Raw genomic sequence first — 288,358 nt, forward strand, 5'->3', positions numbered from 1 at the left:
CCCTTTGAAGGTTATTTTGAAAAGCAAACTCTCTTTCATCAAATTGCATAAGCATGTAGTGAAACAATGTAAGAGTTTTTTTCTCCATCCACCAAGTAGTCAATCAATCAACCAGTCATTTTATTGTCGTCTCAGACCAGTACAAGAAATGGGTCCTTAAATGATCTGTAAGCACCTATAGAACGGTCTAGCATAAGAAACCAGTAAATAAAAAATTAAAATACAGCTATAAAACAGCCTGACTGGGACCCATGAATGAAATCCAAAAGAAGCAATCTATGTCTAAGCTATTTATGTATTTACTTATTTATATGTCACATTTATATAGCCTATAAATATAAATCTGATATTATCTAAAATTACACAAAATGTGATATCTAAAATTACACAAAATGTGATAATATCTAAAATTACATAAAATGTGATAAGATGTAAAATTATGTAGCAGGAACTTGAGCTGTCAAAGTCTGGCAGATCTTACATGCTGCTATGCAAAACCTAGCCACGTGTTCTGTAATAAACAGCATTTCACCTTTAAGTGGCATTTGGGCTTAGGCCGAATCCAATTGATCAGGATATCTGCTGATCAGACAGAGGGTAAGTCTGTTTCAAATGTCTCTGTAAAAGGAGCAATGAGATGTACGTGTTCCATGGTTTCCACCTGTCCAGAATCTCAGAGGCAGAGCCTTTCAGCCAAGGCTAGGTTTTTATATTTACCATCCAAAACTGCATCAGGCAAAGGAGAAAGCTTTCCTATGGCTGGGTGGTGCTAAGTAAGATATATTCCAGAATGTAAAATATTTATTGAATATCTAAAAATGTATAATATTTCTTGGATATTAAAATGTATGGTCCACCATAGTCACACAGACATCAGCAATGAATGGAGTGCACCAGTCTTTGCAGACATTTGTTAAAACAGCATTAAGCTTGTTAAGTTACATGTATATTTGCATATTGGCAAGAAAGTTATATTGAGAAAGCCTGCTAAGGCTTTGTCGTGGTTAATGAAGTTTATATTAGGGAAGGTTGTGTAGAAAATCCATTCATCCATGCATTAATATTCACATATACTCCTACACTATGGAAAAACAGATCCAAAATTTTAAAAACCAAATGTTTCCAATTTTTTTGGAATATTGTTTTTAAAAACATGTTTGAAATGTAAGGAAAAGAATGATATTTAAAAACATGTGGCACTCACTGGTACTTGTTTCAAATTCACTGGATCCCTAATTATATACTTCTCTTTGTGGGTAGTTCTACAGCTCTAGAAAAAAATACTATTCTTTGTGATACTGAAATTGGAGCCCTGGTGGGCAGTCATTGTGAGTAGATTCATCTGTGCTTAAAACACTGTACTTTTTAGCCACAGCAAGAAGAAATATTTTTCAGCTAGTATGATTTCTGCCATTTACTGATATTGAAGATGTTGCAAAATGTCATTTCTTTTCTCCCTTACTTTTGCTGTTCTAGAAGTTAAGAGCATTTCCACTCATAATGCGTGTGTCAGCACAGCAAATGCACTGCATATGTTTCATGTATTTATTATAGTACTTCTACTACGTTGATACCAACTGTGGAAAAATTATTATGCATTCTGCCTACATGAAGTCACTACGTTGGTTAATGGCAGATGAGGAAAAGTATAAATTGTGAAAATGTCTCACAAGGAATTGCTAGCCAGCACAAAATAACCTTACCTGCAGTTTAATGTAAATTGATAAAAACATGATGGATGGTTGTTTTAAAAGGTTCAGATAAGAAATCGAATTTATAGTTATCTTAGAAATCTGTGCTTCTGCCTCCATGGGTTCATTTGCATTTTTACTTGATGGTAATTTCAGCAACGGGGCTCTGCTAAGTTTTATTTCATTGTGCCTTTGAGTCAGTGTTGACTCCTGGCAAATGCCTCGACTAGTTTCTGCAGTTTTCTTGGCAAGGTTTTTTGGAAGTGATTTGCCATTGCCTGCTTCCTAGGGCTGAGAGAGTGACCGGCTGGCTTTGTACCTAAAGCGGGACTAGAACTCAGAGTCTCCCGGTTTCTAGCCTAATGCCTTAACCACTACAGCAGACTGGTTTTCTCTGCAGATCTTTTAATATAGAGACTGGCAAAGAATTGCCAAGTGCTTTCGTGAAGGGGGTAGGGTGGGTCTGTTGTGCAAGAATTTTCACAGGGGGAAGAAAGACACCACTGTCAGCATAGTGCCATATGCCAATTGGGCAAAGGGATCTCCTTCACTGTGTGCTGCTGGTTCCACATGTAACAAAAGCAGAGTAACCTGGAGCAGCAAGAGCTACATCGAGAGATGCTTCTAATTCCTCTAAGCAGAATCCCAGTGCTTTGTGAATGCTCTCTCTCCACGGCATATGATCCTTTAACTCTCTTCTGGCCACTGTTTTGTTTTCTCTGTTATCAGCCAGGAAAATGATCTCTACCTTGGCAATGGGGTAAACGCACCATGGCATCTTGTTTTCTCCTCTGGATAGAACCGAGCACGTAAAACGGTTTCGCTAGGAGAGAGGGCACGGTGCCTTTGTAGGAAAAGAGCTGGGGAAAGGAATTTTTGCAAAAGAGAGCTTTGCTGCTTAGAAGCCTAAGGCATCTCTTCTGTTTTATATTCTTCCATTTTTAAGGCTTTGTTTTTGGTTTTAAAGGAAGTTGCTCCAGCGCGGGAGCGAGCGCGCGCGCGCTTGCGGGCTACCCCGTCTTCTCTGCTTTATTCTGCAAGGCTGTTGGGAGTTTTTAAGCTGTGTGAGAATCCTGGGAGTTGGTGATGTCAGACGGGTTGGGTCATTTGAAGGTTAGCAGCTTGGGAAGGGTTCATAGAAAGTTCACTCGCATATATTAAGCAATTCAATCTTTCATTCTGTGTGACACAAGTAGTAGGAAGTGAGCCGTTCGAAGGCAGAAGGATCTATTCCGCAGCAAAGGGGGATCTCGAACGGCTATCGAAGCCTGTTTCGTCGGCAAAACTTCAAGGCTGCACGGGGAACAAAAAAATACCATCACTTCACGACAAGACAAAGTGGCTCGAAGGCTTCTCAAAGATTTGGGGGCACAAATTAATGGAAGTGGAACTTGGAAGGCTGCATGTCCCCCCCCCTTTATTCGGCTGGATTGGCTGAACAGCCTGGAAAATGGTAAATGATCATTTGGATCAATTACAGGCTTTTAGCTGTGTTGTCTGTCATAATTCATGATTCTGGTCTGGGAAAAAGACCAACAGCTTACGTGCCAAAAAAGGGGCAGAGTTTGATGGAGTTGGATGTACTTTTATATGTCATTTTTCCCCACACCTAGAGGAAGGCACTTTTGCAGACGTACTGGAGAGGGGATCATGTTTGACTGCATGGATGTCCTAGCAGTCAGCCCCGGTCAAATGCTGGATTTCTACACAGCAAGTCCATCTTCCTGCATGCTCCAGGAGAAGGCTCTGAAAGCCTGCTTCACTGGATTGGCACAAACAGAGTGGCAGCACCGGCACAGTGCTCAATGTAGGTCCCGCTATTGTTTTTTTCCCTTATTTGCTCTCATTTTTTAAAAAATATTTGCATGCCATAAACAGGAGGAAAATGCTACCCGAAGGAGAACAGGAAAGATTAAAACAAGGTGTATTTCCCAAAATAGATTTTCATACAGGTGTATGTGCATGCATGCACCCAAGAGCTTTGCACTTTTAAAAAAGACCCAATTTTAAGCATGTTGCACCTTCCAACCTTCTTTATTGTTCCTCTAGTATATTTAAACAGTCTGGTCATTGGATGAAAGTGCAATCATGCTTTTGATTAAATAAAATACCAGTATACATGAAATGGTATTTCCCTATCTGTATGTTTACTTGTTTTTCTTATGCTTTTTTTTTTTTTTTTAACAAAAAATCAATTTTATATTATATCCAGGTGCATTTTAGCATCTAAAATGATGGGGTGTTTTGCAAAGTGGCTTCCTCAGTTAGGGCAGGCAAAATGCAAAGTTAAGGGCTTCAGTAAATGTTTCTCTTTCTCTGACCAAGAAAAAAGAAAAAGAAAGAAACAGCAGTATTTCTTTGCACTGACCCTGCTGCCACCTTTTTTTCTCTTTTTTTTTTTTTACTTTGTTGCTCTAAGAAGTCCCTGTTTTTGCTAGAAAACTAACTGTGAACACCCCTTGTGTTTTGCCATCAATTATCTCAGCACTTTCTGGGTCTGTGAAAAGCTCAGTCCGTACATGAAAGGCAACAGTTTTGCTCCTGCAAAATTCTTTTAAAATGCCTATTATATTATCAGGTCTTCACCTAGTGGTAGAGGACATGGGTGTCAAAACATGGCATGCTTTTGCAGTCTTTAAAGTTTGAGAAAGAAGGAGCAATGCCAAAGTTCCAGCACTAGGCTGTCTGCATGGGGGGTGGGGATCCTCGAAGGATGCTTCATTGCTTTGACGCTGATTTGGATAAATGATGACTATCTATCAAATTGTTTTAACATGGTCTTTGACACTTCAGTGGAGCATTAACTAGAGAGTATAGTTGATATTGATGTGGTTCATAGGCTTCTCGGTTGCTTCAAAATACACGAGTTTCTTTAAAATCTGCAATCTGCAAAGAAAGAAAAGTAAATGTGACCTTTTTTTTCATACGTGTAATGTGAGCTTTATGGTAACAAACGCCACAATCAAAAGTATTTTCATTGCGATTAAGTCATCATTAGTAACCACAAAAGCAAACAGAACTTGGAAAATGAGTCTCTGGGATCAAATTTTGAGAATGTTTCAGGAACAAAGTTAAAAACAAGTATAAAATCAACAGGCAATTATAATAGTGCAGGTATTTTTCAACTTTTTCCATACTAGGGAGGGAAGGTATATAGGCTGTATTAATTCAGTATTGCTGACTAAGAAAATTTTTTGTTGAAGCCTGTCAGCATACCTTTGGTACTTGTGTTCTTTTTTTAGCAAGAATTTTATAAAGTATAGTTTAGTTATAATCAACGTATAAAAGTTTAAATCTTAAGAGTTGCCTAGGAGAACAAGATCTTTTCCAGTGTCAATCTCCTAGAAAAAAACATTACAAGACTTATACAGTAGATTGCTATGAAATGGAACCATGTTTTTTTTTTAAATGTCATATACCGGTGAGTTGCAAGTGCTAAATATGCCATTTGATCAAGGCTGGTAGTACTAAGAAATGCAGGTCGGTTATAGTAGGATGGAAACTAATCAAGGATATGTTAACCAGCATACACCAAGGTACAACAAAATGGTTTCAGAATATACTTTCACAATTTTGTAACAGCTACAGATAAACATAAAGCTAGTGAGCTTTAAAATCAGATTGAAATAATTTTTCAGTACGCAAATTGTGATTTTTAATTAGTGGTATTATGGTAATTGTAGTATCCTGCAATGTGTTTAATTTTATTCTGATACTTAACCTGCTATTTATAATTATAAAAATATGCTTTCTATAGTACTGAGTAACTCCAGTTGTAAATATTTGTCACTTCTGTTCTGACAAACTCTGCAGTTTTGAGTAAACTGTTGAGATAAGAACCATTTTGTAAGACGTGAAAAAAGGGACAGTCAAACCTATTTTGGTTTGGCTGTAAACATTATGTTGTTGCAATAGTTGATTTATTCCACAATTGTAATGCACCGATACTAGAAGTTTAACATAAGTAGATGATAACAGCAATTATGTTGGTTCAATAATTAGTGCAGAAACACCCAGGAAAGTATTCACAGTTCTCTGAGATGCAAACATCCAAATCATTGAAATGTTGCACCTAGAGTAATACAGTACATATTTTATATCCCCTAAAATCATATGTGTTTAAGGTTTGGGTTACCAATGTTAAAATCCTGTTTGTTTTATGTGTGTGTGTATTTATATGTGTGTGTGCATACGCACATGTACTTTTTGTGTATTGTTCTCAAATGTGCTAAAGTGTGACTCTTGTCTGGAAGAAAACAAAACTCTGATTGACTAGAGTTTAAAATATTATCAGTAAGTTCTTCTCATCTTAAAATGTTAGAGTCAATATGCCAAAGTGAAATGAACAATCTTTGAGTCAAGAATTCACAAATAACCTACTTTATTTTTCCTATAGCAAAATGCATAAAACAGTTATGTGAAAGTGTAAAGGGCTTAAGTAGAACTTTTGTGTATGTTTCAGCTCATTATTGAAGTAGAAACAGATTCACTGCCATCTGATTTTAAAAATGAGGCAAAATATAAGTGTCTGAGAACAGAATTATTTCGGACTTTTTATGATTCTTTATAAGGAAGGCGGTGATAAACCAGATTTTCAATAGATAGTACCTGTTTTTAGAATGCCCCTTATGTATTTTGTCATTGTTTTGAGAGAAAATAGTGTAATAGTATCAGTGTTAGTTTTTCCTTAAATAAGATAATGAAGCACATGTGTAATAACAAAGTCCTGTGCATCTCTACTCAGAAGTAAGCCCAGTAAGATTAAATGGGACTTACTTTTAGGAAACTGCAGAGGATTGCAGAGTAACAACATAATCTTGTTTATTCAGAAGTAAGCCTCACTTTGTTCAGTGAGATTTAATCCTTATGTGTGTTTAGGATTACAACTTTGATCTTTTTCCCAGTAGAATGTATGGGACTTAAAAATGTCAGTTTACACAAATTAAGTTTACAGGATAATAGCTTACAGGTCTGCATAAAATCTCTGAAGAAAATCTGCAATTATGCATGACATTGCTAAAATATTGACTGTTAATAATATTTAGGACCAACTGAATTCTTGCAGTATTCAGCTTTATAAAGTTCACAAATAGCTGTCCTAAGAGAAAATTCAGTGTTTGATTATTTTTCATATCTCTAGTCAGAATATAAAAACAAACATATTTAAGTATATGATACGACATCTACATTCCTACGTATTGAATTGCAGCAGGTGCTGTTGGTGGTTCTGCATTTCAGCCAAAGACAAGGTTCATTGTTATGTAGGTTTACTTAAAGTTTCTAACAAATTCCTTCTATGATTACTAAGAAGCTTTTATTTGCTGCAAATTGGTGTAAAAGACACTTGCTCATTTATTATTTATTATAATCCAAACTAATTTAAGACACTTTGAAAAACAGTGAAATCTGACTTTCTTGAGTTTCCCTGTGACATGTTTGCTTTCCTTTGAAGGATCCAACTTCTGTTTAAAACTAAAAAAATCAAGAGCTAAAGTTAATATACCTGAATTCCAGGAGGTATGATAGGCTCGGTTTATTGTTTATTCATAAACAGGAGTTCAGTTACATTCCGCCTACAGTCACTTGTATAGTGAGATGGTCTGTGTATTAATTTGATAAATAAATAAATAAATAAATTCTTATTGGACATAGATTACTTCCACATTTTAGCCCAGTATTATGAGGTAGATCATTATAGTCCAGCTAGTAAGACGAGCGAAAGTCCATCTCAGATTGTGATAATAATTTTTATATCATCCTTCATACATTGATTGTCTTCATACATTGTTTCCAACCATCTCTACTGAAGGCTGTTTGCTTACTCTAGTGATGAACTGTACCTGATTTAAAAGTGCAACTTCTGCCTCACTTATGTGTCCTGTGTCACTGTTTTACACAGTTGGCAAGTTTAATTCATACTTACGGCAACATGCTGATCCCAAAGTAAGATGTATGATGCTTAGCATCATTTTAACTTACTGTTTTGTTACCACAGTTAACAGAAAATAGAAACTGGTGCCAAGGAGATTTTGGACCAAGGAGTCAGCATTGGTTTGAGTATAATCCTCCTGTGACCTTGCATAATACATTTGAATGCCAGAAGTCCTGAAAATATACATGTGTGTGTGTGTGTGTGTGTGTGTATAATTTCCTTCCTTTGTGATCGATCTTATTGGAAAGGAAGTCTTGAAGTAAGAAGAAAAGAAAAGGAAAAAAAGTTGAAAATGTTGCATGGGTCACTCTTCAAAGTTCAAAAGGAAGAGAATAATGTGAGCTGGAAATGATTATGAAACTTAATAATCATTCTCAAAGACTGTGATTATGTATCACACTACATGTATTAATCAGCTCACCAATGAAAGAATGTCTAGGTTGTACCATAACAGCAGTTTTGTGAATGGCCACAATATATAGGTAATTATCCCCCACGTTTCACTTTTGCCTCTGAGCTCTCCTTACAGTTTACTGTTGTTTCCCTACCCACAGATGTAGATGTTCTCTCTACTTAACATTCCATGTATTTGAGAAATGGACTGCAGTACTTAATAAATGTGTAGTTTTTAAATGTACCACAAGTTATTTGGTTATTATTGCTAAAGCTTCCCCATTGGTTGTGCATATATTTATGGAGCCCAATTTAGCACTCCTAAAGAGCTCTTCTAAGGATCTGGTAGTTAAGTAGATACACTCTCCTATATAGTAGTAAAGAATGCAGTCTTATAGTCTTGGCACTGCATTTTATCTTTTCTGTTCTAGTTCCCTGCCATCACAGGCCAAAACTTAATGAAATAAAAACCAGTTTCCTGTGTTCATCAGTGCATGCCAGCACTGCAACACGCATGATATGTGTTGTTTCTGCGATTTCCATAATGGCACTTTTGTGGCTTCTACAATCTGTAAAAATAGAATATTTGGTACTAGGCGGTGCATTCACTTAGTTACTGTAGTACGGTTTTGGGTGCATTCCTCTAACAGTCAAGAGCACTATTTTTGTGCCCTCGAAACTATTGAAACTACTTAGGTCCTCTGTGCATTTGTCTGTCCAACATAGAACCTGTTCTGTGTCAGCATTTTTCATGCAAACAGGAAAAACACCAGCAGGGCCAGAGCAGGATATATTAATGCATGAGGAAAAGGAAATGGGGTCCTGTACCACCACACAAACATCATCAACTGGGTTAGCAATTGAAACTTATTTTAATACTGGCAATAGAATAGGGTTCTTCAACTCACTTGAGGTCACAGAGTACTTTAAGAGGAGTGCACTGTGGCACACGTAACTCTTCTCAAAGAGCAAGATAGGGGCTTGGGAGTAATGGTGGGAGGATGCCACTGCAAAGCCCCAACATTTGTCTTTGGAAAGCAGTTTTGTTCAGCTTACCAGTAAGACCAAGCCTGTCAACAGTCAACTAAACATACTGCTGACAGATCAGACCAATACACTTCATCTACCGCAGGCCTGGATGTAGTCATTTGTTCTGTGAGGGGGTGATGCCCCAGATTCAACCCTTTTAAGAAGTAACATGCTCTTCAAATTCACATTCAAGCTTCTGCACTTCACTGCAGCATGTTGGACTGTAGAACTGAAGGCAGAATAGGAGGCGCAGCGACATATTCACAACAGGGACACAGATTCATGAATGATATGATGCAAATGTTCAGCAAAGAGTAACTAGCCTGTGTCTGTGGATAGGATGTTTTCCCAGTGGGTGTGTCCATGATAAACTTGCACTGCTGTCCAACACAAACGTTACAGCTATGAAATATTTCCAGGAGGAGTCTATTTGACTATTATGCTGTCAAATTTCCTACAGGAAATATGGCTACGCTACACTTAAATCTATTTAATTAAAATAAAGTTAGAAATTTAATACAATCCTTCCCTGCAAGTTAGTATGCTTTTACATTCATCTTTTCCTAATTGTTTTTAAAAGCCATCTTACCGCATGGACAATGTATTCAGCCTTGTTTTTAAAGCAGGTGCAAAAAGAAAAGATCAATGGTTATTCTTTGTATTTACCTGAGCGTCCCTTTCCTTTATTTCATTATTATGGTTTGAGTTTTAAAGCTCTTAAAAAGATTTTCCTTTGGACAAATGATTGTTCTTTCTTCCTACCTATTGTTGGCTGGTAAAAACTGTACAGTTAAGTCAGACATCTCAAATATTGTTCCAGTTTCATATATCCAGTTGCAATGGAAGAGTAACTATTCTAACTATATTTATAGCACAGTTTATATTTATTAACATTGACATTATTTTTAGAGAATATTTTTTTCAATCTTTAAATGCATTCCTCACAGAATAATTGCTTTCAGAAGTACAGTGACCTCTGAAGGGAAAGATCTAAAGCCTAGTCCTTATGCTCTTAGAATAAAGTCTCCATGAGCTTGTTCTCACACAGATGTATACAGTTCAAGACTCACATCTTTCCTGCTGATTTTGAACAGAATACTCTCAATGATAGTTTTTCTTAAGTTGTGTTATGTTGACCGTTTTCTGTAACAGAAATAATGTTTCACGGATGATTCCATTACATCCATGATTTCTGAGATACTTGGCTTTGTATGCGTGCAAGACTGTAGTCTTAATTTCTTTTCCCCCCAAACATTAATTGAATAGGAATTTAGACAAAGATTTTAAGAACAATTGCTGGTAGGTAAAAGGGATAGGAATAGTCATGTTAATACAAAATTACCTCAGTGTATACTTCCTGAACCAAAACACAAACCAAAAATCACTCAGATACCAATGTTTGCATTTTCCCCAATTTTATTGAGCAGTTCTCAAACAGAAAAATGTTTAATTTCTGTATTTTAGGGGAGAGTACACACAGAAACATATATTTGTAGGGCAGCCTTCCCCAACTTTTGTTCCTTCCTGGTTTTTTTCCAGCAAAATGCTAAAGAAACCAGATGAGAGGAGCTTAAATAATAGAAATAGGATAGATTTATCCTTTCCTTATAGTAGGTAGCAAATAACAGCTAGTCAAAAGGGTTTCAAACAAAGGTTTCTTCATCATTGGGTAGGGTACCCATACATTGCTTCAACACAGGAAAAAGAATATTTCTGGAGGCAGTTAACAACATGTTTCAGTTTGTACATAGGTAACCATTTATAGCTGTAGTTGTAGGAAAAGGAAGGAAGGCACTTAATATTCTGAAGTATATGTAAGATCCAACATAGTCTCCTATTTCAGAATCAGCCTCTATTTTTTCCAGAGAGGACTGTCATTGTCCTCACCTGCTCTGATTTCTGCTTTGTACAAACAACCATTGGTTTGGTTTTAAATCTTTTACTCAGCCCATCTCAAAAATCATGTTGATGCTGTTTATAGTGGTTTTTTTATTCTCATCGAACTTCTGTAAGGTGAGGTTGGAAGCACTTTGTTTTATTTAACAGTGGTGTACTGTGCTTCTTGAGCATTCATAATAATTCTCCATTTACAATAGTACTTGAGAATTCCATTTATAATTGAAGGCATGTGGCATATTTATACTAGAGACACATGGATTTTCTACTCGTTTATCACTTGTAGAATATATTCATGGATATATAAGCTTTTGGTATTATGGAGGTATAAGCTGTTTGTCCATCTTGGCCAGGTGGTTCTAAATCTGATTGATAGCAATTTTTCAGGTCCTTATTGATTTTCCTGACACCTGTTTGCTGAATGGAGATACTGCTGATTGGATTTAGGATCCCTACGTTTGTACTGTATTGTGGATTTACGTGCAGTGACCCAACATTCCTCATATAATCTGGTATTCCTCAATCCTATGTCTTCCAAGCTCTCAAGCCCTGCAATCTGTCACTCAAGTGTTTTGGCCAATGAAAATTCTAGGAATTATGTCTTGGAAGATAATTTTGGAAGAACACCTGATTGCAGAACTGATGTGGCAGTTAAACTCTCCTAGTACTGGTAAACAGGCATTCATATCTGGTTTTGATTGATTTTCAAATGGATCTTTGATTTATGTGAAGAAAACCTCAATCCATTTGCATGGTGTTTGGGTTGACAATGTAACCTCATAAAATAATAATCCTTAGTGCTTGACTGTGATTTTTGAATTTGTTATGCCTACTCAGTATTCCATTTGTTCTGTGCATACATCCATTCAGGCCACTGAGTAGGCAAGCCTTTCTCATTTTTGCAATGTCTACTTGTGAATGATGTGATCTGTAACTTGCAACTGAGTTTCATTATAAAAAGCAGTTGTTTTCTTGGTGCAATTAATCCTGAATGCAGGGGATTGTATTCTGATAGTCCTTAGCTTTTATAAAGTACTCAAGCCATGTTGTTCCTCTGTGAACATTTTCTATAAGTTTCTGTTAACTCCTTCCATAAAGAATTATTTTTTTAAAAAAACTATGAGATAAACATATAGAAGGAACTTTTTAATTGCATGTGTGTATATATGAGTGTATGACTGGGATCACTACACGTTTAATATGCTTACTGAATTAACCTATTTTCTAGGATCATGAAATATATTGAAACATAAATTTACTCAAATCTCTCTAACTAAATTTGGCAGTCATTACGTATTTAACTGCCCAGGCTAAGTATGTTCCATTAACTCAACCTAAGTGCCAATTTATTTTTTGTCATGAGAGAATATGATGTAGAAAGTTGTAGGATAAATGGGTTACACATTTTGTGAGTACTTTCACAAGTACAAACTTTCTCTCAGATGAGGACAAACTAAAAGTGAAGACAGAGATGTGCGGCATTTCACCATTTCCCAGCCACATCAACAGAGGCCAGGGGTTGAAGCTCTGTCCTGAGATACACTTCCTTTCAAATGCTCTGACATTAATCCAATATCATGCAATTTCTATCCTACTATAAGCCATCAGTAACTCGGTAAGCTTCTAGGTGTGCTGCCTGTCTGGACTGCAAAAAGGATAAGGCATTTCAAGGACCTGTCAGGCTATACAGTAATACATTTCCTGGTCGCCTGCCATCGACTTAGGAGAGTTTTAATAAGTTGTGCAGGTCTATCTTAATCTATATTAAATGCATCTGAATTGCTTCAGAGTTGGTTCATAGTGGCTGAACCAATTGCCAGACTTCAAATTACAAGTCTGAGTTACCGCCAAATACAGATGGGGTGATTTATGTAAGTGCTTGAGAAATTAAGCTTGAATATATCCTAAATTTGAGCCAACTTTCTTCCAAACTGTAGATTGTATTTCCTTGAAATATTAAAGAGTTTTGGGACTGAATTACCTTTGTTTCTTCATTAAAGTCATAACTGTTAAAGAATGTTTTTCTTTGAGCCATTTCAGCTTCAGAAGATTTTTGAGGCTTGGTCTGTTGGAAAGCTTGAGGATATAATTAGCTGAAATGGAGATAAAGTAAAATTTAGCTCCTGGTGTTCAATTCAGTGCTGTGTTGCTATATGTTATTGAAGAGGAGAATTCTTGAAAGCAAACATAATTATTCCATGATGATCCTCAAAATGTCTTTATTGGCCTTAATGAGAAGCTATTGCATATGGAATTATACATTTTAATCAGTTTTTCCTTTCATTGCATCAGAAAAATAACAAATAATAGATGAAAAAGAAGACCCGATGAGTGATTGGCTTCACAGATAGTTTTGATTATGCAAACCTTGTCACAATACTTTGCATTTTAATTAGCTAGGATTATTATTGTAGCAAATCTACTGTAATACTAGAGTTTTCATGCATTATCTTAAATTCAAAGTGATATAAGCCTAAGCCATAGAAGCCTAAAAATTCCATCTTCCTCCTTTCTAATTTCTTTCAGTATGTGTATGTGTATGACATCAGACAAGTTTGCTAATCAGTATAAATATGCTTGTCTGAGGAAGCTCCCCCTCACCATCACACTTTTAGAATATCATTTGCTTTGAAAAGAGAAAAAAATCAGACATCCCTTACAGTGAATTTCTTGTTATTTCTGTCCTAGAAGAAATTGTCCGTATCTGTGTGTGTGTGTGTGTGTGTAGTGGAAGGGTGATTTTTACTTGCTGGAAGTACTGAAGGAGGTAAAGACTCTGTAACTATAGATACCAGTACTAGCTGTTAGAACATGGGGCCAGCACAAGAGCAAAAGACTGGTTATAAAAGCAAACTAGCCTATGAGCAAAGCTGTTCCTGTTTGCACCAGTACAGGAGTCAAAACCTAGATTTTTATTATTTAATTAACATAGTTGAGGTTAATTAAACTTAAAAAGCATTTAACTTCAGTATGGAATTATAACTATCTGAGAATAAATGCAGAGAAGAGCAGAGGATGAGTTTGCATGGGTGAAAGTTGACTTCTGAAATTTCTTTTAAGAGTCTTCTTCATTATTTTGCAATCTGGGGATGTCTTTCTCAAAACTCTGAGGCCACATGCCTTTTATTCATAGCCTCTGGGAATTCTGGAAGTTGTAATTTTTCTGATTCTGCTGGTGTTAATTATTGTTTTTTTAATTACTATGTGGTTCAGAAAAACAGTTGCATCTTAGAATATCTATTTCCTTCCTAATCTATATGTTACTTTTAACAAATACTTTCTCTTTATTATAAATCAGTATTTTTACAGAAACCGATTTGTCCAGAAACGTGGAAGTTAACCAGCACAATTATGTTCATATCCTCAGTTCTAATTCTTTGTTGTATTTCTGCCAAAACAAAAACCAAACCCAAAACATAACTTTCATTCTTCATTTTTTTAAATGTGCTCAACACTAATGATTATTGATTTTCAATCTCGCTACAATTACAAGTAAGTGTGATGAGTGGCAGATAAAAAGTAATAATCCATGGAATTCTGTTTCATGTTTGTCTGTAGTTCTTTGCATGATCAATATTAACTGCCCCATTGAAACTAACTGCAGTATCAAATAACAGTAAATCAAAAGAATGTGCTTACAGATTATTTATTGAAAGGTTTAATTGTTCACTGGGGTCCAGCTTATCTGAGGAAACAATAGAATGTAGTTGTTCGACAAACCAATTTGTAAATACTGAACTGTCATGCATGCCTCCAGCTAACATATTTTATATGCAGAGGATCACAGGTAAATACCTCAACATTAAAAATAAATTAATAAATAAATAAAACTAGTCTGGTGTCCTTGGAGCCCTGCAGCCGCCGCCTATCAGTATGCACAATATTAAACTAAATGGTCTTTCTTGTAATAAGATAATTTTATATGACACAACTGTTTAATACAGCAGCAAGCAACCATTCTGCAGAGGAAAGGGGTTGGTCAGCATCATGAACAAAGATAGGTTGGAATTTTTTCTGTTTGGGGGAGGGTTGCTTTGTTTTTTTTTAATAACATTAAGCATATTCTAGTATTTAGGCCACAGTTATCATATTTCTTAAGAGAAGAAAGAGTGTTGCTGAGTTTTAGTCAGAGGAACTTTGAGGACTACAGAGAATGAGAATTAGGCTCTAAGTTCTTCACCTCTGGTTCACTGGGATTGAGTGTTGCACCACATAATTACAATATTGTATAGAACTATTATGCATCAAAGGAAGACAGCACTATTCTAGTCCATTTTTTGGTGTACACTTGGTTTCTTAACGGGTTATTGAGGACTTTTAATACAGCTTTAGTAGAAAGTTCTCAAGCTATGTGTATTGTAAATGAAAGTGCTTTATACTAGCACAGACATTGTTCCATACAGTCCAACACTGTATATCTTAGATTTCCCCAATATGGCACCCTCAGAATGGGTTGGGAGTACAGACCCCAAAATGCTAAACATTCCTAGGGTTGAATGGACAACTTGAGACCCACAGCCATATATGCCCTTGGAAGGGACCCTCAGAGACTTCCAAAAGTTATTTTAATTTGTAATGTGACAGTAGGGGAAAGTATTAAATACTTAACTAGAGACTAAGCAGATTAACAGTATTTAATTGTAATTATACATAACAATAAGTAAAATGAAATCAAACTTAGTTTTTGCCTTAGCACAATTGATAAATAATTGTAGTGTTAGCACATAACGGAAAGCCAAGAGTAGCTGCATCCTGGAAGGAGTTGTACACAACCGACATAAATGTTGCTGTATTATGCTATTTTATTATTTTCATTAGAGCTATCATAGATTTGAATGTGGGGCTTTCTGCAAGCAAAATAAGTGTTCTAATACTAAGTTACATATGAAAGTGTTCAAATAAGAGGAACTCGGTGAAGATCATGGGAACTCATAATTCAGAAAATCATGTCATTGAACCTCAGAACTAATTCAGTCTTATAGGGAAATACTGAAAATAACTTGAAAATACTGAAAATACATATAAAGGAAACATAACTCCTGAAAAAAATAGCTAAGCAAGGTTTTTCTGAGCAATATATACTAAGTTGTAAGGTATTTTACTTTGTAACTAAAAACTATTAGCCAGAGAACAATAGCTGCAGGGTTGAAGCTTCCATAAAGCAGAACCTAAGAGATGATGGTGACAGTAGTAGTAGTAGTAGTAGTAGTAGTAGTAATAATAATAATAATAATAATAATAATAATAGCAGCAGTAGTTTAAGCAACTATAGGGAAAAGAGTATAATTAAAAACCATACTAACTCTAATTGCTAAATGTAGCATATCATTCAGCATAATGAGTACACTCAGTTACTTGTTTTAATCTAAAGAGAAAGATACAAGCTGCATCTCTTTTAGAATAATTCAGGCATAACTCACTTAAATAACTCTGCTGGATTTCCTAATGACCCTTTCCAACAGATACGCAAAGGAAGGTATATAAATCAATTAACAACACACATCAGTACATCTGGGATCCCAATTAATTGGGACAATCTGCAATTTTCAGAGAATATGATTCTAACTTGGAAATATTTCTAGTCATTAAGTCAATGCATTAATTTCAGGATTTAACTGTGCTGTGGAGTTTTAAGTTTCTTTAATTACGGTGTCATGAGATTGAGAAATAAAATGCCACATGAAATATCACTTAACGGGTCAGTTTTATTACATGTGATTAAAACACTGGTGTTTTAGTCTGTCCACATGCTATTGGACAACTCTGTAATAAATTAAAGGTATTAAACCTCCCATATTTTCTCTGGCTATCAGCCAGGATGCAAAATGGGATAAATAATCTTATGGAAAGGGCTACTGAAGAATTTAAAACACACTACTGTGATGCGATAGGAACAAAGCCTAATTAAAAATTATGTACAATAGTTGTTTGAAAGTGAATATCATCTCTATATTCATTATATTGCTCTGTGGAGCAACATACCAAAAGTAGAGAAAGGGAATCTATGAATCCTATAATGGAAAAGTCACTTTAGGCTGGTATAAATGTGTAATCAGTCGTTGAGGGTTCATTTCTGAAGGAATTTGGGGATTATCTTTGGTAGCTTCCCATCAATATAGATGGGAATACCTGAGACCTCAATACCTGAGGCTTGGCAGTATGAGGTCTCATATTGTCCCTTGCCCTTTAAGTCAAAATGGGTTCCTGAAAGACAGTGCTTAGGGCGCATGTCTTTCAAAAAAAGGGAAGAGACAAAATAACCATCACTTGGGAATCAGTGGGAATAGAACCTTGGAAGTCACTCCCTTCCCAGAGTTTGCATATTTTATTTTCAGACCTAGAACTCAATTGATCAAAATACATTAACTGAGACACTAGCAACAGTGATGACACCAGAAATCATTAAAAGCTACTGGACAAGTTTGTAGTAAGATGTCATTGTAATAGCTTTTATTCTGGAAAGTTACTTCCCTGTGTACCTTGTGGTGTTTTCTTCCCAGTGAGTTGTTCTATTAATACATGCCCTATAGTCATTCTGCTTGAATTAGCAATGGCCCAGAGCATGGTGCTGCTTGAGAGCTAACCTAAGGGAGAGAGGACAGGTACTCATTCATTCAAGATGCTGATTTCTCTATAGTACATGGAGTCTGGGACACCAGTACATTCTATCTCATCTATAATAAGATGCCAGCCGTCTCCTTGGAATAAGTAGGCTACTATAAACCTGCTCCAGTTTTCAATCCTATGGGATAGATTTCTAGTCCAGCTGAATCTTTTTTCTGGTATTTAATTAAAAATATGGATATATTATGGAGAAGGGAGAATTGAAATTACTTCTTTTTTAATATAGAGAAAGTGACAGTGGATTTTCTACTGTCAAAATGCCTCATTTGCTCAGTGTCCTGCAGACTGTTTGCCCAGAAACCTTTTCTCATGCAAGGCTGCCTAGAATGATCGTGTCACAACCATTACCACCCTTCTTTCATGTTTCTCTTCTGCAACAACTACCTGTGAGGTAGGTTGAGCTGAGAGAGAATGACTCAGTGACCTAGAAAGTTTCCAAAGCTGAGGGTGGATTTGTACCTAGCTCTAGTCCAGCATCTTAACTACTATCCTTCACTGGCTCCCAAAGTCTATTTTTTCATAGTTTGTGTTGAACCTATTCCTTTTCATAGGTGTCTGTTGTTATGACACAAGGCTGGCAGGACAAGTGAGGTTATGTAGCATAACTGGAGAAGGAGTAAGAGTTACAGAGCAGAAGATAACCTGACCCTAAGTGAGAAGGTGTGTGATAGCTGCCGTGCTACCCACCAGATGCCATTCTTGACATTATCGAATATTTGACTCTGGTTAAGTTGCCTGGTGTCTTTATCCAGCAAAGTCTGTGATAAATTTAGGCACATCTGTGGAACAGTCACTGATTATTGTTGTTCAGTCATTAAGTCATGTCCGACTCTTCGTGACCCCATGAATCATATCACGCCAGGCCTTCCTGTCCTTCACTGCCTCCCTGGGTTTGCTCAGTTTCATGCTCATTGCTTCAGTGATAATATCTAACCATCTCATCCTCTGCTGTCTTCTTCTCCTTTTGCCTTCAATCTTTCCCAGCATCAGGGTCTTTTCCAAAGAGTCCTCTCTTCACATTAGGTGACCAAAGTATCTGAGCTTGAGCTTCATTATCAATCCTTCCAATGAGCAATCAGGGTTGATTTCCTTTAAGATTGACTGGTTTGACCTCCTAGCAGTCCAGGGGACTCTCAAGAGTCTTCTTCAGCACCACAGTTCAAAGGCATCAATTCTTCGGCGCTCAGCCTTCTTTATGGTCCAGCTCTCACAGCCTTACATTACTACTGGACAAAACAATAGCTTTGACTATGCGGATCTTTGTCAGGAAGGTGACGTCTCTGCTTTTTAATATGCTATCTAGGTTTGCCATAGCTTTCCTCCCAAGGAGCAAGCGTCTTTTAATTTCATGGCTGCAGTCTCCGTCTGCGGTGATCTTGGAGCCCAAATAAATGAAGTCTGTTACTGCTTCCATTTCTACCCCTTCTACTGCTTCCATTTCTACCCCAGTCACTGATTATTTATTTATTTTTACCCAACAACAAACAACTCGATTAAAAGAGAGCAGTGGCCACCTGAAACTCAAAACCTGAGTTGAGCTGAAAATTTCTTCTGCATTTTTATTTCCATTCTTTTTCAGTTTGATGAAAAGGAAATTACTTTCTGGTGTTTTCCCCCAAAAGAGAGAGAGAAATAAAATCCATATGGGTAGGGTGTGAAACTAATCACAAGGTGGCCAAAGGAGTGCGTCCGGGTATCTTTTATTATATAATCATAAATCTGGTGGTCTGCATCCTCCCTTGCTTTTCATACCTTGGTTAAATCTCAAGAGAAAGATCAGGTGGGAATGCTTCTCATGGGACTTTTTTAGATCAGGAAGGCTTCAGAGTGATGGAAGTGTATCAAAAGCAGCAGCTCTCTAAGCTTCCTCACAATGATCAGGTAAGCTCAAAAACATAACCATAATGCATTTGAAAGAACCACACTCTGAAACTGAGGTAGAAAAACAGAAGTTGCTTCTATGAAGGCATAAGTTAAGGAGGGCCATGTAAAGGCAGAGTGTTAGGGAAGACAGAAAAGGGAAGAAGGTGATTCTGTGAAGGAAGACCAAGGGAATTGAAAGGGTTCCAAACTGTACTAACATTTTAGGAAAGTTAATTGGTAAAAGGTGTTTGTTCTCTCTGCCTTCTTCTAAGTCCACAACTATACTACTTTCAAAACAAATGTCAGATTTGAAGAATATTTAGTACAATTTTACTTACAAGATTCCTTCAGTCTTTTTGCAAAAAACAAAACACCATATTTGTAGCCATCCAATCAATGGAAATGCATTTCTTTAAAATGCATAAACCTTTGAACTTGAAAGTTTAAATAAATGGCAGGGTTTCAATGACTTTGCATGCACGTTTATTACATGAAGCTCTCAATGTCAGCATGTCAGCAGGATGATAAGGCACTCTTACTTTATCTTCTGACTACAAAACGATGATATAGGCCAGAATTACCAAAAGATATACTCCAATCACAAGGTCAGGGTCAATATTCACATTAACTGTAGGGGCTGCGATACATGATCCTAATAGTTAATGGTTCAGTATCACAATTGGAACAGCCATTTCTAGATGAAAAGCATTAGGACAGAGAATATTATTCAAACTTGCAGAGCTTTCTAAATAGGGAATGGAGAGCACAGTATTGTTACATTTTTTTAAGTATAGGATGGTGTTTGGAATGCACCCCGAAACACATTTCAAACAAGGATATGCCGTTTAAAAGTGTCATATATTACAATCACAAAAGCTGAACTGCAGTTAAGTATGGACCCTTGTGGATGCAGCTATACAATCTAGTACTTAGGGCCCTTACTTCCATTTTGGGGAAAAGGAGCATCGCTCATTATTAAAGCAGTTGTTTTTGATATAGCTGATACACATTTGGGACCATAACGTTCAGAATTCCTAGCCAGCCTGATCAATCATCATACTGGCTGAGGATTCTAATAGTAGTGGAAGTATGCAGAGTCTCAAATATCTGGAGTGCATTAAGTTGGGAAGGAATGAGGTAATAGAAATATTTTCAGAACCAGCCCTTTTTTCCTAAAGGCCTCAAATATTTGAGTGTTTTTTTAATCACATATGAAAAGTAAAATGTGGTCAATGTTATCCTGAGAATAGCCCGGTCACTGCTGTCCATTGTTAAATATTTAACAATGTGTTCATATAAAAGTAATTCTGACAAGTGCCACATTTGGAACCCTGCTGTAGGAGTTCAGTGGGCTGTTACTATGGACCCCAGAGGGATATCTTGCAATAAAGCCAACAGAGATTGTGTGGCAACAGTAGCCTTTGCATGTCTCTTTGGCTATCAGTCCCCTTGAGTTCAATAAATTCATGCAGGAATCTAACCCTCTTGTGGTATAAACTTTTACAGGCTGGAGGCTATATTGCTAGATGTATGGAAAGTGGACTATAGCCTGCAGACTTTTAGCAATAAATAGAATAATCCTTAAGATGATTTGTCTCTATGCTGTATTGCAGTGATTTTGAAGATTAGATTATGTTTTCTCTCCCATAAAATGAAGAAAAAGATGGGATGAACCTAACGAAAGAAAAACCAATGTAGGTATTTAATTTTCTAGAGCTGCTGCTCTAAGTTGAAGTCAGACTAAAGAAGGATTTTTTTTTCTTTTGTCCCATCAAATAACCAGAGTAGAGAACAGTTAACTGTTTTAAAGAGCTGTACTCCTGCAAAATAAAATCAATATCAGAAAAATATGGGCACAAATTAAAATGATATATTTCATAAAATAGTAGTTTTAAAGACAAACCTGAGTTTAATAGCGATAAACTTACTACTACAGAGATATGTGAGATAATAAAAAGGCCTATCTGGGCAATTATTTCCTAATTGAAACTCTGTTACTGGTGCAAATATTTTCTTATTTAGCTCTCGGAAATTTAAATTGAGATGGGATACAAATGAGTGAATTAAAAATAATGAAGATGTTATCACTGATAATTCACTCGGATGCAACAGTTGTTTTGCATGGATCTTCAAAACATTACAAAAGCTTTTCTATGGTTCATTTCATAGCAGTGGCCATGTTGGATAAGAATAATAGTGGTTCCTGTTCAGCATATCTGGAGGACACCAAACTGAAGAATTCACAGTAGGGCATACAGAATATATTTGATCAGCCTATATGTTTCTAAGTGTTTGCCTGTGTTGAACCCTTTTGCTGTCTTCCCTGACCTAATGTTTTCCAGATGTGTCAGGCTGAGTATGAGTTATAGTTCCTGCAGACCTAGAAGACCACCAGCTTGGGAAATAGAGCTGTAAAAAGTTGCTGAAATAGAAGTACAAATCTTGAAGGTTCTTTCGTATGCTATTGTGTCTGGAAAAGGAAAAAAAAACCTTAAAGATAGAAAAAAAGTAGTCTTTATCATGCCTGTTTGTTTTATTCGCTGTTCTCGGTGAACTGCACCTGTTCTGAATGTGTGGCAAGAATAGCAGGTAGCCACCATAAGCCAGTCATCCAGAGCCTTCTGTGACCTGGTCACATACAGTATGCTCTGAGGACAGGGTCACGGCCAGGTTACCAGGTCCAGTCTGGCAATCCTCTGTGATCATATTTATTTCTCTTCTGCTCTTGCCAGTTCTTCCTTTATCTTCCCACTGTCACATTTTGCTCTAGAATATAAATTAAAATAATGCCTTTTTAAACTGTATAATGAGAAAAGCACATATTATTTTGAATCTAAGAGGCATAGAATATCTTTGAGCAGTGCATGAAAAAAGGAATCAGGCAACAAAATAAGCCAAAGTCTCTTTTCCAGAATAGGAATGTTTCGTCTTCTCTTTCACTGGAAGATAATTAAAAGCATATTTTTTGTCCCAGACTAGACATGAAAATTAAATGATACCTTTAAAAAAAAGAGTTTGGAGGCTTATAAATAACTTCTACAATGAAGTACACATATAAGCAGTAAAGAATCTGGTTCTAATTACTTGTACTCTGGTTGAACTTTGGCGTTTCCTTTGACTTTCTTTCTAAAGTATGTGAGATGTGCACTTTGCACTTTTGCAATGCATTCACGCATGTACGCGCATGCGTGTGCGCACATATCCCGACTGTCTCTCTCTGGTGCCAAGAGAAATTAGGGTTAACAGAATGTTTTGACCAAATGCAACACTTTGCCATTCACCCTAATTAACTCAAATTGCTCCTTCCCTGGAAGGACTCAGAACTTAGTGTTCTCACTTCCCTTGGGGCTCTCCAGGAAATGCCATTTGCTTTACAACTGCTGATTCTTTGAAAGCTCAGCTTTCTGAAAGGAGTGCATTAAATTTCTGCATTTAATAATCTACATTTGTAGTAAAAATGAAAGAGATTTCATAAATGTGTGCCCTGTTTTTAATCAGCCACAACATTAAAATCCTTAAATCTGCCAGTGTGTTTGCTACCATGAAATTATCTCCTGTAAAACACAGTTCACTTATCAAAAGTGAAAAATTGTGATATAAACTATTGTCCAAATATAACTAAATAGCTGTTAGAATTCAGCACTCTTAGTGAGCCAAGATTTTAAAGTAATCACTGCAATGTGAATGTTGTTTACAGTATCAGTATAAGGGAATTCTACAATTTATTTAGTACCATCTTGTTTCCAACCTTTCTTTTTCTATTTCTGTCACATGTATACTCACACATATATAAAATAAGAGGCTGCTCACATATTTGCAAAGTGTGAGTTTTTTTCCTTCTGCTTTGTTCAGAGAATAGAAACTATTTTATTTCTATACAAAAGCACCTTTTTTCTTTGATAAACTTACCTGTCACCAGGATCTTCTTTTATAATGTTATAATAATTGAATTCATTATAATTAGCACAAATTCTAATGATTTCAGATACTTATCAGACGTTTTAACAGTGCAACATGCTTGACTGTTCTTACTTTTTTCCCTTCACAATAAATAAGTAGGTCATTAGTTCTATTTTAGAGATAGAGAACTAGAATTGAGAAGGTAACCTTTTAAAGATACCTAATCAATTCATTAGTTAGGCTGGAAAGTTGAAGAAGACTATGTCCTCAATATTACACAGTATTCTAGCATTGTGAATCCAATATTCTAGATACATTTAAACAAATTATGCAGTAATTTGCTGGCAGACTACGAATTTTGAAAATAGTTGAATAGGGAATAATGATTCAGTAACTTTATTGGATAAACATTAATTCATTTTGAATACAAATGTAGTTAATTTCACAATCTCAATCCAGTCTTCCCAAATTACCCTTCTAAATTCCTACATTTCAATATTTTGTAATACTGTTCTCCAAAGAGAAATAGAATGTAAGAATGCCTTACAGTCAGGGGAATTGTTTGAGCAAATCATAAGCAACATTGAATGCCGAAATACATACATTAGAAGGATGTTGTGTCTCAACTGATATAGGAAACAGTGAACCAAACTGGAAATTGGGAAAAAAAACAAACCCAAAATTAACAGATTAAAAAGCATTGCTTGATAGTAGCATAGCACTAGAATTACTAGAGTAAAGAAGCCCTCATATTAGGATCCATGTTACATTTAATACATAGCTGACCTTGAGGATTTTATATAATGTAGAAAGAACTATATTGGATCTCAATACAGATTGAAGGCTTAACTCCATGGCCTGAAAGGGCAAATGAGATAATGCGCATCATTATGTCATTGTAAAATGATGCAAAGTATGTAATTTGAAATCACATAATTAATGTTATTTGCAGGATATGTCATGATACACATGAGATCACCAAAGCTGGTAGAGGCCCCTATTTCAGCTGCCCCAATCCATATTTCCCTGACCTTACAGAAGTGAAAAAAGAAACAAGAACCTCCAGTAATATTTTTAAAACTCCTATATACAGCGTAGGGGGTGAGGGTGAAGGAAAGTATATAAAAATGAAACAGCTAAGAAGGAAAAACATTTAACCTGCCCAAACTATGTACAATAGTGGTCATATTGCTAAATTCTAAAGGTCAGATTCATATTATATCTTAAACGTAATATGTAAGGGACCCTGACTTCACTGACTGCATGAGCTGGACAGTGAACAGCCCCACTGTCTTTCCCATCTCCTTGTGATGCTCAAGAGCAGAAGATCACCATCAGCAAACCATGACTCACTTTTGTTGTATAAGCAAAGCCAAAGAGATATAAAAAATTCAAGCATGGCACTTCCTGTTTACTCATATGTATCTGTAGCAGACAGTCCAAAGCATCTACAAATCTGTAGACAGGCTGTAATCTCCATTCAGTGTCCCAATACTCTGTGTCAATAAAGATTGGCAGGAATGAGTTCACCCACATGGAATCCATGGGAAGAGCTAGTTGATTTTATAGGGAGAGCTAGATTGCAGTGATTTATGTATCACATAGTCACTGCAGTCTATTAAGTAATGACAGTCTGCAAAACAGTATTTGGACACTTTGCTTCAGAAATGGAGTTAGATATATTTGAAACCCGTCTGGTTCAATAATTCTTCAAGCAAGTGCTATGGGTTCCTATTTTCCTGTAGCAAGTAGAATTAAATAGCAGCTTATTCTACCATCAGTATGTGGATCACATAGATTTCTTAGGTAGACATTTCTTTGAACCTATCAATTTGAAGGTTGTATTTCCAGTTACAACTAGTTCTGTGTAGTTTTTTCCAGCAGCTTGTTGCCTCTGAATTGTGGAGCTGCGAATGTACCCTAGCTGGGTATCTTAAAGAACCCATATTCATTTTAATCTATTAACATTCATCTGAATTCTGTTTAATAAAGTCAGCACTTTGAGCATTCCAATTGGAGGGCATTGGAATGTTATTTGGGAGAGCAAATGTAGATATTTATTTATAGTGATCCCGTGCCCCTAAATGCTATCACAAAAACAGCTTTTGAGACTGATACAGAAACTGAATAGCTTACATTTCAGAGCTAAACATTTTATCCTCTTTTAGACTGATTTGGGAATAACATGCGTGAATGAAATAAGGAGAGCAGAATGCTTTGAGGCTTCTCAAGGGCATTTGATGAATCTAATTTTAATTTAAAAGGACTAATAGATTATTGATCTAAGCAGGAACACTCTGCTGCAATCGATTCCCAGAGCACTTTGTGCCTATCTTAAATAGCAACAAAAATTACTATGGAGAATATTGTACTCCTGCCTTTCTTTCATAAGGAAGTGTAATTGCAAAGCCTGGACTTGGACATTTACATTTGAATTGGTTGGTTAATAAATAGCATCTTTTTGGTAAAGAATGTGCCCCATAACTTTCCTGTTGTCCCACCAATAAATATTATTCACTAAAAGACAAAATATTTTGCATCTCCACTGAAAATAATAAGAAAAAAATGGATGGTAACTACTCTTACAGGCACAGTATTCAATTTCATATTGTGTTCTCCTTATTCGCCACAAACTGAGCTGTCTAAATTTAACTGGTTTATTTAAGAATTTCTATACTGCCCAGAATAAATGTTAGGAGTTTTAGAATTCATCTCTACAGACAAAGATCCAAAAATTACCTTAAGCATCTCAAATTTCCAAATTTTCTATGAAATTGGAAACAAGCTAAGGTGGTTCAAAGGATTGTGTTAATAGTCCAGTTGCCTATATAGAAGATCTCCTGATTTTAGCTATGCCTGCATAGCGAATTAAAGGTAATTTAAATGGCCACGCCGCCACTTCTGTTTTGTTACCCATCAGATGCTTGTGGTAATTTGAGCACAACTTGGACACAACTACTGCTATTTCACATACCACACTAAACCCTTGGACTGTGGATTCAAAAGCTGGATTGTTTGTAGCCCATTTGCTGTAGTTATGGTATCATACAGGATGAAGAAGTAAGAGGTAACTATCGGCTAAAACAGTATGGAAAACTTACAGATAGGGAAACTTCTTTTGTATGGGGCAAATTCCCAAGCTTGATCTCCTAAGGTCCATATACCAGCAGTAAGTGAAATAGAAGGGTTGAGTCACCCCTTTCTATTACTCTCTTTCTTATTTTGACACTATCGCCTTTCTCACCTCTGTCCCACTCAGCAAGCTGTTGGAGACAGAACACAGTGGCTTGAGAACTAAAAATGAAGTAAGTTTATGTGATACAGTGATAATAGATTACCCTTTGTTATTTCAATACCAAACTTTGTTTTGTGCTCCTTATTTTTAATAAATATATATCTTCTGAAACTGTTCATAAAAGCAGCAAATCAAGGACCCTACCCATTCAGATCCTCATATTATTAAATTTGCACATATTGTTACCACAACAGTACCTATCTTTACTGTAAGGAACAAAAAAACACTGATACCTTTTGGGAGTTTATTTCTGAAGAATAAGAAACATGAGGCCAATTTTACAGAGAGTAGTTAAGAAACATGGAAATATTCCATAGAGTGTATCTGAATCAGTGGTTTTTTTTTTCCTCTAGAAGACTATTCTGAGCTTTTGTGATCATTTTCCCCCTCCTTTTGTTCCCCACTAATTCAAAGGCTTTCTCATTTCCCATAGTGCCAGACAGAACTAGGAACCTTTGCCTAAGGATGCTTTATTTCATGCTTGAGTTTTACATCAATTTGTGATTATATCATTGTATAATGCAAAGGTAAAACATGCTAGAAGGTATACTCTAGTTCTCTTTCATATTTACATGATTCCTATTTGACAAAATAACTCCAGAGAGGTTCAAATATTGCTTTTACTATGAAGTAGGAATACAAAATAGCAAAATAAAAATAGATTCTGCATATCTATAATATGTGAAAAGAGCTGGGGCTTTAAAGTCTACTAGAATATAGATTGTGAAATATAATATTCTTTTCCCCATGACATAGGATGTGAGATGTTGCAATATATGAACAACATGATGTTCTGATTAATGTATTTGTATTCTGCACCTTACAACTTGTGCTGTTTTGCAGCATTATCCTTGGATTAATGAATCTGTTCTAGGGAGGATAGAATAAATAACGAGAATTTTTTTTTCCCTATGTCTTTTTACAGGTTTAGAAAACTGGTCTATTTACAGGTTTTTCCTTTAAAATGCAGGAAAGCAGTCCCAAGCAGGGAGATCTGTAGGGGAAAACAGCTAAACTTCCATGGTTGACTTAATCCTTTATGATTATTAGAGGCACTCTGTTGTGGTGTTTCTATTCCTCCCTGTACTGGGGTTGGTGAAAGAAGTCTCAATGAATATACCAGTGTATGCTGCCCCAGGATTCAGGCTTCTCTCCTAAGCCTGAATCCTCTTCTTAAGAGAGATCATTAATTGCTATGGGATCAGTATGCAGATGATACCAAGCTTTACATCCACATACTGGGTCTTATAGCAGATGCTGTAGAAGTCTTGATCTAGTGGCTGAAATTGTGAGGGACTGGATAGGATAGAACAGGTTTTGGATGAATCCCAACAAGGCAAAGTTGGTGTTCATGGAAAAGCCTTCCAGTTCCAGGATGGCTTCATCTTTAACTCTTGCTGGGATGCCACAACCCCTGAAGGACCTGTGGATCCTCTTGGACTTGCAGCTCCTGTTGGATCACTAGGTGGAAGCTGTAGCCAGGAAATCCTTTGCCCAGCTTCAGATGGCGCATGAGTTGCAGTTTCTCCTATCTTATAATTCATGTCCTCATCTATTATTTGGATTACCGCAATTCATTCTAGATGGTGCTGCCCTGAAGGCTATTTGGAAGTTGCAGCTAACCCAACATGCCTCCATGAAGAATCTGTATTCTAGAGTAACACCAATTTTGCTGCACAGTTGCCAGTTGGTTTTTGTTTCCAATTCAAAGTGTTGGTTGTTACTCAAAAAGCCTATTAGGGCTTGGGTCCTTATCAGCTTCAAGCCATCTGCTCTAGGTAATATCTATCCATCCAGTATGTTCTGGCTGGGAAGGTATGCTGTGGATCCCCCCCACCTTTGCCCCCCCACGAGAGCCTGTCACAGACTATTTTCTCTGGAGTAGCCTGCCCCCAAGGTCAGGTTGGCCCCTTCCTATGACTGTTTCCCAAAATGTGTTAAACAGTGCTCTTCCAAAGCACTGCAGGGGATGTCACTTGACTGGAAGCAGCTGCTATGTGGGGATTGGTTGTTTAGGGTTAAGATATTTTAGGTCACTGTGGCTGCTTTTAATTTTTATTTTATTGTGCCCGTGAGAGACGTAGAATCTATAATGAATTGGGCAGGATTCATGGAAGAAGGTAGGCTCCCTTGAGTTAAGCTCAGCTTGTGGTGCTTATATGTCCATGTTCTTGGAAGCAATTTTATTCCAGGTTGTTATTTTTGGTTCCCAGTCTAGACTACAACCTGGAATTTCCTGGTGCATTCCAAGTGTCAAGTCCAACTCTGCATATATTTTTTCAAGATCACTATGGTGAGATTGGTGCTTCTGCTTGCTGAAGGCTGTATCTTTATTAGGGCCAATCAATTACACAAAATAATGTGCAACTGTGAAGTTCTGCTTGTCTTGCTTTTCCTCTAGAAGCTCAATGTGGTGGCTGTCAAGTGGTAATTCTCCTAGGAGGAAAAAATGTTATGATGTACTGGGAACTCTGTTATGTGGCTCAGCTGCTGGCCCTAACAAGGCAATCCAAACATCTTTTTTTATTCCACCAACAGAATGCCTCACCTGCTGGCAGTTACATACCTATTGTAATACTATATATATAATCCAACATATCTTTTTTCCTCTCTTGGGATATTTTCCTTGAAATGTGCAATGTTAACCAGCATTTTTTGTTACATTAAAAGTATTTTTCATAGTTCTGCATCTCACAGGGAGAGTTTGTTCTCTATGGGAGAGATTTTTCTCTTTCTTCTCTATGATGGACTTGGGAAGCCTGGGAAAGAGGATGGCAGATTTGCAAAATATTACACTTTCTAAACATCTGCACATTTCTCCTTTATCCAGAAACTGGGGAACTACCTCCCCACTGCATGAACAGGTGGTTAGCCAAAGGATCAAGGAAATCTCCACCCTAAGATAAATGGGGTGTTAAAGTAAACATATCAGATTGCCAAATTCTGTAATCTAAACCCTTTTTTCCCCTAGTTAATAAGGCAGTGAGAATCTAGCTTTTTTGGTGGTAAGCAGCTGCTTGGAGTTGACACCATCTTATAGTTTCTGCATTCAGCTTCAGCCTTTTATCTCCATTTCAAACAAGAACAGCATCTTGCCTTCCTCACACCCCATAGACGCTGAAGGTCATTCATTCAAACGCAACAAGAAAGGCAGAGAGGACAAGGGGACAGAGAGGACAGAGGGAACCATCAAGTTTGCAGCCCCTCAGGAGAGTCTCTCAGTTCAAGTTTGTTGCTGTGCCACTGCATCACCATAACAGCAGCCACTCAGAGTGGCTTCTGTATGCAGATATACTGTTATATCATTCTATCCACTCCTCATAGTATTGTTTTTCAATAGTTTTGTATTCCTTTTTTGTTTTTGCAGAGAAAGGTTGACAAATTTAAGGAGGATGAGGGGGAGATGCAAGCAAATTATTATATTTCACTTTTGTATAGGAAGGAATTTTTGTTCATTCAGACTCTTCGCAGGAGTGGGTGCAGGGTATCCTCAGGATGTGGTAAAAATAAAGTCAAGATGGCAGTCATGATGGTGTGATGCACATTAAAAAGGAAGGAGCTTTGGTGCACCATCAGAGGCATCATTTTGACTATTTTTTACTATACTGTGGACACCCGAGTGCGTGTGATCATTGTGGATACAATCAAAGGAGACTCAGCTCTTGGCTAGCTGAGGCAGCCTGGGATAATATTGATTGAATGACATTCTGTACAAACTTTGGATTTACCAAAATATATACACATCTGTGATTATAGCGCTATAAATGTCAGCATATATCCAAAAAAGATTAAAGTAAAAACCTCAGGTGTATTCTGAATTTATTTATAATGTGTACTTTGAAGACTTGGGAAAAGGATGGACAGCTAATCCAGAAAATCTGAACTTGTCTCTGCTATTAGCACTGGACTATAGCAATGTTAATAGCTAAATGCACTAAAATTATCTTTCTCTCTTTCTCTCTCTCTCTCTCTCTCTTTCTCTCTCTTTTTAGCAATTGAAACTCAGAGCACCAGTTCTGAGGAGCTTGTTCCCAGCCCGCCTTCCCCGCTTCCTCCCCCTCGTGTTTACAAGCCCTGTTTTGTTTGTCAGGACAAATCTTCTGGATATCACTATGGTGTCAGTGCTTGTGAGGGGTGTAAGGTGAGTGTCCAAACATCTCAGTTAAATGTTGCTGTTTGCATTCCTTTCACTGCACAAAAGCCTAATAACAGGATTACACTCAAAATACACATTCATACTGAGACAATGGCAGGGATTGGAGACAGGGAAAACGTCCAGTCTACAATAGTGAATTATATTGACAAAAGGGTGGGAACTCTAGCCTAGTTGAGTAAATTATATACATTGGGCATTTTGAAATAGCCTGGGAGGAGGGAGTGTGGTGTTATGGGACTCTATATTTATACCATGCATGACAACAAACAAAACTAACCACAGAGAAGGCTGTTTCTTGTTCTGAATGTGTGCTGGGCAGTTGAAAAAGACACTTGGAGCAGATGGGCTTTGTGTGTAGATAGACTCCTTTAGAATATATTGACAGTTACATCTTTGCCTTTTATCCTTTACATTATGTAGTTAACAACACTACTTGAAGGAGTATATTCTTCATAGCTGAATACTTACTAGTTCTTGCTAGTCATCAAATTTTATATTGCTTTTCCTTAAGGACCTATACTTCCATCCTGCTTATATAGTGAATCACTTCACTGGAATAATTAGTTAAGTTGTTGCAGACCCAGTGTTGTTGAAATTATGCAGACCCAGAGGCTCCATTAGGTTTTAATTTGTGCTTTACACAGAATTTGGCAGGGCACATGAATAAATCCACAACTCGAAGTATTGTAGCAGCTGAAAAAGAAACATTGAACATACCATAATGCAACCATAGTGGCTTAAAGTTGCTCAAAAAATATTTTGAAAGTTACACATGAAGGAAACTGATACCAAAGAATTTTGCTTTTATTTTTTCAAATGTGTTGCTTTTATAATATTGCTTTTTCACTTTATTAATAGTTATTTTGATATTAAATTGTATCTGTGTGCAGGCATATCTGCTTGTGTGTATGCTGATCAACAGTTGTTTTTCACAGTTGATCTTAGCACCCACATGGACTGAATGATTACATTTATTGACTAAAAAAGTATAGTCCTGATATGGATTTTACAATATACAATTATTTTAGTGAACAGAAAGCTATAATCTTACTGAGCATTTCCTTGAGTAATTGATTATTTCAATATTTTTCAAACTATTGGAGGTGTGCATTGGAGTTGGTTGGTGACTCACTGGATCTCAGGATGGACCTGAGTATTGTGTAATATATTTTCACTGATCCCGAGTAAAGGAGGCAGGTCTGAATTAGCTCTGTTCTGACTCTACAATATTCCATTCCCAGTCTGTTTTTCCAGACCTCCATTATGCTGTGAAGGTTAGTGTCAATGTAGCATCACTAGAACATCACTTATAAAAAATAAAGTGAAGAAGGTGGCAGGGCTATTGAATTTAGTGATCAGCAGATCTGCCTTCAAATTAAAGTAACCCTTGCCTTGAAGTCAAGCCATCCTCGGTCATCACAACCAGTGTATTGTGGAGTGAATTGATTTGAAGAGTGTGAATGATCCTTACTATTCATTCTGTTTTGTTGCCTCATTTGCTCAATGGATTGAGACAATATTTTGTGCTGTTTTACCTCCATAAAGTGATCTAGAGACCCGATTAATTTTATAGAAGAAAAACCCAGTGAGTTAATCCTTTATCATTCTTTCCAATAACTTAATCAGCTGTGTAATATTAAGAAGGGGACAGCGTATTTCCTTTTTCATTCAATATTCTTGAGATATCTGGCAGCATTTTGGCAAGGGTTTTCCCCAGTGCAGGGGTTACTGCTGCTACAAACTTAATCACATTTGTCCTGAAACAGTGAAGTTATAGGTACTTTTTTTTTTTAAATCATATTTAAAGGAGCAGAGCTTGAAACCTCCTGTACTTGTTACTATGAAACCAAACATGGTTTATTCCCATATAATGTCTATAACTTTCATCCCATTCCACTGAAAAACAGAAAAGCTAAATAACAGGAGAATGGAGGTCTAGATTTGCAAATTTAATTCTGGATCTGGGCATTGTCAGACAGACCTCCGAAACAAATCCATATTGGCTTGGGCCATCTTCAGGGCTTCATATTTAGTAGTTTTTGTACAGCTCAAGAGCTTTTGTTGCTTAAGATGAAAGACAAATTATTTTATTTTTTTAATTTTTATTATTAAATTTGTATGCCATCCATCTCCCCCCAACGGGTGACTCTTATTACCCCCTTCATATTCTTTTTATAGAAAGCAATAGGATTTGCACTAGAATTCCTGAATAGGTCTGGAGGTAACATTGTCTCCTACCACTTCTGACGTCAACAAAGAAACTTTCATGTTTCCATCACTTAGATTCCACAAACTCTCCCACAGCAATTATTTTACCCCAACTAATTCTACAGTAGGTCTGGTATTGATGAGTGATCTATTTTCTTGGTTTATATATCTTTAGATGCTTAATAGTTGAATTCTGAATGTACCTGCTCTAAATATCCAGTAGAACATACTCATATAACAAACATTCTAATCTCAGGCATAAGCATGTTATTTCTATCATTTATTTATTTGGATTCATCTTGAGTTCCTGTCTATCCTTTTCCATTGCTTAGTCTGAGGATGATGAATCTTCATCTGGCAAACCAAATTCAACCTAATAGGCCTCCCTATCCAGCTTGCAGAGTCGCTGAGAGTCGGACAGCCTCCAAGTTTAATAAATTATTATGGTTGGTCACACAGGCAGCCAAATGTTTAGACTGATTTGGCATTTTTATCCACCTGTCAAGTCCTTCCCAAGGACCTGGGATAGGCTGATGTTGTTTGATGGTTTGATGGTATTAAAGGTATCATTGCAGGATATAAGCTGTTCCAAGTAAAGCTGCCTTTTGCAATTGACTGGTGGTGATTTTGTCAATGCCAATGGTCTTCAGGTGGTGCTCCAGATGTTTTGGGAATTTACCTAAAGTGCCTATAACTATTGGTGCTATCTTTGCTTTCTTTTGCCATAGTCGTTCTACTTCTATTTGCTGGTCTTTATATGTTGTAATTTTCTCCAGTTCTTTCTCTTCTATTCTGCTGTCTCCAGGTATTGCAGTGTCCAGTATCCAAACTTTTTTGACTTTCTTATCAACAGTTGTTAAGTCTGGGGTGTTATGTGGCAGGTGCTTCTCTGTTAGAATTCTCAAGTCCCAGAGCATTTTAGCTTCTTCGTTTTCTATTACTTTGTCTGTTTTGTGGTCCCACCAGTTCTTGCTTGCAGGCAAGTGGTAGTTCTTGCAGATATTCCAATGCACCATTGTTGCTACTTTGTCATGCCGTTGTTTGTAGTCAATCTGTGCAATCTTACAGCAGCTAACTAAATGGTCCACTGTTTCTTCAGCTTCTTTGCAGAGGCGGCATTTACTGTCTGTTGCTGTCTTCTCAATTCTGGCTTTATATGCATTTGTTGTTAAGGCTTGGTCATGTGCGGCCAGAATTAGCCCCTCTGCCTCTTTCTTCAACTTTCCTGCTCTTAGCCATTGCCAGGTATTGTTGTTATCTGCTTTGCCTGCTAGTTTTTTTGTGTACTGGCCATGTAATACGATGATGATGATGATGATGATGATGATGATCCTCCCTAAAGCCACCATCCTCCTTCAAACATTCATCAGTGAGTCAAAATCTCTGGGCACTCAGTGTCTTAAGGCAGCATTTTCCAGAAGCTTTGTTTGCCCCCGCTTTTTCTTCCACAAAGAGCACTGACAGGAAGTCAGCCAACGGATGATGGTTTAGCTTGTCTTTGAGGAGCAGAGACAGCACCACAGCAGAGATAGGCACCCAGAAGCCAGTGCTGGATGCCGAACTTCCTCCAGATAAAGGAGTAAGTATGAAATCAGCCCATCTGATCTCTGGTCGGTTGTTCCCCACTAGTGACCTGCAAAAACAGAAGCTTTTGCAGTTTGCTTGTGAGTTGAGCAGCTGGGAGACACATGATTCTATCTACCTTCACGGCTGTGGTGCAGCCTGCATGGACACAAGAACTGACTAATCCTCATTTCTTAACCACATTTGGGTATAGGTATTCTTTAGCCTGAGAGACATTTTCTTTTACAATAGGTAAGTACTTCTCTTGGTGATTTTTTCATTTTTTGGGTGGGATTATAAATTTATAAGAAGAATTAAAGACTTAAAGAATATTGGGCAGAAAGGTTAATAAAGAATGATATAAGAAAGAAAGTTAAAAATAGATGAAGGGGAAGGTTATTTTTGTAAAAAAGGTTAATTTTTCTATGAAACTACATTGTAAAAATCCTAGCTGAACTAAAACAATTGACTCAGATCTTCTGTGGGAATGCTGTTTGCTTTGCATTAAAGACTGACAATAATTGGCTGGATTTACAAAACAAGAGATTAAGGTAATTTGAGATGGAGTACTTGGTTGTAATCATGGAAACAATGATCTGATGTGTACCTGTAATTACAGCTATAAAGACGCTAGAGGGAGTGAAGTTTGTGTTTACCTTCTCTGCTGCTTAACACTTTCATTTAGGCAGCAAGACTGAAGGCTAGAAGAGGTTCCTCAGAACAGAGAAAGAAGAAAAAGAAGATAAAACAATTCCTTTAAGCTTACTTTAGTCAATGTTTGATGAATTGGGAACTAAACTGGCACAGTCATTTGAATCTAAATTTACAGTCTTTGAAAAAAAGATAGATGAAAGGCTTGATAAGATGGAAGGTTCTGTAAAACAAATGTCTGAAGTTTTAAAACAAGTCAATGATAAGTTGGAAATTTTAGAGAGTAAATCAGAAGTTAGGGATAGAGAAATGGAAAGAAAGATGGTGGCTTTCCTGGAACTCAAAGAGAAGGAAATCTTTTTTTGATTTAGAGCTATTCCAGAGAGTTCTAATGAAGATATTAGAAGAAAAATTATACAAGCATTGACAAGTTTCTTAAAGTGGGAAGAGGAGGATACCGAGCTAGAGATTGATAAGGTGTATTGAATACATTCACTTTTTGCAAGAATAAGGAATGTTCCAAGAGATGTTTTGGTGCGTTTTGTGAGGAAAAAAACAGGGATCACATTTTGCAACATTACTTCAATATAAGATTAAACACTGATAATGCAGGTATAATTATTCTAAAAGAAATTCCTATTAGAATTTTATGTAAGAGAAAAGAATATTCCTTTTTGACTGAGATATTCAAGCAAAAAAAGATTTCATTTTACTGGGACAATTTAGAAGGTGTGATTTTTACTTTTAAACAGCAAAGATTTCAACTGAACTCTGTTCAAAAGGCTGGAGAATTTTTGAAAATATTTAAAGGAGAATTGAAAGAGACTGAAATGGAGGCTGTAGTGGAGACTGCTCCAAAATTACAACAGATGCAAAAGGATTCTGAAAAATATGATTCTGAATTAGGTGCTACAGGCATTGACTTTTCTAAATTATTGGCCTAAATATGGATTATAAATGTGGAATGTGGAATATAAATGGAGCAAATGCTTCTCAAAAAAGAAAAAAATGCTCCTCTTTCACTTCTTAAAAAAATCAAAACAAGTTATAATTTGCCTACAAGAGACTTATATTGGGGAAAAGGACATAAAGTATCTGATTTGCTAAAATTTGGGTGAAGAATTTATATCAGCTGGACCTAAAATATAAATGAAGTTGTTTTATACATTAACCCCCAACTAAAACCAGTACTTGTATTGACTGACAAACGTGGCAGATTTGTTAGAGTGGAAGTTGAATTACAAGGGGAATTTATGCCCCAAATGAGGATAAAGGAATTTTTTATAAATGACTTATGGAGTGATTGACAAGCTTTTTTAATGAAAATTGGTGTTTGGGGGGAGATTGGAATGGAGTGATTTCACCACAATTAGATAGAAAGTTAGAGAAGAATATTAAAATTACTTAAGGTAAATTACCTAAAGCTTTTTTTAATTTGATGGATAACTTAGCCCTAATGGATATATGGAGAAAGAAAACAACTCTAGAGGATATACTTATTTTTCAGAAAGACATAGATCTTTTTCAAGGATAAATATGATTTGGATTTCACAAAATTTGGCTACTAAGAGCTCTAAAGTTAAGATTCTACCAAAGACTTTCTCTGATCATAATCCTGTGAGTTTGATTTTTAAAAGGAAACCTACCTCCTTTATATGGAGATTAAATGAAACGTTATTACAAAAAGAGTTGATAGTGGAGGATTACAAAAATAAATTAATAGAATTTGTTGAAAATAACTTAAAAGAACTGACTTAAAAATGGTTTGGGATACAAGTAGAGCTTTCATTAGAGGTTATTTCATACAACATAATACTGAACTTAAAAAGAAGACTCAAGAGAAAATACAGGCTATACTCTGAGATAAAAAGAAAAGAGGAAGAATTGAAGAAATCAGCAGGAAAAATAAGCATTTCACATCACATGAAACTTTTACAGCAACAGTTATCTTTGTTAACATAAGAGAAATGGAAATAAAGATGAACTCTGCAAAGGAAAAGAATTTTGAATTTGCAGACAAACCAGGGAAATGGTTAGTGTATAAATTAAGAAAAGAGAAAGAAAAGAAATTGATTTTGAAACTTCAAGTGGGAATACTGTATTAATGGACAAGGTGGCTATACAAAAATTTTTTTATCAGTATTCTAAAAGGGCATGATATTTCTTTTGGAAAAATAGATGAATACTGAAAAAAAAAATTACCAAGACTTACAGAAAACCAAAGACAGGTTATGAATGGACCTATAATAGTAAGGGAAGTTTCTGAAACTATAAAAAAGATAAAACCAGGAAAAGTGGCAGGACCAGATGGATTACCAGGTTCTTAGTATAAATGTTTTGAAAACATTCTACAACCCCTCCAAAATATGATGAATTCTATACTACAGAGAGGAAAGATGCCAGAGACTTGGAAAGAGGCTAATATAGCATTAATACCTAAAGAGGGGCAAAATCTAACTTTAACAAGTAATTATAGACCAGTATCATTATTGAATAATGATCATAAGTTGTTTATAACGATTTTAGTAGAAAGATTGAAAGTAATTCTGCAAGAAATTATTCATGAAGACCAATGTGGATTTTTACCTAAAAGACAGGACAGTGTTGGATGTTATAGAATACTTGAACAGCATAATGAAAAACAAGCTGCGCTAATTTTCTTAGATGCAGAGAAAGTTTTGACAACTTAAATTAGCCTTTTTTATTTAAAGTTTTGGAAGATAGGAACTTTGGGGAGAACTTTATAAAATCTGTAAAATCGATTCATACCTCACAGACAGCGCAAATTATTGTTAATGGAGATGTAACAAAACCTTGTGAGATACAAAAAAGACCAAGGCAAGCTTGTCCATTATCCCCTCTTCTGTTTATTTTGGTTCTTGAAGTTTTGAATAGAGATATAAAAGCAAGATGAGAGGATAACAGGTGTAAAAATTAAAAAAGAGACTTACAGGTTGAGAGCTTTTGCAGATGATCTGGTGCTGGTTTTGGAAGATCCTTTAAATAGGATTGAATTACTAATGAGAACATTAAAAGAATTTGGTGCATTAGCTGGTTTTAAGATTAATAAATAGAAGACAAAGATGCTAAAAAAAATATGAAGATACAACATCAAACAGAACTGATGAACAAAATGGGTTTCAAGATTGAGAAAAAGGTAAAATATTTAGGTGCTATTTTGATGAATATGAACTGCATGTTATTTCAGAATAATTATGTTAATACATGGAATGAAGTTTAAAAAGATACGTTAATATGGGATAAATTACAATTGTCATTGTTGGAGAGAATTGCTCTGATTAAGATGAATGTTTTGCCTAGAATGTTATTTTTGTTTCAGACATTACCTGTTTTGACAACTTATGTACCAATTAAACAGTGGCAGAAAGATATATCTAAATTTGTGTGGCAGGGAAAAAAAAACCACAAGTCAAATACAAGGTGTTACATGATATTAAAAAAGAGGAGGTGTGGGTTTACCTGATAAAACAATACTTTGCAGCTTGCTATTTAGTTTGAATGGAAGAGTGGGTGATGCTTAGAAATACCAGATTATTGGAGCTAGAAGGACATGATTTGAGGTTTGGGTAGCATGGTTTTTTATGGTATGATAATGTTGTCTTTAAAAATCATTTTGTTAGATGGGCCATATTGAGAACATGGAATAGATATAAATCCAGATTGTGTCCGAAAATACCTTTGTGGCTCTCACCACAAGAAGCATATTATAGAAGAGTAATGATAACTAAACATAAATGGTTAACTTATGGTGATTTATTAGAATTTTCCCAGGGAGAATTCAAAGTTAAATCAAGAGATGATCTGACATTAGAAGGACGGTTGTGTCAATGGTTTTCCTATGTAGAATTATTAGAAAGATTTAAAGTAGATAAAAGGACTTTTGGTTTTGAATATTGTAGGATTGAATTTGAGACAGAATTATATACAAATGATGAACATGTTATTGCTAAAATGTATAAACTTTCATTGAAATTTGATGATAAGAGTTTGCTGAGATGGCTAAATTGACAGCTCTGATTCGAGAAACGATACTGATTAAGTTCAATGCTGATTGGAAACCTTTTTTCGAGTTTTTGTGTGATACAGGAAAAAATGAAATTATTATATATGGGTTTGATGATTAGAAAAATATTAATTGATAGAACAAATGAAAGTTATGTTGTAACCCTAGAGTAAGATTTAAATTTATACCTATAACTGTTGTTAAAAAAAAAATCAGAAGTCATTTCTTCATGCTTCTTTTTTCTTTCTACATTTTTGGCTTTGTTCTCTCTCTCTCTCTCTCTCTCTCTCTCTCTCTCTCTCTCTCTTTTCTTTCTTTTATCTTAAATATTCTTGTTAGTTTTTATCTTTCTTGTTTAAAAAATTAATAAAGTTATTCCAAAAAAAAAAGAGAGAGAGAAAGACAAAGAGTAGTGAAGCTGTCTCATTGATGAGCTGCCCTTTCAAGGTATTCCTGGTATCCTCTCTCACTTGTGGCCTTTCCAATCTTTAAATGTAATTGGCAAACAACTTTAGTTTTCCCTTTGATCTGCTGCACCAGGGAGCATATCTGAATGAAGAGGATGTATGAGAATGTGATAAGTTTGACATTAAGGTGATGAATACCAGCAGTGGAATAGATCTGTGCCCTTTGGACTTCAGTCACTGGTCTAGTGGTTAAGGCAGTGGTCTAGAAAGCAGGAAACTCTGAGTTCTAGCCCCGCCTGAGGCATGAAAGCCTGCTGGGTGACTTTGGGCCAGTCACTCTTCTCAGCCCAACTCACCTCAGAGGGTAGTTGTTGTGGGGAAAATAGGAGGAAGAAGGAGCATTAAGTACGTTCGCCACCTTGAGTTATTTATTAAAAAAAATAATAAAGGCGGGACAAAAAGAAATCTTTTAAAAAAAAAAAAAAGACCCCCAACTGGCTTGCCCAGAGCAGGTTCTTGAGACAAAAAAAAAAAAAAAAATAGGAGCCTCTGGTTCTGGTGTGATGAAACTTGCACAGAGGAAAGTTCTCAGAAATCTTATTTTGTTTGTTTACCTCTGCACATTTTATACCATGGAGCCAGCCTTCTGTGTATGATTTGCACTCCTTCCACTTGCACTTGTTTTGCTTTTTCATCTGTATCTTTGTGTATAGATAATACACTAACCTCTCGAAAAAAAATTGAGGCTTGGTTTTGAATTTTTCAGAGAATTCTATAATATTTTCTCCTTGGCAACCTTGTTGTTTCATTGACATTCACCTGTAATTATTCTCCACGCCTAGTCCAATCCTTAGGAAGTCAGTTGAAACAGTGTTTGACTTCATATAAGGACACGAACACGCTCTTCACCAAATCCTTCTTAGCTGAACCTCTTGACTAAAGCCCTTGCCAGCAAATTGGTCATCTGTCATCATGATTAACTTAACCTTTAAGTATTTGTTTTCTTTCCTATATATTTTGCTAAGAGTCTTTATCTTGCAGTCTTCCCTGGCAGAAATTTTCCTTCTTTTCCTCCAGCCTTTCTTAAGCCCATATTTGCCAACAACCATTCCTCTTCCTCAGATGTTCCCTACTGTTCTTTGCATTCTGATTCTGTGCACCTCAAGTCTTCTCGTGTGAAATAATTTTAAAGTTTCTATAACACATCATATGGTATTAATAAAGGGGAGCGGATAACAGATTTTTCAATTCCTTGTGGAAGATAAGATAAAGTCCAGCAAAAGCTATCTTTGAGTTAGGACTCCCATCAGTACAGGAGACTTGGGCTGGAGGAGTTTTATGTGAGTTGCTATGTACATGATATAGTTGTCCTCTTGTGCAGTTTATTAAAAATGTGAAAGTATGCCCAACTGAGCAACCTGTCGTAATACTGATCTTGTGCACTGTCACAATGTTGCATGTTAACAGGTAGAGCCTTATAATTATTACTTGGCAGATAGGATGTTGATGCTGACACTGATTCAAAACCGTTCAGACTAACTTCATAGGATATAAGCAGTCTGGTACTTTAGTATGTTGATTTCACATTGGTTCTGGTATTTTATCATGCTATGGATAAGCAAGCTGAACTGCAGTTTTGACTGATGACTCAGTTGAAAAACCAGTGGTCTCGACTGACTAGGAACCATGGCTTGAACTGAACTTAAAACCCATAGATTTTGTTAACAATGGTCAGGTGCAGTGTTACAATGACAAATTATTATGGCCACCATATAGTGTCTAGGGATGAGAGTGGATTTCCCAAATCTATGAAGAAAACTTACGAAGGACCAGTTAACCAAAATAGAAAATAACTCTAAACTCTAGTTAATATAACAGTATTCTACTCTTAATATTTACAAGCATAATTTCTTTGCAATAAAAACAGCATGTTTCTGAGGCTATTTTCTTCTGATCTGTTTCTTGACCTTCAGCTGGTAGTATTTAAAAATGCTAGACTCAGCAATTGTACTGTTCTTACTAAAAGCTCTGGTCTTTACTACTAACTTTGTCTTCTTTGTAACACAGCCTGCAAAAGATTTATGGGGGAGGAATGAGCATAGCAAGCTTGTCCCCCAAATAATGCCAGTATTGTGCTGGTAAATAGGAAAAACCAATGCTTTGGCAGATACAGCCATCTGTTAGAGACTTGTCTCTTGTTCTAAACATTTAGAAGGCAACATTCTTTTGGTAGTGATACATGACGCACATTTCTGGCATAAGCTAAATATGTAGCAAACTTGGTTAGAACAAATTAAGACCCAAAAAAGGAGGGAGGGACTGCAAAATGCACAAAGAATATTCACATTTTTATAGCTGGAACCAATGCACTTGTTTGTATAGTAGGGATGCTCTCTGCTTCTGTCCAGAAATCAATTAACCTGTGGTTACTGCGTCAGTATCCATGTTTGTTTATTTGGCCTCTTTCATGGTACATCAGGTGTACAAAAGAGAGTGTAATCCTCCTGTTGTCAAGATTTCATCTTTCCTTTTTACCATTAATTGTAGTTGTAGTTGTCCCTCTTGTCAAAGGCTCACATGGGTTGAGTAAGGCTAAGTTAATTGGACTTCATCCCTTCATCTCTTCAGACTTTTGAAATCTTGTCCCATTGATTTCAGTGAGTCTACAATCTACTATTTTTCATGGCAAAAAATGAAGTCCATTCATATTCTTCCTTTAAAAACCCACATTTCACACAGGGGTGGAGAGGTGGGTTGGTTTGTTTTTTCATTACAGTTTGCAGTTCCTTGAAGGTAATATGGTAGAAATGCTCCTGGGAGCTGTTGGTGCTTGATTCAGAACTGTCCCTAATCCCTTGTTTTTCTTTGTGTGCCATCTCCTCTGTCCATCTTCGTTATACTGATTGTGAGATGTTCTCCAAATTTTCTGACAGGAATATATTTAATTGTTTCCTGGGGATGCTGGGAAGTGAGCCTGCTGCTTTTTATATAAAAGGCATCCCTAAAGTTTGGAGCTCAACCAAGAAACCAAGACCTTATATTTTTGCTATGCTCTTTGTTCCCCAGAGTGTGATACATTGTCTGGATCTACAATGTCTCCAGTATCTTTAATGCTTTCCTTTCTCACCATTACATTGAAAGCTTCATTTTTCCTTGTTATTTTGAACAGGTGAGCTAATATTACCATCTTTCCTACACACTTTTTAACAGGTTATCAGACTTTCAAATCAAAACTCTGTTTGATTTTGCAAAGATGGACTAAACTTACCTTAGTTTTTACTCCTGCCTTGACTATATTACTCAGTTCAGTCAGCCATTTGATTTCAAACTCTAGAAATTACCACTTTTGGAATTGATTACATCTTTTCCTCCCTGATTCGTTTTCCATTTCCTTAACAAGATGAGTTTCATAGGATCCAGAAATGAGCAGTGTGTTGTATATTCTTTTCTTATGCAGCCCTTGAAGCTGAAGCTATCCAGTTTAAATTACTTTTCCCATAATTAAATACCAGTTCAGCTTGGATACCTTTAAGCCAAAATTAAACAATAGTTTCCAGGTTCTGATGTAATAGAGCATGTAAACGATCTGAAGCTGGGCAAATGTAAGGAGGAAGAAGGGATGAGATTGTTACACCTGAGCCATTATTTTTTAGTTTTTTTTTTTTCTGTTTTCAGAAATTCATAATGTTCCACCTGTATTACACATCATTGTGGACCAAGAGTTGAAGACTGGCAAAGCAATATTATTTCACGGTGCATGTTCTTTTTCTTCTGTTCTGTAAAAAGGAGTGTTTGAGTCATAATAATATTGGGATAGATGTACTTGCAGGTTACTTTCTCCAGCCATGAAAAGGACTCTTAAAGTAGGAGTGGGTGCCATTTGCTGTCATTTCCCACTGCCAGATCAGTTTAGAAAAAGCCATAAGCTGCAATTCACAAGTTACTGCGATCATGCAGGCCCCATTAGTTTTAATGGGGCTTACGGCAGAGCAGCACTTTGAGGAGTGAGGCTGTTAACATAAATAGCTTTTCTCATGACCAGACATGGCAAATTTGTTTGTGTTTGAAATCCATCTTAAATAGCAACAAATCTAAAGTGTGTTTAGTGTATTTGGTGGCTTTCTTGTAAATCAACAAGGCTAAATTATTTTACAAGTGGCCATAATTACATGTTTCAGCTTGCTAAAAGTTTTGCCTTAAAAAGTAAAAAAAAAAAAAAAAAGAGGGATAAAATAAGAGATAAATGTAGCTGAATGTGGTTGCGCTTTTTGCACTGTCTATCTGTCTATCACATTTGGATTATATTTCTATCCCACTCTTCCTACAGAGAATTCAAACACATGAATTCCCATTTTGGGACTGGCAAGAGCATGGCCTGAGGCAGAGCAACAAATGATACCCCTCCTTTCCAGGTGTGTAGCAGCTTTCCCATCCTGGCACTCTCCAAATATGTTGTAACCCAACTCTTAGAATTCTCAGCCAGCATTACATACTAAGAATTCTGGAAGTCACTGTTCCAATACATCTGAAGGGCTCCAGGTTAACAAAAGATAGTATATAGTATCAAATGCTAGCTAAATAAATGTGGCACCTTGGGCAGAAAGTACCTTTTGCACACTGGTAGTAAGAATACAATAATAATAAATGAAATAGCTAATAATTTACAGCTCTTTTAGGGCACTCCAGATCAACTATCAGAGGTAATATGTTCACTCTGCCTGACTCAAATCACGAGTTCAATATTGGAACCACATGTCAAGACTTCCCAACTTCTTTATCATTTTATTTGTTATATTTATTTCATGACTTTTATGCTCCTCTTTACATGTTTTAAGTCCTGCCGTTCTTCCCATAGATGATACAGACAGCAAGGATTTCATAATAATGTTTTCCAAATAATGTATTGCCAAGCTCCTTCTTTCATGCCTTGTGCTATAGAGCCATGTCTGCCCCTGCATTTGTTACCCTGTGTGTTTACTACTGTGCACAAAAAAACTAAGCAGCTCAGTTCTGTACATATTAGTTGAAAGTGAATCCAATTAAGTTCAAGGAGGCTTACTCCTACATCGAGTTGAAGTACATCAGTAAGAACTTCAACTCACAGAAAAGTCTGTATTCAGGCTGAAAAGGCTTTTCCACAAGCTGTTTAGGGAGAAGAAAGACTTTTTAACTTCTAAATAAGGAAGTATCTGTGGATTAAATGTTTCATTGGTTCACTGAGTATGTATGTGGGAGTAAGCCGCCTCTGCTCAGTGGGGCTTCCAGTATTCTTTTAATATGTATACCTTGAACAGAAGATTAGCACTTCAGTGAATACATGGAACTTAGTCATTGTACCATTTGATTGTATTTTGCATCATTCAACCAGTCCACTTCAGCCATCCCTCCTTTGTATTACCTGTATATGGTAGGAGGGAGAGTATGGCTGAGCACCACCTATTCTTTCCTTGCCATTCTTGTAAACCTCTTTTTATGGAGGTAGATGAGTTAATGTCTATTATCAGGATAGATTTTAGAATGATCCACACCAGTGATGTGCCTCATTTGTGCCTTGGCTTTTGAATGGCATGCTAGACACAGAACTCCAAACAGTTCTGAAAAACCTGAGTTTGATTTAACTGTAATGGATTTCGTATTAGGTGTAATAAATAAATATAATAAATACAAATACTCCCTTATATCTAGTAATTTTTTTTTCATTTTTGTTCCATTAAACAGTTGAGCGTCTTTTGAAGAAGCTCTTTAGAGCCAGGCTCAAGGTTTTGGGGGATCCTCCCTTATCCCTACTAACATCCTCTGTCCACATGCAGATGATAGAAAGAAGGAATAGGTAGAGCTAGAACAAGAAAATAATGTTACAGTATTATCACAGGTTAAGGAACGGCAGTAAAAATGGTATGTAATTTGTTGCTTCAGATGTAGCTGGGTTGCAACTGTCATCAGTCTTAACCAGTATGGCTAATGGTAAGAGATTCTGGAGGGTTTAGCTCGGCCATATATCAGTGGACCAACTTCTCATTTTTTTTAATCTTGAATCACCGTACCAAATTCAGAACTGTCTGACACAGTCAAGTATATCAGCATGGAACAAATGTTCAGATAACTGCTGCACCATGTGCACAGTCAACGAAACCAAAGAGAACATGTAAATAGTTGTAAGGATAATGCTTAATGAGACTTTTACCCCAAGGAGACTGCTTATATAGAGGCAGCCTTTAATTAATGGGTGACATCCTTTTAACGGAACCCCCCCCCCACCATGCTTATTTGCTTCTGGATTTTGTATAGGTAGCATTAGTTCCTTCGAAGTCAGTGAGCACTGCAGGTTGCATAGCATGAATTGCTAAGAACATGACTATATTTGTCTGGTAATGTCAGTGGAAATATTGGCTAGTAAAAAGGCAAATGTTATAGACCAAATGTAATGGGTCTTTGATGATCAAAGTAGCATCTTAGGGAGCAGAAGCTTAATGAAACCTCTTGAGGATAAAAAAGTCATCTTAGGTAGCAGAAGCATTTTCTTATTTACATGCTGCTACAGTTGATCCAGGTTACTCACTGATTTCATATCTTGTAAGTTTTCATCCTAGTTGTGTACAATTTATTGACTCTTAATCAGACATACCCCATCGTCTACCCCAGTGTTTTTCAAACTTGGACTTCAACTCCCAGACTTCCTCAACCAGCATTGGCCTACACCATAGACATACTGAAGGCAAAGTGTATTTTCTTCTCACTTATTGCATTGATGGGCTATCATCCAACAGCCTAATTTAGGATAACTGATTCCCTTTGAGGGAAAAGTGAACAAGATCTCCTGCTGGCCACTGTGACCAATTTATACAACATTTTGCCAATATTGTTATTCGCGTTTGCCAGAATCTTGACTCCTCTTGGGCAGAGTCTTTGGTGATGACTAGAGCATTTTGGCCTGGGAACTCTGAGAAAGTGGGTAGGGTGTTCTCTAGGTTATCCGCTGCCACTTGCAGGCTTGACCCTTGCCCATCTTGGTTTCTTCATGGGACCAGGGGTTTTGTAACCATTTGGATCTGGGAGATTGGCAGTAACTCACTGTGGGGGTGGATTTTGCCATCATATTTTAAAGTCTATTTAATAGTGTACCCCCTCCTGAAGAGAGCCTTCCTAGATCTGGGGATCTTAGATAACACCCGATTTCCAGCCTTCCAGTTTGGGGAGAGGTTGTTCACATGGTGGTGATGGATCATCTATGGTGGACCCTAAATGAAGCAGATTATCTGGATCTTTCTTAGTCAGGTTTAGTCTATGAGACCAAGACAGCATTGGTCAGTCTCCTTTTTGATGTCTGTCAGGATGTGGAGGAGGGGAGCGCAGTTCTGCTCCTCTTAGATCTCTTAGCAGCCTTTGAAACCACCGACCATGGTATCTTACTGGACTGCTTTAATAGGTTTGGGGTTGGAAGCACTGTTTTGCAATGGATCTGCTCCTTCCTCAGTGAGCAGCTACAGCACAGTGACCTCTGCTTTGTAGAGTTTCATAGGGTCAGTCCTCTTTCCCCTGCTGTTTAGTATCTATATAGTATCTAACCTTAGCATATAACAGTTAGATGTTAATTTAAAAATTGAGAAGATGCAGTTAGTTTAAACCAGTGTTTTTCAAACTTGGCAACTTTAAAATGTGTGGACTTCAACTCCCAGAATTCCCTAGCCAGCATCACATTTCTATAAATGGATTATGAGTGGAAGATCACAGATAAGGAAAACTTTTAAAGTAACTCAGTGAATGCTTGAAGACTTGAGTGCATAGTTTTGTTTAAACGTGTCACAATAAGAAGATATCTTTGTTTCACTTCTGTTATTTCATCTGCAATTCAGTGGACTATGCGTACAAATTTTACAGTACAGTTCTTCTGTAACTTTTTCAGAAAACAAAATTCAGTCTATTTTGAGCATGTGCATTTTAAATAATTTAGAATGGGCAACTGCACCCAAAATATTTGAAACTTTTTTTTCATACATTTGGAAAATGTGAACTTGATGCACAGGGAAGGAGTCTTGCAGTGGGTTGGGGTTAATAAGTTGGGAGTATGGAATGGAAATAAAATAATAACCAGAAAAAAGAGCAGCTACATTAATGGTTTAGGAAAGTGTCATTGTCTAGTAAGAAATATTGGGCGTAATTAATTCTTGCTCCTGGGAGGTCAGCTTAGGGCACTCATTATTGCCTTAATTGGTGGTATAAATCCTGAGGCTGTGGAGGAGGAACAACTGAAGTTAGTTTAACAGTGGATGCCCTTTTGGATAACTCTGAGTTTGTTGAAGTGCAGTCAGAGATTGTGACAGTTCATGAGTTCAGTGGGTTAGAGGTCCAGCCCTACCTAATTTAGGATAGAGTGCCCTGAATATATATTTTTAAAATGGCAATAATTCATCCTGTATTTGGCATTCAGTAATGTAAAAAAACTCAGTTCTTCTCTGGGCAGTAGAACTTTTCTCCTGTTACTCATACTAAATTATTTCAGCAAAATTTCTGCCTGGAATTTCCAAGAGGCTAACTTATTTTATAGGTAATATAAAAAGACAGATGAGTGAATATTGGCAGTTTTTAACCTTATTTCCTCTTCAGTTTTATGAACTTAAGATGAAATGTTGTATACAAAGATCCCTCATTTCTGACTGTCTAATTGTAGTACATATATATCAGAATATCCCAGTTTCTGTTTCTATTTTCTTCCTGAAACCCTAATTTAACTTAAAAGAATTCAAACTTCTGACTTGGGAATTGTACTCAGGTATATACGGGGAATACCAAAATGGAGAAAGCTATACTAATATGAAAGGACCCTAGATAGAGCTTTTGGCTCAAGAAATCACCCTTGATTTCTCCTTCTCTGCCATTTGGATGTTGCCTATTGCAAATGTAATACTAAAGTAGAATTTTATCAATATCTATAATACAACTAATTTTTTTCCTCTTGCTGGTTAGAGAGGAAAAAAACAGGAGTTTTTCTTGTAGGATTGTTTCTTTAAACGTCATAGTTGCAACATGGCTACTGCAGAAATTGTAACTGATAAAAGAAATTGTGCTTTCTCTACAACTCTTAAAGGTAAGGAAACATTCTGGGGTGTGTAATTGACAATTCTAATCTAACAAAGAGACAGATAAAAAAATTTCTTCAGCAAATATTTTAAAAAAGAAAAATGCTCTCTCAAGTTGAGCTTGATTCCCGGGATCTATGTGGACATGTTCATGCTGTTTTCTTAATACCACAGAACACCAGAAAAGTTATTTGCAACTTCCAGTTGAGAGCCATGGTGAGCTAAATGTCAGTTTGTAGAGGGACAGTGATACGACAGAGATTGGCATGGGATGCAGGTTCCTGGCCACTGAAATGGTCTCCGGATTACGAAGAACTTTGAGATAGCCCACATGACTCCACAACCTCAGGAATCATCATTTCGCGGTTTGCCTATGGGTCAAGTGGCTAGGAGTCGAGGGAGGAACCATCTTTGTTCACCGTCATTATTGCAGCCTTTTAAAGGACAATAAGCTTTACCAAGCTTCGCTTCTTAATCACTTTGGATTTTTTTTTTTCTGTTGCCTTAAAAGGATTAAGACCCTTTGGAAGGGCAAAGTATATTGTATTTGCTAGGTGAGTCGCTTTCTCCTTAGGGAAAGAACTATTAAATGCGCTTTTTAAAAGCTTTTGAAAAATATTACTTTTTGGATTAAACAGCAAAAGGGTCCAGATATGGACTTTAGAAAGTTTAACAACAGATTAAGGGCTCAGATGGATTTGGAATTATAATTTTAAATGCCCACAAAGAGCTTTGAATTAACTAAAAGAAATTTTTCCTTGGGAAAATGGCGAGTGTTTTGAGTTCTTTTATGATCAGGGGATTTTGACGGTTGGACACTAGAGGGAGCTAGAGGATAAAGAAAATGGAGCAGAAATCTGTTATATAAACTTGGGAATATCTGTCACATTTTTTGACAGAATCGATAAACTTTTTGAAAAAAATTGACAGAACATGTAATGAAATTATAGAACAAGAACAAGTTGCAGCGGATGATTTTGAAATTATTTTGAAGGGGGATTTAAATGTAACAAGTAAGGGGAAAGATATGAAAAAAGATACGGGCACATGAATGGAACTATGCACGACTTACTCCCAAAAGGAGATGTACAAATATCGAACCAAGAAACTGACTTGGATAATTTTTTTTAATTGGATATACAAAACAGCTTTGTTAAAGTTTTGAAGGACTTTATTAGAAGTGACAAAAGGACAAACTTTACTTATTGGGTAGACAAAAGAAATCTGTTAAAGTTCTGAAAGATTTTTGGCTTGAAACACAGATGAACAGAAAACTGGCTCTGGGACTCTTTTTGAAGATATTTTTAAAAATTCAGGGAAGGAATACAAGGTTGGCTTATTCAAAATAGTTGCATCTGGTTGCACTTACTGGGCTTTTGCCAACAAAGAACAACTGATGAAGCATTTGACTTTGGATTTTTTTATTCAATAGATGAGATATGGGGTGATTAGATTATGAGATTATATTGTATTTAGAGATAGTGATAAGCTATTAAGATTGTCTTTACTTGCTGGGATGAAGGGGGAAGTTACTTCTTTTCTTTTCTTTTCTCTTTTCTCTCTTTTTTTTTTCTTCATGTTTTTCTGTTTGTATTTTTTGTAGCCTGTATTGGCTTTTATTCTTTTCATTTATTATTCTGAATAAAATTATTTGGGGGGGGGGAAAAGAAAAGCCATTGTTTTTTGTTAGGATGTTCTTTCACATTCCCCATCTGGTCTGCAGCCCCAAAATATCCTACAGGTCTTCTACTAAATAGCAGCCAGCAATGACCCTGCTTACCTTTTTCAAGATTAGCTTCCCAAGTATTACATGGTGTGATTTAGCAAGTATTAACCCGGCTGAATTTAGACAGAGCTTCATCTTCTTTGGCCTTTGTGTTGACTGTTTTATCAGGTTGATCTAAATGGGCCTTACCTAAGCACAGTGCTTTGAAAAAGGATGCCTGGAGTATGTGTGTGTCCTTTGTACTAATATCTTAAAAGGGCATATTATATGACATTTGAATCAGCTTTCTTTTTTGGGTAAATGCAGAGAAGTCGATTTGGAAGCTCTTTTACATGCAAAAGCTGATACTTACAGTTAATGAGAGCTGGTTGAATGAGTTGCTCCCATAAAAGTTCTGAGCTGGCACTGGACCATTTTTTGTTTCCAGTGCTTAATGTGTAATGAGTCTGGAAGCTTAGTTTTCTCCTTATAATTTGTTTGCCTTTGTCAATAGGTATGCCGTGTAACTAGACAATACCACACATTCTGATGATTAAAAAAAAACAAACATACTATGCCAAGCCAGGACCTTTTCCTTTTGAGAAAGCAATGGTTTGTAGGAGTCAATTTGTCCACAGTTGTCAGCAATATGATGTGCTGGTATAGATGCCTCTCTTTTCATCACATTAGATAACAAGGCAACACATTCCAAAGGATTTATGTTGGTTTAAATGCCTTTGAATTTTGAGCAAAGAAACATTTGGTTTATTATCATAGAGGATGTGATACAATGACTGCCTTTGTATCCAGATGGCTTTCGAAAGTCCTTTGTGATGCTGGTTATTAAATCTGTTCAGATCTTCTTGAAGCAACCTATCGCTGAACTAAAGTCGTTCATGTTTGACGTAGTAATAGACAAGCATTACAAAAATAAATAGCAAGAAGTTTGGCCTTTTTTTCTTCCCTTTTGTTTGTTTCTTTTTCTTTCTTTTTTTTCTTTCTTTCTTTCTTTTTTTTGGCTTTATGTTAAAGTAATATTGTCTAGATGGGATACTCCGGCTTTAAATAATGGACCTAGTAACTGGCTTTATTTGTTCCTGGGTACATGTGGTTTCACATACCGTTCTCCACTTTCGATGGGGTGGATAAGGTATCAACACAATTAAATGTGAAAAATAATCTGTCTGCTTTGCCAACCGCGAATGCTCAGAGAACACACGTTGATACAGTAGATTCTGAATTATTTACACTAGGTGTTTTTCCTCCCATTGCAATCTGTAAATGAGGACATCTAATGCAACATGGCTAAGATGATACTCTACCCAACTACCTTTAAGAGAGGTTATTGAGGAAGTAGTGGAATGGAGAGAGGGGAGCATGTATTTTGTTCTGGAGAATTTTGAATTGTAGAGATTGGGAGGGGAAGGAGGAAAAGGAAAAGTAACATGTACATGAGAATATGTATTTTATGAAAGTGGTTCCCCCCGGCAAGAAGTGGGCTGCTCTATCATTCTTTGTCTATTCACTAAATTAAAATGAAAGTATCCAAATTCCTTCTATAAATTATTAATGCACGTGGCATGCTCAGACAAAGCATTCCCACTGTTCATTCCTCTTCTCCAAGCCTGCTTCAAATGGCAAGTGAAGCACATGCAGTTTGGAACATGCTGCTATGATATTTTGTCTGGTAAGGGTAATATCTTTCCTGCTTATTTTTGTCACTGACACTCTCATGCTCCTATCACAGAAGATTTATGTGGGTGCTGAAACGCCTATTAACACTAATGAGAATTGTTCATGTAAATTCCTTATGCCTCACAGGCATAATACGTTCCCTGTAAGAATACTCAATGCTAATAAATAGAGTGAAATGTGGGCAAATGAATTCTTGAAAAAAATAACTTAGATGACTCATACCCTGCTGGCTATTAATTTGAAGTCACTACATTATTGTTATTACTGTTATTGCAGATAATAAATTACGTATCCTGTCTTAGGACATGTATAGTTTTCTCAGAGGAAAATGCTAAATATATAAGACAAGTTTAAAGCCTGTGCTATTAAAAAAGTACTTTTCAAGAAAGATGGGCCTGATTTTGACCTATATTCTGTTGGTATGTGGAGGGTGGAAGTGTCTTTTCCCTTCTATGTTTTGCACTGGAGGATTATGTATCCTTTATATCAGGGATTAGGGACTCTTCGGTCTGAATTACAGTTCCTAACAGTCCCAGTCAGTATGGCCAATGGTGAGGGATTCTACAAAGTGTAGCTAGCGACATTTGAATCCATAAGTTCCAAATTCCTGGTGTACTCACTTAAGGAATCTCTAAATACTGGAGAGGAGTCTTCTGGGAAATGCAAGGTTTCCAACTCCATGTTTGCTTTGTAATATTAGTATAGAAGTGGGGGCACATTTCCAGAAAAAGCAGATTCATAAGCTATATGGGTTATCTCCTACTAGCTAATTCTCTTGCATGCCCTTTCTCCACAGCTTCCCCATTTCTTCTAGTCTACTCTCTCCTAGTAGCCTCTAAGACCTGCAAAATGCCTGTATTATGGTGGACAACCTTTGTGGGTTGTGAGAAGTACTTAATTTTGGGGAAGATGCCAAGACGGGGGTGGGGGATAAGGTATCTCTGTTCTTTACTCATGTGTAAGCATGTACTGGTGCATTCCTGTTCTCTTCCTGTAAATGAGAGGGGCCTTCTCATGTTCTTTCTTCAACAGTTGTAATAGGACCCTTGGGTTAAAAGGATTGCCTAGGTCTGGTAGCATAACAGGACAACTGTCAAACAGGTGACCTATAAATGCAAGTCAAATGGGTAGTGTGTCCCTCCTCGTATTGCAGGTTTTGTTTCTTTCATTTTGTAGATTGGGTGGCTCATTTTTTAAAAAATGCATTATTCTTTCATTATCCTATCATGCCAGTATCAACGTTAACTTGGATCCAGAGAGCTCTTTGCACAGCATGAGGTTCTTCTGTCCATGCAATATGCTGTCTCTAATTTCTGCTAATTATCTGTCTCCCTTTCTTCCAGCTGCAGCCCCCATAGTCATGGTATGTCTGTTTCCAGAGGAACTTCCAACTTTCAGGAGCTTTCTGGAAAGCCCAATTCCAGAAGCTGAAATTTGTCTGGTATTTTGCATTCAGATAGTGGTAGTTATTCAGGACTAAATTAAAGGGGCTATTTATAATGTTTGCACATCTTTTCCATACATAAAAACTGATTAATTTATAACTGACACCAGGATAATCTCCTTTACCACACCTGGAAGAAACAGGCTCACTTAAGGGTTGCATTATACAGTATATATAGATATGTTTCCTACACTGTGCTACAGTAACAAGACTATTTGCCAATAATTTTCCAAGTCAAGAAAAATCTGAGAATCCATGTATACTTCATTATGTTTTATATACTGGTTGACATCTGAGTGATGTGTTCTGATTGATCCATTTTCTAATGCGATCAAGTATTTTTTTCTAATTTCACCAATGCATAGTTCCAGGTTAATGGTATAAGTCCCAGAATCTAATCCGTTATATTACATCATAGTTTCAGTGTAGCTGCATGTTAAGTCCTATGAAGACAGAGTGAAGGGTTGGGTCTATTTAGTCTTCAGAAAAGATGATTATGGAGGATATGGTAAAAACTTCAAATAACTGCAGGAGCATGACTTATGAGTAGCAGTGACAGATTCTGCTTAATATTAAGATAAGAACAGTTTGATGTTTGAACTGATAAGTAGGTAAGGGCTAGACTTCCTTGAATATGTTAAAAAAAACAATTTATTGTTTTTAATTTGAATCCCTCTAATGAGCAGGGGAATGACCAGTCCCAACTCTCTGATTTTATGTATGTATGCATTTGGTTTTTTAAAATTAATTAATTAATTAATTAATTCATTCATTCATTCTATTGATGCCCACTGTGTTAAGAATACTCTTAGTGGTTTCCATGATGAAAATATTTACTGGATACAATGTCTGTTTTTTTTTTAAGCCAATCAAGGAAATCCATTTTTTAAATTTACTTGTCAGATTTATTCCATCTTTCGTTCAGGTGCTCAAGTGGTGTACCTAGTATTCCCTCCACCCATTTTCCCCACAACAGCACTATGAGATACACTGGGCTGAAAGAGAATGTCTGGCACAAACTCACCTGATAGGCTTCCATGCTTTTAGGTGGACTTTTACCTGAGTTTTTCCAGTGCCAGTCCAACAGCTTAACTACTACTCAAATTTATTACTGAATCCTAACCATCATAGGGTTACCCACCTATCATGTCATTCCTTTTTGGAGTGAGCAACACTATACAATGCAGAAAAGGATTGAGAAGTAATGAATGCAAGAAGGAAGTTGAACCAAATCTACTGTACATCAACACAGTGTGTATATTAACTGTACCTCTCCATATCTTCCTACCTTTGCTTCTGCTGCGGCCATACATAGCTTCATACGTGGTCTTCTGTACTCGAAGTTTCTCACCTCTTTCTCTTTGAGGATCTTACCAACTCCCTTAGATACACCTTCCCCTTCCTCTTGACCCGTTCATTTGTCCTCCACTTATTGTTTTATGACTTGATAGCAAAACTATTCCAGAAGACTTTGTTTTGCTTCATGTCATTCAGTTAAATGGTCTTCTCTACCATGTTTCCTAGGCCATTGTCCTTTGTTTGCTGGCTGCCTGTTTTGGGTATTAGATGCTCTTGCTTATTTTAACCAAACAGTATTTCCTGTGGTTGAATGTTGAATATTTTTAAAAGCTTAAAGGTTATCAAATTGCATCATGATGTTGTGACTCTTTCTGTCATTTCACAGAACAATTTGCAGGATAATAATTTTCACTTCACTCATTTTTCTTTTCTGCTTGATTGCAGGGTTTTTTCCGCAGAAGCATTCAGAAGAACATGGTTTATACATGTCATCGAGATAAGAACTGTGTTATTAATAAAGTCACTAGGAATCGCTGCCAGTACTGCAGGCTACAGAAGTGCTTTGAAGTGGGAATGTCCAAAGAATGTAAGTTAATTGTAGAAATGGTATCATTTGCTTTATCTTTCTGTCTGTTCAGATCATAGTGACAGTCTTGGGAATCTAGCTATTTAATTGTACTAGTTGAGATCAGATGTTGGAGTGGAAACACCAAATGCCTCTTTTATCACAAGATTATTGCATATGTTTTGTTGGAAGTTTCTACACAGGATTTGAGTAGCTCGAATTCCTGCAGTTGCTAGTCACCACCTTGTTACTAGGACCTTTATAGTGTTAGCATACAGTTTTTATGAAAGAATTATGTTCAAGTATTTAAATATCCTCAAAAAGAAAGAGGTGAGAAGTTTAAAGAACAAAATACTAAGTATGAAGCAGTGAATAGATGGAGTAGAAGCACATACAGATGAAAAAAATTCAAAAGCTAGTTTCATTTGTGAAAGAAGAATATACTGGTAATAAACAAAAAATGGAAAAGAAGCTTTAAAAGGCATCTCTTAGGTAATAATAGAATATGTGCAAAATGAGGATAGATAATGTTAAAAAAGGGTGGTGGTTAGCAAAAGATTAGTGAGGAGAAAGGGATGAGTACAAACCCTACAGGTTTAAAAATAAATACAGGAGAAATGGCCAAACAAGAGCTTGCGGGAGGTGAGTCTTCACATAGTTACCTAAATGGTCTTTGATGTTGCTGCAGGATAAAAAATGTATCCACTATATTTTTTCTCCTTGAATTAGAGTTACTTGATAGTTGCAGCAGTGCAGAAAAACACAGACATTGGTAATTGGATCTTTCTTATAGCAAATGCAACATTCCCATGTCAACACAGTGGAATCAGAAAACAACTATAAAACAAGAGGGAGGTGTCAATATGTCTGAGTAAATCCTAAGGTATGTTGAAATAGGGGGAAAAAAAACTTTGTAACATTCAACACACTAAAACAAAAGAAAAACTGCCTTGTGAGGACCGAGCATATTCAGTGGTCTCCAGGAATCCTGGAGCTGAGTGGATGGTAGAAAAGAATCATGGAACATCAAGGAGACAATGAGGAGAGAGAATTGATTTGTTTTAGTAGTGTAGTAATACCGAGAAATATATGGCTGGCTAGAAAATGATGGCATAGCAAGAAGTTGTTAGCAAGAGGTGAGAAGTTTAAAGAACATTTTGCTTTTGAGTCTTTTGTTTTTCGTATTTATCAAATAAATAATACTTGCACAATTTACTGATAGCCTTCCTAAGCTTGACTTTCTCTACTTACAGTGGGTCAGATAGTGAGCATTAAATAATTAATTGCATTTTAATTTATCTTTTGACTGCCTACTTCTAGGCCTATATTTTTCTACACTGACAATAAGAAATAAGATTTCTAGCCAAACTGTGATTTATACCAGAAGACTCATTTGGGCATCTGTCTTTCTTCAATTACAGTGGAACTTGTCAGTTAAAATTCAGTGCTTAGATGTGAAAGCAAAACATAACAAGCTCTATTTTGTGTTTACGAGCATTGGCCACAAAGGGAATCTGAAAAGCAAGATGCCCTGAGTGAAATAAGATATTTCTTGCACCTGCCATAATGTTTATTAGAGCAGGAATATAGCCATTCCCCATATAAGCTGGTTGTTCAGTTCTTAAGAATCTCACAACAGAATTTTGGGTTGTGAATGTCAATTTTATTGACAACTTTTTGATGTCAAGAATTGACAAGAAACTGAATAATAATATTATAGTTAACATAGTCTGTGTAAGAAATAAGAGTAACGTAATATTTGGCTATGATAAGAAATATGACACAAGGCTATAAATGTTACTACTGTAATACTATGTGTGCTTACCATGGAAGAAACTTAACTGAACACAAGAGAACTTACGGTCAAGTGAAAATATGTAAAATTGTATTATTAGTTCTCTTGGCCATGGGAACCCAGGCTTTTTGAGTTTCAGCCCCAAATCCCAAGCCATGTAGTATTATATTCTACCTATAATAGCAAATTATCCATTTCACAGGGGAAAACTGAGAAGACAAATCTATGAGACTCAGAAAGGAATCACAGAAGAAACAGAACAGAAGACAGAGATAGGACTGCAATTGTCCAGTCACATACTTGCTCTGATGAAAATACTCTTTTTCACAGAAGTAAAACTAGAGATGTCTACCGAATTTTCTCTTGAAAAATATATTAAATATATATTTTTACTATATTTAATATATTTTTCAAGAGAAAATAAATATAAAACTGGCAGGCCAAACAGTCTACATCGCTAATAAGCAACCATACTTGCTAAAAACATGGCAAAATGTAGACTTATCACTAAGGCCCCTAAATGGGTTCCAGGCCAGATGGGGCTTTTCTGCAGGCCAGATTAGGGCTCCACACTGAAAACTCAAATGCCTGTTTAAAGTGGGGGTAAACTTTGGTAACTCTAGATAAAGCAAGATTAAGGACATAGGCAAATTAGGTTTCTGTCCTTTGTTGGGTTACTAACCACTGTTTATTGTCCTGTGAAGATGAAATGGAATAGTCTAGGGAGCAAAACCGGAAGTGATGTTCCTAATATCTTTGTATCCTCATAAATTTATTAAAGGGAATGAAGAGCTGTGTGAACCCAAGGCTTGCTGCAGCTCATGCATGTAATGCTAAATATATAGGTAGTCCTCGTTTAGCAATCACAATTAGGACTGGCAATTTGGTTGTTAAGCAAAGCAGTCACTAAGTGAAACATCATGATTTTACAATTTTACTTCAGCTTTCCTTTGCTTTACAGACCTGCAAAGGTTGTAAATGTGAGGACTGGTGGCAAAGTTACTTTTTCATCACTGTCATACCTATGAACAGTCACTAAATGAGGCAGTTGCTAAATGAGGATTACCCGTAGTATTATGCCTGCATTGGCTGATGCTTCCTCTTTAGAAGCAGCTTTATTCCTGATTGAAAAGCTTTGACATCTAATCTGTTGTTTTTTTTTAATCTATATGTTTCTTAGGCTAAGTGCATTTATTGGAGACTTATGTGCATATGTGGGTCTGTGTGTGCATTCTGCTCCTGGAGTGCCTGATTTGTTATGAGCGCAAATGTCATTCACTGCACAAATGCTACCGACATGGAGAAAAAAGGTACTCAGAAGGCCATATAGGAAAACAAGCCAACCCAGCTTAGCCAGAACCCAGTGGAAAAATTAATCATAGTGGACAACTAAAATAGCAACCCAAATGCCTGCTCAGAGGGCACAGGAAGAATAAGTACCCAACTTGAGTGGTGTGAAATTCTCTGTGTATCTATTACTGCTGGGTCTGTGGATGTCTTAGAAAAAAGCAAAGCGATCATATCCCTGCAGCTAAATGCTGCTTTCCTAGGAAGTTCTAGCAGAAAGCAGCTTTGTGTGCAAATCCAAGACTCGGTCCCTGCCACTTGTATGATTTTAAAGGTAGTAGCAAATGCATATTATGGCTGCAAAGAACCAGAGCGCTATTTATTTTACTATCTAATGTTTTATTTTCAAGTTGTGGAATAGTGAAATGCAATTAATTCTGAGATTTGTAGAGAATAGTTACATTCTTTGAACTTATCCCAGAAGCCTTTTTTGTTCTGCTTTTTTTCCCCCCTTTCTCTGCACAGATTTTTTTAAAACCTTTGATTAGTATCTACCAGACTGAACTTAAATAGGGACTATATATATGGGGAGGAAAAAACCCCAAACCAACCAAGCAGCCCTCAGTCCACAAGCACCTTCGCATGTAAGCACAAGAAGCTTGCTTGCATGTTGTTATTCCCCCCCTCTCCACAGACACACTTTTGGCAAAGCATATTCCTCTTCATAGTTGCTTACAAGAGCCAAAAAGTCAAAGGTTGCGCTTTCCTTGGTGTAGAGTTCTAGGGCAAAGAAGGTATAATAATAATCCTCGTTTAGGGCTTCAGTACATTGAAAATCAACAATGCCAGTCCTGCTTCTGACATCACTGTCTGGCAAAATTCAGTGCTTCCTCAAATGCCTGCTCATTGATACCAGTGTTTGCAGAGGAGGATCCTTTTCCTGTGCTGTACATACAAAGACTCCACATGCTGACTTGTTGAATGGTGATGTAGAAGTTCATCCCTAAAAAGGGCTAAAGGAGAAATGCAATTTCTTCTCTCGTTTGTCCCATACGATCCAATTAACTTCCAGCACAAGAGCGCTTAGTTATATGACAAGGACAAGCATGCCCTACATCAGCCTTTCTCCACATTTGAATGGCATTCATTACATTTGGAAGGTGCCTACGCCAGGACATGGCTTGGAGATTCTTTAAATAGCATGATGTAGATCAGTTTGAATTTGGATTCCTTATTGACTTTCCTGAGATTAAACACCGCTACACTATATGTAGTGCTGTTTATGATCTTCCTCCTTTGATCCCTTTTCTCAGTTTTGCTCTGCCTTTCTACTTAAAGTATTTAAAACTTTAGAGCAGTGATTTAGAGTGCATTACTAATAACAGGATTAAATCCATGCTTCATAATGATGATTGTCTGACAGCATCAATAATTCTAAACTCATCTAATGAGCTTCCTAATGCTATGTATAGCACTTGTATAGCCAATGGAATCATCTGTAAGCCATTTTATTTTAGAAAATCGAATCAAGTAAGGAAGAAAAGACTATGAGTGTTGTTCCTCATATACAAACTGCTGCATCCACTAGAAATTAACTAGGGTTGGGCAATATGATTCCTTTTAGATATTTTGGATAAACTCTCATCAGTGTCAATCCCTGGCCAGTGGTCAGGGATTATGAAAGCTGTAGTCTGGTATATCTAGGGGGCAGTAGATTGCTCCCTTCTGTAATAAACAGGATGCTACCAGGTCATACCTGCATGGGGGCATCTTTGCAGATGTCTGCCAGTCAATTTGCAGAGTGGTATCTGAGAGAGCCTTGCTCCCCTGTGGATGGCAAAAAGGGTTCCATACTTTTCCAGGTGGCATTTGACTGCTGGATAGCTGTCAGTGAAGGAAACATGGGAAAACAGATGAGCCTTTCAGTAGAATCAAGAAGAGGACTATTCTGAATTTTGAATGACTACTGTATAGAACATTTTTTCTATACAGAAAGTGCTGAAGTTCCTGAAAAGGGCAGGAATAGTTCCTGTTTAGGTGTGGAATAATAATAATAAACAGTTCCTGTTTAGGTGTGGAATAGCCGTGTTATCAATTTTCACAGCAAACACAGTATGAAATTCATTGTAGCAAAAATACTAACATTGCATAAGAAGTTTTTAGCAGAAACTGGACTATCTCTGATGCCTCCTAGTATAGATATGTGTGCGTGTTTCCTTGTGTGACAGAGCAGCATAAGGGAGTTGCAAGTAGTAAGCTTACATGTAGATTGATTCCCTGTCTTCAGATGGAATATATTTATTCTCTCATTTATAAGTATGGTGCAGAGCTTTCCACTATACTGTATACCATACACTATACTGGTGACAAATCTTTCACTGCTACTTTGCTACAGTCTCCATTTTGCCAGGTTTTCTGCCAACTTGTATGCTGCTTGCCCAAGTTTGTTTTGGATAGATCAACCTTTCATTCCTTTCTTTACAGTGATATGTATCTTACATCTGCTGATGTTATCCTTTTCTGATGATTATCAGTAAAAACGTCTTCCCTGGAGTTGAGCTCAACTTCACAGAGACATCAGTGTAGCTTTCTTGCCAACAATATGGAAATGGTTTACCATAGATTAGTTTAGCTTAGTTCCTTGAGATCAGCCAAGGTTGAGCAGATGCTGACACTTATCCAAGTGATAATTATCAGGATCACGTCAAATGGATCAATGCTCTGCTAACAAAAATTCTTTCTCTAAAGCTGTTGTTGAATCAGGAATAACCAAGTAATTTGATATAAAATGTTCACATCATTGTATGCAGATAAAATCAGAAATTAACCAAAACAAGTGAAAGCTAGTAGATATACAGAAAAGAGGTAGGCAGTCTGAAGTCCAATTTGATATCTTAGTTTATGGCACTGACCTCATTTTGTTCTTTGGTTCTATACAGCCATTTTAATTGTAATATATGTCCCTCAAATACCTAGAATCCATATTATGCTCACCAGGTTCCTGAAGAAGTCCTCACTGAATTCCTTTTTGGATTCAGCAAATGACAGAACCAGAATGCTAGAAAAAGGCAATCAGGCCATCAGGTCCAACCCCTATTCAGTGTTGAAATCCAAATGAGATCATTTCTGATATCATGAGAGCGCTCCTTCTGTTGGCTATTTCATTTTGGTCAGCTAAGTGACTTCAGAACAATGGAAAGGTGTGTTATGGAAAACAACAATAGCAGAAACATATTCAGAAATAAAGCTCAATTTAGATAAATCTCTTAGCTAATCTAAAATTTGATTTTAGATTATATATTAAATATAACAGTTTTGAAAGTGCTGAAGTGTTCAATTGTGGTGAACCTGTCTATATATAAGGATAAAAGAGAGATGTTTCTTCCAATGGATCCACTTATTTTTAATTTTATCTTACATTATCCTGCAAACTTTTACATGTAATATCCATATTCTGTCATTTTTATGTTTCTTTTTTTCCTCTCCCTCTCTTCTTTTCCTTTTAAAATAAATATTATTTTAAAACAAAGTACATTCAAAAACATCAAGAGAAATTTGAAATAAATTCTCAAGCACTTCAAGAAAGGATAGAAAAACAAGCTTTTTTTACAGCGGGAAAAAACATTTGAGACATCGCAAGGCTGATGCTGGGATAGCATTAATGTAGAATATTATTGAGCTGAACTACATTGTGACTCAGTGTAAGGCAGCTTCTTATTCAAATAATGGTTGCTGTAGTCTACAGTTCTGGAGAACTCAGTAAAAATATCCTTACAAATACATTTCTGCAGAAAACTCCTCCTGCATTTGGAAATCTATGATACATGAAAGACTTCCAAAACTGCTGGAGTAATCAGATAAATGAAACCAAAATCTATGATGGTTCTCATGAGATTTGGATAAACCAGGGATTTATAGGGCATTAGAACTCAGAATTAATACGTGGCTGAAAAATAGGAGGAAACACTTAGATATTCTTGCCCATCAGAATCTCATACGGATGTCACACATCTTTACCAAAAAAAAAAAAAATACTGAAAGCTATGATTTTGGTGAACCAGCTCACAATGAGGCTTTGTAACACGTTATTGCTCTTCTTGGCCATATGACAGAATGTTCACTTTATGGCTCAGGGCTAAAAATAACATCTGACTGGAGTGTCTTCACTCTCTTTGAACTGTTTTATTTTACATCTCATTTGAACAAGTTTCCTTTCAAGTGCTCCATTTTTTAAAATAGAAATGGATATGTAGTTCTTAGTTTTACAAGCAACTATATGTAATAAATGAATTAAATAACCGGAAGTGAAGCAGTGGAAATGCTTTAGTTAAGATACTCATTTAATTAACTTTTAAAGCCTTAAAGTCTTAATTAAAACACAGTCAGTGCAATTTGGGCTTGATTCAGTCCATCACTGTGTAATGTCCAAGCAAAGAAGACCTAAGGCACATTTGATATTTGCTCTAATCAGAGAAACAGTTGAGTATAGCAAGTATGTGGAGCGATACAGCTCCACATATTGGTTTGTCTTGCACATGTATTCCTTTGTATGTATGTTTACATTTATATATTTTTGCATATTTCAAATACTCAGGGGTATCTGGGCAGTTTGTAATAAAAATGTGAACCCCATAAAAGTGCAAAATACAAAGTCAAAATAAGTCAACAGCAGTAGAAAACCAACACTGCAGATATAGTATTTCTGCAAATAACATAAGAAGAACCAAAACGTTTAACACTGACCAATTTACAACTAGGTACTTTCACTGAAAAATTCCCTCTCAAACGAAAAGTTGAACAATTGTTCTTTTCTTGTAAATATGTGACATTGCATATGCATTTTTATCTGTCACACCATTTGAAAAGTGTAAATATCATAAGATAATTATGTGTACCTTGTGTATTGTTTTGGAAAGTACAAATCAAGTGAGATTGCATTAGCTGTAAGCAAAGGGACAAAAGTTAAAATACTTTTATGTACATCTTATGTCTTTAAATCCTTTTTTGTCTCTTGCCTGTAGAATAATTTTTAAATGTATCTTACTTTTCTCCACCACCAAAATATATATATATATATATATATATATTTGTTTGTTCCTTAAACCTTGTTCTAGTGACAAAATATGAGATTGTAATCTTGGCACATTTACTTGGGCATATATTCCATAAAGCTTTGTTTGACTTACTTTTAAGTAAGCATACATATGATTGTATCACTATGAAACATAAAGCAAAATCTGGATCATTTTTAAGAGTTGAACAATACCTGAGGCACATTTTATATACACATTTTATGTATGTTTTCTATAAATATATCTTTTTATATGCATCTTTGCTTTGTAGCTTTTGGAGAACCAGAAAATAATTATGTCCCAATCTTCACGTTAATTTGGGGTGTAAAAATCATGTTAGTTTGCTTCCTGATATGGATAGAATAACATTTTCAAGCACATAATGTTATGATTACAAAACATTTGTCCACTTCATAAAAATCTTATAGTATGTCTAAATAGCATCTAATATCAAGATTTTAAAGAACTCAATAAATTGATTAAAATGTTTGGTTCTTCACTGCCCATTTTTCTTAGAATCATTTCTTGATTCAGTCCTAGTATAGTCCTTTTTCTGCTACTTGTCAAAATTGCAATTTGGGTGGACATTTTACAAAGAGGGCATAGATTTTGCATAGATTTTCGATCTGGTATTGTATACATGTAGTTGCAGATTTAGAAACAATTAGCATAATTTACATTAAAATGCAATGTCTCCCCTTAGAGAAAACTCTGATTAGGTGGTGCAAAAGCCCTCTAGGTGATGTGTGAGCATTTTGTTAGGTTCAGGAAGATATATCAAAAATTACAGGTTTCTTTGTAAACTGGGCAGAAAGAATTTGACGCTTACTTAAACCTTTCAAATGTGGAAGAAAGCAATAATCCATGCAGAACTCTAAAAGGTGCGTTTTTATCCCTGTATATTCAACCAGATTTTTGGTGCTGAATTAGTGTTGCCAACTATTTTTCCTACCAAACTTCTCATCATAACATGTCTGTTGGAGCTTTTGAATTTGGCATATGGGAATGGGTAAGAATATTTGTTTTACTTTTCATAAAACTTCATAAAAATGCACTAAATTCTTCATAAACATAATGCAAAGAATTTGAAATAATTTTAAAAAAGAATGTGAGTAAAATAATTCTGATAAGTTAAACTATGGCATAACACTGTTATTTCTATATATATTGAATAACTAAAAAAAAAACTATTACATTTCAAAATGATAGTGCAGAACCCTTCAGATGTTGCTGAACTACAGTTCCCAGTACCTCTTACTACTGACCATGTTGATTGGGTCTGCTGGGAGTTGTGTCTCATCAGCATCTGAAGAGTTTCCTCACTGCAGACATAAGTCTTTTGATTTTTTTTTTTTTTATGTGAAGTAAAAATTGCTAGGGTGAAGGTCCTTCCAGGAATTGAAAGAAATCCATAGTCTAATTCCAGTCTCTTAGCTGTAATTTAAAGAACTGCCATCTTGTGTACCCAAGCTATTTTTGGAGGGCTGGACTTCCCTGATGAAAAATGTGGTACTATCCAGTTCTGAGTGGCAGGAAAGCACAACTATTTTGTCCTGAAACTGCAAGACCAGCCATAGGTTCTTTTTCTGTGGGAGTATGAAATCCCAGCTACGTCAGTTTATACAAACTGTGCACAATCATTTGTAATGCAAATTTTAGCAAGCTTGGGCCTTCTCAAGGGCCACCGCACTAGTCTAATGAGAGGCCATTTGTTGAAACCAGACAGAGGGACAGAGGCCTGTCTTCAGTGAGCTGGAACACCCAGGCCTTTCCTTTCAGATCCATATAATATACAAGTTTCATCTTTTGTTTCCCATTCAAGAGTCTGGAAAAACTGGGTCAGTTAATCCAAGTAGAAAACATTTTATTGAGTTTACTCTGTGATGAACTGCTTACTGAAAAAGCTCCCTAATGTACTGTAATTCTTGCCATAGAAGTTATACAGCATCTCTAGCAATTACTTTGATTTGAAAGCATCAAGCCATACTTTGTTCTTTGGAGAGAACAGTATTTTTGAGAAACAAATGTTCTCTGTTTCCCTATCTTTTGCTACTTGTTTGGTCATTAAATTAGACGGACCTGCATGGTGCAAAATAATTCACTAAAAATGTTTAGGTGTTGTACAAGGTATCTGCAGGGGGAGTAAAAAAAAAAAAAATCAAGATGATGGCTCTGGCTGTGTGATCAAAGTCCCAACCCTTTTTTTGCACACATTGTGTGTGTGTGGTACATGTGAAAATGAGTGGAACTTCATTGGCATAGCCATGGATGCCATCTTGATTTTCTTGACCTCCCTGTGCTGTATTATGTTGTAAATGATGAATGGTGTGAAATTACAGTTTGGTTTTTCTGTACGTGTTTTGCTTATATGGGAAAATACTGTACCGTCTTTTAAAATGATATGATAATTATTGGTTTGAGTTATTCTTTAAGAATCAGAGTTCAATCATGGAAATATGACAACATAAAACAGCTGACATAATAAATAGAATAGATCAGTTTTGATACCTGTTAATAACATTTTCACCTGAAATCCATCTTTTCTAAACATTTATATGCATTAAGAGTTTCCAGTGTTCAGATATAGATGAATTCAAAAAGAATGTATAACAGTACAACAGATTTCATTTATCAAATTATATGGGAGGGCCTAAAAAAGAAGTTTTCTGTTCCTTTAAATAGGTGTACTAGTCAGGCTACTGAGTTTTACAAAATAACTTGTTTACAGAAGTTCATAAGGAAAAGAACCTGGGTTACAACACCAGGCTATTGATAAAGCTTGAGAAATATTTCTTGACAATAAACTATGGACAAAGTTGAGTTCAAACATTTGAAAAATCTTTAGATTGCTGATAATGGAACTGTGCAAAGCATTGTGCATTTTCAAAAAGGTTAATGCCAGTTAGTTTGGCGATTAAAATCTATCTGCTTGATGTTAACTATTTTTTTCATTATGTTTTATCATTTTTCAAGCATGACTTTTGGAAGGACTGGGTAGATTTTCTCTGAAACTTAAAACAGAGAAAGTTAAAAGAGAGAGAAAGGCTCACTGGGAAAAGTGTTCACTGTTGGGCTTAAAGCAATAATTATTCTGTGCCCTTGTGATATTTTAAAATGCATGTCTGTGTGTGTGTGTAGTATAATAACTAAATAATTGCACATTATAAACAGAAAACAGAATGGCTATTTCAAGGCCACTTAAGATAAGATTGGACATGAAGCAAGGGCTTCCTTTCTTAAGTATGCTGATTTGGATTTTTGAATCAAGGGTTTTCCTTTTTACTCATGTGCTTATTTGAATTTTTAATTTTTTTTAATGGTAAAATATAACAACTACAACATCAATAAAGTACCTCAATGATTATACAATAAAAAAACCTACTTCATTATAGTGATTGAAATAAATCAGACATACAGGAAGAAAAAGAAACTTAATACTAAAAAAAATTAAGATCCTGTATTATCAATATAAAATTAATTTTATTTGGAAATTAATACTAATTATTCCCCTACAATTTTGTGGCTCTTGGTGACTTACAAACAAATAATTAAAAGGCAGCAATATGAAAAACTAAAAGGCCTGGGTAAAAAAAAAATGTTTAAAGCTTTTCTTAAATTATAACAACTGAAACACACCATAGAACTTCCTTCCAAGATCCATAGTTTACTCCTTCCTAATAGGCTAGAGTGAGAAACCATAGTTTGTTCTTGGCATTTTGAGAAATTCTGCCTCACTGTGACATAAAAATCCTCCCATTAACTGTAGTTGGTCTATAATGAATTTCAAAATGGCAAGATCAAGTTGATTAGTTTTAATACAAGTGTAGATGTTACCATAGTCCAGTGTTTCTCAACCTTGGCAATTTTAAGATATATGGACTTCAACTCCCAGAATTTCCCAGCCAGCCATGTTGCTAAGGTTGGGAAACACTGCCATAGCCTATCAATCCAAAATGTAACAAACCATAATTATTTTTTTAAAAATGACAGTAGTATGCAAATAATATATCTGACCTTCACAGAAGTAGCTGTTTTGGAAATTTAAAGGATATTACTTGCCTCACATTCTGTTATTTGACTGTTTGCATTAGATTACTTACGATATCGATGATATGTTCTACTTTGACAGTTGTCATTTAGTAGTTTTATTTTTGATTATGTGCCATCAAGTCATTTTCAACTCCTAGTGACCACACAGATAGATTTTCTCCATGATGATCTATCCCTAACCTGATCACTCAGATCTTCCAATAGTGCACTCATCACCACTGTAACTGAGTCCATCCACTTTGCTGCTGGTGATCCATTTGTTTTCTGTCCTTCTACTTCTACCAGCATTAGAACCTTTTCCAGAGAGCTAGTCTTCACATAATGTCCAAAATAGGGTAATTTGACCACTCTGGGTAAGCACTCCGGGTTGATTTGTTTGATGATCCATTTATTTTATTTTTAATTTCTTTTATAAATGGTGGTGTCTTTGGTTTCTTTTGAAAATTATTGAAGTATTATAAACAATTCTACCCACAAACTGTTGAACAGGTAGGATTAAGTTAAATGCTACTAACTGATGGTGATTTTAATGATCTTGGGAGCAGTGTACTTGACACCATCAATATTTTTCTTTTAAAAAAAATCGAAGAGATCTGCTGACCTCTGAAGACTTCCATTTCTCTACATTATGGGTCACTTTCCTGACATACATGGAACATTAATGCAATATTTATATATTCTTAGATGATTAACCTTTTAGGGTTATATGACAGGTCAGATTTAGGCTATTTATTTCTATAATCAGCTGTCTAAAGGAATTACTATTACAAATTCCACGGCTGTAGCCCTAAAGGTCACTTGCTTCAAGAAGTTAGCTCTAAAGGACACTTGTACATTTGGAATGAGATGACACAACTTAAAGATCATCTTTTAGTGACCTCTGACTAAAGGTTTAAAACTGATACTCAGATTTTTCAAAATTTACACTTGAAGCCTTTCTTTTTCCATTATGTTGATAATGCACTTAGGAGAAAAAGAATGTTTTGTCTAGGGCAGGAATGACTATCCTGTTACACATTGTAATATGTGTTGACATTGCAGTTAAAAATTATTCCACAATAAAGAATTGTACCTCAATTTAGTAGCTACAAAAATCTGTGTAGATTTCTAGACCAGGCAAACTTATGGGCACATAGCAGGAACTTTCTGTTTTAATTCTAAATCATGCTGCTTTTACCAGTAATAGCACAACAGTATTAAACAGCATTAGCAAAATTAACAATCCAAATGCTAATTTTAATGAAACTTTTTTTCCCGTTATGTTTGCCCCATCATTTGCCTTATAAGATTTGATAAAGAACAATTAACTGTTTCTTCTAAGCTTCTAGTGATTGTAAACCAAAATGATTGATGGCAGAAAGAGAACAGGAAGAGGCCCCATATGGCTGTAAATGTGAATTTCTGCAAAAATTCTGAACTAGCATTCTGAATAGTCAGGTAACTGAGTTTGAGACACTATTTAAATTTCTCATTGTGTAGTGACCTTTCAAGGTACTATGAGAAATTAAAATAGTGGCTACCCAGGGCTGGACAATGTTGCCTACCAAGATCCAGCGATAGAGGCGGAGGCTGATTAAAAATGTTCTTAGAAGCTGGCTTGAAGTAGATTTTTCTTAATTCTGTGCAATGATGTCTGAAAGCAGATTCAAAACAATATACTTTATTCATTTTAATGGCCACTGAGGGACAATCCAGACAATATGTAGAGTGAACACTCTATTGTCTTATTTCATATTTTTATTTACTTTTTTAATTTTAGAAAAACATGTCCAGATCTTGATCAGAAGTAAGAGTATCTAATCCCTTAGTCTGTTAGAAACAAAAACACTCTCCCTTGCACTCACATAGACTTTAAAGATGAATGATAGAAGATTAGGAAAAAAAGATTAGGGTTCCCTTATCCCATACACTGTGGACAGGGATTCCTACCATGGCAAGTTTTTTTACAATTAAGATAAAAACCCCAGAAATAGAGCAAGATGATACTCATTTCATATATCACATTTGCTGCAGACATAAAGCCCCTATCTCTAACCCTATGAACAGGGTTATCATCATACTTTAGAAATCCACATTTTATTTTAAATAACTGGGTTCTTCTCTTAAGGAAAAATCATTACAATAAACAAGATCTGCCTAAGTTGAAAACATTCATAGAATGCTGCAAAAATATCTAGGATGCAATTTAGCTACCTAAATTCTGTGTCTCAAAATTAATATGAAAATCTAACAAGTTACTAAAATTGTTTATACTTGTGATGAAGGGGGAAGTCATTTCTTTGTATATTTCTTTTCTTTTTCTTTACTATATTCTTATTTTTTCTTTCTTTTCTATTTTTCTTTCTATTTTTTCTTTTCTGCACTTTCTATTTTTTTTACTCTTATTTTTTTAGTTTGTATTAATTTTTATCTGTAATGTTTAATAAAATTATTATTAAAATTAATGCAAAAATCCTTTCTTTAAGAATGGAAAAATACATCATTCATTGTTATTTCTGTATTTAGGGTTTTTAAAAAATCTATGGTCTGTGGAGAAGATGAAACTGCTTATGTTCATGGACTCTCCCTGAGGATGGAATCAATCACTGTAGTAGAAAAGGCTGACATTTAGAGAAGGAAACTCCGAGGAAAATGTCATGCTTAAAAAACTAGATTTAAATGCACTGGCTCCTGATTGATTTTTATTGCCCTCAGATGCATACAGTAATTGATTATGAGGCCTACAGATGTTTAGTACCTTTTTTGTTTCTCTGATAATAAGAATAATCTAATTTTCAATGTCATTTAATGTACAGTACCGAAGGTTACAATAGATCATGTTTATAGTGATATGCAACAATTATGTAATGTATAAGTACATTAAAGCCAGGCAGAGTTCAGACTCACAATATTGTTGGAATAGTCTAGAAATGATCGTGTACAAATGTTATATGATGGATAGATGAATCTGCTGAAAATACTGTGAAGTTTTTGAGGTTCCTTCTAAACCAAATAGCATATTCCCAGAGGGTGTTTGAGATCCTAAAGGGAAATAATTGATCAGTTTATCAGTATTTTGCTACTAAATCTTAATTTTGATTTTTTTTACTTTTGATTTTTTAGAACAATCTTGTGACTTAATTTCAGGTGTCAGCATCACTGAAATAGATACTTTGGTATAGTTGACTTCTCGGGGAATAAATTTTATATATAGCACTTTTCTTTCAGTAGCCATAAAGTGAACAGTGATATAATAATCTGACATTTTATTTTCTATTGATTGAAACTATAATATATCAATTTTATATAAATTCCAAAGTTATCCATTATAAACTTAATTTAAGATTGCTGGACATATAAGAATTACTTTTGAAAGCCTAATTATTTATATGAAATAAAAAATGGTTAGGGGCCATTTAGTTTTCTAAAATATTATACAGCCTTTTTTATTTTCCCAGTAACTGAGAAAGTTTCTTACACACTTCATAATAGCTATGGTATTTATTACATGTTATTTTAAAGAATATATATTTACCATATGCCCTCACTTCAACTTTTAAAGCAAGAAGTGATTCCGTACTCATTTCAGTCTAATATATACCCTCTTTTACATAAATATTATTTCATGAAATTCTGAAATTGCCCAGAACCCTTTTCTCTACCTTTAAAGAGAACATTTCTATGGCCTTTTTCATTTGTTCTAAAGGATGGGGCTTTAAAAAAAACTGTGTCTCTGTGTGAGGCTTTTATTTTTTTCAGAATAGAATTTCAGTCCTCTCTCCTCTGAGAAATGTCTTAAAAGTGGCCATTTTAGAAATTAGCAATAAGGAGAAACAGAGAAAAGCAGGAAACAATTGCTAAAGAAGTTATTTAATGAAGAATGTACACTCTACTATACAAAACATTTTCCCATGGAAGTGTAAAGTTACTATCATAAGAACATGTTAATCTCATTGTCTAAACAAATGAAACTAAAGTCAGCTGCATAAAATAAACCTAAAACTGCTGAAAGTCCATATAGATATAGTAATCAGTAGTTAGCTACTACATAGCAGAAAATAAACAGCGGTAAGAGTAACTGAAGACCTACTAAAATGTGCCCATGCTGCCAGATCACCTGTTTAAACCCCAAGATTTGTGCCCACCCGATCCCAATAAAAATAAATAAAAGCATCACTGAAATCACAAGAGCAATGAACAAAATAATATTTTATGTATCATTGACAAAATTAATGAAATCTCATCAACATTTTATGAAAGTTTTGTAGTCTTCAATGAAATCTTGCAAAATTTTAGCATATATTTATTTGCCTCTTGCTAATCATTGTTTGAGATGCAAGAAAAATTTATATCTGTGAGCTTGTGGCCTAGGCTGTCAAATTTCCTGCACTGGAGGTTTGATTGGTCCGTCTCTTTCAATTTTATGGTACTGGTATTTCTGTTCTGGGAGACATTTGATTTGCTAAGATGAGGATTTTATCTTTGCGTAAAGATGTCATGTCCTTAAACTTGCCACTAATGTTCATTTTTTAAACAATATCCTGTTAGTTTCCATTTTGAAATCTTTAGGTGGGGCTGAACACTCCAATAAAAAGGTCAGATACTCTACTGAGGAAAATTAAGTTATTTTAATAAACTGCAGATAGTTAGGGATCCTGATCACTGGTAAGTAAGTATGATGTCACTATGTTAGCCATTTTGTTAAGGGACAGGCTTCCTCAGCAGCCACAGTGCCAAAGCACCAAAAAATTTCCTGAAGAGTCTAAATGTGCCAAAAGATCAGTGATCCCTGTAATAATACAGTGACCTTGCAGTTCAGAACATGAAACATAAGATACAACAGTATATGTATGATGCACATGTTTGTATATTTTTGTGTAATATTTAAATCAAAATATTTTATGAATATGTGCCAGAGTTCTTTAATACATACTTTAATAGTATATATTAGTGTTACAGTTGATAATTAACAAGCATACATAAAATGATGGCATACCGCAGCATCTGAGTCTAGGTGTTTAAATGGCTGTAAAAGCAACAGTTTTTTATCAACATTCCTCCAGGCATGCTACCTACAATAGGTAACAATATGTACAAATCATAGTTATTATGACTTCATTTAGAGTCTGTGATCTTACATTTGTGCAGAGATAAAAATTTGAGAAGATACACATCCTCTGTATTTCCACAGAGTTAGAATCACTTTGGAAACCCTAGTAAAAATCAGTAAAAAAAAATTACTTAAAAAAAACCCTACTTTTTTACTTAAAAAAAAAAGCCTAGTAAAAATCAGTAAAAAAAAAATGACTCATTTTTGCTTGTTTACTTAATTGTCTGGTCTGTAAGACTGTGCAACTAATTAATGATATTCCTAAATATGTGCAATGCTTGTATAATCTAAAAGTTTTTTGCCCTGTAGAAAATGACATTGCCTCGTTTCCATCTGTGCAGCGTATTAAACAGTGCGGTCCTCTGCTTCTCTGCTCAGAAGGAAGCACCACTTCTCATTAAGTAGGATTGCAGCCTTAAGCTTGATTGATATTAAAAAGGTAAATTTTTTTCAGGAGAATGGCATCTGATAATTTAGTTGTATTTAAAAGATAAATATATGAGGTGCTAGAATAATACTTATCCTTCCTTAATTTATGCTCCTTATAATATTCTTCCTCAGGAGGCTATAAATTATATGGCAAAGTAAAGTCACAGACTCTGAGTAGCAGAAAAGGAACAAAAGGAAGGAAAAGCCCTTGACATGTGAGTCATCTTATAGCTTTAGCATTTGGCAGCCTTTCCTAATATTTTCCAAAATAAGGAATTCATGTTCTGCAAACTGTTCAAAGTTGTTGAGCTAAGTGGCTGGTGAGACCTTATGCTGAGCAAGTATTTCAGTCAGCACATTTAGGCAAATGGAGCTTCCTTGCAAAAAGTTTGAGTTCCATGCAGTGGAAGATAAGTTTGCATAACAAGTGGTCCTTAGCTTCTGTGCATGGAAGGATACCCATGGAAGTTAGTCTAATGTTATGCGCAGCCATTGGGAGCATCAACAGTTGTTATCTGCTGCACATCCAGGAAGGATGCAGAAGTTCCCACAAGAGAGTGGGAATCTCTCAATTACTTGTCTAATGTGTGGGAAATACTCTTTCCTCTGTGACAATGGAGTGGCTGGCAGTAAACATGGAAAAGAAAAAGAAACAAAATAGTGGATCAAACCGTGGTAGATGCATGTGATGATTACAAATGAAAATGAAAAGAGTACTGTTAACTAAGAGCACTTCCGCAGGCCCATTGGCAGTTTCTTTGGGTATTTGTGTTTGGAGGTTCCATTCTTGGGTAATGTACTGTGATCCTAGCAACAGTGTCCATTTGTCAAGTAGAGGGGAGCTACCATGGAGCCCTGTTTACAGTTTCTGCTTAATTCTGCTTACAAAAAGAACATTATCATAAGCATTCAGCCAGCAGGGTCTACTGATGTCTTCCTGTAATATTGGTGAACCCAACAAGCTTTTGAGTTTGTAACAGCAGCTGTAGGAGCATTAGTGCAGTGTTCTGGGTGGTGAGTTGTAGCTCCTTCTCATTTTAATTATGCATAAAGAAGGGAGCGTGCCATTAAATTTTTCCTCAATATCCCCCCAAAATGCTAGGATGGCATCAGTGTGCATAATTAAAACAGTAAATGCCTGTTTCAAGACAACCACAGTCTCTAGCCCAGGTCAAGCTTGTCTTGTCAGCGTCTGCCTAAGGATGCCAAGTGATAGCATTCACCTGACAGTGGGTGGAGAGAAAGAAAATATGTCAAGGTTATGCACATCCCAGGTCTTACTGAACAAAGCCTGAACATAATAATGTGCCTTAAATAATTGTGATTTGATTTGAAGCAGACCACTGACACTCCTCAATGTACCACATTGACTCCTGGCTGTAGGCTGCTGTTCTCCACCTGTTTCTGTTCTTCTACTATTTCCCATCATACCAAATGTTAGGTTGCAAGTTCTTCAGGGCAGATTTGTCTTTTTGTATATTATTTGTTTATAAGTAATTTCTCTGGAATACATCATGCTGATTGATGGCACTATATAAACTGATGAATACAGTATACTTGTTGACATCAGTTTTCCTAAAGTGCTGGTCATATAGTATCTACTCTATTGCAAGCCAGCGGTCGACTGACCCAGTGTTATTTCAGTAACATTATGTTTGGGGTTTGTTATGGATTATGGGTAGCTGTCACTGTCCAAGAAATATCTGATCCCCATTGGGTCATGGATTACATTAATAGCTGATTTAGTGCTCCATCAGTCAAGGTGAGTTTTATGTTGCTATACCCTTTAGTTCTCACCTGGTTAATTTAGTTTTATCTCCTGGGGTGCCTCAGCCCATGCATGTAATATCCTTACCACATTTCCAGTCCACTTCAGGCACAGAATGTTTTCTACAAAAGCTCTTAGCTCAATCGACCTTTGTCTCAGAGGTACCACAAATGTTGACATCCTGCTGTTAATATGTTCATAATTGGTCTCCAAGGGATATAATCTGATATAGAAATGGAAATGGAAGTAATGTAAGTATACATACTGAAATGTGATTTGAAGGTAGCTACCTGTAGTACAGTATCATAGTTTATAGTAGCTTTTTCTCAGTCTGATGGCCAGTGCTCATGCTGACTGGGAATTTTGGGAGTTGTCACCCAGCATGTCTGAAAGACTCCAGGATGGAGTGGTTTCTGTCATTTATTGAAAATTTATTCAAGTGTATTAACCAGGTAGCCTACTCTCTGGTTATCTGCTTGTATTCCATAATCTCATGGATTGTCTGTCATCTTAAAATCATGCCCCCCCCCGCCCCTGTCTTCTGAAATTCCAGTGCTTCAAAGCACTGGTTAATATATGCAAGCGTGTATGTTTAAATTGAGGCTTTATGAATTTGGGCTTTTATTGAAGGTAGGCTAAGCTGTTTTTGTGGAACAATGGCTATAGGAAGCTGCAGGAAGCACCAGTATACATCTAAAAAGCTGGATTTATATAAATTCTAGAGTCTGGCTAAAATAATTTGCTGTAGCTCCTGATTTTAGCTACACATAGCATTTGATTTAAAATTTTGCACTAGCTGATTTTTAAAAATTATTTATTTTTTATTGCTTTTAAAATAATAACAGAAGAAAAGAAGCAAAACACAAAGATAATTATAATACAAATGCATACATTCTCAAAGAAAAGAACACATTAAAAAGTGATTTTAAAAAGTGAAAAAAATGTAACAGAAAAAAGAGGAAAAAAGAAACAAAGTATAATATATTGTTATGATAGTTAACAGTTACAATTCTATATATACTTATCTAAGTAAATATTATTCAAGTGCGTAATACATTGATTTCTAATACACTTATATAACTATCATTCTTTTTAATCTACTGTATTTTGTATAAATGAGTTCCATATTTTATTATACTTGTCCATACAAAGTCTACATCTACAGGCAATTCACTCATAGGTACAAGTGTAATCAGGTCTTCAATCCATTGAGTAAATGGGGCCATACATTTATCTTCCCATAATCTTTTGGCCATAGTTAGGGCATGAAGAATCCATTTACGCTGTCCAGTTGTCAAATTCCATGTACTAGGTATGTAATTCAAGAGAATATTATCCTCTGAAAATTTTAGCTTTTGTCGCACAGTCATATTTATATAGTCCACTACTTTCTCCCAAAACTAAGTAAGTATAGGATGTTTTGCACAAGTTTCCTCCTTTGCTGATTGTTATAATAATATTTTAACATAAACCTCATGGTTTTGCTGCTACTGCATAATCTACATGTACACTAAACACTGTCTTGCTTAAAAAAATGCCCAAGTATTTAAATTGTTTACACTGGACAGACCACTCTGACTTTTTTGACCATTTTCCAAAAATATAAACTTTCAGTTCAATACATGTAAAGTTGATTCTGAGGTTTTCTTTCCAGTACTGGCGAAACATGGCTAACCTTTTTTTCAATTTAAAGCTGGTAACTCAGAGAAGGTTCGTGTTATCTCTATAGAATAAAATGAAGTTTTTGAGAGTGAATAGAAGAAGGAAAATACTATGAAAAGAACTAACAGGAAACTTCCATTTAAATATGCTAATGTTATGTTGAATTATATCCCAAAATTCTTCACAGGATTAATACCAACTATTCACCATTGCCATGGCTTTCAAGTAGTTGACCCTAGGGTCAAGTCCACCATTATGTTTATATATGTAAACAGTTTAACAAGAAGCGATGTCCCTCACATTACAGAATGATGGAATACCTTGCTAGGCAGTAAATCCAAGCTATGTTTATTTAAAGGAAGAGAAGATGGTATTTTCAATACTTGTTCTTGTAACATGGGTTTTTGCAGCAACACCTTCCAATTATCTGTTAATGGATTTCCTGGGAGCTGAGAATCTTCCAGATCCAGATCAGTTCTAAAACTTTTCTTAAAGTTTATTGTCCAATTATTGAAGGAAAACTGGCTTCAGCAAGAATTTGAATTTGCTTAATTCCTGTGGAAGTTCCCTTTTTTTAAAAACAGCCAAGGGTTTTGTTTTGTTTTGTTTATAATTAAAGCTTGGCAAATTCCCTTTTCTTTCTCCCTAAAAGGGATTTATATACCGATCTGTTTACAATTATGACTAACAGAGGCTTTTGAGACTTCTGTTTTTGTTGAAGATGAGCTTTTATTAACCAAATCTTTTCTTGTCCACTTGTGTTCCCAATCAAACTATGTATTATTTCAGGATTTTTATAAATTTAGCAGAGTTCAAATACATTAAGACTTTATTGGAGCAAAGTCATCACATAAAAGCCTATGGTGTTTGAGTCAGAGTACTGCAGGCCCTGTAATATTGGGCTGTCTAACTCAATGCCCATGGAATGGTCCATATTCCATGATCACTTATTTCTCCTAGACAATAGCATTCCATTAGGAATAAAAAGTGATGGAGGAGTCCAAATACATTGCCTGAAAGTTAAAGGGAGGAAAAGAAATATAACTTTCACATTAATCCTAAAAGCAGGGAAGGGCCAGATGTGGATTTCTTGTGCTTCCAGGGGAGATATGGTGAACTGAAGATGGCTCTGTGAAAGTGGAGCTGATGACTGTGGCAAAGACCAAGGAACCAATGAATAGACCGGTTCCTTGAAACCTCTCTGGATAAGGAGAGTATGGGAGATGTGCTCTGGGCAGCGGCTTCCTGCAAGGAGACTGCACAACAGTGGGTTTGAATGCCGGGAAATGATGGGATTAGCCATCTTGCTCACAACCACAGCAGAGACTTTTAAAGGACGCTAAGTTCACAAACCTCACTTGCTAATCACTTTTGGGAATTGCTGATTAACAACTACTAAGCTATTAGAGACCTTTGGAATGACATGTTTGAAAATACTGGGTGAGTCTGCTTTTAATCCTGAACAAAAGAAAACTTTGGATCTTCTTTTGGTTTTTACAAGACATAACAGATAAAGAATTTCATGATTTCAAAAACTGGATACTAGAGGGGTCTAAAGATTTTAGGTAGAGGAAAGATATATAGACCTGTAAGATGGTTATGACAATAAAAATACCGAAGGAGACTTTGAATCAGAAAATAGTAGCCATGATAACAATGTCAGTAATGATGTCTGCTTCTATGGATAGACTATGTCCAAAAGATGTTATTGAAGAAATGTCAGATGTAGAACAAATTTTATCTGAAAAGATAGAGATGGTATCAAAGGTGGATTTACAACTGGCAGGCCAAGAGTATGGTTTAGAAAAGGATGCTGAGGCTTTAAAATTTAAACAGGAAATACAAATGACAAACCAAGAGAATGACCTGGATAATTTTTTCCTACTGGATTTACAAAAGAGGCTTGTTAAAGCCTTGAAGAATTCTGTGTGATGGAATAAAGAAGTGAAGAGAAATCAAACCCTATGACAATATTTGAATGAACTGAAGATTAGGACTGTTAGAAGTAAAAGAAAGGAATATAAAATTGGTTTTTATTTGATCAAGATTAAAATAAGATACGTTGTTACTTCTGTCTACCCTTTTTGGACTTTCTGCTGACACCAGGACTGAAAAGATGATGTTTTATGGATTTGTTTATAGATAAGAGATGGGATATGGGATGAAGAGATAATTGTTGGTAACTTTAGAGAGGGTCAAGAGTTACTAAATTTGTTTATACTTGTTGTGATGAAGGTCGGAAATCACTTCTTTATATATATTTTTTCTTTATTATATTCTTACTTCTTTTTTCCTTTCTTTTTCCTTGCGCTTTTTATTCCTATTTTATTTAAGTTTAGGTTGCATTAGATTTTACTATTATTATCAAAATTATTGATAGAAAAATTATATCATTGAATTACTTGTTATAAAGTTGAATATCCATGCCGTTTGGCTTGTTTTTATACCATCAGTATCAATAAGGTGGAAGGAGATAAGAAGTTCCATCAGAAATGTTCCTCCATTATTCCTTTTATTCCTTTATAAAATGATGATGATGATGATGATGATGATGATGATGATGATGAAGAAGAAGAAGAAGAAGAAGAAGAAGAAGAAGAAGAAGAAGAAGAAGAAGAAGAAGAAGAAGAAGAAGAAGAAGAAGAAGAAGAAGAAGAAGAAGAAGAAGAAGAAGAAGATCTTAAAGTCCAAACTAAGTGGAGGAAATAGCATCAAGGCAATTAACACCTGGGCAATTCCAGTCATTAGTTACACAGCTGGAATAATAGATTGGACTTAAGCAGAACTAGAAGCCCTGGATAGGAAGACCAGGAAAATAATGACAATGAATCATGCTCTTCATCCACACAGTGACGTTGACAGACTCTACTTACCAAGGAGCATCGGGCATGGAATGTTACAAATACACCAGACAGTTGAAGAAGAAAAAAGGGCATTGGAAGAATACCTGGACAGTGAAGAAGATGCACTGAAGCTAGTACACCATGAAGGCTTACTGAATACCAACAAGACCAAACTGGCCTACAAAAAAGACAGAATGAAGAATAGAAGAGAGACATGGCAAGGCAAAGTATTACATGGCCAGTACACAAAAAAACTACACAGGCAAAGCAGATAACAACAAGACCTGGCAATGGCTAAGAGCAGGAAAGTTGAAGAAAGAGGCAGAGGGGCTAATTCTGGCTACACAAGACCAAGCCTTAAGAACAGATTCATACAAAGCCAGAATTGAGAAGACAGCAACAGACAGCCAATGCCGCCTCTGCAAAGAAGCTAAAGAAACAGACTGACTACAAACAACGGCATGACAAAGTAGCAACAATGGTGCATTGGAATATCTGCAAGAAATACCATTTGCCTGCAAGCAAGAACTGGTGGGACCACAAAACAGACGGAGTAATAGAAAATGAAGAAGCTAAAGTGCTCTGGGACTTTAGAATTCAAACAGACAAGCACCTGCCACACAACACCCCAGACTTAACAACTGTTGATAAGAAAGACAAAAAAGTCTAGATAGTGAACATTGCAATACCTGGAGACAGCAGAAGAGAAGAGAAAGAACTGGAGAAAATCACAAGATACAAAGATATGCAAATAGAAATAGAACAACTGTGGCAAAAGAAAGCAAAAATAGTACCAATGTAATAGGTGTCTTGGGTGCAATCTCAAAACATCTGGAGCACCACTTGAAGACCATCGGCATTGACAAAATCACCATTAGTCAATTGCAAAAGGCAGCTTTACTTAGAACAGCTTACATCCTGCGACAGTAATTTTAACACCATCAAACAACAACATCAGCCTATCCCAGGTCCTTGGGAAGGGCTTGATAGGTGGATAGAAATGCTAAATCCAGTCTAAACAACTGGCTGTGCGACCAACAATAATAATAAAAGATTAATAAGGAGTAACATGTTTAGGGAATATGATGGGTTGTGAAGTTTAACCCAGTTTTTACAGCTGGGCTCTATAAAATTATTATATTTGACTGGTAAGGGCACAGGATTTATTTCAACTCTTGTTAGTATCTCAGTCTTTGCTAAGCTAATTTATTTAAAATGTTTTTTTTTACCAGTTTGAGGGATGGGGGCATTGTTACCATATCATCTGCTGGGCTGACAAACAGGTTGTTGGTTGTTGTTTTTTTGCATGCCTCCAACCTGGGAATAATTATTTTTTGTTCATCATCAGGCAGAGCTTAAGTTTATATTTCAGCAAGAGAGACTTCACAACAAATAAGGTCATGGTCTGGGTTAGCTTCCTTAATGACCTTTCTTCCCTTGACTGAAGACTGCAGTCTCCCATGCTGATCTGGCAGTAAAAGTCAGACAAACAGATGTTTGAAAAACTGAATAAAGCAAATTCTTGTGGAAACAAACTCTTGATATCAGTGATTGAATCAGGAGGGCTCAGGAGCCATAGCAAATGAAAAGCAACTGGACTCATATGAAAAAGATGACTCAGATCTCTTTTATGTTTTGATCTCCAGTTAGGGTTAGTAGTGGTGGTGGTAGGAGTCAGAGAAACCTGTTCTAGCTTACGTTGGATTAAATTTAACTGATTAAATATACAGTATACTCCACAGTTTTGTCCACCAACTGGTGGCAGTTATTTGTATCTCTTAACCTAGACGTTCTGGCAGTTTGTAGGACTGATTCCTCTTGGTTCCTTTCCTCATAATCAGTGGCAATGTGCATGAATCCAGAGGCTTAACGTCTGCTGCATTTTTAATATGAGGTTCCAAGGTAGCAGCCCTGTGAAAAGAAGATGGAATTGCAAATTATGCATCAGACATCAGTAACTTCCAAAGTGGTAAAAAATTCCTGCTTGGAAACTGGAGGAGAAGAGTGATCTGAGTCATATCTAAATTATTTATCTGGCCATTGATACCCAGATCAAGTATTCCAAGATAAAATCCACATTAATACAAAAAATAAGTAAAAACCCACAGTAAAACTAGAAGGGTATATAAAAAGAATAAAAGGCAGAGTTTCAGAGCACTAATTGAAAAATAATAATAAAAACTGATAAAATACTCAGTTTTTAAACACTCCAATTGTTAAAATGTACACCTACAGTGGTACCTCAAGTCACGAACTTAATTCGTTCCGTGACTCTGGTCGCGTCCCGAATCAAATTTTCCCATAAGGTTCAATGTAATTATGGTTAATCCGTTCTGAACCATATGTATTTTTTTTAAAAAACCACAAAAATATGAAACAAAATGCAGTACAGTGCAGTATGAAGAGAGAGAACGCTAACCTTGCTCGAGGTGACTTCTGGCGTGGAGGACAGGAAGGCGGGTGGGGAGGCGGTTATTGCTTGGAGGGAGAGTTTCCCTCCATACAGGAAGCCACGACCTGTTCGCAGACGGAAGCAAAATTTTGCAAACGGTGCTGTTTGTGACCCGAATTGGTCGTGAACAGAAGCGTTCGTGACCTGAGGTACCACTGTAGGTTAAAAGTTCTCCAATCTTTAAAAAAAAAAAAAATTCTCCTTTGAATATTGTCTTCTTGAGCTGTCTGTTGGCAGCTGTTGAACTCCTTTTTAGAGCAACATCTCAGTTCTTCTCTGTAGGTATGCACAGAGACACAGCTTTGGGCAAACCTGCCATGTTACAAGAAGGTGGCTGTGGTGCTGAAATCAAAACTCCACCTGTTTTTTATGTGCGATGCCCATAAAACACTGGCGGAACTTCAGTCACACTGTCAAGGCCACCATCTGGACATTTTTGACCACACCCTGCAGAACCCCCAGCAGGAGGGGAAAGGCGGGGGACTAAATTTGAGTGGCAGGGGAAGCAGCAAGCAAGGCCACAGAAATCTCTTCAACCAGGTAAACCATTCCTGTCTAAAAGTACCAATCAATCTAAACGTACATTTTTAATGCCAGTGGACATATCATCTGGAGATCAGATTCTAGAAACAGAAATGATGCTAAAGGCTGGCATGTGGCTTTGCAGAATGTCAGCTTCCCATTATTACAGTCAAAGAATATAAAGAGAAAATTAAAAATCAAAAATGTGTTGGAGCCCACGGGCTCCCAACCTGCAATGGGCCAGATGGGGCAGAGCTAGAGCTGAATTGTTAAGAAGGCCCTTGTGTTCCTGTTTTGTTTTGCATTATGGTTCATTGGTGATTCTTTTGCATACCAACAGCGCTTACTGAAACTGGGAGGGATTTTTCTGTCAAATAAGAATAAGTCATTCTAATGTCAAAAATAACACTTTACTTTTTAACTTTGCCTTAAGGAAATCTCAGATCTTTTAGAGAAAAGGAAAGATTCCTAATAGATTAATATTATGGGCACAATTTTTTAAAAGCTATTAAATAAAATTACTGATTTCCTCTCTGTGTTCTCTGTATGTTTGGCCTGTTTAATGTTTATTGCTGTAATCAGAATCTATTGAATTTAGTGTAGGTTAATCTAAATAATCACATTTGAATTGCCTTTTTTCTTGCCTCTAGCTGTCAGAAATGACAGGAACAAAAAGAAAAAGGAGCCTTTAAAGCAAGAGTTCTTGGAGAATTATGAAATGACAGCAGAGTTGGATGATCTCACAGAGAAAATCAGAAAATCTCACCAGGAAACGTTCCCTTCACTCTGCCAGTTGGGCAAATACACAACGGTAAGAGCTGTTACGAAAATGCCTTTGAAAATGTTTAATGAGGACTGGAAGCTTGGATGGAATCTCAGAATTAGATAAATTAATTGCTCTAGAAGGACCCTGCAAGTTTTTAGTACAATCTCATGCACTAAAGCAGAATCCTTTTATAGTACAGTGATCTAGTTTGGATAGTCCTATAAATGACTGAACAATATACTTAGTTGATGGACCAAAAATAAATGTAACAGGACATATTCTTGCAAACAAATTCTTGGAACGGAAAATAACAGTACGTCAATTAAACAGAAGTGTCTTGTAGGTACAACATATTGTAATGGAATGGAAATAGGAAATTATGATGGTTTTATTTTATCTTACTGGGAAATGGTAAAAGAGAGAAGGAAAAGAAAAATTAACCAGGGTGAGTTGTGCACCCTGTCTATAAAAGAAGGTGCCCTTTTTAAGTGGAAGTACAAGGAAGAAAAGCAAAAATTGGGGGTGTTGAGCTGCAAAGTATAATGTATTATTCAGTGTTTAGTGGATAAATAATTGGGCAGCCAACTTCTCAATAAGAATAGTTTTATATCACAGGATATGTACCCATAATTGAAATTAATAATACAGTTGCATATTGTAGGTATATTGCCACATTACCAAGAGTTTAGTAGCAGAATAAGATATGGTCAAGTCAGTTCGAGAGAGTAGAACTGAAATAAATCCCAAGAGTCAAACAAGGTAGGGATTGAAGACCAAAATCTTGAGCAAGGCAAAGAGCTAGGAAAGTGGTAACTATCAGTTCTAGAAGGATTGAAACACTTTATGTATATGTGTATATACTCCCAGGAAATCTGGCTCTGTAAGTGAACATTGTTTCACCAGATCTGTACATATGCACATCAGTGCTTTGTGAATTCTACTGAGGTTTTGTTCTCTCTGTCTGACTCACTGTGGGAGCCACAATCTCATAGGGAACCAGATCTTTTCCAGCATCTTGGAGCCTCAGTTGTGAGTTTCTACCTCCTCTTTCTCTAGTAAGGAGTGATGTATGGGGTTGATAAAACCATTAAGAAGTCCACTTATTTCTCAGTTGTATTGTGGCCTGTGATTAGATATCACAAAAATGTTGTATTTCATAAAGTCCAGTTTGAGTGTAAAAACTCCAGGCTGAATATTTGGGTCATTGTAAAATTAAAAAGTTGGCAATTTGCCTAAGAGTCACCATTGCCCTTAAAGCAGGTCTGCATAGTTTGGGACCTGCAAGTTAAGCTAGCTTATGTGGCACCTGACAACTCTTCTTGTACAATCCTAGGTAGGCAAGACAATAAAAGAGGCGTTGAGCCCCTACAAACAACACCATAAGTGACAGGAGTCTTGCATATACCATAGCATGGGGGGCCGATGGCCTGATTCCAAAGGAAATGAGAAAAAGTATCAGAGAGAGAATGGGTGTGCCCTCTTTTGGCTCTGAGCCCACCCATGTCTTGCTTCAGCCCTGCCCACCATGCTGTTCCCAGCAAATCACCTCTCAGTTTAAAAAAGGCTGCCCAGCCTTGACTTTATAGATTCACAAATTTGTAGCCCCACCTAACTAAACTTCAACATATTTAATTGGTCAAGTAGAATTCAGTAAAGGAAAGATCTTCCTTCGTTGTGCATTGTGTTGTTTTCTTTTTTTGCAGATGTTCCTGATCTCTGTGTCTTTCTCTTCTTAGTAAGGGGTGCAACAGATAACGACAAAGAACCAGGGACTCCACTTAAATTAAAAATTAAAATAAATAAAAAATCAAAATGTCTGAGTAATTTGATTGTATAGCAGGGTTGTGCTTTTCTGCTGATAAAAATATCACTAGAGTGTTTTATAGTATTATCCTACCCTATGTACACCATTGCAGTATTATGGGAAACAGAGTCCTTAAGTTATGTTCATGAATGCTTTCAGAAAAGGCACTTGGAAAGTACTCTGTATACAACACTATGCTAAACCCTCCAGCTTGATAGTTCTCAATAACCTTAGAGAGGGAACCTTCTTTTTAATATTAAGTTGTTGCATCATCACTTGGCTGGTATGTCGTTGCTGACTTGATTTTATCATTCAGTATGGAGAGAAATGGCTAAAAATGGACTTGTTTCTAGGGATGCTTTTAAGTGCCCATTACCAGACGAAAGCTACAAATGCTTTCTGGATGCCCCTCTCATAGTTACGAGGCATCGAGCTGTTTTCAGTTAGTCTCTCTTGATGTAGCAGGCCAGCAAAGCAGCAGGCTAACTCTCTGCTTTATTCACTGCCTCTTCTCTTCAGTTTCATAATAATCAAATTAGATTTACACTTTGTTAGGGCTGTTAGGCACTGGCTCAGACACAGATGCGTTCACTTCCTTGCGTGGGTGGCAGGAAGCATGATAAAGAGAGCTGGTAAGATCCCACTGAAGATTTTGTTCACACTTGTTGGTTTCATGCAACATCTTTCCAAATGGATACCCTATTGTGAAATGATTTCAAGCCCTAGGCTCTGCTTTGTTCAAGCCTTTTATATTGCCATTTTTCTAGGAAACTGGATATAAACTGCCTATTATATTTAACTACAGCCCAAATGACTACACATCTTGGTCTTATTCCCCACCTGCATATGTACAGCATTTCACCAAGGTCCTTGAGGGGGATATAAAATAAATCTTAAGGATGCAGAGTTCCTGAAAAAGGAAAATTGCAGTCAACAAAACAAAACCTGTTAACCCCTTGTATGGCATGTTGCACCTATAGAATACAATCCACTGGAAAAGATCCAACATTAGAATTCAACTCCCTGCACAATATATGTAGGAAACTATACAAGTGAAATGTGGAAGTGTTTAGTACCATTTTATTTTACCTTCTGAGTAGGTGTCACATATCCTTCCTCCATATCACAAATTGTTCTGGTTTTGTTTGAAAAAGAACAAAAGCAGATCTAATGAGAAAGTTTATACATGGACTCTCTCTCAACTTACTTTAGTGTAGTGCAAGGCAGCGTAGTTTATTATTACAGTCAAAAGACAAACATAAGGAATATAGAAAAAACACAGAGAGAGAAAAAAGAAGTTTATATATAACTAGGCCCTAAAACAAAAGTTAAAAAGGGATATAGACACTTCCTGTTTTAAAATATTTCTTGCATCCCAAACTGTGGTTCATCATCAGTTGTATTTGTGTCTTTTCCAGTTCTCTCAAACATCAGGCTGATGACTATTTATATTCTTCAGATTTTTGTAATTGGTGCACTCCTGTGCCAGTCCTGGCCTGATAATATTCACATTAGCTTTCCTACTTTAGGAGTACTGCGCTATCAAGCAGGTGTGGGAACAACAATTTCAGCATCCCTCACTGCTGACCGTGCTGTCTTGGACCACTGAGGGTATAGTTCAGTGATACTTCTTCTCCCTGTTCTAACAGTTTGGTTGTATCAGTCCTCCCCACTCCTCTTTAGGTTCATTTCCATAATAATTCATTTTCCAAAACAATATATTTCAGTTTTAACTGACTTTGGTCAGATTTAGGAGCTATTCTGTTTTGTATTTTGCAGGTGCAGATAGCCTCTAGATAGGTCACAAAACTGTCATGTTCCTTACTAGATGCTGGTTGTGCATATTACCATATTTTTCAACATTTGTATTACAGACTGAGCCCCAAGGCAATATAAGCTATGGATGTGGCTCCCAGAGCCCCCTCAGAACTTGCTGTCAATTTGTATACTTTAATCAAATGGGAAAGTTATTGAATACTTGGAGAATAATTGTAGTAACTGTGATTACTTGGTTTAATTTTCATTATAATTACATTTTAATATATATAAATCAGATTTAGCTTTTTTTCTAGCCTTATCCACTTGGAGGGATGTGGCCCCCACTATGCCATTGTGCGTCCCTGATTTAAACTAAACTGGATGCAACTTGCACCAATGTGTAGCATAGTACTAAGTACTATATTTTCTCTGTGGGCAAATGTTTGCAGATGAATATACCCAGAGATGAAGAGACCATCATCAAATACCATCTTTGGCAAGGAGGGAAGAAAAGGAATTCCTTATTGTTTTTTCCTGCCTAACAGATGGTTCTTCTCTTGTTCATAATAAACTGTTTTTTTTCACAGTTATAAAACCTTTGTTGAGCCATAGGAAAGAAAGGCTAACATGAACTAATTTGCTGAACCTATAAACATGTGGAAAGGGGTCACATTGCATGCAAACTATACTCTGCAGGATGAAGCTACTTTTCTCACACATGAAAACCAATCTTCCAGTTACACATATTTTAATTCCTGGGTTCTGACGGTAAAGGGTGGGTTTTCAGTGTAGACATTGTATACCTAACAGGAAAAGAAGATCAGTAGCCTTTGGAAATGCTGTCATTTATTTTACCCTCTGGACAGATGGCGCCTTTAATCATAAGCAAAAGAAAAAGCATATAAGGAAAGACTGGACAAAGTTAAGAACAGAGGGGTTCCAACAGCAAACCTCACTGAGCCTGAAATGGTTAATAAAGTTTTTTTTAGAGGGTCTTTGTTTCCGCTACATTCTGTCATAGCAACTGATTCCTTTTGTTCTTTCTAGAACTCTAGTGCAGACCATAGAGTTCGTCTGGACCTTGGGCTTTGGGACAAATTCAGTGAACTTGCAACAAAGTGCATTATTAAAATAGTGGAATTTGCAAAACGGTTGCCTGGTTTCACAAGTTTGACAATTGCAGACCAGATCACGCTACTTAAAGCTGCCTGCTTGGACATTTTGGTATGTAACTTGTCTCTTCAAAGTATTCTGTTGTCTTTTGCTTCCAAGAACCAGTGTATTTTGGGGGGGTCTTCCTGATTAATACTGGTAATAGATAATGGGCACACCAACCTTCGGGAGGTGGTGGGCATGTGCCATGGGAAAGTCTACCCATTGCTGCCAGAAAGCAAACTGGCAAGTATATCCCTACTGTTTTCTCTAGCCTCTTCATATCCATCCCTGTACACTCCAGCTTATGTTTCCTAGACAGGCAAGCACACTCTTAAACGAAGCACATGTACACAGAGGAATTTGTAGGGATAAAGGAGGCTATCACTTTGCTTTGCAGCATTCCAGCTTCCTAGACATGCTGGCTGGGGAATTCTGGGAGTTGAAGTCCACTCATCTTAAAGTGGCCAAGTTTGGACAACACTGCAGTGTTTTAATTAATATATATATAAAAAATAAAACCTCAGCAACAGTCAATCAGCTCACTGTATTGCTCATATTTTGTTCTAGCAAACAAAAGCAGCTCAGGAAGGGCTGTGACTAACCATTCCCCAACTCCCCTATATCTGCCCAATGAACTTCCAGGGAGAGGCTCTATCAATTTTAAATAATTGGGAATGGAAGGAGAGTGCCTTTCCTTTCCTTTGGTTAGCACAGGCAAACTAAAGGATCCGAAAGGGCAAATACACATAGAAGTTGAAGAATGCAGTTTTTCTGTTCAGAATTTGCAGTGCTAAGTTCCAAAATGTTGACTTTTTATTAAGTGCAAGGACACTCTCCCCAGGCTATCTTATAAATGGAATGTTGTTGTCCCTAGTAAATGTTGTGAGGAATAATTCATGTGAAAAGTGATTTGTATGTGATTAATCACTTCTTTAGGGCAGAATGGGGAGTCTGTGGTCCTGCAGATTTTCCTGAACTACAATTTCCAGTACCATTGGCTCTAGCCAGTATAGCCAGTGGTGAACAATGCTGGGAGGCTCCAGCAACAACTGGAGGACCATACTTTCCCTATCTTTGCTTTAGGGTAAAGTAAGTAATACAAAATTAATTTCCCCAACACCTGGCTTTTCTGAACAGAAATAGACATATATAGTATCTTCCAAACAAATCACTGTTTTCTGCTTGCCTCTTACTGTCCCCTTGTTTGGTAGATCTGGAGTTTGGTTTGTATAGGAACATTTCCCACTAAAATAATTAACCATAGATTGCCAGAAACCTGTAAAGTTTGTTTGAAAACGTCAAACAAAATCCTAGGGAGGAGAATATGGTAGGTAGTATAGCTTCTTTTCCTTTTCTTGCAAGCTGTTACTTCTGTATGATGGGAAGAGAAGAGGCCAAGAGGAGGCTAGTGTGCATCTCAAAGATTCGCCTAGCAGAGTCCTTTTTCATACAGGCTTTTGCACTAGCTAGCCTTCTTTTTATTGTGGGTGGTCTTGCTTCAAGACAGAGCCATTTATTGTCAATTGCATGCCTGCCATGGTTAGTGCTGCTATGATACAACATAGTGAAGTCATGCCATGATTTATAAAATTTGGCATAGCTCCAAGCATGTTTGACCAAGAGTTCTGAGAAGGAAGTTGAACTGCAGTTGAGAGGCAGGGCAGCTTAATAAATGGTTAATATATTGCTGCTGGTATGGCTCTTTTAAATAAAGGTTAAGAGAGAGTTTGCATAGCTTAACTTCTCTCCAACTCTTCACTCTTAAGAGGCCTGCTTGCTATTTTCAGCCTGTCATTTCCCTGGAATGTTTATCAGCAGCCAGACATGATCATCTATAATCTCCCCTTGCTTCAAGCACCATCCTCCTGGGTCCCGGAAAGTATTGGACCAAGCTTTTGTTTTTATCAGATGGCAGGGATGATAATACATCTTGTGTGGGATATGTACCATGTTTGGCATTCTGGGCAACTTTTCCTCTGTGGATGGAAGCATTCTCTTGTGGATGTCTGAACATCATGGGACATTTTATGTTCTCAATGTTCTGGTGGGGCCAAAAGTAGAAGTGGTTAGTTAGGCTTTGCATTCTCTTTCTTTTGACTATCCCTTTATGCTCTTCTGATCACTCCCTTTTTATTTGTTTCTCTTTCTCTTTCTCTTTATTTGTTTTCTCTTTCCCTGCCCCATCTCTTCCCTACCTGCTGAGAAATGGACAGACCATTCTTGCCAGAAGTCTGAATTGATTGCTTTTAGGCCAAGAACCACATGAAATTAAACTATGGTCCTCATTCAGCCTAAGGATTCAAATTGTCCACTTCTGCATTATGGGATTAATTTGTGGTAGAGTACTATGTTGGAGGGCTCTCTCTGAAGGTAAAGGGCTAGTTTAGATTACAAAGCTGTCCTCCAACATTGGCTCTATGGCATCCCCACACACTTTCTTCTAATTATCCCTGTGTGAGTCAAGAAATAAGGCAATTATAATGAAAGGCACAGTGATACAAAGGGAAGGACGTCATGAAGAATATTTGAAGGAGACTTTTTACTCCCAGATGACTATTTCAGAGGTGTTAACTCTCATTCTGCTTGAATTGGTCCTGAGCTTTTCTCAGACCTTTCAAAGTGATGGTTATTGAGAGATGGACATTTAAAGAGTTGCCTTCTTTCTAACCTGTGATATTTTCTAAGGGTCAAATTTCATCCTCTTCTTTTTCTTTTCAAAAGTAATTTCCTTTCAAAAGTAATTATGCAGACCTTAAATCTGGACCATCAGAGATATATGAGAGGTATACAACTACCTCTCCCATTTCATTGTCAAATAATTAATACCATAAGGAGGTGTTTGCTAATATATGGTCCTCATCATATTCCGTACATTTTTGACCCATTGGTTCCAATTTTGCCCTTTGGATCAACAGAGAACAAGTTTGTTCCATCTTCCGCATAACAGCCTTTCAGATATTTCAAGATCACCTTTATATCTCCTTTTATCTTCTCTCCATAAACATAAACAGAATAAGTATAACCAGCTCTTTCAATAATTCATCACAGAACCTGAATTTTGAATTTTGACACTAGATAGGTACGTATTAGAAATTCAGGACTATCTTCTAAAATGAACTATTGTTTCTGCTATTATTGCTCCTTTACATTTGTGTTTCATATTTCTATTTAAACCCTTAAAGCATGTCAGTGTTAATAAAATAAAGCCAGTATATTAAAACCTTGCCCTTATAAGAAAATGTCACTTTTCCTGACCTGTCATAGAATTAATAAACTTCTTTAATCTTGCATCATTGGTCATGTAGCTTTGGATCATTTTCTTCAATAAATAAATGAACAAGTATAATGTTTTGACTCATTTATTTAATTGGGTTCTCTATCTAGTTTTAGGACTTGTGTGAAAAACAGGTCATATTTTAAGTCATATTTATGCAGAAATATTGAAAATTCAAAAGGATTCACAAGCTTTTAAGCACCACTGTATTATGTGTCTATCTGTCAGGCCTAACCCAAGGAACTCCAACAGACCATGTAAATTCAGTCCAGCTATGTTTATTAGCGACAACCTCTAGCAAGACTGAAACCCCAGCACCCAAGTAATGCCAGCCACAACACTGTGAATTCCTCAGGGAGGTGCCAGTCTCATCCTCTTGTATTTCCTACGCTCTTCAGGAGATGAAAGAAAATGTTTTTCTCCCTGAGCCTGGCCTATCCATTCCATCACACTATCACAGTCATGTGTTTTGTCCATAATTCTGTTTTCTTCTGTTATTTTTTAAAATTTTGGATGAGATAAGTATCAAGGGCTAATGCACATTGTCATCTTTCTTCCATCCTCTCAACAGCTCCCAGAGCAACCTGCCCAACACCCCCAACTTCCTAGGGATGCCCCTCTCCCAACTGCTACTACCACTATCATAATATGATATAACCCATAGGTCCACTCACCCTGAATCTTCCCAGTACCTTCCCATCACCTGTAATGAAGGCAACCAAACCTCAAAACTCAGAGTTAATTAAATCAGGACTTAGTGATGTGGGAACTCCCAGAAAGATCACCTTTGTTTAGTTCTGTTCAACCTTGGGCTTTCTGTACTACCTATCAAAGCAGCAAAATCAGAGCTATGGTGGGGAAAGTCCTCTGGATCCCTCACTTGTAGGCCAGTGAGCGTAGCGGCAGCAGCGGCGGCAACCTTTGGACCCCATCCCCAGAGGAGGGAGAGGCAGCCCCCTCCTCCCTTTTCCTGCCTGCTTCCTCAGCTGCTTTCTCAGGCTGATTTGGCCTCTCCTCCCTCCAGGCCCCCTTCATGACACCTGCAGGGCTGGTCCCAGGCTACTGGAAGGAGATGAGACCCTCAGAGTGCGCCAGAGGTGGTGCAGGGCAGTTCGGCTACAGAGCCTGTGTGGACTTGCATAGATGGCAACTGCAGTCTCCAGAGGGAAAAGGGTCCCTCACCAGAAGGCTCTTGCCAGCCCAGGAAAAGGACTGAGCAGCCTCCATACCCCAGAGACCCCAACTATTTCCAGGTCTGCAGTAAAGTGGAGCCTGGTGCTTTCTAAAAGTGATGTCTGCTTTGCTGGCAAGAGGAAGAGATGCAACTTAGGACTGTTGTTTTTCCAACCCTCGTGCGCACGCTCTCCCTCCCGCCCTCCCTGCTTTCTAGCCTCTGAATGGAAAAAAAGCAAGCACCAGAGGTTGCCTGAGAGAAGACACTTTGGGTTGCAACTGGGAATCATTGCAGCAAGGAACTGGCACCCAGCATGGCAAATCCACCTCCCCCTGTTCTTCCCTCCCAAACTCTGCTCAGCTACTAGTGTCCTTGGCTTTTTTCCTGCTTCTTTTCTTAGAACAGAACCATTCATTTTGGCCCATACGTAGACCAAAATACCTGAATCATGCATGGTTCAAATCTAACAGACCACCCATAAACAGACCCCCCCCAAACCCCCCAAAACCCATGCTGTTTGGGCACCAATTGCTTTGAATATCCCTACATTAGAAATTTTGCCTAGCCACTGCCTAATAACCATTTACAGCTTTTGTGTGTCCATGTGTGTGTGTGCACCTTCAAATCAGTCCTGACTCCTTGTAACTGGCAAGTCCATGAAATTTTCTTGGCAGCATTTTCGGAATTGGTTTGCCCTTGCCTTCTTCCTAGGGCTGAGAGAAAATGACTGCTCAAAGTCACCTAGGAGGTTTTTTGGCTACAGTGGGAATAGAACTCAGGGTCTCCCAGCTTCTAGCCCAGTGCCTTTAACCACCGCACCAATCTGGCTCTCATTATAGCCTTATCATCTTTTAAAATGACCATTCAACGTGGTGGTCAACATCTTTTCTTTTTTGTGTGTGTGTGTGTGTGTCTTCAAATCAGTGTTGACTTCTGGTGATTGCCTGGACAAGTCCCTGCAGTTTTCTTGGCAAGATTTCATAAGTGGTTTGCCATTGCCTGCTTCCTAGGCCTGAGACAGAGTGACTGGATCAGGTTCACCAGCTGGCTTTGTGCCTAAGGCGGGACTAGAACTCACGGTCTCCCAGTTTCTAGCCTGGTGCCTTAATCACTACATCAAACTGGCTCTGGTCATCATCATGCCTAGTGATAATTTTTCATAATTTGCTGAATGAAGTATTTCCTTTTAACTACAGGTAGTCCTCGACTTACAACTGTTTGTTTAGCAACTGTTCAAACTTACAATTGCACTGAAAAAAGTTAACTTACGACTGGTCCTCACCCTTACGACCAACATGCGTCCCCGCGGTCACATGATCAAAACTGGGCCCTTGTCAATCGGCGTGTATTTACAATGGTTGCAGCGTCCTAGGGTCACATGATCACCATTTGTGACTTTCCCAGCTGGCTTCCGACAATCAAAATCAATGGGGAACCATGGTGATTCGCTTAATGACCACAGTGATTCAGTTAATGTCTGCAACAAAAAATGTCATGAAATCGGGTGTGGTCATGTGATACTTCACTTAATGACCACACCGCTTAACAGCAAGTTTTCTGGTTTCTATTATCATAAGTCAAGGACTACCTGTACATCTTCTACCATTCAGCTTCTGTGGATGATGCTAGGCAGTAGCAATGGGACTGGCAGTCTTTCTGACCTCAGACTGTTTGGTTGCCAGGTTCGTACTTTGTTTTAGGGTTGTGGAAGTCCCTAAAATATACATTTAAAGCTGATATTGCTATATGTTTAAACTACCAAGGACTGCATTGCACTGTTCAGAGATCAAAGTGATCCTCTCTTTAGGTGCAGATCAAGACCTTAAGAACAGTCAAATTTCGCAAACCTTGCCAGGTTTGTCTCTTTTTTAAGTTCTGGGTTGTAAACAATGATCTTTATCAAGAGATAGGTGTCCATTTGGATTCCATATGTTTGGGGCGGTCCTGAGAGTTATCCAGAGTTAGTGCTAGTCATTTTCCCAAATCATCTTACAGAGAGGGGTTGGTTTTATTTGCTGTCAAAACCTAGCCTGACTGTAGGTAGGAATGTCTTACTGTTACCAGCTCTGAACTAAGAATGGGGAATGACTCATATCTATTCCTTAGATAGCCTCAAGTAGAAATCCTTCTGCTTTCTGAGCCAGTCTACTACCAACTCTCTAGTTCAATAAACTGGACCTCAGGGCACATTACATGTATAGTGTGATGGGCAGTAAAATGTCATCCTTTCATATTGGGCACTTATTTTGGAGTGTCAAAATGGTGGGCATGACTGCTAAATTATTTCCACACTCACCAACTTTATAGAAAGAGGAATGGCAGTTATTTGGTTAATTTAGGAAAGTCTCAACAGATAAATTATCTGCTGACAATCCTGAAAAGGTGCTAATGATGGGTCTTTGTCATAATCAGTCGGGCAGTGCCATATATAGCTGTTCAGAAGTAAGCTACATATGGATATAGAAGCTATAATGTGTTAAATTAAAAATAGTTTAAATAGAGCAATATTACTGTGGGGAAGGGAAGCTCCAATAGGCTTGTGCTGGTTAGAATATAAGGTGGATGTTTGAGTAAGTGTACAGACACACCTTCCAAAATAAGTGCAGAATATGAAAGAAGAAAGTTCTACTGCACATCACTCTGTGTGTGTGTGTGTGTGTGTGTGTGTGTGTGTGTATCTTTTTTGCCATAGCTTTATTTTTTATTCCCCCTTTTTATTGCTTCCAGTGGGAGAAAAAAAGCTAGCATACTGTTTCCCCTATTTCATGAACCTGTTCAGGGAATGAAAAAGCCTGGTATCTAGCACATGTTTAATAAAAATTGAGTTGACTTGGTAACATGAAGATGTTCTTTTTTAGATTTGTAGAAAAATTTGTAGCCCTTTTAATATTAATCGTGTGGTATTTTCCCCCAGGATAAGTTCTTTTTTAAACTGAAATACTTGCTCTTTGTCTGCAACTTTGTAAAGCATGACTCTTCAGTGAGCTTAGAAATAATTTCATTTTTCTGCCTGATATATGGCATTTGTATAATTTTTATACCTGTAGTAAAGCTGAGCAGGTATTTGCTCTGAAAAAATGCTCAAGGACGAGTTCTGAAGTAGATGAATTCCTGGAAGAAAGAATTTTAAGGTAAACTACACAACCCGTGACCCATTTGGTCATTGTTTCAGAGATATTTCCTTACCTAAACAGAGAAACAGAATGACCACGGGCAAAAAAGCAGTGGGAGTGTGAGCGACTTGCAACTTGCTGCAAGCTCCCCATTGATTTTGCTTGTGGGAAGCTGGCAGGAGCACCAGAAATCTCCCTCCCTCCCTCCCTCCTTTCCACATATAATATAGACTTGTGCCATTTGCCCTCCTCTCACAACCCTCAGGAGAGCCCCAGTGAAGTCTCCTCCTTCTCCTTAGCTGACCAGTGGAACTTTCTGCCACTTTACTGGGGGGAAATGGAACAAGGGAAACATGGACCATGAGGAACACTGCAGCCCTGCTCCCCATTCTGGCAGGGAGAGGGCTCACCCGTCAACCACCAGGTGACCAGTCCTATCTCGCTAGCAGGCATCCAAGTTGCTCCCTCATCCTTCCCTCAACGTCCACCAGCATTAAAAGATTTCAAATTTCTGCCTTGTTTCCAAAGCAGCCGATCACCACTCGCCTGTCTGGCCTTGCCACCAGCTGATTGGGCACAGGGGACCGAAAAATGCAGGAAAGAGGTCAGGGATATGCCCATGACCTGGGCTGACCACGGTGGCATAGCAGCACAGCAGTCATGAAGCAGCCACAAATTTCCCAAATTTCAATCCCTCGCAAGTCATGACTTCCAGATTTTTCTGGTTTTTTGGAAGTGGTTGGCCACTGCCGCCTTCTTCCTAGGGCTGAGAGAGAGTGACTGGCCCAAGGTCACCCAGTTAACTTTGTGCCTAAGGCAGGACTAGAACTCTCAATCTCCTGTTCTCTAGGTTGGTGCCTTAACCACTACACCACCTTGGCTTTCAGCTAGTCCATTAGCACGTTCATAATAGTAATGTATTCTTTGTAATGGAAATAGAAGGCTTAAAGTTTGAAACTGCATCTTTGCCCGCATCTTTTATGAATGAATATGATAGGCTGGGTTTTTTGCTTCATCTGTTCATAAATAAGTCAGCACAAAAGCATTCTGTTTGTCTTTGCTTGATAAAACCAGCTTTACAGTCAGTGATTCTAGCAAGGGTGTAAAAAAAATAGAAAGGATCTTGCACAGAAATATGCCATATGTATTTGTTGTCACAGGGATATGATGTGTAACTCAATGAGACCACATTCTTCCCAAGTAGCAACAAGAGGCAGCTTATATTACCCATATGCAGTTCATTCTTGGGACTGAGGCCAAGGGTCCCTGTCACTTTAGCTCACACTGTTTTTCTCTTCACTCAAGTCTGTAAAGTTTGTACAGATTTACCCATTTCTTTCTCTCATGATAAGATATCAGTAACACAGCATTCCAGTTCTTTCATTTTGTCAGCAGATGTAAGTCAGGAAGCAGCCATAACATAACCCCATCAAAATGGCCATAGTCTACAGATTTGTCTCACTGTGGGGGGGGGGGGGGAGAATCATTTATGGATATGAACCACCCCAAAAAGGCAGCATATTCATTTAGAAATAAAAATCAAAGCAATCAATATTTAGACTTTAGAGTTGCCCTTTTCTTACCATTCTTTGAAATTGAATGTTCAGTTTAGCCATGAAAGCCTATGTGGTTCTCTGGGATACACCATTTTATCTGAAACCAATTAATAACTATTGATAATACATAATAAACTGCTGTCCCAGTTTTTTGGGGGATGCAGGGATGAAGAGAACGGATCAGTACAGGTGGACTCTTTGTATATTCTTAAGAGCCTGAGTGCTGCTGAAGTAAGGAAATCAGATAATTTGAGGAAAAGAGTCTGTGTGTGTTAGATGAGGACACTTATAAAAACAGACAGACTTGTTTCATTCTCACTCAGGCCATAAGGCTTTCCCTTCCCAAAGATGGTCCTTTCCATATTCAGGGTCTGCTTTAGCAACAAACCTTTCTCTCTCGCGCACACACCCCACAGTACCATGAGACTTCCACTGGACTATCTGGAAGTGCTCAAAATAGTTTACAATATGCAGAATGAGAAGGTGTCAGCAGGGGAGAGTCACCTGGGCCTTCAACTCCAATTCCTGTTCTAATACTAAAGCCTCCAGAACAGAATGGCTGTCATTGAACAAAGGGGAGTACACTACTTCTTTGGTGATTGGTTTCACTGTTGGACTGCTCTTACTGTTGGAAAAAAATTTCTAACACTCAATCAGAATGTGCCTTGCTATAAAATAAATTTATTGCAGTATTTTGTGTTCTGTATTCTGGAATAATAGAGGACAAAACGTGATCAATTCCAGCCCAATCCTGAATGGGAAAAGACATTCCACTGTATTCTGTGGTACACCCCCTTCTTGGTCTAGACCTGAATTGGGGGGAAGGGGGGCAAGAAAAAAGTTGCAATCGTGGCAGTGATATTGCCCAAGGAAAGTAATTTTTACTGCTTATTAAGTCATTTGTGATACCATCTTACATAGAAGGTAAAGGAAAACAAGCCAGCAATTGGCTAAAAAACCCTAGAATACTTTGCTTCAAACAAATATTTCTGTGCAAACACAATCAATGAGGCTTAATTTCTGAGTAAACATGTAGGACTGGGCTGCATAAGAGGCACATCAGTTTCACACTGAAATTGTGGGATTTTTAAATAGTATTTTATTTTAGCTAAGTAGTGGTGCCAAACAGATTTTGGTTTAGTCAAACCCATTGGTGGAGGCAATAACTATAATATAAAGGATTATTCCTGAAACTCTTTATTTTTAATCTTTCTAAAGCAACATTTTTTTTCCCTTCCCAGATCCTCCGAATTTGCACAAGATACACCCCTGAACAAGATACAATGACATTTTCTGATGGCCTTACACTAAACCGAACTCAGATGCATAATGCTGGATTTGGTCCCCTGACGGATCTTGTGTTCACGTTTGCCAATCAGCTTCTGCCGTTGGAAATGGATGACACTGAAACTGGCCTGCTTAGTGCCATCTGCTTAATTTGCGGAGGTATGTTTGAATAACATCAACTTAACTATGGAATGAGCTGAATAGGCTTGTATGGCTCCAGATTTTGCCAACAGGGTTTTGGATTTTGATGGGCTAACGGAAGTAGGAGAAAGTTGCTGGTTTAAACCAATACAGCGTCTTCAAAGTTTGCTAGGTTTTGTTCAAAAATAAAATTTCCTTCCTTACAGATCCGATATTAGGAAAGTGTTATTGTTGTTATTTATTAAATTTATATGCGGCCCAACTCCCAGTGACTCTTGGCAGTTTGCAAAAGATTTAAACCATGAAAAACATAATAAAAACAACAAGAAAGAAAAAAGGGTAGAGGTAGCAGAGTAACAAACTGGGCTAACAAAAGAAAGCAACCTAACCTAAACGGAGGCTTCAGTCATCCCCACCAAAGGCCTGGATAAAGTGCCAGGTCTTCAGGCCCCTTGAAACACCGGCAGGGTGGGGGCCATTTGGTTCTCAAGGGGACCCTCGTTCCAGAGGGCAGGCGCTGTGAGAGAAGGCATGCTTCTGGGGTCCTGACAGATAGCACTGCTTAATTGAAGGAACCTGGATCGATTCAGCTGGGCAGATGCTATGAGAGAGAGATGGTGCCTCAAGTAACTAGGCCCTGTGCCATGGTGTTCTACTTGTTTTGGCTTCTCAATGTTCTAGATTTCTAGGAGATGAAATCTGGAGGTAGCTGAAGAAAAACAGAAAAGGGAGTCATGGTACGGTAACTGTGAAACGGAGAATTTCATGCAAAGGGATTGGAAGTAAATAAGGCAATATTGCAGTGCCCTGACATAAAACTAAACTGTGACCAGAGTTGGATTGCTATGACCAGTACTTAAAAATGGTTTGAATGTTGGAAAAATTGCAGGAAAGCACAGCCAACATCTAAATATCACTTCATATATTCCTTCAGGTAAAATTTGGTAGCAGATACATTAATGAGGAAGCATTAGCAACACTTTCCAGAGTGTTTAAATATGAATGGGGGAAAGCAATAGATCTAGCTTTCCTTTAATCATTTGCTGACACCTACTGGCACCCAAAGGCAATATTGCTCTGGGATCAAGGGATGAAAGAAATAAACAATATAAATGAAAAAATGTATACTAGCCTTTTAAACTTGTTTTGTCGTTTTATTTTACTGTTTTACAAATTAAAATTTTATGGATAATTACTGTTGAACTTTAAATAAATATTCACTTTTGGCAGTGCAATGGTCCACAGTTGGAGAAGAGGGAATAAAGTAGTTAACCAGTTGCAGCCCCACCAGTTAGAAACAAGTTGTGCAGTGAGTGTTACCACAGGAATGCAAGTTGGAATTGAATTCTGTAAACCACCAGAACAAGTAATAACAAGGAAAAATAAGGCGTCATATCATGTATTTATAACAATTTGATGTTTGGGTATAAATTATCTTAACTATTATATTTGGGTACCTTTTTCCCAGACCGCCAGGACCTTGAAGAACCAGCAAAAGTAGATGAACTACAGGAGCCATTACTAGAAGCTCTCAAAATATATATCCGAAAAAGAAGACCCAACAAGCCTCATATGTTTCCAAAGATCTTAATGAAAATCACAGATCTGCGCAGTATCAGTGCAAAAGGTAAGTTTGATAGCTTTTTGAGGGAGATGGAGACATTGCGCAAACAGGGAACTGCAGCAGTTGACCCAGCCAGTTAACTGTAAAAGGGATATACTCGGTTAAACTCCCTCCCCTAGGAAGCCATATCATTCTTTTGACTGGCCAGTGAGTTAATAGATCTTTTCTCCATTCCTGGTGAAAATGATGTCCTAAAGAGGTCCTGCTAAAAGACATTCTCTCTGAGCATTCCACCTCTCCTTCTGGCTCAGCCCACTCCTTGTGGATATGTGAGGCAAAAACAAATATGGATAGGTATAGTCCCCCTGGCTGTGACTGTGGTGGCACCAATCCTGATTGCATAATCACAAGTTTGCTCGTTTTTTAAAATGTTGCTTTGATAAGGGGGAAAAAAGTGAAGTGGGAAAGGAATTACCAACATCCTTTCAGGTTGTTGGGATGACTGGAAAAAAAAGTTAATAGAGAGACAACAGATCCAGTCTTTTGATATGATGAGCTGCCTGTGCACAGATGTAGGTCAGTTGGTCAGGGGAGGTTATTGCTTAATCCACTATACTGGCTGAAGAATGCCATTATTTCATGAGAAGAATCAAAGACAAAGAGTTCACTTCAGAAGTGTTCACATGGACGCCAAAAAAGTAAAAAACACCATACCCCTTTTTTTTAACATGCAGAGCCCCACAGATGACCTAATACGAAAATGTCAATGCCAGATTTCCAACCCAAATGTAAGAGTCTTTCTTCATGACTTGCACCCAGGGGTTGAAACATGTGACTAAGAGTGGATAAAATTGATTTGCCTTGAGTTCAGGCAGTTGTGAGTTCAATACATTAATATGTAAACATGTTCATACTTTTCAGTACAAGTCAGTATGCAAACAAAAGCATTTTGCCATATTTTTGCTAAGATGCTCAGTTTTGTTTGTAGGCCTATTTATACTGAATAATGTTCAGAAAACAGAGTAATCCAAAATAACTCTTAAATGTTGACTAAATTGACTAAAGGTTCATTGAATCCAGCAGAAGTACTTCTCTGACAGCTAAGATGAGCTCTGGGATTAGCATGGGATTTCCACTCTTGTAGTTTAGCAGATGGAAAAAACTGGAATGGAATGTTCTGAGTGCAGCCTTCAAATGTTGCACAGCTCTATGACTTATATTTTTATTTATTTATTTATTTTTGATACCAATGAGAGGGTTTAAACCCCCCCCCCCAAAAAAACTGCTGGATAGACATTTCTCCCATGTCCTGACCTAAAGACTCCCCATATTTTGAACTGGTAGTTCTTTCATCTTAGAAATTGTCCCCTTCCCCAATGTAGCATTTTTCTGGGACTGGTCTTTAACTTTCTGTAGTATGGTTTAATAGTTGCTCAAATCTACCATTCAGTTAAGTACAAAATATGCAGCTATGATTTTAGCATATTTTGAGTAAACCTTTGATTTCTTGTTCCATAATGATAATTTTAAGACTTTGCAAATAGCAATCCAAATGCAGCTTGTTTATGTGGCCATCCAAACAATACATCTAAATAGTACTTCTCAGTTTTTTAGAAGTCCAAAGAAGCAAGACAGCACTGTAATTCAGTTGTCTAAATTTTTGGACATCTTTAAATATTTAGAACTTTTTGTTTTTAAAATCAGTAAAGTTCATCAGTTCTTTGTCCTAGTCATCAGCTCTGAATAGATAGAAAACACTCCTTCTAGTCAAACGCATGAGCAGTTTTCCTGTTGCTGTTACACAAACCAAGACTTGGCTTCTTGCAATAATCCATGTAACAAGATGAAAAAACATCTTTTAAAATTATCTAAGTTTCTTGTCCTCTGAGAAAAGTGAAGTTTGACTGGAAAAAAGTCCAACATATTAACCTTTTCCATTTTTCTTTTTTTCCTTGGCTGAACAATTCATAAGGTGCTGAACGTGTTATTACACTGAAAATGGAAATCCCTGGATCCATGCCACCTCTTATCCAGGAAATGTTGGAGAACTCAGAAGGCCATGAACCACTGACACCAAGCTCAACAGTAACCACAGTAGAGCACAGTCCTAGCATTTCCCCAAGCTCGGTAGATAATAGCAGTGTCACTCAGTCTCCTCTGGTGCAATAAGACATTTTCTCCAACTAAATTCCTAACTCTTCATGTACAAGGATGACATTCAAATATTGTCTCTACAGCTCCTTATTTTCTGAACTTTCACATACACTACAACCCAAAAGGACCAAGAATTGTTCATATGTATCTATATTGTGTGAAGGCATGAGTATGTATGCACACAGAGAGAAACACAGAGTAACTTGCAGCTTAATTAGAAACCATAAACTTTTAGAATACTAAAGCTGCAATCTAACACACACACACACACACACGTGCGCGCATTGGGAGTAAGTCCCATTAGGCCTTCCTTCTCTACGTTTATAGGATTGTGCTGCAAATCTGTGATTTCATGAAATAAGCAACCAGATAAGTTGCTGTTGTTTCCTTTGAATGTCCAACATTACAAGTGACAAGACTGATCTCAAACAAGGTTAAAAAGTTGTGGTTATACCATTTCTGATGACTTTGTACATAAAAAATATATGAATCTGTACTTTCTATACTGGATGTTTGGTGCTTTCCCTTTTTTCTTGTGTCCATGAAATGCCCCAGACATCCCTTAGAAGATGGACAACATACATGTCCAGATAAGAACGTTTTAAGAGACACAGTCTTAATTAGGATGAAAACTTACCATTGCTCTTTTTTAAAGACCTCAGTGTATTACTTCTTTCCCAGCAAAAGATCAAAGAATTTCACTGCAATAGCAGAAGTAACTTCTATGGGAGTGTAACTGCCAGCTCGGTTATTTGAACATAATTTGTTCTATTGTTAATGTCACTTTAAAAATATACAAAGGGTTTATTACTTGGTTGACTTCTCCACATTTAAAAATACAGAAATTTTACTTCACTTATAGCCTTCAAGGCAAAAACAATTTACAGTGTTATAATGTTACTTTACTTGCTCACAAGCTATTAGGGAAACTTGGTGGAATAATAACCAGGCATAATCACTACCTCTGAGTCGGTGGCACTAGTGAAAAAAACACTCTGGAGAAACTGTTCCTCAGCCCTCCCATTCTTTTCTCTGGCATCACAGGGCTGGCACTAGAACACCCAGAAGCAGACGATGGAATCTGCCTTTATGACTTTGCTAATCACCATAAAACAGAGTGAAAAATGTGGTAGAATGGTTACAATTTTTTAAAGTGTCAGTTTTTTAGGTTTCATTAAAAGCACTAGTGGATTTTTTTTATATATTCTAGCAAGTCTGTGATGTACTTTCACTGGCTCTGTTTGTACATTGAGATTGTTTAACAATGCTTTCTATGTTCATATGCTGTTTACCTTTTTCCATGGAATCTCTTGGCAAAGAATAAAATATATTTATTTTGACCTTGTGTAAACAAAATTTCTTTAGGGCAAGCCTCTATACACAAGTAAATGGTTTTATATTTTTAATGTTTAAACTTCATTTCAAAAAGGTTTGCTGTTTGCAACCATGACAATTAAAATGTGTGCTTTTGCACAGCTTTCTAGAACATTTCTACAAGCCGGTCAGACAAATACATGACATTTCAATGAGTAAAAAAGAGCATAAAACTGTAAGTGTAAGAACAAAATGTTAAAATGCCTACACACAATAATAAAAACCATCAATTACATCATCACATAAAATAAGTCAAATGTACAAAAAGTCTGCGACGGAAAAGGACAAAAGGACAACTTAAGATATTTGTTGGAAGTTTGTGTGCTCTTTCGGCACTTAATTAAAACATAGCAAAATCATCATCTTCATCAGACTCCGCAAAATACTTCACTTCTTTTCTAGCCCGACCTGTCCGTGGTCTGGAAGTTGTTTCGGAAGCAAAGTCAGATGGGAAGATGTCTACATCAGAATCCTGATCGAAGGCAGTTTTCTTCAGTTTCTGTTTTAAAGTAATTAGTAAACATTACTGGTGAAGAAGATCCCAATTATACAGCCTTTTAAAGTTCTTAAGATGCTATTTAAAAAAAAAACATCTGTATTTAAGCTAACCCATGAATTATTTTACAATGCTTTCATCAATAACCAGTAAGTGTATCTGGCAGATTAATAACTTACCTTGCTTGCAGTTGACTTGGGTGGTTTTCTTCCAGGGTTATATTCACCTTCATTTTCAGAACCAGATGCTTTCCTTTTCTTTGCTCCCCTGCCTTTTCCTACTAAAAGATTGAAGGGAGAATCTGCATCAGTTCTTTGTATGTTTTATACTAAATAAATTATATTATCATTATTCTTTTAATCAACAGTTGTTTTAAAGAGAAATTATTAAATATAAAATTGTTTATAGGAATTACTATTTTCAGATAGTAATTAACCAAACAGAACCAACATTTCTCTCCTATTATTACTGTATAAACAATTTGTCAAAATGAAGTCCTTGACTGAACTGCAGACAAAATTCGTATGTTAACTATTTTCTCCTTGAGAAATTGTGCATCCAAATTCAATTATTGTATTAATAAAAAGTGAACTAGCAATCTGCTGAATGTTATGGCAACCAACATGAAACTCCTTTTTTCTGATTAATTAGAACCATCACCAGTACCCTAATATCTAGTATCTGCTACTCTTTCAGGTAGAATTGCTAAGCTCTTTCTAGCTTCTAGGGTCTTCAATACTAAATATAGTTTGAATTTTTAGATATGATATGTACTTGGTTTTATTCTGTCTTTTAATTCTGCTTTATCTTTTATAGTTTTATACTTTGCCTATGAAAATGCTTAAAGAAGTTTCTTGGAGTTTCAGAGTCACTGGTGCATTGAAGACATCCAACTTTCTCCTTTTCATTGAAATTCAGAGGACCTGATCAAATGTTGTTCAAATTGGCTAATACATAATAGACTAAAACATAAAAATGGAAGCTTAACCTAGACAAGAGAAACATTCAACTGCTTTGCATGACGTTTCCCTCCATCCCTCACAGATTGAATTAATTTATGGATTAAACTTGAAAGTAAGTTTCAATGGTGTCTAGGAGTGCATTTATGCAATTACAATTCCTGCACCAACTGCACCTGTTCCTGGAGTTGTAAGATCTGGCCAAAGGGACATTGGCTGCCTTATCCCATGTAAAGCATCTGTAAAGCATTCCATATTTTAGTTTTGGAAAGCATTCAAAGACTATCTTCACAAAACTTAAAAATTTCAGCAGGTTCAGAATACTGCAGATAAAAATTTAATAGTCCATTTCTAATTCAAGGTTGTTGAGTGACCTATAGATTACTACACATATTGAAAAAAGGCTATTTGGGGGGGGAAGTCTGCCTCCATATTTTCCCCACCTCTGCTATGACAAGAACTTAAGATCAGGCCTTGGTGGCTGCTGCTGGACTCTTACATGCGTTGCTATGGGAAGCAAGCTAGTTTCATCTTTTGTTCTTCGGCCAGGAAGCAAATTTAGACAAACTTTGCATTTATGTTGACTTGTTTCTGAAATACATGTTGATCTAGTAGAGGCCCAGATACTTGATGGAATGCCTGTTCCAGAATGAGCTTTCTTGAATATTAACGGCATCTGAGAAGCACTTTTTTGCATCTCACTTTAGGAGGCATACATTTTGCAGAATACAAGAGTGGGCCTTCTTGGCTGTGGCACCAGGTCAAGAGTGAATACTTTTTCATCAGTCTATATGATTCCTGTATGTTGTTTCAGTTGTTTTTGCATTGGTATTATATGTAGTTTGAATTGCTTTTTCCTTTTTATAGTGTCTGTCCTTTGATTATTGATTTTATGTTGCTCTAAGATCTATGACTTAATATTTCTAAGAAATGCTTTAATAAAATTAAACCATAACCATTGTTTTTGTTTGAGTTTGGTGAGTGTAAATTCAGTAAATAATTGACATACTTTATTTCTAAATTTGTTAGTACTAAACACTAAAAGTAAATATACAGAAAAAGATGTCTTAACATACTTCAACTGCTGCCTTTTAACAAGAAAAGCAATTAATTTCATTGTCAAATAAGAGTAAGCTTTAAACGGGTATTCATAGCATAAGACAATTGGAAATTTGGAACATCAACTTTTTTTTTACCTTTGGGAATTACAGACTTCTTTGGAATACCAAATTCAGATTCTGAATCAGAGTTTATTATTTCCATCTTCTTAGGCTTAGGAGGTCTTTTCAGCTTAGAGGGCACATCTGATGGTAGTTTTGCTGTTAATTATGCAAATAAATATTAAATTGCAGCAGCACCAACAGAGATTCCATAAGGCTCTACTACTACTCTTTTTTCCCTTCCCACACCCTGGCACATGTAAATATACAGTGAAAGATCAGTGCTTGTTTTCTATTTTCTGTTCTGTTACTTGGATGACATGGGAAGTGTTAACAAAATTCTATCTACTCCTTAGACAGTGATTTCAAAACTATTACAGGGAGATGGACTTATCTGACGCTGTCAAACTATATCGTGACCAGCAATAACTCTCCAGTAACTCAGATGCAAAGAGTTCTCTACAAGGTTTAACAGAGCAGTGTTTAACATGTTCTTATCTTAGGACAAGAAGATATTACTTGAAATGGTATTTAGGTCACACTTTATATATTTTATACTAATTATCAAGAGCACTAAATTTTACAAGAACAAGGTAACTGGTAAATTTAACACTTGCCTTTTTTAGTGACAACTGTTTTACTTGAAGGTTTCTCTGTCTGTTTTGGAATAAAAGAAGAGTAGACTGGTGTTGAATCTTCCTCATCACTGTCAAATTTTGATGTATCTAAAGAATACAAAATGTTTTTAATATCTTACATACCAATGATCATCTTCTCAACACTAAATGTAAATATTTTTTTCATATTAAAATGACATACTGTAATAACACATATAAGCTCACAAAGATGCTAAAAAATTTGAAAAGTTCAGCACTGCATTTTGGCATGCTAAATATATGTCTAAAAGTTTATGCTTCCAAAAAGCTCAAAACAGCTCATTTCACACCCAAAACAGGAGTTTTGCCCTTAAAATAGGATGATCCCTGAAGTTTTGCTCTTGAAATGTTTCAGGATGAAATGTTTTGCACATGGCAACTTAGGCATAATGAATGGGGAGGGGAACTGGCTATGCAAAGAGGACTGATAATTGATGAAGCAGCTGTGTTGTTGTTACTAGCTAGGTTAGTATTTTTCTCTGGAGCTTGAAGTGCTATATATGGCACTCTCCACAATAAACCTGTGAAACAAATGAGCTGAGAGATGATGACTGGCCCAAAGTCACTCATGAGCTTCCATGGTTGAAGGTAGACTTGAACCTGAGTCCCCTGGTTCTAGTCCATCCTATTAATCACTACACCACACTGACTGTTACTGAGTGAAGCAGAGTGCTGTTTAGGGGAAGGTAACCAGCACAGGACTAATAGAAAGTGTTAGCCAATGTTCCTCAGCTTCCCAGATAAGCCCTAAAGCAGGGATGTACAACTTTTTCTTGGGATTAGGGCTGTTCTTCACCTTTGAGAGGCATGCTAAGCCACCTTCAGAAGTAAACTGAATGTGATTTCCTTTTAATTACACTTAAATATAATTTAAACAATTCTTCTCTAGTCATGTATGTAATTATGTAAAGAATTATCACATTAAGTATTACAATGTAGTAACAACCTTGGGAAGTCTGTGAGGGGCACACCCAAGACCGAAAGCTCAAATAATTCACTTCTGCTTTAAGGTGTAGAAAGCAGGAAGCAGATTTGCTCTGGTTGCTGTAATGGACAGCTACAGATACCACCAGAAATCTCAAGATTTTTTCCCATCATGGTTCAGCTTTAGGTGTGATCAGGGTATAATACCTAATGCTTAAAGTAATTAAACAGCAAATTTTAGATCAGAAGGATACTGAATTCAACAAAGCACTATTCTAATTTATTTGTAATTGTGTCACTTCTCCCTTATACCTGTTGCTTTTTTTAGATTTTTTATCCCGCCTTTATGATGTTTTATAAATAACTCAAGGTGGCAAACATACCTAATACTCCTTCCTCCTCCTATATTCCCCCCAACAACCCTGTGAGGTGAGTTGGGTTGAGAGAGAGTGACTGGCCCAAAGTCATCCAGCCAGCTTAGCCACAACTCACAAAAATAAATTTTTTAACTACTTATTTTCAGAAACATAATTCCATTTTCTGGCACCTGATCAGATCTGTGAGGAAAGGAAAAGAAAACAACTTACATTTTCTTATCATCTTAATGCAACTGTGTTACATATCAGTTTTTTAAATGTGTAGGTGTTTCCCTGGAAAAGGGTACTCTCTGAGATTCCAAAGGAGGGTCACTCTCCTTTAGTGATTACAGATTAAACAAAGGTTCTATATATCCCCTATCCAATTGTGCCTTGCCTACCAAGTGGAAATATTTAATATATTTTATACATACCAATATTGGTTTTCCGAGAATAAGAAGGAAACGTGAACAGGTTGCCAAAATCTTGACTAGCTTTGTCTTGGGAAACCTTCCTATGATAAAAAGAGAATTTTACTAAGCAGTTTCCTCTGCTTACAAAAGCAGCATTTTATTTGATTTTGTACAGGATTGCAATACAAAATATATGGTAATACGTAGATTAATCCATAAAGATGCTCTACAGAACATATATATATAATAATACATAAACATAAAATGAGTGACCAAATGGCTAAAGCTATATTTCATTACTATGTATTATCACATTACAGAAGACAAAAATGCACATACTCCAAGTAACAATGTATATTTGTTTAAAAAGGCAGATAAACATTTAGCATCTGTCGACACTTAATATCCAGAATATGCCTCACCCTACAGAGCTGCAACCATTTACTTTCTCTGCTTTTATCCCACATACATTTGTTAATCCTCATACTGCTAGTTAGAGGCTAAATAAAATACTATCCCAAGCCTATGACACTTACTCTGGAGAAGGCTTTGATTTGACTGGAGAAAAATCATATTCATCCTTTTCGAGACTATCTGAGGGCACGAATTCATCTTCTCTGTCGTTGATGTTTGGAGATGCCTTTACTTTCAGTTCATCAAGATCATTATTATTGTTGGCCTCTTCATCATCATCAGCATCATCTTCTTCTTCTGAGAAATCAAAGGTGTATTTGGGCCTTTCAGCTGCAAAGATAGCCAACACCACAAACCTTTTTAGGTTAAATGTTATACTTCGTATTTCATGCTATGAAAATTTTTAGGAGTTCTGTGAAAGCTATAGTATTGCAACATATCTTTGCAACATATCACAGCCTTGGACAGTAAACACTGAAGACATGAATTACAATACAATTTATTTGTAAGGAAGGATACAGTTGCATGCAAATGTTTAGACACTCCTGGTAAAATAGCATGTTGTAATAAGTGAACAAAGGCTTCGCAATTTCTATGTAACTCAAACTTAAACAGGCCACCTTTCTGCAAATTTGAATGCATAATTTGTTTACACATTCAAAATATGAGAACAGTGAATATGGCAAGTACAGAAGTTTGGATACCTTTTGGTTGATTTTTTTTTCACTGTAAAGTTGTTAAGATCCAAAAGGGAATTACAATTAGCCAGGAAAAGACAATTCCACAGGTGAACCACATGATTCACTTAACGACTGTGGTGATTTGCTTAATGACCATCGTAAAAAAGGTTGCAAATCGTGATCATGTGACCACGGGGTTGTGACAGTTTGCGATGGTCATGAGTACAGGCTGTTGTAACTTCGAATCGTCATTAAACAAATGGTCATTAACTGAGGGCTACCTGTATATGCAAAGCAGAAGCAACATATCACTGTAAACCTACTGAAAAGTTTAGCTAACACTGGAGTAATTGTAGACAGAATATTGTCTTCAAGTTATCTTCAAAAGCATGCAAAAGAAAGCTTTTTCTTTTAAGTTAAACATGATTAAGCACAACATGCTTACTACAAACACAGCTGCCAGTTATTAAAACTTAACTCATTTACAATATTAAACTAAAAGTTTTTGTTAAATTATAGACATTCCCATTGCTACCTGCAGCTCTTCTAAGTAAAGAATCTCTTGGAATAATCACAGGCTCATTTTCTTCCAAGTCACTTTCAGACTTTGATTCATCATCTGACCATGGATTTCGTTTCTTTACTTTTTTTGCAGCAGACTTTGTGGAAGATGGTGTTCTTCTTACTCTAGTACCTAAAACAAAGTAAATTTGTTAGCAGTGTAAGAAATAATCTTTATTATACTTCCTCAGATTTAGTATTTATACCTTCCCAGATTAATGATATAGAAACTAATAATATAAGCAGATGCTTCCAAAATATATACAACATGCAGATGGGTACATCAGCTCTGAGTATAATGTTATATAAAAAAGCAAAATTTAAGAACCTTATTAAATTTTCTTTGCATAATTTATCCATCCTATACACATTTAGTAAGAGTAAGTTTCAGTGGGACTTCTCAGATCATTAGATAAAGATTTATAGCACTGTGTTTGAATTATGATAACTCAGCTTAATACAAGGGCAGTGAACTACAAGATTCAGTTACTTACCCAGTGGCACTGATGCATACATGTTTCAATGATCTGCTGGTAAGATGATCCAATACAGTGTTGCACTCCAGAGGATATTTTAAGTAGTACTATTTGATCACCTCCACTTGCCTATGGAGCAGGGACTGTGGATGCAACCCACCCATCCACTCTGCCCCCCTCCCACATTGTTATCAACAGCTCTGCCTAATACAAGTCACTCCCAATGCCTTTGCCTCCCTGAAAAATAGCCTGATGACAAGGGGGTGACTTGGTATCCCATGCATCAGATTTTGGGTGATGATGCTCAGGTTGGATGCCTCCTTGCCCCATGGATATCTTGTGACCTATGCAATGTGATTTTTCACTACCCTAAACTAAATCAGGATCTGCAAAATTTTAAAAGGAAATTACATATTGCCTTTTATGTTTATGATTCAACACGTGTGGATGTTAACCAACTCCTTAATGCTATTTAAACAACAGACTTGGTGGCTCACATTAAATAGATCAATCACTGGTCAATGCAAGTCCTGCAGCCTGGGGATCTTGGACAACTTTGTACCAGAATGTTAAATGCCATTGGTGAGATGTTTTATTTGCATTCTGATTGGGTTAAAATTAAAATATGGCCCACTTCTTCCTCTGGCTAAAGTTGCAACAGAAGAACTGCACCCACTATTACTGAACTAGTAAGTATTCTGGTGCCCACTTCCAGTCCCTGTAATACTCTTACCTTTACCATCAAAGACTCACACCAGGGCAATTCAGTTTCTGTTGTACTTTCTACCATCTAGCAGACCATGGTGACAAAAGCTAAAGTGCAGAGTTGCAATTTTATAAGTCTCAAATTCTCTACTGGGGTATTTGATTTCACAGGGTAAGTGTCAATTATTTCTGGGGGAGGGCAGGGAAGGCTATTTTGCAATGAAAAAGAACTGTGTTCTGTTCTTCACATGGTGGGATTTTGTCATCCCTAGAGAATCAGTGTTGCTTCTCAAGTTCAATTCTTAACAGTCTCTGCTTTAAGGGATGCCTCTTTTACTTGAACTAAGGATCATGACTATGTCTTCTATCAACTGAAACAAGCATTGGCTTCTGCCCCTCCTCTTGGCTTAATTATTCTTTAATTGTTAACCTGTTTTGCCATGAACATGATGGTCTGTCCTCTGGTGTTCTTGTTCAGTCTCATGGTGATTGTTTTCATCAAGTGGTGTACTACAGTTACAAGCTGGATCTAGTTGCAGTTGTCTTTCCATTCTGTCTCCATGCTGTTCAAACTGCTGCCTTCTTAGTGGAGAAATTCTCTGAACGTGTTACAGGACTGCCCTCACTGTATCTGTTCCTTACATAGTGGTGGTTCTCCTGTCTCATTATGTTACCTTGTCCTTGATTGTCCAATAGTTGAGCAAACTGGAAGTGGCACTCCTGAACTCTCTGAATATTATCATCATTCATGTTTCCTCCATCAATCCCTCCTCCCTTTTACTTCTGTGTCCTGCTGAATTTTTTTCTGAATCATGGTTGTCTTCTTTTAACTGCCGCTGAACTTCTTCTTGCTCCAATATTCAGGAAATTTCTCCCACAAGTGCTGATTTTGAATTTTACACTGCTGGGTTTTTTTACTGTATCCCCGATAGGAAATGTATTTCTGGATATGTAGTATGTACTGTTTCTGAATGTGTTGGATGGTGGATTTTTTGTTTTTTGTTTTTGCCTCCTTCTCTCTTTGCTCAAGTTGCCAAGTTACATGCTGTGATTCAAGCTTATCTTTCAGCCTCTGGTTCCTCTGTTAATGTTTATACTGACAGCCATTATCGTTTTGGTGTTGTACATGACTATGGCTAACTTTGGCAAAACTGTGGGTTTCTTGCACCTTCTGGTTCACAATGCTGACTTTATTTCCATTTTATTTTATGCTGTTCTTTTGCACAGCAAAAGTTGACAATGTTGCTGTCATTAAGTTAAAAAGCTATTCTCTGGCAAAGAATTTACTGATTCTTGTGCTCAACATGCTATACTCCATTCTTCTGACATTTCTCTACAGAAAACTATTTTTATCTTTAGCTTCTTTATTGTCTGTCAGAACCTGGAAGAACTGGATTTCAGGTGGCACACTTGCTTATTCTAATGGATATGAGGGCAAAGGGGCATGTAAACTAAAACTAAAAAATACCGGGATCACATCTGAATTACAACAAATGGTCAGACTCTGCCATGAATACTGAGAAGCCTTTACTGCCCCCACTCTGTTCCTTCCCTTTGCCAGAAGGATCCTTTCTTAACATTCAAGTGGACTTTACTGAAATGTCACCAGTCCAAATATATCCTTGTACTGTTTACATGTTTAGCTTGTGGCCCGAGGCTTACCCTTGCAGGAAAGTGGACAATATTATAAGAAGTTGGTAAATGAATTGCTTTGGCATACCTGCCCATATCTATACTGATTTATGACTGTAATAAATATTTGATTTGATTTGATTTGGCCTGCCCATATAAACACAGATATAGGCACATATTTTGTTAATGCCATTATTACCATGCTTGTATTTCAAATTGATTTGCAGTTTAACTGTGTTTATCAACCAGAGAGTTCTAGCTTGTTGGAATAACTTAATGATATTCTGAAAAAACAAAATCTCCAAGATCTGCAATCAATCCAGTCTAAAGTAGTCCAATGCTCTTCCCCTTCCCCTTGTCCACAGGCATCCTAATGGCATTACTGGATGGATTCTGCATGAGATTCTCATGGGCTGTCTATGCAAACCTATGTTTTACCATCAACATCAAGCAGTTAGTTTTAATTAATGATGAGTTTCTCTTTTACTGTCTGCAGTTAAGCAGAGTACTGAAGTTTGTAATAATTACTGTCCTGTCCACAGGTGTAAAATCCAACCTGGGGTCCAACCAGACCAGTGGGTGTTCATGAAGGTTCATCAGCAGGAATCATCCTTCCAACCTTGGTGAAGAGGGCCCTTCCAAGATCTTTTAGCTATACTTCAGTAGTAAAAGTTGCTGAGCTGGATTCCTGAATCCATTAGACACACTGCAATTTAATTGATGCTCCCCTGCCGCCAAGGAATGATCAGTGCTTCTATTATGGATTAATCTTGCATCTATTCTGCATAAGTTAACTGACAACAATAACTCTCATTTGTATGCTATCATCTTCATCTGTCCTCAGGGTATTTTTATTTTATGCCATAATTGTGATTAATCTTCAACAAAAAAGGCCGGGAGACACCATCTTCTTATATTGATGTCTATCTTGTTGATAGGGTAGAATATGACTGGATAGTAACATAAGGACAACATTTTGATACTGCTTTCTATCATTTTATCATGCTTAGTGGACATGTAAAACAGCTAGAAAATTTTGGGCTCAAATACATACAGTGCTTCAGAGGATTTTAAAGTTTTAAATATTCAAATGAAACCAAAACTTTTCCTTCTGGGACTGATGGATAAACAGTTAGAAAAGAGCCATGGAATGTTGTTTTTATGCATGATAACTGCAACAAGATTGTTGTATGCACAAAAATGGAAAGATTTGGCAATACCTACAACAGTTGGTGAAGATGACGGAACTTGCTGAAATGGCTAAATTGACTTGTTTGATTAGAGAAAAAACAATATCTACATTTATTGGTGACTGGAAACCCCTTGTGGACTTTTTGTATAAAGAAAAAAAAATTGAATTTGTGATTTACCGTTTTGATGCTTAGACAGGATAGATTATAGGGGAAAAAAGAGTCAAGATGTAACTGTAGAGAGGAGGATTAAAATATAATTGTACTTATAACTGCTGTGAAGAAGATAAGAAGTCACTTCATTATATCTTTCTTTATATCTTTTTTTTCTTTCTTCTACTTTTTCTTTTTTTCTTTTTGCTCTTTTAATGTTTTCTTTTATTTTTCCCTTTCTCTTTCTTCTTTTTCATTCTATTTTAGTTTGTATTAGTTCTTACTATTGTTGTTAAAACTTTCAATAAAAATTATATATATATATATATATATATAAAAAAATGGATACTGCTTTCTAGAAATGTACTCCAGTTGATAAACATCACGAAGAGTTGTTTGGCATGTCATTATATGCCCATTAGTAATCATGAAGGAATCCCAATGGTCCTACACCCTTTGAATGCTTCTGTTTTAGTTTAGCCCTCCAGTTCTTGGTTCATTCATCATAAAATATCACATGGACAGACTTGCACATTAGTATTTCAACTTATCTAGTATTGTTTAACAAAAAGGGAAATATTATCTCACTAAAAATGGTACAGGACTCATTTTAGGAACCAGTATTTGCAGATGGACACAATGGTAAGATGGATGTGACAACTGGACCAGGACAATACAGTATGTGATTGTAAAAAGTTTTCCGTGCTCGGAGAATGGAGATAGCCATTACTGCCTCTCACGGACATCATATACAATGATTTTTTTCTCTTTTGTTGGGCATTATGCCTCAAAGGATGACCCATCCCAAGGTGTTGCTCAAAATAGATCTGGGGCCTTAGCAGGATACTTTTTCCCCCCCTCTCCTCTGCCCAATGTTATATTGTCACTATTAAATCATACATTCAAGTGCTCCAAAACCTTTCTAGACCAATTAGAAATAGGCAGGTCCAAATAACTGATATGAGATAAAGCACCTTTAACACAAGGTATTTCAGGCCTGGTACATCTTAGTAAACCCATGATCTGTATCCAAGCAGTAGTAGGAATATTGGCCAATGAAACTGGAAAGACTTTACTGGACCCAATGATAGAGACCAAAGAGTTCTGCCAGCTTGCACTTCAAAATATAATACATTAGATTAAGTATTAGCTAGTAAAGAAAGAATATATGCAGTTTCTGAATCCTGCACATGTCTGATAAAATAGGGAACATCAGGGCACTGGTAGATGCCTTATGATATACCTCTTACATTCCACATGAGTTTCCAGTGGCTGCTAACTGGGATTGGTCTTGATTAACCTCTTGAATCCCTTATCTATGAGCACGAGGAAGAAAAATTATTCAAGGTATTTTCATATTTTTTGCTGCAATAATTTGTTTTTTATTATTTATTTATTTTATTGAAACATTGCCCTACTTATATCTGCTAACAGAGGGCTTCAGTGAAAGATTCCATGAAGTCAGCATCTACTGCAAACATGGTCATGACAATCTTTGTTATCTCTTATCAAACAAGGCAGGGGGATGATACTTTCCCTGCTGACATTTTAAGTGCTACTTCTGACAAAGTAGAAGAAGTAGGAAAATAGGGATAAATAAAAGGCTCTTCTCCACTGTCTCTAAATGGATAGGTCATGTACAAGAAGCCAAGGTTATAAATCAGTACGAATGTCAGAACGTTCTAAGATGGGGAAGAGACCAGTCAGCATTTTAAAAGACCATGTAGGAAACCAAGTGCCATTATACAGTATGTGCAAAAGTGTAAGGCAAAAGCATATATTAACCCAATGAGAAATTGACACATTGTGCTGTGCATATTTATAGATATTGCAACTAACCCAATGCTGGTATCTGTTCTGCAGGGCAGATGTAAAGATTATTGCTGAATAAACTTTTCTTTTTACTTGTTGACCTCCTCTACTCACTGGACATGCAATTGTTATTCCACTACAATATGCTTCACAAACTCATCAAGACAATGGCAAGAATATACAGCAACTCTGATAATTAATATCCCTTCTCTTCTGAAAACTGAATGCATTCAAAATGGATTTTCTCAAATAACAGGTGCACACAATCTGATCCACTTTCTACTTGTTCAAATTCTTTTGAAGAAAACACACTGTTCACAAATATTTTGGCTTACAGGGAATGGGGTGCAACTCAGATATGCTCTTATCATTACTTGATTTGTGGACATACACTGGTGGGGGGATGAATTTTGGAATGGTTATTGTAGGTTACTGCTGGATACATAAGCACTTCTTTGAGACTGACTTGAGGTTCACTTCCCCTGATCTGGGACTCTGAGTTGAGGAATCAGCCCAGGGCACATTTGTCTGTAACCCTTTTTGTAACAAGGAAATGTAAGAACAATACATTAAGCATAAAATCTTAATATATTGTTAAACAATATAATTTTAATAAAGTGACATGAATGAATGAAAGAATAAATAAACAAACAAACAAACAAACAAATGTGATCCTCAACAGCCATGGTGATAGGAAAGATATGGCTATCCAAAAATGTATTTTTTTCAATAATTACATTTATATTTAATTTTTATCAGTAGATCCAATTGTTATGGCCTTAGCCTACTTCTTTTTTAAAATTCAGGTCTGCATATTATCTGAAGTAAGGATTGTTTCAGACACTACAAATACATAATGCTGGTGGTGCATCTTTGTAATGTTTGCGCTTGAATGAAGATCTATGAGCATAACACCTACTCTGTGTCTCCACAAGAGATTCCCTTCTGTCACACTATTACTCACCAGGCTCTTTCTTCTCTCTCTTGGGCTTAGGTGTCTTAGTCAATGGACCAGAGGTATTAAGCAAGTCTTCTCCAGCACCTTCTATTGGTGTACCACCAAATTCTTCATCAAATTCCAGCTTTATTGCTGTAGTGTCAAGGTCCCCCTAAAATTAAAAAGAAAACAAGAGAAGCTACCATACTGGTCAAGAGAATGATGCAGACTGAGAAATAAGATCAGTGCATAGCCTTGGGGATAAACCTCAATCTTTCAAACTCCATTTCCAATATGAAATATGAGATTATATATGTATACTGACTTTCCATTTCACAAGGATGTACAAGGCAACTAGCTATAAATTCAATTCAAAAATACAATTAAAACATGTTTAAAATGCATACATAAATAATAAAATCAATACTAAAAGAATTGAAATCAAAAAGTTGTGTTTTAACTTTGTAAAAACTAAGAAATGAGAATAACATTCAATTCCCAAGGAAGTGCATTCCACATTTGGGAATAACACAGAAGGAAAACCTTATATTCTAGTTACTTTCTGGTTAGTTCACTGTTAAAGAGTTTTAAATACCGCTATTCTAAGGAAAATCCAAAAAATATTCAACTAATCTAGAATCAGGGTTCTATCTGGGGCCAACAAACTGGATAATTCTCATTGTATCCATCAGATAAGAAGATAACTGAGAGGAGGGGCAGTTGTCTTAAGTGTGCTGAAAACAGAAAATACAGTTGAAAATATGTAGGGGAGATGCAAACAGCTGCAAACATTACTATTGAAAATTAGCCTTCAGCAATACAACTTGGGAGAGGTAGGACTCACTCCAGCTACTTGCCTGATGTAATTTAAGCATTTTTATATGCCCTAGGAGGGTTTTTATTTTTCACTTCTTTCCCTGTTGAACTACCCTCTCCCCTCATTTCCTAGTTTTGGCCTCCCTTTCTCTTTTCTTTTTAATGCTTTTTAATCATATTGCATTTATGATTTTACTGTAGAGTTTTTAACCAATTTATTTGCAATTTTGTATTTGTTCAATAGGTTTTAAACTGCTTCCAGTTTATTTAGCATAAATGAAGAAGATACAAATTGTTCAGGAAAAAAATCTAAGAAATGCTAAAAAAATATTAAGAAAAGACTTATTTACCTTCTTTTTTTTTAGCAATTTCTTACTGGCATCAGCTTTCATAGCTGATGTAATCTGTGGAACTATTCTCCTACCAAACGGTGAAGGCATGGTCTCTTCTAAGTGAAGTTTCTTCATCTTGGGTTTACCAACTTTGCCTTTTATGGGTTTGCCAGTCATCCCTGACAATACATCCTCTCTTTCCTGAGCTTCTACTTTCTAAAACATACATGAAAATAAAAATTAGAAATAAACACCTTCTAAACTCTGTAAAGTCTGAACACATTTCCTATGCATACTGTCTACTAATACATTATATTAATTTATTACATATATTTTCATAATTCATTCTATTATGAAAGCATCTTTAAATACAGGTAATCCTCACTTACTGACCATTAATTCAGTGACTGTTCAAAGTTATGAAAGCACTGAAAAAAGTGACTTACGACCCGTGCCCAAAGTTACGGCCACTGCAGCGCCCCCACAGTCACGTCATCAAAATTCGAGCACTTGGTAGCCCACCCACACTTACGACTTCAGGGGCGCTGCAAATCCCCCCATCCACCTATCTCCCCCCATCTATGCCTTTTTGGCCCCCTGCTGCCCTGTGCTCCACTCTCCCAGCTGACCTTGATGTCTTCTTGCTCTCACTGCTGACGAAGCATGCCCAGCCTGGCTGCTGGGCCGGGCTGGGCTGGGCTTCGGTTGCAGAAAAAGAAGAAAAAAACCAAAGCAATCCCTTTGCAAAGAGCTCTTGGACGGGGCTGGAGCTGCCTTTGAGTGTGGAAAAAGGAAAAAAAAAAAAACCAAGCAGTCCCTTTGCAAAGAGGTCTTGGGCAGGGCTGAGCTAGCCCCACTCAGCCCCACCCAAGACCTCAGCTTCACCCAAAAGGGCAACAAAGGGGGGGAGATAGGCAGGTGGGGGGAGTTAGAACCAGTCCCTTATCTTACTGAGGCTTAGGGCTGGAAGGGACCAAGCCTGGAATGGTTTGGATTGGGGTGGGTCCTCGGCTAACCACCAGTAAAATTTGCTTAACGACAGCAAGAGGAATTGCCAGGATTACTGTCGCTAAGCAAAGTGGTCATGTGACATCTCGCTTAACAACCACATCGCTTAGCAACCAGTCCCAATTGTGGTTGTTAACCAAGGACTACCTATATAGCATAACTATATTATTTCATGTACAAACTGGCAATTTTCACTACTACTCCTAATGGAAGACTTTGAAATAAACAAATGTACCTACTTCATCTTGAAAACAACTTTTTGATTCTAATAACTTTCAACACATAATTGTTGAAAATTCAGGAGAATGACAGAACCATAATTGTTTTCAGTAAGAAAGTTTATATTCCATGTTCTAGGATATAAACTTTGCACACCAAGTTCTTAGGAATATCAATCTGCTAATACAAACTAATGGATGCCATTAAATTTCTATCCAGAAATAAAATTAAAGGTTGATTTCAACATAACTCCTACTTAATTATCAAGCCAAAACTTTGAATTAGTATCATATTCCAAAGTTATGTTGGGGTGTACTGGACTTCTTTTGCCTACCAAGAAACCCATAGGAAAAAGCAGAATAATTATATAAGCAAATACTGAACATAAAAGAGAAAACAAAAGAGAAATAACAACAAAAAATGTCCAATGAAATACTGGATCAGAATCAACAGTGGAAAAATTCAATATATTCCACCAGCTTAACAGAGTTTAAATTCACCAAAAAACATTACAATTAACACAATCAGTTAAATTCACATTTTAAGAGTGCTAACTTTTATCACAAATATAAAACCACTCTGGAACAAAATAAATCCTAGATAAAATTTACACTTGGGGTTCAATGCACTCAAGCAGTGGTTTGTAACAAGATTTTTAAAAACCCAGTAAAAAAAAAATTATAATGTAAGCAAAATTTTATATTATTATCTCTACTCTAACGGGGAACAGAAAAAACTGTTTAGATTAGACAATTAATACATCGCTTTCCCATAAATTTTAAAATGAGTAAATCAGCCTCATGATTATTTTTAAAGTTGTGTGAAGATTTTTTAATTGAAAATTGTTGAGGAAAGGAGTGGGAATGAAAGATCACAAGCTGATTCCATAACAGTTAAATAATATATAGAATAAAAGGTTATTTAAAAATATGTTTAAGAAGTTTGCTCCCGTTCAAGTCTTGCTATGTTGTCTCATCATAGTGGGAGATTGTTCTAGGTAGGGATAAGTGAAGAACACTGAGAGTGTACACCAAGAGTATATACTTCCAGCAGGGTTATCTAATGCATGAAGGTCAAACAGGTGCCGATATTGGGCACTAGTGATATAGGAAGATGCTGGAGTAGATGACCACTTTAGAGACCATGGCAAAGGCATCATTTCATTCCATATGGGAAAAGGCAATGCTAAACCTCTACAGTATTTTACCAAGAAGCCACATGGTTAGACAATATAAAGTGATTGATAATATAGTGACATATAACAGGCCCCTGAAGTAGGATGGTACTCAACATGCTACTGAAGAAGAGTTGAGCACTTTTCAGAATACTAATGGTGATTATGACACAGCTGGAGACAGCCAATGATCAAGAAACAAACTGGATGTCAGAAGAGTCAGTGGATATTACTAAGAAGAGAGAGAAGCCAGAAGTTATTCCCTATTTACAAAAACCTCTAGAAAATGAGGTCACATCAGACTTCAATCATTACTAAGGCAGAAGGAATATCTACAGAAATATGGCAAGCAGCAGAAGAATCAGTACATCTGGAAAACAATACAGTGGCCAACCTATATTGAGAAACCTATACACCGGATAGGAAGCCCCAGTCCAGACAGAATATGGGGGGAAAAAAGATTGGTTCCAGGTTGGTAAAGTATGGAAATAAGGCTGCATACTTTATTTATTTAACTTAAATGCTGACTATATATTGAGAGAGGCTGGATTGGAAGAAGATGTGCACAGTTTTAAAATTGGAGGAAGAAACATCAATAACCTGCAGTATGCTGATGACACTACTCTAATAGCTGAAAATGCAAATGATCTGAAAGCTCTAGTAATGAAAGTCAAAGTGTACAGAATAAAAAATGGGACTACAATGAAATATAAAAAAACCCAAATTAATGACAACAGGTACAGCAACCAGTTTTAGAACTGACAGTGACCTGAAATGGTGAATAACTTCTGCCTCATAGGATTGGCTATTAACAGTAAAGGAACGATCAGTCAAGAAATGTGCTATCAGCTAGTACTTGCCGGGTTAGCAATGAAGGCTTGGGGAAAGATATTCAGATGCTATGATGTGTCCATACTTACAAAGATCAAAATCTTGTAGGCAATGGTACTCTCTGTGACACTCAATGGAAGCAATAATTGGACTTTGAAGAAAGAGGATACAAAGAGTACTGACACTTTTGAAGAAGATTCCCAAAAGTACCATTAATAGCCAAGAAAGCAAACAAATGGATCCTAGAACAAATCAATCCAGACTTCTTACTTGAGGCACAAATGACCACGCTCAAATTATCATATTTTGGACCTATTACACAAAGACTCAGCTCCCTTGAGAAATTCATAATGCTGGAGAAAGAAGAAGGAAAGAGAAGAGGATGACCAGTAGCAAAGTGTATGGACTCGATTACAGCCACAAGGGGTACATCTTTGGAAGACCTGAAAGGCCAGGATGGGAACAGATATCATGGAGAAAGTCTAAGAGATGATACCAACTTGATGGCACATACTACAAAAAAATAATTAAAAAGTTTGCTAATCTTTGTGTCATCTATTGAGGATCATAGCAAAAATAATTGTGAGGCAACACTGGTATCTTAACAGTGTGCATATTCAGATTACAATTAATGCCGTTTTACTTCAAGGTTAGGTACTTGAAAGGTTAAGAATTCAAAGCCTAGTCTCAGTAATTACAAAACTCATAGTTACATTCAATATAAATATTTATATAAATTTCTACCCTTTATACCTGCAAAACTGATTATAGAAAAATGTCTGTACAGGATATAATAGGGTTTTGCCAGAAGGAGTATGAAAATTGTGAGACACATGTTTTGCATCTTCTGGCCCAGATGAATATCATAACTTTTAAGCAAGAAAATGAAAAAAAAAGTATTTCTCAACCTTTGCAGGAATCTGTATAAATTAATTCCTACCAAATATTCACTTTAAAAATCAGAGAAATAAAAAATTAAAAGCTTGCAAGTTATATATGCAAAGAAATGTTATTAGACACCCAAATTGCAGAGCAAGAGATCAAATATGTAGAAAAATTTGGGAACAAGTGAGGAACTTTACACCAGTTTTATTCAACCTAGAGCTGTCTGGATACACTCTAAGTCCCACAGACACCAGTATCCTACTCTTTCCTCACTTCCAGCAAATACAGTTTTGAAAACACAGTTCAAGTATGAAATTACACAAATTCCCTTTCATGTTCATATAATGAGCTTAGTAACTTGAAGATAATCAATTGCCCCCACGTAACAGCCTAATATAAAACTTGATGCTATACATGAATTTTAATATAGGTCAGCATACATCAAGTTCTTCTATAAAAGCTGCTAAATCTTCTTTCCAAAGGTCTGAAGAGGATTTTCTCTTGAGATCACTAAGTTCCTTTCCCTACAAGACAAAAAAGAATAGTAAAATAATTTGCATTGGAAACATGTTCTGAACATTGAAGGTAAGCAAATATAAGAACATAAATATAGCATTGCTGGATCAGGCCAAAACCCATCTTAGTTCAACATTTTGTTGCTGACAGTGGCCAGAGGGCTGAACTGCTCAGAAGCAGAAGCTGGAAATCTACCTTTCTCCTACTAGTGTTCCCCTACAACTGGAATTTGGAGGCATAGTTCTCTCAACTGAGAGGTAAAATTAAGACTTCAAAGCAAATAGCTTTTAATAGACCTATCCTCAGTAAATTTATCCCAGTCACCTTTTATAACCATTTTCATGTTAGCGACCATCACCATGTTTTGTGGCAATTAATTCCACACAATAATTACGAACCATGTAAATATGAGCATTGACCTTCTAAATTAACATTATCAAGACAAAAGTAGATGGCAAATTACGTACATTTTCTTACTCACATAGCTGATCATTAACAATTTTACAGTGCCATTAAATTATACATTTTGAGGAACAAACTGGTTTTAGACCAGACTGCTCTACATTAGATAACTGTTTTATCTTATATCACCTTATTACAAAACAACTGGCTAGAGGCAATAAACTGTTCACTGCTTTTATAGATCTAACCGCAGCTTTTGATTCCATAAATAGAAATGTCTTATGGAAGAAATTGATTAACTTAAATATGGAGCCCATTTCTGGTAAAGGCCCTTTATTCAAATACCCATCTAAAAGTAAGAACTGGTGTAAATGGCTCCTTAACTAAGAGCATGCCCACTCATAGAGGTGTTAGGCAGGGTTGTATCTTAAGCTCCAATGCTTTTTAATCTTTACATAAATGATATGCCAGGGTTCTTGTGTACCCCAGACACACACATGCTAAAAATTCATGGTACATTTGTAAATGTTCTTTTATATGCGGATGAAATGGTTTTAATGGCACACTCTCAAATAGGCCTGAGACGACTCTTGAAAAAGCTAAATAATTATTGTGTTTCTAACTCTCTAACTATAAATAAATTCAAATCTAAAGTGATGGTTTTTAGCAAAAAGAGAGTGAAATACAATTGGCAGATAAAGGGGGAGCCAATAGAACAGGTGAATTCTTTTACCTATTTGGGAATGGTTTTTATTGATACTGGAGCCTGGGAACATCACTTTCGAAGGACAGCAGGGAGGGCTGAGGTCTGTGCCAAAGGTTTACTTAAACTGTATAATTATAAATATCCTGGCACGCTGAGCCCTATACTGAAAGTATTCAGAGCAAAAATTGTTCCAATGATGACCTATGGCGCGGAAGTGTGGGGCCTTATAAAATCTGTGGCACTTGAACATGTCCAGACACGTTTTTTAAGAAATATATTGGGTGTTGATAAGAACACGTCAGTCCCTGCGATCATAGCGGAAACAGGTACCCATTCTATACAGAGCCAGTCAGTAATTAAGGTCTTTTCTTATTGGCAGAGAGTCCATTTAATGGATCATGATAGGCTTCCCAAATTATGCCTGTTGGAACAAACATGTATGGACCTCTCCATATCCTGGATAAAACATCTTACTGAAGTTATTTCACAATATGGGCTTTCTACTCAACAGGTACTCATAAATTCCTTGCAGGCAAAGGATATTTTTAAACAGCAAGCTCTGGATATCAGTGCCCAAACGGACATGGAGGAACTGGCTAAAAATGGGTCATTAAAATGGTTAGCTAAGAATAAAATTACCTTTAACCCTGAAAAATATCTGTCGATGAGTTTAACTCAAAACCTAAGAAAGGCCTACACTAGAGCTAGGTTTGAATTACTGGACTCCATGGTCAGATATGGTTGTTTCCATCACATGCCTTACAATGAGAGGCTATGTGTATGTGGGGACCCAGCCATAGAAGATATTGTCCATGTTTTGTTCGACTGTAAACTTTATGTCTCACTTAGGCTTAATTATTTGTCCCCTCTGTTGGAAAGAACAGTCCATTGGGACTCCAAACACAGATTATCCTATTTTCTTTCGGGCACAAATATCTTTATTGTGAGTAGGACTGCCAAGTTTGTGGATAGGGCAGCTCAGTTGAGAGCCCGATATATAGAACAGATTGGAGTATCATGTAGGGGTGACGGTCTTATATGAATCTGGATTATGATATTAGCGTTACATTATTATTTTATAGTAGTATTATACTTTGTACTATCCCATTCTATTATTATAATATTTTATTGTATCATGGATTTTGTGTATTAGTTATTTGTTTCACCTTTGATATCGTTGTAAGACTAATCAATAAAGTTGAAAGTTGAAAGTTGAGAAATAAATTTAATTTAAAAATTAACATGCAGTACAACTTGCAATTTTTCATTTTCGCAATATAAAACAATATTCTCAACAGCAGATTAGGAAGTACTGTTCAAAACTCAGAAAATACCTACTTTTGCATCTCGCTGCTTAATAATTTCTTCAACTTTCTCTTTAGTAAGACACCATAAAGACATATTTAAGATGTAATTGAAATCTGGACCTGAAGTAGATCCTGAAGAGGAGGAACTATCATCATTCAGATTCTGCATTTCTTCTTCCTCTGCGGCCTATTTAAAGATCAAATTAATTATAATACTGTACACACATATAGAAAAATTATGAATGGGGAGACATAGTAGAAATTCTAATGTATTCAGAAAATAATTTTTAACATATCTATTAGGAAATAATCAAAACATTAATAACTTTTTTTTAAATGGTAAAAATAAAGCTCAAGATACAGACTGTCAAAAACATTCCGGCATGTAGGCAGATCTCCAAAGAAATGCAAAAGTTACCACAATATGAATAGCAGGTTTGTTTGTACAGTAGATATTAATAATAGATACAATGGATTAAATTATAAATTATCCTGACAGCTGCCACAAACAGGGTAGGTGAAACTAGAATCTCAAATTCTAATTACATCTACACAGTTGTTACAAATACAGAATGACTCGGACTGAGTCCCTACCCAAGAAAGGAACGATTTTTTAAAAAATCTCTAAATCCTGTGAAAAGGAAGTACTTTGTCAAAAGTCAAAATCACTATGTTCTGAGGTCCTGCCAAAAAAGAAAGAAAACAAAACTTTATTTTCTTTCTTACCAATATAATATATATTGAGGAATTATAGAGTAGCAGGAATCAGAAAAGGATAGGCTGGTCCTGATTTTCATACACTGAAGGAAATGCCTAACAGGGGTGTTCAATTCAATACAATTAATAGTACTTCTTGCAACCAGTCAGCCTAGCTAGGCTTAAACTCTTTCTTTATACTTTCCTGAAGAGGTCTATATATTTATTCTGTACAAACATATGAATGTGACTGTGATCTTCTCAACAAAGTATATGAAAAATACTAAAGCTAGAAGTATGACTTACTTTTTCTTGTGCTTCCTTCCAGGCTTTGACAGGGTCAGATTCATAACCTCTCTGGACTAACATCTGAATCAAATCTCTCTTTGACTTGTTCTCTATAGGGGAAAAAAAGATTACAATGAAAAAAATATAGGCACCAAAGAGATCAATTTAAGAGACAGTTATAAATTACATAATATCCTTTAATTTTATATTGTTCTTACCTATGGTAATTTTCCCTTGTATTTTCTCTAAAATGAAGCGAGCTTGATTGTTAAGTTTTGTAGATTCTGCCCCTAACATTCCTACAAGCCACTCCTTGCGCAAACCATAATAATTTAAACGTAGGTCAAAGAATTCTTTTAGGATATCTTGCACAGTTTCATATTTCTTCAGACACCCCATATGATCAAATAGCACCTGCACAAATTTTTAAAAAATCTGATTAAAAATTGTTTCCACTATTCCACGTTGTTAAATAAATGCTATTATTTCTAGAAGGAAAGTATAATTATTATAGAAAACTACAGTCTTTTAAAACTTGTAAGCTTTGAATTCAAAATTCAGATTTCACTTGTTTTACCTGAAGTTGACAAAGTTGTTTTGGTAATTAATAGTAATGCATTTATCTTTGTTAAGTATATCTGAAGGTTTTTCATTTTGTTTTTTCCAAAATATCAAATGTTAAATTAAATTAAAGCTAATGAAGCATCTGATTTAACTTGTAACTAGTCATTTTTTTGTATACAGTGTGACAATGTTATTGACAACTCTATCAGAATCCAATTTAGCATGTATGTTAAGGATATGACTGAATGAATTCAAATATCTGCAGAACTCCCACATCCATTCCAAAGAAAGTAGCAAAATCCAAGATATACAAGTAGTCCTCGACTTACAATGGCAATCGGAACTGGAATTTCAATCGCTAAGCAATGCAGTCGTAAAGCACGACTGCATCACTTAACAACAGCAATCCCTGCAGTCCCAGTTGCCATCATTAATCAAATCCTACAATCATTAGGCAAGGCAACTTCCTGCCAGCTTCCCCCAACCAAAGTCAGTGGGGAAGCCAGCAGGAAATTGCAAATCTCAGGCTGGCAAGCAGGTAAGTGGCTGTTGCCGGGTAGGGGAAGCAGCGAGGGGGGGTGCAGAGGTGCAGGGGAGATGTGGCAAGGGTCAGGGAGGATGCAAGGGTGTATGTGAGATGCGCAGGTCATAGAAGATGCATGTTAACTCTTCCAGGTAAACCAGACAGGAAACACAATAGATGAGCTAATTTTACTTATAAGGCTACATTAACAGAATCTTGCAAGTCTGAAAGTACAAACTGCCTGCCCTCCCTATTTATCACCTGAGTAATTAGGGCTAGTCCTTCCTAAGTTTCTTTTTCGGGCCATTACTCTGTTGTGGACTCCTTTCATTTTTATCTGATCATTCCCTAAGCGGCATCTCTTCCCTTGTCTTCCAAGGTCACCCTCATATTCCATCACAGTGTGTGAGAATACAGCAAGGGTGAAGGAGGGTGTGCGGGCATGTGGTGCCAGTTGGGAAGGGTGCATGAGGGTGTGAGGGGATTTGTGAGTGGCCAGTGTGAGCGCAGAGGGGCTGGGGGAGGGTGTGTGGGTGTGGGAGACTTACTCCAATGACTTCAGACCTTCCCTGCTGGCTTTCCTGTTGACTTTCTGAGGAAGCCAACAAGGAAGATTGCAAATGGCAATCACATGATCGCGGGGCACTGCAACCAATCATAAGGGCAAACTGGTTGCCAAGCACCCAGATCACGATCACGTGACTGTGGGGGTGCTGGGACGGCTGAAACTCTGAGGACCAGTTGTAACTGCTATTTGTTCAGCACTGTCATAACTTCGAACAGTCGCTGACTGAATGGTTGTAGGTTGAGGACTACCTGTAATGCAAAAACTCAGTAACTATCCATCTTTCAATAATGTTTTTACACAACTTGGGCAAAAATTGAATCAATCAATTTTATTTCAGCCATAGACCAGCACAGTTCTAAAAACGTGACAATAACAATTACAAATAAAAATAAAAAGTCATATTGATAGAATAAAATAAAGTAAAGATAAAATTATAGAGTACAGGTATTAAAACACAAAAGAATCCTATAATATTACAATTAATTTTACAATGAATAATCTAAATGCTATAAATAACTAGGCCAAATAACTATAAATAAGTAATAGTAGAATTTAAAATACACTATGAGAATGTAAAACTGTGCTAACTTATATTAAGTCTAATACTTGCTGAAGTCCTGCTAGGATTTGTTGGGATTAAGATCATTATGGTCCAACCAATTATAACAAAGAAATAGCAAACTAAAACATAGAGTGGTGTGTGTATATTTAAAAGGAGAAGAGAAAAAAGGGGAGGGGGGAAGAAGAAGGGGGGGAAAGGAAGAGAAAATATATTGAGTTATGGAAGCCTAGCTAAGGCTCAGCATCACCTCACTTGAAGGAGTTGTTTATGTTTAACATAGCTCTGACACAGAACCACGCTATATTGTCTGAAATCCCTGCCACCTGATCAGCTAACCAGAGTCTAAGATAATCAGCCTCCCGTCTGCCCGGGTATTGTGATATACATGGAGAAATATGCATTCTTGTAGATTTATATAAAAAAGGCAATGCAGCAACATGACCCACACTTTCAATTTCCCTCTCACCACAAGGACAGAGCCCCAGCTCTTTTGGTATGTTATAGAAGCTTCCCTCCAGGAGAGCGGAGGGGAGGACATTACAGCGAGCAGGAGTAAAAGCTCTTCTGGTGTTTTGGGGGACAATATTGCAGAGGTAATGTGTAGCAGCAACACTTTTTTGTGGGTCCATTGAATTAATATATGGTGGAGCCTAGCTAAGTTCATTTTACAGGGCCATATCTCTGGCACGCTGCTTGAAAGATGCTTTCAATATACTGGGGGGGGGGGGGGGGCGGGGACAACAATGGCTTAGGGTGCAACCAAGTAATTTACACCAAGAAGTCTGGAATTTGTCTTGAAGAGTCAAAGAAGCCAGACAACCTGGGTTGAAAATTAGTTTGAGCTAGTGCTATTTGGGCAAGAGTTTTAATTGGAATCATTCCAGCTTCAGCCTGAAGGGTTGAGTTAGGAACACAACAAGGAACCAAAAACAGCCTCCTTAGGAAGTTTGATTGTACAGCTTCTAATGGTTCTTATATGCACATATTTGGAAGCTATAGGACAGCTGTGATATTATGTTGGCCTCAAATACTTTTAGTCCACCAGGTATATAATTACCTCCTATCTTGCAAAATTTTTTTAATATGGCAGCTTCTATGGCCTGAACTTGTTCAATATCATTCCCATTTATTTGCTACCTATGATTGTGTCTAGAAGGCTTCTTTGAAAAGACCATAATTTTTGTTTTTTCATTATTAATAATTAAATTGTTGTCTATGCTGTAGGAGGCAATTGATTTTAGGGCTCTCTTCAAACCGATGGGTAAAGTAGAAAGGATGGCTGGGCAAAAGTTATTGGAAGTTATTTAATTTTAGCCATAAATTGATAATCTATTCTGCATACCTCTCTTCATAAAAGAATTTAAAGATGTTTAATAAAAGCTATCACGATGAGAAATCATTCTGCATATTTAATGACAAAAGGTTAATTATTGTTAGCTTTAAGGCTGTAATCCTATGCATATTAGTTGGCAGTAAGCCTCGCTGAACACCGTACAGCTTGCATCTGAATAAACATATAACATTAAACTGTATTTCTGTAAACCTACTTATATATGAGATAATGCACTTGCTACACAGTCACGTATTGAGAAATCAGATGTTAACTGACGTTGCCAGTTTTGAATTCTCCGCTCATTTAAATGCTGATTAATCTCTTGAATATGTAGATAATTATAGACCAGGCTCAAGGAGTTTTTATTTCAAAATACCTTGAAATACCTTGAAAAGGCATTCCCAGCATTATTCTAAATAATTAATTACCACAGACTGGATGACCTGAAATAGACAGCAAAAATAGGAATGAATCCAGACAAGCTAAAGGGGCTGCTAATCAGTAGAAGTAGACTGGGGACTGTAATTCAGTCTGTTCTGGAAGGGACTGGACTCTCTCTGAAGTAATATACGTACAGCTTGGCTATCCTCCTTAACCCTATGATGCTGCTTTACCTTTAAAAGTTGGGGGTGATTAGGAATGTATTATGTTTAATGCGCCAGCTGCGTTATCAGTGAGTCATCTCACAAGAGTTATTCTTGCCTTGGTTATATTACATTTACACAGTACAACACCTTCTGTACAGGACTACCTTTGAAGAGTAACAGTAGACCTATTCCTAAGCTATTTTTACTATTACTCAAGTTTTTTAGGACCCTTTGGACCTATTGAGGTCTATAAATTATTATATGGGTAGTCCTAATTTAATGCCACTTATTTGGCAACTGTTTGAAGTTACGATGGCGTTGAATGAGGGGTACTTATGAGGAGTCCTCGAAGTTGCAGCCATCACAGCATCCCTCTGGTTAAGTCATTACAATCTGGGTGCTCGGCAAGTGGCTCACAATTATGATGCTGCAGCATCCTGTGGTCACACGATCGCTATTTGCGACCTTCACTGCCAGCTTCTGACAAATGGGGAAGCTAACAGGAAGTAGATCGTGTGACCATGGTATGCTGCGACCATGTGGAATTTGCCTAACAATGGCAACTGGGACTGCGAAACTGCCGTCATAAATCAGCACGGTCACATGATATCACACCTTATAACCACATCACTTAGCGATGGAGTTCCCGGTCCCAATTACCACCAGTAAAATACTATTTTTCTTGTATAAAATATATAAAAAGAAACAACAGCCATGTGCTATACAGAATGTATTATTACTACTGTAACACTGAAAAATGGTAAACAGCTACTAGTCTGGAGGTCAAACATAGAGGAAAGTTACCATAGAATTACAAGTTAAACTTGTTTGAAGCTTAAAGACTTTGTGGAGTCCAGCAGCCTCTGCTTGAGCAAGCTTTTCTTCTGTCATTTTTACAACAAATTTCACAGTTGTATCGGTGTGATATTCTTTATAGTCAGAAATTAATGCTGGTGTTTTTTCAGTCCCATTCAACATTGGTTCTAACACTTGTTCTTTGTAAACCTGCAAAAACATTAAAAATGAAAATAAGATTTAAAGAAAATAGTAGAAATATTTTAAGTCTAAAATTGTATCAAAAATATTTACCTGAGTCCATGTTCGAACTGGAAGTTCTGTAATTTCTACTGTGTTCCTATCAACCACAAATATTTCTCCACTCACTACATATTGATTCTGACCAAGTTCTTGGATTGTTCCTTTAAAGTTTTTGTAGTTTGGAAGCTACAACATTAAAAATATACGTTAATTATTACACCTTAAGAAGTCTCAAATGTTTTTATATTTTTACATTCAGTTAAAATCAGTCAGTATTTAAGACTAAAACGATATTTATATGGAGATGGCAGTAAATATTTCTGTGGGCAATTTCACACTATTAATTCTTCTGGGCAAATAAGGAAGCTAGTACATAACCACAGAGCAAGGAGAAAAGTGAGTGTGAATCAGAGTGTATACAGTGGTGCTTAAAATTTTGTGAACCCTTTTGAATTTTCAATATTTCTGCATAAATATACGTAAAACATGATCTGTTCTCCACACAAGTCCTAAAACTAGATAAAGAGAACCCAATTAAACAAATGAGTCAAAAACATTACACTTGTTCATTGATTTATTGAGGGAAATTATCCAAAGCTACATATTTGTGTGTGGCAAAAATATTACAGGTGCTACAGGAAATTAAAAGCCTGGCATTCCTCCAATCCCCTAGTATGCACTTTAGGTAGATTCTAAGCATCTAGTTTATGCTAGATGTGTTCTCTAGGCTGGGAAGGATTTGGACATTCATTTGGAATTATGATAATATACATCTTAGGAAATTTGGAACTTATTTTTGACATGAAACATCAATTTCATCTTAGTACCCCCTTGCCCTGATGAAATACACATAGGTCCCCTCTCACCAAGAGAGCCCCTAATTCCCCAACACTCTTGGTTGAGGTTAAAGCCACCAGGGAAGCTATTTTCCATGTGAGAGGTGTTAAATCCCATGAAGAAAAGCAGTTTCTGATTGGTGAGGCTGTGGCCTATCTATTTATTCCTGCTTGAAGAAAGTCCAGTAGTTCTGGGACTCCTTCAGTTGTTGCCACATGCTTCCCCTCCCCCATACCATTGTTCAAACGTTTGCCAGCTCATCTGGTATATTTTTCTGGTGGCTGGATATCTGAAATCAAAAATGGTCTCACTGCTGAATTTATGATGCCAGCACTTTAAAGCTAACCTGTTCAATTTCCAGGCATAAAGTTGAAGGCACTCTGTGTCTGAATGTAGAATCAATCCTTGACTCACAATATATTATTATTCTGGTATGTGTTATCATAAACAGATAGATAAAAAATGGTGTCCCATCTCTCTGAAATTCTCTAGAGGATCTCTGGAGGTATAGTCCACCCCCCTAGGAAAAGGTGTAGTGACTGAGCCAGTTTTCTGTAGGGTTCAGTTCCCTTTTATGTATTCTCCTAATGTGGAGGTCAAATGTTTCTCTGCCCCCTTCATCAGAAGGGCCATCTCCTTCTGGGGGCCCTTAAATCTTCTCTGCCCTGGTTGTTGATGGAGAAATCTTGCTGTAATGTGTACGTTCACATCAGTTTGTCCTGCCTCTTCACTTGATGCTGCAGGGGTATCAGTGCCAAACTCACTACTCTCAATTCCAATAGGTTAATAGGCAGTGCCAACTCAGGTTGAGCTCCTGGATTGAATAGGTCTTATGGAAGGCTCCCCAGTTCCTCTAGCATCTTTGGTCACCTACTCCCAGGTAAGTTCTCTGAGTGGCATTGTTTTTACCAGACTGGTCCAGATTAGTCATCATTGAAAGGATCTGGCTATCTTGCTTAAGACTATCAGTTGCAAGAGAGCAGGGATTCTGATTCCGGAGCAGTAGGAACCACTGGAGCAGTCTGGGATGGAAATGTGCCATTGCACTTCATCCTGGATGTCTATCATCATCCTGCACCAATATTCTCCTTTGGAATGGTTTAGAATCAAGGCTTTTACTGGCTTGTCTATGTCAGGTACCCATTCCATGTTTTATTGGGAGAGAAGATAGAGCTTGTTGAACAGAGTGGGTAGGCTCTGTTCTTGGTTGGGACTGTTTTTTTTTTATTATTTCAGCACAAAAAATCTGGTAGTGTCATTCCCATGCTTGGTTTGGGCATGGCAAGGAAGTCTTTTCTTAGTATTGTTGATAGTAGCACTGTAAGTGTCCATTACTAGGTCAAGGGTTCTTAACCATCATGCTGTAGAAGTCCATACTGAATAATCTCTGAAAATTTTGTGTTTGTGTCAGGTCCTCATCATCTTCATCTGACAAAGAGAGGTTCTTTCTCTCTAAGTCTGTGTTCTCCTCTTGTGGAGAGACTCCATTCTTCTGTCTCTGAGAGCCTAGGTAGGTCAGTTCAGTCTATATTGCAATCACTTCTCTGGTTAGACAAAACTTTCTGGTGGTGCTCCTAATCTCGCTATTCATCATGCTAGCAATGGGAAGCATAAGATCCATCTTTCATAAGATCCACTGGTTCTATTAAATGAGTGGGAAGGTCACCTCCTCTTTTGTGGTGAGTGTGGCCTCCCACGTGGGTGTGTAAATTGTTCTGCACACATGTGGTGTTCTGAAGGTATTCCTGGCCTGTCTGCTCAGCCATTCTACTTTGTCAATGTTAGGGACAAGAAGAGAGAGCAGAGGCACCCTAACTGCTATTTCTGAGTTGAATGGAGAGGCCTGTGATGGAATGTTGGTTTGATTCACAGAGAAGTGGAACAAGAATGCCAAGTCATTACAGAGAAGATATTTGTATCCTGGGAAAGTATAAAGTATGATAAAGAAACTCAACACTGATGTGATTGTGTTAGGTATAAGTTAAGGTAGAGAAAGGGTTTGACAAGCTTTCAAGATTTTGTTATAATAACTATTTGCATTGAAGTACATTTCAAGACCCTTAATGATTCCTTTTCCTGACCTTCCCTACCTTGAAGGGCTGACAAGCTCTCTGGTCCTGTCATAACTTCCCCAGTAGGAAAAAAGGAACACCACTGCTTCCAGTGATCCACTCATATGCATGTGAATCACAGTTTCCCCAGCCCAGAAAAACAAAGGGAAGGGAGACAGCAGAAAACCACAGCTCTCCTCAAGCCACTTCTTGGGAGAAACATAAGGAGGCCAGCTTTTCTCCTCTTGGTATTGACTGTTGCAGCTGCTTCTACCAAGCCATATGTGGTTCCATGTGGCTGAAGGTTCTTTGTTCAAGTAAAGTAGCTTAGCTCCAGCTCTACAGGAAAAGTTTATGTTTGTATTCTTATTCCTCTCTTTTTCTTTCTTTCTTTCTTTCTTTCTTTCTTTCTTTCTTTCTTTCTTTCTTTCTTTCTTTCTTTCTTTCTTTCTTTCTTTCTTTTCTTCCAACTTTCCATCTTGTTTTTTAAACCTCTACCTAGATAGACCTGACAAGAAAAAAACCCTACCACACCTGCAGAAAGCAGAACTAAGACTGGATATGAGGGATTTCCTCCATGGGATGGGAAAAGTTTAAGCCATGGAAGAGATGGAGTTAATCCTAATTCTCTCTAGGCTACTGAGAATGGCATGTTCATTCATAACAATGCCTTATTTTGTTAATAAGAAACAAAAGGATCTGGTATGAGTACCAGAAATACTGAGTACATAGTTTGGGAGTATATGTAATAACATCTAAAAACTTAAGGAGAAATATAAAATTGTTAATAAAAATGTGTAAATATATGCAATATTTCTGCACAAATGACATTTTCATGGATAGAGGTAAAAATTGAGGCTGAATTTGAGTTTAAAACTATCCTTAACAAAATATTTTAAAATCATTATTAAATATCTACATGAAAGAAGCACCAAAGAATACTATCTTACTGTGCTGATTTAAGTTGCTCAATTTCTTCTGCTTGGCTTTTCCTGCCAGTGGCTTTTCTTTCCATGGTTTGTTTAGTGTGATTGCGAGCTCAGGTTTGTTCTTCTGCTAACAAAAGCTTGAAGCCTTGATTTGTTCCTGTTTTTTGATCCCTGGCTTACCTGGCATGTCACATAGACCATAAAAAGATTCTATAGTATGCTTAGTCTCTTCTGCTCACTGTAATTTACTTAGCCTGAATTTGCTTACTGTACGCCACATTTTTTGGGATTATGACTTACCAAACATAACTTTGTCCCTCTGCAAATAAACATATTTAGCCTCTTTATGAAAAGGTTATATTACATTAGTCTGCAGTGAACATTGCATTACCATGGGATGAGGGTCCAATCCATCCAACATTCGTCTGACATTGTTCACAATCTCCCTGGTATCATAGTTTGGAATCTTACATGCCCATCCTGTACCGATGCCCTCAGCACCATTTATTAAGACCATAGGAATTATGGGAATGTACCATTCAGGTTCCACACGTTGGTTATCATCATACAGGAACTTAAGAAGATTATCATCTACTGCAGGAAAAAGTAGTCTTGCTAAAGTGCTTTAAAGAAAAGAGAAATAAGACTTCTGGGTTATTTCAGTTCATAATTCAATAAACTGTCAAACTGAATTGTTGTAGAAGTTACAGATTGTTAAACTATACTTTTCATTCTCTCTAGAAATGAATTAAAATGCCACAGGCATTCTAAAGGTTATACAGTGCTCTTAGTGAAAAGTTCATGTAGTATTAATGTACCTTTCAATATGCAATAGGACTATTAGAATCTCTGAATGGGATACCTATAAATGCATAAGACTCAGAACTCCCACTGCATCTGGTGTATGATCCAATCAAAATCATTTAATATCTTTCTGAAGTTCATGGATTTTAAGTGTACTACATTGGAAATCACTTTATGCCAATACAGATCATTGACTGCTCTGGCTTAGTATGTCTTAAGTGGACTGAAGCTTCATGTGGCCTTTTTAGTCAAGTACGTACATAGCAGAACCCTATTTTGATTCTAAAACCTCAGTTACTATTATTACTACCAAACATCTTCCAGAGATCTTATGCAAAACTTATCAAGTTGCACGAAAAAGTACCTTTTGATCCCAACTGAACAGGTATACAGAATATTTCACAAATCAGAGTGCAATACTATTACTGATACTGATTCCTAAACATTTCCTTTTTTTCCCCTTTTACTCTCATTTTTTTCCTATAAAATAAAAGCCATGATGTACTTGGGCCAGGCCATTTATGATCTAATAAGTATTATGTCCAGGAAAAAAAAAGGTAAAAATACAGGTTTGGATTAGGACCTAACTGTATTTCCAAATAAGTCTTAGCCATAAAGTCAAAAGCTGAAGAACTGAGTAAATGCAGCTGTGTTCTTTTCTTTAAAAATTCAAGGGGCCTCTCTCTCTCTTTCTCTCTCTCATTCTGGGGATTTTGAGGAATTAAATAGGTTCTTGTACCATCCACTTTTGGAGTGTGGTTTTCATTGTGCTACACAAAGTTTAATATAGCCCTTGAGCTGACCGTAATGTTGTACTTCTGGACTAAAGAACTGAAATACTTATGTGGGTATTTCTTCCTAATTACTTCCCACAACAACAATTATATACTTCCCAATTCTGTATTACTTCAAATGAAGCTTGTTTCAATTTCTGTTTTGAGCTACACTTTACCTCAACATGGTGAAGATGTAACGAGGACTTGCAGCATCCTTTCCACCATGAAGCCTAGTACCAAACTGACCAATAGGTTGTAGTAAACTGACATTATTACTTCCAACAAAGTTCTGAGCCAAGTTGACAATAGTCATCATTAAAGCTTGCTAGAAGAAAATATTAAAGTATTGTTACTACCAAGGGGAAAAATCCAACATTATGAGTTAGTATAAAATAAATTCCTGAGAAAACTACTTAAGGCTCCATCAAGTATAACTAGGACCAGAGAAAAAAGAGAAAAAGCCCCACTCATTTTGAAATGACACTTATTATCAAGTTATTATTACTTTGTACATTATTCATTACAAACAACAGGGTTGGTGATGAACATGGTTGTGAGGATTTGGGAACTGAATGGAGTATTCTTTTTTTTCCCCTCATTTGTCCCTAAAATTACCACAGATGAAGCAAGACGTCCTATCTTTTCAAATCTGCCTACCTCTTCCCCAAAATTATTCTTCCAAAATAATTAAGATAAAACAGACACAGTCTTTTATTTCTATACCCACCTCTCCATGGTGATATGCAGACATCTCAGCCACAGAGCCAGCTAACTGAGCAACCTTAACCTCACGTTTATCATTTCTCTTAAAGCAAGTGAACAAAACTTTACGCTGCCCTGGTTTAAAGCCTAGATTAAAACAGAAAAGGACATATTTCAAAATTGTACTCTCTCAAAGTATTGCTAATACAAGAGAAGAGGTACTTAATAAAACTGCACACTTAATCACTTAGAAGCTCTAAATAAATATATACATATTAAATGCAGTAAAATGATCTAATACAAAGAACTTAATTATGTATTTCTCATTTCCCAGTAAAGTCTAATTATTGTTTTCTAAAATCATCAATGTTTAATCCCATGACTATCCACAAAATAATTCAGTTCAGTTAGTAAGTCCTACATTTGATTTCGTGAAATGTGCCATTATAAAGTAAGCAAATGTTAAGGGTAGCTTTACTACAGCTTCATTTGGAAAGAAGACTAATGAATGATGAAATAGCAACAACATCAAGTACAAATGTTATAGTTCAGGCAAAATTATTGTTACGCAGAAGATCATCTGACAGGGTATTCTACTGAGCACCACAGTTATCACTGAGAAATTCTAACATTAATGCTAAGCTTAAGAGACAAAGATAATGAGCAGTTTCAGATGTATAATTCAACTGCTAAGCCATTGTTTGAAAGCCGTATATTTTGTGCCTTTTCCTTCCTCTGTTTTTTTGTCAGTTTGCCATAACCAAACAAGCTACAGTTATTAGTAATTAGAAGTACTCCAAAGTGTTTATAGACTACTCTGAAAAATAGTTTCAAGTTAAAGTATGGATTTAATTTAGCACTAAAAAGTGCTTATAAACTGGGCATCTCTGAAAATTATGGCTAAAGTACTAATAAGTGAAAAGAAAGACCCCATTCAAGGGAAGACAGGAGAGAACATCACATCCCTGATTTCCAAATCATAATTTTGTTACTGAGATTATAATGTCAGAAATTGAGTGAATATGTTTTAAAACTCATTATAGTTTTCATCCATTGAGAAGAGAGTACTATCTTGGCTTATTCTAGAGAGAAGGCTGAAAATAAAAAAACAAAAACAAAAAAGAATGCAAATAATTACATATTTAAATGACAGAAAGAAGATACCATACTTCATAAAAGTTCACTCACCATCAACAAGAGATGGAATGGATCGCTCATTATCAGAGTTAGAAAAGAGAATCAATTCCTTGTTGATAAAGTCATTATAAGTGAGATGTTTTGTCGCAGTACCATACAAAAATTGCTAAAATAAATAAAAGTTATTATTACTTTAACAGTAACAAATAACAACATGTATTTCTCCTTAATACTCCAACGTTACCTCTGGTAATCCATGCAACCGACGTTGTCTTCTATCTTCCATGAAATTTGTCAGCCATTCTTTTCTGTCATCAATTTTTTTCTTACTGAAGGCCTAGAAAAAATTAACACAGACTGCTTTTGACTAGGAAAAAATAGATTGGGGTGACTATAAAACACCAAGTTTTAATCAAGGTCCAACAAAGAAGAAATAAACTAGAAATAACCAATTTTAACCACAAGTTATGTACTGAAAAACTGCACATAGCCAGAGGTCAGAAAATATCATGTCCATCCATGCTACATTCTAAAATACATAACAGAAGCTAATGGATATCTTTTTGCTTTTAGAAAAAATCTAATTTGAAGGCAATCTAATACTCTGTGTATGACTTGTACACTGCTTAAAACATGTAGTAATGATTTAGATTAAGTTCATATGCTTTGTTAAATGTTTATAATTTATTTTTATTCCCTTAGCATACACCTCAAATAAAGAAAAAGGGAAAAAATAAAAAGGGAAAGGGAAAAAAAGAAGGAAAAAGCAACAAAAGGCCTATGTAGGAAAAAAAATCTATTTTTAAATAAAGCATTAAACCCTGAGTCACATAAAAAATATTGCTCAGTCTTTCCATTATGTTGATAAAGAGTCAAGACAATAAACCTAGAGTGGCAACATTTTTCTGCTGCAGAACAGTAATCTTTTTTGCTATACCCTAAGTTCAATAAATCCATAGCAATCTGTCTAATTACATATATCAGTATTGAAATAATATTAATTTAGATTTGAAATATTTAAATCTCAAATAAAGAGATAATTTATGAACAAGAACAAGCATGATAAATGATTTGGTAGACTTGGGAACCAGAATCATAATCAGGATGTTCTTCTTGTTCTGCACTTCCTTTTCACAAGACCAACACAAATTTCCTTCTCCATACTATACTGACAAAGCTTTGTATGCTTTCCAACTCAGACAACATAATACCTTCTAATGACAGGGCAAATATAGCATCTCATAAATTGCCCCATGCTGAGAGGATTCATTTTTTAATTCCCAAGAAAGTCTTTTCAATGTAATTCCATTTATATAATGGCACAATTGGTGAAAACTACACTTCATTTCTGTAATTCTACCAAGCTTCATCAGGAAGTAAATGTAACTACTAGATAAATTCCAATTTGTTGGCTATAACCTAAACATCATAGATGCAGCATTCTCTTTGACTGGACAAAGCAACAATCGGTCTCTCTAAAAAGCTGGCATTCATCTATCCTCTACATTTTATAAAACTGAGGAAACTATTCAAGAAAAAAAATGAAAAGGGGGAAAGGATCAAGGAGGGCATGCAAGGAACATCCAAGCAGAAGGCCAATAAGAACCATCTGCTATCACCCTCTCTGTAATGAACCCTGAATATATGCTGAAACCCAAGATTTTATTCAATAAGGTAACAAATAATTTAGCTAAGCTGGTTTGATTGCTCTAATTTAGAAATCTTTCTTTGTGATTATGCAACATTCATTCATTCATTCATTCATTCATTCATTCATTCATTCATTCATTCATTTATTACATTTGTATGCCACCCATCTCCCCCAACTGGTGACTCTGGGCAGCTCAGAGTTAAAATCAAAAACCCGACAACAATTAAAAATACCCCATAAATAATTAAAACTAATTAATCCATTAAAAATCAATTATAAAAAACAAACCCTATACAAAATACTAAAAACATTCAAGATGACAGAGGGGGCAAAGTCAATCACCCCACAAGCTACCTCCACTGGTACAAGCCCCCATCCGGCCCCCAGGCCTTCTGGCACAGCCAGGACTTCACATCTTTCCTGAAGGCCATGAGAGTGGGGGCACACCGCACCTCGGGAGGTAGGTTGATCCATAGCGTGGGGGGCCACAGCAGAAAAGGCCCTCTTCCCAGATCCCACCAGTCAAAATTCCTTGACTGGTGGGGTTGCAATATGCAATATGTGGCCCAAGTGGGGCAGACTGATATAACGGGTGAGACGGCTCCTCAGATAACCTGGTCCTGTGCCATGAAGGGCTTTAAAGGTGATAACCAACACCTTGAATTGGACCTGGAAGCAAACTGGCAACCGATGCAGCTTGCGTAACAGTGGTGTTATATGTGCCCCCTAGGGGCATTCAGAACTGCCTGCACTGCAGCATTCTGCACCAGCTGTAGCTTCTGAATACTCTTCAAGGGTAGCCCCATGTAGAGCGCATTGCAGTAATCCAGCTGGGAGGTGATCAGGGCATGAGTGACCATGCGGAGGGCCTCCTGATCGAGGAAGGAGCGTAACTGCCTCACAACACAAAGTTGTGCAAAGGTCCTCCTAACCATGACTGCCACCTGCTCTTCAAAGAGGAGTCATGAGTCCAGGAGGGCCCCCAGATTATGCACCGGGTCTGTCTGGGGTAGTGCGACCCCGTCAAGAACCAAAGATGATAAACTCCTAGATCTTGAGGATCCCCGCACCCACAGCCACTCCGTCTTACCAGGGTTCAGCTGAAGCCTGTTGTCTCCCATCCAGGCCCCTACAGCCTCCAGGCACCAAGACAGGGTAGCCACAGCATCACAGCGTTATCCGGGATGGAGATGTATAACTGGGTATCATCAGCATACTGATGATACCTCATACCATGGTGCTGGATGATCTCACCCAACGGTTTCATATAGATGTTAAATAGGAGCAGCGAGAGCACCGAACCCTGCGGCACCCCACAAAGTAGAGGCCGTGGGTTGGACCTCTCGCTCCATATCAACACTGACTGGGTTCAGCCTTGGAGAAAGGAGCTGAACCAGCACAACACTGTGCCAACCAGCCCCAACTCCTGCAGCTGACCCAAAAGGATACCATGGTCGATGGTATCGAAAGCCACTGAGAGGTCAAGAAGAGCAAGGATGGATGCACTACCCCCATCCAGGTCTCGCCAGAGATCATCCAAAAGTGCGACCAATGCTGTTTCTGTCCCACAACTGGGCCTGAAACCTGACTGATAGGGGTCCAGATATCCATTTCCTCCAGGATCCTCTGAAGCTGCCGCGCAACCATCTTTTCCACCACCTTCCCTAAAAAGGGAAGGTGGGAGACTGGATGAAAATTGTCCAGGAGGATAGGATCTAATGATGGTTTCTTGAGGAGGGAACGGACCAAAGACTCCTTGAAAGGCTTCGGGAACACCCCCTCCTGCAAGGATGAATTGACCACCTCCAGTATCCACCCTAAGGTCACCTCCTTGGTGGCTTTAACTAACCAGGGGGGACAAGGATCTAGAATACAGGTAGCCACAGTAACAGCCCCCATAATTCCTTGCTTCCCTGTATTTCTCTTTCCCCAATAAATTTCTTTCTTGTATCTAGTGATTCATTGGTTTAGTAAGGAAGTTTTTGATTAAAACTTCACATTTATACAACTACCCCTTATATTTCAGGATTGGCCCAAAGTTTGCTGAGTTTTGTATTTCTGGGCTTTAGGCAACAAGATCCAAAGCACTCTCCTTTTTAAATTTTAGATTTAGTTTTTAGATTTTCCCTCTACCTGATTTTTTAAAATTTCCACAGCCTGACAGCATGCATATAAAACTTTTCATCCCATGAAATTCTGGAGGTAGCAAGGAACCAGTCTCATCACATTTCATTTTTGCAAGATTAGAAGGTCACTCTCACCAGAGCTTTTCTTCTGCTGTGGTTTCTTACAGATTTTTGGCACTGTATGTTGCCATATGAATTTAGATATCATATGTTTAATTGATTCATAAATCAGTTAAGGTATTGTATTTGCCACTACAAAACCCAATGATTGACACCAGAAATAGGTAATTCTAACTTCACTAGAAGATGATATATCTACATCAGCTTGGACTACCCAGTATATAGATCATGTTTGGATCATGTTAGATAGCACATGGTAAATAGCAGCAAGTATCATAATGGTATTCTATTAATCTTTTGATATAAACTCGGAAACAGTTTTAAAAAAATAGAGAAGTTACCTAATGGTCAATTAAAATAATGTACATTAAAATAATACACTCAAGGCCAGGTTTAAATAATTTAAATAACTATGATTTACAAAAAAAGATAAATTACTCCAGCAGATATTACCAGTGTAATGGCTGCATCGTCTTCAGGACCAGCATATCGAAATAAAATCCGATGTCTTTCCATATCTGCAAAATATTCTTTTGCTTCTTTAGCAGTGCTGGTACCCAAACCTAACTCAATCAGAAAGGAAAAAAAACCGATATTTTAATCTATATTTCTCTCTCAATCTGTTACAAAGTCATTTAAAAATAACTCAAGAACACCCACAAAGTACAGCTAAAATAGTTTACTATTAATCCAATTGATTATATAAAGGTTTCAAAAATTTTAATCTAACTAAAATTAGTATTGCAAATGACAATTTCAAGGCAATTGAAATTAAATTATTTTCAATGTATTTATTTTAAAGTGCATTTTGGATTAAAAAAATATTTTTGGGAGTTGGGAAAGGAGAAAAGGAGCTCATACAAACCTTTGTAGTATTTTATTTTCCATGCTTTATGATTCTCCATATGTTTTTTCCATTCATCAAATTCAGGAATACTATAGAAGGAAAGTTCCTGCTTATTTTTGCTTGCCTTAAAATAAAGAGAATTTCAATTACATTTTAATTCATAGTTTTAACTGTATTTTATAAAAATTACACATGATACTGGTTATGGTTATTTCAAGCATGATTGGTGTCAGCATGACAGCACCCCAACTCATTATGGTTAAATCCTAATAGGGCTCAAAAAGATATTTTACAAACACACTTGCTTGGCATATATGCCATGTCATTAGAATGAATAATATACTTATTTCAAGCTTTTCAAGGACCAGATATTGAATAATTAAATTAGGACACTGGAGAAGGTGGAAATAGTGTCAAAGCTTTCCATGATGCTTTTCACATAATAAATGCTGACATTAACTAAGAAATGAAAGCAACAGGTTTATATTAAGTTCAGTAGAGCTTTACTGCTATGCAATAAAGGATTGTGCCCATGCTGTATAATCAAAGCTGCACACACAAATATTAAATCATACTATAATGTTTTATTTCCAGCTTTATTTTTGTTGAAGAAAACAAAATTCCCTAATCTAGACTCTTTTCTTCTGCAGACATCTTAAATTGAAGAGTATAATAACATGTAAATTTGTTTTGGTATATCTTCCTTTTTTTACAATTTTTAATTTTTTTTCTCATGCTGGCACTTCCTAATCAAAATATTGTCTGTAGAATTTTCCATCAGGATACCAACTAATTTTGTTAAGTCTCTATTCATGCTTAAATAAATGGATATATGCTTGAATATTGGAAGAATATTATAAATGCTTCATTACAAATACTAATTAAACAGTTTTACCTCTGTTTTATTAGTTATAGCATGTACAATGACTATGTTAATTACCTTTACAATTGGAGTAATGAATTCTTCAAGGAAACCATGTTTCAGAAGCGAAGGCCAATTATGATGAATAAAATTGATTAGCAAACCTTTAATGTGAGATCCATCTTGATCCTGAATAAAAAAGGAAAGATGAAGGCTAAATAGATGCACCTCAGGGGATGCCTTTTACAGATGATTCATTTTCATTATTAAAAAAAATTAAATTAAGATTCATATATTTATGAGTGCTTTGAAAGCAGTTTAGAATACTCACACATAAACATGCATATACAGCAGTTGAGACTTTACTGTTTCTAAGTCATGTACAATTGAATGAATGTTACAGTTTAAAGTACAGCTTTATCTTTATGTAGACCCAGAATTCAGGCAACATATACAAAATTCTTTTAAAAAATAAAATATATAATATAAACAATAAAAATACAGTAAGTATAACTAAAAATATATCAGAAAAACATAATAGCAGAAAATCATAAATAAATCAGTGATTAAAAATCTTTAAAAATTGCAGAAGCTCCTTAAAAATGACTGGAAATCTTTTCTGCCCAGAATCAATCACTTAAAAAAGTAAAATCAATGGAAAGTTATGATGTTTATTTTAATAAATAAAAAAAATATGAATGTCACCACGGAACAAAGTAGACAGATTGCTGGAAAAGATGTCAGCAAATGAAACAAAGTCTGAAGGATAATACAGATAGCAAATCAAAAGTACACAAAGCAATAGAAAGAGTATCAGAAAGGAAAGGATTGTGTGATGGATATTTAATTTTAGAATAAACTGACCTGATCAGTCATAATCATAATTTTGCCATATCTTAATGTTTTCAGAGACTCTGGATCTTCATAACTTTTCTTATATTGTAGACCAACTATTTTTATAATGTTATTAATTTCTGCATTTTCCATAATCTGTGTAGAAATGTAAAATTGAACAAGCTACTTAGTAAGTACATGTGTGTACATTAACTATGCACTAGGCAACTTTTTAAATGGCTTGTCTTACCTGTTTATGAGATGCCTCACGAACATTAAGAATTTTTCCTCTGAGTGGAAATACCCCATATCTGTCTCTTCCAATAACACCGAGACCAGAGACAGCTAAAGATTTGGCAGAATCTCCCTCAGTCAAAATTAACGTACAATCCAAGGAATGTTTGCCACCTGCAAAATTATGAAAAGAGGAACCAAAAAAGCAAAGAAAGAGGGTTGAAGCAATCTCAGCCCAAACCTTAATTCTTAAAATAGAAAATAGCACATTTTAAGAAAAACAGTTTATTAAAAATACAGAGATACATACTTGACATGAATTTGCTTTTTAAATATCATATTCCTTAAGCATGGTGTAACTATGTACAGTGTGAATCCACCTATGCTGAAAAATATGTATTTTAATAAACATGTTCAACTTAGCAAGAATATTTTCCTGAAGCATATGCATGTCTGTAGATACTAATTAGTGATTTTGGAAGGAAATGTATTTATAAGACGGTTCCTGAGTGACTGTTAGCTCTTACCAGCATCATTAGCATCATCAAGCTTTGGAATGCCTTTAATTTTACTATGTTTCACTGATGAACATTTTTTGTTCAGCTGTGTCTGTGCCTTGAATTTCACCCAATTCAGGATACTTTCTACAATGCCGCAGTTAGAGGCCTATAAAAGTTGAATTCACAGTCACATTTAAAAACACCAGAAAGAGATTTACATTAAAAAATAACCAAATGTACTGAAGTGTTAAAATCTACTTTTTTCTTAGAATATATTTACATTAAAAAATAACCAAATGTACTGAAGTGTTAAAATCTACTTTTTTCTTAGAATATATCACAGATATAAAGTCTACTCTTTACACAGCTTAATATTTCTTTATTCACATTTTCATAATTTGTTAATAAACCACACAGTAAATCATATAGTACTGAAAGAGCCACAATGTTTAAGAATTGAATTGCATGTTACATCCCCAAGACTAAATAACATTTTATAGGACAGTTAATAAATATCAGCATTTATTAATTAAAAGCAAATATATTTCAAATATTAGAACATTACTCTCATTACTTTTCATTTAGTCACATTAAGAATCGTTTCTGAAATGTAACCACAATGTGGATTTCACTTTCTTTAAAGAAATTGCACTATTTTACTTTCTTCAAATGATTATGGTTATGAAATAAATATGCAATACTTACTGCTTTGAAAAACTTTTCTGATAATTGACATTTGGACCCAAAACTTTTAGGCTGGAGTGTCATGTTCTCTTTTGTTTGAGAATCAAAAGAAGGGTTTTCAATGAGACAATTAATAAAAACCCAGATGTGGTTCTTTACCTATTCAAAAAATATATACACACAAACACGAAAATCAGAAAAAAAAGGTACTGAAATAATGGACCAATCTTTTTTGTGGAATTATTTTAAAATTTGAGGATCAATATGAGGATCAACTTGCCTGGAATGGTTTTACTGAAACACCAGCTTTGTTCTTTTTTTTTACCACCTCTATCAATTTTCCAACAATTTGATCTACCACATAATCGACATGCCTACCACCCTTAAAGTGAAAAAATAAAGGAAGTTAGCAACAACAACAGAAGAAAATTATGCTTTAGAACTTTTTGTTCTAACGATCAGAACAGTTTTTGCAGAAGGAACAAAGAAATGTCAAATAATCTGGACAAATAATGCCAATATACACATCAGGAACGTTACCACTCTCATATTCAAGTATTTCTTAACTGTAAAAGTTATAAGTGGTACACACATACATTAACATATTTTCATTTTCAAAACTCCATAAACTGCACAATAGAGCTTCATAACTACATTGAGGGAAAAGTTGTTGGGAATATTAATTGTAATAATAGTACAATATAGTTAAAAACCCAGTTTTCTTGGCAAGATTTTCAGAAATAGGTTGCCATTGCCTTCTTCCTAGGACTGACTGGCCCAAGGTCACCCAGGTGGCTTCATGCCTAAAGCAGCACTAGAACTCAGTCTCAACCACCACACCAAACCTGCTCTCAATGTTGCGTAGTGCCAAAATAATCTAATTTGTAATATTAACTGTCTATCACTAATGAAACTAAAAAGATAAGAAATGAGTAACAGATATACTAGAAATGTAATATCTGATGTGCTGACCAGAATTTTATGTTTCAGGAGGAATCATAAAAATATGATTTACTGAAAAATCAAACTTAAAATTTGGGGAGGAGGTCAATTCTAGTCTTTCTGATTATAATAATAGGTTAACAAACTGCTAAAATGCTGTTTAAATTTATTAGCTACTCAAGTCTACAGATGTTTGCCAAGAAAATGTTTTGCTAAACTATATTGAAATAAGCATAACAGTTAAATGCACAGTATTCTTAATTTTTTTGTTACAATCTACTTTACACAACATAAATATAGAGAGAAGCAGGGATCAATAATACTCTAGTATTCCACAAGTCTATAAGCCATCTATAGAAACTTGGTTTTATTATTTCAGGTGCTTGGGTGGGTTTAGTTATAGCCTTCTATCTGACTCAAAAGGCTGTTTTGTTATTTTCATTATAAGAAAGATGAATGTACAAATCTTTTTGCAGTTAGAATTAAAGAACAAATGGTGCCATTTAGGTCTCCAATGAGGCAAAATATGCTATTCAAACGTGCAGAATATGGCACAAAATGTAGGCATGGTTCTAAATAAACAAACAACATATGATATTGTTTACCTCAGCAACTTGAATGATAGTGATACCTTAGCAACTTTAAATGTAGGTTAGAAAAGGTTGATAGTCTACCTCACATTACAAGGTCCTAGATAAAGTATTGTTAATGTTGGCTTTTTCACCAGTGCCACTAACAAGGGAATTTTCTAGGACAAGCTAATGTTTTAAACAGCCTCCTCAACAAAATATACCAATGTAGAATTTGGGGAGTTTAGAAAGAGTTAATGAACTGAAATAATGTGCTATGTAATAACGTACTATAGTTCTAAGGCATGTAAGAGATGTTGATACCAATATTTCTCAAATCATGTGACTGTAGTTCTGTATCTATTGCAATTACTGTATTAAATTAATAATTCATTTAGCATTACTTTCACAACTTATTTTACAGTATTTGCATTACTTTCCTGAGGCATAAGTATTGAGGCAAATTAACACAGTGGTTTTTCTGTCACAGTGCATTTTATGTTGTTATGAATATAAAACTATTTATAAAGATATTTGTGTATTATTTTAACCACTCTGAAGTATGCAAATTCACTCACCTTTGTGGTAGCAATACTGTTCACAAAACTAATTTGCTGGAATCCCTTCTCACTTAAAGTAAGACAGACATCCCAGCGTTCATTAGCAAGTTCATGAATAACTTTTAGAGCAAGTCCAGTTTCATCCAACTTGTCCTTTACATAAAGATCAACGTAACTACGAAAACCATTCACCTAGGATTTAACAAAAATAATCACTTTCTGCTTGGAACACATATAATTCCATTATATAAAAATTTAACTAAAGCTCTTACAGGTAGTTTCTTTCCATTAAGCATAACTTTGACTCCTTTACATGCTCCTGCCAAATCATAAGCTCTTCTTGTCATAAGGGCTACTATATCTTTGTCAAGCTTTTCCATCTTAAACTTAGAAAGATCTGGTTGGAATGTCACACATGTATAGTCATCTCCTTCAAAATGTTTAATCTTAGGATCTGAAGTCTTCATCATATTATTCATCCAGGTCTTTATTTAAAAAAAGAAGAAGAAGCATATGCATTAATAGAAAATTCTCTGGCCTTCTGAAAAAAACCACAGCTGTGAAGAAATGTGTTTTTCATTCAGTCAGAATGAATTAGATGTCTCTTTTTTCATTAATTTCCATATAAACTAAAACTTTAAGGATATGTTGAAGAATATGAAATTTTAATTATTTTATATTTCTCTTTAACAAACACAATCCACACGTTTACAACATTATATATAATCATTAATGTATTGAATGCAAAGTGATTATTTCCCACATCATCACTAGATTAATTTATGATATACTGACTGGACACTGAATAAACTGGAAAAAAAAAGTCAAGGTTCTGAACAATAGAATTTTTGTAGGTTCTCCATTAAGATTAAGACTAAGAAGAACAGATATATGCTTCTACAATTACATGTATTTGGATAAATTCTATTTTTCTATTTTTTTAGTAAGAGAAATACCCTTATGATCTGAACTTATCTTTGCATATTTTGTCCTGTCATCTGTTTAAAAGAAAATTTAGCCACATAAAAGATTTGTTAAAAAAGCAAAGGGAAACAATCATACCTGTTTAAAACTATGTTTGTATTCCTTGCAAGCAGTCTCAACTGTAAATTTTGTACTGAATATATTACAAAGTTTTGCGCCATAGCCATTACGACCACCTGAAAAGGTAAGGAATATTTAGAAAAGAATACATCTCAAAATGTTGCTGCTTACACTGACTCTTCCCCACTGACATAAATCACGCATCAGCAAATGATATATTGTGTATTAACAAACAACTAGCACTATTTAGGAGTTTGCAGCAGAAATGTGAAGTTAAACCTTTCACTCAGCTGGTTCCACTTACAAAGCTCTTAACTTCCACCAATTAAAACATCAAATACCATGAAACTGTTATTACTACTTAAAAATAATCATACAGGTTATGCTGAACAAAGTAACTTTGTTACCTGTAACTTTTTTTTCATCATCATCATAATTACTGGACGTTAACAGCTGTCCAAAAATTAAGGCAGGAACATACATCTTTTCCACTTTATGTTCCACAACAGGAATACCTTTTCCATTATTCCAAATACTTATAATATTTGACTCACTGGAAGTGAAAACAGTAAACATTGTAACTCCAGAAAAGCACAGTTGCTTTTTATGTAGTTTTAAACAATGTAAGCCAAATGATATAGTCTATCATACATTAGTAAAAAGTATGGAGTAGAGGTTTTCTAACTGTGCTCCAGAGATTCCCTAGAATTCTTCAGATTATCAGTTTGAGAAATGTGATATGACAACTGTTACAATTTAAACAAGCAAATGAAAAATCTGTGTATCTTGAACAGATATTCAAGTTAAATTTCTTAATTGAAGAGTCTTCTTTTTATATATTCAATTCATATTATTTTATAATAAAGCTAAATTCTTGCTTCCAGTTTAATATTTAATACAAAGAAGCATTTTAACACTCCTGTCCTCAAATTAACTCTAACAATGAGAGCTAGATTTAAAAACAAAGATACCACACTGCAAAAGTTTTCATATCTCTTTCTTAGACAGCCAAAAGACATATTTCTCTACTTTATTTAAAATATTTCTATACTGCTTATCATGCTATGCATCATCAGTCGTATATAACATTACATAAATGAACAAACGTAATACTTACGGATCAACTGATATTTTGATACATGTCATATTCTTATCTCTTTGCTTATTGTCAGCTGCATTTACTAGAATTAAATAAGCATTTATTAATGGCAATACCAGCTTCTATTAAACATTTAGTAAAAATTTCAAATCAGCTAAATGCTATACTTTTGTATGTGGTAGATACAACAAATCTGAGCAATTGTGCAAGGGAAAAAAGCTCCAGGCCACAGAGTTCAATGGGATTTTCCTGTAGTATAATTAAGGTAGTATCATCATTTACTCTGTCTACCAGAAATAGATGTCAATGTTCTACATTTATATTTTGTAATTAGTTTCCTACTCTTTCTATATAAAAACTTACGCTAAAGGGCACCTTGCATGTTACGTCTATGCCAGTTTTCCAAGATGAAAAAGGCCAACAAGAAAGTCTGGAACTCATCTACTGTTCAGATAAAAGACTTTATTCTTACAGGTTTCCTATACTTTTAACTGCTATCAGCTGGGATTTCAACATGCTATTTTTTTTTCCTTTTATTGTATAATCATACAGAAAAAATGTTGGATTTCTAAGTAAGATTCATTAAAAGTAAAGAAACCTGCTAGGAAAATGTAGTAATTATGTTGATGAAACTGCAGCCCTGTGGAATGCCACTGTTAAAGGAAAAAGTCATAGTGAAGTAGGATAAATGGAAAATGTACAACTGGGAAACTATAAATTTCCCTGATTTACTAAAAAACTAAAACTATGTTAGCAGCATGCTATTAACCTGCCAACATTCATAGGGCCATTTATTTCTACAGAAGATGTTAACAGACATATCAATATATAATCTTCTTGATTTGCAATACTTAGGAAAATTAATTATAATTGGTTTTCAGGATATTGTAAATATAAGAATGTTAACTTGACTGTAAATCAGGCTGATGTCCCCAGTGATTCAAATAAACCTGCTGAATATCTTTAAAAAACATATGCTGATATTTGACATGAGATTGTAATGAGGGAATACGATATAAGGATGTAATACAAGTTATGGCATGTTAGTAGTAGTCTTGATTAAGTTACTATTGAGCTAAATGCCCACTGTAAAATTATCACTGATTGGTATAGCTTCTCACTATTTACCCACCAGGTAAAATTCTTTTAGGTCACAGATAAATAACAAAGATATGTGGGAAAATGTGTATACATTAGGATTTTTAAAAAATTATTTACAGGACTAAATTCTACATGCTATAATCCTTTAAACACATAATGTAAAATAAAAGTCCTCACCACTCAATACTTCCATCACTCCAAACAATTCTAGGACTACCATTATTATAATAATTAACTTTTAACTGCTGTAGTTACCTACATTAACTACAACTAAGGGACTGTGAAATAGATGTAGCGCTATTTGTTTTCCATTCTCTTTCACCATTAACAATATATTGATATTATGTTTTGCACAACATTTTAGGGGAACTAAATTCACTTAAATTGATTTCAGTCCAAGGATCTCATTTGAAATTTTACACATGTTGCATTAGGTTAGAATTATTTCACTAGTTAGTAAGATATAATTGTAAATTATATTTAATGATATTAGAGAAGAATAAATTCACAAGTAATTGTGAAAAGAAAGAACACATGATGCCCTGGTGTCTTTTCATCTCTTTAACATGTTAACATGTTTACTGTCAGTAACATTGATTCTACAACATGCCAAAATATAGCTGTATTCTTCCACTTCAAAACAATTAGCAAATGCTGTTAATATATCATTGTTGTAAACACTTACCAAGAATTTCATCAAATATTTTATATAAGCCAGGAACAAAAGTAACCTCTCTACAATTCATTCCTATATCTTCATCAAACACCCACATCAACTGTAAATAAAAAGTTTATTTTATGAATCTTTATAGAGATATGTATTGTTATTTTAAAATATCTTAATAGACATACTAGATTTTTAAAAATAAATGCTCATTATATTTCTGTCATTTATTTAATTAATCAATTTATGTTAATGTTAACTCGCCAAACAACTCTGAGCTGCTAACAAATGTTTAAAAATGTGGGGGGGGGGGAATCCAAATTGCCATCTGAGGACACCCAACCACAAGCATGATTTGTTACTTTCAATGACAATATTAACTCCTCAAATGAAGAGAAAAGTGGAAATTACCTGAGTTAAAGGTTCTACTGAACCAATGTATGTATCAGGACGGAGAAGAATATGCTCAAGTTGAGTCTTTTTTTGATAAACCCTCTCAACAGACATCTTCTTTGAGTCATTTTTATTTGTGTGTTCAGGTTCTTCTTTTTTTGAAGCATTGTTTTGATTATCAAACAGTGTCTAAAATAAATTGAGAAAAAGTAACTTAAGTCCTAGTTTTGACTTACCCAAAAGTTTTGAAAAATATGTTATTGGTATCACAATAATTATAATCTGGGAATTAATCTACACCCTCACAATATACATTTGTCATCTTAAGGTACCTTTTTCGGCCAATGGGAACCTTTGAAATTTGGGGGGGCATGTAGATGTTCTTGAAAAGTAAATATCATGAGGACTGCCTTATGCATTTAGGAAATGACTGTCAAGGTGTATGTGAAGACAACTATGCTACTCCTTTTCATCTTTTTTTTAGCACCTGAGGAAGCTTTCTACGATGCCAGTTTACTCTTACATAGCTTGGGGAACAGGCATGCATTTCTAAACAAAATATTGGACTGCACCTATTTTCTTAGATGATATTTGTGCCTACACAGGCTTACAGGTATTTGTGGAGATAGTTATTAGAAGCTGGCATTATGCTTACCATTTATTCAGTTTATCCTTTTGTAAACAGTAAGATGAGGTAGGAAGTCCAGCAATGTCAAAAGAAATGTTCATGGACAATCAATCTCCAGTGGTACCAAGTTGTCCACAATATTATTTTTTAATCTTAACCAGAATTTGTGTAATCTCTTCAGTTTCAAAAGAAGGCTATCATAGAAAGCTAAAATCCCATTTAATTTCAAGAGGAATGCTACAGAGAACAGTTTCTGAGGTAATAAAATAAAATTGGGAATTATGCCAATAATCTTACAGGGCCTTCGGCTCATGTACTTTATTGTCTTTAGTTTCCCAGTTTGCAGTGACTATAGCTTGTTGTTTAATTAAAGGTGCAAACTATGCTTTGCTACAAACCTGGAAGAAAGAGAACTATGCTACAATAGAAAAGATGAGGTGCCTTTAAGGCTCAAATAGTTTCAAATCATGTTTTGGCTTTATTTATGATCCAGTCTGTACATTAGATGGTCTCTGACTATAGTTTAAAACAATTGTGAGAGTCTTGAAAGCATAGGCTCTATCTACAAATTAAAAACAGTACAAAAACATTAATTTAAAGTTATTAAAACAATAGTAAGATTACAAAAATAACCACTTTACAACACCCAGGACATGACTAAATGATGGCACTGTGAATCATAGAATATAGCCATTTAAATCAATGGGACAAGTTAGCCACTTAGAGAAATTTATTTCAATGAGCCTAAAGTTAATCGTGCTTCTATGCTAGAGTAACTCAATATTTCAATTGCTATAATTTTTATTTATTTATTTATATATCAAATTTGCCACCCTCCATCTCATTAGAAAATGACTCTGGGTGGTTTACAGGAAAGATAAATATTAATTAAAAATACAATGTAACAATTAGTCCTAAATAAATTTTAGGGTTTTTTTAAAAAAACAAAAAACAGATTATTGCCTGCCCTTCCAAATACTATATTATCTTGCTTATTTTTCCTTTTTAAAACAAAATAAGCAAGAAATTCAGTATATTAAATCTGAGGAAGGTTTAGTAATTTGTTTCTGTATAATTCCTCCTAAAAATAAAAAGGGGGCAAAATATTTCTATCCATACTGAGTGACATCTGTGTCTCCAGCTACACATCTTGTGATTTTCAAAGGGCTCCAAAAATAAACATGAAAGTTCTTATCTACCCCTTCAAAAATACTGTCCACCCAATATACAGTTAGACATTACTTGAAAAGTAGGAGGCAGCAATTCCACGAAGCAATGTTTATCCTTTCCCTGAGAACAGAGCTTTAGACACAAGTAATCATAATGTTAATATTGACTACTATAAAACTATATTCAGTTTTTTTGAAGATAGTACTAAACTACTAATTTTATAAAGAAGAAATAACACCACTTCATATTGGTGTATTGCTTCCATAAATAATTTGAAATCTCCATGGCATTCCTTAAAAACTGTATTTTTTCTAGGAGTGTATTCATCTACTTATAAAAGATAAAAGGAAGTTGGAATGACTCAAAGCATCTTTGGAAGTGAGGAAAAGTTGGGAAGCCACCTTGACAGTTAACCATCTGATAAATGGATATTGTGTAACTTATCACAATAGCTATTTAATTGGCCTACTAGCAAAAAAAAAAAAAAAAAGCTTGCCTAGCCTGCTTTAAAGCCATCCACAGAATGGGATCTAAATGCTCCAAGAAGTTACTTTTCTTACATAAAACTCTCATTCAAGCACTTTCACTTGCTCATACATAAACACATACCTTCTTCAGATATGTTGGACACCCCACCTCATATCTGAAGGTGAAAAATATGTCAGGATGCAATAGGACTACATCATTTATTCTGGTAAACTGACTTCTTGAAGTACCCAATTTTAAGTTCCTATTAATTTTTAGAATGGCATACAGCTTATTTCAAGTATCTTGTGAAACTTAAAAAGATACACTGTTATGTCAATTATATATGCTCTTCCCTAGCAGATTGTTTTCCCAGCTTTGTAAATGCTTTTTTGGTAAATACATGAGACTTATTAAGCCATCTTCAATTGCCAAAGGCTGTGATAGGTAAGAATGCCTTAATCTTATGTGCTTTGAAACATGTGCAGACATGCACAGAGTTCCTGTCAGGAACATCTTAACACAGATGTGCAATTTCCTTGGAGCACCTGCCCTCTCCAGCTATCACAAAACTTGAAAAAGGACAAGCTTGGTTTAAGGTATTCCCAACTGGTATTTTATGTTTGCCTATGTATACTCTGAATCACATTTCTGCCTAGCCCTATAACTTAACTGTAGTTTTGGTCTTAAGTTTCTGTGCCATATATACTGCTTATTTGTATTATTGGAAATGGTGTTTTTTTGCTTGAACTATTAAGAAGTCTTGTATTTAAGCAATACAGGTATATACTTGATAGGAAAAAATCACCATGAAGTCTGATTTTGATATGAGAGGCAGAATGGATCAAAATCATATTTACATTAATATTGTTTTTGTATTCTGTATGCAGGTTATCTTAATCCAGATGATAGACAATTTAACAGAAGGCATATTGTTGGCATGCTGAATTTGAAGCTTTCAGTTTGGAAACAGAGAGTTGGGAGTAAAAATATAATTATATATATACTTTCAAGTTTTTGGAATTGCAGATCAGTTTTTGCTTTGTGTAAACTAATATTTACATACTTAAGGATATTGTTGTAGGAGCAGAGTTTTCCAATCAGTTCCCTCAAATAGGGAACTGATGATAATTTTATGAAGATATAAAATGACAATTTTATGAAGATATAAAAGTGGGTGCTATCCTTCGGAAATATAGATCATTAAGTCACACATTAAGTCAAACAAACACAGGCTGGGAAAATGTTTGATAAATCTCTTCCAATTTAAACTTTAATTAAAAGTAGCAATTTAAGGAATTTCTACAATTTATTCAGAAAGGATATTTTGGGTCAGAACATAGGTATAGCCACATACACAAAAAGAATTACATTGGTGCATTAAATTATCTAGGGTCAATACACATTTAATCACCAAATACAATGAAAATGTGTTTTTACAGAAATCAAAACTTTTATTGATTTACAGGAATTATCCAGAAAAAGTGCTACAAGATATATTTTAGTCATAACAAAAAGGCTGTTTTCAAATATACAAATCAAACTTGTGTATGGTTCAGATTTAAATGAAACAGTATCATTTGTTTTATTCAGAATTCAAAATTGTGATTCCTATAAAATTCCAGTACTGGGGGAGAAGATTCAAGGGGCAATCTTGTTGCTGAAGATGTAGTAGAAAATAGGACAAGAATTTATTAGCAAAGGAATATGAATGAAGACTATGAAGAAGGGTCAACTAAAGACTTTTGTACCCACCAACTGCAAGTTTTCACACATAGCCCTACTGATATTTTTTTTTCAATTTCAGACTATGTTTACTATTACAAAATGCAACAAAGTTAAAACCATGGTTTAATGGAACCATTCAGGAAGCAGTGCATGTTAAACCCAAATGTCTGTTAAATCCAGCAATTTATGTCATTCCCATCAACTTGTCATTCATATGATATTGTTACACAAATATAATTTTTACCACTTGCATCAATTTACATCATTTACTTAAGAGACATCATTACACAAATGACATAAATTGACACAAAAGATGTAATTTTCATGAACTATCCAAACTTCAGATACAAGAAACTTTGTCCATTATTTTGGGATGATCTTAGAGAAAAGTTTTGGGGGCTATATCCAGAGTCCCCTAAACTGACAATTTAATGCAGTTTTAAAAAGCTAAAATTTGTCATTAATGCATACAAGTGCCCTTGATAGAGTCGTATTTAGTAGGTATGAGGCCACTGAATTAAGTATTTATTTGCTGTTCTATTTTTCATTATATACAGCATTACAATTTTATTGTAAATACAATAAAATCTAGAAATACCAAAAAATCACAATTTAAATTGATTGCTTTTAAAATAACTTAATTTTAATGAGAAGGGTATTTTAGCCTTCCCTAACTTTGGTACCTTTGAAATATGCAGATTTCACTCCCTGAATTCTTAGCCTTTGTTAAGCCATTGCTAATGGCTATGAAATTCACACCTCTAGAAGGCACTTAAGACTCAGAAGCCAATGTTAACAATGTACTAGCTAGCAAACTAACAACATTTTATGCCTGAACAGAGATCTAGGATTATTGGTTTCCAAATAATCAGTGATAAGGAAGCTAACTTTAAATCATGACAGTCATGCCCTTGCTTGTTTGGAAGCCATTATCTGTCTATATCTGTTTGGATATAATAGACTATAATTATCTGTGGATTCCTATTTCACAAAGGAAATGAATATGTGCATGTGCATTAATTTCATGCATATTTCTGTTTAATAACCAAAGACTTGAATGCTGAAATTTGATTGGCTCCAATATTATCCGCCTTCCAGAAACAGCTAGAGACAGAGCTTTTCTAGAGGGCATTTAAGTGTTGATTCTAGGTAGTTTTAGGGTTAGTAACTTTTAGTAAATATACTAAAGTTAGGTAGTATATTGTTTATTACTTATTACAAAACTATTATCTTTTTGTGAGCTGCTGAGAGTCTATGATTCCACCAGGATATAAATTTGGATGGATGGATGGATGGATGGATGGATGGGAGGGAGGGAGGGAGGGAGGGATAGATAGATTAATGCCAGCGCATCCATTCTAAATGTTTTGTTCAGATGGTCTTTAAGAACTTGCTGGAAAAACTTAAGTTTAAATACCATCTCAAACAATATACAGGTAGTCCTCGCTTAACAATGGTAATTGGGACTGGCAGCTCCATCACTAAGCAACACAGTCATAAAGCACAATGTCATGTGACCACACTGACCTAAATCACAGTTGCAGCAGTCCCAGTTGCCATTGTTAGGCAAATTCTGTGAGGTTATAGCATCCTGAGGTCATGTGATCGCCATTTGCAACCTGCTGGCTTCCCCATTGAGTTTGCTTGTCGGAAGCTGGCAGCAAAGGTCACAAATGGCAATCATGTGATCGTGGGACACCTCAACATCATAATTGCAAATTGGTTGCCAAGTGTCCGAATTGTGATCACATGACTGCGGGGACACTGTGATGGCCACAATTATGAGGACCCCTCGTAATTCCCCCTCGTTCAGCACCATTGTAACTTCCAGTGATTGATCAACAAGTGGTTGTTCAACAAGGACTATCTGTACTTGCTTAAAACTCCACTTTTAAGTATAATTTCTTAAAGAGGACAATTAAGAAAACTCATCAAAAGCAGTACTCCTGAAACCTTGGTACTCTGAAGAGTAAACTGGAAGCATTCACTTACAACTTAACCTACAAAATGCCTGTAATTTATTATTTTAAATAACAGTTGTTTTGCTTATGAGAAGGTGGGCTCTACTGCCATAAGATGCAACAGGTTGAAGCACTTCCCAAATTATAGGCCTATTCATATGACCCACTCTATTGTCTCCTCTGTACTTTGGAAATGTAAATAACTTTTGCATAAAAAGCAAAACAAGAATGAGGAATAGTTCACTTTTTCGATCAGTCCAACGCTCACACAGTCCTAATTTATAAGTAGTCTCAGTGCCCTTATTTTTAAGATGCAGCTGCTTCTGTAAAGACACATTCTTCAACACATATAGGACATGTGACTTTATTAGATTTACAAAGAAACAGCAACACTAACATGAAAAGTAGATTTTAAAGTTTTTTTTATTTTCCAGCACCACTTCAAGTTCTAACATTTTATTAGTTCATGCATCTGTAGAATAGCAGCAAGCTCTTTTGAGAAAGACACTGGCTGCTTTGCTACTGTTGTGCTAGGTTGCCTTTTTTTGGGGTCAGTTACAATAAGGAAGTGACCCTGGTTTGAACTTTCTGCGGAACAAGAGAAATAAAAGTTAGTAATAGACTAAGGGAACTACTGTATCCATTCAATTGTCTTTCCCCCACCCCATGATCTTTCAAGAAAAAAGACTGCTTTTAAGTAGCCCAAAAGAGCATCTCTAATCCTTAACACCCACACTCTGTAATCTTCTCTTATGTCACACTTTAAATCCCCTCTCCCAACTAGCTCTACTCTTATTCTGCTATAGGCTCCAAGACTGAAAAGGCTATCATTTCATAATGTACTTATTTTGTCACAGAAGATATGGAGAGAACTAAAAACACATGCTCCTGTAGAACAACAACAAAACTGGACTGGCTTTCATATAAGTGAAATTATTGTTCAGAAAGCTTCCTCTATTTGGCTAGTGTAGTCTAGATCTAAAACAAATCTAAGCGTGTTACCATTTCAGCAACCAGAGAAGAGGCAAATAGCTCTTCTCAAACGAGCAACTCAGCAAGAGAGACGTGTAATTTAACGGCGTGTACACGAACAGCAAGACCCGCTAAAACAAGTGGATCCTCGCTTAAGTAGCAAGTCCTGCAGGCCCAGACCAAACATGTCAGCTTCCCCATGCCATCAAATCCACGACTCCCGTTGCCTCCATCCCTTTCGCGGACCTGGAATAACGGCCCCCCGCCCCCGTTCCTCGCATTGCCTTCCCGCATCTCCATCCGAATAAGCATCTTTGCTCCTCCATTATTCCCCCGGGCCTTCCACCTCTTGTTTCGGTCTGGGCCTGTTAAGAAAGCATCAACAGCGGGAAGGGGAGAAACAGGGAGAAAATGCCAGGCAACTTACCACCCAGGTTAGACCCCCGCTGCCGCCGCCTCCTCCACTGCCGCCGCCGCCGCCGCCGCCTCCACCTCCTCCTCCTCCTCCTGATTTTGCCATTTTTTTTCACCCTCGCTTCAGTATAAATAGTTATAAATATAAAGGCCTAAAAAAGGGGATGGTGGAAGGAGGGGGGGAAGCCACCCCAGACCGGACCTGGGCTACAGCTACACTCACTCCCTCGTTTTCTGCACCGCAGTTTCGGGGGGCGGGAGGGGGTGTTCCCGATCCACACAGAGAAAGAGCTCTTCCCACCCAGCTCGCGCGCGCGCCCACACACACACACGGGCCCTAAGGTTCCCCCTCGCGCGAATGTGCGCGCACCCCCTGCCCCCACAGCCCCTAACTCAGCCTCGAGGCACGCGCGCACCTAAACGGCGCGAGCCACCACAGTACCCCCCTCCCTTGCTTCACCCCGCGCGCGCTCCCATACAGCTCCCCTCAGGCGCTTTACCGCGCGCGCGCGCAACAAATCCGGTTCTTCCTCTCTGTTTCTCTAGCCCGCGCTTAAGGCCACAAACATTTATTTCATATTTGAGACGGAGCTTTTTCTTTTAAATACCGATAAATAAAAAACGTTTGGCGCTTGAAAAACAGCGACTAGAAACCAGCCCGTGACGGCCCTGAAAACGCCGCAGATGGGGGGAGGGGGACGCTTCTGTTCCGGTGACGCTCCTGACACCAACGTTGGGCGGCGGCGTAGCAGGCAGGCCGGCTTGGGGTCTTGCGCGGAGCAGTGGAGGCGTTTGCCGCCGCCTCCCTCGAAGTGGGACCAAACTGCCAAGAGCCCGAAGAATCCGAATTAAGAAGCGGCCCGGCAAATCCCCGACCGGTTCTCTGCCCGCGTAAAGGCCCTAATCTTCAGACAATAACTGCACTGCCCCCGTCCGGCATATCCACCGCAACCTCCAAACGCTCCATTTCCCTTCTCCGCCCAACCACCCCCCCCGAGCCGCGATTAGCCAATTATAATCAAATGACAGCCGCACAGATCTCATCTTCCACCAATCCCAAAAAAAGCCACTCCGAGTGCGGTGCTACGTCACCGCGGGTGGCAACAGTAGAACTCTCTCCCGGAATGAGTGTTGCAGCGAATCGAGGCTACGTTGCTGAGTTAAAAGAGGAAGAGAAAATTCTGTTTCAGCTGCGAGGTCCTAGTTCAGATCGCAGACGCTGCGGCTGATTTTGGCTACATTATATACTGGACAGTCTAAGTGCTGTTAGTTTAGTTCTTTGAATAAAATGTTGCTTATAGAAATCAAATCTTACTGATATTTTCTCGTAAGCACATGTTTAAAGCCTGATTTAAACATGCAGAATAATCTGTCCTAAATATTTGTATTGTAGTGCTTAATCCCATTTAATTCAGTTTACTTGCTTCTAATGTAGCTTTGAGAGAGTAATAACCGTCAAATTCGATGGGACGTAGGTATATAGGCTAAAATACACAATATATAAACGAACTCAGGAAAACAGTTGATTTCTCCCAGTTTTAAATTATTGGACCAGAATAGTTACATGCCTAATAACCAGAAATTAATTTCACTTTCTTTTATTGCTAGCTTTGCCCAAATAAGAGAAATTCAAATATAAAAGGATCAGGTATTTTGGTTATTCAAGTTTCAAGGATGCTTTTCTGTTCATAGTCATTTACATTAAATAAAAATATCAATATCCAGAATTAAACAGCAATTTGTAAAACTTAGAAGTAAATAACAATAGTGAGACGGTGGTGGTGGTGGTGGTGGTGGTGGTGGTGGTGGTGATCCAATCCTCTTTTTCCTTGGAGAATTTCCAAGGGACCATAGGATATGTTGAATCACTCGGTCTGAGGGGGAGAGGTTCACCTTTGGGAGATGTCATCATGCATGCTCCCTCCTAGCTGAAGTTTCTTAACCATAGTCTAATACAGCCCCTATATAATCTATAATACTGTAATGTAATCTGAATATTGCTATTCCCCTCCTATATGTGCCTGTGCTTGACTGCATCAGGTGTTACACAGAACACTGGACTACGGTTTTTATGTTCTTAAAAGGATAGCTACTTATACTAATATTATCTAGGATTGGGAGGGCTGCAACACCAGCATAAAGCTGTGAATATAACCCTTTTACAATTGTATAGTAAATTATAAATGTTGACTTGTGTGCCTCTAACTATTGACTTCAGCTTCTAAAGTATGTACAGATTCTAAAAGCATCTAAAACTCCAACTTTCTTTGGAGTTGAAAAAAATACCTCTTTTGAGATGTAGCTCAATAGCAGCTGTAGAGAGCCAGTTTGGTGTAGTGGCTAAAAGCCTGGAGACCATGAGTTCTAGTCCTGTCTTAGACACAACGCCAGCTGGGTGACTTTGGGCCAGTCACTCTGTATCATCCTTAGGAAGCAGGAAATAGCAAAGCACTTCTGAAATCTTGCGAAAAAAACTGCAGGGTTAGGGCAGATGCCTGGAGTCAACACTGACTTGAAGGCACCAAAAAAAAAAAAAAGACAATCATGATGATGACCACCATATTAAATGGGTTTTTAAAAGAAGATAAGGCTATAATGAGAGCCAGATTGGTGTGGTGGTTAAAGGCACTGGGCTAGAGCCAGGTGACCCTGTGTTCTAGTCCCACTTTAGGCACAAAACCTAAAAAAATAGGTAATTATATTGCAGAGAAAAAAAGAATACATCTATATGCAGAAGATATGCCTATTGAGTTCACAGCAATCCCCACCTATATTTATGCCTATGCCTTAAGAGTTTAAATCCTAGGCTTTTTTTCCTGTTTTTCTGAGTCAACTGATGTTTTGCCACTCTCCTCCAAGTGACAGGAGACAGTTGTAGCTGAGGTACGTTTACATGACTCTTAAGTCTACCTGAATATCATAGCTTCCCACCTTACCAGCTTTAGCTTTTACAGACTGAGTATTGGCCCACAATATTTTCATTATATGTGAAAAGCACCAAGTTGGATTAAGTTTCAATATATCAGCTCTTCTCTAGCACATAACTAGTTCCAACCTAAATAATCTCACCTGATTCAGATAGAAAGGAAAAATAGTTGGGAGTTGTGTTAAATAACTTCTTCAACTGAAGCATTTTCAGATAGATGCAATTTTAAAGCTATTTGCTAGAAAATCTATCTGATGCAGATTTACGTATTTATGATCACACCAATAAAAAAAATATGTCTACACCTTGCTTTTTAGAAAATTATATGAGGAAGGAGAATGGGAAAAAATTAATTAAAACCCATTAAAAACAGGTTTCCTAGAAGCAGTTGGGATAATATGAAGACCATATTATTTAAGTGAGTATTTGGAGGATCTTAATGTTTTTTGTTGATTTATTACAGATGGCTGCCATGTTATTGTGTTTTATATTTACTGCTGAGTTTTGAAGTGATATCCCTATTTTTATTTATTGTAAACCAGCCAGAGTCATATAAGCTGGGCACTGTAAAATAAATAAGTTTATATAATTTTATACTGAACATGATTCATCTTACTTATATTCTCATATTCTATTATACAAATATTTATTCATGAGATGTAGTGGCTGCCTGACTCCAAAATGACTCTGGGCGGCCTACATAAAAAATAAGAACAGGAAAATAATAAAATGGCAATTCCATGCATCTGGACAACATACTTCCTCTAACAAAAAACACCACCAGTAGGACTCCACACACACCCTACCAAAGCCTGTCAAGTTTTTAAAGACTCCTGAACATCATCAGGTGGAAGTGACACGGATCTCTGGGTGGATATCATTCCAGAGGGCAGCTACTATGACCAAGAAGGCACACCTCCTGGGTCCTGATAGATAGCATTGTTTGATTGAGGGGACCCAAAGCAGACCAACTCTGCCCAATCTTACTCAATAGGCAAAAACTATGGATGATAGGTGATCGTTCAAAGTACCTGGACCTACAAATAAATAAACAGGTCATTTTATTTAACACTAGAAAATGGGAAATTAAGGATATAAATTAGTATATGCAGCCCAAATATCTAAATAGTGCTCCAAATAAGACTCCAGGTCTAGGCTGTATTTCCTTTGGGGCTCATCTGAGATTTTGTTGCCTTACATTCTGGGTGAGGCAAATCCTTTAGGGAACTTTCTTGATCCATGTTACCTTGCTGAATAAGTTCATTTCTTCTCTAATGAGACAAATCAATAATGATTCACCATACTGTGGTTTTTGGTTCTGGAAATATCCACTCTTTCCCTTGATAAAATCTTTGCTGAATTTAAGCAGAAGATTTGGGACCAAGACATTCGCATCACACCTATAGAGCCAGCGTTTCTGTAATGGGAAGGAGGAACAGGAAGAAGAGCCGCAACCAAAATAACAGTGAGTTAAAAGAAATCTGTGACTGGGGCAGAAATGTCATTTGAGGAAGTGTCCCAGACATGACCCTCCCTAAGGATTACATTTATGCCCTGGACAAATTGACATGCCACCCATTAGGATGGCAGCAGGCAGATATACTAGTCTTTCTATGAAAATTGCACTTGTATCTACTCTAATGCAGATACTGAATCTGAATCTAATGCAGATACTGAATACATGTATTGCTAAATACCTATTGTATACTCAATGGCAAGTGGATCTCATATTACCAATTATCAGAAAATTTAATTGTTCTTGTAACCATTTTATTTATTTTTTTAATCTGCAGTATTTGATATATTTTATGATTGGTCTTGGATCAGAAACAAATGCACTGAATTGAATGTATTCAAGCAGAGGTTAACAGCCATCTAATATGGATGTTTTAATTTGAATTCCCAAACAGACCAATTGGTTGCACTTGATGGCCTGAGTGATCCCCTCCAACTCTATGATTCTATGATTTTATGTTTCAATAGGACTTATTTCAAAACCAATACCTGTAAGATTGCACTATAAATTCAGCACTTACTATCATGCATTTGATCCAGACATTTGAGGCAGCCCACTAAGTAATGATCTATTGTTCTGCAGGCAAAGAAAGTCCAATACCTCAGATCATGAAGGGAATGTGATGAGACATGCTCATGAATGTATGAGAATCCAATTCTGACTGTGGATGAACACTCTGAGAACATACAGATCTGAAAACCGTAATACTGGTTTGACAAGGCAACTTAGAAATTGAGTGCTTGGGTAGCACAAAGTTGCCATAATCTGAATTGGATTCTCATGAATTCATGAGTATGTCTCATCACATTTCCCTCATGACCTGAGGTGACGGCCAAGTTAATTGCATTTTGAAGCAGGACTCGTCTAGCAACTGGAAGAATTGGAAATGATCTAGCCTTAGCTTGCTCTTGATTTAGTATGCTTTGAAACTGAGTTTTGATGCTTGATATTTCTACATGCTAGAAATGGCAGTTCTTATATATTATTTTCCTAGGGGGCATAGTGCTAAATTTTAAAGCAAAAGAAACAAAATTCAAAACTTTAAATTGGCTCCATACTACTGTGTGCTTGTAATGTTATAAATATTTAGTTCAAATGTCTGTCTTTTAGACTCCACTATTCAAACCTTATAAATTCCAATAAATAAGCTGACGGACTTATATCCAATAAATCATTCCAATGAATAAGCCAGTGGACTTATTCTTTTAATGCAGTTGTAATTTCTTAATTTTTTAAAGACTAAATCATAATATGCATATAATATTACTAAGAAAAAGATGTGGGATATTTTTCCACTAAAGTCTGTGTAAACCCAGTCAAATACTAGCATAACTGTCTTAAGTTGCACCTAGCATAATGATGTCCTAACAGGTTGTGAATGCATATTGTACAATATTTGAATCAAAGTATTTGATACTTGCAGATAATTCTCATTTATCTGCAAGCATAAAATCCTTGTGTTAGTACAACACCATCACTATATAATGTGAATTAATATTGTTATAAATGCTGAAGTAACCTGAATGGGCAGGCAAAGGCTGTGGACTATTAGGAGACTAAAATTTCACAGAGAAATAATTATGCCATAGCAGAAATCATTGTTCAAAACACATTTTTGGAGGTATCCTGATGAGATGGTTGGTGATTCCTTTCAGATTGTTCCACAGAGCAAAAATGCTACCGAATAGCTGGTTCTAGTTAACCTTTTCCTTAAGTACTTAATATTATGTGGAAAATATGTATTTTTTTCAGTACAAAACCAAACCAAAGTATTATGCATCAAATAATGCTGACATAACAGTATCATTCAGTGGACTAGAGCCCTCAGCTATTTTAGTCTGGTTTGGTTTGAACAATTTAATACATGAGGGCACGTGTAGAATGGGCACATCACAAAATGGCTTCTGTTGTGGTGCAGTCTATCACAAAACAAAACAAATCAGACAGGGCAAGAGACTGCTGGATGGTAGGGAAAGCGTCCTTTGGCACATTGGCGGCCATAAGCATCATAGATACAGGGAACCAGAGCAGTAGAATACACAGAAATACTTTTTAAAAAAGAGGAAGTACAAACATTTAGTAAATTTGGCAAGTGAATGTTGATCTTAATTTTAATAATGTGTCAGATTAGTATTCATTTTTAGATTTTTTGTTTTGCTTTGTTTTGTAATTATACAGCTGTATATTCATGTCAGTGAGTACATACATACTAACCACCCAGAGCCACTGGGAGTCGGTGATGAAAAAAATTAAATGAATAAATAGCTGGTGGTTGGAACAGATCAAAGTTCTGCTTCTCAAGTATAAAGCTGGCCTAAGATGCTCTTGAGTAATTACAACGAACTTAACAGCAATAGCAACTTTATATAAAAAATGTGGGTCAATCCAAATTCATACAGTATAACATGTTTACCAAAATTAGATATTTTATCAAAGCTCTACAATTTTAAGTAACTTATATTTTTATATTAGAATAGTCAGAATTTTAGGGACACAGTAAATGTCTAAATCAGAATCTATCTGATTTATTTACTTAATTTGGAGTAATTAAGAATAACATAACAGACATCAACATTAGATATTTTTATCAAAGTTTCATTTTTAAAAACTAACTTTTAAATAAAAATTACAAGGAGCAATAGTAATTATTTATAGTTTATTAGTTTACTTTAATATTGTCAATGCAATAAATTGTCTACTATAAAATTACAAGTAAACAGAAATATTAACCATCACACAAAAGTGTTTTTAAAAAATGACATTCCAGAATCCAGAATTAAGACACTAAAATTTTCATTCCATTTTTTAAAAACTTTTTTTACAGATTAAATATTTTAACTTATATTTTCAAACTTGAAAGAATATGCAGCAGATGCTATGCATGATTACTTAGCATTTTCCTCAATTGAGTTTTCTCTCTATAGGTATTCATAGAATTGCTTTTTGAATGAAAAATTCTACATCCTTTTTCCCTTTGATATGTTTGTTACATATTTTCAAGGAAACAGAATAATTTAGAATTTCACTGTAATTCATATTAGCAAAGTCTGTTTCTTCTCACCAGTCATACAGAAAGCACAGTATCTTGAAGGGTTTTTTACACCATTTGTTTACCTTTTAAAAGTATTTTGTCCTGGCATCTTCTCTGAATATTTGTATAATATTCAGAGGTCACTGAATTTGATAATTATCTCAAAACAATCTTCATCCTCTTTTAAACTTTGTCTAAATAGCTGTGCATGTTGCCATGCAATATTGCCATCTCCTCCACTTAGTTCAGCTTCCAAGGTAACGTTTGTTGCGTTGGAAATATCAGGATAAGAATGAAGCCTTTTATCTAAACAAATGGAAACAAAAAAACCCTGTTAAAACAATATTTTAATAACAAAATATTAAATATAAGGACATTGATAAGCCCTGCAAATTATTTATTATACAATAATAATAATTGTTTAGACCATTGTCAGAATTTGTTTACATCTAATAGAGCAGGCAAGTGAATACATATTGGCTTGAGAAAAAATTAAGAATCTGTGATGTCTGTTTTAATTTTCAGCCCACGTTACCATCTTCTTGAATATCTGAAATGACATATGCATTTTCTTTTCTACATTCTTTTTTCTGAGTCTATAATACATATATTACATCTGATATACATTGCACATATTTGGAAATTGGGATGTGTGCATTATTACTGTTCCAAAACTGGTTCCACATTGAAAATGAGTTTGACTAGTTGCCATGGTCTCCAAAACAGGAAGTAACTTAGAAAATGCAAAACATGCATCCTTAAAAAAAGAGGATCAGGCTGCATTAGTGGACAATAATGCAAAAGATTTAAGGAGAAAAAAGAGACTTATGAAAACTAAAAAAAATTCACAGAAAACCCTTAGCAACTTCTAAGTTGCTGTATAATTAATTAAAAGGAAAGGATTCAAATGATGAGGAAAGGATCAAAGTAGGTTCAGAGGAAGATGTTCTGTGTTTTACAGGCACTACTTGAGAACACCTGGCTGAAAATTTATTTATAGGATAATAGAGAGGGGCAAGCAGGGGTCCTTCCTCCCTTACTCAGAAGAAACTTGTATAGTTAGTAAAAAGCATTTTTAATAACGAGTGCAATTATAAGATGTAAGCAAGGATAAATTAAAAACACCTGAGACAATCTAGTCAGTTAAAAGTTGAACTGTATAACGAATTATTAAATTCATAAAAACCCTATGTGGAGTAGCATGGATTTTGCCCATCTGGCCTGAACATCTCAAGAGGGCCTGCTGAGAATTCCTGTTCCATAGGATATGCATGGGATGAATTAGATGGCAACCCTTTTCTATAGTGGCCTCCATCTTCTGGAAAGGCTTCTGAAGGTATGTGTAGCACCCACCCTCTTTGCATTCTGCAAAGTGGTTGAAATAGCTTTATCTCACAGTACTTTTGACCCTGATTTATTGGGACTGCTCCCTCTGGTACATAGGTGTTGTTTTGTCTTAATTTGTTCCTTTTGTTTTTTCTACTTCTACAGCCCCAGAGTGCCCCAGACTGGGGCAATAAATTAATGTAAAATAATGGGCAACATTATCCCATTATTGAGGAAAAAAATCTAACTCTTAAGAAAGAGTTTTGTTTCAAACAAATGCAGGGTTACATACATTTGTTTTAACATAACTCTCGCAATAGCAACATGATCCTATGGTTATTTAATCAGAATTAATTTGCAGTGGGACAAGAGCTTGGCAGCATCTCTTGGTCAGTCATGGGTTGAGATGTACAACTGTCATCAGTATACTGATGATACCTGTCTCCAACAACCTCATGTAGATGTTAAACAGTAGGGGTGAAAGTTTTGAGCCCTGAGGAAAAGCCCAGGGAATATGATTTCTCCCCTCCCCTGCTAACAACGCTGACTGAAACTGGCCCCAGAGAAAGGAGAACTACCATAATATCATGCCTTCCACTCCCAGAAGGATATCATGGTCACTGATATTGAAAGCCTCTGAGAGATCTAGGAGGACCATCTTTCTAGGTGTCTGTTCTGACATTTCATATCTCATACTTCTTTGGAAAACCAAGGAACTCCCTGGGATCAACGTACAGAGGGAGCCAACAATCTGGAATGGGCAATCTGATCCAAGGGCCTTGTCACCTGCCCATTCTAGGTAGAAACTAAGGCCTCAGATAAATAGCCCACCAGATCCGGGGGAGGGGGGGATCACCCTTTGAAGCTCTCTAAGTCCGTTAGGTGCCTGGGGTGGACCAGTCTAATAGGTCCTATATCCCTGCAGAGGGGGAATGGGTAGCACCAGTAAACCAAAAAGCAATCAGAGTGACCTGACCATAACAAAAGATTTATGGTGATGTCTTCCACCTTCAAATCATGTCATAACTGCCTCAAGACACTTGGCTTATGTTTTATGACAATTAAGAAAATTAATAAGCATGATGTATTGTTAGCATTAGATACAATATATGATCATCACAACCTTAATTTTTAATATTCTTCCACTGTTTGCAACTACTTATTAAATTTTATACATGCCTCCATTAACATCAACTACAATGTTTCCAGAGTGCAGTGTCCACTTTACTCTTCCACTCTCAAATGTCTGGTTGGTTGTTCTGACTGAAATGTTTTCTATTTTTAGACCAACTGAGCCACACTCAAACTTCCAACAGATATAGCCAGATGAGAAGCCTTCCTTTCGAGCTAAATAAACCTAGTTAGGAACACAAAAAAAATGTGCATATTAAACACTGAATTGCAGTGCATTAAAATTGTGATGTTGCACTCAATTTAGTGCATAATCACTTCAGTGATAATAACAAGGAAATCTTAATTAATGGAGCTACCTTTTAAAAGTGCAAACCTTAGTATATTTAGTCATATATCCCACTGAGTTATGTGCAGCTTACTTCCTACTAAGTACTAAGCATTCGTTCTATTAAAAAATAGTAATAATTTCTAAAAGGAATTCTATATACAACTTTTGCAGAATTCACATCTTTTCTCTACGTTTTACAATTCATATGCAGACAGTTTCATGGATAATTTAAAGGGTTTGTGTTTTACAAAATAATACTGTACACATCTGCAAGGAAATAAAATTGCAGATATAAAAAAACCTATCTGACTCTAAGATTCAGACGTACAGCAATGAGGCATAAATGTGCTGAAATGAGTACACCCAAGAGTAAAAGGGTGATAGTTTAGTCCCTTGTTTTCAAAATAGTCAGCCACTATCAGCTTCAATTAGGAGGTCTTATATATCTGGACCTGCACAGCTGAACTAGTTTCAGAACAGCTGATCAAAGATCTGTATACAGGTAGTGGTAGTCCTTGCTTAGTGGCCATAATTGGGACCAGCAGCTCTGTTGTTAAGCAAAACAGTCACTAAGTGGGAAATCACATAACCGTGACTGTGCTTTCCTTTTTCCCACTCTCCTGCCCTTTGGAATGCTCTCCCCAGCAGTGGGATAGCCAGCTTGAAACTGGCAAGACTCATCAGTTTCACATCTCCACTTTTGTTTGCCTTCTAACCACTCCTCCACCATGTACTGGGATAATTAGCAAGAAGGAAATTAATGTTTGTATTCATATTCATTGAAGAGGAAGGCATTACAAGAGAGTAAGCAGGCACACAATGGCAAATACATATCAAAAGGAATGTGGTGGCATTGGCAGTCATGAGCGTGCTACACAGACAGCCCAATGTATTCCCCATTGTGTGCCTGCTTACTCTCTTGTAATCCCTTCCTCTTCAATTTCTCTGCTCTGCAGGGGATGGGGGGGAAGAAAAACAGGTCAAGTGTAGAACAACATGTACTGACTATAATGGTGATCACGTGACTGAGGGACGCTGCAAAGGTTGTAAATGTGGACATTGGTTGTAAAATTATTTTTCAGCACTGTCGTATGTTTGAATGGTCACTGAACAAGGCAGTTGCTAAGTGAGCACTACCTGTATTATTTTTTAAGCTGGATGAAGCTACTGTGTACATAGATACTAATGCTAGGTAAGGTTGCCCATTTCAATTATCTTCTGCTACTTCTTCATGTTTAATCTGCCAGTCCTCTTTCTGTGTTCTACTTAAGAGTGCCAGCTGTTCTTTAATTTCTTCACAAATTTAAAGGGAACAGGTAGGATCTTAATGAATGCATGAAGACTGATGTGCTTTGTCCCTTTGCAGGTAGCTAAATAAAATTAGGATAAAAAAATTCTACATAGTTCTTATGTTGAATAAGGATAGATGTAAGATAAAGACCCTCACTCTAGAATTAAATAAATAATTCTCTAGATAGGCAAACTTCTAATAACAGTAATAATTATACCAGTTCTTTCAGAGGAAGGTCATGTAAGCTACTTTAACAAAGAAGTGTTTTAGAAAAGGGTGTGCAGTGCTTTGGATTTGAAGGGACAGAAGTGCTTTGGAGTGTGCTTGTGCATGCACATAGCACCTGTCAGCAGCTTCTTAAAGCAAATGTTTATTTTAGTAGTCACTAAACTACTAAACTTACACTGCAGCTGCACCCACTGGACCCCAGGAAAAGATTCAACTTTTGCCCAAGTAGTTGCCAACAGCTGCCATGTGAGCATCCCTGCATGTGTGCTCCAAGCACCTTTTCCCTTTGAATGTGAAGCACTGTGCAACCCTATTTTAGAATAATGTTTTTTCTACTTACCATTTTCCAATCTGATTCAATCTTTCTCCATAAAGAGTCCATTTTCCAAACACCTTTCTCCCAACCACTGATTTTTTCATTGTTATTGGATATTCGTGTGTAACAGTCTTCCACTATATTATAGCTGAGGTGAAAAAGCTTGGAGGCCTTCTCTTTTTCAGTTGGAATAAAGACCGCTTCTTTATTCTAAATTACCAAACCCAAAACTTAAGTTAGCTTCTCATCAGACATTTAATAAATGTTGCTAATGATTTATAATAAATATATGATACAAACACACATTTTATATGATATATTTCTGTGTAAATTCTAAAGCAATTGGTAAAAGCTGTTCTCCAATTATACTGCCTAGGGATGACAAATTCTGCTCTGCTTTCGACAACTCAAACTGTTTGAAGTATACATTCAGTCTATCTTGTTTTCTCCTCAGTTCATAAAAAATTTGGTACAAATTCTATATGGAAATACATGGGCATTATTGTAAAAATTATTTTCAAAATTTACATTTTATAACCATTTTTCCTAATGCATTTCTTATGAGAAATACATAAAAATGTTTATCTTTGGAGGAATAATTTTTAAAAATTGCATGTATTTTGTATGGCTTTCTCAGGTATACTGTATTTTTACGACAATAAGACACCCCCATGTACAAGACGACCCCCACTTTTCCAACCCAAAATTAAGAAATCAATATTTTAAAGATAGTGCAGAACACATTTTTATTTAGTAATTAGTTAACATTTACCTGATACACTCGGTGGGAGGAGGTCCAAACCGTCTTTCTGCAGCTCTATTTCCAGGCTCTTTTGCATAACTGATTACATTCAAGCACGAGTGAAACTGCAGATAGCTTGTCTCTGCAAACAGCCTTCCTCTAATTGGTTTGTTCAGCATCAGCTGACGTCAGTTACATCAGGCTTGTGATTGGAGGAAGTCTGTTTGGGAGACAAGCTATTTCACTCGTGATTGGAGGCTAGCAATAGGAGGAAGCCTCTCTGCAGAAACAAAGTATGGGCATTTTTGCAACCGCGCGATTCTCGGATGACTTCCTTGAATAAGACGCCCTTCAATTTTTAGGGTAAGGATTTTAGAAAAAAGTATCGTCTTATAGTCGGAAAAATACGGTACATTTTTTGACTAAATCGGTACATCACAAAATTTTTAAAAAGTGTAAAAACTGAAAGGTGATTGCATTCAGATTCTCATGTCAGTTTGGGAAATGAGAATTAATATTAGCTAAAATTAGCTGATATTAACAGATGAACCAAACAAATTTTGCTAACATGCCAAGAAGTATGACTACTTTACTAATTACAGGTAGTCCTTGCTTAACAACCATTCATTCAGTGACTGTTCAAAATTACAACGGTGCTGAAAAAATGGACTTATGACCTGTGCTCAAAGTTATAGTCATTGCAGTGCCCCTGTGGCCACATGATCAAAATTCGGGCACTTCACAGCCTGCCTGCACTTATGACCATAGGGGTGCGGCAACTCCTTCCACTTGCCTATCTCCTCCTCATCTATGCCCTTTTGGCCATCCTGCACAGTGACACTCGGTGGCAGCAGTGCTAGGCCTGGGGCTGAGGTAGAGGCATGGGGCCTTCAGCAGTTTCAGCCAGCTGCTATCACTTCTCACACCTCTACTTCAGACCCAGCACTGCCACTGCCACTGAGAAATGCCGCCTCAAGCCCCACACCACAGCCAGCTACCCCAGCACCTTTGAGCAAAGCTCCAGTTGCTCCCGCTGGCCTGCCCTCCACAGTCTCTGCTGCGCCCAGCTGACCTTCACTGTTTTCCTCCCGCTGCTGATGAGGCACGTCTGGCCTGATCCTACTGTATGCGAGGCAGCTGCTGGGTGCGCCAGGCCTTCTTCCCAAGGCTGCTTGTGCCATTCTCCAAGTCACTCACACCATTCCTTCTCCAAATTGCGCGCCCCATTTTTGTGATCCTTTGGAAACCTTCTGGTCTTCCCCAGGTCTCATGAGAATGGATGCGCTATTTGGAGAACAGCAGGAGCCTCATTCCTGCGGTGAATCAGAAGACCTCATTCTCCAAATTGCATGCCCCATTTCATCTCCAAATTGCATGCCCGTTCTCGTGAGACCTGGGGAAGACCAAAAGGTGGGCTTTGTGCAATGGTGCTGGGGTGGCTGGCCGCAGTGTGGGGCTTGAGGTAGTATTTCTCAGTGGCAGCGGTGGCGCTGGAGCTGAAGTAGATGCCTGGGGATGGTGGTAGCTGGCTGAGATTACTAAAGGCCCCGGGCATCTACTTCAGCCCAGCCCTGGCACTGCTTCTGAGTGCCACCGTGCAGGGTGGCCAAAAGGGCATAGATGTCAGGGGGAGATAGGCAGTTGGAGGGAGTTGCAGCACCCTTGCAGTTGTAAGTGCTGCTGGGCTGGGCTGGGCTGGGCTGGGCTGGGCTGGGCTGGGCTGGGCTGGGCTGGGGCAGCTGAGGCTTCCCAGGGTGTGGCAGTTTTGCACCACCCTGCTCGGCCAGGCTGGGGAAGCTGAGGTTTCCAGGGGTGGCGGCAGCTTTGCGCAGCACCCCCCAACTTGCGCGCAGCCTGCACTGGGCCTCCCAAGGCCTTCCCCACCCCCCTGCGGCACTCTTGCACTCCTTACTTGGGACTCCCTCCCCTTAACGACCCACGATTCTCACTTAACAGCAACCGGGAGTGCCAGGATTGCGGTCACTAAGCGAAGCAGTCACGTGATGTCTCGCTTTACAACTGCATTGCTTAGCGATGGAAATTCTGGTCCCAACTGTGGTTGTGAGGACTACCTGTACAGTACTCAATAAAAATAGTGACATTTTAATGTTAATATTTTTTTTAAAAATTGCTTTGTATTTTAGTTGTTTATAATTTTAGTGTTCCATTAATAGGAAGTTGGACTATAAATCTAATGAATAAATAAGTCTGCTTTCCTTTGTTCACTTGGGGTCTATTTACTGTTGAGATTTTGGTTCTAATTTGCTCTGGATAATAGCTCAAACAAATTGAAATGCTACACTACAATTTTTTGGTTGAAATAAATAGGAGAAATTTGTGGCAATGAAAACCAATAAAATACAAGCATAATTAAATTTCTTTGAACAGAGGCCGTAAAACCAACAAGCCAATTAGGGCTTACACTAAGAATTCTAAAAATTGCTATTAGATGCTGTAAATACCTTTAAAGCAATTTCACCTCTGGCAACTCTCCAAGCCAATGATCCAGACACTCGCCCACCAAGTTCTTCTGGCTTTGGTGTTTTAGGAGAAATGAACTCAACAAGCTCCACAATGAGTCTCTCTAAGAGCTCGTTTTTCCTTGCGTCACTTAATATTTGCTGTCTCTAGGATTAGTGAAAACAATAAAATCAGATTCTTATACCTATCTACTCAAAGGCAAATATTCTCAGAAAACTATATGAAGGATTAGAATATGAATTTCTTTCTACCAAATCGTAATAAAGATAAAAATAATGTATGATAATTTATTTTAATATAATCTTAGGTATCAGCTGTAATTTGTATCACCATTTATTTATTAATTAAATTTGTATGCTGCTGAATCATTCTCACAGCAACTTACAACAAAATTAGTTTTAATTAGCATTAATATTAAAGTGCAGTTAAGTATAAAGACCAAAAGAAAAAAGGTTGAAAATTACCATTACAAGAGAATATGTGTAGCTCAAGGTTGAACTGTGGAGTCCCTGGGGTTCTCTGAGCTTGATTGTTTTCTTGCAACCATTTTGTTACCTGCTTGGTAACATCTTCAGTGCTAGAATGGAATGGGGTTTTGTTTTGTTTTATTTTCCCCCCCTCTGGTAGTTCCTTGATTAGGGTATTGTTTACTGCTTGATTGTATGTCTGGTGGTAATCTTGGTGTTAATCTCTGCTTATCTGGGTGATGGTTGCTGGTGAGGAGATGTTTTGGTCTTTTGTTTTCCTTTTTATTGTCTCTTTTGAATGGTGTGTAAATGTGGTTTATCTCTATGTGTCTGTTGATGGTTGCCTTGTCTGAATACCAAGCTTCCAGGAATTCCCTTGCATTTTTGGATTTAGCTCAGTCTAAGATGCTGACAGTTTCCCAGTTGAAACTATGGTTAAGTCTGTCCATGTGTTGTGAGATTAAGGAGTTTTTGTGTCTTCTGACTGGTAGTTGGTGTTCATGGATGCGCTCTGCTAGCCTTCTGCCTGTCTGTGCTACATAGTGGTTGTTACAGTCCTTACACTGCATCATCACCCAAATAAGCAGAGATTAACACCAAGATTATCACCAGACATACAATCAGCAGTAAACAATACCCTAATCAAGGAAGTACCAGAGGGAAAATATAAAACAAAACAAAACCCACACCCCCACCAACACTGGCAGGGCATGCCACTGTATATAAACAGAGAGCAAACCCCATTCCATTCTAGCACTGAAGATGTTACCTAGCCAGGTAATGAAATGTTTGCATGAAAACAACCAAGCTCAGAGAACCCCAAGGACTCCAGAAGGTTGAAAATTTTTAACATTAGATTAAATCATGCCGTAACAGTAGAGTTAGCGGAAATTGACAGTTCTATTTATTTCTACTGCAAGCATGACTAACAGTGAAATCATATGTATGTCTATTTAATAAGTCCTACTGAATTCTGTAGGATTTATTTCTGGGTAAGGAAGCATACAAATAAGATATAGAAGCCCATTACACCTAGCTATTATTAAAAATTTAACGTTAACTTGATAATGAACTTTTGGATTTATTCTATTTGTAAATTTTATTCCAAGTTTGGATTAGTTCTGTACCCACTTTTTAATTCTAAGCTAAAGAAAAAAAACCTTAAAAGAAAGCATGTTGGCTGGATCAAAAATGTTATTCCATATGATTGTCTGTCCTTAGAGTATAAGAGTTAATGTTGTGAATAAGACAATACTTAATAATTTGATACTTTAAAAAGGTTATATTCCTAATGACAGATGCTTTGTCCTATCAAGCACTATACAATTTCACAGTTTTAACTGAAAAATAGGTATTCAACTAGATCATTGATGAATCAATTTAGATCACATGAGCCTTCAACAAGTCTATCTATGTATAGAGCATACTGTTTGTTAGTATTCAAACATTTCAGAGAGGGGGAAATAATTATTTTCATGAAAGCTGCCTCTGATTTTTTATATTGACAACTCTGCAAAACAAAAACAGTACAGCCAACATCTTCAGAGAGCTAGAAGGGCTCTAGAAACACTTAAGGGATATAAAGAAATCCAAAGATTTGCTGTATCTGCCAAAATTGGACTTTTTGAAACACTTATAGGCAACTCTAAATAGAATTTGCTAAGCATGTATATTTCTCCTGATTAAAATTCCATAAGAGAAAAATAAGCTTTAAAAATCAATGTATAGGGAATGTACATAACAAAGAAGGACCTTGGTAGTGATTTGGGGAAGAAGAGATTGAGATCTGACTCTGTGAAACAGAATCTGTGACACAGAATGTATGCCACAACAGGGCTACAGGCCCACTTACTCCTCTTTAGGAGGGCCACATTCAGTTGTGGAACAGTTTATCACTTATATTAGGTGGTGGTATAATTTTTTCCTGCCATCATCTTGTAATTTACATATAGCCAATTTTCCATAAAGAAATAGTGCATGTATTTATAGTGATACAGTGGGGCAAAAAAGTATTTAGTCAGCCACCAATTGTGCAAGTTCTCCCACTTAAAAAGATGAGAGAGGCCTGTAATTTTCATCATAGGTATACCTCAACTATGAGAGACAAAATGGGGGGGAAAATCCAGAAAATCACATTGTCTGATTTTTAAAGAATTTATTTGCAAATCATGGTGGAAAATAACTATTTGGTCAATATCAAAAGTTCATCTCAATACTTTGTTATATATCCTTTGTTGGCAATGACAGAGGTCAAACGTTTTCTGTAAGTCTTCACAAGGTTTTCACACACTGTTGCTGGTATTTTGGCCCATTCCTCCATGCAGATCTCCTCTAGAGCAGTGATGTTTTGGGGCTGTCGCTGGGCAACACAGATTTTCAACTCCCTCCAAAGGTTTTCCATGGGGTTGAGATCTGGAGACTGGCTAGGCCACTCCAGGACCTTGAAATGCTTCTTACAAAGCCACTCCTTCATTGCCCGGGCGGTGTGTTTGGGATCATTGTCATGCTGAAAGACCCAGCCACATTTCATCTTCAATGCCCTTGCTGATGGAAGGAGGTGTTCACTCAAAATCTCACAATACATGTCCCCATTCATTCTTTCCTTTACACGGATCAGTCGTCCTGGTCCCTTTGCAGAAAAACAGCCCCAAAGCATGATGTTTCCACCCCCATGTTTCACAGTAGGTATGGTGTTCTTTGGATGCAACTCAGCATTCTCTCTCCTCCAAACACGAGGAGTTGAGTTTAGACCAAAACGTTCTACTTTGGTTTCATCTGACCATATGACATTCTCCCAATCCTCTTCTGGATCATCCAAATGCTCTCTAGCAAACTTCAGACGGGCCCAGACATGTATTGGCTTAAGCAGGGGGACACATCTGGCACTGCAGGATTTGAGTCCCTGGCAGCATAGTGTGTTACTGATGGTAGCCTTTGTTACTTTGGTCCCAGCTCTCTGCAGGTCATTCACTAGGTCCCCCCGTGTGGTTCTGGGATTTTTGCTCACCGTTCTTGTGATCATTTTGATCCCACGGGGTGAGACCTTGCATGGAGCCCCAGATCGAGGGAGATTATGAGTGGTCTTGTATGTCTTCCATTTTCTAATTCTTGCTCCCACAGTTGATTTCTTCACACCAAGCTGCTTCCTATTGCAGATTCAGTCTTCCCAGCCTGGTGCAGGTCTACAATTTTGTTTCTGGTGTCCTTCGACAGCTCTTTGGTCTTGGCCATAGTGGAGTTTGGAGTATGACTGTTTGAGGTTGTGGACAGGTGTCTTTTATACTGATAACAAGGTCAAACAGGTGCCATTACTACAGGTAACAAGTGGAGGACAGAGGAGCCTCTTAAAGAAGTAGTTACAGGTCTGTGAGAGAGTTGCTTGTTTGTAGGTGACCAAATACTTATTTTCCACCATGATTTGCAAATAAATTCTTTAAAAATCAGACAATGTGATTTTCTGGATTTTTTCCCCCCATTTTGTCTCTCATAGTTGAGGTATACCTATGATGAAAATTACAGGCCTCTCTCATCTTTTTAAGTGGGAGAACTTGCACAATTGGTGGCTGACTAAATACTTTTTTGCCCCACTGTAAGTCTGTATCTTTCTCAATTAACTGTGAACAGCAACAGGTTACATTTTCAATCCTTGATTCAAGAGCAGTTTGATTTCAACCTTTCTGTAAATTTAATAGATAAAGTTAAAACTACATACAATTTTGTTAAGATTATTGATTGTTTCTCGTAGCACAGTTTCTTTGACCTGTGTCCTTCTAGGAAGCAATTCTTCATGTTTACAAGAGTAACGCCAGGTGACATCAACAACCTGAAAAGCACAAATTGTGAAAGAAAATACCTTAATCATGCAGTATCATAGAGAGAAAATAGATTGACTTTCAAGCATGTTAAGATTGGAACAATTCTAGTGAAGAAACAATCTCCTCCTTGTCATGCATCTATGACTGCTTTGACATTAGAACCAATGCTACAGCCAAAGCTGTAGAATGGAAGTTATGGAAGTTATGTTTAATTCAGTAAACACTGTTCACCTACCTCCTCTTTAGAAAAGGCAATAATATATGACAGTTTTTTCCCCCATCCAATCTCATACAAAAGGGGTTTATCACAAACATTTTCACAAGGGTCGCAATGAAGCCACCTTTGCTGTGATACAGAATAAACTTCAGTCCACACATGATCTGAGAAAAAAAAAATCAAAGGGAAGCAGTGAGCATTAAAAAGGAATCTTCTCAATTTTAGAATGCTGAACTTTTCAAAGAGAATATTCCACTTGAATTACATTTGCTTCTTTATTTAAATATATACTCTCCCTATGTTGCATTATCAAGATCACTTAAAGGAAAAGCATGAAGATATTGTCTAATTGTAGTGATGACTCATGACCTAGACTGTTTAGAAAGGAGATTAGACTAATTCATAGAGAATAAGGGCATTGGTTATTAGTATCTCTCTCTCTCTTTCTCTCTCATTCTTCCTCCCCCCTCCCTCCCCCCCTCCCTCCCTCCCCCTCCCCTTGTTACCTGTCCTAAACTAATAAATCTCAGAATGGGATACAATTAATAAAGTGAAACAATGAAAAGCAATCTAGCTAAAAACAAACTGACCAAATAACAGTTACTGGAAATAAAAGCGTGTTCTTTTCGTTGCACTATCTTCCCAAGGATTCCATAGCTGGGGTTCCAACTATAAGAATACCCTCTTAGTTCTTTTAATAGTGGAGCACAGCCCCCTCAGCAGCTGAATATTGAAGCAGCATTACATTGGGCCTCATTATAGGCTTCTCATTGTGATCTGATAGGTCTCCTCTGTGTGTGTGTGTGTATGTGTATGTATGTATAAGCTCAAAGAGACATACATAAAATTCCCTACTCCTGATTTTCAATCTCAACATTAACTCTGTCAGACAGACTGGGCTGAGAAAATATTCTCGATAAGTTCTGTGGATGAGGCTTCAACTTGGATATCCCCAATACCTGCCCAACTCCCTTTACTACCACATTGCTTCTCAGATATCAACCAAATATCTGCTCCCTTTCTAGGTCTAACCTTTGGGTGAAGAAGCTTCTTTACTGCTCACCTTCCCCAGTTCCAAGTGTATGAGTCTTCCTGTGTCTCCAAAATAATTTATTTCATGATGTCAAAAACCCCCTTAGTAAAAATGGTAGGTGTATGTGGTAGTACTAATAAATGTATTCCTTCATAAGTGGAAATGTAAGAGGCCACATCAATATATTCTGATGCGAGCTACAACTGTGAACTCAGTGGGACTGAGATGAATAGGACTGCACTAAAGCTACAAACTGCAAGCCACTGAAATGGCCCTTGGAACAGTACTACTGACTTTGTCTGCACAATTTTAGAGTGCCTAGGATATATTTTGCAGTTCTGATTTTAACATAAGATATTCTAAAACATCTATACCTGTTGCATCCCAAATGTATCTTGCTTCAAATCCTACCGCTCTACAACAAAGTGTAAAGCAATTGGCCCATTCACCACAACGCCCTCGTCTAGTTTCCAGGAGCTTCTCAGGATTGTTGTATCTGGGCATACAATTTTTAAAAAATGCAGCTTTCAGTCACTGCCACAAGAACCAAAATCATTCAATTATCTTAACAGTTCTCCATAACTACCAACAGCTAAGAAATTAATTATAGGTCAAATATTACGTTATTGAAATTTGTCTTTTGGACTATTATATCCAAGAGTTCTTTCAGGCACTTATCACAGTACTTTAGCTTGCTTATTTTCCTCTCCTATCACTATTTCTTTTGAATCATGTGAAGCCAAAAACAAAGTACTTTATGGCTTAAATGAAACATCGCTTCCCATTTCAAATATTTAAGCAGGTAATTAATTATTATCGGAATAACTCCAGACCTGTAAAATCCTATTATCTGATTCCTGCTAAAAATACAACTTACAAAACTAGCACTGATACTTTAATATTTTTCATTTATTAATAGCACTACTGCTCAAGTCCAGGTTTCATATTAAATCTTGAAACAATGGAATCTGAATGACTATTTTCCTAAGACATATCCATGGTCCTCAGCTCACCAATATAACAATAATTTTAAAAGAAATCAGAAAGTAGACAAGCCACGTATTCTACACTATCTGATAGCAAACTTAAAGCACAACAATATTGTGCTACCCAATGGTTCTTTTGTCCATGCATTATACATGGAATTCCAGTCTATGCAAACTGAGATACAAGTGAAATGCATGTACTAAATTAATAAGGCCTAATACAAACCCAACTGATAAAGACATCTATTTACTAAACTCACCTTGGAAACCTATTGCTGAACTGGCACTGGTTACAGAAATGATTTTCAACTCTGCTTGCATCCCATCTCAGATCATCGTCATTAGGTGACAAATTATTTTTAGTTTCTGTCTGGCCCCCACATTTACTACATCGAAGGTTATTTACCCACTCGAAAAAACTACATTTAAACCAGTTGAGGAGCTCCAGCAGTAGAATATCCTCTTCTCTCAGAATAGTATCTACACATTTAAAAAAAGGAATTAGAATTAAAACAGGAATCCAAACATTAAATTACAATACCCATTTACAGGAAGTACACAGAATTAAAAGGAAAATAATTTCTGAAGGAGCACCAAGAAATAGTAATTTTATATCAAATATGGTACAGGGGTAATAGGTAATAAGAAAATATTATTACATTTTTAGGGAGATATTGAGTTTCTGAATCTAAGACACACCTGCTTTGTTCATTACTGCCCTTACTGAAAGGCTGAAAAAAAAAATTAGTAGTTTTAAAAGTCTCAGGAACTGAAAGAAATTCTTCATAAATCCAGAGCCAGGAAACTAGGAATACTAGCATGCCATACATGAGTACTAGGACACTTCCACTGCCATAACCAACATAGAAACAATAAGGTGATAGACCTTCAACATTTACATTCAAGTTCTCAACTTAGAATTTAAACCAAGTCATGCTTAAGTTTGGTTTTTTCCTACCTGGAGATGCAACATTAAGGCAGTTAATCTGAAGGTACTGGGTATAAAACCCCCCGATAAACTACTTCTAGTATAACTTAGCAGAATTGTTTCTAAGTGAAGTAAAAATATTTGTTTATTAGATAAATATGAATCAATGACAAAGATGATCACCTTTAACAGAATCATGACAACTGTAGTAGAAATAACTGCAGCATCCTCTAGACCATCTTTGTTTCAGACTACATAAATGCAAAGCAACAATTCTTAGACCTATATGAAAAATACATAGCTTTGCCATTTCTAAAGCTATTCCCAAATGCATCTCCTGTGACTGCTTTGTATGTTAACAGATGAATGCATCTATATGGAAATATTCTGTTTGATGCTGTCAGATTTTCAAACTGTATTCAGATATTACCTCTGTCCATTTTTCGGGCTTGTGTTAGCTTTTCCTGAGCTTCCTTTTTCAGCTTTTGGAGTGGAATATAAGCCAGCGCTTTCTTTTGTAAAACTGGGTTTTCGTACGCCATTACATGCAGAAAATTTGACTGAAGTGTCTTCAAGAAAATTGATTCAGTTGTCTAAAATGAGGAAAAAAATCTCATTTCAGTTGTTCTAAACAGAGTTTCTAGGAATTTCTGATAAATTTATTCTTCTAAATAAGTCTTCTTAAATCTGATGACCTTGAGACAGATTCTAACAACACAGATTTCAAGAGAGCTATGCTGTTCAGGGCTACTGGAAGTTACGGTCCAAATATATCTGGGGAACAACGGTTTGAAAAAGGCTGTTTGAAATGTCTCAAAAAGGATGTTTGTGCTAGTATGAGAGGCTTCTTCACAAACTTCAGTAAAATAAATACAGACAAACTGTACAAGCATAAGTATCTCCCGTAGTTCAAAACTAGTATGTAATGTGAAATAGCTGGGTACACTCTTTTTAACCATGGCATGACTAAGGTATAGAAATAACAGCAACCATTAAACATTTCTACATTTATGCCAATAACATCAGATTCCACGGAAGACTATAGTAAAGAATAAACAGACTATTGTCAGCATATACCTAGATTAGAAGCTAATAAACATGTTTCTAGCACAATTAGTCAATCATAGGCAATTATAAGGTGATTAACAAATAAAGGCATATAGCACATTCATATGGAAGCAGCACAGTCCTTGGAATAATCTTTTAGGAAAATTGCAGTCTGTTGCAAATCAGTCGCTGAGTAATTATAGGTCTGAGAACATCCCCAAATATGGGATCATCAAAATGTATATCCTTTTTCATAGCAAGTTCTTTTGTTCAGTCTCTAAGCCCCTCAGAAATTTTGAAGGAATATTGGCTGGCCCTTCCATAGCTGACAGTGAGTCACTTGCTGGTTCCTGACATTTCTCAGGACTTATCTTAGAAGACGTTGTGAAATATAGTAGGTCAGTTTGTGACACCACACTGAACCTAGTAACTTAGAGTCTGAAATGCAATTTTACAGTATCTTTAGTTGGGAAGAAGAATGAAGTGACCCATCCCCCCTTTCCTTTATCAACTGTTTTCCACACAGTGTCCTAAGATATTTTATGAGGTAGGAAAGGAAGTGGAACCCAGACCTAGATCCCTACAAACCTCACACTTTAACATTGGCATGGGCAAACCTTTAGATCCAATGTACTTTTGGAATAATCTGTACTTCTGAAATAATCAGAAACATTCATTTACCAGAAGGCAAACTGACATATTATCTTTTCTGTGTGCATAGTGACATGCTTCCATACAAAGCATAGGGAGGGGCACATATGATCCAGAGACATCCACTGGCACACAGTAGGAGTACTGACTCCTACAACTCAGAGTCACATTCGTGAGATGGGCAGCTATATAAATTTGATCAATCAATAAATAAACATTCTTGCTTTAAGAAATCTCTGGTAGAAATTGAATGTGCAGATATACTGCAACAAGTATCACCAATATATGTACATCCAGCAAAACTGATACATGTACATTCATCTAGGAGTGTATGAATCGGCTCTGATCCAATCTGAACAGCTGATTAGATCTTTCACCCAATTTGGAAATTCCAGCTGATTCACAGATTGAAAGTATCAATCTGATTTGATCAAATCACCTTCAAAATAAATCTCCAAATAATCACATAATCCTATAATCAGCATGATTATATATGCAGGCATGGAAGTAATTTTAGTATGGTTTGCAAGTATTTAATAAAATATCATGTAAAGTGACCTTAAATCCATTATAAATGTTATTTTCATACTGTAAGGCATGTTCACTATTGTGATTCATTGGGAATATGCTTGAAGACGAAATGCTTATGTAATATAACTTTATAAAATTTACATAAGCATGGAAAGTAATGTTTCCAGGAATTAACATATGAATTACATTTCCATTTCACACTGTGGTTTAGGTCTTTAATTTCCATTCCCAATTTCAAATATTAATTGCTCAGTGTAACAGACTTTAAAAGAGGTTACCATGACAGCAGACTGAGTAGTTGGGTCTAAGCTGGTGTTAACAGTATGTGTTGACTGAAGTGCAGTAGGCTCTGCATTTGTTATCTTCCCAGAGGATCCTGATTTGATTTGATCTGATTCATGTAATCGGCTATTTCTTTCCCCAGCAATCAGATTTCGAATTCTGCACAGCTGCTCAATTGATGCCTCCTTAGGAAAAGTAAGATGAGTTTCCCCCTGAAATTACAGTTACAAAAGTGAAGTCATCTATATTAAGAAACATTTTGGTCTGAATTATACCATCTCTGCTAGCTTGGCAAAATAAATGCATAAATAAAAAGTACTCTTGCCAACTACAGGCAATGGGGAAGTACTGTTTCCAACAAGCAAAGTCAATGGGAAAGCCGGCAGGAAGTCACAAGTCCTGGGCAGCTCACAAACAGAACAGTGGGCAGGTGCATGCTATGGCTGCTGCAGAGTGTGGGAGGGCACACAGCTGCTGCAGCGCAAGTGCAGCTGGGTGCGGGGAGCTGCAGCCCAGCACAAGCACAGCCAGGCAAGCACACATGTGCTATGGAGTGCAGGTGGGGGGGGGGGTGCTGTGAGCCAGCACATGCTATGGAGTACAAGATGCCTTGGATTTCATACTCCATAGCCAGGCTCCTTGGGAGAAAAAGCAGCAGGAGCGGGTGTGACTTACAGGAGCAAGTTGTGACCTTCCCTGCTAGCTTCCCCATTGACTTTGCTTGTGGGAAGCTGGCAGGGAAGGTTGCAAATGATGATCACATGACAGTGGGATGCTGCAACCATTGTAAGTGCAAGCCAGTTGCCACTCAGATCATGATCATATGACTGCAGGGGTACTGGGCCAGCCGGAACTTTGAGGACGGGTCATAAGTACCACTCATTCAGTGCCGCTGTAACTTTGAATGGTCATTGAATGAATGGTGGTTAAAAGAGGACTACCTGTATGTTGAAAACTGCTAGTTTCTACTACTGGGGAATTAGCAATCTACAAACAGAATCACTGAAATGGAAGGGGAAAATTTAATCCTCCCAATGATGCTGAAACCCATTAGTGGGGGCACAGCGTTAGTTTTCAGCTGCCATTAGTAATGGGAAAATAGTGCCAGGTTTCTCAACTAAGCAGCTACTGATCCGCGTTCTAAAAGTTGGTAGGCTAAGAAAAGAATCACCTTATTTGGACAGGTATTTGATAAACAGCCAGTCTATGCACCTTATAATTTGAAGAAAGGCAGTTAAGAGAAAGAAATCATTTTTATGAACTTACTAGCAAGAAATTTAGCTTAGAACGCAATTGCAACAACAAAATAATTCTAGATAACGGAACGTTTGTGTTCTGTTATTATACACAGCATAGGAAAGAATTTGTTCTGCCATAAAGTCCTCCAAGTACAATGTGTATAATATACACAAAACCCTGGGTTCTAAACACAACTATGGTCTTTTTCTCTTTGTTGTGTTGTATCAGCTTCAAAAGGAATGCTGGTGAAATATCATTTCAGATATCCCAGAATTGGAGTAGAATGTAAAATGCAGTGAGGAAACAATCAATCAATCTATGGAATCAATAAAATGCTGCAAAAAATATCTGCTATCCTAAAAGAACTTTCAGGGCACTTTGAATAGCTTAAGAACATAAAATATAAACAGTGCCCTGCTGGGTCAGCTCTTTGGCCCATCTAGTCCAGCAGCTGTTCTCACAGTGATCAACCAACGGTACAAGGAAGCCCACTAGTCTCCCAGCAGACTAATTTGTGTGTCTATACAAATTATAATACAGTTTATAATATAACCAAGAATGGTTGTATATGGCATATATATTGTTTAGATTATCAAAAGAATAGAAGTTGGTGTCATCTTAAAAAATGGTCAAGTTTTCCTTAGCAAATAAAGCCTGAATAGGGCCAGAATGAGGAAACACAAGTATTCTACAGTGAGGGTGAGAATAATGAAAAGTTTCAAAAGGATCAAGTGAAATTCTTCTAGGTGGCAATTTCAAGGTACCTACCTCTTCAAACCCCATTTCAAACAGACATTCGACCGCTCCTCTGACAGGCAATAATCTAGTGGAAAATGCTTGATTTCCAATCCGAATAGATCGATATTTTTCTTCATTTGGATGTCTGGTTAGAGTGAAAAGAAAAACAGAAAACTATTTAAAGAAATTATTTTTCTAAGGTGTGCTATATATTTAGAAGCCAAGAACACTGCTCTCATATTTTAGTAACAAACTATGGCTTTCTGCTGACCCCAAATGTATCCTACCATGACTCTTTGAGTTCCATGGAGATGTTCCTGGATTCACAATTCTTAGATATTATTATTTATATAGTAACTGAAGTCTGTTAAACAGTTTAAAGCCTTTCATTGCTTATGTTCACAGAAACCCTGCATGATAAAACAGTATTTTTTTAAGGGAACATAGCTGGGCTAATCACATTATTTTGCCATATTTGCAACAATTCCCTCTAGTCCCTCTTACAACCATTCTTCAATCAGGAGATCCTGCTCATAGTCACTCACACACTGATCAGCTCTTGGATACATTACCTTTTGCAGTGGGCTATCCTTGAAAACCCCTAGAACCACAGTTCCTAAACAGGGTACTGCAGCAAACTCACAGGAATGCCATGGGATATTTTAAATTTTCAAGGGAAACACAGCGATACTCAAAATCTGTCAGACACCACACAAACTGCTCCCTGGAGGTAGTTCACAGTTGTAGCCTAGGGCTCTGTGAAAAAATTACTGAGACACTAAGGGTGCAGTGAACCAGGAAAATTTGGGAATCTCTTCTCTAGAAACTATAACTGATCTAGAATGCAGCAGCATGTCAGACCTTCAAGGTAGATCACACTAAGAAACCAATGCCATGTACGTCAGTACTACTTTTATTTACTTTATTTACTACTTTTATTTATTTATTGTTACTTCATTGTAACAGCTATAGTAACAGACTCTTGGAAGCCTGAATGTGCTCCCCCCTCTCTCCCTCCCTTTAACTTTGTGTGAATTAGGAAGGGGCTTGTCTGAGACATTTACTCAAGTTACTTTCTTGGACTGGGCTCAGCCCACTTTTATCTGATAAAATTGTTGCCTTGATAGCAGCGCTTCCTCCTGTCCTTCACAGCTACAGGTAGTCCTCAACTTTCAACAATTGGGACAGGAATTTCCACTGCTAAGCAGTGCTGAGGTCGCAAAGCGCGACCATATCGCTTAGCGATGGCGATCCCTGCAGTCCCAGTTGCTGTCATTAACTGAATCCCACGGTTGTTAGGCAAGGCAACTTCCTGCCAGCTTCCCTTAACCTGGGCAGCAAAGCCTGGAGAAGCCGGCAGGAAGTTGCAAGTCCCACACCAGCAGGCAGGTAAGTGGCTGCTGCCAGGTGGGGGAGGAAGTGAGGGGGTGTGCGGGGGTGCAGGGGAGGGTTGGTGAGAGTGCACGAGGATGGAAGGGTGTGTGCGAGAGGCGCTGCGTGAGTTGAGGAGGGTGAGCAAGAGGTATCGTGCAGGTCAGGAAGGATGGGCAAGGGTGCAGTGCGGATTGGGGAGGGTTGCGGGGGAGCACAAGAAGTGCCCCACGGGTTGGGGAGGGTGCGCAAGAGGTGCCACGTGGGTTGGGGAGGATGTGCGAGGGTGCGGCATGAGTTAGGGAGGGTGTGTGGGGGTGCAGTGGGGTCGGGTACATAGGGGTGTGGTGCGGGTTGGGGAGGGTGTGCAGGGGTGTGTGTGAGTGGCCAACATGGCACAGGTGCAGAGGGGCTGGGAAGGGTGCATGGGTGGGGGAGACTTATCCCAGTAATTTGCAAACTTCCTGCTGGCTTCCCCATTGACTTTCTGGGGTGCTTGGCAACTGATGCTTGGCAACCGGTCGTAAGTGTGAACAGGTTGCCAAGTGCCCAGATTGCGATCCCATGACCATAGGGGTGCTGGGATGGCTGTAACTTCGAGAATCAGTCATAACCACCATTCATTTAGCACCATCGTAACTTTGAATGGTTGCTGAACGAATGGCCATAAGTTGAGGACTACCTGTATTCCCTCTACCCTCTACACAGTCTGAGTAGCTACACACAGATTACATGATGACCCTAACATCACTATTTCAGGGGCTGCATTGATTACCAGCTGATTTCTGGGCAAATTCAACTTTAATCTTAAAGCACTGGTTGCCATTTTAGAGTCCTACATGATCCGGGATCTGAGTAACTTTGAGACTGCCTACTCCCAAGAGTATCTGCCTTTCAGTTAAGATCTGAAAGAGAGGATTCCCTTTGGGTGCCTATTTCTGAAAGAGTGTTACCATCAGGAGCCATTAAACTGGGACTTTTCCATTGCTGCCCCACTCCTTTGAAACAGCATTCCCCCAGGATAAGATTGGCCCCAACAGAGGAAAGCCATCAAGACCACATTATTCTAGAAAGGCTTTGGGGATTGATATGAGTTGTGAGATCTCCCTGTATAAGTGACAGTTTACATAATTTTGGAATGTAATTCCTGAGAAAGCATGATTTGTGTTTTGTAAGAATTATGTTACTGTTGTATTTGGTTGTTATTTTAATCTGTTTATGGAATTGTACACTTAAGAGCCAGTTTTAATTTAAGTAGCATACATACCTGAATGATAAATAACAATTTGTGTTTTACTGAGATCATAATTAGTATAGGCATTATGTTTGCTAATTTGTCTTACTATATTTGAATCTTCCTTTGCTCTTGTTTATAAAGCACTTAATGAAAATTTTGAGAAAATCTGAAAATTCAGTTAAGCCAAAATATAGGAATTGAATCATTCAAGGAGTGTTCTGCTGCCATTTTCTAAATAACTATATTGGCTGGCAGGACATTTATGGACATGGTTTAACCTTCTGATGCTTCTGCTTAGACTCCTAAATAGTTTAGTACTGCCCCTGCCTTCCCCAAAAATGCATTTCCTCTAGAAGACTTCCTCAGAGTTCCCTGACTTTTCAGTGTAGACAGTAGCATCCGAAATGTAAAAAACTTTTTTAGCTAACTGTAGTTGAGGCCAAATTTGAAGTTTTTTCAGCAAATAGAAAGGCCTTTATTTATTTACTTTCTATTTAGACTTCCTAATGTATGATCTAGCTGGATTTAGCTAGTGATGAGCACTGCTTTAATCTACTAGGAAAGGACCTCTATTTCTCTCATCTTTCTTCTCTAAGAACTACATGTAGTTATGCTATTTTTTTCTCTGGGCTTCCAAAAATGGTTACCAGTTTCTGAATCAGTTGTCTTTGTCACATGGAAAAGCCTGAATAGGTCATTTTCTTGACTTAGTAACCTTGTTATTTGCACTCCAGAACAAGAATTCAACAAGAATCCACCTGTTCCCTCTAGTGGGAGAAAAATTGTGAAAGTAAAAACATAAACAAAGCAACAAAATCCAAAGAATCTTGTAGCATTATATAATACATTTATTCTTTGTTGCTTTTCCTGTAGTATCAGCTACTCCCTCTAAGGAACTCCTTCTCAAGAGTGTACTAATTTCTCCCATTTCTGTCCATGGCAGGTTTAAATAAGGTAATTCTCCCAGTTTTGGATTTCAGTGAGATTATTTTGCCCATAATTAGATTTCTTTAAACACTTCTCAATCAGAACTTATTTCAGCTCTAAGAATAAGCTGGAATTCCCAATTTTAACATATTCAAATGTGTTTTCTGCTACACAGAACTAGATGGGAGCAATACAGTGATCCATATTTCTTCAGAAACTGTCCATGTCAAACAGCTCAGAAGTTTGGATGAGAATGAGGATCAAATTAATCTCATCTGGTTCTCTGCAACTTAATAATTACATTTTTAATATATCCCAGGCCATACATATGGTTTAACAAACACTAGTAACACCCTTCCCCAATCTGGTCTACCATCTGCATTGGCCAACCCCTGTAATTTCTAACCAACAAGAGAGCTACCCCACACATCCAGAGGATACATGCGAGCTATATTATTCCAATCTTATCCTACAGTCTTATCCTATCCTATCCTACAGTCCTTATCTTGCAGGATTGTTCTTACTGATCTATGAATACTGTGGTAATAAGTGTTCCAGACAGTTTTCTCAGGCATCAGTTAGACACCTCAAATAGTTAAATGAGAATAACTATGTAGAACCGGGGATATGCCTGGAGCACTGATTGTTTTTGTCCCTCTCAATTGGCAACAGTTGCATTTCAAGACAACCTGCCCCCTTTTCCATTGTGACATTACAGCCTCCGAGCCAGCCTTAGGTGTTTAATTTTTAAAATGAATTCTACTGCAATTCCAGTTATACTAAATCACCCTGCTCTCCAACCTGAAAGCCTCACAAACATTATTTAATGGAGAAGAATATACACTCTGCACATACCCAGAGGTTCTCCCCAGCTCTCAAATTTGCATGTAGCTTGAGGCAAAATAGGCAAAACAGGCATCCTGTTTTAAATTCATTTCCCTGGAAGGAATAAGCTACTACAAGAGATTCACCGATACCACAATCTAATGGAGTTGCTGGGATGCAGCTTCGTATTACACTGAAGAAATGAATGGGCAAACTAGTAAGGCCACAGCAGTGCTATATACAACACAGATCTTAATGGTGCCCTGTTCTCCCTTAAACAAGTGCCAGGAGAGAGAGTTCAATTTGCAACTGGCCGAGCACAAAATAGGGAATTCTGCAACAGAATCATTCTTTTCTCAGATGGGAGCCCGCCCGCGACGCTGAACACAATTATTACGCCCGCGATACAGAAGGTTTTTTTTATACCCAGGACAGCCCCGTCCCGACAGCCTTCGCGAAAAGACAAACGCCAAACGTCGCCACCTCTGTTTGACGAGCCCTCCGTCCTTCTCACCTGATGATATTATCCGCATAGGTAAGCAACAAGCCCGAGGCCTCCAAAAACGTTTCTCTAGTATTCTGGCAGAGCTCGCTTACTGCTCGCGAGGGCGCTGGAGTGGCAGATCCCACCGCAGCCGCCATCCCATTGCAGTGGCGTTTGCCTACCAGAGTCTTCGCCAGAGAGAGGAAAGAAACTTCTCTTTCGTGGCGCGCCCGCCCTCACTCAATTCTAGATCTTGCTGACTCAGGCTACCATGCCACTAAGGTGGGGCGGGCAAGCGAAATTTCCCTTCCCCGCCTTTCAGAAACTTCTATGGTGGCCCAGAAAGGGACGGTGGTGACGCAGCTGTGACAGGAACGCTTTTTTCCCCCTCAGTATTGAGCATGCGCAGCAGTGAGATTGCCACCCCACACCTCCTGGCCGATTTCCTGAACCTTGTGGGTAGAGAGGCGGCTTCTTGCAGGGATTTGACGACTGGGCTGCAGAAATCCGGACGACCAGATGGCACTGAGAGCAAAGTAACCATTCTTTGTTGCCAATTAGCGTGGTCTGGATTTTTGCATCCCCAAATATGGTAACCCTGTTGCGTTTGTAGCCCATGCTGTCTGGGTTAGTATTTTAAGCAAACCATGTTTCGCAATGCTAATGTCTTATGTCTGCCTGATATGTGCTGCGGAGTCCAGGCAATCACTAGATGAGAAGAAAACTCTTTCCTGTAATCTAGTGCTCATTCAGCTTTTGCAGCTCAGATTTGGTAGCCTTAATCAAAAGGCACTATGGATCTTATCCTCGTTATTCCCCTGTTTTTATTTCCTTCTAAGAAAACAAGATGGAAAAAGATGAGGGGAATCAAGATGGTTTATAAATGGAAGACACTGTCATCTGGATCCCTTTGGTGAATGAGGCAAAGCAGTTGTATAAATTGCATGATGACAAGCCTCATCTTAAGGCATCTAGGCTGCAATCCTAAATGTGCACCTTAACACAATTGTTCATATTTAAAATGCTACAAGATTTGTGTTTTTATTTTCCTGTAAAGTTAAATCCCACTTACCTCTATGGGAGTAACTTTCCAAATCTATAAAATTGCACTGTTTATAAGTGAAACTTGGAGCACAATCCTTATACATGTTTCCTGAGCCGTAAGCTCTACCAAATTCAGTAGGGCTTAGCCTTAACCTTGGTAAATCTGTTGCTTGTACAGTTGAATTTTGCTAAACTGGAGTTAAGATCTGTCAATACTGGATACTCTTATTACCACAAGAAATAAGCAATCTGGAGTTTTCCAAATATTGCTGAATAGGTGTGTCAATCAGCATGGCCAATGAGAAGGGATACTGGGAATTGCAGTTCGGCAACATCTGTAGGGTCACAGAGTTATTTACGCTTGTATTTACAGAAAATACAATTTAAAATCTACAATTAAAATAGAGAGTATATCAGAGCATGTATATTAGCCCAAAGATGACATAAAAGACTTGTATAGATTAGTCCTTGGTATAAAGTAGACAGCAAGGTTATAAATTATTTGCTACTTGCTACTCTGATTTTGGATACCTGATCCTTTTTTTTCTATGTTCTCTCCATCATAGATCTGAATCCTTCATTTCAAGTTAACCTATTTGTTCCTTCATTATATATTTTCAGAAATGCTGAGATCTATATAAGACGTACATTGGGATCTAAATAGCCTCTTGCAGTAATTAGTTCTATGTGCTGAAGAGGGGACTTACAGATATGCTGTGGACAGCGAGAGGACCTTTGAAAACAAGTTATGTGTTATATAAGCCTACTAAACACAAAGAAAAAAAAGTTCTTATGCACATGTTTCAGCTCTTATGTGCTTCTGAACCAATTCATGGCTCTTGCCCACCCCCCACCCCCCCACCCCCCACCCCCGGAAAAAGAAGAAACAGAAAACGTATAAACCAATTTGTCTAAACTTCAGAGTTTTATATAGTGCCAACCAGGGACACGAAGCAAATTGCTTATCATAAAGCTGGCTACTGTAGTATGTTTCTTGAGGATGCTACTGACTAAAAAGTGATTTCATCAACATATCCATACAGTTTTCATGGCAACAATGTCCTTCCCTTTTCTAGGATCTTTTTTAAACTTCTGAGTATTTTCCAGCCCTGGGATTCTCTGATGGGGTCCAATCCAATCACTAACCATGCCTGACTCTGTTTAACTTCCAAGCTAAAGTGTATCACAGTATATATAAGAAAACTTTGGCATAGTGAGCTATTCTTCAGATTCCAAGGCTTTATTTTCCTAAAGAGCAATAAAATCCCAAAGTTGATCAAGATCTTGCTCTACTTCAAAATATTTCCAGGAAAGATATAATGATGGTAGGCAAGACTTTATGTAAAGTTTGAGCTGAAAACTGTCATGTATATATTGCTTTTTGAATTTAATACATGTTCTAGTATGATCAAAGGGTCATTTCTTTCAGATTTTATGAATAATTTGACACTGGAATGTGTAAATTTTTTATGAGAAATCCTGACCTCTTGTCAAATTGCAATCAGAAATTCTTCAGTTAGGCTTGAAAATTAGAACGTAGTAACCATTTATTTTATTTTATTTAAATTTACATTATCATATGTTGCATGTTTGATAGATTAACACTTTCTTTTACTGTTTTAAGAAATATAAACTTTTCCCATGGGTGAAAGCTTGTAAATAATAATTTTATTTTTTCCCCCCATAGGAGGAAACTTTGGCGTAGTGCAGTGATGATTCTCCAGCGCTTGAGAACTGTATTCAGAGCTACAAGCCTCTATCTTTCTAGTTCACAAGGACAGCAGGGTTCAGAAATCAATAAAAGATGTATGAATACTAGTGTAGCTGCTCATGGTCGAAGAAGAGTTGTTGTCACAGGTATAGGATTAGTATCTCCTCTTGGTGTTGGAACCCAGTTGGTTTGGAACAATCTTCTCCAGGGAAATTGTGGCATTGTTGCTCTTGAAGGGGAAGAATATTCTTCTGTTCCTTGTAAAGTTGCTGCTTGTGTCCCAAAAGGGGTTGGTGAAGGTCATTTCCATGGAGAAAACTTTATATCAAAATCGGACAGCAAAGCTATGTCTTCTGCCACCATCATGGCCATAGGCGCTGCTGATCTGGCATTAAAAGACTCTGGTTGGTCTCCGCAATCTGACCAGGATAGTTTGAAAGCTGGTGTGGCAGTAGGAATGGGAATGGTTCCACTGGAAGATATCTCCGATACAGCCTCAACATTCAAAACAAAGGGTTACAACAAAGTCAGCCCGTTCTTTGTTCCAAAGATTTTGATCAATATGGCTGCAGGTCATATTAGTATCAAACATCAACTGAAAGGACCCAACCATGCTGTGTCCACTGCTTGTACTACGGGAACACATGCCGTGGGAGACTCTTTTCGATTTGTGGCTTACGGTGATGCTGATGTGATGTTGGCTGGAGGAACAGAAGCTTGTATTAGCCCATTGTCTCTAGCTGGATTTGCCAGAGCTCGGGCTCTGAGCACTAGCTTTAACTCAGACCCTCAAAAAGCTTGTCGGCCATTCCATCCACTAAGAGAAGGTTTTGTCATGGGAGAAGGTGCTGCGGTTTTGGTTTTAGAAGAATACATGCATGCTATCCAGAGAGGAGCTAAGCTGTATGCAGAAATTTTAGGCTATGGACTGTCAGGTGATGCCTGCCACATTACAGCACCTAATCCAAATGGAGATGGGGCTTTAAGGTAACAGCCATTATCTGTAAATAGTTGTAAAGTTACTTGCTATATTCTATTTGATAGTATAATTCCCTAATGCCTCTCAGATTTTGTGACATACTAGTGTATGGTACTATTTGAGATCATTAGGGAGTGGATTAGCAATAACTGAAGCCTTTTGCGTTCTTCCTACAATGAGACAAGAATGCAAATATTAGCCCTGGAGTCTTTACAGGAAATAGGCTATGGGGATCCCATCTTCTTGAGACCATGCCATCTCCCTTCAGAATCAGCCTCTGCTTTTAGGTGCTTAACAATAATGAGAAAGGTCACAGATAGAACTAAAGAAGACTCCACTTCTTTGGTCCCTCACTAATTTTATAATGGCTTTCTTTCTGGCTGACCAGGGGACTTTTATATGGGAACATCAACTAGCTAATCAAGAGATCTGGTTGCCGGAAAGAGGATGCCAGATTTTGTGTGTGTGTGTGTGTATATAGATATAGATATATGTCTCTATGTGTGAAGAGTCTGCTGGCAAAGAGAACGTTGCAGTGCCATGGTCAGTGAGCAGATACTTCCTGTTACTTATTCTGTGACTTGCTATTTACCCTATAACCAAAGTATTTTTACTGGGTTAAGGCTAGGGATGACATGGATACCAACAGCCTTCCTTTAAGGTGACTCCTTCTTCAGAGATTATGTAAGTGGTACACTGGTAGAGAGCCTGATTAAAAAATGCCGTCCCATAAAGGGGTTAGATTGGCACCAATACATTAATTATTGAGACATCTATTCATTCTCCTGTGTTTTTGATGGATGGTAGCTATTTTTATTCCTTTATTCCCCTGCTTCTTAGGCTTTATAGTATAACCTCCTTTATACTGCTGTAGGTTTTTAATTACTTTTCCAAATGCATTATTATTCAAAATACATCAGTTGCTCTGGATAGTAATTTATACCAAAAGATCAATATACCACTACTTAAAGTGGTCTGCAGAGCTTCATTTTTAAAAAGTGATTGAGAAACGGCTGAACCAATACTGGTTGGTTAGTTTAATACTGTACCTGTTTTTCATAATTTGGTGAGAAGTGTTATTAAAGTGTTAAGAGGAGCTTTTATGTAGGAAGGATGTGAAACTGATGTAGTTTTAAATTTGTACTTGGACAATTTAATTTGAAATACTGTTGTGGTTATTGGGGATAATCATGAGACAATCACACTGTCTCATTCTAAATAAGGAAATAATTATGAATTATATTGTACCTACGCAGTGTGTTAGAACTTTCATTGCAGAAAAAGTTAAACTAATCTGCCTTATTCATTCTTAACAGTGATGAGCTTCCCCATTATGGAAAAAAAAATACATTTACCACTATTAATTAGCTGTGCTTGTTCAGTTCTAAGATACATGGCAGGTAAGGAGAGACATAACATTTGATGAAATATTCCGTCAAATAGCACAACCAAAGTTTTAAGATAATTAGTCTTCAGCTCACTAGGACTGAATTTTCTAGTTCCACGTTAATCTGGCAATAGATACTATAGTATAGTATATTTCAATTAACATTACTAACAGCATGTTTATTTGTGCCTTAAAGACCCAGCCTAAGAATTCAATTTTTAGTAACAGGTCTCTTGTGAAGCCCTTCATGCCATGCTGAGTCCTGGTTTGGATGGTAGTCTCCTAATCTCCAGAGCAGCTTTGAAATGTGGAGAGGCGGAGGATTGCAATGGATAGGATCCCAGAAAAGCTCATTTACATATATGATATTTTATATCCTGTCAGCGTTGTGGTTTTAACGTTTAGTTACTTCCACGCACAACAAATGGATCAAAATAACTTTCTTGTATCAGATAATACTAATGTCTTCCTTTGTATTCCAAAGGTGCATGTCGGCAGCAATGAAAGATTCTAGAATTTCTCATGAAGATGTAACTTACATCAATGCTCATGCCACCTCCACTCCACTAGGAGATGCTGCAGAGAATCAAGCTATCAAAGAGCTCTTTAAAGATCACGCCTCTGCTCTTGCAGTCTCCTCAACCAAGGGAGCAACGGGTCATCTCTTGGGTGCTGCAGGGGCTATCGAGGCAGCTTTTACTGTTTTAGCTTGTTACCATGGAATTTTACCGCCTACTCTAAATCTGGATCAGACAGAGCCGCCATTTGACCTCAATTATGTTCCACTGGTAGCACAAGAATGGAGAAGTGAAAAGCGGCGTATTGCTCTCAGTAACTCTTTTGGCTTTGGTGGAACTAATGCATCACTGTGTTTTGCTAATATTTAGTCTTGTAATCTGTATGTGTAAATACCATTATTCCCTCTTCCATTTACCTATAGCCAAATATATGTATATATGTAAATCTTTTTGTCTGTTTTTTTCTACTCTTCCTACCATTTTGACTAGTGCTTGTTTGTTCTTTAGGATGCATTATTTCAGCTGAATTTCTGAGGATCAAACCCTCTTCATTAGAAGGATATAAAAGGTTTCAAATTCAGAACATTTTGAACTCAGAATACCCCACAGGGTTGAAACAGTTGTTTAAAGTTTGAAATGAGTGAACACCCACTCTGAATCAAACAAGTAAAATTATGGTTGTTTTATCCTGTTTCTATTTTGCTTTGAATTGTTAGCTACCCAGAGTCATGCACAGGTGGTCCTTGACTTACGACTATCCATTTAATGATTGTTCAAAGTTATAGTGGCACTGAAAAAAGTGACTTACGACCAGTCCTCACACTTATGACCATTGCAGTGTACCCATGGTCATGTGATCAAAATTGGCAACCAGCGTGTATTTTCAAAAGTTGCAGCATCCTGTGGTCATGTGATCACCATTTGTGACCTTCCCAGGGGGCTTCTGACAAGCAAAGTCAATGGGGGAAGCCAGATTTGCTTAATGACCATGTGATTTGCTTAACAACTGTGACAAAAAAGGTCATAAAATCGGGCGCAACTCATTTAACCTTATCGCTTAGCAACAGACGTTCTGGTCCCCATTGTAATCGTAAGTTGAGGACTACCTGTATATGAGATAAGCAGCCATATACATTTATTAAATAAATATACCCCTGAATTTCTTTAATCTAGTTTGTGCCACATTTATGCACACTAGAGAGACAGAAAGAGAGGCTATTCAAGGGTGTTTTTCCATTTTTTTAGTTCCCTTTCTTCTGCCTGTTTCCTATTTCCTTCTGTTGTATAACATTTCTTAGCTGACTATTTTTTTCCTTTACTTGAGTAAGTGGATGAGTGTCTGGCTTCTGTGAAAAGCCCTGAAATTCATGTTTTTCCAAACAAACAAGAAGTTTTAACTAGTGGAATTAGAACCTTAAAATACTCAAAACTTTGATATTTAACAAATGGAAGTATTGTCTATATAATTTAATAAATTATTGCATATTATAAAGTGTTTGTGCAACACCACCTTGGTAGCAGTGGTAAAATGGAAATTTTTAAACAAATTTAATCTTGAAAAAGCAGTGATAGGAACGTGTCTTAATGTAAAAATAATTTAAGCTATTTAATTTAAACTAGTAATAATAATAATACCAAACAGGCAGATTAACATAAAGAAGTTAAAGATTGTGTAATTTTTCTGCTCACCATCTCTGAAAATAGTATTATTTGGTACACTTTACTACAGTTTGTTTATGTCCTACTAAAGATACAAGTAGTAAAAAATTCTAACAACAAGTATTCTTCCTACCTACCATCTTACCCATGTTTCCATTTCTTTTCTAGATCAAATGTAGATGGTAGTCCACTTAAATAATTGTTTCCTATTTTTATTCATTTATTTATTATTTTATTCAATTTCTATAGCTGCCCATCTCAGACAAATGACTCTGGGTGGTGGACAAGTGACTCTGGGCGTACATTTATGATTTAATTTAAAATTAATTTAAAATAAAAAAGGCGTACATTTATGATTGGGGCAGATATTGGACTAATATGTTGTCATCTAAATCAAAACTCCAAAATCGTCAGTCTCCAGAGTAAAATATATGAAATGTGGAAAATAATGTCTAAGTGTATACAACTAAATTGCTGTGGGTTAAAGAATGTTCTTGTGTAGATAGAGCCATTATATAGTCTCTTGGGTGGCACTGGATTTAGTTATAGAAAAATTAAGGCAGAGGTTGTGCATTCTCTTTTGTTTCAGAAGCAGATTTGAATTCTTGTCAAGTTTCCAGACTTACGTGTCCTCAGAGCTTATGGCAACCTCTGTAAATCTCCTTTTTTTGTGTGCCTTTGAGTCAGTTTTTGATTCCTGATGATTGCCTGGACTTGTCCTTGCACTTTTCTTGGCAAGGTTCTTTGGAAGTGGTTTGCCACTGTCTGCTTACTAGAGCTGAAAGAGAGTGACTGGCCCAAGGTCACCCAGCTGGCTTGGTGCCTAAGGAGAGACTAAAAATCATGGTCTCCCAGTTTCTAGCCCAGTGCCTTAACCACTACGCCAAACTGGCTCTCAGTTGTTAAAAACTTTCTAATAACTCAAGTGATCTTTTCATCAGGTAGCCCAAGGAAAAATGCTTGTTGTTAAGTGCCTCATAGAAATATAATAAATCAAAGGAAACTGGGCAAAGAAATTACAAGCTATTAAAAACCCAAACAAAATCCAAGTCAAGTCCCTTATAAAAATATCACTGTCCCCATGTAACCTACATATGCACACCAGAGCTCCAATAAATGAACACCCTGGCTCCAATGCCTGGGGGAAGAGCCAGATCTTCACATTTGGGGGGGGGGGAAGATGAGGGCTACAGTGGGGTAGGGGAGAGTAAAAAGCCTGAGGAGTCATATGACACACATCTATTGTGTTGTATTTGCCATGCAGACCTTTTGAATTGGACTTGGTATCCTATTGTAACCAATGCAGTATTGGAAAAACACATGCTACTCTCATGTAACATGTCATCAGCTAGCTCTGGACAGTCCATGTTGTATCAATTGTAGCTTCCAGGTCATTTTCAGAGTCAGCCCAGTGTAGAGTGCATTACAGTAACAAAGGTGAGTGGTGATAATGGCAAGAATTACTGTTGCCAAGGCTTTCCAGCTCAACTAGCACAGCAGCCTCAGCTGAGCAAAGGCTTCCTTAGACATGGCTTCTACCAAGAGGAACTGGGAATCCAAAAGGCCCCCCAAATTGCAGAACCCCTTCCAGAGCTAACACTTGGGTTGTTACTGAGCCAAGGACAAAGAGCAATCTTGGGATTTAATTTGTGTTTGTTTCTACCCATCCAGACCCTCACAGCCTTCAGGCACCAGCTTAAGTCTTCCACAGCATGTGCAACTCAGCCTGGGTTAGCAATACAGTGGTACCTCGGGATACGAACTTAATCCATTCCGTGACTCTGGATGTATCCCGAGTTGGTCGCAACCCGAGGCAATTTTCTCTTCAGAGCCTTACTCCCGCCAAGCCTGCTCTGCATTTTCTTTGGAGCCATGCTAACACGCACACCAAAAACTTTCGCAAAACACCGCAAAACACACCACAAACCTCACCAAACGTCTCCTTGCTACCGCGATCTCGCCCACAGGAAGCCGTGACCGCGTGGCAGCAGGGAAAATGGCCGCGGATCCGGTTTGTAACCCGAGGTAAATTTTTCCTGCCGAAGCTGGTCGTAACCCGAAATGTTCATTAGTAGAGGCGTTCGTATCCCGACGTACCACAGTTAAGTATCTTCAGCATATTGATGATACCTCACCCCAAACTGATGGATGACCTCTCCCAGCAGCCTCATATAGATGTCAAAGAAGCTGTTTGTGGCATCCTACACTACCCACCAGCCCAACTATTCCACTAATTCTCTCTAGAAACTTCCTCTAATGTAGCAGTGGAAACAGGAACCACTCCAAAACAGTACTTCTAACTTTCAGCCCCATTTGCAGTCCCAACTTGCTGAGTATCAAAAGCCCCTGTGAGGTCTAAAGCAGGGGTTCTCAAAGTAAGCCCTGCCAGGGTAATTTATCCGGCCCGCCCGCCTGATTGGCCGCCGCTGCTGTCTGTCAGAAGCGGAAGTGTCGTGGCTGTGTAAGGAGCTGCAGGAGATGCACGAGGAGAGAGATCACAGAGCCGGACTATTCTACATGACAGGTATGCCGGGTCTGGGGGCTCTCCTCCTCTCCTCATACTCCATGGGAGGGACCCTCTGTGCAGGGTGATCGGTGGGGTCCAGGGCGCCCTATTACTTTCTCCATTTGGGCTGTGTGAATTCGTTCATGTTTTTTTCAAACTATAGTCTGGCCCCCCAATATTCTGAGGGACCGTGAATTGGCCCCCTGTTTAAAAAGTTTGAGGACCCCTGGTCTAAAGGATGAAGAAGGGTATGCGCCCATCCTGATAAAGGTAATCTACCAAAGTGACCGGTGCTGCTGCTTCTGAAGCTAAGCCATGCTACCTCCCATACGTTTTTCCAAGAAAGAAAGATCTGAGACAGGGTGATAGTTATCTAGTATAGCTGGGGCAAAAGATGGCGTTTTCATCTCATCCTCTCTTAAAGATGTGTCTACCATCTCTTGGATCCAGTTGCTCACGCTCCTTCAGCAACCTAAAGTACCCAGAAAGGGCATGGATCCAGCTCATAGGTAGCAGCACTCATACCATAAGGAACCCTAGCCATTTTCCTTTGGTGTTTGGTCACATGTTCTCAGTTAATACTGATGCTATACCAATCATTGTATTAGATTCTATCTTATTAGGTTATCTTGCTCGGGGAAGACCCTCAGGTTCAGAGACGGACATCTTGGGGATCTCATCCTTTCCTTTGGATGCCACCTATGATCCTGTGTACTTATATCCTGCCTTTGATTATTCCCCCAAAACTTTCTAAACGTTTGTCAAAAGTTTTCTTATTGTTCTGTCTTTTCTTCAATATATTCTGTAAATGTAAGTGCTTTTATGACTTCCAAATATTCATATCAGTTAGCTTGGAACATTTCCAAACATCCCAGGCATTTAAGGCAACATATTGGTTTTTTTCCCCCCTAGGATTTATTTGCTGCCTTTCCACATAATACACAAGACTGCCTATAGCCAGTGTAAGCCATATAGTATAAATAATAAGTACTGATATATTACAAAACAGGTCAGGTAACTAGATTTATTGAAATGTTTTTATGAATGAGAAATAATACACATAGTGATTATCTGTATAGAAGGGAAAGTGTCATAACTGAATTCTATAAATAACATTACCAATGCAGGAAACATGTATGAAGCAGATAATTCAAGCCAAGCATATAATAATTTTTGGCAAGTAACGCATAAAACATCATTCCAACTTCTCTAAGAACCATGATTAATTATATCTTTGGAGAAAATCTATTTTCTGCTAGGAGTCAGTAAATAATAAAGAAATGTACTGGTATTACTTGGATACTGTAATACTTTTGAGAGGCAAAATAATTTTACAATGACAGCCAAAATGGAGGGATCAAGATCCGAAGCATCTCATACATCAAGCTGAATGCCATTCTAGTCAATATTTTATTTTCATATATAGCCCTTCATGTCACATTGAATCCTGGTTTGGGTGGGGATCCCCAAATCTTCAGAGCAGGCCTGAAAAGTGTTAAGGGAGGACTGCAGTAGATAGGATCCCAGAAAAGCTCATTTGGTATGGTATGTTTGGACCTGGCCAGTAATACCAAGAGTTCTAAAAGAGGTTTTTACAAGCAGCCCTAACTTTCTAGACATCCACACTGTTGAAATCTAACCAGAATTAAACAGTAATGAAATGGCATTGAGCAGTCATGTAAGACAGCTGTTTACAAAATGATCTGCAATAGGGGTAATTCATTTAATGCTCCTTTAATGCACGTGTTATGTGTGCTGTGGAGCTCTTTAAGAAGAATTTGATCTTCAGCCACTGATCATGCAGAAATTCATTACTGGTGCTTTACAATTTTTCACTTTAAGGGTAGAATCACTTGGATCTCAAAATGTCAATCTGAGTTGGGGAAATCTTACTATGAATCATCGATGGCAGATAATATTTCTTACAGCATAAGGAATGTTATGTATGTGCCACTTATAACTTGGCAAGAAAAGTTGCCATTCTATACCTTTGCTTTTGGTAAATATAATATTGCATTTATTTATCTTATTTCATGGTGGTATTTATATCCCACCCTTCCTCCAGGAACGCAAGGCAGCATACATGGCACTACCAGCTCCAGTTTTGTCCCACAACAACCACTTTTGAGCTAGCTTGGGCTGAGAGTGAGCAATTACCCCAAAGTGGTCCAATGAGCTTCCATGGCTGAGGATTGACTTGAACCTGCATCTCCTCAGTCCTAGTCAAACATCTTAATCACACTGACTTTCTTTTTAAAAATAATGTCCTCAGAAGAGTTCTAGTACAGAAGCACATGAGCAAACATGCTTAATTTTCAGAAACAATTTTTGGAACAATCCAGCATTCCTCTTTTTCTGATGATACAAAAGCAAAATTGTATTATTTCTTAATTAAATGTATATCAGATCTTTCTTCCAGGAGGAAATGGCAGGCAACCATTCTTATAATATATGGGATATTATGTATGTATGATAACTAGGCAAGGGCAGTGCCAGTAGATGTCTGCTTTCACCATATGCTCCTTTGATGCATCAGATCTTTTATTTAATTAATATATTTGTCAGATTTCCTTCAGGAGCTCAAGATGGCATATGGAACACTTCCTGTTCCAGTTTTTCCCACAACTCTGTGGACTAGGTTGGGTTAAGAGAGAGTGACTGGCCCAGAGTCTTCCAGTGAACTTCCATGACTAAGAGTGGACTTGAATCTGGATCTCTAGTGCTTAACCACCATACCACATTGGCTCTGGTTTTTACATGGAGTGGCAGAGAAGAAACATATTGTGAGTGATCAGATTGACATTCTGATAATAAATTTCACCCATTGTAAGTTCTTTATTTAATAAAAGCTCTATAGGATAGAAAAATGTAAACAGATACATTTTCCCCCATGGAAAATTAATTAATTAGAAATCTGATATACTGGACTACTATTCTAGAAATACCAAAAGTAGACACAAAACCCCTAGACTAGTTGGCCAAAAAAACTTAATTTGAACTATGAGCAAATATATCCCCTTTCCATTTGTCACCACATATTTTAGGTCAACAGAGAAGCTGCCTGCTTCAAGAAATATAGAGAAATAATATTAAATAATTCCCAAAGAGCAATTTAAGAAATGCTTGGTATCTTGGCACCTTCGAGTTCTGAATCCTGCCCTGACGTGACTCTGTTCTGATGTCTGTACTCTTCACTCTAATCTTAATTTAATCCTAATTCTGATGTGCTTTGGAAGTCTAGATCCTGGTAAGACATGAATCCTGGCACCACCTGCGAACTGGGAGTTTTTGCCTATTGTCTGATCACCCTGAACTTTCCTAGAATGCATGATGATGGTTTTAAAATGGTTTCTTAAACTAGACCCTGTTTGGAATCTGTTTTGGTTTTTTTTTAAACTCCCACCCCACCGGGCATGCATCATCACATGCAAGCACACTAAGTAGACTTATTTTAGGTGGCAATTCATGGGCTGAATATCATCAGTTCCTGATACAATGTATTTTCTGTGGTGTAACCTAAATAATCACACTTTGAACAGATGTGTGTATTTTGAAAACAAAGGACCAGTCTTATTATTTAAGTACAAAGAAAGGAGGAAGGAAGAAAAAAAATCTAGGCCATTATGAGAGAAAATTAAACTGACCACACGATGGCACTAAATCCCTAGTAGTAAGTTTGCTTTGTATAGTGTAAATTAGAGAACCAATTTTCTCTTATTAAACTATTTTTTAAAATCAGAATATATGCTATGAGATAAGAAAGAATGAACAGAAGAAATGACAACAGCAAAATATCCATATGTCTGGCCAAGTGAAAAACATGAAAAATATACAAGTAGCCGTTGTGATTCACAGAGATCCCATTCCAGCAGAAAACCATTGATAACTAAACCACAAATAAGAATTTGAAGGTATGGGAATTGAAAGGTTAAGTTCCAAAGGCAATGTTCATCTTCCTCCTACAAACACTTTCTCCTTCTTCCTCCATAGCTATCTGCACCATTTACTTGTATTTGCTGTTCCTCCTCTTCATCACTTAGTCATGGCAGATTGATTAGCCTTATCCCAAGGCTGAGTGTGATTTCTTTGTGGTAGCTGGCCTTCTTCAGAGTGACCTATTTGGGTGGTGATGGAGAGAATTACCTTGCTTACACCACATGGCTCACACTGGCTTTCTCTGCCCTGTGCAGCTCTGTAATGAACTTAGTGGAGGGGCCTCTCAATAACTTCACTAAATGCTAATGCCACTTGCAGGCCATGTGCAGTGATTGGAATGAACTGTGAGTGGTCTGCAGGCTACACTGGCCTCCAACAGTGCAACTGAAAGATCACAAGGCGTAGTCTGCAGGCAGAACTGGCATCCAACAATGTGATCAAGTTACCACTGCAAATGGTCTTTGGATACCACTAGTATCCCTTAGGGCCCATTTGCCACTACCTGTATGAATAAAGTAACAAAAAACAAGGCCAAAAGCCTTCACACATGTTCTGGTCTCTATAGTTGATTATTATAGATATGTAAAACCACAAATAATGTCTGTGTGTGTGTGTGTGTGTGTGTGTGTGTCTATGTGTGATGGGTTGTACCATTCTGGATGACAATCAGATGTCAACAAAGACGTAGAGTTTTTGATATCTTTTTGATGCCATCTAGTGCTTATCTGTAGATCAAGTTAGACATAAAAGTTTCAAAAAGTGCCTTAACACTCAACCTACTACAGCACAACCAACACAAGCTATGAAAAGAATAAAACTGCCATATATCAGAAACATCTCAGAAACAACCAACAAACTATTACAACCACATGACATCACCATAGCACACAAACCAACTAAAGCCCTCTAAAACCTCTTAAGTAAACCAAAAGATCCAATAGCCCAAGAAGAAAAAAACAGAAGTCAGCTACAACATACAGTGTAAGGACTGTAACAGTCACTATGTAGGACAGACAGGCAGAAGACTAGCAGAACGCATCCATGAATACTAACTAGCAGTCATATGACACAATGAAAACTCCTTCATCTCACAACACATGGACAGACGTAATCATAGTTTAAACTGGGAAACTGTCAGCATCTTAGACCAAGCTAAATCCAAAAACGTGAGGGAATTCCTGGAAGTTTGGTATTCAGGTAAGTCAGCCATCAACAGGCACATAAACAACATTTACACACTATTTAAAAGAGACAATAAAAAGCAAACAAAAAGGCCAGAACACCTCTTCACCAGCAATCAACACTGAGATAAGTAGGGATTAACACCAGGATTAACACCAGACAAACAATCAAGCAGTAAACAACAACCTAACCTAAGAACTACCAGGAAAAAAACAACTCTCCCACCAGCACTGGCAGGACATGCCACTGTATGTAAACAGAGAGCAAACCCCACTCCCTTCCAGCACTGAAGATGTTACCTAGTCAGGTAATGAAACATCTGCAAGAAAACAACCAAGCACAGAGAACCCAAGGACTCCAACCCTGAGCTACGTGTTTTCTCTTCTATTGGTATAAAAGTTTCAGCTAACTGTATATATGTTCTTAATGCATTGACTGAAATGAAGGAGCTGAATTTTTTGAAAGCTGAACCAAATTTCAAGCTACCCATTGTCTCTCAGACACTAGTTTTCCAGGTTGCTCAATGTAAGGGTAGGAAATGCCAACTGTACATGCGAAGATATCAGAGCAGATGAATCTGTGGAAGCCCAGAATGGATAATATTTAAGAACTTTCATAAGAAGGGACAAAACGGAGTTGTAGGGCCCATTTCCCATACAGAAATTTTAAGATTTTGTCCCTTTCCAGATAGAAAGGAAAGCATTCCTGTGTAAAGAAACAAGGATGTCTAAAAATTAGGGCAAATATAATACTCATGAGGTTTGTAGCCTTAGGCTCAGTCTCAGGGTAGTGTTTGTTGACTGAATGTACAAATTAGGAATAAGGGTATTTGGTGTCAGATTTCACCTAACACTTAAAACAAACGGAATGATGGCTTCCCCTGCTTGAGAAAATAAAAGCCATATTCCCCAATCTGTTTTTTTACTGCTAGGAGCTATTCCAGCTATCAACACCACTGATCACACAGCCAGCTACCAAGACAGAGATAAAACAGAACCACCATTTTATCAGCCAGATAAATAATCTACCAAGAAGACAGCACAATCACTCGCCAAACAATACTGAGCCACAGGATCATATGATCCATACACATGCAAAGAAGGCAAAGCAGGAGGATATATATACCCTGCCAAACAACGAATCTTATTTTTCCCCCCAAACTCCTGTACTGATTATATGATCTAATAGGGTATGAAATGTCTGCACCCCAACAACCAAGCTCACAGAACTCCAGAATACAGACTTCCAGCCTGACAGAGCAAAAAAATGAAATGTAATAATCTTTATATCAGCAAAACCAAACCATACAGTTTCTTTAGATATAGAATAATTTAGACCAGTAGTTAAAGGTGCTAGACTAAAATGTAAGAAACTGAGTTCTAGTCCTTCCTTGGGCAAGGAAGTCAGCTGGGTAACTTAGGGCCAGTTGCACTCTCTCAGGCTGAGGAAAAAGGAAATGGCAAATCACTTCTGAAAATGTTGCCAAGAAAACCACATGGGTTTGTCCATGTGCTCACCAGAAATCAAGACTGTCTTAAAGGTACACACCCACAAGTAGTATTATAGATTAATTGAAAGGGACTGGGCCTTCTAAACATACTGCTGCTTTTCATCACCATCCATAGTGGGAAGATTCTGCCATGGACAGCTAGATTCAGGTATTTCCCAAGAATACAATTGCAGTGTCAGAACATTTTGCTAGGGCAATCATAAGTTGCCTGCTGTGCTATTTCTTTTCAACATGTCAACACCTTAAGATTTTTAAAAGGCTTAACATTGGGCATGAGAGTAATTGTTCAGTTCTATGTGCTACTGTGCTGGCAATACGTGTTTGAGATAGCACAGAAGAGATTGCAGTGACATTACTATATTTTGATTTGCAGCATTGAACTGAAGTTATGTACTGACCAATAATACCATACTGAAACAGAAATCTGGCAGAAATGCTGAACAAGATACAGCAATTACATACTAGCTTCTGTGTAAGGAAGTCACAGGACTGAACACTAGGAATATGTATTGCTTACTTTCAAAGGCAAGTTCAGTCTTCTTGGAATCAAATCTTTGATCACAGTCCTCTGTGCCCAATATGTTGGATTGTAATTTTAGATGGCGTGGACAAAAGAAACTTTTGCCCTTTGTAAGAATTTGGTAGCCACCATTGTTCAGACAACTTTGGAGTATGGAGAATGAAAGAAAAAGGAGTTCTCAAAGGATCTGTTTATCAAGCTTCAAATGGAGAGGTAATATATGCATGCAGTTTAATCATTTGGAGATGCAAAGAATAATGGACAGCTGCAATATTTTCACAAAACATTTATGTTTAAAAAACAATCATGGACTCAACTGACTGGGCCAATAAAGGCTTTTGTATATGTTATCTTTATAGCCCAGAGGTAGTGCTATGGTATGTTTAGGCCTCAGGGATGGGCCACAGTGGACTCATTCTCATGTTCTATCAAATGTAGCATGAAGATGTCCTACTAGTTATTTTTAAAGGACACATCCTTATGATGGTGCATTCAACACATCTCCAGGCCACTATAAGAACAGCATGCTTTTGCTTTTAGCTGTTCTGGTGATAAAATAGTGTTTTCCAGTTTCTTTTGATGCAATTCTTGCTGAATGAACAATCTACGATGCCTTATAAATGAAGCTCCTGATGACATAGTCAGGAATTGGCATCTGCCTAACTGCTTTTGACTGCTTTGGGTTTCTGCAGGCATACCACTTCTCCTCTGGTTTCTTGGCACTGTCCATGGCCATTTTGGCTTCATCAGCGAGAGAGACTAGATATCTGTTTTCCAAAGAGACATCTGTCTGAGTAATGCTTGACCGGTGCTTCCCAAAGTGCTTGGCAGGTATTGTGAGGGTTCCTCCTTATGAACCCAAGGCTACTACTATTTTGAAAGAGTGGTAGATCTGTCTTTCCAGTTTGGGGAGAAATTGACCAGAGAAATGACAATAGCTACAACCTACAGGCTAATAGACAAGAGACCACTGTTCCCAGTTAACATGCTCTATGATTGCTTGCTCTTTCTCCTGTCTGTCAAGGTTCAGCTCTGCAATCATCTTGTGCCATCCCTGTTCCTGGTAGAAGAATCTGAGAAAGTGGAGTGGGGAGGGAGGAGGGGCTGATCAACTGATAAAAACCTTTTGGACATGGGTACAGCTAATCTGGAAATGATCCTGTTCTGGAATCTCTCTCTCTCTCTTAATCTGCCACCTCAATCACCAAAGTAACTCTAGGTGGCTAATTTCAGGTGATGACTCTTTCAGAATAGCATTAAACATTTGTCCAAAGGACCTGAACCTGTATGTGCATATGTGTGTGAGACAGAAGGGGAGGAAGAGGAGAACCAAGCTTTCCAATCACCCTATCTGAGCAAGAGGAGTCAGTTGCAGGAGTACAAGGGGTTATTTGACAAACAACCACAATATCAGCTTTGATTATTTAAAATGTCAACACCAGGACAGATGAAGTAGAAGAAGGTGGGAGGAAGGCAGTATCACATTTCCCCCTCCTTCTCCTCCTCCTCTTTTCCTTCTCCAGCTAATCTCTGCAATTGTGGTTGTTTGTCAAGCAACTCCTCCTTCCCTCCATCTAGTTTCTCTCACCCAAGTAAAACTGGTTGGTGCGTGCATGCATGCATGCACACACAGAGAGAGACACACACATGCACACTCCTGAGAAAAGGAATAGAGGCCACAGAAAGCGAGATGTTGCGGGGTGGGAAGGCAGCAGAAAATCAGTAATAGTGAAGCTACTGAAGAAAAACCTTCTTTTAAGAAAGCTGTGGATCAAGGAGAGAAAGACAGCTCTTCCTTACAGCAAGCTGAGGATCCCTCAGAAAACCAGAACAAGTTTAGATGGAGTGCTAAACCCATCAATCCAGTCATCTGTCAATCTTACATTTTCTTCAGCCCCATCCCATGTTAAGGACAGCAATTTGGTAGATGTTTTTCTTTCCAGCTGGGAGCACATAGGAAGCCAAGGGCATCTATCAGTCATTATGCTTTGCTTGTCCATTATTAAAACGTTAAGGACAACACCACTTCCTGACCTCATTACTGAAGCAGAATAGGGCTCATCAATGAGGACAGTGCAAAATATACCAGCATTTTTTATTTCTGCCTCAAGGACGGGAGCAGAGCACTTTCATGTGTCCATCAGGAAAAGCCTGATGACATAAGAGAGTAACAACATCTCCAACAGCAACAGACAATCCTGGTATCCATATACAGTATTGCAAAGCACTTTGGTTCCTCATCTTATGGAAATGGTGCCCATACCACCTAATAATAATAATATATGCTAATAAAACTAGATGATAAATATTTATACATATTTGGAACTTTTTCAGCTGCTGCTACCAACATCTTCCTCAGGTTCCAAGATAGAATAGAAAAGCAAGCACCCTGCCAATGATCTCATTCATGATGAGACGCTGATGGTGCCCCATGCCCTATTCCTCTGGATCTCCCAATGAGGAATTACCAGCTACAACAGTCCCTCCTACCTTTCTCAGCTGTCTGTCTCCCTCCCTGCTTTTAATAATACAGTATAGCTGTAACAGCCTGAGGTTTTTAATCACTGTGATCCCCAGATCACTACTATTTAAGACCTAACATTGGTCCACATTCATGAGTAATATCAATTTGCTGTGCATTTTTCTTTTAAACTTTATGAGCACACTTGGGATTGAATAACCTATGGCATATATATATAAAATTTGGCACTTTCTTATACCCTAGAGTTTAGAGGATTTTTTTCCCTTTTCTTTTTTTTTCAAATGGATACATTTAATATAGTACTAAATCTTGACATTTTCAACTCTCACTAGGAGAGTATTGAATAAATAATTAATGATTATCCCACATACATTTTTTTCTAAAACTGAAAAAGAATCTTTAAGGAACATAAATATTTGATAAGATTGTGGCTGCTTGGAGCTTCTGAGATCTGATGGTATAAGGAAATGATATTTCAAAAGTCACAACTTCTAGATTGCTTATTTTAACTTATTTCCTTGCTTCATCAGCTTTAAAAAGCTAATCAGAATGTCAAACTCTGCCAGTAATATAAGTTCACAGCATTCACTTTTCCAGTTCTTCACTGATTATTCCCCTTCATTTCATTCTCTTCCTTCCTTCTGGTTATCTGATCTTTTATTAATCACAATCCTAGGTTCTATTTTAAATTAAGATTTCTGTTCTCCCAACAGGTCTAAAGTTCTTAGAAAGCTTTTATTTTTCTACTGGTGCTTCATATTGATGGCTTCTATTGATGCAAACCAGAGTAAAAAGTGTAAGTAAAATCAGCTTTGCTGAAAGAAAACCTAAGATTGTTATATGAAAAGATACAGATTTTCTTTTTGGACAAGGATCAAGCTTGGTGAAACTCGAAAAATTAGAATATCGTGCAAATGTTCATTTATGTCAGTACGGCAACTCAAAAGGTGAAACCAATATATGAGATAGACGCATTACATGCAAAGTGAGATATGTCAAGCCTTACTTTGGTATAATTGTGATGATTATGGCGTACAGCTTATGAAAACCCCAAAAAATCTATGTGGTCGCTAAGAGTTGACACCAACTTATGGCACATGGTCAATCAATCAATCAATCAATCAGATTACTAGGTAGAGCATAGTGAAGGTTTTCTGTATCCCTTTGCTACCATTGAGTGGTCATCTGCACTTTGCAGCACAGATATGGTAGCTCTACTCTATGTTTTCTTTTGGTGGCACCTATTCAGGGTTTCAGAAATAAGACCTTCTCAGCTTCCCTAGCTGAGGACAGCCAGCATTGAAACTAGAGCTATTTGTATGGGATCTGCCATTGGTTTATGAACCTTCTTCTACACAAGTTAAATTATCTCCCACAAATGTAATTTATATTCCAAATCAGTTCTGTCAAATGCTCTGAAATAAAAGCTGTTACATCAAAAATACACTGTAGAGCCCATGCACTTCCTGCTTCATCCTCTCAGGGAGTTGGAGCAAACTAGGCTTCCTCCTCACTGAAGCAAAACAGTTACAATATTGGATTACCATTCTGTCTGCAGATGGCAGCTTGTCTGGTCATTCACAAAGTAAGTTTGCAAACATTATGGCATAGTAATGCCCAAAGTAAATTCAAGAACATAAATAAAGAATTATAATTAGGACGAGGCAAATTTATCAATTCTACTTTCTTGTTTTTTCCAATTTTCCAATTTAATTTTTCTTATGTCTTCTTTTTTCATTTCTGCAGTTTAGTACATCCCATTTCCATTTTGGTTCAGGAAATGTTAAAATAAACACAATAAAAATGTATATGTAGTTGAGGTACATTTTTTAAACCTAAGAGTCATTTCATCTAAAGTAAAAAAGTTTTTGGAAATATTTTTCATAATATATTACATTTTTGTACATTGTTGTCATGAATCCAGGCAAATCTCCATGCAGGCTTTTCTTTAATAAATCTAATTTTTAAATTGACAAATTGTATTGCAAAATTTGGAATGATGCCATAGTAAAGAATAACTAATTTTTACTTCCTGTATTGGTTCAAAAATTCAAAATTAGATAATTCACATTCAGATACATTCTAAATAATACTTTTTTCATTGTTAGCTTTAATCATCACAAGAAAAGGAGCTCCTAAGTTCAAATCTGTAGCCAAAATATAGTATGAAATTGCTCACCCTGGACTCAGGGATGGCTCCAGGCTAAGACTGAGTAGGCCCCAGCCTAGAGGCGCCAAATTTTAAGGGGTGCCAAAATTGAAAAGACTTCTGAAAAACACAGTAAAGAAGCAAAAAGCAGTAATGGCACATTCCATGAGTCAGCGTGCCCACTCAAGGGTTAAATATAATTTCACAGTGTAAATAGGATGAAAATGTCTGAGAAAAGAAAAAAAATGTTCAGGGTTGAAAATCATACATGTAAAACTCAAAAATTCAAGGGAAAAAAGGAAACTTTTTTTCCTTTATTTTTTTCAAAATTCAAGGAAAAGGGCCTTTTTGAAATTCCTAACAAATTGGAAGATGAGCCAAACCGTAGGGGGCACCAGAGTATGACTTTGTCGAGGGCTCCAAAATGTCTAGAGCTGGTACCCGGACTGAGTAGAGCTAAATAGAAAATGTATGTGAACATAACTTTAGAGCTGATCCTTACTGCTAGTTGCCCCATTGCCAGAACAGGATAGCAATTATTTTTTGAGGGCAGAAATAAACAATATCAGCCTTTACTCACCTCCCTACCATCCCAAATAAGACCTCAAGGTGCGTTTTCCTGCTGTAGTTTCAAAGTAGCCTTTTCCTCTTATGTCACTTTAGGTTCTCTTTTTTACATATATAATTTTTATTAAACAAATTTTTAAAAGAATAAAAACAACACAAATTTTGAAAGAGAAAAGTAAGGAAAGTAAAGAAAAGTGAAAGTGAAAAATGCAAAGAAAGAAAGAGAAAAGAAAAGGAAAGGAAAAAAAAGTTATAAAGAAGCAGCTTCTGATCTTAACAAATACATTTATATTTTACCCTCTCTAAGGTTACAACATAATTTCCTTCTTTCCATAGTCTACCCTTTTGAATCATCAAACCCATAAATCACAAGTTCATTTTTTTTTTTTCAGCAAAAAGTCCACAAGGGATTTCCAGTCACTAATAAATGTAGTTATTGTCCTTTCTCTAATCAAACAAGTCAATTTTGCCATCTCTGCTAATTCTGTCATCTTCACCAGCCATTCTTCCATTGTGGGTATTTCAGAGTCTTTCCATTTTTGTGCATATAATAATCTTGCAGCAGTTATCATATGTAAAAAAAAAGATCTTCCATAACTCTTTTCTAATTGTCTATCCATTAGTCCCAACAAGAAGTGGTCTGGTTTCAACTGAATATTAATTTTTAAAATTCTCTGTCACTTTAGGTTCTCTTGTCTGCTTCTGCTGCAGCCCTTTACTTCCTCACAGGCTAATTCCAGCAGCTCATTAACTACTTTGCAGAGGAAGCAAAGCCTTCTTGAAGAGGCAATAGTTGCCCTCATCTAATAATGGCTAAGATTTTTTCTTTTCCATTAGTATTAAAATAGCACAATAATTAAGAGCTTTGCATAGCACATAAAAGGTTGCTGGTTCAAAAACCAGCAATTAAAAAAATATATATTTCCTTTGGTTAGCTGAGGACTTTTTAAGTGCAGGGTTCCATTGTTTTATTATGGAACCCTGCCCATTTTTTTTTTTTTAAGTAAGCTATCTGGCTAAAGGAAATCTTAAATGTTATTTAAGATATTTGTGATGGGTTTCAAATCTCCAACCTTTTACATGTAGGTAAAGTTTTTAGCTACTGTGCTATTATGGCACTGATGTTACATGAAAGGTATAGAAATTACTTAAGTTTAAAATGGGTGGCAAGACAGGAACGTTTTATTTTAAGGATGATTGTTGTTCCTGCATATATGTGCATGTTGATGCTTTAACTAGCTATATATAAATTTAACTGTGCTCTCTCTCTCTCTGTGTACATTCACATACTGTATATTCATATGCATACATATGCACACAGCTACAGTTTCAAATTATGGATCTCCAGAAAGGCTAAGAAATGTTAGGATTTATGTTGCAGACTTTCCCTTTCCACTTCTACAGTGGAACCTTGGTTTACGAACTTAATTTGTTCCGTGACTCTGGCCGCAACCCGAATTGGTCGCAACCCGAAGCAAATTTCCCCATAAGGTTCAATGTAATTACTGTTAATCCATTCTGGCGTGGAGGACAGGGAGGCGGCTATTGCTTGGAGGGAGAGTCCCCTCTCTATGACCACGTGTCAGGGGCAGAAAATGGCTGTGGACCACGTGTCAGGGGCGGAAAAATGGCCACGGACTGTGTCACGGGAGGGAAAATGGCTGTGTATCCTGCTCATACCCCAAGGCGGAGTTCGCAAACCGAGGTAAATTTTTGCAGCCGGAGCTGGTCGTAACCTGAAAAGTTCGTTAACAGAGGCGTTCGTAACCCGAGGTACCACTGTAACTTCTTTGATGACAGAAACAGTCTTAAGAATGATTGTACCCCATTTGGCTGAAAGCACTTATCCATTGCCCTGAGAACTTTGATCACAGACACTTTTCCTGGCCTTCTACAACAACACCTGATGTTTTTCCACAACCACCCATATAGGATTTAGCTGTACTTTTTTGCTTTAATATATGTTGTCTTCTTTTTGATTTTTTAACTGTAGGCCACACAGAATTGTTGTGGAGTCGGGTGGCCTTGAAATGAAAATAAAACAACATTAGTAAACATTTGGTTGAAAAACAATCAGAACAACCTCTCCCCCCAAAAACCACAGGACAGTCTCTAATTTTACTAGTCAGTCAGAAATAGAAATTACTTGCTTGCTAATAAACAGACTAGCAAACAAAAAGATAAACCAAAGAGAGAAAGAGAGAGTGAAAATGATTTTTTAAAGCATTAACCAGTAGTTTGAAAAAAGTTTCATCTGGATTCCAGAAAGAGAAGATTAATGAGTTAAATAATACATATTGATTAGATTAAAAATGCAGCAATCTAAGTCTAAGAGCAAAAATTCCAACTTCTGCTATCTAAATTAAATATATACACCCACAGATTTCTATACAACCACACATGTGGGTGCACGTGTGTGTGTGTGAGAAATAATTTTAAAATACTGTATTTAATCCTTTCAGTTCAAGCCATATGTCAGTTGTGCTTGTAATTGTTATATTTATTTTGCATCTTATTGTAAGATACATGATAGTTTTTATTCTTCCTCTAATCCTGTGGGTCAAAAGAGTAGGAGGAATAGTAGCTTGTCCTTTTCTCTATAACATTGGTTCTCAACGGGGGCGGTATTGCCCCCCGGGGAGTGGTGGGAGGATGCTGAGGGGCGGTGAACTTGTTTTGGGCGGTAGGGGAGCGATGGGCATGTTTTGGGCGGTAGAGGGGCGATGAGCATGTTTTGGCATTCGAACTTAATTTTAAAACTCCCAAAAAAATTTATTAAATCGATTATCCGGTTTACACCATTTGTACCAATCATAAAACGAACTTACGCGATGGCTGCCCTCACGCACTTCTAAGAATGGTGAGACGAATTTGTATTCTAGGTAGGCTGACCTTGAAGAACTCGACACTACGATTCTTCTCTGATCCCAACCAGCACAGCGCATGTGTCAGCTGTTTTCCCGCGCGATTAATTGCAGCGTGTGCGTCAGCTGTCTTCCCGCGCAATTAATCGCAGTGCGTGCGTTGAGCGTCCTTTCAATATGAATGTTTGATTTGACCCGTGTTTCTTGAGTTGCTTTTCATTCGCTTCATTTCTGTTTTTTCCCCTCAGTTTCGATTTACTTTCATTGTTTATTTGGCCAGTTGGCTAGGTAAGTGCGCTTATTAGTTCTTTATCATGGTCGTGAATTATTAATTTTGAGAAATAGTTATCTTTCCCTCATCATATTTTGCAGCCGCCAACTATGTCGGTTAATAAAAAGAAGTGTCGTCAATACAGTTCCACGTACTTGAAGTTAGGATTTGTTCCTTCGCCGTCGAACTTGCAACTACCCATGTGTTTACTTTGTAACAAAGTGTTATCTAATGAGACAATGAAACCGTCTCGTTTGCAGGAGCATCTGCAAAAAATTCATCCTGACAAACAAAATAAAGATTTGTCGTTTTTCACAAACATCAGGGACAAGTTTCTGAAGGCACCGTCTGTCTCAGGCTTACTAGCAACCTCATCAAAAAAATGCGACGATGGTTTGATAGCCTCTTATAATATATCAAAATTAATTGCTAAATCGGGGAAAGCTCATACCATCGGCGAAGAGTTGATACTTCCGGCTGTCAAGGAAGTTTTAGAAACGGTTTTACATCATCCAGCCGCATCCAATGTTATAAAAGATGTCCCATTAAGCAATGATACAGTGCGACGACGAATTGATGAGATGGCTGAAGATGTTGAAGCTTCCTTATGCAAACTTTTGATACCCACCGAATTTTCTCTTCAGGTTGATGAATCAACCTTGCCAAGTACTAATGAGGCTTTACTGTTAGCGTACGTCCGGTTTGTGAAGGAAGGAAAAATTATTCAAGAGATGCTTTTTGCAAGAAGCTTGATTGCAGATACTAAAGGTGAATCTATTTTTAATACTGTCAAAGATTATTTTAAAGAGAAAAATATTCCTCTTGCGAACATTATGTCTGTTGCCACCGATGGAGCTCCTGCAATGGTGGGTCGTCATCGTGGGTTCATCGCCCTTTTGAAGAAAGAGGTACCAGGTATTTTAGCTGTTCACCGCGTGATTCATAGACAGCATTTAGTTGCAAAAAACCTCAGCTACCGTTTGCATCAGTCATTACAATATGTCATCTCTGCTGTGAACAAAATTCGCAGTAATGCTCTCAATGATCAATTATTCGGGCAGCTGTGTAAGGACAACGATGAAGAATTCAATCGCTTGCTTCTACACACCGAGGTTCGCTGGCTTTCCAAAGGTGCCTGCCTCAATAGGTTCTGGAATCTTTTCAACTCTGTACTTGAGTTCCTCGAAGAGAAAGATGTAGCTCTGAGAGACAGATTGCTACAATTTAAGATTGATGTTGCTTACATGGCTGATTTATTCACAAAATTCAATGGAATTAATTTGCAGCTTCAAGGCGAAGAGCTCAGTTTGATCACAACAAAATTGCCTTCCTAAAAAAACTCACTTTGTGTAAGCAGAATTTTGGTCGCAACGAGTTCAGCCAGTTTCCAATCTTGTCGGATCTGCATGAGAGCAGTGAAATCCCCTTCGATGAAACACAAGTTTACTGTCAACACCTTGAGTCTTTGCACAAGGACTTTTCTGAGCGTTTTGAGGATATTTTGTCCCTGGAAGTCCCTCAATGGGTCATGAACCCTTTTATGAATATTGAGACAGCAGAGGTTCAGATTCAGGAGGAATTGGCCGAACTTTCAACTAATGAAACTTTGAAAGCCAGCTTCCAGAATGGTGATCGTCTCACAGAATTTTGGCTTCAAAGTAACATCAATCGCCTCTACCCAGGACTGTGGACTATCATCAAAAATTTTTTAATTGCCTTCCCTTCCTCCTGCCTTGTTGAGCGAGGATTCAGTGCTGTGACTGATCTAATTACAAAAAAGAGAAGTCGACTCTAAATCGTGGAAAGAGGGGACTTGCGCCTTCATCTCTCTAACAATATTGAACCGAACGTTCAGAAAATGGCTCTGAACCATCAAGCACAACCGTCCCACTGACATAATCAAGCATGTTTCATTGATATTACTCTTTTAGCGTATTTTTTGCTGTTTTTTTATATTATCTAATTAAGAATAAAGAATTTTTAAACATTAAAAAAGCATTTGCAAAAAAATAAAAAAAATAAAATTAAAAATAAAAAAATTTTAAAAAATGAGCATCAAAAAAATAAATAAACGTATTTACAGCATTTTGAAATAAACGTATTTACATAAAAGAGCATTTAAGCATTTTTTTTGCATTAGTCATTTTAATTTTAATAAAAGGAACGCAATTACCTTCCAGGGCAAAAGTATCGAGTTAAATCGAACAAATTTGGTGTGTAAGTCTACTGAAAAAAATTACTTAAAATTTTTGCCTTTTATAATTCAGTAACTCCCCCCCCCCCCCGTCCCCATACCCTAAATTACAGGATTTTCACAAAGGGTGGCATTGAAAAATTTTCCGCTCCTTAGGGGGGCAGCAGCTTCAAAAAGGTTGAGAATCACTGCTCTATAATATATTATTTGGTGGATTATCCAACCTCATGGCAAAATGAAATTATTCATCACCAATAAAAATAATCCTTAACCATAATTAATAGAGATTTCCTGCTGCATTCCATTAAATGGTGCCATGCATAGTCATAGCAGGGCAAAGCACTTGTTCTGTACCCAACTATCTGGGAATAAGCCTCTTTTAAATTGAGAAGATTTATCCAGAACAGGGTTCACTTGCATTAAAATTTTGTATATACTCTTGCTTCCCAATTCCTTCTGGTAAGACCAGCTAGAGTGGAAGTCATGTAACAGAGTTTGAATGGGTCTACAGTAAAGATGGTAGCTATTTTTCTTTTGACAATAGTGAGTATAGTTTAGGCAAACAGTGGTTGAGACCAGAGTTAATTGTGGATTGGTCTCCCTGTCTCTCTCTGACCTCAGTTTGCTTCCTTGTGTTCTCTTTTTTGACACCCTTATGCTTTATCCGCTCTTCCTGTCTTCCTATCCCTCTCCCATCTATCAGGCTGGGAGGAATGGCTTTTGCCAGAGGTCTGAATGATGTGCTTGTTTTCTTGGTTTTGTATTTTATTTATTAGATTTATATTGCGCCTATCCTTCAGAAAATCAATGTGCTTATCAGCTGTCTGTAATAGCTGTTGATATATTATATATAATAAACATAAGAGCGTAAAATATCTTGTTCAGCCTTGTCTTTTCAGTATATTGTTTGAAACTTTTGGAGGGGCAGCTCCAGAATCATCAATCCTTTGCATTTTTTTTCATATTGATCACTTGGGGCATTAGGAATAGAAGACCAAGGACTTCCTATAGGTGCTTCCTCTTTCTTTCTGCTCTGCTATCCCCTAATAGGAAGATTGATACTCTTGTGCTCTTTCCATTTCAGCTTGCTTTTAATAGGAAGAATAAAGCCATCCTCCTTTTCCTGACTCCAGAAGGAGGAATAGAGTCACACTTTTTGCCATACCATGTAACTTTCTTAATAAACTTTCCTTTCCTTTTGAGCCCATAAAGAACCTGGTTTTAGTCATACCTATATGCTGTGTCCAGAAGGAAAGAGAAGAAGAGGACAAGCAAGGTGGATAGACTCAGTTACAGTGGCAATGAGTGCACCATTGGAAGACCTGAATGATCAGGTTAGGGAGAGATCATCATGGAGAAAATACATTTACATGGTCGCTAAGAATTGACACCAACTTGATGGCACATAATCAATCAATCAATCAATCAATCTGCTATGTCAACTAAGGACCCCAATGAAGGAAACAAACCTGGTTATCTCCAACTTTTCCATAAGAAAACCCATTGTTGTGGTGTTCCAAAGTATCAACTGATCTACCCATCTACAAAATTCAGATTCTTTAGGATTCATATGACATAAAGCCAGAAGGAATTGGTAACATCTTTTCTGACTAACAAATTTTATTGCAAAGCATGAGCTACGCTCATTTCATCAGATCCACAGAATGGCTGGACTGATATAGGATTTAAATTGGAGTGAGGTGGGAAGGAGGGGAAGACAGATTGGTTATGCAGATACAGAAGAGATGAGAGACAAGTACCTTATCAATTAACAATGATAATCTGTTAAAAACCCATTGTGTTTGTTGAGACCTTCTGAGATTGTCTAAATCTTTTTATGCATGGGAGTCTGACCTCTTGCTCAATGGTGGAACTAAAGTTCCATTTTTCCAAAACAGTCACTTTGAGGTCTCTTATAGAGTGTCCTGGGAGGTTGAAATGCTCTGATTACTTTTGCTGTGCTTTAAGTCCTGATGTCAAATTTCTATCCATTAATTCTTTTGCACAAAGTTTGTCCCATTTGTCCTATGTGGTGTCCTATGTATGTATGTTTGTTTGTTTCTATGGTATATTTGTCCTATGTGACATTTATCACATTGGAGGGAGACCATGTGAAGGAGCTTCTAATCTGTCTGTGTACTTGTTGGGGCCCATGATGGCACTGTTGGTGTAGATGAGAAATGAATGATGCACAAGTGGTTCTTATCACCCTAAAAGTCCAAGGTGAACTGTATGGGAGAGGAGGTCCTGCAATAATCATAGTCCAGCAAACTACAATAGTGGCATTCCTCAGCAACTGGACTGGATCATACACATGCAAAACCAACTATTACTAATTGATGTTGTAAATACTGTATTTTATTATTAATAGATATTAGCCGACTCAGCTATGTCTTATGTAATCTTTATCACTAGACAGTCAGTCACCAAGTGCTATGATTACTATTTACCTTTGATATTGCAGTGTCAATATCTGTGATCTTAGAGAGAGAGATAAAAGGGGGCTCAAGACTTTTTTTGCTGCTTAAAGTAAAAGCTGAGAAGGCATCCTCTCTCCACAGCTGATAGAATAGCATCTTTCATCATACCTGAGACAAGTTCAGGAACTCAGGTCAAGGGATGTGGTCTGGACTGCTCTCCATGAGATGGCAAACATTTCCATATTCCCTTGGTATTTGCCTCGTGGTAGGGCTAGCCCAGGAGGCAAAGTATCACACAGGTGATTATTTTAGGGCACTGGAAAATTTAAATGATATGATTAAAGATTCACTTTTTTTTGGTCTAACTTTTAAATAGCAAAGAATATGTTTCCATCCCTTGTTAATCAAGCTTGTTAGGCAATCTTAGACCTCTGTTCTGTCATACTAGAATATGTCAAGGAGCCTTTCCTTTTGTAAAGACCTTAGGAAATGGCAGTCATGATGATCTATCATTGTGAGCTTTCCTGACTTTATTATATTCTAGCTTACAAATGATTTTTTTAAAGGCATCCCATAGATCATACTGATGAGATCTATCTTCTTTTAGGTCTTTCAATTGCCTTCAGTACCTCCAGACATGACATGTTGTTGAAGAAATTAGAACTATGGTTTTGACTCCAAGGTCATTTTATAATTTGATCCAATATTTCAAGACTATTCAAATCACTTTCCAAAAGAAGGAGAGGAAAAAAGTCTTTAAAATAAGCCTGTGAATTTTGGAGTGGCAGAGTATTATATATACAGTATGTCCTAATGTCCAAGATGTGTTGCTTTTGATTATTGTTTGTGATGAAATTATTGGGAAGTGGGTCTGGATTTCCATGTTCATGCAACTGATTTACAAAACCTGGAGGAGTCATACAGCTAGGATGGGAGCTGGAATCCAATTTTACTAACTTTTATCTCAGCCTTTGTGTTTTGCAAAACTTCCTCTTGAAACTAGTGGAGAAAGTTAACTATGCTAATGTTAGACTTTTTACATTCTTATGTTAACCAGTTTGAACACTATATAGCAGACACAGAGGAGTTATATATGTCAGATAAATAATATAATGCCAATGTAGTACTCTAAAGGCAAAACAGATTTTTTTATTGAATCTGAAATATACTGTTCACCTATGATGAACAGCTTCCAAGATGATATAAATATATCCAAAAATCTATATATATTATTCCAGAATAAAATACTTAATTAAAAAGGTAACTAAATTAAAATAAACATCAACCATATCAAACTCAAACATATCATAAAGTTATTTAATACAAGTACTATAGAGGATTAAAGGGCTTATGAAAATAAAAAGAAATTGTAAACTGCTTCCAAAATGTATAAATTGTAGCTGGAGTATGCGCCTTCCTTGAAACATGTTTAAAAATGTCATACTGCTTAGAGAATTACAAATGCAGTTATGCCAAATTCCCAGTGCCTGCTGGAGAATATACACAATGCCATACTAAGATATACAATCTTTCTGAATTTTTGCATAACCCAAGGACTGTTAAAGATGATGTGTAAACACTAAAAATAGTTAAAACAATGGAGATAGGAAGATTCCCAAGGTCTTATGGATAGTATGTAAAGTAACTTGGAAATGCATACAATCCTTTGTCCCTGGTTTTTTTAGTTGCTATAGTACTATAATGGAAGACAGTTGTCATGTCAAGAAAGGTTCTGTGGTGTGCACCAAATTTCCTCTGTACCTTGGTGCAAGAACCTCTTTTAAGCCTTAGACTTGTATCAAGTAACAACAAATTCTCCATTTTCTCATTAGTGGGCTAGTCAATTACTTTCTATTTCCTAGCACAAAGTCAGACCAGACATGTCTGAGACAGATTTCAGGGCCAGTCCACCTGGACAAAAAGATAGGGTGCAAATGAAATGCCTAATATCATGAAATGGCATGCTTTAAAAAGTTGGGGAACTGTCTCAGAGGTAGAACCTCAGCAGAGACTGGATCCTAGGACAGTGTTATGCACCAACTGTCCTTAGCGGGTTTTGTCTGCTGTTCAAGGGTGTCTGCAGGGTATGGTTAAAAAAAGAAGTCAATGTAGTGGCCAAGATGATGTGTCACATGTAAGAATGTGTGTCATGTGTAAAAACTGACACTGACTTGAAGGCAAATCATCAAACAATCAAAGGAAGAAGAAAGTGAAAATATGGCCTTGGAAAAATGGGGGATAAATAATGGACAACAGAAGCAGTTCTGCTTCCTTGGTCTCCCCAGTATAACTCTGTTTTCCCCTTCAGATGGATGGGAGACTTAATTTTCTCTGCATCTGTCCACAACCAACTCTTTCAGCTTTCCTCCAGTGATCACAATTTTTCCAATCCTCTCTTTCTGCCTCTCTACTTTCTTGAAGCTTTTTTGCACAAGTTGGCACACTGTTGTTTTATAGGCATATTTTGCATTCTTTCACCTCTTGCTTTGAATTGTCCTATAGGTTATTTATAGGAAGATCTATAGAAGTTCCCAAACTAATCTGCTTCATTCATCCTCCTTTTTCAGTGTTTAGTGTCTTAACCGCAATGGTTTTAAAAGAAATAATGTGTAGATTCCTTTTAAATGTTTAAGTTCCTTTCAGAACCAAGGCCACAACTCACTGGGATTTTCTCTTGCACAGTCACACTGATGTTTATTTTATTTATTTATTTATTTATTTATTTATTTATTTATTTAATTATTTAAAATATTTATATAGTCACCTATCTTATAGCACACAACTCTGGGCAGCTAGCAACAATGATAAAATCACAAACAAAAAACCCCAATAAAATCAAAAATCAAGAAAAAACAGGTATTCAATCCACCATCTACATCTGTTCATCTATATAATCCCTGGCTACAACAATGAAAGTGTGCACTGCAAGAATGCAATATCAGTAATATGTATGCATAAGGATTTCCTCTGATTTCTATGCCAGATTCTTAGTTATCAACATTTGTACCATTTTACTGAGGGTAAAACTCTGTTGGTTTGATTACATATGATGCAGCTCAGTTGCTTTATTTATAAGTATGGGGTGTCCCAAACTGTATTGGAAATGGGAGAATTTTCTAAAATCCTATCCCTTAAACAGAAATTAAAGAAACCTTCATTGGTGCTTATTCAATAGATCAAGGCCAGCTGCTACAGAACTGATGAGATTCTCATTTAATGGATTATTTTTCTAGCTCCACGGTTCTCAGCCTTTCATGTCTTAAGTCTCTAATCAATCTAGAAAACAACCCTGCTGTTATCATTATTTTAAAAAATCCCAGTGTCCATTTATATGTTTACAGGTATTCTGTGATTATATTTATTACTTATGGAAAGTTTTATATGCTATCTAATTTACTACTGAAGTAGTAGTGCATGTACCATCAGTGGAGAACGACAGTTCTAGCACTTGTGTTATCACTAATAGAAAGATGGAGTAGAATGTGGAGCAGAAAATAAACCCTAATGGTGTAATGTCCATTAATTTGAAGGAATTTCATTGGAATCTGATAAATTAAGCACCTCATATTGAAGAAGTGCCAACTGCTCTGAATTTGTTGCATACATGGCAGCAGCATAAAATAAAAGCATTGAGTATGCAGATTTTCCTTCTGCTTTTCTTTTTAGGCTCAGAGAAGGTAGGAAATTTAAAAAACAGAACACAGTTCTTTCAATTGCCCATCTCTGTGGATTCTGGGTCTTGAATTACACGCCCCCCCCCAACTTTTCTACTTCTGAAAGATACTGTTCTGCTTTGTACAAAAAGAAATATCAGTGATCACAAAGAGCTGCCTCCTAATTGATTTAGTAGCTCTGTAGCCATTTGAGCTATGGTTAAAGGCACAGGGAAGGATAACAATACGATTGTAAATCACTATGAAGGGATTAACATTGTGTAAATTTAACAAATGTGCTCATTGCTCCAAAGGCAGTGTTCCAAAATCCAATTCTCTGCCAAGAATCCACCCATCTCTTTTGCTAAATCTCCACATTTCAGCCATGTGACAGAGAGAGAACATCAGGCTGCCATAATCAAATGGGCCCACTGAGGAAAAAGGAGATCCTGTATGATGTGCAGGGGAACTCCAAGGTTTTTGGAAGGATAACAGCATTTTTAAATGGATGGCTTTATGCTTTTTTTTTTTTGTATTTTAAAAATGGAAATGGCTATACAAATATTGTAAATGAATAAGTGCCTAAAATTAAAATGAGACTAGGAAGCAAAGGGCAGGGAAGAGTGGGTTACATGTCAAATGAAGATGAAAAATGAACTGCCCTCTGTTAGATTACAGCCAAGAGGTGTATCTCTTTAAATGTAGGGCCTCTACCTGAATCCTTATAGACTTATAGAGAGTTCCCATTCAGTGACCCATCAAAGATGTTTTGCTGCCCACAGCAGAGCAGCAATAGCTACCCATTTCCCCAAGTTGCATAGTGCCCAAGTCCAGCCAAACTATGTTGACACTGAAAGCAGAAAATCTCAGAAGTACTTCATCCCGATCTTGGCAGTAAATATAGAACAATCGCTAACAGTTTGCTTCTCGATCATCCCAGCCAGATCTGATGTTTGAGGCTGTCGCTTCAGTTTTATGGAAGGACTGGCTGTGCTGTTACAGTCAGATAACACAGGGCAAGGAGATGATCTGACTCAGAAGGACAATTTCATCACAGCAGCAGTTTGTACAGCCTGGTTGGCTGCAAAAAAAGTGTTTGTTAGATTTCTGTCCTGCCTTTCTTTCAAATGTTCAGCATGACTTGCATGCAGCTTTCCCTTCCATTTATACCCACAGCAGTAACACAGTGAGGTAGGTTGGGTTCAAAAGAGAGTAAGTGGCCCAAAGTCAACCAATGAGTTTTCATGAATAGGAGCGACTTGAACCTGGGTCTTCCCATTTCTAATCCAACACCTTTACCATATTAATGCTTACGTATGGGTTCCAGAATGATTGAATTGGGCCAATAACATGTAATTTTACCAATTATTGTTACCAGTTTTTTTTTTAATCAGAGGTCAATAAAAGGATTCAGGGGCAATCCTATTAATTTTGTATTGGTTCATTTCACCATAATTAAAAACAGATGATGGAACTGTAAAAGTAGTGTAGCTCCAGTACTTCAAGTAAGAAATTTTTAAGATTGTGGGGAGATATTTATCACATGGGGAAGCCTCCTTCTCACTTGAGTTGTTGCAGTAATTTACCATTATTTTAGTGTGGTATTGATCTTGTTAATTGGTTCCTGTTCAACTCATTGTACACTGTAGAATAAAGCATAATAATAGTCCCATTTTGGCACTAGAAGTTGTCATGTCATTTTTAAAGTTTGTGTTACCATACTTTTTGAGGATTCAGAAGAATTATGTCCTGGCTTCAGGGAAGTAGATTTTATATAAGTAAACCGTCATGCCGAAGTCTTCAAAAAATAATTTTTCTTTATTGTAATCTTAAAAACATTAGCATTATTGCTTGATTAGCTCACTTTAAAAATGGGTTAAGCAGAACAAGACAAATGGAAAGGGATTAATTTGGACAGCCTGGGAATTGAGTAAGGTTTGGAACAGAACGGAACTTGTAGAGAGAGATGGAAGTCCACATTTTATGCAGTCTGTTTACCTGGAATAGCAGAGCTGTATCAAAATCAGAATTGGGTGGAAATCGAAAAAGTCAGTGGGGCCAAGAAATTTGAGTTAACTTTGTCTACCTTTAAGGGTATTAAAGGTAATTTAAAATTAAGGTAATTTAAAATTAAGGTTCTTTAAAATTAAGTAAAAAAAAATAATGCATTTAACAATTTCATCATTATTTCATACTACAAAGTTCAACTGGTAATGTCTTAAGGAGTTTGGGGTGTGAGGGAGGAATCGTCTTGTCCAAGCCTTTCAGAGGCTGCCTTCAGCTTGAGGCTTCATGTTGCATACTCTGCTCTGGATTGAGGCAACAACTCTATCATAACTTTCCATAGAGTAAGCCTCCTTAACCTTAATTGGTTATCTAATTTACTCGCATGAGAGTTCACTGTAAGTTAGTGAACTTAGTCCCTATAGAAATCCGTTGGATTTTACTGAAGGAATTATTATCGATCCATTGTTTTTATTAGCACTCAGTACGGTAAATCTCATGCAAGTTTAACTTAGAATCCAGCCCATAATATACAACTAAAGAAAATCCACTTGAACATCAGAGGCATAATGTTCACTTTGGTTTAATGAAGTACAGACAAAATAACCAAAACCAATTTTCATGGCTAAATTCCATCAATCTAAAAAAAAATAGAAATTGAAAATGCTTAGAATCTGCAGGCAAGTTAGATGCAAATCCTCAGGGTCAAACTCATTAAAATATCATTCCCATCTTTGATAGACCTATTGTTTCTGGTTGTGGATCTACAGATAGTCCTCATTTAGCGACTGCCTCATACAGCAACCATTTGCAGTTACAATGGTAATGAAAAGGTAACTTTGTGACAAATCTTCACATTTATGACCTTTGCAGGTCTTTAAAACAAAGGAAAGCTGAAGTAAGATCATAAGCACAGTCACGGTTTCACTTAGTGACTTCTTTGCTTAACGTCTGAGTTGCTGATCCCAATTGTGGTTGCTAAATGAGGACTACCTGTATTTTATAACCTGTCATAATATATGGACTTTTTTCCTTAAATGTTTTATACCAAAGATACTATCTTACATTAAAAAATCCAAAAACTTTAAAAAAAATGTCCTTAACTGATTTCAAACAATCTGTTCCCACTATATTAATTACTCTAGATGTGACGTATTTGTACACCAATTTATCTCAAGAATAAGCTTTAGATATTTAGAATACAATTTTAAATTCTAGAATTGACAATGAGATTTCTTCCACATATAATTTATTCGTTCTTTGGCAAGGATAGAACCACAAAGGAATTTCTTTAAATTTCAAGATCAGAGTTTAGGGATCTACATTTCAAGATCAGGGACAACCATAGACTGCAGATTTGTTCTAGAGTTGGCCAATTTCTACATGGATAAGTATGAAAAATAGTAGTATTGTCTTTATTTTAGTTACAGACAAATATTTTGTACAATATTTGTAAGAGGTTTCAAAGCTCATATTAAAACTGATAAACATTTTCTAGAAGATTAATAGAAGTAAATAAAATGGAAATAAGTTTGAACATAAATTTATCTTAAAAACAAGAAATATTTATCCCAAGTCTTAAGTTTGAGAATGGCTATTTGGATGATATATTTATGATTTGGCAGGGCAATGAGGACTTCCTCAACCAGTTTGGACAATTTGTTAATACTCTACATGGAGACTATTCAGCTTGAAATGCCTTTGTTTTAATAACATTGTGAATGTTTAGACTGAGGTTAGCATAGTAAACAATAGCATTGTGACATATACCTACAAGAAAGTTTTGTATATTAACTCCTTGCTGTGACATGAAAGCCATCATCCATTCATTTTAAGAAAAAAATTTTCTCAGTTGTTGAGATTAAAAAGAAAGTGTACAGCCATGAAGGCCTATTCTAGATAGCATCAGCTGTCAGTCAGAAGACATCCTAGAAAGGTAGCCAAGAAGCTTACAGGGGAGTATGTGTATAAAAGGCAGCTATTTAATTACACTGTATATTAAAAAAAAGAAAAAAGTTAATTCAAGATTAGGTATATCTTCAATTTATGAAAGCTATCTCCATTCAGTTAGAAACAAACTGTGATGGAATGTATCTACAAAGAGGAGAGTGATGTGGGTAATCAAGGCTATCAGGAAGGAGGGGGTGCATTCCAGGAGGGGAGAGGAGGCAAGAGGCAACACAGTCTGCAGGGGGAGTGTGAGAAGAGTAAGAGATTCAGGATAGCCACTCCCTAGAATCTCACAGGGAATATCCACTAGTTGCTGTAGTATAGATTTAGTTTGGCAAGATTCTGTCTATAAGGTGTAAGCAAATAGAGGAACTGTACTCAACTGGACTGTTTCATTGTTGTACTTGGGCTGGGCTGGACACAAACTATTTAAACAACTACAGAATAACCTAGCTGTTAGAATAGCTCTGTGATCTCATATACACATAGTAACCTCATTGAAGTTATACTAGTGGATGCAAAGGGACATAGTATCAGGAAAGAGATGGTGCACAGAACCCTGGTAGGTTCCAACATTAGAAGTTGACACCCATGGGGTAAATTTGCTGTGGATACAACAGTTTTAGGAATTCTAATAAAAATGCAGTAGGACCAATGTTTCAAAGGGGTTATCTATATAATTCAGCATCCATGCAAATTACATGCACCTCTGTATGTATTAACACCTCATCATCCATCATCCATCATCCATCATCCTGCTGTAATCAGCGACATCCATGGCGATCAACATAGTCAAGATGGCAGCCACTGAGGCACAACTGAGGACCTACCCTTTTGTGCATGTGGGCAATTTTGACATAAGCACAAAAAGAGTGCAGCTTCAATTGCATTGGCAGGACTGCCAGCTTCGTGTTTTTGACACCCTTCTTCCCCACTCTCAGGATATTACTTGATATAATCGGCAACTCTTTCTTATGGCCCTTAAGGCTGAAGAATGGTGCTCTGAATGTAGAAGCTGTTTTGCCTAAAGTTCCTATGAGTACAATGAGAAAAAAAACCCAGATCTTTGTGTAGGAATTAATGTTTTATCATATATGTGGCTATTTTAGCATAAGGGAGCTATAACAAGCCACTGAAGAAGTAAATGAAATATGTCCAACTTGGATGGACTTTATTATTTTTACAGTAATTCTGGGATTCTGTTCTGCTTGAATACATTTATTATATCAGTCCTGAAATAACAATGCTTTATGGATTTGTTTATAAATAAGAGATGGGATATGGGAAGAAGATATAATTTGTTATATTTTAAGAGAAGGTGATAAGTTACTAAAATTGATTATACTTGTGATGAAGGAGGAAGTCACTTCTTAATATATTTTCTTTTTTCTTTTACTGTATTCTTATTTTTTCTATTTTTCTTTCTTTCTTCCTTTCTTTTCTGCACCTTCTATTTTTTTCTTTTTATTCTTTTATTCTTTTTTAGTTTGTATTAGTTTTTATTGTTGTAATTATAATCTTTAATAAAATTACTATTAAAAAGACATTTATTATGGATCAGATGTTTATGGACTTGATTGTATATCCAGACAGAAAGGCTTAAAGGATTCTTTTAAAGAAAGACATATGAGGCCCTAAGATAATTATTATTGCATCTGTATATTCTTTCTTGTATTATTAAGAGTTTTAACCTAGCCCTTTATGTATACTTGTGTATTGCAAAGGCTTACTCATTAGTCGTATTATCACATGCTGTTTTGTGGTTTGTATTGGCAGGCATTTAATGATATCTTTCACTTGATATTGGTTTAATAGATCAGTATTTTGTTGTTATGTGGTTAATATCCCATCACTTTAGTTCACAACCAAATGGAAGAACTATGGTTTCCTGGATGCCTAAGTTTTACAATTGTAATTCAAATAACCAGGTCCTTGTTATACTCTTATCCTTAAGTGAATTGTTGCTAATAATTGTTGCTAATGTGAATCCTTAAGTGAATTGTTGCTAATAACAGTAATTATTATGTTGATGAGTAAAGACCTGGCGTGCTGCTAGACCAGAATATCGCTTACTATGGACAGGAAAACAGTCTAGAATTGTGATTGCTCCATATATCCCTTATGTTATCAGCCCAAGCAAGAGTCTGGCCACAGTATTATCATTGCCAGTTCTCCATGGCTCAACACTGCAAACAATTCTGGTTAGGATTTAGGCTGAGTCCTTTTTTTTTTTGTCTTTTTAATGTGGGAACTGCTTCGCGATTTGGGTCTATTGGGGGTTGGTTTGACTGCCTTAACTGAATTGCACGAGACAGCTTCATTTCCTGGCTTGTTCTCTAGCTTGATTACTGGTTCAACTCAGTGTGCTCCCATCAACTCATCTGAATATTAATGTGGTATCTTGATTTGGCTAAGAGTCTCAAAGAAGCCAGCTAAAGAGTGATACAGTGATTAGAAGAGGCACAAACAGACTTAGGTTCTGGCAGAAAAAAAGGATTTGGAGAATAAAAAACAAGAAAATGGGAGCTATTGTTTCAGCACCCACTAGTCAACTGACAGTTTTGGAAGGCTGGTAGAGCAGATCCTTTTCATTTTTCCTTTCACTGCTGCTGTCACTAGGCTTAAAGTACCTGATCCTTTCTAAAGCCTCAGAAACTGCAGAGCCAACGGCAGAGTCATTTTCTGAGTTTGAGTTATCAGTAAATGGGAGAGATGCCTTGTCAGACTGAGGTGGCATAAAAGGAGCTGCTGATGGCTTTGCTTGAATTAGGCTCAGCTGGAGTTCATCATGGTCAAGAGTTCTCTTTGGGGCTTTGTTGATCTCCTAACCTTGAGGGCATAATATGCAGGCTATAGAGCGAAGTCATTCATTTACAGAATGGGGAGTCACCAGCCACAGTATGTTGTATTTTGGAATTACAAACAAGAGAAATTGAAAAGCTGTGTTCCCTGAATGCATACTAAAATGTCTTATTGTACATGAACCACTTTTCTCATCGGGGGAGTTTTCTTTCAGGTAAGTGTGCTCTGGAGAACAAATATATGCTTGATGATTTTCCCATCAATTCTTTTGTAATCCTGAAGACATCCTTATCTCTCATTAAGGTAATTTGCACTGGGAATTAGGCACATTATATTGTGCCCACAACATTTACTGATGGTGTTTAGCTTATCTGTATAGATTTCTTTGATTCACAAAAAAAGAACATCTTTTTCTATTAGGTGCCTGTCATAGAGTTAAACTGATTGCAATGTTTTATAAAAGGAGGAACAAACATTAACATAATAAAATGTTATTTGAATGTACATCAAAACAGTTGGCAGCATCTCAACAATGAATGTTTTATACATTTATCCTGTGGCAGCAACAATATATATCATATAGCATTAAAGGATAATATCTTTATTATAGCTGTATGATGAAAGCTTCCATGGACTAAAGTGCCATTCAACTGATACAGTTAAGATTAAATTAATCTATAAACTACTACAAAACTTTGTTACTTTATTCTAGGGATAGTTCATGTGGTATCTTCCAGATATTTTACATTCTAGCTTTCATAATTGTTGACAATAAGCTAGTGGAGACAGTTAGGAGGGCTGTAGGTCGCCTATGGCTGTTTTATACTCTTGCAGACGTAAGCGTCTTATGGCTCATGGCCTAATTTAAAAAACCATGCAATCAATTCTGACCTTTGGAAGTAACAATCTGTCCTAGAGCTCATCTATATATCCTGCTAACTGCAGCATGAAAACACCTTGCTAAAAATTTAACGGCTGTAACCTCATAATGTTACATTCATCGCATCCCCAAATGCACCATAGATGTAGCTTAAATTCTTCAGCTGTTCTGGTTTTAAAGTAGTGTTTCCACTTTCTCCTGACATGTTTAATCATATGATCTGATATGCCTGTTGGTGATGATGTCTTCAGGGACTGAGATCTGCCCAGCACCTATTGGTCACCTGAGGCTGCTAGGGGCATTCCCCTTCCTGGTTCCTGGGCACTGCCTTGTACTGACTTGGACGGTAGATACTTGGCTTCTGCAGAATGCTCTGCCTGCATAATGCTTGATGGATGCATTCCAAAGCACTTGACAAGTCTTACATGAGTTCCTTATATACTCAGGTATTCTACTTTTCTGAAACAATGCTGTAACTGTTAAAATGGATTTAGAAATCTTATGAAAGGTTACTAGACCTGTATTTACAAAATAGGACTAATGCTCCCTGGAGACCCCGGGAGGTTGATTTACATTGGGAAAGAGAGCGTGGTTCTTCTGGCTATGTATCATTGGTTCTGTCCAAAATAAGTGTAATATGGGTTCTCCATACCTTCTGCTAAGCGATATACATACTACTGTTTTATTACTTTGGTGCCAGTGGCACTATTATGCTAAATCTATGTCATTTTGTCTACTTCACAGGCTACTTTTGAATGCTGCCAGCCAGGGCCATTCACTGCCAGGACTGTCATTGTCTTGAGCACTTACCAATTTGGGGAATGTTTATGGAGCTGGAGGGAAATTGATAGGAGATCTAATTAGCTCAACTAATAGGCACAGTGGAGAGGCACAGAATAAAGTGGGAGGGAGATTGCCCAATGCCCTTTGCAACTCCATGGCCACGACCTGTGAGTTGAGCTATTTATGAACATGGTTCTAGTGCTATTCTGAAAGTTGCCATTGCTATATGTGGAACTTATAGGAGAGGTACCTGTTATTATAAAAAAAATACCACTTGGCCAGAGTAAATCTGCCTTCCTCTACTTAAAGCACAACAAATTATTAAAACAGATCACCAACTTTTATGTATTTTCTTTATTTTCCATTTTGTAATTAAAATATGAAGATAAGGAACAAGAGGAAAAACAGCTGCCTATTGATTGCTAGGATAAATCATACTTGCAAATTCTCACATCCTGTTAGCTCACTGCTTTTAGCTGGAAGTAGGAAGCTCTTAATTGAAATTAAAAAATAATGTTTGGAAGCCTAAAGGGTACAATTAAAATTTGGAGTGGAAGTTCAGGCAATTGTACTTAGAGCTTCCATTAAGACTTAAGGGCCTTGAAAGATTTCTAACTATTGAACTTTCAACAAATTTGTAAATTTGATTTACAAACCCATCTTAATGGAAACGTTTACAGACCTTTGGCTCCTGAAGCATGATTGTAGAACTGAATGGTAGTATTTACTTAAATATACACACAGTTATTGACCGCTATTCACAATGGGATGAAGAGTGAATTATTGTATTTAAATATGAATGTTGGTGCTGATACAGATTTTCTCCATATGCAAATAGTAGCTTTAAACACATTGAGGAAAGTATTAAACTCCTCTCTGTTTGTTGGGATAGCAACTGTTATTATGTCCCTCAACCAGTGGATGATATATTTAAAAACATTTTTGTTAAAATGTGCATCTGCCTATATGTATATTCTGAATTCCCACATAGAACTGGAAAGCAATGTGATTTGTTTAGTTTGGTCTCAGCATGTTGTGTAAACTAAGTTATGGTGGCTTATGAACTATTGACTATGGCTGGGGTTTCCAATATGGCAAAAGCTACCAAGACACAACGGAGCATGCTGAGATAAGAATGTTTATTGCATATTAGAATGGAGCCATTTAAAACAATTAATAGCCCTCTACAAAAAGAGTATGCAGTCCTTTTTTAATATCCTCTGAGATTAAATCCAGTGTTTCTTTTTCCTGCCTTTTCCACAGCATAATGGACATCTTGTTTTGTATTTCTCATATTGGCAATTGATTAGTTATATTTAGCATTCTTTTCCTAGGAAACTCTAGCTTCTAGTGTATCTTGCACATCATCTTCCACTCCATATTCCACCTGCTCCTCCTCTGTACGTCTGAAACCATCCTTCCTTTCTCCTGAATCAGAGTAGCAAGAATAGGAGGTATTCCCCTGTCCCCAAGTCTCCATCACTGAAGGCTGCTCTTTGAATGGGGCTGGTAAGACTAAGAGACAATGGCTGGGTCTGATTTTTCACCCCCCGCTTTTTCACACAACTGCCAATCTCCCCTTTCTCCAAGTCTTTTTCCTAGTGTAAGGATTGCTGGCAGTGGCAGAGGCCTCTTTATGTGGTCAATTAAGTGATATGCATTTATGAGAAACTAAAAGATATTATTATATATGCAAATATTACAAAGAACTTGTATCCCTCATTCATTTGAATTAGGTTGTGAGCCTGATTGATGTCCAACTTGATGAGGACTCATGGCTTCTGTTATCAGAAGTTACAGAAATCAGACAAGGATTGTTATCTGTAATGGCTAGGGAGATAAGGAGGGTGGTTAAATCCCCTCTAGAGAGTCTTGTTATGAATTCTTTTAAGCAAACTAACTGCCTCCAATACATGTTATAGATGACAAGTGGGAAAGTGAGCTCCAGGAATAAGGTTAATTGAGCAATCACAAGACTGATGGGGAAAGCAATATGCAGACTTCTACTTTCCCAAACACATTTGAATAGTCCAACTACTTGGAAGACAAAGTTGGACAGCCTCTTTCCTATAAATTATGATTGATGAGGGATTGATCCCTTACAGGCTATGAATTGTGCATCAGGAGTGGGGGTTGAAGGTAATGTTATCATGGTCTCAGTGAATGCGTGGATTGTGACCCTGAAATCATTCCATTCCCAGGGCTACTGGAAAATGCAAAGGGGAGACAAAGTAAAATTGAAGGAATTCATGGTGGTTGTGTATAGTGAGTTGCAGTATAGTGCATGCAGTGATTGGAGCAGAGCATTGGAGCCAATCATCAGTTGCTTTAATTAAGATGGAAGGGTCAACTGGCTAAGTGGGTAGAGCATGTCTGCATGCAAGATGATGTTATAAAATTGCCAGTCCTTTAAAAGTCTATTGGCGTCTGTAGCTCTGGATTCCAGTGCTCATCTGGGTTTACAAGCTAACTGGAATGATTAATTTTTATGAGCTGTTCTGCAAGTCTGAGCTCCATTTACCTTTGGCTGTCTCAGTCTTGGAGCCCTTGGGGCTAAGACTGCATTATTTCCCAACATGCCTGATGATGAGTGGGGATGGCACTGGTTGCAAAAAGTCCTTCCCCAAAATTACAGCAGTTTATTGTTGCTCTGGGGCAGTGGCAGTAACTTTCCTGAGAAATGGACAAATTCTGTACGATATAAAAATAAGCTTTGTGTGCAATGGTGCAACTTCTCTTGGGCAATGAATGGAGGTCTGCTGCCTCCTAGTTACTTGGGTTCAACCCCCAATATTTCCAATGTGGGGAGGGGAGGGGAGAGGAGAGGAGAGGAAGTAACAGCATCTTCACTTCCTACTTGCATTCACCCACAACTCTTTGAACCTTCCATCAATGCCCAGGCGGATTTTGATTAACACAGTCATCATGTCTGGGGTGCCTGGATGTACCATATATCTGGATGCATCAGGCAGGGCCTCTCCCAACTGACCAGTTCAGCCTCTCTCATTCTATTCCACATACTGTGCCAGTAGTAGAAGACATCTAATATACATCTGCTTACCCTTACAGAGATGGCAAATCTTGTGGTTCAGAGACCAATAATGACTGGACTCTAACCAAACCCACATTTTAATAAAGTACATATGCTGTATATATAAAATGTAGATCATGTTTTACTGGTAACTACCCTGAGCCAATTTAAACACGTTCTGTTTATATAAGCACTGGCCACAGTCATTTGATATGCAGACACAAAGGCAGAGAATTCCTGTTTTATGGTTTCTAAGAAGAGTAGACACAGTTAATGTTCCTTAGTACCTCCTGATCTGGTGATTCCTGCATGTCATAACTCAATCTGCTCTGCACTCATTAAGACAATAATATGCTTTGAGATTTATCTTTATTTTCCCCAATAGAGAAAATCAGGCTTTGATTATTCAGAAGACACTAGCTTTGTTCAAGCTATCGGCTCCTGTTGGAATTCAGTGCATGAGCAGAAGTGAGCAGCCTTTCTTCCTCCCTAAGTTCCTCTTAGTGGTTATCTACTGATTATCCTTAGTGGTTAGCCACATGATTACCTGCCATGGGGAGACTTTGCATACAATGCCTTCACATGAACTGGAATTCATCATTTTATGGGTTCATACATTGTGCTAACTTATGGTTTGTTTAATCCTGGTAACTTAACGAAGTCCTTGTTGCCTGGCTTCAATCATCATACTAGTTACAAGCCATGATTAACACATCACAGTGGCTGGGTTTACATAACAAGCTAAAGGACTAAAGCAAAACCCGACATACCTACATTGTAGGTAACTGCAATATATGAACTAGGCTTTCTTTCAATCTAAGCAAAGCAAGGTGCATCTTATCAGATCCATTCCTTTTTTAAGGTTTTGATTCTGGAACTAACCTTTGCTTTAGAAAGAAGCTGGGAAAGCTAGTCCCAAAAAGGCTTCTTTACAATATTGCAAATGGGCGCTACAATATTGGCAAAGAGTCTTTTTATTAACCCCAGCCTAACATTCAGCTCAATCCAAGGTTCTTGGGATGTCCATCTCTTGTTCTGAATGGGTTTGCTCTACCCCAAACAGAACCTGTGTGCAATTTGGGGGAACTTCTTGTCCTTCAAAGAACAGGTGGCAGCTGTGGCCAGGAGGGCCTTTGCACTTCTTCGTGTTGTGCACCAGTGGTGCCCATTCCTGGATTGGAAGGCTCTACTCTCAGTCATTCATGCCTTGGTCACCTCTCATATGGATTAGTACAATGCGCTCTACATGGGGCTGTCCTTGAAGAGTACAGAATAGCACTGTATGCAGAAGCTTCAGCACAGTGTTTCAAATGTCATACCATTTTCTGTCATTTTGTCCCATTGCTGACCAAAGCAAACCCCTCTCTCTCTCTCTCTTTTCTTTTTCATTTTATGCCTGGAATCTTTAGCCCCTCTAGTGTCCAGTTTCTGAGATCATAAAGTCTCGAATATCTGTTATGACTAAAGGTAGACTAAGCAATTTAGTTCCTATCAAGGTGCTCCTCACAAGGAACAGCTGTCTGGAGCACAAGTGGGCAATCCCCTGTCCTGTCCTTATCTGGAGAGGTTCTGTGGGGCCAGTCTACTCACTGATCCTTTGGTTGTGGCCATGATGTTGTCTCCACCTGTTTGGAGATGTGTTAGCCTGCCATTACTCACCTGGGAGTCCCAATCTTTTCTTCTTTCAACAAAAAGTCCATATAAGGTTTCCAGTCTTTCAAAAAAGTCTTTGTTGTTTTTCCTCTGACCAGACTGGTCAGCTTCACCATTTCTGCAAGTTCAGTTAATTTTATAATCCAGTGTTCCACTGTAGGTATTTCATTACTTTTCCAACTTTTTGCATACAATAATCTTGTTGCACAGCACACTCATATTTGTGATTTAATGCATTTATATTCTGTGGAAAAAGAGCCAGTTTGGCTTGGATTATTTGGGAGACAACATGTATTTGTTTATTTGATATATACTATGCCTTCCTACTCTGGCATGTACTCAAAATGGCTAACAAACCAATGATGTTGGATGTGTGGATTGCTTGCCAAAACCTTGACACACAGTTTGACTTGAACATGGCTATTGTTTGGGATTTTGGAATTCCAGTGAAATATTTAGGACTGATTTTGGTTTTATGATCAAGTATGATAGTAAATTGATTTGTTTTATAATTACCCTGTTTATTTCCTGCTGAAACCTCATTAGGTTATGAACTTCTGAACACTTTCCAAGGGTAGTCTCATAGTCAAGCTGAGATGTAACCAAGGCAAAATAACCTTTGCCAGATCCAGTAGGCCCAGAATGATTGCAGCTGGGACACTAGGCATAAATGCAGAAAGATGCTCTTTGCTATAAGCACTGTTTGCAAATCTAATGACAGCTAAGGACCAAGAACACTCCTGTATTGCAAACTTGTCCTTTCAGGAAGAGTGTAACCCATCCAAAACAAGCTAAACCTTAATTACCAACTAATTACACTTTCTTCTGTCTGGATTTAATTTCAACTTGTTCTCCCCAATCCATCTCATTATTTGCCATATTCAAGTTTACTAATTGTTTTCTTACAGTTAGATGATAACTAAATACCACACTGATGATATCATACTCCAAAACTTTAAATGACATCTCCCAACAGCGTTATGGGGAAGTAGAACAGAATGGAAGACAGGATGGAACCCTGTGGGACACTTCAGATCAGTAGCTTTTGTATCAGACAGTAGTCTTCCAGTACCCTTTTCTGGATATAACCCAGCATGAAGGAACAAAAGCACTGTAAAAGTGTTACCAAGGCCCAGATAGCCCAGAAACATTGTAAGCTGCTGAGAAGTCAAGAGAATTGTATTTACCCATCCAGGTTCTGGTGAAGATTGTGTATAAAGGTGACCAGAGGAGGTTTCAGTAACATATCCCAAATGAAAGCTGGATTGAAATGGGTCCAGAAGATCAACTGCCTTTGGCTAAATGTGAAACTGGACAGCTACTACTTTTTGTAGAAATGTAATTGTACAGATCTAGTGGGGCAAGAGATGGTTTCTACCAGGAGGCATCAATCACTTTTCTTAGTATCATCCTGGCCAAAATAATCAGCCAGGAAGAACAGAGGCTGAGTAAAGAACCAGGTGAAAGTCTTCATCTTTCGGTGCAACCTGTCTATATTCTTGAGATCTGTAAGGCAAAAAGAATTAAAAAATGAGAGGATAAATAGTTGTCAAGTGTATATTCCTAGAACTTGCCTTAAGGTCTCCAAGTCAAGACAGACCTGAACAAAGATCACACTATTCTGGTAGCTGAAAAATGGAAAACCGAGCAGGCCATGGATCTGAATAAATCGAACAGTATAAGAAGCAATGCATATGATAAGGGAAAGGAAGGATAGCTTATGTTTGAGAAAAGTGGGAGCAAAGATTGTGAAGATCTCACACTGTACAAAAGAGGAGGACTTTATTAGTAGGATGGAGACTTGGGACTTGGATGTGTTTTCCCATAAATGAATGATTTTTTTCAATGTAATCAACAGTATATTGGTCAAATAAAGGTTCACATTGAATTTTCCATTCTGGTTTGATTTACCCTTGCCTCCTCTCCCAGTTATTTTACTTGTTAATATATATTAAATTTATACTAGAACCTGATCTCTAAATAGGCCCTATTTCTTCTTCTTGAGGTCAGCATTATTAATCATCTGACTTTTCTGGCAACATGTTTGTGGCTTAAAACACAACTGCAAGCCATCTATCCTACTATGACTATATCTGTGATGATGATTTTTCAATTAATCATGATTTATAGTTTGGCCTTAGCTTGTTACAAGGTTACTGTGCTTGCTGATTCTGTTTTCTGGCAATTTCCTCTTGAGAATCAGCAATCATAAAGCTAGAGACCAAAAAGAATTATAACCCAATGCTGCAAATTGAGCTTTTCAGGAAACCTTAAAAGTATCTTACATTTTTCAGAAGCGTTTTGGCAGTACTTAGACTCAAAACATCATTTTACCATGATTAAATGTAACTTACTATAATTTTTTACAGTTTATTTGTGAGAGTTTCAGTTGAATGATTTGTCCATACAAAGATAGTATAATGCTCAGGCAATTATCCAGATTGCAACCTCTTGCAATTTTAAGTCCCTGCCTGCATTCTGCTGAGTTTTTAACAAGTATTCTTTAAAATAGGATTAAAATAACAGCATCACCTGCTGGCTGTTAAAGAAAAAAGTTGCTAAATGCACTTCAGTGCTGGTTAATTACTTCTAATACACTCTGAAGCCAACTGATGGATAATCTGGTACAATTATGGGTAATGCTTTCTGAGTTTGTATAAGTGGAAATTTTTATGGGAAGGCAGAAGTGCAAGTCTCAGAAAATATTAGGCTCTTCTGAATCTCTTAAATTGGCCATCTAATTACTTTGAACAGGTTCAAAGTGAAGCAACTGATTGTTCAAGCCATAAATGGCATGGGTCCTGTGAATAGTTGGGTTTGTATTTGTATTGACCCAAGGCCGAACCCTGGTTTACTGAAAGACAAATGGATGAGTTAGCATAATATGTAATCCATGGTTTATAGGCACAGTGGCTGGGCTAGCATAACCAACTAAGCCAAAATTAAATTAACCACATCATGGTTTAACTTGATATGTGAACTTAATCACAAACTTACCTATTTCATGTCAGGCAGAAAATCCCTCATACATTCCTCCCCATCACTAGTGCTAAAAGTCAAAAACAAATGAAATAACATATTTTGCTGCTCTTTCATTTCCCAATTGGCAATGGTAGAGTGGTTCTCTGTATCCCTTTTTGTCCTTCACATTGATAGTGTCATGACAGAGTTGTTATGCCAGTGAGACATAAGATCAACTGTAAAAAAACAAGCAATAACCTCACCCCACCCTACCCCAAGACTGATCTGGGCAGAAATAACCTACTGTTGGTTATGCACAATCTAGTTGCCTCTAGAGTGGACAATTTTAATTTACCACATGAAGTTATACCCTTGAACTACAAGTAGTGTAGAATACAGATTACTTACTAGAAATGAGTGTTGTGATCAGACTTATGCTGTGTCAATTTTCACTGGCTCCCATTCTATTTCTGAGTCCAACTCAAAGCCCTCTGCAGCTGAAATCCTGATTACTCGAAGGATCATTGGCTCCATATGTACCTGTCAATACTTTAATGTCTTTAGTGGATGGTCTCTTGTGGATCTCCCATCATTTGAAGAAAACAACTGCCCATAAGAGGGATTTTTTTTTCAGCAGCATTATTGCAGAATGTTTTCCCATATTCTAAATGCTACACAATGTGTAGTGTACAGGAGCCATTCCTGCTTAAATGTGGTTAGACTTATATTATGGATATATGCTGTCAGTTTTGCCATTGCTGTATGTTTGTCAGTTTTGGTCTCCCAATCTTACATCATCAGCAAAGTTTGTTTTTCAGTGTTGTGCCAAATTTGTTCCTGCAACTGTCAGCATGTATCTTAGTAAATTATGATATTTTTCATTTATGCTTTCTGGAATTATACCTAATAAAATATTTATGGTTTCAATTCAACTTTTATTTTTATAATTTTCTAGCATTTTGATATATTTCTTTCCAGAACTCTTGAGATTTTTTACCTGACCACCACATATGATAAAAAATTTTCCTTTTTTGTTGTAGCACTTGCAGCATTTATTGTTGTATTGTTTGTCTATCTTGGTAATTATTGATGGAGTTATATACCATCTGTAAAGCATTTTATACCAATTTCCCCTTAAATTGTAACTTGCAGTAATTTTTACTGATTTTTTTCCCGTAGCTTTCCCATTGTTGTACAACTATGAGAAAAAAATATAGAAAACCTGAGAGCTCCTTATGTGTATTAAGATGTCAATGAAAGTCTGAGCGACAACAAAACCTTTGCACATGGTGGAATATTCATTGGCTTGACTGTACAGAGAAGTTGCTATAGTTTCATTTTGAACTAATCACTTTCTTTATTGCAATAGATGAAGCAGTTCATGAAAAGGTTTCATTAGGCTCCCACACATTCTACAATCTTTCTGCTGGCTCTCTGGGCATATGAAACACGATGACTCTTTGTTATTTTTTAGACCTCATCAAATGCACATCTTTGTAAAACAGCTAGTGAAACCCGGCATTAATTATCAAAAAAGACTGATCAAAAACACTTCAAAATGCTACATAAAAACAATTGCCTGACAGTCTACTCTAGGGCACTTTGTTACATAATACAAGATCAGAAGAATGGTAAACAAAAACTTAATACATATGCCTAACAAAGCATGTTTTTTTGTTTTTTTAAGAAAACCCTGTTATTAAAGCAAACGAACGGTTAAGATTAGATGAGTAGATTGGAGGACTCTATGGGCAACAATAGGAGCATCTCTTCTATTGTATACAATGGGAAGAAAAAGATTTAGATTAGGTGGACAGCTGTTCCAAGTTTTCTTCTGAGTTAAAGCATGGCTTTTGAGGCAAATCCCCTGCCCTCCTGCCCCTATCCAATTCCTACAATGTCTTTTCCAGCATTCTTGGTACTGTACGGTCTTTGGAGAGCAGCAGGAAGGACAAGATGGGACCTATGCTATTTATTTCCTGTCTCTGTGTCTGATATCTGAGGGGAGATCCTGATACATTCAATGACCCACAGGATTACATTCTAAATAAATAACCATCTATATTCATATTACTTTGAAAATAAACATTGTAAGGGAGCCCTGATGATTATGTTTAAACCTGTTTCCAGATATTAAATGAATAATTGTCCCAACTTTCTACACTAAGGGTACTAAATTTCAACAAGTATATAACAAAACCCATTTGTTGTAGCTGCTGAGTTCATATATCCTCCAAAGCCATAGGTTTAATCATGGTTTGTTGAAAAGATGAGTAGGCTAATGCATAATACCTGGACTGACAGATCATGCTAAGGCTAAAGTGAACAAACCATGTTATGATTTGGTGCGGAGTGTGAACACTGACTGACCCATGTAACTTGCATCGCAATGCTGTTAAAAACAATTAGCCAAAGTGGTTCAGCACTCATCCAGTTGAGAAATTGAGAAAAGTTTGATTATAGGAAACAGTGTAGCTAAAGGTTTATACAAAGTACTGCTTTAGTCCCGTGCGATGCAGTGTCAAATGGACTGGATAAAAATGACCCATACCAGGGGAAGGGAGAAAGGTCAGTCAGAGTACACCTGTCAGAAGGTCTCAGATCTAGATGAATATTTGATCTGATCCTAGCCTATAATTATATTCTTAAGTTCCTCATAGAAGTGTGAAAGAAGGTGTGTGTCCATGTGTGTAAAATATACAGTAATACAGTGTTGTTGAACATGGAGATAAGGACATCCTGGAGCAAAATTTAAAGTCTTGGTCATTACATGGATGGATCCATGTAGTTTTCTTGGAAACAATATAATATGGATGTTTGCTATTGCATTCTTCTGCGGTGAGCTTGTTTTCTACTTCCCAATATAATCTATAACCTTCAAATTCTCTGATATGCCCCTTCCTAAACAGCCTTGATGTTGCTTAGCTTCCAAGCCTAGAGAAGATGAATCAAGGGCTACATCTGCTGAGGTAAATAAAGGAGTTCATTCTCAGTCGCAGTCTGCATCAGCAGCTTTGGATTTATAAGTTATTTATAAATCTATGGATGCATGTATGTCTAAAGAACACGGTGACAAAGCCTTTGTAAACATTCAAGACAAATATGGACACGCGTGTGCATCTGCATCAAACTGTAAGCAACAGATGGGCTGTAGGCTGTAAGCAACCTGTCAAAGCTTTTCTTCTGAAAAAGCAACTCCCTCTTTCCCCTGGAGCACATCATCTACCAGCACATGGTAATAAGAGAAATCTCTTCATTTAGGGATTATCCCATGGGCTCTATTTTTAATTTTTACCTCTAAACAGAGTCTTATCTTCTATGCTAATAGCAAACTGGAAAGCTGAGTTATGTTTGTGAATAACCAAAGTATGGCTACAAATTAACGAGGTTTACTATTAGAATGTTTGGTGGAGGTTCACAGAAGGACTCCTGTATATTGGATCCTAAAATTTGGCTCAAAAAACTGTCAACTCTAGTCTTGAATTGGCTCTACTGGGGAAAAGGGAAGACTGGAGAATATGATTCAGCTTGGTCAAGATTTAACTTACTGTTTAAAAAGTGAGTTGTAGTCATTTTTAGGCAGATACAATTATTTCTGTATTGTAGTAGAGAAGAATAATTCAAGTTATTAAATGTCTCTTTTGAATAGTGTGTAGATGTTGTTTATGTGTCTGTTGATGGCTGCACACAGTGCCTGTTGATGGCACTATGTGCCTCTATGTGCCTGTTGATGGCAGGCACATAGAAATAAACAACATCTACACACTATTCAAAAGAGACAATAAAAAGGTAAACAAAAAACCAGAACATCTCCTCGCCAGCAATCATCACCCAGATAAGCAGAGATTAACACCAAGATTATCACCAGACATACAATCAAGCAGTAAACAATGCCCTAATCAAGGAACTACCAGAGGGAAATTATAAAACAAAACAAAATCCACACCCCCACCAACACTGGCAGGACATGCCACTGTATATAAACAGAGAGCAAACCCGCTTCCATTCTAGCACTGAAGATGTTACCTAGCCAGGTAACAAAACATTTGCAAGAAAACAACCAAGCTCAGAGAACCCCAAGGACTCCATGCTATATTATTGTGATTGTGAAATATTTGTGGCAAGATCAGGAGAAGGAGTGTTTCCTTCCTGAGGTTGTCAGATCTCCTTGCAGCTTTCAGTATCATCAATCATAATATCCTTCTGGACTACCTCCAAGAGTTGAGGGTAGGAGACTTTGTTCTGCAGTAATTCTCCTCAGGGAGGAGGAGGAAGAAACATTCTGAGGGGACGGTTTAAGTTGGGGGAAATAGGTTGAACACAAGGCTGCTCAGTTTGGGACACCTGAAGGTTTGACATGCTCACCCCCTCCTATAACATCTATATAAAAGTGCTGGGGAATTAATCTGTTAGCTTGGGATAAGATATCATCAGTATGCTTATTATCTCAACTTCACACCAAACAGGAGATGTGGTTGAGGCCCTGTCTCAGAGGCTGTGAGGGTATGGATAGGGAGGAAAAACCTTAAAATCAATCTCAGCAAGATGGAATGGCTGTGGGTCAGGAACCCATCTGATTCCACGAATATATAATCTTTCCATCTTGGATGGGGTTGTGTACTCCTTATTCCAAGCTGGTTCAGAATAAAGGGATGCTTTTTGACTCACAGTTACTGCACAAAAGGCAGGTGACAGCTGTGGCAAGGAAGACCTTTCTACAACTTCATCTAGTGTGCCAATTATGACTCTTCCTGGAACAGGAGACCTTACTCATTCTCACTCAAGACTTGGTCACCTCTCATTTGCACTACTCCAGTGATTGGAGCAGCACATAAGTCCAATAAATAAGTAAACAAACAAAATAAAATAATTATTTTCCATCTCTGGATACATAGATTTAAAAGAACTAGCTGCTAGTTGATGTAATATGCATATGTCAGTTCTGGTAGCTATCAGTGACAGTATATTAAGTTACAGAAAAACCTCTAAATTTTACCATATCTAAATAATGGCTAATGACACATTAAACACATAAAAATTGACACATTTGAGCAATTCACGAAAACTGCCTTCCCTAACAATGGACTGTTTCTCATCTTATATTCAGTCTGTCAATGCTAGTTACAATTAAATACTATGGTGTCTAACGTAAGACACTGCCTAGAACAGCAGTATATAAAAAAGGATTCATGGTGCAAAAACAGTGCTACATCTGTCATTCTCAAAAACCATTTCCAAATTCTCTTCTATTGGTATTTCCAAATTATTTGCATTGCCCTTCCTGGCTACTGAGAGCTTGTAGAGATGAACATTCTGGGAAGTGAAGAAGTCATCATAACAATAAAGAAAAGCATTCCAAAGCATGGTGTGGCCAACTGGTGGATGCAAATTTTATCAGGGCCCCAAAGGTTTGTTTGTTTGTTTTTTTCAAATAGTTTTTTGTTCTAATTATACTGTGTTTTTCATTCTTGTTTGCTTCCCAGAATACCTTCTGATAGATGGGCAGCCATATAAGTTTGTTAAACACACACACACACACACACACACACACACACATACACAGTGATAGAACTACCATAATGCTGGCTGTTGATGCCCATGTTGTTAGCCCCATTTAGCTGAATCTGCCAGTCCCTGTGATGCCTTTTACTTCCAATTACTCTGTGAAGTCATTAGCAGGCCCATACTCCATCTAAACACCTTAGGAAAAAATGACCCTTCCTTCAATTGACATTACTGATGATCGATTAGGACCTCAGAAGTGTCTCTAGAGTCTTTGTAAGCTGGATCTGATATCTGGAAAGAAGGCATTCTATATCTCACAATAAATTAGAAGTCCCATGGGTTGTTCCTGTCAGAGAAGGGCTATGGCTATAGTCCTTTTCTATTTTTATTATTAAACTATTCCAAAAAAAAAAAAGCAAATTGTATCCCTGGAAGGTACGAATAGTAACTGAGCCAGATTTTTTTTCTGGACAGGTTCTACTGCACCGACAATTTAAAAAGTACTATTTTCATCCTAGGATAACAGAATTCATAGGGCACATTGATTGCAAGTGTGACTTGTGCAGGCTGTGGTTGAATTTGCATCTGTCTGATTTATGAACAATAGTACACCACTACCGCCAAGTCCTGAGTAAAGCTTTAAAGGGCTCTGGCATTGACATTCTTTGAACCTGTATTAGTTTAAAATAGCTGTACTCCAAGGGCCCATAAAAGTGAAATTCACAGAAAGTCAAATGTGCCCTGTGGGACTGCATAGAGTAAAGCTACTAGATCTAGGCTGCAAAATTCCAGATGATCATGAGATGGCAGCAAAGGGACACAGAAAACTGTAACTATTTGCTGCCATCTAACAATCATCTGAGTTTTGGCATCCCAGATCTACTAGCCGTAGCATAAAGTTTAGCTAAATGGGCTTCATAGATACTGAAGCTTCCCCTTTCCCTTTATCATGCCTGTATCTTCAAAACATTTCTTTTTAGCCTCCAAAATGAAATCTACAGTAAGAAAGTTTTTTGCTATCTTTAGCCAACTTTTGAAAGGCTATTGAGTGCTAGTGGGAAAGCTGAAAGGTTTCATTGCTTAAAATTTACAATAATTTGACTAAAAATTCAGCAGGTACTAGTATGATTTTTTTTTTTTTTTTTACAGCCTAACATCACATTCGAAACAGGGAAAACTTCTACTTATTCTTATCCAAAACTCTAATAACCCCTTACTCTATAAAGTGTGCCTCCATTCAGAAACTGAATTAGGCATTAAGCATAATGATTTTTCCTGCAGTTTTTGCTCAAGGGTGCCTTTTTAAAAATTTAATTATTCTCCTTAGTGGTTTGCCTAGCCAAATTGCTGCTGAATGAATTAGAATAGAAGGAAAGGAATATAGTATTTAAGATAAAATGGATCCTGGGTAGTTTTGTGTGGAGAATTTTGCTGACTTCCATTAGTGAAATAGAAACTCTTCTTCAATGAGAGGTCTTTGCACTGGGAAGAACTAACTATATTGGTTGTGGGGGCGGGGATCTGTTTAATACTTTTTCGTTGCATCTAAGTGGAGCTCTCGTAACAAGATTTAAAATACAGGCAAGAGACAAAAAGTCAACGGGAAGTTTCGTATCTTGTCTCTTTGGGCTGCTTGATTGGTTTACCAAAGTGGATGGGTGAAATGGAAATGTGAACGGTACTTCCAGGTGCAGCACTTCCAGGAATTCAGAGAAAATCACCCAAATTGTAGATAGCACTTCTTTTCTGTAGGCTCCTCGTCTTTAGAATAATAGGGCATGGAAGGTGTTGCTTAGTTAGACTTAAAGGGTATGATGTAAAAATAAAGAAAAAGAAAAAATCCTCCAGTATCAGCCACAATGGCATCACATGTGCCATGATGTCCTCACACAAATTACGTGAATTATGTAATTTGCATTATTTGTATGATGATGCAAAGACACGCGTGACATCATTTGCCTCCTTTTCCCTCCCTGAAGATGTCCCTGGAAAGTGGGGAGGGGGAAAATAAAGAAAACCCTCCTGGATGAAAATGCAACAAGCTTTCATCTACTTCAAGTAGAAATGGTAAAAATATGATTCAGATCCATTTTTGTCTCACCGATTCAAGAGTTTGAATTCTCCTGTTTCCAATGAATCTAGTAAATAATGATCAGTGAATATAGGGGCATAACATAAATTCATAAAGTGTATTTCTTGTGTGTCATTTTCAGCTATGTGTACATAATTCCACAAGCTGTACATAGTTCTACTAACAATCCCACTATCATCCTGTACTTCCTCCAGAATAAATAATTAAACTGAAAGTCAGAAGCACTTTGTAGCTCTTTTTTTACGTCTGAAGAGATAATGCTACCTCTAAATGTTTGGCATGGCTTCTTGTTCATTGGTAGACCATATACTGTATCCACCGTATTGTTTCTTTCACACAACTAGAAGTCCATTCATCTATTCAGATACAATATTTTGGAACCTTCATAACATAACAGTATAGACAATTTAAAAGTGTGACCATTCTTCCAGATTAACAGTATCTTAGATGTGGAAGGCTAGGAAGAATACTAGGGTAGAATCCCTTACCTTATATTGAATAAGACCATAGATTATCTGGTTTAGTGAAATTGGAGCAAGAAGTTCAGCCACTTAGAGCCTTAAATAGATCCAGGCTTCTTCATCTCTTGAAAATATAAGCACTGGGGACTCACAGTTCACTTTTCCAATAGGAGGTCCCATATGTTTCATTACCCAAGGCGAATATTGGACTAGTCATTTGTGGGAAAAGAAGTCTGTTATATGTAGCTGGTTCAGGAGCTTACCATGGGAGGTAATTGCAGGCAAGGGCTCCAAACCCTTTGGTTTATACCCAACCATGGTAAATTATTGTAAGGCTGTTGTTCACTGTTCCTCCTTTGATAATGTAAAATCAGTGTAATTTATTATTTATATCTTGCTTCTCTCTATCAGTGATGAACCAAAAGTAAGTTACAAAAATAAAGCCCAATATTATTCCATCCAAGTTACAATTTGACTCCAAAGCAGGGATGAGACAACAGGAAGTTTCACATTGGTGAAGTAGGTAGCAAGGATCTACCTCTTCCCTGCCTCCTCACACTATTTTCATTTCTACATCTGGATACACACACCACCCAAAACTATCATTAGTTTAACTATGGTATGTTGACCAAGACTTATTAACCAGATTCACCATCTGGCTAAGATTTTTTAATTAACCTCAATAGCAGGATTCATAAAGTACCTTAAGTCACAGCTAAATAAATGACTTATGGCTTAATGTGATATTTGAATTTAGCCTATAAGTCAGCTTATTATAAGGTGTGCTGTTATCAGAGAATAAATACTCTGCATAAGGATTTTTCTGGTGAATTAAATCAAAGAGCTGCTAAGACAAATCTTTTTTTCACCCTGCCCCACCCCACCCCTTTAATTCCTTACCATCAAGTAAACTTTAATTCCCTATTGTCATGTAAACTTTGACAAAACAAAGGATGGGAATGTTTTCAGAGGCAAACACTGGCAAGATCCAGGTTAGACCTCTTGACGCAAATGGTATTTTTTAGTTATAACAGCTGCACGTGAAAAGTCTGATAGACAAAAGGATAATGGACAAAATATTTAAGCACTGCTGCCAGCTATTGTACCAAAATAATATCTCTTCTTTTGTGCAGGAGAAAAATGCTTTTTGTTTAGTCGATGTGGCAGCTGTTATATCTTTGATAGCAAAAGTGGGTTGCAAAGAATTCCACTTGATCTGTCAAAATTGCACATGCAACACACTATTCGCTCACCCGTTTGTTTCTTTTTTAAAAGTACTGTTCAGACTTGCTTCAGATTTCCGGATGCTTCCAGGTGAATCTTTTATTAGGCAATCAACCTGCTTCACAGAACTTTTACAACTGGTCCAAGGTTTGCTGCCTTCTTTTTATAACCCTTCAGTTTTTTCCCCCATGCTTCTTCCACCATAATTTTCTTTGCAGAAAAAAAAAATTGATCAAGGAGGAAAAGATAATATACAGGTAGTCCTCAATCTACAACCACAACTGGGACCAGAATTTCTGTTGCTAAGCAATGTGGTTTTTAAGTGAGTCACACCCAATTTTATGACCTTTTTTGCCACAGTCATTAAGTGAATTTGGCTTCCCACATTGACTTTCTGGTCGGAAGCCCCCTGGGAAGGTCGCAGATGGCAATCATGTGACCCTGGGATGCCACAACTGTTATAAATACATGCCAGTTACCAAGCACCCAAATTTTGATCACATGATGGCGGGGACACTGCGATGGTTATAAGTGCGAAGACTGGTTATAAGTCACTTTTTTCAGCACCATTGTAACTTTGAATGGTCGTTAAATGAATGGTTGTAAGTCGAGGACTACCTGTAGCTGTATATAAGGTTTTGATAGGTATTTCCAGGAGCCATCCATCTAAAAATGTCCAGTTTTTCAAAACAAAATTTGACATAGGATATGTGGGTCTTAAATGCTATAAGGCTCACTGTGGGTTAGGCTTTAATTCCATTCTTCTTTTGGATCAGATAACAGGTCTTTGCTTCCATGAGAACTGATGAATAGAAGAGGGAAGTTAAATCTCAATATGAGACATTATTGCAACCCTGAATGCAACTAATCCTGGGAATTGGGTGACAGTAACAAGCCTAGCCCATGTTTCTACCACAATCACATCCCTATACTGCTTTTCCTTGACTTGGGTAGGTCATCTCTAAGGAAAGCTTCTGTATTTTCTGGAGGACTGATTTCTGTCTGACTGAAGAATAATGACAGAGCTGGGGAACCTAATCCCTATCAAAATGGCCACTTTTCAGTGATATGATTTTTCAGCTTAAAGGGTTTAAAATAAAAGTAGAAATGGGTTCATTTAACCTCTGAGATGAAACATACTGATTCCAATGCTTATCTTACCTCCCCACCAATGAGGTTGAAAATACTCATTACCATTCCCTGTGACATCACCATATAATCTAACAGGTAGTCCTGATACAGAGAAAACTATGACATAAAGCCCTTTTAGGCCAAAAAAAAAAAAAAGTTTCTTACTGTTTTTTCTTTCCATTTCAGTACCAACCATGCCGTCAGTATTAATACATCATGTGTGGGCTTCAGATTAGTGTAGTTACTACCCCTTTTTTCCCCTAGATGTTTCATTTTTCTTACAAAGTAGGAGAGAGAAAGAGAGAGAGAGATTAACCTCTACATATTCCCCAGGGCCAAGGTTGGCTCTAGACTAGTGTTTCTCAACCTTGGCAACTTAAAGAGGTGTGGACTTCAACTCCCAGAATTCCCCAGCCATCATGGCTGGCTGGGGAATTCTGGGAATTGAAGTCCACACCTCTTAAAGCTGCCAAGGTTGAGAAACACTGCTCTAGACACTTTGGTGCCTGAGGCAAAGTCATATTCTGGTGCCCCTTGTGGTTTGGCTCCTCTTCTGATTTTGATAGAAATGTCAAAAAGCCACCCTCTTGTTTCTTTTTTTTCTTTGAGTTTTTGAGCTTGGTACTTATGATTTTCAGCCCCAACAATTTTTTTTTATTTTCTCGGACATTTTCACCCTATTTACACAGTAACTAATTTTAATTACATCAGCAGCCATTGCTGTCATATGGCAACAATTCTGCAAAATTATATATAACCCTTGAGCAGGCATGCTGGCTCACTGAGTGTGCCATTACTGCTTTTTGCTTTTTTATTATATTTTTTGGAAGTCTTTTCAATTTTGGCACCACCTAAAATCTGGCAACCCTGGGCCAGCATCTACTTAGCCTTAATCTAGAGCTGGCCCTGCCCAGAGAGCATTTAAATATATGTGCAATAAAAATTTACCATTAAGACTGAGATGCATTTCACCAAAGCAAATATCACCACTCTCAAGAGAATCCCAAATTGTCAAAGTAACATTGAAGGTTGAATTATCTTTAAAATGTATTTTCATATATAACAATGCATTTAACTGGCATTGTGATTTCTCATTTCATGCTTAGCACCTGCAACTAACATAATTTTAATGCCATTATTCTCATCCAAATTGCATGTTGAGAAGAATTTCCTTCTTTATAACATTAAGAAGACAAGATTACTATCCTATAACTGGGAAAAAGTCCCACTGAATTCATTGGGGCTTATTTCTGAAGAACATAGTGTAAGATTGTACCCTGGATATCTTCGGAAAACTTTTAAACTAGCTAAATAGCTAAAAACATTTTGTAGCTATATTATTAAGAAATTCAGTACAAGAAGTATGTCTTGAAATATTTCTAAGAAGACAGTTATAATGCAGTATGGTGACTTGCAAAATTTCAATGAAAAATTGTCACAGTTGCAGCTTTAAACTATAATTTCTGATAGCTTCTTCATGTCAACAGTAGCATAATCTAATCCTGTCCAGTATGATTATTTAAAATAAAGTATCACTATTCCCAAAAAGTCTGTGTGTAGATATATCATGCAATGAACCTGGCTAGTTTTTTTTTAAAGTGAAGCAAGGTGAGACTTAGCTAGTATTTAGATGGAAGACCCTGGGAAAATATCAGGCTGTAGGATACATTGGGAAGTTGAGAAAATAACCCAGAAGGTAATGGCAAACAACTTCCATTTTGTTTCAACATCAAGCTTCACTTACAGGAGATTTTACAACTTTTTTATATATCACCATTCCTTTTTCTTTTAAAAAAGTTTAAATTATTTTTATTATATAAAGGAAGAAGATAATACAAATGAAAATTTAAAAGAATATATGAAATAGATAACACAACAAGAATAGGAAGGTAGCACTGCACATCTGCTATGCTTGTGGGCTTCCCTTTGCCTACTGTGGAAGCAGAATGCTGGACTAGATTAGGGTTAGGGCTTACCAGATATCTTAACAGGCAAAGGAAGCTGCAGAAAATTGGAAAGGAGGACAAACTGGGGGTAGATGGGAAGGAGGACATGCTAACTGTTTAACTTCCTTGGCAAAAATTACACTGAAAACTGCAAAAAAATGTACTTAGGCCTACATGTATATGAAATTACTTTTTCCAGCATCAGAAAGACTGTTTTTTTTAATTGCAATATTTTTCCAACAAATCTTTATGTTTCAGAACATATGCTAGCTACAATATAGAACTGATGACGATGTGTTTTTTCAAATTTCACCATAGAAATGTATGATGTGATCTACAGACCACTGTGATCATAGATTTAAAAGGGCTGGATTGAAGCCAATTGCTGGAATCAGGAAATAAATTAAATAATGTAAATCTAAGCTGCCGAGTCTGTCAACAGACGAGGGAAAGAAAGAAACAGACAATTTGCAAGGTCACAATACACAAAGGTTTGAATGACTACTGTATGAAACAAAACAAAACAAAAGAAAATACTCAAAAAAACGAGACAATATTTGATTTTAAAGCTATGCCTGCTGGACAGAGGTCATGAGGACAAAAGGGAAGACATATCTTCTTTTTGCCAGATGTCTGCTAACTCCAGACTAGCAAGTTCTTATCAATTTAATAGCTTGGCTTGGAAACTGTATTTTCTTTATTGTTATCAAAGGTACAGATATTTTCATCCAGCTTAGCAAAACAGAAAGCATGACATCAAATATTTGCCAATTGAAATAAATTATACACATAATCTCTATTTTGCAGATCCAGACAGAGATTACATTTTTATTTAGAAATAATACAGAGGTGCATTTTTATTATTCTGGAGAGAGCCATACTATATTGTGGTTATGCCATGTCATTATTTGCAACATGATATATGCCTTGTTAGTTTGTTCTAAGAAAGCTGCACAATAAAGTCTAATGCTGGTGTGCACTTTTGATTGATAACAAGGTTCTTGGTGTAAGATTCAAATGTAAGGTACAGTAAACTTCTGCCTTGCCTGCCTGTTGTGGCTTATCTGATTGCAGTATTAAATCACAGCTACATGGCTGTGAAAATAAGCTTTAAGAAGAATAGAGTTCATTATTTTGTCAATGCAGCACTTATGTTAAAAATCCTTTCTTAGATACTTAGGTTTCAAAAATTATATATCAATGATGGATCTTTTCCAATATATCTGAGTCCCTGTCGGAACCTGAGTCCCCCAGGATAAGGTCCAAATAATTTTGGCCGCTATTAAAATATCTGTTATATCTTGCCTACCATTTGGTAGTAGTGAGTATTTAAAGACTTTTCTTCACATTCATCTTAAATTCATGGTTTGCCAAATCTTTGATATAATCTCATGCTTACATTTAAAAAAAAATAAATACGTTTTAGGATATAACTATATAGAATGAAGTTCAAGTGTTAAACAACAAATTCAGCCTTGATTGTACATAATCATATTGATTAGACTTTCCACAATACAAAAATGTAATTCATATGTGCACATGTTATCAGTCCTGGATTTTAAATCAGATACACTAAAGCAGTGTTTTTCAGTCTTGGCAACTTTGGTTGAAAAACACTGTGCTAGAGGCTTTCCATTGGAATAAGCATTCTTAGCCGCTACCCATCCATGATAAACTATATTTAGAATGTTACAAATTTCAGAGATATAATTTAGTATCACATTCACATCTTTAACCCTTACTTCTTTTCCCAAGATTCTTCTGTTGTTTAAGACTTGAATACTGTTTAATAATGTTTTAAATCAGGTATTATACACTCCAGTCTTTCTACTGGAGTAAAAAAATCTTTTTAACTGCTGCCCAAACAAGATAAATCTATACTTAAAAAGGTTTTACCATTTGGTTACTTTGTCATTGGCTTCTTAAAACTAGTGGTTAGTAAGAATGAGAAAGTGGGATGGTCAGAACGAAATGACTAGCCTTTTGATCAGGATATTGCTTAGTGTCGTGCGTTTTTATTCTGTATATTCTCTGCCTACCATTTCCATTTGAAATCATCAGCTACCATATTACATCACTCACAAAGCAATGTCCAATGTAGATGCTTAGAACTGTACTGGGGAGACAGCAACTAAGTTCTAACTGGAGATGAGAGGCTTTTAAGCTCAAAATGGGGTGGGGTTGAATGGAGTGGTGAGTATAAACAGAACCAAGGGGACCAGCACTGAAGTTGCTGGATGGTGTACCAACAGATATGCAAAGGTATCGGTCCAGCAAAAACATCATACAAATAAGAATTCCAGGAGCATTATTGATATTCTGCTGTATAATTGATAGCTCTTTCATATTTCCTTGTCAGATGAGCTTTTTAGAGGCTATATAATTTTTAAAACTTCTAGTGATTATTCTAAATGACATACAGACAGTCCCCTACTTACGAACAGGTTACGTTCCAAGAGGCCGTTCATAAGTGCTTGTTGTTCATAAGTCCAATCAAGTAAAAAGTAAAAAAAAAAAAGAGGTGGAGGCAGGAGGCAGGGCAGCGGTGTGGGCAGAGGAGCCCTATCTTCTGCTGCCAATGTGTCGCCAGCTGATGTAGGAGAGGGGGTGGTAGCGAAGGAGAGGGGAGCGAAAGATGAATTGGTGGGGCGTGGCATTTCTCCTGCCGGGTGAGGCAGGAGACCTCCATCCCCTCTCCCCTGTTCTTTTCCACCACCCCCTCTCCTGCCTCACCCGGCAATGGAGCACGCTGCATAAACTAACCCTTTCTGGGAACTCCAACTCCAATGCAAACCTCAAATACAAACGGAATGCGAGGGAAGGTGGGAAAGGGTTAGTTTGTGGTGCGTTGCAAACTAACCCTTTCCCATGTCCTCCTGACTTCCGGTTCGAACTTCTGGCCCAACTTCTGGTTCTGACTTCCAGGTCCGTCCTGTTCGTATCGGTGAAAGTTCGCAACATGAAAGTTTGCAAGTAGGGGACTGTCTGTAATCTAAATTACAGAAAAATCATTTCCAAAAATGACTGTCTGTGCCAGAATTTGACAATGAAATGTATTTAAAATAGTGTGGTAATCAATTTGTCTTTGAATACAAGATGAAAAATATTTCTGAATGGCAAAGAATGAATTTTTGTATTTTATTTAAAGCTTGAGGTCATTAAACTTGTTTCTTAAATGAATGCTTATAGTAAGTTTGACTATTAATAGAACTAAATAGTGTAACACTTATGTATAACTACTTACGTATAACTATTATAGCATTTAAAACATGACATCAAGCTCATTTTGAATCATTTTGGTCACAATTTTCCTTATGCCTTAATTTTCATCAAGTCACATTTGAATTAAAATGAAGAAGACGTTTCTTTCTTGAGCGGGAATGTAGCAAACGGCAATTTCCCCTTTATTGTAGCCTGCATTTGGACAGCTACCAGTGTAGAGGTGTAAAGGGTAATATGTAGTGTTGTAGATGCAATTGAATTTCAGTTCCCAGCAGTGATAGTCAGCATGGATAGTGGTGAGTAGAAATGTGTGTAAAGCTACCAGATCTGGGGAGGCAAAATCTGGACAACCACTAGATGGTGGCAAAGAAATGGTAAAGAATGTTAACTTTTTGCTGCTTATAGTGGCTGCCCTGTCATCTACCAGATCTGGTAGTCCCATTACTGTAAATTAATTACTGTACTGTCTACTTCGTAGAGCGGATTTTCATTCTGAAAATGTTATTTTTGGTATTTATTACAGGTAGTCCTCGACTTACAACCACAACTGGGATGGAAACTTCTATCGTCAAGTGATGCAGTTGTTAAGTGAGTCACGCCTGATTTTATTGCTTTTATTGCTTTTTTCACATGGTCATTAAGCAAATCTGGCTTCCCACATTGACTTTGATTGTTGGAAGCCCCTTGGGAAGGTCGCAAATGCTGATCACATGACCCCAAGATGCTGCAACCATTGTAAATACATGCCAGTTGCCAAGTGCCCAAATTTTGAATGCGTGACCGTGGGGATGCTGCAGCAGTAATAAGTGTAAAGACTGGTCGTAAGTCACTTTTTTCAGCACCGTCGTAACTTCAAACAGTTGTTAAATGAATGGCCATAAGTCAAAGACTATCTGTACAGATCTGGAAAAGGAGTGCTGGACTGTTTAGAGGCAGAATGAGATTGTACTTTGTTCTGGAAATGTATGAGATTGTCAGGATTCTTGTCTCAGCAGCTATATGCGATTCCCCACAGAAGCTAATTCCTTTTTTGCAGTTGATCTTGGATTGATTATGTAACTATAAAATGGTGCTTTCTACTTGTAGAAGAATGTTGTTTTTCAGAAGAAAATAACTTTAATAATTTTATATATAGGATGGCTTATATCTGGTGTAGTGCCCCAAGTAATTTAAGGACTGAGTTTTGGGGTTTGTGATCTCCAGCATATGTACTCTCCTCTGAACAATTTCTGAATCAACATGTAGAGTTTAATCTTCTAGATAATAGCCTAGAAGATTTTACTGATGCTTTAGAGAAAGGAAGAAAGCATTTTAAGATAGCATGACTACCTCTAGTTAAGCAACTCAGTGAAGGAAATCATGATGAAATGACATTGTGATGAAGTCTAGTTCTCGCTAAGTTGCCATTTTTAGAATCTCCTGTACATTGGCCAGAATGGCTGCCTCATTGCCTGTTTCCCTCCGGTCACATCTCAGCCAGATCACATTGTAATACACAAGACTGTGAGATGAGCCAAGGTGGCACTGTTGTGAGAATTCTGACATAAGACTTTTCAAATCGGACCTAACTGTGTAGCGCTGCTATAAACATTGGCATTTTCTGCTGACTGACCCACTAAATTAAGTGGAATAATTTTGCAGAATTCTAAATAGGCATGCTACGGGAACTATGGGAACTTGTAGATGATAAGTTATTCCAATGTTTTTGCTTAATGTATACATTGTATATGTAATATACAATGAGGCAACTTTTGACTAGAACCACAGTGTTGGAGGAGGACTAATAATTGTTTCTCCCAATCCTTTATCTTGTCTAACCTCTCCTCAAACTGCTACTGTGCTCTTGTTTCTGGACAGAAATATAGTATCTGTCTTTTTTTTTTTTTCCTTCCATGGCTAATAGCAATTTCAAACAGTTTAAATCATGGAAATGTTTTTGGGGAAAATAGTTAACCTGTTTCTTTGCAAAGCTTCAGTTCAGTTCCTTCACTTTTATGGCTGCAGGCAAGGAAAAGACGCTTCAACCAAAGAAGAAAAAAGTTATGATTAGATGCTTAAAGTAAAAAAAAAAAAAGAAAGATTATTTATACTTTCATCATTTAGGATTAAAATTTTATTTTTTAAAAAGAATTCTAATGCAGGCACCTTCTGCTTACTTAACTTTCAACACGGCTAATAAGAAGCAATTATGCATTAAAAATCTTTATTGAAGCCCATATCTAAATTTTATAGTCTGTTTGCAGACCAAAGAACTGAGTGAGTTACCATTTCATATATAGCAAATTTATTTTACTCAATGTGCAAAGTTTAAAGTAAAGCCAGCCTAGCACATACCCATAAAACATCTTCACAGTAGCATGGTTCTGCTATTAGTCCATTAGCCCAAGGGTAGGGATGAAAAAAATTGGATCTATTTTGCATCCAGGCTGACAAGACTTGAATTTCAAAGCAGTCCTGGGTACCTGTGTGTGAATGGGATGTTTTTCTGTTTTCATGTTACATAATAAAGACATGTAATTGTAGTACTGTGCGTGGCTTTAACTACCATATTTCTGACCTTCACATTGTATTTGTCACATTGAATAGAAGAATGTCATACCTTATCCAGTATATTATTGAAGAACCTATTCATCTATAAATCACAAGGGAATAAATTATACTTTCATCCAAATGACTTCACAAACCTGTTTAAGAGTTTCATACATTTCTGGAAAAATCTTCAGCTGCTGTTATACAGATTTGTGTGTGTGTGCGCACCTTTGAGTCAGTGTTGACTCCTGGAGACTGCCTGGACATGTCCCTGCAGTTTTCTTTACGAAGTTTTTGGAAGTGGTTTGCCATTGCCTCCTTCCTGGGGCTGAGAGAGAGTGACTGGCCCAAAGTCACCCAGCCCCTAAGGTGGGGCTAGAATTCACAGTCCCCAAGTTTCTAGCCTGATGCCTTAATCACTATACCACTCTGGCTCTCATACAGATGTTGCAGAGGTCTTTTTATAGATGACAAATGTGACTATATCCAGGATAGCTTTTATTCTATGCAACTTTCCCTAGTATATACCTTTTCCTATGCAACCTATCTTATATATTCTTACCTGAATATAACTTAGGCATATTTTCACTTAAGGAAAAAAAACTCCAATGGACAGTTATAAGCTGTAAGATACCTAGTATGAAAAGTCTTGGAATGGGAATTGATGACAAACTGAAAATGAGTCAGCAGAATATGGTAGCTGTCAAAAAAATAAACTGCAATTTTAGGTTCTATTAATAGAAAAAAGTTTCCAAGTCAGGGGGGTTAACAGTTTTATTATATTTTGCATTGGTCAGACACCATATCTTGGGAATACATTTTAAGAAAGATACAAGAGAACTGTAACAGGTGCCAAGAAGCAAAACAAGAATGATCAGAAGACTGGAAGCTAAGTCTTATGAGGAAAAGCTGAGGGAACTGGGTATGTTTAGTCTTGAGAAAAGATAATTGGGGGAAGTGGGGGGATATTATAGCACTATTTAAATGCCTAAATGGGTGTCACAGGAAAGAAGTTCCAAGCCTCTATTTTTCCAAAATGTAGGGCATGGAATAACTGTCTGAAGATACTGGAAGGAAGAGTCTGGATGAATATTAGGAAGATCTTCACAGTGGAATCAATTATCAAGAAAGGTGGTGAGCTGGGTATTTTCAAGCAGAGGCTAGACAGTCGACTGTCTTAATTTGGATCCCTGCACTGCGTAGGAGATTGGACTCAATAGCCTAATGGTCACTTCTAAATCTATGGTTCTGTTATATATCTGCTAGTTTGTTGGATGCAGGCAACAGTACGTTGTCTTGCAAGATAATAACTAGATAAGAGACCTTAGCTTGTGCAGAATAGTGTGAGCATGCTTGGGATAAAACTGGGCTCTGGTTGCACTTGTGGCATACTTTCCAAAATGTGCCAACCAATACTGTCCTTATGTTGGCAGAGAATGCAACATGTGGCACTGGTACAACTAAGGCTAGAAATTTATTCTACTCTCTTCTCCAGTTACCAAACAGCATGATATGAAAGCTCTGATTGATTAAAGCCATGATGAGAAGCAAAGGTCAGTACTGAAGACCATTGCATGTGAAGATTACAACTTGGAAAATAAGAGTAAATAGTAAAGAACATGAATTAAATGGTAAATGACATGAATTAATGAATGACATGAATAAAATGAAAATAAAAAAAGTGTGGTGCATCTGTGAAACTGAAAGAAAGGGGAAGAACTAATAGATCTGGATGAAGATGGTCTGATCTTGTGGAACAGAGTTGATGAATACATGTACGGAAATGAAGGTGTAATTATGAATAATGAAGGTTAATTATGAATAAAAGGGCTAAAGATGAGATAGTACAGAAAAACTGATTGGGCCATACAGAGTCCCGAAAATGAATGAAAGTGGCATTTGTCTGATGAGTACCGCTTAGAAAAATATCTGTTTTAAATATGTTATTTAAGTAACTCTATTGATATGTATTCATGACAGAGGAAGGGATCTACATTTAAAAGTATCAGTGATTTGATTGTTTACGATGAAAGTTTGAAAGAATTAATGAAGGACACAACAATGGTTCTGAGATGATTTTTGTTAGTGTCAGGAGTGAATTCTGGGGAAAAATGGACATGGAAGAAAAAGAAATATGTGAAGAAACTCTTGTTCAATATGCACAAGAATTTCATTGTTCTTGACCTACTGTATAATATCTACAATTTTTTATAAGTGCTTGCTGGCTGAAACTTCTTTTAACTTCTGTTAATGCTGGAGGAGGAGGAGGAGAGGAGGGGGAAGAAGAAGATTCATATAACTGCTCTGTCAGAAATCTCAGGGTGGCATACAATTAAAACAACAAAATACTGAAAAAATAAACAAACATAAAATGTAAGAGAACATTCCAAGAAAGGCAATCCAACCATCAAAACAGTCATCCTAGGCAGGTTCACAAATAATTCTGACCCAATGCTTGGGAGAAAACCAGGTCTTTAAAGCCTTATAAAAGGCAGACAAGATCAGGGCTATCTGGATCTCAGGGGGAATGCTATTTATTAATTTGTTGGTTTAATAATCTATCTGCTGGTATTTCAGATTTTTTGGGCAAAGGGACTTGAATGTTCCTTTTCCTAATCTGCCACATTTCATGTTAAACCTTTTCAGATTTGATTGATACTTATGAATGGGACATTTGCTTCTTTGTCTGCACCTGGGTGAATCTGCCTAACCTGGAAGAACAGTTGGGAAGGCTTCCATCCAAGTAACAGTACCATCTACAGCAGGGTTCCTCAACCTTGGCAGCTTTAAGACGGGTGGACTTCAATTCCCAGAATTCCCCAGCCAGCAAGGCTGGCTGGGGAATTCTGGGAGTTGAAGTCCACCCGTCTTAAAGCTGCCAAGGTTGAGGAACCCTGGCCTACAGAAGCCGGTCTGGTCTCCTCATGAAAGCAGTCTTTTCAGTGGCATAAGGTGAAAACTTGCCCCTTTCCCTTTGCTTTTGCTGGCTGCATTGAGATGTCTTAGAATTGGCTGTAATACTCTGAATGTAAACTTTATAGTTTTTAATCATAGGCTGCATTTTTATTTCTCTTCTTAATTATCTCAATGGCAGTTTTGAGTGCCTTTGATATAGAAAGGTGTGATAAAAGAATGTTAAATAAACTAAATTCTAAGAAGTGGTGTAATCCTTTATTAATTGTCCGTCCATCCATCCATCATTGTCTGCTTTGACTTAAATCTCCCTTTTCTTCCAGAAGCTCAACAGAGGATACATCGCATTCTCTCCTCCAGTTTCACCTTCACCAACAAACCAAAGAGATAGGTAGCTGAGTGAGAAAGACTAACGCAGTACATAACCTTTCATAGCCAAGAGTAGACTAGAACCTGGGTCTCCTTGGCCTTAGTCCAATTTCTTAGCCACTATACTACACTGGCTCTTTTAATTATTCCCCTTTTGAATTATTTGATACGATGAGGCAAACTATAGCAGACTTTCTGGCACCTTCTGTTCATCATACAGACCATTTTCAGGAGGAATATAATAAAACAAATGGAAGTCATTAGATGCTATTTCCTTGTCTTATGGCTGACTGCCTTAGTTGACCCTGAAAGCCATCAAATTATGTAAGTGGGGTGCCACAGACATTTTTTTTTTTTTTGGAGGTACCAATTAAAGCAATTACTGCTGAATTTAGGAGCTCACCCAGTACTATTTCACTGCAGTTAAATGGCTTCAGCGGCTCTTCAGCTAGTGCTGACTTTTACCCAATATCAATTAGAGCGCTCTCTCACAGATGCCTTTTTTGTGAAATGGTAGGTCTGATTTATTTCTTGGTTTTTTTTAATTCCCCCAAAGTAATGGTATTTTTTAAAGATAAACAACTTCAGAAGCACACATGATTTTAGCCCTGCATGATAATTCCGTAACTGAAGGTGTTTTTTTTTAAATTTGGAATTTACAAAATATAATCAAGTATACAGAGAGTCTAATAAAGATGTTTTTGGGCCAGGCTTCTCATATTGCTAGTTTTATACTGCTGATATCCTTGATGTTTACTGTTTGATTCATCTCTTATCTGATAGGATTGGGATTGGTACAGGGAATGACTTCTGTGAAAATCGAAACAGGAATGAGGCACTTTTTATTAGGTTATTTATTATTGCTTGTTGGGTACTATAAAGCATTAACTGTAGACCCAATTCACATGCTGCTCACTGTCTAAAGTTCATTTTGTTTCCTTTTATGCAAGTGATTTTTCCTGCAGGGAATAAGCCACATTTTCATTACTGTAGTTCAGCTACATTATTGTCTGTCTGCCTGCTTGCCTGCCTGCCTGCTTGCCTATGTAATTCCTGTCTTGTCAGCTTCAGTCCTTACAGGTAAGAATCTTCTTCCTGTAACTTAAACCATTTATATCACATCTTCTAGGATTGTAGAGAATAGCCTTTGATTGTCTTCTGAGTGTCATCTTTTCAGGTACTTAAGAAGTGCTATCTCGCTTTTCTCTTCTCTGCTTAATGCAAAACCTGGGCAGCTTCTCCAATCTTTCTTCATAGCCTTAGTTTCTAGTCCCCTGATCATTCTTGTTGCCCTTGCCTGAACCTGTTTTAGTTTGTCTGAATCCTTAGAGTGTGTTGGCCACCGCTGGACCTAACTAATACAAAGTAAAGTGGAGAGGCTCTCGTACATGTACAGTAGGTAGATCTGGACTATGCATCTTCCTGAAGAGTAGTCCCTGCCTGACTCAAATTCCTTTCTAGACTAGGAAAGATATATGAATATTCTGCTTAAAAATCCACTTAGAATGCATTCAACCTAGAGCCAACCTGATTCACTTCAACCTGGGCAGAAATGATTGATGTATATTGGGATTTACATTATAATAAATGTATTATACTATATACTATACATTATAGTAATAAATGAATAGAATGTGTGTATTCCATTCATTGACTGAAAATCAGAAAATAACTAACTTTCCCTGAGAAAAAATGTTAAGGCAAGGATTCTCAAGCTTTGGGGGCTATTATGTACATGTGGAATTTTGAAGGCTTATCCTGGATGCTTGTACAAAATGGCTGCCATGGTGGGTGTGGCCAGTCACAAACACCCATTTTGTGCTTTAGAAGGATGGTCTGTGCTACCTCTGCTAACTCATGACCTCCCCCCCACTTCTTTTATTGTCAGCTTATCGTTCTGTTTTTTTCTGTTAGCCCCATCAGGTAGAGCAGACCCAGAATCAATTCCACAGAACTGCTAAAACTACTTTTATTGAGTGTGGCTATAATAACAGAATCTTGCAAGTCTGATCATGCTGTACCTTCTTTCCCTTCTTATACCCATGTGAATTAGGGAGGTGTGTGTCTGAGTCACTTACAGGTATTTTCTGCTGGTTTTGGACTTAAGCCATGTTTTTCTCCTTGTTGCTTTGGTAACAGGCCTATCTCTGTCAAGGTCATCTTCCTGGCTCTGTACATCTTCTGAGAAGGTGGGCATACAGAAACCCTCCCCACAAAGCAATGGCATGTAGGCACCTGCCATTTTCATTTCATAAGAAAATGAGGCCCAAGAGAAGCTTTTTAAAACGATTATGCTGATTATGCCATTTACTTAATTTGTAATAATTAAAATTATCTATCTACCACATAAATAAATGAAACTTCAAGGGAATAAAGGAGTCTGGCAGAAACTAAGGGAAATATTTATGACATAGTGATTCTCATAATATCACACTGGGAACTCCATAATTTAGTCATTGTTTAGTTATGACCAAGCTCTGAAACCTAACTTTCTTCTGGTTTTTTGTTTGTTTTTGTTTTGTTTTTTCTGTTCTCTACTAGTAACTTAAGTGAGTTTGCTTATTAACCTTTTTATACTTTCCACAAGAAACATAAACTTTGGCATGTTTTTCAAAATAATCTTACAGATCTAAAGTTGAAAGTGGGCTCATGACTTTTTCTTCTCTGGGACCAAAGACAAGACGATGCAGGTTCAAGAAGCTAACTGGGCTGATATTTGATGGAATGAGTTCCTCTACTACGCTACACTAGTTTAAGAAGCTCAGGACACAGAAAGGCAAGTGTTAAAGTGGCAGGTGTGACTGCGCTCTTGAACCTTGCCACTTTTAAAAGTGTATCCTATGCATTGTAAAAAATGGCAGGGCTTTGATCACCCGGTTGCCATGCCATTTTGATATGGTTGACCCCTCTGTGGACACCCCTAATTACTTTGTCCTCTAATATTTTCTCTGAGTTAGGCAAGTCAGGGTTCTGATAATACAGCCACTCCTTGTTTAGTGGCTACCTCATTTAGCAACCATTCGTAAATACAACAGTAACAAAAAAAATTCATTTTCTGACCAATGCACGCACTTAAGACCAAATTTCCTCACCTGACAACAACACATGCTGGAGTGAGAGTAATGCTGGTGTAGCTGCCCAAGAGAACTTTATCTAAATGAGACAGCAGCAACCCATGATCTTCATAGCATCTCTCTTTCTCAGTCACGTGTTCACTTAGCAACCATTTCACTTCCAATTTAAGGAATGGATTGCAGTCACTAAAGGAGAGGAGAGGGTGTAATTTGCCCTCAAGGAGAGGGTGTAATTTGCAGCTCTCAAAGTTGGAGGAGTGGGATGCAGATCAGAGTTAGGCTTATGGGCAGAAAGTTTACTTGGTTCCATTGTTGAACTCTGAGAAGAGATGCAGGGCCAGGCCAGCACAGTGTGCCCCTGCTGGCTTTGTGGGTCCACTGCACGTGCCATTGCCAGTTCCAAGCACTACTGCTTTTGTATGCACTTGATGAAGTTACATCCCCAGCTAATTTTGGTTCTCCCTCCCATTGGCCCTGGAGCTGGGTCCTTCTATAAACAAAAGCAAGCATGGAGGAATGCTGCCACCCCTGAATTAAGGTAAGCTAAAGCCAGGCTGGGCCCTTTTTCTCTGGAGGGTATGCTAAGTTTCACTCTCAGGTTGTCAATTTATCAACAAGTTTCTGGGAACTGGACGAAACCAGATGGAAAACATCCATGGTGCAGGAAGAGTAGCCTAATAGTTCTGCTAGTGCTGCCCTCCAGCATCTGCTGCCTGAAGACATTGTCTTATTTTGCATTCTGGTAGAAATAACCTCAAACAACTCTTTTGCTCATATAGTTGCATATAGGTGTTTTTGGAGTTATGACTTCTGCTAAAGTATGTACTCTACACTTAGAGATTAGAAGACAAATTGAAATCATACTGATTTAAGAAAGATCACCTGTCAGTCACAAAGGGCACCCTTAAAAATAAAATCAAGGTCATTTATCACCACGGTCTTTGACCTGACCACTAAATTATATTAAATACATTTCATGCAACATATATTATTGGGCAAGTACTAAAGAAAATATGACAAGAATTATTTTGGGCGGCCCTAGATTAGAACTAGTTTCATGTGCTGATCAGACCTGCATCTAGTTCTGGACACAGTATGTAAAACAGGACATGGAGAAGCTGGAGAACGTATATTCAGAGGAGCATTACCAGAATAATAAGGGATGTGGAAATCAAGCTATATGAGGATTGGTTAGAGAATCTGGCCATGGTTAGCTTACAAAAGAAAAGACTAAGGATATTTGACAACAGTTTAGATGTATCTAAAAGGCTCTCATGTGCAAGAAAGGACAGAGCAGAACAAGGTCTAGTGGGTTGAAATAAAAAGAAAGGAGAATCAGGATGAATGCTACGAAGAATTTCCTGAAGGTAAGAGCATTAGCCTGCTTAGGACCCCATTGTTGGAGTTTTCAAATGAAGGGTGGATGACAATCTTTCAGGGATGCTTAGTGGATTCTTAGCTGATTCTGAGCAGGGGGTTAGGTTAGATGATCTATTGGTCCTTTACAACTCATATATTTTATGATTCCATGAAACATAACTAGATCAAAAGCAGTGGGTCCAGATCTCTGTTTTCTGGAACAAACACAAATATGGCAGTCTATGTATCCAGTTGGAAGCTTTAGGAAGCTGCTGCTATTCTTTGATACTGGGATTGGGATTTTAGGTTTTCATTGTCTATTTAATCTGCTAACTTGTTCTGTGTATAACAATACATCAAAAATCACAGTAAAGTTAGGTAAACAGAATTATGGCTAAATAATAAGTATTCTGTTACTGTGGTGCTAGAATACTAGCTTAATATTAATTACAAAATTTCCAAAAACAGATCAGGATTGTTTGGTAAATAATCCTGAATAGTTCCTTTAGATAAATATATGGAAAACTGGAAGAAAGTTTGTTTCTTCCATATAAAAACCATAGTGGGATAGGAGATCAAGCAAGGTTGAAACCATTTAGAAATTAAATCTGCCATCTAACGTTTAGCAGAATAACAATTTACTTACCATTTCTGTCCCACTGTTCCATGTCAGATAATGAAATAGTGATTAAAATAGCTCCTCTGAGGTATGAGAGTACCCTCTGATTTTATCTGACTGTATCTATCGATTGACTGGAATGTGCCTGAAGATTTAAAGGTCTGTCACACCATCAGCATTTTCATTTTGCCAGTCATTCGCAAAGCACTTTAAACTACCTATAGTTTCTTCACATAATCTTCTCTATCTGCAAATCTCAAATGCTTTCAGCAGAGTGTTATCTAAATGCTGGCAAGACACAAATTCTCAGGGACCACCTTCAACCAATCTTTGCTCAGTCACAGCTGGCCAATAGCTGGGCACCAAAAGTGCCAGCCAACCACTATTTGCTGTTTCTGATTCAAACTGACCAATCACTAACTGTACTGCTCCCAGAGCTTCTGCTGCTCCATGAATTAGCAAACACCCCTTCACAAAAAGAGATGCAATTCTAGTGCTTCAGCAAAGGTGAGGAAATGAAGCTTTTGTGAAGGGCCCTCATGTGACCAAAAGATTGAAGAAACAATATTGTGTAACCACAGGGATCCCCACTGCTCAAGATGGAGGGAAAGATTGCCATTTGGAATGTTCTTCCTCTGTTCTTAGCTATAAATAGGTCAGTATGTCCCCAGATATGCTGAATTATAATCCCCATCATTCTCTGACATCATGTCTATGGGTTTTATAATAATCAAATACATTATTGTGTATAATAATCAAATACATTATTGTGAAGGCTAGCTGAGCCTAGTTCTCCTTCTTTTGCTTCTCAGCTAAACTTCAGTATTCCAGGAGGCATATAACTCCTTATACGACTCTTAGAGAATTGGGCAGCCTACTGAACCCAATAAATTCAAATCCAGTCCATCCCAACTTGCAGGCTGAGTGGTTTTAATGATTGTATTTTGTGATTGAACTCCTGCACTTTGTCTTCTGTTTCTATGGTTTAACAATGGGTGCCTGCACTTCTCTCTATAAAAGTAAGTGTCATTGGGCTTACTGGGACAAGCTTTCAAGAACTCTCATGCACAGAATTGTAGCAACAGTGGTGTTGTATCATAATTTTTAAAATGATATTTTAAAAAATTATATAGACTGTCATGAGTGTTCCTTTGGCAACAGAAAGAGAATACAAACAGAGAGAGAGAGGGAGGGAGGGAGGTAGAAGTGTCAGTATCTGTAGATTGCTTTTCTACCAGAATGGTAGAAATGATTCACAATGACACTGTCTTCTTTTTGAACCATTTTTCAGTGGTGACCTAAAATAGAAGGATAGGACCCTTCATGGAGAACAAAAGCATAGATGATTTTTTTTTTCTCACCAGCACTGGACTTGGGGGGGTGGAGGGTCAGCTATTGGGAGAATTTATAGAAGTTTGTGCCATTGTTGCAGCTGTTCTGCAGACCAAGAGAAAATTCATTTGTTATGGATGCCAATTTGACATCTTTCACCATTTTTTAAGTCTGATATCAAAAAGTAATCCATCTGAATAGAGACTAAGTGTTAAATCTACCATGGAATGAGAAAAGAGTGCAAACTACCAATGAAAAAGATCACAATCCAACCTAATTATCTTTGTCCCTTTTTCTAAATACAATTCTGGACTCAAAGCTTAATATTTATTTACTTATCATTTAAAAGATCAGAGGTCCAGTAAAATAAAATTTACAGTAATTGTACTTTTTCTTCCATTTCAGTAGCATTGTCTCCTTTAATGTACTTATGAAGGACTTCTCTTGGCTTTTAGTTTTCCTGAGGAATGTCAGTGTTTCACTTTATTCCTGTGAACTATGAGAATGCACCTGCTGTGTTGCAAACTAGACATGTGGTTCTTTTCTAAAGCTACATAAGAGAGTTTAGCTCACTGAATTCATCTTCATGTTTTGTTAAACTTTTCTGTTATTATGTGCTTAGGCTTCTGCATATCCCTTCACATTGTATCTTTTTGACACAAAAGCAGTAGATTTTGACTTGTTTTATAAGAATGATTATTTTCTTATTTCTATTTCGTTTCATATTATTTATGTATATACTATCTAGAAGCTTTAAGCAATGCAATAGGCAAAAAAAAAAAAAACCTGTATAAAATACAGTATGAAAGAACAACATGAACTAATTTAGTGGCTATGACTTAATAGAAACATTAAAAACATGCAAATGCCAAAATGATTATTGCAGAAAAATTTTCCTCATGCACCTGAATTGTGGCTATGATTTATGTTTATGTGGAAGGTGCTTCAGAAAGCACAAATATTCACAGGTCATGGAATAGCTAGGAAGATCTATGATGAAGTCTGTAATGGTCAGGCTGATCTGTATGAAATCTTTATGAATCAATATGGAAGAAGGCATTGTCTCTGATATTCTGTTCCATGTTTCTTAGGATTATAAAGGTTATGGTGAGCAATCTAGAGTAGTAGAGGCATTTTAGGTGTCTCCTAGCTTAATGTGAAAAGGTCTATACAAATAATCAGTTCTAACCTCTGGTAATAGCTATCTGTCTTAGGGCGCTACCCAGATGACAAAGCTTTTGTGACCTCAGTCTGTTTAAATCTCAGGTGGTACTTGTCTGTTCTGACCATCTGTAGCATTTGAAGAAATCACAGTGCTGTAAGAACAGGCATGTTTACATTCAGCAAACTACTAAGTAACCAGCATCCTGTTGCCAGCAAGTCTTGCTCTCCTTATCTGCATTTGACATGGGTGGAATTATTACTGACCTTGGTGTGAATAAATATTTTTTTTGGATACCAATTTTTTTTAAAGTTTCTCATGGAATTCTTCATATGCTCATCAACTGAAATCAACAATGCTTATTCTCAGTTAACCTAGATAATGTTTAATTATACTTGATTAATTATAAAGTAAATAGACTGGCTATTTGGGAAGATTTTCTTTGTTTTTAATGTCTTGAAGCTGCAATCCAGTGCTGAGTTGTTGTTGTTGTTTAGTTGTTAAGTCGTGTCCGACTCTTCGTGACCCCATGAACCATATTGCGCCAGGCCTTCCGGTCCTTCACTGCCTCCCTGAGTTTGCTCAGTTTCATGCTCATTGCTTCAGTGATGCTATCTAACCATCTCATCCTCTGCCGTCCTCTTCTCCTTTTGCCTTCAATCTTTCCCAGCATCAGGGTCTTCTCCAAAGATATCTCTCTTCGCATTAGGTGACCAAAGTATCTGAGCTTGAGCTTCATTATCGATCCTTCCAATGAGCAATCAGGGTTGATTTCCTTTAAGGTTGACTGGTTTGACCTCCTAGCAGTCCAGGGGACTCTCAAGAGTCTTCTCCAGCACCACAGTTCAGAGGCATCAATTCTTCGGCGCTCTGCCTTCTTTATGGTCCAGCTCTCACAGCCATACATTACTACTGGAAAAACCATAGCTTTGACTATGCGGATCTTTGTCGGCAAGGTGACGTCTCTGCTTTTTAATATGCTATCTAGGCTTGCCATGGCTTTCCTCCCAAGGAGCAAGCGTCTTTTAATTTCATGGCTGCAGTCTCCGTCTGCGGTGATCTTGGAGCCCAAATAAATGAAGTCTGTTACTGCTTCCATTTCTACCCCTTCTATTTGCCAGGAATTGATGGGTCCGGATGCCATGATCTTAGTTTTTTTAATGTTGAGTTTCAAGCCAGCTTTCGCACTCTCTTCTTTCACCCTCATCAAGAGGCTCTTTAGTTCTTCTTCACTTTCTGCCATTAGGGTGGTATCGTCTGCATATCTGAGGTTGTTGATGATTCTCCCTGCAATCTTAATTCCGGCTTGTGATTCTTCCAGCCTGGCATTTCTCATGATGTACTCTGCATATAGGTTAAATAAGCAGGGTGACAGTATACAGCCTTGTCGTACACCTTTCCCTATTTTGAACCAATCGGTTGTTCCATGACCGGTTCTAACTGTTGCTTCTTGGCCCGCATACAGATTTCTCAGGAGACAGGTAAGGTGGTCTGGTACTCCCATCTCTTTAAGAATTTGCCACAGTTTGTTGTGATCCACACAATCAAAGGCTTTTGCATAGTCAATGAAGCAGAAGTAGATATTTTTCTGGAACTCTCGTGCTTTCTCCATGATCCAGCGAATGTTGGTGATTTGATCTCTAGTTTCTCTGCCTCTTCGAAACCCAGCTTGTACATCCGGTAGTTCTCGGTTCATGTATTGCTGAAGCCTAGCTTGTAGGATTTTGAGCATAACTTTGCTAGCATGTGAAATGAGTGCAATTGTGCGATAGTTTGAGCATTCTTTGGCATTGCCCTTCTTTGGAATTGGAACATAAACTGACCTTTTCCAATCCCGTGGCCACTGTTGCGTTTTCCAAACTTGCTGGCATATTGAGTGCAGCACTTTAACACCATCGTCTTTTAGTATTTTAAATAACTCAGCTGGAATACTGTCATCTCCACTAGCTTTGTTGTTAGCAATGCTTCCTAAGGCCCACTTGACTTCACTCTCTAGGATGTCTGGCTCAAGGTCAGTGATCACACCAGCGTGGACATCAGGGACATTAAGATCTTTCTTGTATAGTTCTTCTGTGTATTCTTGCCACCTCTTCTTAATCTCTTCTGCTTCTGTTAGGTCCCTGCCTTTTTTGTCCTTTATCATGCCCATCTTTGCGCTAAACGTTCCTTTCATATCTCCAATTTTCTTGAAGAGATCTCTAGTCTTCCCCATTCTATTGTTTTCCTCGATTTCTTTGCATTGTTCATTTAAGAAGGCCTTCTTATCTCTCCTTGCTATTCTCTGGAAATCTGCATTCAGTTGCTTATATCTTTCCCTTTCACCCTTGCTTTTCGCATTCCTTCTTTCCACAGCTATTTGTAAAGCCTCATTAGACAGCCATTTTGCTTTCTTGCATTTCTTTTTCTTTGGGATGGTTTTAGTTGCTGCCTCCTGTACAATGTTACGGACTTCCGTCCATAGTTCTTCAGGCACTCTGTCTACCAAATCTAATCCTCTAAATCTATTCATCACCTTCACTGTGTACTCACAAGGAATATGATCTAAGTCATACCTGAGTGGTCTAGTGGGTTTCCCTACATTCTTCAATTTAAGCCTAAATTTTGCAGTAAGAAGCTCATGATCTGAGCCACAGTCAGCTCCTGGTCTTGTTTTTGCTGTCTGTATAGAGCTTCTCCATCTTTGGCTGCAAAGTATATAATCAATCTGGTTTCGGTATTGACCATCTGGTGATGTCCATGTGTAGAGTCGTCTCTTGTGTTGTTCGAAAAGAGTGTTTGCTATGACTAGCTTGTTCTCTTGACAGAACTCTATTAGCCTTTGCCCTGCTTCATTTTGTACTCCAAGGCCAAACTTGCCTGTTATTCCGATTACTCCTTGAATTCCTACTTTAGCATTCCAATCCCCTATGATGAAAAGGACATCTTTTTTTGGTGCTAGTTCTAGAAGGTGTTGTAGGTCCTCATAGAAGCGGTCAACCTCAGCTTCTTCAGCATCAGTGGTTGGGGCATAGACTTGGATGACTGTGATATTGAATGGTTTGCCTTGGATACGCACTGAGATCATTCTGTCGTTTTTGAGGTTGTACCCCATTACTGCCTTTCCCACTCTCTTATTGACTATGAGTGCAACTCCATTTCTTCTAAGGGTTTCTTGCCCACAGTAGTAGATATAATGGTCACCCGAATTAAATTCACCCATTCCCGTCCATTTCAGTTCGCTGATTCCCAAGATGTCGATGTTCAGTCTTGTCATCTCATGTTTGACCACATCCAGCTTGCCTTGGTTCATAGATCTTACATTCCAGGTACCTATACAATATTGTTCTTTACAGCATCGGACCTTCTTTTCGCTTCCAGATACATCCACAGCTGAACGTCCTTTCGGCTTTGGCCCAGCTGCTTCACTCTTTCTGGAGCTACTTGGAATTGCCCTCCGCTCTTCCCCAGTAGCATATTGGACACCTTCCGACCTGAGGGGCTCATCTTCCGGCGTCATATCTTTTAGCCTTTTAACATTGTCCATGGGGTTTTCTTGGCAAGGATACTGGAATGGGTTGCCATTTCCTTCTCCAGTGGACCACATTTTGTCAGAACTCTCTGTCATGACCTGTCCGTCTTGGGTGGCCCTGCACGGTATAGCTCATGGCTTCACTGAGTTACGCAAGCCCCTTCGCCACGACAAGGCAGTGATCCATGAGGGGAGTGCTGAGTTACCTGAGAACAAAGAATAGAGATGCATGAGGAATTCAAGCTATCAGCATTGTCAACTCAAAAATGATGTCAACATTTTTTGAAATATATAATTTTGATAGAAAATATATTTCAGAATGGGAATTTAAATAGTAACTGTGTATATATTTTTTCTTTATTCATAGATTAATGCAGGAATAGGATACAACTAATTCAGGAGTGAACAGCATCAAAGTAAAATAGAATGAGATCATACTGGTTCACCCACTCCTATATGGGAATAAAACTGAATGTGTCTTAATTTTGAGTAGATGTTGTAGGGACAGGCTGCATATCTTATATGTTCTCTTCCCAGGAAAGAAATGAAAAGCAAACCATTAAAAACTTACCTGCAGCAGTTCTTGGTACTTACTGTTTTCATCTGCATAGACCAAAAATGTTCATAGTACTATGTTAAGGCTAGAACCAGGCTGAAACACTGTAATTTGCTCCAAAATGTTTTAGTGGATCCCAGAGCAACTTGTCTCCAGACTCTACAATGTACTGTATAATTTGGAATGTTTTACATTTATAGATCAAAGCAGAATCCAGAATGAGGTCTGTAATCCATGGAGAATATTAGCATGGCTTGTGGACATTTGCAGACTGAACCAAATATTGCTATTCAGAAAATTTTGAATATCATGAGATAGTGAATCTATTGAACTTGAGGCATAGAAGAGGCCCTACAAGAGTAGCAAATTGTAGAACATAGAACTAATTTTGGTCCATCTCAGGGAATGGGCAATGTGTGACCTTCTTGATTTGCTGAACTGCAATTCCCATCATTCCTTATTATTGGCCATAATGGCAAGGTCTGGTGGAAGTTAGAGTTCAACAACATCCTAAACCTAATCATATAATGATTGAATAGTGGAGTCCTCAGGGTTCTCTGAGCTTGGTTGTTTTCTTGTAAATGTTTTGTTACCTGGCCAGGTAACATCTTCAGTGCTAGAATGGAATGGGGTTTGCTCTCTGTTTATATACAGCACACAAACCAACTAAAGCCCTCCAAAACACCTTAAGCAAACCAAAAGACCCAGTAGCCCAAGAAGAAAAAACAGTAGTCATCTACAACATACAGTGTAAGGACTATAACAACCACTATGTAGGACAGACAGGCAGAAAACTAGCAGAGCACATCCATGAACACCAACTAACAGTCAGAAGACATGATGAAAACTCCTTAATCTCACAACACATGGACAGACTTAACCATAGTTTCAATTGGGAAACTGTCAGCATCTTAGACCAAGCTAAATCCAAAAATGCAAGGGAATTCTTGGAAGTTTGGTATTCAGACAAGGCAGCCATCAACAGGCACATAGACATAAACATCATCTATGCACTATTCAAAAGAGACAATAAAAAGGAAAACAAAAGACCAGAACATCTCCTCACCAGCAATCATCACCCAGATAAGCAGAGATTAACACCAAGATTATCACCAGACATACAATCAGCAGTAAACAATACCCTAATCAAGGAACTACCAGAGGAAAAATGGTCTCATAAAGTACAAATATGAGTAAGATGATAAAGGAGTTTCTGAACGTCAGATGCTTTTGAGCCTTGCTTTTGTTATCTTAAGTAGATCTCTTAGAGTTGCATTAAGTTTCTCTTTCCTCCTCCTTCTCAGGCTAAATCTTATATATAGAAACACATGCACAGAGGATTAATGAATACTAAACAACTGTTGGGGTGGAATTTTGTCCTGTTTTGTCTTATCTGCCAGTTTGCCTTTGAAACAATGGGGAGATGAACTAACCCGGATATGCTTTTTAAAAGGAAGATGGGGAGAGAAGAAGAAATAGGAAACAAAAAAGCTAGGGTAACCCTGTTAAGATGGCTGGAGTGTTACTGTACCTGGAGAAATAGATTACTGATGTCATTGGTCACTGGCCAGAATGTAATAATATAATAGCACTGAGATCTTATATCTGGTGGGCACTCCTAATGTTTAATGCTCCCCTCAGGGCATTTTCTTGTAAATAGACTATAGTCCTAAGGAATCATCACCTTTTTAAGGATAATTTGTTTTTATAATTGTATCTAATTATGGTTCTTTTTATCAGTGTATTTGGAATTCTTTTGGTCTGAATTGTTTTTATTGTATGCTTTGCTTGAGTAAACAACTAGATTCTGGGAACTGGGCAGTATACAATTTTTTCTAATACAATATGTAATATAAGAAGATGTTCAATCCAGAGCTCCTTAACACACACACATATATATAAATAGGCAGGTATTCAAAATCATGAGCCTAACACCTCTCTCAAGTTTAAAGAGCTAAATATTAATTCTGGCATATTATTTTGCTGCTTATGTCACTCCTATATCAGCTCTCTATCTAAATTAAGGGAATATGACCCCAACATAGGGCTGTCTAGCTTACATGTCTATTATGAGTGCACAATTTTCCTTATGCTGAAAGTTGAACTTAGCCTCTGACTTGAAATTGAAAGGCTTATGGACAAAAGGAAGCAGCAGGGTTCAGACAAAACAGAATTTCATTTCATTTGATTTTTAATTATTTAAATGCATTTTAATATGCTTAATTATTTTCCCCTTGTGTGACATTAAATATTGCCATTTGGCAACAATCTTCTGAGAGACTCTGGGGACCACCGAGGCACTTCTGATCTGCAACTAGATCATCAGTTGAGGTGAGAAGTCAAAATAAATTGAGAAAGCCTCACAATTGTGCAAGAAATTGGGCATTCCCAATGTCATATTTACTTTAGTGGGAAGTTATTTTTAAGGGATTGAAATGTACCCACAAACTAAGCGACAAAAGCTGTTACATAAATCTATGTGAAAATGAATGTCTGGGTATATTTCACAGTGGTGAAATCAGTGGTAATCACATCTCAACTCAAAATTACACAATTCATGAGCTACTTTTTTGGTACTCAGATTACTCTGATATGTGAAGTATGATAGGATGCACTATGCTGTAACTACAGTGGTACTTCGGGTCATGAACTTAATTCGTTCCACGACTCTGGTCGCGACCCGAATTGGTTGCAACCCGAATCAAATTTCCCCATAAGGTTCAATGTAAATACGGTTAATCTGTTCTGAACCATATGTATTTTTTTTTAAACCACAAAAATATGAAACAAAGTACAGTACAGTACAGTACAGTACAGTACGAAGAGAGAGAACGCTAACCTTGCTTGAGGTGACTTCTGGCGTGGAGGACAGGAAGGCGGGTGGGGAGGCGGTTATTGTTTGGAGGGAGAGTCCCCCTCCCTACAGGAAGCCACCACCACGTGTCACGGCAGGGAAAATGGCCGCGGATCCTGTTCGTCACCCGATGCGGAGTTCGCGAACGGAAGCAAAATTTTGCGAACGGTGCTGTTCGTGAACCGAATTGTTTGTGAACAGAAGCGTTTGTGACCCAAGGTACCACTGTACTTGCTAATGATTAAGATTAATATTGCTGTTGCAAATTATTTTTTATTCCATTTTCAGTCCTGACTGACTTATATAGCATAGGTAGCTGTGAGTTATATTTTTAAAACATCAGATGGTGATTCTACATCTCTCTCTATATATATACCGAATCGGTAATACATGCATCAACTTGCTTTCAGGGCCAAATTCAGTTCTGTCTCTGCTAAGCTGCATAGAACTTTGTTGTCCAAACCAAATCTTATTATCCATTAAAAAGACTGTCTCTGTCAGTTTCTGTACAGCATCTTTTTTTCAGACTATATTCTAAAAAACTGATGAAGTCTTATTAATTAAGTTATTGGCCTTGGAGCTGCATCAAAACCTAGCAGGTTTATCATCTTTATAATGATCCAATCTCCAATGTCGCTAAGAAGTTTATACTAATATATTATCTATATCTATATCTATATGAATTATACATGAATTATACATGAATTATGTAGTATATAGTCCTAAAAGGGTGTCCCAGGTTAGTGAATGAAACATTACACTATTAATGATAATAGGCTGAATATGTACTTAGTGAGACCTAAGTTTCATTTCAGTGTTCTGGTTCTCACACTGGGCTAAGCTAAATGTTTTTTTGGTTTTAGCTAGGTGTAATGTGTGAGCTTGTTGTTTACAACTAAGACTCACTGTATTAGTAGGATTTACTCCTAGATAATTATTTGTAGCCCTAATATCAGCCCATTGAGGTAGGCCAGACCAGGAAACTGACTCCAAAAGTTTGACTGGAACTCTACAGGTAGTTCTCACTTAATGACTGCAATTGGGACCAACAACACTGTCACAAAGTGATGCAGTTGTTAAGTGAAAAGCACGTGACTGCACCAGACTCATGACGTCAGTTCTGCTGCAGTCGTTAAGCTAATCACTGTGGGTCATTAAGCGCAACATCATGTGACTGCGACCTGCAACTTACTGCTGGCTTCTCCATTGGCTTTCTTTGTCAGAAGCCAGCTGTGAAGCTTGTAAATGGCGATCACATAAATGTGGGGCACTGCGACTGCTGTAAATGTGCACCAGTTGCAAAGTGCCTGAATCGCGATCATGTGACCACAGGGACACTGTGACAGCCATAAGTTCAAGGACCAGTTGAAAAGTTACTTTTTCAGCGCTGTTGTAATTTCAAATGGTTGCTAACCAGGGCAGTCATTAACCAAGGACTACCTGTACTTTATTGATATACACTATAATAACAGAATCTTGAAAGCCTGACTGTGTTTTTCCTTCCCTCCCTCTAATATTCCAGGAAATTAAGGCAGAGCCAGTCTGAGTTTCTTTCTAATGTTTTCTTTGTTTCCTAGGCTTAAAGCATGTTTATGTTGTTGAAATGGTCTCTTCATAGTTTCTCCAAGGTAATCTCTGTGGCTCTCTACATCTAAACACTTCTTCTCCTCTTCCTCCTCTTCATTTATTTAGTGCCACACTTCAGTTTTAGGGATTAAATTTACCACAAAAGCATTAAAATGGGAAACAAAATCTTTACACTTTTATTGTAAATTGGCATGTTATGTCTTAAGAAGTGGATTTTTGAATTGTAATATCTTCTTGATATGGTTTCATTATAGCTTTATTATTAAAAAGTATATTTCAATAAATTCACCTTTACAAAATGGCCATCCATCAACGTTAATCTCTTAAGTTATAGATTTTATATTAAATCAGTGATCTACAGAAGATCCCATACTAGATTGGAATGATATACAGAGTTTAACATAAAGTTTCACTGGTGTTCATAAATGTTCTGAATGTTTATAACAACAAATGATGTTATTACAATCAGTGGGAAGACCCTGTGATTGTTTTCTATTTGTCTGGTATATTCAAGAACAGCATTTTTAGAAACACAGAACAAATGAACACATTTTAGGACAGAACCATCAATTATATGGTGTTTTTTTTTAGTACCAATTTTCTGTAATTTATTCACAATCCATAATTAACCAAAACATGCTTAGCATTATGTGTGAATCTAGCTATTGTGTTTTTGAGTATCACAAGGTAGTTAGTGAATTTATATCCCCAATTCATTTCTGTTAGCCTTCGAGTGGAGGATAGTCCTGAACATTTCCAAAACTGTGTTATCTCTTTTCACCATACACAAGGGATGTTATAGTTTTTCTTTGCTTTTATTATAAATCAGAGTAGAAATATATTGTAATTCAATATGAATGAGAAAATCACAGAACTTAAACACCAATTAAAGAAAAAGCATAAAAACAGAAAGATGCCACAATCTTAAAGCTGACTACAATTCACAAAAGGCATGTCCCTTAATATTTTTGTGAGATCTTTAAGGTTACCCAAGACCCTTTAATCATTTTGCTGCAGAAGATTAAGATGACCTCTGGAGATGGGGGAAGGAATCAATTATAGCATTGATACCCTAAGAACAGCTTGTTTCTCTACTTAATTTGAGCATTCAAGATGGCTAACAATCAATAACATGCAGAGTAAATATGTTATTGTCACATATCACTTCATTTCATCCTGCAACTGGCACAGCAATGGATGTTCTCTCTGAAGGAAGGAATCACATTTTTTGTTCTCAACCCAGCATGAAAGGATTTACTTTTCAGGCTCAGTGTACGTACTGCAGGAAGGAGAACAGTACTGCTGACATGCCATTGTACTGGCTCTGGTCTCCCTTTCTTTCCCTCTTCCTTATCTGCTTCTTTGGAAGTCTGGGAAAATACCATAGCATTTTACTGGAGAAAGTTGTATCTGTAGCTCCCATTAATTTCTCAGTCCTGTGTAATTTGGGCCCATGAAAAACAGCACCACTCAGTTCTCCTCAAGTCAAATTAATTTCTAGATGATACAGGTAATTTTGATGGACCTGCCTGCCTATGGAAGTTCTGGGCTTTGTGCTGGAAATCAAGATATGACCCAAACTTCATATTCATATCTGTTTATGTGTGCAATTGTTTCCAGCCATTTAGAAATGTAATAGTGGCACTTTGACACTTTGGTGACATTGGGCTATCCTGTTTCCCTTGGGAAACTCCTGGCAAATGCTTCCTTCTGTGCTATGTAATTGTTTGAATTAATTCAGTTGCTATATTTTGGGTGAAAATAATGTTTCTTCAGATTTCTGAACAGAAAACTTTAGAAAAGAAAAGCAAGATGTTAAAAGGCAGCAAAGACTGTGCCTGCCTGCCTGCCTGCCTGCCTGCCTGCCTGCCTGCCTGCCTGCCTGCCTTCCTTCCTTCCTTCCTTCCTTCCTTCCTTCCTTCCTTCCTTCCTTCCTTCCTTCCTTCCTTCCTTCCTTCCTTCCTTCCTTCCTTCCTTCCTTCCTTCCTTGTAATTTCTTCTGAGATGATGTATTTAAATCTTTGAGAACATCTGGGGGAACCTAAAACCAATGCATGAATTGGCTTGCAAAAGAAGTAGCAAAAAGATTGCTGATTTTAATAGTCAGTGTCTCAAACTGTTTAAGATTTATTACTGCTATTATGATGGATATTTTTTGCTATGACGGCTTTCACTGTTATCTCTCAAATGCATTCATCTGTGATTTCAAATATCATTAAGGTTTCCATGGTAAATTAACTTCCAATTATATTTAGTCTACTCACAGCAATAAAAGCTGGTAGTCACATCATATGTCCTGGAAGAGAGCATTGGTTGCATATTCTCTGTTGGGGATTTTTCACATGGGACATGAATTTCAGCTTGTGTAGGTTCTCTTTTCAGACTAATGAGAGATGAAAGGTTTGTTTGATTTCTCCTAATAGTTCAGCAGTGAATGGAATTTAGACTTCATTTGCATACTTCCAAGAAGCACAGCATGCTCATAAATAAAATGTGCTTCCCAGACAGACAGACAGACAGACATTTTCTTCATTTCATTTATACAAGCGCAGTTCTCTCATATATATATTGGCTAGGAAGTGCTAACATTTCACTCATTTGACCCTTGGAAAATTGTATTCACTTGGCTCCTTCTAGCACTGTTTTTACTTGGGACCCTTGCTGAGCCATAAAAAGGCTAAGTCTGGAATCTGTTTCTTGTAAATCATGCAACAGCTGTACCTACTCCTGTGCTACCAATTCATATGCAGACAGGGAGCTAGGCTACATGATTATTTGATCCTGAGATGGTTACATCTGTCTCATTTAATTGGTTCGTGACATCCTCCTCATCTTATCTTTCTGATTGCATTTGTTCTCAATATTGCCTTTTGTGCCAGGTTGCTTTTATAATAACATTGTTTTGGATAATTGTGGTTTCATGCAGACACAGCAGACCAAAGTATGTTTCAATTTTGTGGTGCTGTACCCATTATGGTGGGAATGGATTCAAAGTCTAGCTGTGTGGATGAGCAGAAGAATGGAGACAAACTACTAGCCAGTTTATCTGCTGGGGTGTATTTGCTGTGATGGGAGGAAGAGATGCTGCTGAGGGAGACAGAAGATAAAAAGAAAAGAAAAGTAATCTCTCTACCCCATGCAGTTGGGGCAATTAAAGGGTAGCTTGCTAAAAGAAAAGCCAAGTTCTGCGTTCCATACTTCTGTGGATTTGTAGCAGGAAATTGGCTTTATTTATTTATTTATTGATTGATTGATTGCATTCATATAGCCACCCATCTCACGCAAAGTGACTCTGGGCAGTGTACAACAACTAAAAAGAATTGTATGCTTTAGAGCTTTTTGTACTGTACTCCTAAGGAGCTATGAACAGCCACCTAAACTAAAATTTCAATTCAGCTGAATTTAATAAAATTGATATAAATGTCAGCATATTTTCACAAAGAGAAAAGTTGATTCTAAAACTGCATTCAGACTAGTCCAGTATAATATATGAAATAAAGTTGGAAAACTATTTCTTTATTGAAGAAGGTCAGGTCATTTGCTACTAATTGGGGGAACCGAAAGAACTGCTTCCCACATTATTTTAAACTAATCAACTATCGATACGCTAATGTGTACTTTTGAAAAATGATGCTAGAATGCCCTTTCACCTAGATTTAATCTCTTTATTAGTGGATTATAATAAAAGGCCAACTTGTGTCCAAATATGCCCTCTAATCAATGTTATGTTTTCATTTGATTTACTAACATTGCTGTAGAGAATTCATATTCAGGGTATGATCCATACAAACTAAGCTCATATTAATTTCCTACTACCTCTCAGCTTCACTCAGCTGTCAGAACTATTGTATGAAGGTAGATTGAGAAACCATTTAAAACTTATTGAAGAAAGATGAGTTACAGTTATGATTACTAAGTAATCCCACTAAGCAATCATTGTAGCAAAAAATGCTAGACTTTGAGTAACTCAGGCCTTCATACCCACAATAATTTACCCTACTGATTAGAAATCTGTATCCACCACTTTTTAGAGCTTTGATCCTCAAAAGTTTGGTGTTTGGTAACTGAGAACTTATTTGGACCACAGATTTTAAACCAAATTTTTAAAAAAAGACAGTAAAAGCACTTCAGTATTTAATGTTGCTGCACTACACATCACTGCTAAAATCTTCAAGTGGTTTACATGCAGTCAGGATGGTCTGTATGTTTTGAATGATTATCAACATAGGAGTCTTTGCCATGTACCTATGTCTGGGCTTAAGTTCTCAGTCCTTAACTCTATAATATAAAGGATTTTAACTTGATTTTATAATCTGTTCTACAGCTTCTGACATGTTGGACTTAAAGGACAGAAAAGGACGTTAGGCTGCCAATTTTTGCTTATACCCCCTTTTTCAAGGGAATAGGCAGCCACAGGTGTGCTGGGTATGCTTGGATAGCAAACTGGAAACATTCCTTAAAAATCTACATTAATACATTTTGCACCAGTAAATTGAAATTTGCATATTTATAGCTCTTTTATCTCATAACTGTTTGTTAAAATTGGGCAAGCATCTCTATAGAAAACTTCTGTCTCATCAGATGGCTTCAAATGATGGGTAAAAGAGAGTGGTCCTTCTGGCATTTTGTGTCCCAAAAGCTCATTTAGAAATATTCCTGTTGTAGCAAAACTGAAAGAACATTTCAACCTCTAAATGTGGAGGAAGGCAGTTATGCTTTGGATCTGCATCCATATTATAACCTGTCTCTTTTATTAAACTATTTTTCTTCTTAAAATAGCATTGATTTTAAAAAAAGAATGACAGACCACTGCATATATAGATTATCTGTTATGTACTTTTATTGCATTTGAATGGGAACTCATCCATCCACCCTAGGGGTTATATTCCCTGCACCTTGAGCATATATAATTCAGTCTGGGCCAGTCCCTGCAGCAAGTAACATGGGGCACTTGTCAAGGCCACAAGCAAATGGGAGTCCTCTGCCAACAGTAGGAATCCTTGCTTTTCTATTTGCTGTTATTGTTTATTCATTTGCCCTGAGCATGCAAATAGAAACAAGGGTTAAAGGAAAGAAAAACAAAGCAAAATAACCTCTCCCCCTGACATTTCCACTTGTCTTGCCTTTTCTATCTTGGTAGGAAAAATCTAACTAGGACACAGAAGAAGAGGAGAAAACCAATGAAGCTACAGATAAAGCACTAAGATCATCTTCCTGAAGGCCCACCACAACCTGGGAGCTGGCATCTGGGAGTTGCAAGAATTCCACTTCAAGCGTTACAGAAGATTTTCACAGTAGCAATTAACAGTGTCAGTCAGCCATCACAATGATGATAAATCTTCAACATGAACAGGCTTTATATTGCCAGTGTTTGAATGATGCTATAAATCACTAGTGTGTAAATAGTCTTACAGAAGCATAGCATTAGACTTGGCTCATATGAATCTGGAGGAATGAAGATGAAGCTAGTTAGCTTCTGCCAAGAATGGGGAACTTTTGTCCTTCTAGATGAACTACAAATCTCAGCATTGCTCACTGTTGGACTTGCTGGCTGGAAATGTAGTATAACAGCTAAAAAGCCATCACTTTCTTCCTATTCCTGCCATAAAAACAGGGCTAGCATATCTGGGCTGTAAGAATCCAGATGGTAATCCAGAGTTTTGTGACCCTGATATGGTAGCCCTAATTATCCCATTGCTTTTATTTTCCTTTTCATAATCATCTATCTCTCAAATTGCTCTTGACCTTGTAGGAGATAAAATACAAATTAGGGAGATTTTCTGCCCACCATGGTTCTGCTGCAATCCCAATAAGTTTTTATTTAATGAAAAAGGAATAAGGACAGAACGATATGAGAAGCTGCACAAAACTCATAGCCTGACCTTAAATCTTGTAAATAAGCCTTACCCAAGAGACAGACAGAGAGAGATACAGGTAGTCCTCATTTAGCAACCACAATTGGGACTGGCAACTTGGTCATCAAGCTAAATGGTCACTAGTGAAACCACAACTGTGCTTATGATATTACTTCAACTTTCCTTTGCTTTACAGACCTGCAAAAGTCATAAATCCGAGGATTGATCATAAAGTTACTTTTTCAACCCCATCATAACTGCGATTGGTTACTAAATGAGGCAATCGCTAAATGAGGACTACCTGCACTTTGTAACATGCCTATTCTATCTCTCTTGCTTCTGTGTCTATAAATAAGTATTTCTTTCTGTTCTTCCCTTTGTTCTACATCTATCCCCTGTGTGCATCTCCAAGTCTTCCTGTCTGTTTCCCACTTACAGTGTGCAATTCTACCTGTGCCTTACGGTGGGTGTATTGTGCTGATCCTTGTCTCATTTTCCTCAGGATAGCTGTACAAAAAATGCACTATGGGTTTATGGCCTGTCAGAGACACCCAAAGCATTCCCTGACAATTAATGGAGCCAGCACTGCAAAGAGCAATCTAGATCCCGAATAACCCAAGGTAGGTATTCTAGATCATGAATAACCCAGTACAGGAGAAATAAAAAGAGCAAGAAAAGAAGAAGAAAGGGAGAAATGTAAGAGACAAAGTGAAGAAGAAGAGTGCTGGGGGAGAAGAGGGAATACAGAAGGAAAATAGACAATGGGAGATAGGGAATATTGGTTTGACCCCTCCCATCTTTGTCATGCAGCCCCATAAATGTAGGCCTCTGACTGAAAGAGTTCTCTACCTCAGGGTGGGTTCCTTTTAGAAAATGGAAGAGAAGAGTATTTCCTCTGTTGCAATCGGGAGCAAATTCAAGGCAACAACTTTCTCAAAGCAAGAGCAACATCTCAAGAGAATTAAGAACTGCTTGATTTGGCCCAGTTTTAATAATTTCAATTTAATAATGAATTACATTTGGATTCTCGCATAGACTTGGGAGTTGAATATGGTGACTTAAATGGCTCCTTTTAACTCTCTGATGTAATTTTTGCAGGTTGGGGCTGGAGGTTGGAGGCTGGGGTTGGAACCAAAGGCTTTTGGTGGCTACATGCAACCTTGAGACCTCAAGTTGTGTCCCTCGGCATTAATTTTGTGTTTCATGCATTGTTAATAAAATATCCATCAAATACCAAATACCAAAACAATTTAGGAATATTGCTAAGCCAGAACCAAGGAAGCAAACTTCTATATGGCTTAATGCCAAGAGCTGAACTTAGCTATTGTCTGAAGAGAAATTACTTTCTTTTCCTTTTTAGACTTTCTCTTTGTATCCCCAGAAAATGCCACTGAATTCAGCAGCAGTACTGATGTGATCTGGGAAGAGCTGTTCCTTAAACTGCAAAATAAAAGCTTGTTGTATGTGAAAACATTGCCTTGCCTTGAGATTATGTGCCTCCTTTTGAATGTAACTCAGCTTCCTCACCCTGACATCCTTCTGGTAAGTTGGATGATAACTCCCACCATCCCTAGCCAGCACAGATAGCTGGGGATGATAGGAGTTGGATTAATAATATGGAGAAGACAGAAATATCTAGAGGCACTGCTGGTAACTTATTAAGAATTCCATTGAAAGCCCCTAGGCCATTTTATTTATCTGTTGGAAAGAATCATAGGTGTGAATTAAAATAGAAGGCTTATGTGCTTCCCATTCCAGTCTGTCAATTAGCTCAGCTTTGCTGGCTAATATAAAGACAAGCTTCACTTTAAGTATGAACCTTTCGGAAGTCTTGCAGCTATTAATAGTGGAATCAAATATTATTTCTTTCTTGACGTGGAATGAGTTAAAATATCACAACTTATTTTATTACACCAGTTCTTTGAAGAAGAACTCTCTGCTTGAAATGTGTTGCAACTCTTTAGCAGAGTTTGTGTGATCCGTAATACTTAACATTTTTATTGCTAGATTCAGGTCATTCTTTAAATAGAAACATGCAAATGTACATATATTTGGCATGACCTGATAGATTGTTCTGGGCTTTGGACACAGCACAGAATGAGTGAGTCAGGGGTGAATCTCAGGGGCTTCCATTCTGGAAGGTGTTCAAAAAACTGATGACAACAAAAAGATGGAAAGAGTAACAAACATTGAAGTTGCCCCATATTTTATGGTACTTTCATGCAATGCAAACTCTGTTTCATCTCTAAAATTGTGAGGGCAGGCTTCCTCTCCTTGCATTAGTTGGCAAGCCTTGATTTGTTCAATAATTGAGTTTAGTTATAAGTAATGCATTAGGAAGAAAAATCAAAACTGAGTGACTGGCAAGTAAGGGCTTTAATGGACTAGCATATTCGCATATGCCTCTTGAAACCACCTTTCAATTTTTTGTATACTGGGCAAGAGGAAAGGGAGAAAGAATGTTAGTGGGCTTTTCAGGTGTGGACAAAGTGATTAGATCTTCTGAATAAATTTACAAATCACATGTTCATATAAAGAAGAATGTTGGAAACAGAGCATTGCTATTCCATCATCCTGTCCTCCATTATTTATAACCCTACTTGAGCTAAGAATTCCTGGACTAGTTTATTAATAAGTGTCTTTACTAAGGGGGTGCAGTATTCCTTATTCAAGATATGTTCAGCTCAAATAGCCATTTCAAGTATTCTGAATGAGTGGAAAATAAACGACCATGTTCCAAGAGTTTTATTTCAGACCGGAAACAAAGCATGCTAGTTTGTTTTGTATTTGGAACAAAACGTGATGGTTTGACTAGCATTGTTTCAAATGTTCTGACCAAAATTCGTTATTACTAGCATGTTGATTTGGCTTTGTTTGCTGGGCTATGGTGGTATATATGCACATTTTGCATATTCTCATGCCCTGCCCAGTTGATATTCAGCTTCAAGGTCTTGCAGATGTTGTAGAGGATGGGACAGTAGTCTATTTTCTTGTTATTTTTACTGACATAATTATATCTTATTCCTGTTACAAAAGTTACTCAGTGGTACTTCTTTTGCAGCTGCAAAGAAAAAAAAAATCAGGCACTCAAGTCTAGCAAGGAGTAACACACCAATTTTTGTTGTTGTTGTTGGACTTGTACATATGAGCTAAGCAGG

General features: G+C 37.2%; 4 protein-coding genes across 15 annotated transcripts; 2 read left to right on the top strand and 2 right to left on the bottom strand.

The window, feature by feature from the left end:
• The first annotated feature begins 2,545 nt into the window (after nucleotides 1-2,545).
• RARB (retinoic acid receptor beta) lies at nucleotides 2,546-103,472 on the top strand. Of its 5 annotated transcripts, XM_025167094.2 has the most exons (9): nucleotides 3,044-3,144; nucleotides 3,305-3,498; nucleotides 30,616-30,764; nucleotides 55,297-55,438; nucleotides 83,037-83,197; nucleotides 87,762-87,938; nucleotides 98,228-98,432; nucleotides 99,883-100,041; nucleotides 101,951-103,472. In XM_025167094.2, exons 2-9 carry the CDS (start codon nucleotides 3,342-3,344, stop codon nucleotides 102,145-102,147), a joined length of 1,347 nt encoding a protein of 448 aa, XP_025022862.1. In that variant the 5' UTR covers nucleotides 3,044-3,144; nucleotides 3,305-3,341; the 3' UTR covers nucleotides 102,148-103,472. The 5 variants fall into 5 exon arrangements, with proteins under 5 accessions (XP_007429014.3, XP_088006929.1, XP_025022864.1 ...); XM_007428952.4 differs by having other exon boundaries at nucleotides 2,546-3,498; XM_025167096.2 differs by lacking the exon at nucleotides 3,305-3,498 and having other exon boundaries at nucleotides 2,902-3,144.
• Nucleotides 103,444-161,155, bottom strand: TOP2B (DNA topoisomerase II beta). The gene is made up of 36 exons (XM_007428954.4): nucleotides 160,203-161,155; nucleotides 152,870-153,040; nucleotides 152,480-152,570; nucleotides 150,712-150,775; nucleotides 150,002-150,147; nucleotides 149,613-149,710; nucleotides 148,823-149,035; nucleotides 148,569-148,742; nucleotides 146,760-146,861; nucleotides 146,501-146,638; nucleotides 145,823-145,961; nucleotides 145,312-145,469; nucleotides 145,092-145,217; nucleotides 144,306-144,416; nucleotides 143,384-143,489; nucleotides 142,972-143,081; nucleotides 138,866-138,958; nucleotides 138,673-138,787; nucleotides 137,510-137,631; nucleotides 136,959-137,107; nucleotides 135,594-135,825; nucleotides 131,437-131,571; nucleotides 131,152-131,352; nucleotides 126,429-126,624; nucleotides 126,229-126,320; nucleotides 125,258-125,413; nucleotides 122,736-122,819; nucleotides 118,197-118,394; nucleotides 117,058-117,202; nucleotides 110,100-110,258; nucleotides 109,007-109,214; nucleotides 108,492-108,571; nucleotides 106,739-106,846; nucleotides 106,158-106,280; nucleotides 104,182-104,282; nucleotides 103,444-104,005 (listed from the first exon to the last, which is right to left on the bottom strand). The coding sequence occupies exons 1-36, from the start codon at nucleotides 160,293-160,295 to the stop codon at nucleotides 103,847-103,849; spliced, it is 4,896 nt and encodes a 1,631-aa protein (XP_007429016.2). The 5' UTR covers nucleotides 160,296-161,155; the 3' UTR covers nucleotides 103,444-103,846.
• Nucleotides 161,156-167,280: 6,125 nt separating this feature from the next.
• Nucleotides 167,281-192,625, bottom strand: NGLY1 (N-glycanase 1). Of its 2 annotated transcripts, XM_007428955.4 has the most exons (12): nucleotides 192,317-192,621; nucleotides 187,473-187,587; nucleotides 185,462-185,677; nucleotides 183,385-183,547; nucleotides 182,287-182,506; nucleotides 181,415-181,536; nucleotides 180,026-180,171; nucleotides 179,688-179,798; nucleotides 175,490-175,654; nucleotides 172,310-172,495; nucleotides 170,168-170,345; nucleotides 167,284-167,968 (listed from the first exon to the last, which is right to left on the bottom strand). In XM_007428955.4, exons 1-12 carry the CDS (start codon nucleotides 192,442-192,444, stop codon nucleotides 167,796-167,798), a joined length of 1,923 nt encoding a protein of 640 aa, XP_007429017.1. In that variant the 5' UTR covers nucleotides 192,445-192,621; the 3' UTR covers nucleotides 167,284-167,795. The 2 variants fall into 2 exon arrangements, with proteins under 2 accessions (XP_007429018.1, XP_007429017.1); XM_007428956.4 differs by lacking the exon at nucleotides 170,168-170,345 and having other exon boundaries at nucleotides 167,281-167,968; nucleotides 192,317-192,625.
• On the top strand, nucleotides 192,244-200,726 carry OXSM (3-oxoacyl-ACP synthase, mitochondrial). 7 transcript variants are annotated; one of them, XM_088150807.1, is made up of 4 exons: nucleotides 192,244-192,337; nucleotides 193,952-194,074; nucleotides 195,016-196,028; nucleotides 197,892-200,726. In XM_088150807.1, exons 2-4 carry the CDS (start codon nucleotides 194,042-194,044, stop codon nucleotides 198,292-198,294), a joined length of 1,449 nt encoding a protein of 482 aa, XP_088006933.1. In that variant the 5' UTR covers nucleotides 192,244-192,337; nucleotides 193,952-194,041; the 3' UTR covers nucleotides 198,295-200,726. The 7 variants fall into 7 exon arrangements, with proteins under 7 accessions (XP_088006933.1, XP_025022870.1, XP_025022871.1 ...); XM_025167103.2 differs by having other exon boundaries at nucleotides 192,313-192,337; nucleotides 193,952-194,655; nucleotides 195,018-196,028; XM_088150806.1 differs by lacking the exon at nucleotides 192,244-192,337 and adding an exon at nucleotides 192,663-192,913.
• Nucleotides 200,727-288,358: the final 87,632 nt, after the last annotated feature.

The sequence above is a fragment of the Python bivittatus genome, unplaced genomic scaffold, assembly GCF_059951505.1.
Source record: "Python bivittatus isolate LINGU-HERP-01145 unplaced genomic scaffold, Pbiv_v1 ctg000610_np1212, whole genome shotgun sequence".
NCBI classification, from domain to species: Eukaryota; Metazoa; Chordata; class Lepidosauria; order Squamata; family Pythonidae; genus Python; species Python bivittatus.

What these genes read in the sequence shown, in the direction of transcription:
- RARB (XM_007428952.4), top strand. Translation starts at nt 3,270, where the DNA reads ATGTACTTTTATATGTCATTTTTCCCCACACCTAGAGGAAGGCACTTT. An exon ending in GTGCTTGTGAGGGGTGTAAG is followed by an intron (nt 30,765 to 55,296) that starts GTGAGTGTCCAA and finishes GCTTGATTGCAG; the next exon opens with GGTTTTTTCCGCAGAAGCAT. An exon ending in AGTGGGAATGTCCAAAGAAT is followed by an intron (nt 55,439 to 83,036) that starts GTAAGTTAATTG and finishes TCTTGCCTCTAG; the next exon opens with CTGTCAGAAATGACAGGAAC.
- TOP2B (XM_007428954.4), bottom strand. Translation starts at nt 160,295, where the DNA reads ATGGCAAAATCAGGAGGAGGAGGAGGAGGTGGAGGCGGCGGCGGCGGC. An exon ending in TGATGAAAAAAAAGTTACAG is followed by an intron (nt 149,711 to 150,001) that starts GTAACAAAGTTA and finishes TTACCTTTTCAG; the next exon opens with GTGGTCGTAATGGCTATGGC. An exon ending in TCATTACTCCAATTGTAAAG is followed by an intron (nt 143,490 to 144,305) that starts GTAATTAACATA and finishes CTTTATTTTAAG; the next exon opens with GCAAGCAAAAATAAGCAGGA.
- NGLY1 (XM_007428955.4), bottom strand. Translation starts at nt 192,444, where the DNA reads ATGGCGGCTGCGGTGGGATCTGCCACTCCAGCGCCCTCGCGAGCAGTA. An exon ending in TTGAAATGGGGTTTGAAGAG is followed by an intron (nt 185,678 to 187,472) that starts GTAGGTACCTTG and finishes CTGTAATTTCAG; the next exon opens with GGGGAAACTCATCTTACTTT. An exon ending in TTGCCTTTTCTAAAGAGGAG is followed by an intron (nt 179,799 to 180,025) that starts GTAGGTGAACAG and finishes TGTGCTTTTCAG; the next exon opens with GTTGTTGATGTCACCTGGCG.
- OXSM (XM_088150807.1), top strand. Translation starts at nt 194,042, where the DNA reads ATGCTGTGGACAGCGAGAGGACCTTTGAAAACA. An exon ending in CGAGAGGACCTTTGAAAACA is followed by an intron (nt 194,075 to 195,015) that starts AGTTATGTGTTA and finishes TTTTCCCCCCAT; the next exon opens with AGGAGGAAACTTTGGCGTAG. An exon ending in AATGGAGATGGGGCTTTAAG is followed by an intron (nt 196,029 to 197,891) that starts GTAACAGCCATT and finishes TGTATTCCAAAG; the next exon opens with GTGCATGTCGGCAGCAATGA.